Consider the following 287,627-nt stretch of genomic DNA (forward strand, 5'->3'; position numbering starts at 1 on the left):
GCTGTGCACAGCAGCTCAGCCAGAACACCCACCTCCCTCTGCCCTGATACAAATCAGGGTCTGGGGAAAACGGGGCACACCAAGGATCTGGGCTGCGGCTTTCTGCAGGACCCAAAACACCTGTGAAACACCTGCCCAGCAAAGGATGAAATGCTGTTGGCTGGTGTTGGCTTCCTCAGTGTCTCCAGTCACTGTGAAGCTGAGGGAAGCTGAAGTCATTTGATGAGGAAAATTATTTCCATTTAACTGCATGTATTTGGAATTTTCTTCTGTAAAGGCGAGGAGCAAAGTCCAACCACAAATCCAAATATTTGGTTTGTTTTTTTTTGTTCTCTAGTATGTTCATGGGAACCCAAATGTTTCATTTCACATCAGTTCTTTGAGTCTGGCCCAAAGAATGAGGCATTTGTCAGCTGCCCCTCATTTTTGTTTCCAGATCGGCAATCTGTACTTTTATCCATGTTTTCCCATTTACAGTTTGATTAAGCCTTTCTGCAAAGCTGGGGCTTTGGTCATGAGCTCCTTATTTTGCTCTTTATTTGGCAATAATTGCCATTTATTAATTTATTATCAATATCAGTTAAATAAAGCAGCATTGCTGGTGTTCTCAGCTGGAGGGTTCCTTGACTCACAGCAGGACCAGGCAATGGTTGTGCAAATGCTTCCAGCCTCAAAGGGCCTACTGAAGCACATTATTTTTTTTTAAGCTTTTCAAAACACAGGTTTGAGCTCTTCAGCCCTGAAATTTACTGCGCAGTGCAAAGCTGAAGCCAAAGTCTTTAATCAAAAGTGTTCATTACTTTTTAAAATACTGCCTACCTCTAACTCTTATTTATTCCTCTGAGGAAATAAGCCAAGGCAGAGTGGTTGCTGAGTTTGGTACATGAGCTGCACACACAGCAGCTATCTTCAGTGTGTTTTTTTAATACTAATGCCAATAGGTCCACAGTTCAATATGCTCCTCAAATTTACAGTGTTCCAAAGAAAGTCCAACTGGATGAGTAAAAATTTTTCTGAGCTGTTTTTTGTTTAGTTTCTTTTTCTTCTCATTCAGGCTTTACTGAGTCACCTAAAGCAATTGGAGAAGCTGAACATATTTTAGGCATGCAGCAGGATGACCACATCCTCTCTGCAGGCTGGGATTTACCTGGTTCCAGTCACTTTGAGTTAAATTTTGCAATTCCACCCCTAAGAACCCTAAATCCATTGTGTGCAATACTTGAGGTGGGGCAGAGCAGCTAAGCTGTGCATCTATGGGGTGGCCCCTGTATCTATAGGTTATTTCAGTAGAGGGTTTTGTGGGGAGAGCAAAGGCACAGCTGGCACAAACAGAAGAGGAATCCATCATCTCTGCTCCTTTCCCCCCCTTTGCAAGTATGGTGCTGTGTGAAATCAAAATCCCTCTCTGCCAGCACTGAGAGTGCCTGGGATGACAAGGATGCTCAGATGGACATATCATCCACATCCTCATGCACAGGTAACAATGAGCTCTTGTGAAAGTCCTTTAAGCTTGAAGGTCTTTTTTTCTCTCCAACCTGGACCTGGTTTCACTGGAGTTGTGTGAGATGCTGGATAAATACAGGTAGTTTAAACAAGGTATCACTTCTTGCCTGCTCTTCCTCCTGTGAGAGCATGGGGAGAGCATGGGGGAGAATGAGCTATGAGAAGCTCTTCTCAATGTCCTAAGCTTTGCATCCAATCCCATAAAATCTCGCTGTCTCCATCCCTACCAAATGGCAAGGTGCTTTCACTTGCAAAATGTTTCAAAACATGGGTAGTGATTCCTCTTAAGCTAGTTTTGTTAAAGATATTTTTTAGTAATAAACCAGTTGTCATGATCATAATACCAGGGGACCTTGTTGGTTATCAGCCATGGTGGTGGTTTCCAAAGCCAGGTTGCAAACCATGTTAGAAACTGATGAACATCTATTTCTTAAAAACCTGGATCAGTATGCTCCCTGTCTGGGGTAGATGGGCTTTGAGTCCTGGGAAGAGAGATTGCCCCAGAAAGTGACCTTCATGCCATGGAGCAGTTCTACGTGACTTCATCCCGCACAGGAGATCAGGCAGCTCCCATGGGGCACATGAGGCCACCGCTGCCAGGGAGCCATGGTGGGAAACACTGGGAAGAAGAGACTGAAGGAGGGGTTCCATGAGGGAGCCTTCAACCTAAGGCGAGGCCTGACTTTTGGCAATGAGGCAAGGATAGATGACAGAGAAACCTGTGGAGTGACTCTAGTCTTGCCTGCAAAGGACATAGGCAGGTGTCCCCTAAAAATTTAGACTTTTCCATGTCATTACCTAATGAGTTCCTCTCCCATGCTGGGGTTCCCCACCTGAGCATGGTCAGGGAGTGCTTGTGGCCTTGCTGTTGCATTAATATCTTGATGATAATTTTCCTGAGGTCCAAAGGTGATCCCAGGCTGCTGTCCAGGGAATCCCTGTACTGAGATGCTTCCATGCTGCTGTTTACACATCAGCTTTACAGCATCTCCTTTTTCTTTGCATGCTGCAAAAGCTGGACATTGCTGTGTGATCTCTGTTGTGATCTCCCTGAAAGAATTTCATGGGTAAAACACAACTCAGTTCTTCAGGTTTTCCCCCCCCGCCACCAGATGAAATAGGAACCTTCTCAGGGCGAACATTAAATACTTTTTAAAAGCCTTTTCTGCTGCTTCTGAGTGCATCTCTAAAGCAATCATTATGTGAATGAAATTAAAATATGTATATATTGAATCAAAGGCAACCTAGAAAAAACTGTAAGGGTCTCAAAGGAGATAATAATGATTCTAGGAGCACACATGGAGACCAGCTCAGTCCCAGGTGCCTAAAATCACTGCAGGTGAACACACAGGTGACATTCAAATCAAATCTATTCCCAAGTTGGGCCATCATGAATATAATGCTCTACCAGCGCAGAGACCTTAAACCCCACGGTTTCTCCGTTTCATTAGTATTATAGGAGGAAAACGATGCAGGTTTCTGTCTCCCTTTGTCCTCTGGTGAGGGGGACCCTCCCGATGGCTGTGAGGAATGAAAAGGTGAGAGAACTCTGCCTGCTGCTGCTGCTCTGCTTTCATAAACCGAGAAGGAGAGTTACCAGCTTCAGAAAACTCCTTTTTCTCCCCTTAAACTCCATTACTTCTCTGAAGCCTCACATTTCCCTCCAGTACTTCTGCCTTCGGCGGGGTTTGAAACTTTACAGGTCGTTTGCAAGAGGCTCACGGCTCTTCCGAAGCGGGGGCTGCGGGGTCGGGCTGCTCGAGCCCACCTCGACGGCCGAGCTCCGTCCTGCCACAACCCGTGCCCGAGCACAGCCGAGAGGGATCCGGGTGGGCGGGAGGTCGGTGGGACGAGCCCCGGGAAGGGGAGACTTTCCCCCGCTGCCCCCGTGGGGCCGCCCCCGGGGCGGGGCCGCCGCCCTGAAAGCCGGGCCCGGCGGCGGGGCCGGGGCAGAGGCTGCGCCGCCGAGTGAGGGTGAGGGCGGGGGCCAGGGCCGGCAGCAGCACCATGGAGAGCGGCGCCGACGGGCGCCTGGACGCCGCCGCCTTCCTCGGGGCCTGGCGGCGCTTCGACGCCGATGGCAAGTGGGGACACGCGTGGGGGGAGCCGGCTGAGGGGTGCGTGGGTGCCGGGCCCGCTGGGTGCCGTGCAGGGGTCTCTCCGTGCAGGGGGGAGCGGCACCGCCGGGGTGGGTGCGGTGTGGGTGCCTGGGATGCTGCACATGGGGCCGACATGTCCAACCTTACATCCACGAGGTCCTGCGGGTGTTTTCGAGCCCACCTCTTCCTCCTCACCATGAATATCACGGCTGTAAATCCCCCTTTCCACCCCAAAAGTTTTGCCTTTTCATCAGTTCCCCGTTTCCTCTGCCACTCTCTTTTTTGGTCCCAGTTTGGGACTTTATTGTTTCTGAAAAGTTTTCTGTAAGAAAAACTCCGAAGGGAGCGCCGCAGCTGTGCCCAGCTCTCACACAGAGTGAACAGATGAAATTGAAGAGGACATGGGGCTCCCCTGAGTGGGCAGGCAGGGCGCCCGGCTGAGATCCTGACCCTGAAGCCTTGAGCTACCTGCATGCAGCCCATGACACGGTTCCTGGGACTCGGGACATACCCCTGACCCTTAATATATTTGCTCTTTATTTAGACAACGGTTACATAGAAGGGAAGGAGCTTGACGATTTTTTTCATCATCTCCTGGAGAAACTGGGACCAGAAGTAAGTACTGTGCCGTGTTGTTGCCCATCAGGTCCAAGCAAAAAAGTTATGCTGAGAGATGGTTTGTGTTTGTTGTTCCCTGATTGCCGACTTCCTTAGCAGTCCCAAGGTAACGAGCTTTTCTTTTGGCAACAGGGTGGCATTTAAACACGTACAGCAAGAGCAGTCAGCTGAGCAGTTTCATCAGTTGTTTCCAGCCCAACAGCTGCTGGTCAGGGGGAGATTGCAGTTGGCACCAGCTGAAGGGGCTGGTTGGCAGAGTGGAGAGAAAGTCATTTAGTGTTGTTGAGTAGAAACAAGTGAAAAAGCACAGGCTCAGCCTGGCTAGCTGAGCGGGAGGGCAATGTTCATGGTTCATTTGTTCAAGCCTGTGCTGATTAGTTTTGTTATTATGATAGGTTTCTTTCCTAGGTCAATTTTTAACAAATATACTGTCATTAATTTTAAATGGTGCTTAGGAATAAGGCTTATGTCTATATTGTTGCAAATGGCTAAAAGCCAAATGAGCATCAATTCTGTTGCTTCTAAGATCCAGACCTGGCTCTACAGTGTTTCTGGGCTTCTCCCCTGTTTTCCTTTCCTGGTTGTGGCAGCATTTTCCTTCTCTCATTGTCTGCATCTATAGAAGTTGCACTACAATTTACAGGGGATGCTTTCCTTGGCTTCAGGTCACACCTTGCCTATGAGCGTCACCATCAGTGAAGGAGAAATCCTGCCACTCAAGCCAGCACTCAGAAGTTTACAAAGGATAGAGTAATATTTTCACTACACAGAGTCTGCCCATATAGGGAAAGGAGGAAGCATCTTCCAAATGGAAGGAGAGGGTGTGCCAAAAACCAGAGATGAAACAATCCCTTTAAGCAAAAATTAATTAACAAAGACAGAAAAGATAGCTGATAAAAGGCAAAAATTCATGAGTATCAAGTGTAAAATCAGAACAGTACTTACAAGCCAATTAGTACTCTTGGATCTTTAGGGCTGCAATTAAAGGAAATAGAAGCTGTGAGTAATTTTTTTTCAAGCATATTTTTATTTAATTTGCAAGTAAATTTGGATTGAAATATTGGCAGTTTCTGCAGAAATGTCTTTTAGAGCATGGATGGTTAGATGAAGAGATAGGCACGTAAAAAGGCTTCAAATGAATCAAAATAGACTCAACAATAAGAATATCTAGGGAAGCAGAAATGCTGATTTAAAGAGAAATCAGAAAGTTTGTGATTGTTTACCCAGGAACAAAAGATGAAATTGGGAGCTGCTATTCTTGGGCCATTGAAACACCACCAAAAAGCATGCTCAAACAAACTCAGCGACAGCAAACGTGAGATGTTGAAGGAGACGATTAAAATGAGGCTGCAGAGCTCAGTGCTGCAGTGGGGCCTCCAAGTGGGGCTCTCTGGAGTGAGCTGATGGTGATAAAATCCAGGGATAATGAGATATCTCATGCTGAAAGCAGCTTCCTAAGGATGTGAGTCAAGAGAAACTCTAAGCCCCACTCTAGACCATAGCTGCCCTTGTGCATTTCTCGCATGAGGTCCAGAGACAGAGTCATACCAGCTGAGTAGAAAACCTGGTGTGTTACAGCAGTTTTTGCGGTCTTGCTGATACCAGTGTGAACTCCATTACATTGTGTCATTTATCAGCACACAGAACTTGCAAAATGAGGGCGTTCTAAGCAATGAACTTCCTGCTTTAAGAAATCACTAATAGCTTTATTGCTTGTTAGAAGTCCCTGCTTGGATGACTCTACCTTAACTCAGCACTCTGATCCAGTTTGCATCTCCTTTGCTTCTGCTATCTAAGTTTTGCCATTAAAAGAGATAGTTTAACACAAATTTAATGGAGAAAGAGCCAACTCCCTCTCCTCCTATTAAATAGAAGAACTAGGCTAATTCTGACGGACTGTGCTCACTAACTTTCAGAGTGCTCAGACAGGCTCTTAAGTGCTTTTGGATTTTCGCCTCTAGTCTTCTTGCCTGTTTTTGGCCGTATTTCCACTCTGCTAATATTAATGATAAAATTACATGGCAGGCTGCAGGCAGAGCAGTCTGTCTTTGCGGCAGAAAATCCAAGGGGAGCTTTGTCCTGGGAGGCTAAGAGCTGTCCTCTGCCCACTCCTCTGGGTATGGGAGTCACTTGAGCACCAAGTTAAACAAAGATCTTAACTACCTTTGTACAATGAGTTTATCTAACGACATTGAGCCATTTTTCTCTTTTTCACATGATTTATATTGTACAGGTTTGTCATTATGGCAGGAGGGGTAAAGGGTCCCCTCTGCATTGGTTTTACCACCCTACAGAAAGTGTCCTCTGTGATAAAAGTGGTGAACTGGGACTGAGCATCTCTCTGCTGTACCACTCATCTTGACCTTTACTCCTTTGGATTCTTAATGTCTTAGTTTCCTTGCACAGTAAAAGGGAGAGACAGCAATACACTGGCACAACTACAGATGTGTCACAAGGATTAATTAGTGACTATGTCTGAAGTGCTACATAAGTGATAAATAATGTTATCAGTACTAGAAGTTGTCTCTGCTTGAATAGAGAATGGCTTCATAATTATATTTTTTCAGCCTGCATTCTCTAAGCTGTTATTTTTCTTAACGACCACTGTGGTCCTTCAGCTCTGTTTTTCTTCCCAGTTACTCTGCAGCATCCCCAGCTGACACTAAATGCCAGGGGATGGGAGCAGCTGGGAAAACAATGCAAAAATGAGCCTGTCGAGAAGCTGAGAGACACAGCTCTTCCTAACAACTCTGAAAGAGGAAAGAAACTTTAGATAGCATCCAGTGATGGAGGCCAATTCATTGTCTTTTATTGAACCACCAACAATTGTGGGGGGAAAGGGAAAACTTTGCAACAAAGGTAGACCTGTATTAAACCAACCAAATCCCAGATGCTGCTTCCTGTCCCTTCTCCTCCAGCAATGGGTGATTGCTGGAGGCATTTGGACAATGCACTTAACAACACAGTTTAACTTTTGTCCAGCTCCAAAGTGGTCAGGCAGTTGGACTAGATGTTTGTTGTAGGTCCCTTCCAACTGGAATATTCCTATTCTATTCTATTCTATTCTATTCTATTCTATTCTATTCTATTCCTAAGAAATTCCCTTCAGTTTCCAGGAGTGTGTAATTCATCCTCATCCATCATGTAATGGTGTAGCATTACATCTTCTAGCTGCTGGCATTATCCACCTGTTTCTCTTATCACTGTTGTGACGTTTGTCTAGCCGTTTGAGCCTCCAGCTTCCAAGCTGCTACTGCATGGTTGCCGTGAGCTGCCTGAGCTCTCTTCTGCTCTTACATAAACCTCTTTCTTCTACATTATGGCACCTCTATCCATGCATTTTCTAAAAGTTTTTATACTGAGGTGAAATCCCAGTGGAAAGGACAGTTTCTTTCAGTGTCAAAGAAATCATTTTATTAGAACAGGAACTATAGCTCCTGCATTTCTCTTATATTCCTGTACATCTTTCTTTCTGTACCAAGATCATTAAGGATCTTCCTTGCTTCCTCTTTTCTATGGCTTTAATGAAGCTCTATATATATTCTCATAATAATTAGATAAGAGTTTTATAGAGGAATGGCTATAAATTTTGGGGTTGGATTACTGAAAGTTTCCATAAAACCAATGATGTCTGGGTGGATATGGAGAGAAATGCACATTGCCATTGGGCTTTCTCAGAAATGTATTTCGCTTTGCCTAAGTTATACTCAAATTAGATAGAAAGCTTTCAAATAAAGGATGGTTGCCTTCACCTAACTGTAAGTGTGTAGAAGACCACACCAATTGTAGAAATATAGATTTGGTCATACAAGGCAGGTATTAGCCTTATTTAAATCCCTCCCGCCTGAAAACCACATGGATAGTTATGACTGGAAGGGACTGAAGTTAATCTTCTAGAGCTCACTCTGAGCATCCATTAAGGATTTGTCTTTGCTTTTTACTTCCAAAGAATAGAATCACCCTCCAGCTACTCTTTCACTTCATCCTTGCCTTGCACACTGCACTGTCTGTCTAAATAATGTGTATAATTTAGCATGGCCAGGAATGCAACAGCTAGTCAAACAAAGTTTAATGGCCAAAGTATTAGCCAGCCTCAAAGCCATCCAAGGCAGACTTCCCATGTACTTCACCACCCCAAGAGACCTAAGGTCAATGGTGACCAGCAACTGAACAGCAAGAAGATCCCTAGCAGAAAGCAATCAGCTTGCATCCACTTTCAGAATATTTCAGAATTCTAACCCCCAGGCAATCCTGCCTCTTAAATATTAGGATGGAATTCTTTCCTATCAGGATGGAGAGGCCCTGGAACAGGTTGCCCAAAGAAGCTGTGGATGCCCCATTCCTGGAAGTGTTCAGGTTGGATGGAGCTTTGAGCAACCTGGTCTAGGGGAAGATGTTGGAACTGGGTGATCTTTGAGGTTCCTTTCAACCCAAACAATTCTATCATTCTGATTATTGCCAAATAGAGTTCTGTCTTTAGGTGTGGCTTTCATCAGCCTTGATTGCCCTGGACAGTTCCTAATCCTGTTCCTCCACATTAAGGCATGGAAGTGCCTCAAGGTATTTATTAATGCAAATTCAACATACCCATGGTAAAAACAACAAAATATGTTTTCATCACTCAAATGCATGTCAAACTACTTTCAGCCTAGCAGAGAGGACAGAACAGAGAACCTGTCCAAAACCTAACCACAAAACCACGATGGCACAGGGAAGACTGCATTAGCCTTTGTTGGATACTGGTGTCTACTATGGGGGAAAAAAAAAGCTTTCCCACAGTTGTGCTGATGAGAGTTAAAAAAATAAACCAAAAACGCAATGCAGGATGACAGGGTAAGTGCTCATCTATTGTCGCATGCAGGAGTACAGTAAATCCTAACCAAAAATCCTAACCAAAGTACAGGGCCAAATACTCAATTGATAGCACTGAAGTTAAGTGAGAAAGATTGGCCCAAAGGAGAAATTGGCCCTGGAGATGTAGGGTGAAAACCCACAATTGTGCAGGCAATCCAACCTACAACTGCATGGGGGTAACAAAGTCATTCATGAAATTAGTTTTTACAATGAAGAAATGTTTGGCTCAAAAATGAAGGGTTCTTCTTCTAAAGTCAAAGTGTACATTACTGGTGTCTCTCATCTGGTCCTTGCTGGCCTCATATCTGTGCTATGTAGCTTTTGGCACGATAATAGTTGTTGATTTTCTTTTCCAACTCTCACTCTTGGCAGACACAATTTATTTTCATAGATCTTGTAGGAACTCTAAATCTGTAGGACCCTTGGCCTTTCTATCATATTTGGCTGAAACACCAGAAGACGTGTTCAAGCCAGCATTTTCAGAAAATTCTCTAGGTTTTTTTCAAGAAACAGGGTATCATAGTCACTTAAATGTAGCTTCACCTTTTTATACCCTAATCAATATAGCAGCTTGCTTCTAAAATCATTTCAAGAAGGAAAAATAAATGAGTTTATTACAGGATTTTATTGACCAGCAGGAATTAAACGAGACATCCCATTTCATCAAGTAGGAAAGGCTCTGCAGTGCTCCATACATTCACTTTTTGCCCTCCAAATCAAGTGACTCATAGTTGTGTTTTCATCAAGGCAAAATTCTGCCAAGTACATGAATCCCTTAAGGAACAAAAATTTAATTAGTCAGCATGAGGCAAAGAGTGCAACAATATAAAAGGAATGGATTAACAAAAAGACAGATTACAGCCAGGTTTCCAAACAATCATAACCAGCCATGGCAAAGAAAATGCTGAAGAAATTTTAAAAATATGTGATCATGCCCTTTCTGTGATTACAAACGCTATTAAAAACCAGATTACCTTTGTGATGCTACAAACACTTCTAAAGGGTTTTCACAAAAGGGAAGACAGAGGCTGGACATGAAAAGGAGAAAGCAGAAAATTCATTTGTTATGGCAACTTGAAGCACAGAAGCTTTTCTCTGTAAAACTCTGTGGAAGAACATCTGTAGCAAGAAAATTACTTGTTAACCCTGAAAAATATGGGAACAAAGTCATGGCAATATTTTAAACAGTGTTCTTTTATGAGAATAAAAATTATCTGGCCTTCTCATGATAAGTAGTAAAGATTTCTTTCCTGGCTGCAGTGAGAACATGCAGCAGCCCTTGGAAACCACACATCATCCACAAACTCAGGGAGGTGCATGCACCAGGGAAAACAAGGAATTACAAGAAAGGCTTCTCTGTACAGAGTGACAGGAAAGGATGCAACAGCATTCACTTAAACCCTCACAAAAGGGAAAGCTTTGCAAACCTTTGAAGCTGGTTAAGGATCTGTTGCTTGAGGCAGGCAACATAATTAAGACTGCATTTTCTGATAAAGATGTGCTCAGCTACAGACTTTTACTTGCTGCAAAGCCATTTCCTCCTGTTCCATCTTATGAGACAAGAGGCACATTTTTGTATGCTGCCATTTGTTACATCATGATTTAATGCAGCAGGCAGCTCCACACAGTCAGTCAGTCAGTCAGTCACTCACTCACTCACTCACTCACTCCCCAGTGAAATGGGAGAGGGAATCAGAAAAGTAAAGTCAGAAAACACATGGGTTGAGATAAAGGTGTTTTAATAGGTAAAGCAAAACCCAAGGGCACAAGCCTAGGCAAAATGAAGAATTCATTCACCAATTCCCGTGGGCAGGCAGCTGTACAGCCATGTCCAGGAAAGCAAAGTTCCATCATGCTGACTTCAGAAGACAAACACCATACTCCAAGCATCTTTTTTTTTTCCTTCTTCCCCCAACTTTGTATGCTGAGCACCACACCGTATGGTATGGTATATCTTTTGGGTCAGTTGGGGTCAGCTGTCCTGGCTGTGTCCCCTTGCAACTTCTTGTGCAGCCCCAGCCTCCTTGCTGGTGGGGTGAGGTGAGTCTTCAGATCATATCCTTGCTTGGACAAGGGGAACAGATCAGGTCCATTATGGGATTTTTCCAGCCTTGTAAATGTTTTTGGAATAGAAAGGAAAATAGAGCAAGCTACTTGTTTGCACCACCAGTAGGTCAATCTTGAAAAACCGATCTCCCAACCTTAGTTTCTTTTTGGAATGTCTTATTTGATCTGTCAGGGTTTTTTCAGTCTTCTGGGATTTTTTTTTTTTTTTTTAATAAAGAGAAAGGTCCCCTTTGAAACCTAATGGTCATAACAAAATGTGTATTGTTCTTAGTGTAAAAATTTTTAATATTGGAATAATTTTGTTTTGAACATGCATCTTGGGAAAGCCAGTTTGTCCTTTATTATTTTATTCTTTGTGAGTAAAGGCTGGGTTTTGGTAGAACTATTATGTAGAACTTTTCACATAGTGAGGAAATTGTATTTTGTGTAGTCCAGTCAGAGTGGGTACCCTCATGTTTTCTGCTAAAGTAACCATGCCTGATGAACCTAAGCATTGTGTTTCACCTGTCACAGCGATGCCTGTCAAGACACATAACCTGACAAGTCTGGAGAACTCCTCACTATGTGTAAATCAATTACGGGGTTGAGCAGATATAAGGAGAATGTCAATTGCTTGAAATTCTGTGCTATTAACCCAGAAACACTGACAGGGCTTGGTGCCAGGTCTTGAAACAGCTGACAGGCAATAATAAGCAACAATCTAGCTCCACTGACACCTTTCAAGGCTGATGATCTAATGAACTGCAGAGATGTCATTCAAGGATAAGGATATCTTCCTGAAAAGCACAAGCTGAAAACAACCAGGATGGAAACTGCTGTAACACACACTTGAGCAAAACCAAGCTCAGTGATATAATGAGAACAGTTGGGTAAAGAAGTAGGTGTCACTGAAATATTTTTGGGTTCCCAAACACTGATCTTCAGACTGAAAGCTTAGTAGCTGCAAGGATATGCATAGGATTTATTTCAAAAATTCATCCACAATGGTGTGTCTGTGGGTTTTAAAAAGCATTACCCCCAACTATAAGAATGGAACCATGCTGGTGATTATCTGTGAGTGAGGAGAGATTTCTTCCAGGAGGGTCTTCTGGTGCAATTTTCACGCATTTGTCTCCCCATGGCAGAGCACCATCACAGAAGAAGAAGTTCAGAGGATGAAGGAGCAATTCATTTCTGTCTACGATGTCACCACAGACGGACGCTTACAAATCCAGGAGGTATCTCTGTCCAACCCCAGCCCAGGATTTCTCTTATAGAAGGATGGAGAATTGGAATAGACTTCTTGTAGGGTCTGTAGGAATAAGATGAGGGATAATGGTTTTAAACTTAAAGGGGGTAGATTAAGGAGGACTTTTTTAAAATGAGGGTGGTGAAGTACTGGAAGGAGTTGCCCAGGGAGCTGGTTGATGCCCCATCCCTGGAAACATCAAAGGTCAGGTTGGACAGGGCTCTGAACAACCTGATCTAGTTGAAGATATGCCTGCCCATTGCAGGGAAGTTGGATTGGATGACCTTTAAAGGTCCCTTCCAACCCAAACCATTCTGTGATTAAGACCTGTAGCAGACTTGGGAGATCTGGAAAATAGAGCCTGGGTGCAGAGGAGGTGACTCATGGAGTATTACATTGGCCAGATCCTTTGACCTGGAGTTTATTTCCAAGGGAGAAACATGCCAAACCTATATTTCACATACTGGGTCAGTACCTACCCAAGTTTTTTCCTTTTTTGACTTTCATGGTGTGGGTTTGGTTTTTGTTTTTGGGTATTTTTTTTAATGTTTTTTTATCCAGCTTGCAAATATGATCTTACCGGATGATGAGAACTTCCTACTGCTTTTCCGACGGGAAACTCCCTTGGACAACAGTGTGGAATTCATGAGGGTCTGTATCTCCACACTGCCTCCTCCCCCTTGCACACCACCAGCTTCTTCAACACCAACCCTTCTGTCCTCTGTAAAACACAGCTTGGGAAATATATGGCTATTGTGGAAGAAAAACACATTCTGACCTGTTCAGGTAGAGAAGGTTTTACATTATTTACACCAGCAAAACAGAGGTGTGGTATCTAGGACTAGACCAAGGGTACCCACAGAACTCATTATATTTCAGAAACACTCTCAGCCACCTATCAGTCATGCAATTACAGACAAAATGTCCCCACTCATCAACTCACCCCTACAGCTCCTCACCTGCAATACAGTATAGACCAAGACAGCAGAGCACCATTTAAGCACCATTTTATGCTGAAACATTAGACTCTTAGGGCATGGAGAGGAAACCTCCATAAGTTGGGTTAACAAGCCCTTAGAACTTTGCCCAATCTTCCTCTAATCTCTGCCCCTAAGTATCCCAATGGGGAATTTCAGTTTTTCCAAGACCTCATGCAGTTACTTTTATTTCACATACAAGCTAGGGGCTTCTGCAGATCAATGGCCTGTTGTATATGGCCTTGACTCAGAGCAATAAAAGAAACTGCATGTACAAATTAGGTAAGAAATGCAAAACAGTTTCTTAGTATTGTCTTCCTTTTATAGACAGTGTGTCTGCATTAAACATGTGATAGCAGCATGTACATCATGCAAGTGTGAGTAAGAGCTATTGTGTGAAAAGTTTATTTTATTTCATCTAAAATTAATTAAATGTTGGCTAATGCAACAACTGGCTCATTATGGAAGTTCTGCTTTCAATCTTTACAATCTATCACCGAGCAGATGAATAACTGCAATATTTATGTGCTCACATCAATCTATCCCCATTCAGATCTGGCGCAGTTACGATGCTGACAGCAGTGGATTTATTTCAGCCAGTGAACTCAAAGTAAGTTATTCTAACAAATCTCTTTGGGCTTGACCTACAGCTCACTGATGTCAATGGGAGCCCTTCCATCGGCTTTACCAATTTGCTGTCTTTTTGTGTGAGTGACAAATGGCATTTCTGGGTTGTTCATAGCAAGTTTAAGGACTTGTGCCTTCTGGCGTGGTCTCAGGGGCCCTGCCAGAGGGAGGATGGTTTGTTGTTGCCCTCGATGCCCTGCATCCCCCTAGCCTTGTCCCATGACCTCAGTTGTCTTGGTGACCTGAGGCATCCAGTGAGCCTCACAGGCACTGCCTCACCTTGGCTTTGCACATGTACCTCTCCCAGTTAAACAGAGCCAAAGCCATTGTGTTTTATTAAGGGAATTTCTTCTAAATTTCTTCCTGAACCTGCAGGTTTTCTGCACTGATTTCTTAGTAAAGCTCAGGCTATTGAGGCAAGAGCCTGTTCAGAAACCATAACTCAAACACTTTGAGCCAGCAATCACAAAAGTCCATCCCTAGGCTGCACATCATGTGCTGAAGTCTCAGTGTGTGGCTTCAGCCTGTATCCCAACAAAGATGTCAGAGGAGGCTTGAGTGTTTTACTGAATGCAAATATTTTGATTTGAGATCAATTAGCAAGTATTGCAGGACTTATGTTGTCTTTTGCTTATTTTGTAGGTCTACTAGGACTCACTCGAGTATACCTATTCCAGGGAAATTTAGTTACTTTCTAATTTATTGAAAAAAACCCCATGTTTCAGCTAAAAAAATTTGAACTTTGTCAAATTGAAGACACTAGTACTAACCAGGAATGTGAAACTAGATTTGTGTAACCCTTCTGAATTTGAATTTAATTTCCTACCGTTATTTCTTGAATTTCCTCTAGAGAGTAAAATTTCTCTCTTTTCTTACTACAGAGTTTCCTGCGAGATCTCTTTTTGCAGCATAACAAGATGGTTGCTGAAGTAAAGCTGGAAGAATATACTGATACTATGGTAAGAAAATATAGAATTAATGTTGTTCAGATCTGAGTACGGCCTAAAATCTCCTTTAGGGTCAATGTCTGCAGGGCAATAAAAGCTCTTTTAAAATGTTTGTCAGAGATCCCTGGGGGAGTTAGCACACGCTGCTGCTAACAGTTCTTTGCACTGGACATCAGCTGTGAATGCATTTCAAAGAGTGTTGCTGAGAGTTGAACTAAAAGAACTCAACTTTACACCAAAGCAGGCTGAGCTCTAAACCTCTTTAAATACAGGTGAGGTGCATCCTTCTACAGGATATGTTCATCCTCAGGCAGATCTCCAGCTCATTCACTTCCTCCTTCCCTCTCTTCCTCCTAGAAAATCCTTCATCTTCCAAGACATGCAGGTATCTGGTTTTTCTGCTCTGCAAAGCCCAGCAAGCCTTGCTGGCTCCCTGCTGCTTCCCTGAAAGACTGAGAGGTTGAAAGTTTCTATTCTCCACCTGGCTTATCACAATATAGCTTTTATACTGCAATCAACAACATAGTATTTGGTGTGGGTTTAGCATCAGTCACCTGGATTTTAGAGCAACTTATCTAAACATCTAAAAACAAGAAGGGGAAAAAATCTCATTTCTGGATGTCATTCTCAAGGGTATAATTTGAATTCCACTAGCAGACATCTATCACTGCAATTTTCTAAATGGTTTTCAGATGGAACTGCCTTGTTTCTTGGCACAAAATCTGTGTTTGTACCTAAAAGCCAGCTTGGTATGCAAGCAAACAAGGAGCTGCCCACATATTTTGCAATACCATGTTATGTGTGTGTGATGTGTATGTGCCCAGAAATGTGACCCTTTAGAGCAATGTGAGAAACTGTACTGTTACAGAAGAGTGTGTGTTTATTTCTCTTATTTATAAGAGAGTGAAGAGAGAGGAATGCCAGCTGCAGAAATCATTTTCCAACTGGTGGAGTTTTTAAACAAAAAGAAAGCCCAGAAGTTACAGCTAAGACAAAAATATTTTTGTTAGCATTTTCTGGTAGCAAATATCTTTCATTCTGCTCCATTAAGGTTTCCATCACTGGTGCTTAATCTCTGGTCAGGTGCTGGGGAATAGACGATCTGAAGCTTGTAGACAGTGGGTGGTTCATTTCCTCCAACTCATTTCCCTTCCCTTTAATTTCCCAAGAAAGATCTGTGATTCTGCTACCCCAATGCAGACAGGTATCAATGCAGCCCAGGGCTGAGAGCCAGGAGGTCTGGTTTCTATTTCCATGGTTTCTTGTAGAAGGGCTTTATGTCTTCAGAGAGGCAGTTTAATGTCTATGTTGGAAGATAAGATTTGATATGGGAAAAGGGAATGCTTTGTATATCTAGGGAAATCTATGATCTGAAATGCAAATCTGGCTCCTGAGGAAAAAGGTTTGCCAAGCTGCAATGCCAAAAGAATCAGGGATGTTAATGGTTATTAGAAAATGAGAATATGGCAGATGATTATTTTTTCCCTTGCAATTCTTTTCTCTAAACTGAAGATTAAGGATGTTTATAAGCACACCTGATCCCAAAAGCTAAGGCAGGGTGTGAAATTACCACTGGGATAATCTTATACTATGATATCCTGGAATAAAATAGAGGATTTGAACATATATATTCCATATATAACAGCAAATTATCCACATGGGCAGTATCCTATAGCATCAGATACACTCCACAACTGATTGCATAGGAAGTTATCTGAAATAAGAAGGCAAAATTCCAAGGAGGGAAGAAAGATTCAGCCTTGAATTTGCAAGGCTGGATTAAAGAGGGAAGAGTAACTCAAAGGTTTGATGTCAAGGCCCAGGGTAATGACAACCCTTCACTTCCTCTCTCTCCTTTCCCACATGGAGTGAGGAGCTGCTGGAGTGCAGAGTCCCACTGCCACTGGACTCTGCCACCATCACCACTGTTGGGGATAAATGGGTCAGTGGCCCATCCATTTTTTCCCTGACTCTATTATATCTTTGACAATCAGCAGCCAGCAGTGATTCCTTTTCTGCAGATTGGACATAATTATATTTCTCTCTCCTATTGCTTTGCTCCCACTCTTTTATCTTTTTAGAGCACAAAGTCCTTGTAAGCAGGACCCTGTTTCTGCTGCACACACCTACAGGGTCTCGCGGGGTGGCCCATCTATTCAGCTCAAGGCTTACAAGGGCCAATGTAATTATTATTCAGTTGAAATAAGCTGTGTCCCAAGGAGCTGTAAACCCATCTGTCTCCACAGGAATATACAGATCTCTGCCCTTTTTTCTGTACATGCACAGCTGGCTGCACATATCTTAAGCAGCTACTGATATCCTGAGTAGACCCTGGGGCCTTCTGGAGATAAAGGGGAAAAGGCAAAAACTATAATTTAAAAGAAGCTAGCCTAGGCTTGAGGAAAAAAATAAAGGCAGCATTTTATGGTTCTGTGCTGGGTATTTGCAGTTTGTGAGCAGTGTGAGCAGATAACATATCAACCAACCAGGGAATGCTAAATTCTTGCCCCTTGTGCTGCTATGAATGATCTCATACAACATTAAAAAAGAATGCTGAGAAGAGGGAGAGAGTATTTCTTTTGGAAGAGATTGGTCATCTCTGGAAAGGAACATCACTTTATCAGGTTGCTTAGCAGCCACTTCTTAAGAGGCTATTCTGTTTCCTTGTGACCTTGACATCCTTTCTTCAGAGAACACTGGTATAGATCAGGGATTTGATGAACAAGTGATGAACTCCTATAAAGACAACAGGTAGTGAACACATCGGCATTGCACAAACTCTGTGAGTCTGCTAAATCAAATCCTAAAGAGCACCAATGCCACTGGGGAAAATCACAAAAGAACATTTGAGTTCTCAAGACTCCTCATGAGGGAATTGAAGTGACAATATTGTGGTGAGGAAGCCTCCTTGTAGGCACTGTTGTTTTTTCTTCCATGCCTACATAAATACATATTTGTATTAATAGTCATTAAGTGTATATTAATAATTATTTCCATGCACCCACTTGTAGTTCTTAGTCTTTGAAAACAATCTGTAGGTTTGTTGCCTTCCCACAGGCAGTGACCAAGAGCTGTTGGCAGGGAGCAAGGGCTTGGAGGTTGGCATGAAGCCTGGTATTGCTCTGAACTTTCTGAGAAGAAGGCCCAGTGGTCCTGCAGTGTGTGCTTTGGGAGACAGAGTGAGCATAGCTGAAAATGGATGGAGGGTTTAAACAGCATGGTGAGAATTTTCTGCCTTCCTGAATTAACAAAAGCTGGAGAGATGAAGACCAGCCCCCTTGATACTTCATGACGAGGATACTGTAGATGATGACAATAGAACAACCTTTTCAATCCCTCCTACCTCCCCTCAGCCCTCGAGATCAAGCTGTTAGTAAGTTTCTGGTTCCTGGTGAAGTTTCAGCTCAGAAATATGCATCTCACATATGCATTTGGTAACATTTTTTAATGAGTGACAGATTCCATTACCTGTGTGTGCACACAGCTGGGCATTTATACAGAATATTGTAAATGCCAGGATATGAACTAGATTTGAGATACAGTTTCTGATAGTCCACAGCTTCCCAGATAGAAGCATGTTGCTTCTAGTTTGTAATCCCAATGTCTACAAGCTGCATGCAGGGCAAGCTCATTTCTGAGTCAAACTTCACAATTTAAGTTGTTTATTCTGCTAAAACAGTCACACATGCAACACTGACATTCACTTTCTTCATTGCCTTATGTTGATAATGTCAGATGAAGCATAAAAAATTTCTTTAATCTGAGCATTATTATATTTCAGTAAGATGCAAAGGACAATTCTTGTCCTGCCTGCATGCCATCTTTGCCCACCACAGGTTAATATTCTAGAGAGGCAATAATGTAGGTGCAGTGACTAATAAGAAGTATTGGTCATGAACTACAGCATTTGAAAGCTTGTAGATGGTGATGACTGAGGATGAAATCTTAACCCCAGAGAAGTCAGAGTAGGTATTTTTCCCAGCTATAATGACACCAGGGTTTTACTGGGCTTATTTGCAAAGATTCTCCTGGGCACTGAGCTATGTGCCCTGAGTGCACAAGCCTGCAGCTGAGGGCTCCTAATCTTCTCAGTGCAAAGGGAAAGAGGTTGTCTGCTCCCTGACGATGATCTATGTTCACAATTATGCACTGTGGACTACCTTTATTGTACACGGGGGGGATTTCTGGTGCTTTTGTGGCTGCTGCCTGTCCCCTCTGCAAGGATAATGCAGAGTTTCAGTGTGATCAGGTCCATGTGAAAGTCTGTCTGTGTTCAGTGCTGATGCCAGTATACTCATGTGAGTAAATAAAAACCAAAGCACAGAAAATTCAGGTGATTTAGACCTTTAACATCTTACTAGTCAAGGTAGCATATCTTTGTTAACAAAGTCTCATATGACCACCCAACAAGAGGTGTAATAATGAAATGACAAATATTTATTGTATTGAAAAAAAGCCTAAACAGAATTTTTTATGTTTATGAACACACAGAGCAAACTTCCCAAAGCTCTAGAAATACCATAGGAGTAGAGTGTAGCCTACAAGATTGGTTCCTAAAGCAATCTTTGCTCATCCCTTCTCCTCCTGATAGTGGTACATGCCAGCCTCTCTCCCAGGTGACCGAGAGGACCCACACAGTTGATGAACACAAATCCACCTCCTGTGTCCCTTCTCAATTTAATGCTGGGCATGCACACCTAGTTTTGCATCACACTTACTGTGGCATAAGCCAAGGGAAGCGGAAAATCCCATTTAAGCTCAAACTTCATTTCTGAAGATCAAAACCAACAGAACTCAGGAGCCTGCAGGCTTCTGAACACCCCAACAGAAAATGCCTTGGTCTCTTAGGAATCAAAACACTCTTAGAAATCAAAACACTAAAGAATTTGTCTATGTGACGTAGGCAGTCTGGCTGGGCAGGACACTGAGCTTTTGTCCTGAGGGTAACTTGCTGGCCACTGGGCCCTCCTGTCACTCTGCAAATGCCTTTGTGACCCCATCCTTCCCTAAAGAAAGAGACCTTAGGCAGTCCTGCATCTTGGGCTGATGCTGTCTTTATACAGTGTCAATAACCTCTGTACTCCCTGGCCAACTTTTGTTTCAGCTGTTGGGCATAGGTGCCCATGATATATACATTAAAATGTATTTGTGAGAGTAGGAGGTCAAGTAAAACTGACTCTCTCAGTGTCCCACTTAATTGCACACTAAGAAAGGGAATCAGAAAAGGTATGAAAGCAGGTTTTATTGAATCTGCTGATCACAGAACTATTTATTTTGGTTGTTTACTTCTTTCCTTATCTCTGTCATGGAAAATAATTCAGATTTATATTACTCTTCAAAGAATGTGTGTGTTTGTCATATTGTGGTGTTTCAGTGGCCTTTAGAACACTGGACTGAGAAAGCAGAGACCTTTCCTTTGCGGAATTAAAAGCTGATGGCCATTTTGATTTTGCACTTAAAAAAATGGAGATGTAACAACTTTTATTTGCAAACCAAGCTCTTAAATATTCTCTGTCTGTCTCAGAGTGCCTCAGAGTAGATTCAAACAAACAGGGTGTGCCCTTGGTGCACTGCCATTAAAATGTCAGTGAATTAATTTGTGTAAACACTTTAAAACATGGGGTAGCTTGACAGTAACGGAAATGCATAATTTTATAAAGCATACTGCTAGATGCAACAGAGCTTTTAGTAAAATTGAGTGCTATTTAAATATGCCAGACCTTGTCCTTAACCACATTGAGATGTTTCATATCAGCCTGGCAGTGCAAATATACCTTTCAAGAAAGTAAACTGAAAATCCATCAAATTTAACATATCAAGATGGTGTGTGAAGGCAAAAGCTTAAATTGGAAACAACCTCATAACCATTTCAATTATCTGCTTCTTCCATTATGTATGCTTTGTCATATGGGGTGGGTACCCTCTGTCATTCGTCGTGTACTCATGCACACAATTAGCAGATCAGATCAAACACTCACATGGTTGAAAGTTGAAAGTTTGATTAAAAACATTTCCCTAGGCTGTTCCCCAAGTAATGCAGCACATGACTGCCATGTAGTGGGTATGCATGAGCTCCACTTGTCCCAATAACAGGATTAGATCTATCTTATTAGCTGTGGTACCTGAACTAATTCAGTGAACACCAGCCCTTCTACCCTACATGTTTTCCATCTTTCATGTGTTAGGCACTGGACAAGAATTAGCTTGGCGTAGCTCTTCCAGCCAGACTTTGTTTCTTTCTGTTGACTGCTATGGATGATCAAAATATTGCATGTGTTTGAAAATTCTATTCAGGGTAGTTGTGGCAGAAAAAGGCCAAACAGATAGAAAACACAAAGTTTCTCTCTTACAGAGCTGAGTGAAGGAGGTCGGGGAGGGGACTTGGTTAACTGTAAGTAGATGTGGTCAGTCACTGAAATTTCAATATCAAGCTGAAAGACAGGGTGCAAGAGAAGAATGTTTCCTTTCATTATGCAATCCACCAAGGAGTTTATTACCTCTCTATTAAATGTGTTTTACTGGGATCTGCACTGCTGCAGGAATATTGTAAAGGTTTCAGAAATTGGTAGAATTGAAAACCATATGCTCACAAAATTGATAATGAAGCAGAAAGCCTTTCAGATCTAAACTACCAGCTTTCATCTAGTCTGTTTCATTAAGAGTGCACAAAACTCTCCCTGGTTATTTGCAGCTTCTGAAACCATGAAAATATGCTGCACCCACAAGGTAGAGCAGATGCAGGGCAGGCAGGACACATGAGGTCCCAAGACAAAGACAGCCATGCTGGAATGCTTATTTATTTATTCCCTAGAAAAGGACATAAGGCTGGAGATGTTTCCCTGGAAAAGAAACATAAGACTTGTCCCAGAAAATCCTATGTGAAATGAGAATTGTGCCCCAAGTCTGGCTATTGGACAGAAAACCACCAGTTCTGTCCTGGTCCCATAAGCTCAGAGTGGAACTTCTCCCAGAAACTCAGTGTTTGCTTTTCTGAGACATCACAAAGAGAAAAACACATGGGAATTTGAAGTCTAGGCTGAAGCACTGAATTTTAGTCTCAAGACAGTAATTCTGAGATACAGCAGAAATGGGAGAAAATAAAACTTTCAGGAGCTCAGAAACATGTGGGAGAATCCAAGTGAAGTACTAAGACTGCTAAAAGCAGTAAGTTTTAGTGTGTTTTGGTAAAGATACTGTCTTTTTGTATGAACCAAAGTCCAGTGCCTTCAGCCAGAGGTGTTCAGACCTGGCAGCAGAGTTCCTGAGAACTGGGCCCTGTGTTTCCCCCCAAAATCTGTCCTTTCCCAGCAAGTGCTGTTCTTTCTCACCCCACCAGCTTCACTGCTTTGTGGTGACCTACAGACCTTGTGGGTACATAATGCTCCTTGGTGGCCTAAACCTAGGGATTTAGAGTGACATTTTCAAAAGCACTGAAGTTACTGTATAGCCCAAGGACTATGGTATTCCCACCACCCACATGTTGGTGCTTTCTCTAGCCAGCTACATAGTGGTTGTCTCCATAAGCTTCCTTTAGGCAGCATATTTTACAGCAATGATGTAATCTGGATGTAGCAATGTCACTGGTGGTGGAGAGTGTGCTAAAGTGAAGTAGTAGGGGTATTTCTCTCTTTCCTCAAACAGTAGATAAAACCAGGTTAGGCATTGATGTTCCATTTGGAGAGAGGCTTTTAAAATCTTATCTGGGCTTATTTAGTTCTAGAAAGAATATTATTTATTTTCTATGACCTGCAGAATAACTCCTTTATCAGCCAAGAACTGAAGGCTTGGGTTTGTGTCTCTGATGGCAGTGGGAGGCTATCATTGCAAGCACATTTCTCCCCTTGGTGGCACCAGCAAAGGCAGCTTCTGCTTCTATACCTTCTTCTAGTCTTGTCCCACTGCTACTCCAGCAGAGACCAGGGAAAAGTGCCATATTGCTGTGGAAGGTCTAATAGGGCAAGAAGCAGAATGTAAGAAGTTAGATCTGCTGGAAAGGAACAATTTGGACTGATGCAACCAGGGGGAAGTCTTCAGGATGGTCTGGCACTTTATTTGTCTCCCCAGCTCTAGAGCGAAGGTAAATTCAGAATTCTTTCCTCTGTGATTAAGTGGCTCTGCACAGAGCACACTGGCAGAGGCCAGTTAAATGGGAAAATAGCTTTCTTTGTGCCACTGAACACCCACATGGCTCTCGTGATGCCATTTTCCCAAATATCTCAGTATGGGCCTTCAGTCATTCATAGGACTTTCATGCTATCTTTCAATGGGAGGAAAAGTGAGCCCAGATGCTACCTTTTCTCACATGATTATTAGGCTCTGCCCTGGTTCCACTGCTGAGGAGTGCTCAGGACATGCTGCTGGCTCCTATGTGTTCAGGCTACGTCATAGTGGATAATCCTGTCCATCTGAGCTTTGTCAGATGGGGCTGGTGCAGGCCTTCTCCAGCAGCTGTGCAGTGCACAAAAGATCTGTAGTGAACCAATTACTCTGCACAACCACTAAACAAGCAAATGTGATCTATCAGGGTAAGATGAATGCATATTCCTTAGCTGAGTATTTGACAAAGAAAGGTAATCTATCATAGTAAAATATTCATTTCCCCCCCCACACACAATGTGGAATATATTTTTTTCTAGAACTTTGAGCCATGAGTTTTTCAGGTTTGCAACTCATTAAGCATCCCTCCACCCCTTTCTTTGTAACAGAGTAATTTTTGTGCCTTGAAGAGAAATGCAGAATCAAGTACAGCAAATAAATAAATAATTTTTATTGTGATGGCTCATCAAAATTATGCTATTCAGTAAAAGAAAAGGATAAGTTTTGAATTCACATTTAACCTTTTGATGTTGGCAGCCTGAACCTTCTTCTGAGTCTTAGAGCATTCTAGCAGCAGGCCTTGAGATGGGCCTTGCTTGAGTTAAGCAAGCCCCACAACTTTAGTGGTGTAAAATCCTGACCTGAGTGCTGATTAGAAGGTGGCATTTGCACCTCAGTTGCTCAGAAGCCACAGCAACAGTCAAAGGTAAGGATGGAGTCCAGGTGAAAGTTTTTAGTGTTTAAATTTCTCCCTTTTTCTGACTTTTTTGTTTTTCCAGGACCAGGACAATGTCAGTATTTACTTTCTGAAGGTCTTTCCTGCAGACCTGCTTTATCCCCATGTAAGGTGGGAGGGGAGTGGTACTGGTATTTGATTGCTTTGGGTTGTTGCTGTCAGAAAGCTGGTGGGTTTTGCTATTCCCTTGTGCCACCCTTGCACTTGCACCCTTGCACGATGCTAGCACAGGATGCCATGCTGCCCAAGGTTTGGGCAAACACCCTGAGCAAGTAGAGGGAAGGGCACAGGGCAGAGCAAAATGTATATTGCCTTTTTTTTTGTATGTGTGTTCTCCTTCTGGCCCATCTGTTTTATCTCTGCCTTCTTGATTTCTAGATGAAAATCTTTGACAAAAACAAAGATGGACGACTGGACCTGAATGACCTGGCAAGGTAGGATTTAATAATGTTGTTGGTGTGTTTCAGCTCACGATGGTAGACCCATGCAAGGTGATGCTCTCCCTCTAGGGACATGCAGTTGAATTCTGCCTCCTTTTGAATTAGGTTGGCTCTGATTCCACCTCTCCAACACATGGTCCCCATTGCAATAATCTAAGAATCTAGAGGCAGGGATAGGAGCAATGCCAGGATCTGTCTGTACAACATCAATGTGCTCTGGCATAATCAGAGGTGCTTCCCAGGAGGTGGCAAAGCAATCAGTGGCTCTGTTTCTCCAAAAGAAGGATGACAGTCCTTTCAACGGGGTCACAGACATGCATTTATTTTTCATCATTATGTGCAGCAGGGATTGCAAATAATTTTTACTGCATTTTGAACAATGAAAGTGCAACCACAAAAGAGTTTGGCAGTGGCAGTAGGAAAGAATTTGGAGAGCCAAGGAGAGATGCTTGTGAATGAAGCTGGGATCTCAGTCTTGGGCCTCTGTCTCTTTTCTGTCCTTGATACCTCAGAGACTTTTAGATGATTTTCACTGCCTAGAGGTAGAAAGTATGCTTCTCTCTGTAAAACTATGTGCATTGGTTACATAGGACTTTAAATCTTCAGATACAGTCTTAAAAGGCTAGTTTAGAGGATGAGGGAACAGAGGAGCTGGTTTGCCACTGTTACTCTGTGCTTTGAATCCCAACAAATGCCAGCACAAACAACTGCAGTGCATACAGCAGTTTCCTTTGACTATGAAATATATGAGGAGAATCTGGGCCAGGATGGAGAATATCTAAAGGGGGTTGCTGTTACAATTTTCTCTTAAATACTGTTCCCTTTTGGGAACCAGGCCATCTGAGGCTCTCCTCCAGTCTGACATAATTTCTCAGACTCCAAATCCCTCCATGTGCAGACACAGCTCAGCAATGTCCTGTGTTACTCTAAAAACCTCAAGGTTAGAAGAGCAGTTGAAGAGAGAAAAGGGTTTATTAGTGCTTGACAGGCTTTAGGAGATGAAAAGAGAAGAATTCTGCCAGTCTTGGTGTACAGGCCAGTATTACTTTGTCCTTTACTTTTACAACCACCAAGCCCTCCCTTCAAGAGAGAGCCATAAATCACTTTCTTTAATGCAGCACAGCAATCCAGTTACAAGGAATGATTGTCTGTTAGCTCTTACTTCAGAAACTGACACCCTCTGTTGTGCAGGACCATCAGAAATGCTCTGGGAGAAGCAATGGTGCTAATAGGCATGTCTGTGGTGAACCAAAGGGCACCCTCTGTGCCCCATCAGACAAGGAGGAAGGCGTGTGTTCCCACAAAAGCCCACTGTAAATAACCCCACAGGCAATTTTCTCTTATACAGGCCTTTAATCTAACATCCCTTTGCTTTGCAAACAAGGAGAGTTCAGAATAGTTTGTGTGCAGATGATAAAGTGAAAAGATCATAATTAAAATCTCTCCATTCAGGATTCTGGCGCTCCAGGAAAATTTCCTTCTACAATTCAAGATGGATGTAAGTAGCACTAATTTTTGATACATTGATCCTGTCTCCAGCTAAGATGACCTGGGCTCAAACTTGAAATTTTTGCTTTAATTTTTCATTTGTTTGGCCTCTCTGTATGCAGGCTTGCAGCACAGAAGAAAGGAGGAGAGATTTTGAGAAGATCTTTGCACACTATGACGTTGTGAGTCCCATGAGTCAATTCATTCCCTTGCAATTTGTAAATGTGTGTAAGATTTAGTGTGTGCTGCTGAGACTTCTTCCTCCTGCTGGGTGCTGCTAGAGTCACTGAGGAGCAGCTGTTGCCCAAGCCCATGGCCCATGAGCCCAGATGCCAGACTGGGAGGGGTAAAATAGGGACAGAGAGGAGCAATGCACAGAGATCTGGTGTCAAGGACCCATTTTGACTTTCTCCATTGCCATGGCCAGTGCTGCTACATTAGCAATTTTCCTGCAGAAGATGCAAGGGAAGAAGAGGAGGTGCTAGCTTTAGCCCTCACAGTCTCTGGCAGTTCAGGACCTGCATCACCACCACATTGAAAAATAAACCCCCTTCCCATACCAAATCCATAGTTTTTTAGGAGTCTGGCTCAGGACAGACATAACCATTTAACTGCATGTTAGTCATCAGCAATTCAGTGCTGCTTCTGGCAGTCACACAACTCCCTCAGGATTGGTGGGAGACATTGCTTCCATTTGGTGGGAAGAGATGGCTTGGGAAAAGCAATGGGATCTTAGATATTAGATATTGGGAAGAAATTCTGTACTGTGAGGGTCTTGAAGTGCTGAAACGGGTTTCCCAGAGAAGCTGTGGATTTCCCAGCCCTGGAAGTGTTTGAGGCCAGGTTGGATGGGGCTTTGAGCAACCTGAGCTAGTGGAAGATGTCCCTGGTCTTGGTGAAATGGTTGGAATTGGATGATTTTAATGTCCCTTCCAACCCAAACCATTTCATGATTCTGTGAACTTTATGCTAAAAAGCTTGTTGACCAGGTATTAGTACTTACCAGTAAACACTGTAGTGGTTTTGACTCACTGGGGAGTTTTGATGTTTATTCCTTCTTTCAGAGTAAAACAGGAGCACTTGAAGGCCCAGAAGTGGATGGGTTTGTCAAAGACATGATGGAACTGGTCAAGGTATCTTCATGGCTCTGTTTGTTTATACTCTATTTCCTAAAGATCAGTGCTTTTGGAGAAGCTATGTACACAGAGACAGTAATAAGAGACAAATTTTAGTTTGATCATCAGCAGAAGGCAATGTCACCATCTCAGTATGTGTACTGTAAAACATTTCACTGTATCACAGAAATTCTGCCTCACAAATTAATACAGCTTCCCTCAGCAACTCTCTTTTTAAAAGGTCCATTCTAGCTCATACTTTGAATTAGGCAGATGTTACAGCATGACATGATATGGATGGGTCATCATAATTTCTTTCTTCTGTTTTCCTTGTGGATGTGGTTCTCAACAGAATAACCTCATGGTTTATTAGTTCACCTCAGGGTTACAATTGAAAATTACTTGAGGTCTGTCTGCAATCAAGAATACCATACCTGGTGTGTGTCTTCAGCTCCTGATGGGCAGAAGAGTCCATTGGATTATCCTGAGTTTGCAGATGCAGTCCAAGATAGAGCTTTTGACCTAAACAGAATCTGATCTTTAGCTTTCTCTGAGCCTGAACTGTTGCATTTCCACACATTGTGAGATATCTGTGCTGCCACATCCACTCAGGAGAGAGCAGAGAACGGCAGCTGTGTGCTGATGGCTGCATGTGTGTGTTCTGGCCATGCAGTATGCAGGGATGGGTGTGGGGATGGGCAGGAGGCTGGATCTGTGCTGTGTGTGAGTGTGTGTAAAGGAGAAAAATTTGTACTTTGCCTAAGGGCCTTCGTCAGCATTGCCCTTGGACACCACAAACTGTGCATGTGAATTTGATCCCCTCCTGAGAATGTGGGAAGCAGAGCAAGCAGTACAGCATTAGGAGCATACAGAAACTGTGTAGCCTGTACAATGTGTCTTCAACATGAACTTGATCCACAAAACATTGCTGACTAGCCTGTAAAATAGCAGTATGCTGACAGAAATGTCACATTAGTCCTTGCACAGCAGGTTTGAGAGAGGAAACCAGGTGAAAGCACAGGTCTGGTGAGCAGGGATCTGCATTGCACAACTTTCTGAAGTTTTCTTTTATATGGATCAGATACTGTTGGCCTTGACTGAGCACAAAAGTCATAGTGTATTTCCATACAGTCACTCACAGTTCCATGCACCTTCTGCTTTTTCAGGGCACCCTTTCCCCATCTTCTGTTTGCTTCCCCACGGCATATGAGATGATGTGAGGCCTTTTGGTCAGTCTTCCTTGGGTGGGTTTCTCAGTTGCTACATGGTGGGCTGCTTTACAAGCTGGGGAAATCCAGAGCCATTTTCTCTCAGCATTCTTTTTCTCTTTGCCTGCAGCCCAGCATTAGTGGGGTGGACCTGGACAAGTTCCGCCAGATCCTGCTCAACCACTGCGATGTGAACAAGGATGGGAAAATTCAGAAATCTGAACTAGCTTTGTGTCTTGGGCTGAAAATTAACCCATAGCTGGGAAAGTTCTTGTGGTTGTGTTTCCTTTGAAAAGTTTGCCTGCTGCTCCTCATAGAAATGTGTTCTGTGCTGCTGTGGGAGTTGTGGGGAGCTGAGGCACCATGCTGCCTGGCTGGAGAGTGGGATTTGTGCAGTGGCCTCCTTGCTCCACCAACTCTTTTGTGATGTTCGCTTGCTGCTGCCTCTTGTGGGTCCCCTTAGCAATGTCTGCCCGCCAGCAGATGAGCTGCTCAGAAGAGAGGTTGCTGTTATTCTGCCCTCATGAAATGCTGCCCTGCCCATTCTCCTAGGATAGGAACAAGCATCTCCTCAAAAACATCCCCTCAATGCTCTCAGAGTGCAGCTACTAGATGTTTCTGATGGTCATTTTATATGTGTGAAGTCATTACTTTGGTGAACATTGTGCCTTGTGCATTTAAAATATTGGATGGATGACAGTGTATTTGTGCAGAAATAAAATGGCAATTACAGAAATTCAGTAACATCAAGTTGATGTTGTTATGTACAGAAAGCCATCTGCCACAGGCTGGCAGACAGTACATAGTAGCCTTTTATGTAACAGGCATCAAATGGCAAGAGGTTTTGTGATGCCTATCAGATGAGGGGTTGAAATCTGCAATAAATCTGCAATCTGAAACGTGGTAGATCCTTCCCATGGAAACCACACACACCATGTGTGGTTTATATGTCTCCCTCACACATGTCACCTTCAGGATGAAGCCACAGAGTAACATCACTTCTGGAGGATACATCTCTTCTGACCCAAACTGAAATAACCTACAAGGGTTCAATAAACTGGAAAACTGGAAGGACAGAAGCCTGATGAGAGCAAAGCTCCTACACATGCTTGTTTTTTTTTCAAATCTGTTAGAGTTGGTAGATACTTGTAACCCTTCTTGAACTTAAAGTTTCCTGTCACTCCCGGACCATGAGTGTAGTCCCAGAGCCTAATGGCAACAGCATAATTTGTGCCATATATTTCCTTATTCCAAAGGCTTTGACTGAATATTCAGAAAATGTCATGCCTACATTATCATGCCCAAATAATTCTTTCTTCATTTCCCAAGAGAAAATTGTGGAGGAGGGGTTGCTGGCAAAAATTCCTCACATTTCACAATTTCTGTCTCCTACATATGACAGACCCACACTTGACACTACTAGAGCCTTTCTGGTCATGTTTTCTGCACCAGGAAGCACAATGAAACATTCCCATTATACTCAGTTTTGTAAAAATTAATCAGAAATTACCTTCAGTCAACATGAATAGATGTGTAAACACAGATTACATAAAGCTCTTAAGAACATACTCAACTTATGCTCATTTTCTATTTTCATTGATGATAATCTCACAGACCAAACAAATGCTAAATGCTTGTTTAACCCCAGCACAGAGCTATGGCTTTAAGTTCTGAAACTGCTTTTTATCACCCTGGCAGCAACACAAATCACAACCACAATAACAGAGCTTTACAATGGTTCAAAAAAACCATAAACAAGGAGTCAGGCCTTGGCATTAACTCCTCAAGCCAGCAGGGTTGCAGTTTCACTCATGGATGCTCACACCCCTCTAAGGGAAGAGCTGTGGTCAGGAGTACAGGACCACCAGCAGAGAAATCCCCCACATTGCTGTTTATCAGACATGCTTTATCACTGTCTTTAAACAACTTGCAACAAATCTAGCAGAGTAAAACAACTATTGTTTTATTGTACCTCAAATAGGATGTAGGATGTGACTGATGAGTATAGAGTTATGCCTTTAAGTATATTCTTCTGTTTCTCTCTCTTCCTTGCGTCTATATCATTCTAATTGTTATTCTTCTTTTCTTAAACTACAGTTTTTATTCCTTTGGACATGGGAGATATTTATGTACCATGCCCTTTGATATATTTCTACATATAGATGTAGGGTCTTTTTGCTCTTTGTATTTCCCAGTGATGGCAGATCTATTTTCTGTTTCCCCTCTGTTTAATCCTACTCATATCAGTAGAATTGCTTCTTATTTATTGAAGTATAAATTGAAGCATATTCTGTCCTGCCTCACTAAAACTACAGCAACTCTTAACCTAAAGGGAAAATTTATTTTTAAAGATTTGATACAACCACAGGTCTCATTTCAAGAATCTTAAAACACTTCTTCTTTATTAAACCGCTATGCTTTTCACATCCTCTACAGCCAATAGTTTTTATTCAACAGATACTGACCAGTAAAGAATTTGAGATGTCAGTGTCACAATGTATTTTGCTTCTTTTGTACAAGTCTGGGATTTTTTTTTTTTTTTTAGTAAAAAAGCCTCATTTTGACACAGGCTTCACACAACTAGTTTTACTAGCTTTTAATAAGTGAGTGCATAGGCTCCAGTAAGTGAATTTAAAGGAGCATTTTACAAAACATTAGCAAGAAGTAATTTGTAATCATAGATTAAAAGGTTATATATAGAACTCAGAAAATGAGGGTTTTTGATTTTTTTTTTTAGTTAGTTAGTTTTCCATTCCCTCAAGAGTTTGTTTTTTTTATTGTGTCCTGGCCAGAAACCAGAGAGCAGGAAGACAGATACACATGCTGTCTTGTTTGCAAGGACCATAAGGGAGCGCCGTATCCCAGTGGGACTACAGCCTCGGTGAACTGCAGATCCCCTCTAAGCAAAACAAAGTGTGAGGTGCAATAGGATTTGAGCCCACTGTACAAAGGTCAGCGAGGCAATCACTAGTGAGACATCGTTTTATAAACCTGTAGCCTCTGAAAGTCAACATTAAGGCAGGAAACAGGCATTTTGAGACTTCTTGAAGAGAATACCTCTTCCTTGCAGAGCGGTTTTTTTTGGTTTGGGGATTTTTTTTTAATTATTATTTTCACTTCAGTAATAAATTATCTGCCAGGTCCTTTGGTGTCAGGCTCTGGTAATATCAACCTTTTAGTTTCCTGTAGATATAAAGCTGGACAATGTATCTGATAGAGTATAGCTGTTTTCCATTTTGCAAATTTGAGGGGTACTTCTATGTAGTCCTATGTACAAAACACAAGATAATATTTCACATTTAGAGGGTTACACAAAAAATACTTGTTTTGCATTAGATATATGAAAACAGCAACAATTTCTGTGGTTGTCATTCACTTTTTAGGAGGCTACATCGTGGTAAGTGTATTTGAAAGCAGAAAGTGCATTTGCAAATATAGTTTTCCCTTGGTATTTCCATGTTTTTCTTTAGAAAAGTGGGGCTAAGGGATTCACAGTTTTCTGTCTCTTCATAGTATGCAAATCTACTAAAATAAACTTTTAACTGACTCATCATGTTTCATAGATGTATTTCCAAAGCATTTTTAGCAACCACAGGTGTAGTGGTCAGTATGTACGGTTCTCCCAAATGTACATTTTTATAGTTTGTTTCTTCCTTGTTTAACTGGCAAACTGCTGGACCTGGAAATCTGAATTTCTGCAGAACAAAACTGTTCCTTTGCTTCCCTTTTCACTGTGAGTTTTATGAGATCATCCCCTGCATTCCTGTCATGCTCCCTGCTTGTCTTGGCCCTTCTCATTTTTGGTACTGGACATAACTTTGACATGACACCTTTTTTCAGGAGAAGCTGGCTCTGATGGCTTCCATTGACTGTGTAGAACTGATACCCATGAAAAATTAACATTTATAGGGCTTTTAAAGTCAAATCCATCCCTTGTTTCACTTCATTGGTTCTGTTGGAAATGAAGGTCTCTTTTCTTCCATTATTTTGAAACTCAACACACTCTTTGCTTGTTCCAAACCATCAGCACAAGGACTTGCCACTGGAGGCCCCCATTTTCCTGAGTCAGCCTCACAGCCCCAAATGATTCATGTGCCAATTGTGCCTTGGTCTGTGCAATTTTTCCCCAAGAAAATGAACCCACGTATACATGCTCACCTCATTCCCCAGTCTGAACACCCTCCAGCAATCTCACATCACTGACACACAAATGAGTCACAAATGAGTCAAACAAATGAGATGTTTAGGAATTGTAGCATTTAAATTTCATCAGTGCTTTATTTTCATATTTTCAAAAAATAATTATCTCTCTTTGTTCTCACAATTTTGCTTTAAGTAACAGGTGTGAAGCTGCCTGCACATCTTACAAAAACTGCTCTTTATTCCAACTGAAAGCTTAGAATTGAGCATCAGTCCAAAAGAGGGGTTCAGAGCAAAGGAAACCAGCACAGTATTTTGATTAATCTCCTTTTCTGTTTGTCTGGTAAGAGAATAGTGTCAATATTAATGAAAACAATTGTGACTAATGAGTCAGCAAGACTATCAGAGAATCTTCCGCCATGTTATAATAGCAGCCCATCACTAGAAACACCTTAATTACAGCTATTATCTCTTGAAATGTCTGACTAACTCTTAATATTAATCTGATTTGAAATAGAAAGTTTCCATTATGTAGTGAGATGTTAAACAGGGCTTTGCTGTGTAATTACATGGGGTAAAGTAACTATGAAAGTCGATTTTGCATGAAGGCTACACTGACAGCTAATGAAAAGATCTCATTTTCTGGCACCTGTATTTTCAGTATTTCCATGGAGAGTTGAGTCTCATTTTAAGTAATATTTTCACATGGGAAAAGGGGGAGTAAAGAATGCAGTTATGACCACTATGAGAGAAAATATAAGAACCATTTTTTAGTGCCAAGAGATATCTACAGGGAGCTCCAACTGGGTCCCAGAGGTAAAAACATTTCCCTGCCCTCTCTTTCATAGCTTGAAGTCACTGATTTTCACAAACTTGTTCCACGGTAAAGCATCCTGCTTTCTGCTTGCCATATGCTTAGCCTTTACACTGGCTTCAGGCACTTCAATTTATTCCTTTAAAGTTGTTCTAATGCATAAAAATACACCCTGCAGGTGTGCTGGACACCTTGCATAGATGATGACAGAACCAGAGTGGATGTCTCTGGCCAGAAAAAATGTTGGGCGCAATAGCACACAGTGTGGACAAACATTCAGGCTGCATCTCTGACATCATCTGGCATCTCTTTAGATGAGCTGTTTCAGGAAAAATTAATTTGAGTGGATTTTAGGGAGGCACCACAGCCCATAAGAGATAATATCATTAGACAACATGTCTGGAGAATGGGTGTCTGCTCCAGGCTCAGAGAGACCTGGTTTGGAATTGCTGCTCTCCCCAGCATTGTGGCTGTGAATCTGAAATGTTTTCAACTTGCTCAGTTTTACCAGGGAAGGGCTTCTGTTGTGGATGATGAGAGCACATAACCATATATTTCAAAGGAGTCATTTTGGTTTGGAAGTGTACTTTCAAGGGATATATTCACAATAACAGCCATCACATTCCAATTAAAAGAGAGATGAAGGTTCAAGTGCCCACATGCAGTGGGAGGGACTGCATGGGCTGAGCTTTACTGTGAACCTGGTCACCCCTTTGAGGTCCTCCTGCACTGGACCCTGGATTCAAAACCCAGGGAAGGATCTCCAGAGGAAATACAGGGAATTTAGGCCCTTATTTAATTTTCAATCCAGCTGCAGCCTGCATCCCTGCACAGTAACATTTGTTCCAATTCTTCCATTGTTCTGTTTTGTAATCAACACTAGAGTGTAAAGAGAGAGAAAAGGGTCACTGCTGACATGGTGTGAAGAAATCACGCTTCCTACATCTCTCTGTGAGGTGGGAGATGGGCTTTAATGACAGAAGCTGCATGGGGAAGCCAAAAGCATTTTCCCCCAGCTGATGCCAACCTGCAGAGCTCCCTTAGCTCCAATGGAGTAAGACCAGCTCAGGATGGCAGGAGAAATGGCTGTGGCTCTGTTTCCAGACATAGCCTAAAGCTTTTAAAGATGAAGGCTTCTAACTTTAATAGTGACAGTGGTATGAAGTGGCAGCATGAAGGCTTGCTCAGGTTGACACCTCAGTGAAACACCTCTTGCTCTGAGAGCGGCTGTTGTCTGCTTTACACAGATAAAGGGCTGTTGCAGAGTTGTCAAGGGGCTTCTAGCAGCTGTTAGAGCTAAGGAGAATATGTTCTCAGTTTTTGATTCCCTGACAAGTCTCATGTAAAATATTACTCCCAATGCCTCATGGAAAGGAGGATAGAGATGTGCTCAGCAGTCTTGTTTAGGTGGCTGCTGGAATGGATTGCTATCGTCTGTCACTTTGGCCAATATGTCTCTTTACTTTGATGGTGAGACCAAGAAGTTTTCATTTATTATTGTTAATATTTAGGAAAGGGGTTCATTTGTCCAACATATTAAAATTAGGAGCCAGGAGACTGCAGGGGTGTTCTGTGCCAGGGTCAAGGAAAAGCCTGGAAAAATTCTGATTTTAGATGAGGATCCAGGTGGCAGTTGGGTGGCAGAGCTTGGAAGGAACATAGAATCTCTGGTTTTCAGATAAGCCTCAATTTAGCTGAGAGACAGAGCAAGGGCAGCCGGTTGCTGCACATTAGGGGAAGATCAGTGCCTTTTCAGACACACTGACCAGATCATTGGGAAACCCACAAAGCACATGAAATTCAGGCCAACCCATTCTTTTTTCAGCTCCTCCTGCCAGCAGAGAAAACACATGCAATGGCTCAGATGATATGCAGAGCTTGCCAAGGTGCCACAATAACTTGATTTTTTGCCTAAGACCTAATTAATGAGATCATCAATGGCAACTAGTTTTGTCTTCTTGATAAGAAAATGTGCATAGGAGCATGGACTTAAGTCTGGGATACTATCTGGTCACTAAACTGAGAGTGATCTGCTTGCGCTTAGGCTGTAAAGGAGACTAAACAAATCAATAGATACTTCCTATCTATACATTTGTCATAAGGCAGGAAATGCTAATATAGGTGGCATATTACAAGGACCTTAAATGATTGATACAATGACAAGATGGCATTTAGAGACTCATTCTGGAATTTCTTTAACCACCTCTGTCTAATACAGCTGTCTTCACAGTAAGGATTTCTGTTCATGTCTGAACAACAGAAAATTCTTTGGGCTTGCCATTAATGATGTTCAGAAAGCTGTGTTGTAGTTTTTAAGAACTAGAAATTGCCTGATGTTAAAAGGGTGTTGTTGGTGTTATTTTTAGGTTCCAATAAATTATCATGCATGTTCTGCCTTCTGACTTTCTGACTATGAAATTTAACATATGTTTGCCCTGGCCACCACTTCCACTCTCTGGCTGACAGGATCTGAAGTGCTACCACCAACACGGGGCATGCAGTGCTTATGAATCAGGCCACACCAGACTGAGCAGCTGGCTTTAAAACAGTAACATCTCTAGTTTTTCCTTCCTTCATTGCCCCCCTGCATCTTTGCCTTGTTTTAACTTTTTAAAGGAACCCGTGGGACTCTTTGTATCCTGTCTCCTGTTTCTAAAACCTCTTGACTGCCACATCCTTAAGCTTTGCTCTTCCTTAATTCATTGTTCTGGGAGACAGAGAAATCCAGTCAGGTATGTGGAAAGAAGAAAAGAAAGGTGAGATTATGCCAGTTCAAGGCAGAGGGATATACTATGCCATCACCAAACACATCCTTGCCTGAATTCACACCTTTAGGCACCTCTGTCAAGAAGTGCAGTTCTTCCCCTGTACTGAGGAGATGTCTCAGAGCTGCTGGGGTGTTGGCTAAAATCTTGCCAGGCTGCCAGCAGAGCTTGAGCTCAGTGAAGCAGCGAGCTGTATGGCTTTTCAGTCCAACAGAGAAGGGCGTGAGGGATGGCATCCAGCACAGTCCTGACAGATGCCTGAGACTTTTCCCTCAATTTCTTTCCACTGCCTTTGAGGTTGCTGGTGCTGGGGGTGTCCTCTTTTGCAGCCTTAGGTGAAAAAGAGTATTTTGTTTGGGACATTCCTAGTTTTTAAAAGTCTTCCTGATTCTACTGGGCCTTTGAAAGCAGGAGTGGACGTTGCTTAGACTCAGTCATGGGGAACCACATTGCTGAGGCTGCTCCTGACCACATGAGATCCCCAAAAGCTATGTGTGATTTGCTGCAGCATACAAGCTGAAGAAATTCTGTGCACCTCTAGCATTTCAAAGCAATCCAGGAAAAATGCTCCAGGAGTAGGGAAGGCATTGCCTCTCAGCTGGAGGGTATTTGTAAAGGAAAATGCAAAATGCCTCATCCCAAAGTACAGAGTCCCAAGGGCTGCCTGGAAAGATGCTGTGGCCCCACCTGGAGCAGGTATCTGAGGAGGCAAAAGTCCCTGGCATCTGTCACACAGCTTTTCCCTAACACATTTCCTTACATCCAGTACCTTACAGAGGAGCACCAGTAGTACACAACTGATGGCCCAACACCAAAACCCTTCAAAGGGAGGAGACATCAGTGGGATATTTGTCCTTTCCTGAACTTCAAGCTTTTCCCTGCAATTCATTTTTTTTTTTTTAATAAACGGCAGCAAAAAATTCATTCACAACAAATCTATTTGTTGGTGCCAATTTTTGCCATTTCATCATAGTATAATCTAGGTTGGAAAAGACCTTTCAGATCATCAAGTCCAACTGCAGCTTTTAATCGAAAAAACCCCATTACAATTCAGCTCTAATGCCACAGCAAACACACAGAAACACATATCACTTTGGCAAAGGACAATTTTCCCAATGTGATAAATTTGGGAAGGAAGCAAAAACTGAGACAAAATCTCCTAATTTTGTGGAGAAGTTTTTTGTGACAATAGGCAGCACTGAGGCAATGCTGTTGTATGTAGCCCCTCTCCCTGGATCTTACTGTGTTGGAAGGACATCCCTTGGTCAGGAGCACCTGGAAGGGCTGACAAGCCTTAAAGTGTTTGCAGAGGTTTACAGCTCCTCTGCTCTTGGAACTTTATCTCACTTTACTTGTCCTGTGCCTTTGACTGGCAGTGTCTCCAGGTGCTGCTCAGCTGTTGCTTTTCCTGCCCCAGCTACACCATGTCTTTCTTTAGCTTTGCAAATAGGCTTTCCTTGTTTTTCTGATCTCTTCCTGCTCTGCTTAAGGAGTCTTAAATCACTGCGTGGCAACTGTGTCTCGATTTGGGGATTTGGGGTTCAGACATGGGTTACGTGTGATAATAGCTCTTCATGCCAGCCACAGCAGGCTGACAGCAGCATTGCAGGAAATACAGGTTATTTCAGGAAACAGGTTATTTCAGGAAACAGGTTATTTCAGGAAAAGGACATCTTGCTTTTTCTGGAGATACTGGGTCTGTCCAGGCTGCTTCTCAAAGTAGGATGCGCTGTAGGAATCAGCTCCATATGAAATTATGCCAGGCAAGCAACCAGCAATCAGGGTGGCTGAGATATTTATGTGACATCTTCCTAGATGTCACATAAATATCTCAGGTTCACTAATGGCCAACAGTGTCATCAACCTGGCTGATTGATCAACACCAACATTAACCCTTTAGGTAGCATACTTGGACATTTCCCAGGTCAGATTCTGTCCTTATGTCAATGCATCCAAGCCCATCAATGTTAACTAAGAAAAAATTCATCCTCAAGTCAAAAAGGGACACCACATATGCAATAGCCTGGACTATTATCTCCCCTCCTGAGCCATTTAAATCCACCCAGCAGCATGGGAGTTACACAGGGATCCCCACAGGGTGGAGAAGCACTGAGGAGAGATAAGCTCCCTTCCTATTAACTTGGTGGGCACTGCTTTTCCTCAGCAGCAATGAATGATTAAACAAAAACACAGGTCCCCAGAACCATGTCAAGTGTGGGTGGAAATGGATCTCAAAAAGCTGATGGATTAGTCAGTGACCAAGATGTTTCTTACCTTAGTGGAAGAATAACAAAAAGAAGTGGCTTGTGTTAGCACCCTCTGTGTGTTATTTTCTGCTGCATAATAATGTATTAGTAAGTTAAAATATAGTATATATCTGTACATCATCTCCTTCAGGAGACTGTCTGGTTTTCCTTGTTTTAATGACCATTTCATTAAGGATCAATTTCCTACCACAATGTTAGTTTCTTTTGCGTTTCAATAGGGAATGACTTACACAGTAGCTGCCAGCTTCAAATTTCGGCAGGCTCCTCCATCTCTGATTTGAACCATCAAACTTGATTTTCACAGAAAAAGAATAGTAAACTCAGCTGATTTTAACATGAATAGATAGGCTCCTGAACCACCCAAACATAAATGACCTCACAAATAATTGGTGGTGAATAATTGATGCAATTAAAATATCCACTTTTCCTATCCATGTGAGCTGATAGTTCATTTCTGATTGCTTCAGCACTTTCTGGGGGATCTTTGATCAGCTCTATAAAGCACACTGTACATTGCCATTTTCTGCTTCAGATAAGTTTTATCACTGGGCCAAGGGCTTAAGGAATTAATTTAGCCCATGAGTCTGTCAGGCTTAGATTTCAGTGTAGGAAGAAATGGAAATCTCTTAAATGTCAAAGCCCTCCCTTTAACAGCCATGCAAGTCTGCCGTAGGTGCTCTGCTTTGAAAAATGAGTGCATACAAAATGCAGCTCTTGGGTGCAGAGATAATAAAGCCACTGGGACAAATGCATCAGATATTTGTTCTTGTTTATTTAACAGTATTATTAGAGACTTTTAGGCCTCACCACTAAATAAGCAGACATGTGTCCACTTGTTTCTGTGAGTCTTATGGCAGTAAAGGGAGTTCTTTGAAAGAGCAGGAAGTCAGTGTTTCATTACTTTAAATTGCTGCACATTCCACTTGAGAGTTTTGTTAATGGTACTCAGTGCATCCAGGTCTCAGTTCTTCTAACATTCCTGTCAATTGCAATACTACAATGCAGAACAAGAAGAACAACAGCTTTGAAAAATCTAACTGGTTTCCTTAGTCTCTTTTTTTGGTTTTTGTTGGGGTTTTTTTTGTTTGTTTTGTTTGTTTGGTTTTTTTTTTTTTTTTTTTTTTTGTGTGTGTTTTTTTTTTCCTTGTTCTCAGTGTAATTTTCCAGTTAGGACTATTTCACAGTCTTAAAATTCACTTACCACAAACCAATGTGAAAGGCAGACTTCAGTTAGTCTCAAGCATACAAAGAAGGAAAGAACAGAGATCAGTGGTCCATGATCATTCAGCCAGCACTTCTGGGTTTCACATCTCTACAGAAAGTTTTGAATGGGCTAATATTAAGACAAATTACAGCTTTGGGTAGGTTTTTTTTTTTTTTTTTTTTTTTTTTTTTTTTTTTTTTTTTAATGTCAGAGCTGTTTTCTTGTCAGCAAAGAATCTGTAGGTATTTTTTGCTGTACATTAAGCAACATGACCAGTATCCATTTTGCACAGTTCATACTCTCCCTGCTCCTTTCCAAAGGAAGCAAATATGTTTGTAGCATTACAATGTGGTAGGATTTTGTAATTGAAGTAAAGGACTGCAAGGAGAAGCAGCCCCAGTTCACAGGTTAAATTAGTCCTGTGGATATGTGCAACAGATGTGAGCTACTTAAAATTAACATTAAATGAAATAAACTTTAAATTAACTGCAATATATTTGAAAATCCACTTGAATTAAATTACTCCTCTTTCCTTCTCTTTTTAATTTTTCTATTACTAATATTTTCATTTAAAGGTCATGCTATTTTCTGAAGCCTTTTCATGAGATTTGTTGTTTTGCTGGTGCTTCTCAAATTCCACAGTCCAGATGTGCAGCGGTCTTTGCTTGCGTGGTTGAGCCCCCTTGCCCACAGATATGACTCCTCATGCAAACAAGCATTTGAAACTACAAATTAGAACATTACATTCAATTGCCTCGTGGCATTCAAGGAAAAGGCCATTTCATGCACTAATTAGAGGTTTTGCCAAAATGAACACACAGAGCAACACGGAGGAAGATGGGCTGAGAATGCCATTTGCAGAACCCATGCACACAGCACCCAAGCTGGCATGTGCAAACTCTTGGATATTTTCTATTTATTGCTGTACCTGCAGTGGGCTGCACAGGCATCACTTTATGATGTGGAATGAGGGTTAAATGTAGTATATTTAACTGCAGTCAGACTTCCAATCTGTAGAGCTCATGGAGTGTTCCATAACTTTCCAAGGATTTTTTTTCTGGGTTTTTCTTTGAATAAAGAAAAGCAGAGTTTCTGAGGTATCAGAGTGCAGCTCTTTCCAAGAAGGGTATGGCCCATAACATCTTCTAAGTATCAAGCTTAAGCTTCTCTTAACCTTTATTTCACAGGCACTGTGCACTTTTTTGCTAATACCAGCCTAGGAAGGTTTCTGTCCAGGGGTGATATTTGTAGGATTTTGACTACAGTATCAGTTGGCACTTGTACCTCCAGCCTGTGGCACTTGGCTGAATATCTCCCAGCCAAACCCAGAGTTAACACAAAGCTGGAATCTCACAGGGCCCAGTCAGGCTCTTCCCTCATGTCAGTCTAATATGCCAGTCTCCCACCAGGGAGGGAATCTCTGTATTCCACCTTCAGCCAAATTTCTGAGGACACAGGGAGTCCCTTCTCATCCCTTCCTCTTTTTTTTTTTGTCTACTTCTCTCTCGTGTAAGAATAGACACCTTGTCTCCTATTTGTAAAGGATGCTGAAGGATAATAAAACTGTTTTTATGAAAGTTTTGCTTAGCAGCCATAACAGGGGTCTGTTTTATTCATGACCAGAGAAAAAGGAGCAGTAAAAGCCAGGAGATGAGTTTAGGTAATTACAGCAGGTGAAGAACTGGGTCTTGATCAGGAGGTTTTCATTGCTCCTGTCCCACCTTGCATGAACACTGGGAGCCAGTGTTAAACCAACAGAGAGCTTGAGAAGAATTATCAAGGCTTACTGTTTTAACCTGCTTATGCTGCTCCCCACAAACAAGTTCTTGCCCAGAGTGCTGCCAAACACCACTTGCCTGACAGGGAAGGGAGATGCATGAGCACTCAAAGGAGTTGTGAGTGATGGGGAGCACAGCAGGAGCCTTAGTGCTGCATCCTCAGCTCAGAGGCTGCTTAGCAACTTTTTGGCACAACCCAAGTTAAAAATCTTTTATCAGGCTGGCCAGAGATCACAGCTCAGTGGCACAAGCCTAAGCTCTTTTCTGGACTGGGGCTGGAATGTACACTCAATGCTACAAATGCCAGATGAATACCTTCCAGCCACTCATAACTGATCTAACTCGGAGTAAATATTTTACAGAAGACATTCAAGCATCACTGTAGATGAACTCCTAATTTGTAGCCTAGGAGCAAATGTGGAAAAGTTGAGATGTGCTTTACTCCCGCTGTGGTGTCAAAATCAATCATGGACCCCAGAATCTTTCATGGTTTCTTATCTCTGTTATTTAGCCTGTTTTGCTTAAACAAATTAATATTTCTGCTCACATTGGTGTGAGGGCAGAGCCACAACCTGGAGGTTTGCCAGCCTTGCCTGGCTCAGGAAGACTTTCCAGCAGGTACAGTTTAGGCTGAGAGCACCTTGCCTCTGACTTGAAGCTCTATGTACCAAGGAGACATTAGTGCTGGTAACAGCTTTGGTGTGCAACAGGGCTTCACAGACAGCAATCCAAAATGCAGTTGTAACTTGAATTAGACAATCCCAAATTTCAGAGGGCGACATGTATCAGCCACACTTAGCTACAAATAGTGACCATGTATATGCAAACATATTAACAAATATGGACAGATTAAATGCCAGAATTCCTGTATGGGAACTAAGCATGTGCATATTTATTTTATTTGGAGGTTGCATGTACTTTTCAATCAAACAAAAAACAACAGGGATGTCTTATTAGGAAAACCATGATGGAAGCATGCATGGGATGCCAGAGACAGTAAAATTACCCTCTAAGCAATTCAAGTCTTCTGGAGGTTTGCTTTCCACTGTAATTTAACATTTCTGGTGTAAGCAACTCAGTCAGACTGACATTTAATTTCAATGGTTTGGAACTGTAGAGCCACTGCAAAGCTGGGAATAGCTGGCTGCCACTGAGTCTGGTCCAGCCTGCTCCAGCAGCCAATTTCTGCTGTTGGCAGGGAAAGAAGGCTTTGACATAGCTTCTCCCCAGCTGCAGGGCTAGCCAGCATGCATCCGCCAGCCACGTGGCCAGGGAGCTCCACAGGGCTGCTAGGTAGAGCCCCTGAGTAAACAGAGTGCCTGGCATTAACAGCACCTTTTGGACTAACCAATTGTTAAAGTTATCCTGCATAATGATTAGTGCACAGGTGGTAATTATTAGTAACAAGCAATTATTAAATGACACTTGAAAACCTTGTTGTGCCAGCTTCTGAATAAATACATCTGAGGAAAAATGTCCCTGCCCTGGGTTCTTAAAGCCTTGTTTGGTGACTGTTCCCAGGGTGTGGCCCGAAGAAAAATACAAACCACAAAATATGTTTTGAGCTTTATGGTTATGGGGAAGTTCTGTACTAAGCACTTGCAAATACTATGTGCCACTCAGGCACTGGATATTGTGACTCATAAAGGTGAGCTGGTAGAGGAGAAATTTGCAAAAAGCCTTGCAAAAAAATTTCGAGGCAGCATTCCACATTATGACATAGAGTCATAGAATCTTTTAGGTTTGAAAAGACCTTTAAGATCATTGAGTTCAACCATTAACCCAGCACTGCCAAATCCACCACTAAATCATGTCCTCAAGTGCCACACCTACACATTTTTTAAATACCTCCAGGGATGGTAACTCCACCACTTCCCTGGACAGCCTGTTCAAGTGGCTGACCATCCTTCCAGTGAAGAAATTTTTCCTGATATCTAATCTAAAGTTCCCCAGGTTCAACGTGAGGCCATTTCCTCTCATCCTGGTACTTGTTACCTGGAATAAAGAGTCAACCCCCACCTTCTGCAACCTCCCTTCTGTTAGTTGCAGAAAGCAAAAAAGGACTGCTCCTAAGCTTCCTTTGCTCCAGGATAAACACCCCCAGCTCCCTTAGCTGTTCCTCAGAAGACTTGTGATCCAGACCCTTCAGCAGCTCTGTTGCAATTCTCTGGACACACTCCAGCACCTCAATGTCCTTTTTGTTGTTAGGGGCCAAAAACTCAACACCAGATTTGAGGGTGATCCCTCCTCTGGTCCTGCTGGCCTCACTCTCGTGTATACAGGCCAGGATGCCATTGGCCTTCTTGGCCTCCTGGGCACATACTGGCTCATGTTCAGCTTCTGTGAACCAGCATCCCCAGATCCTTTTCTACCAGCAGCTTTCCAGCCACTCTTCCCTCAGCCTGTAGTGCTGCCTGGGGTTGTTGTGACCCAAGAGCAGGACCTGGCACACAATGCCATACATTTGGCCTCAACCAATTTATCCAGCATGTCCAGATCCCTCTGCAGAGTCTTACTGCCCTGCAGCAGATCAGCACTCCCACACAACCTGGTGTCATCAGCAAAATGACGGAGGGCGTGCTTGATCTCCTTGTCAGGTCATCAAAAAAGATATTATACAGAATTGGCCCCAATGCAGAGCCCTAGGGGACACCCCTTGTGACTGACCACAAACTGGATTTAACTCCAGAGGTACTTATTTCCTCCTTTACCTTAGTGTTTAATACTAAGACCAGTTTTCCTAGGGGTACACAGCCCCCTGAGCTGGAAGACAAAGATGAGGAGCAGACTGAAGCATCTACAATCCAAACAGAGATACACACAAGTCCTGCACTAGTGTTACAACAACCCCATGCAGTGCTACAGACTTGGGAAAGAGTGGCTGGAAAGCTGCCTGGAGAGGGATAAGCACATCCAACATTTTGGAAGAAAGTGTGCAAAGCATTAAATAGCTGCAAAATATAGCAAGACTTAAGTGATGACATAGAGATGAAAAGCATCCTTTCACTGCCTTTAGCCTGATTGGAATTGTTTCTGTGCAGTTGCAGGGTGCATTAAAGACAGGATTTGGATAACACAGTATCATGGTCCCAGGGGACTAGTTATTCAAATTTATCTTCATATAATCATTGCAGTGTACAGTGTAAAATAGGAAATGGATTTTAATCTGTTTCTCTCTAGATATGTTTTCTCATCACAGAAAGCACCACTAAAATTTTTAAGTAAAGAATGTATCCTACCACTACTGGGATAGACAGCAGCTCATTTTGGGGCTGTAGTGGTCCTCACTCAGGTTGCTGTACTGCTAGCCATTTGCAGAGTGGGTAACCCATTCCTTTTAGCATCAGGGTGTCTTTCTCTTCTGAGTGCTTCATTTCAAGTAAAGATCATAAAAAGGCAAATCCTGCTGAGATGTGTGTTTGTTGGGTAGTTGTGAAAACCCACCTGAGCAGAAGTAAACGGGACAAACAGGATCCCAGCAGGACCCAGTACCCTCTGCCCCGAAGAAACACTCATGTCAGGCTTGTTCCCTTAAAGTTTTCCATTACTTTATTAAATCTACTATCCTATTTTGCCTGGGATAATTTTTTCATTAAACATCAACATCCTTATTTTCAAAGTAATGACATTTAAAAGGTATTGTGGCAGGGAGGCCAAATTAGATCAGGGTCACTGCCGTGCCAGGCACTATGCACAGAAATAGCTGTGTGGCTGGGAGGACCCTTTTTCTCTTAACCTCTTCCTAGCAGACACTTTGTTGAAGCCTGATGATGACTGTGGTAGGTACTATCAGCATCTGGCTGACCACAGGGTGGGGAAAATCACATGCTGCTGTAAGGAGGTAGAAACTCCCTTTGTTCACGTATGGTTCATCACTTTAAAAATTCAACCTTCGTCTGACCAGGGCTACTACCAGGAAGGTCGAGTAAACCTGTTTTAAGGGCACAACTAAAGCAGTGAAGACAGCCCTGTCTGCTGGGGAGAGAAGATGGAACCAGAGTGATGTGTTTAAGCTGTGTAAGCTCCGTGCAACAGCATCAGCCACAGCACCAGAAGTTCCAGCTGTTATGATGCAACTGCTCTTCATAAAATATCAATCAGAAATTCATTAGGCCAGAGGAAGTGTCCTCTGTCCCTCTATGCACAGAGCATTCTTGTCCTCTGAGCAAATGCCTTTTTATCCTGATCTTCTTCATGCTACCAAACATATTAATGCACTGAGGTCCTTTCCCACAGTATTATGGAAGACTTATTCCTGAGTTGGTAAGAGAAATTCTTGAGGGCATAGGTAGGCTGAATTTCTACATCATCCATGGACTAGCCTATTGTCTATGGTGAGATAGGGAGGCAAGTTGACCTGCTTCCTTCAGTTTGCACTGTGAAGATCTTCCTCTAATATAAAGACATACCCAATGCAGAATACAAAAATCAAAATATTAAATCTCTTCCACTTTATCTGGGCTTTCTCTGTGATAAGAGGTTTCCAAAGGCCAGGTATTCACCATGGAGTTTTAATACCTACCCTTTGACTGCTATTAATTCTTATGGGATAATAGTGGGGGGAACTCCTCACCAACCATAGAGCTTTGAAGTTAAATCCCTGTAGAAGGATGCCTGGAAAACAGCCATGACACCCCACTTTCTGCAGAGACTATACAGGGGAAGGAGAGAGCTGGGTAGACAAATTTGTTCTACTTGAAAATGGCCCCCAAAGGGTGTCCTGAGTAAAGGTACCCATGGCAGGTGAGTGGCTCTATAGCACCAAAGTTTAGTTGACAAAACTTGTCTCATCTCTGAATAAAACTGCACTAAGCAGAAAGCTCAGAGGAGGAAAAAGTGACACATGTTAACAACAATTACTGTTTTTACAGTTAACTGTAGTAACTGGTCCTAAACCAGATTTTAAGATGGTGTGAGCTTGTCTTCCTTGATCATATTTGTACTTCATTCTGAATCCCAGGTCGTGGTAATGCTCTAAAGTAATTTATTGCTCATTTCAATTCTGTTATTTTTAATTAACTTGGGGATTCATGAATGTACAATTTCTTTGTTCTTAGAGGAGCTGAGGTGCTTTTCCTGCTGTGTGGTGTCAGCTGAGAAGACAGATTGTATCAGGTTTCACATTTCCAGTTAAGCTACACTCTAAAACTGCCTTGCCATCAGGAACATATTTAGATGTACAAAGGAAGGGGTGAAAGCATTCAGAGAAATTCAAGTTCTGTCAAAGTCCCTGGCCCTTGCCTTTCATGGGAAGAGCTGTATCCAGGCCTCCTGCAAGAAGTCCCTCACTCTGACATCCCAGTTCTGGCAACTAAAGTCAATGCCATGATAAGCTATCCAGGCTACATGTGGTGTTCATAGCAAAAAGTTGGTATCCCTATAAGAAGAAAACCCGTAAGAGAAGGTTTCTATACTTGGCCATAGCTTTGCTCCTAGAATACATAGACTTCTATAGGGCCAGGCACCAGTTCCCTGGGCTCTGTTCTAAGCTGTTCACCTAGCTATGAATTCACAGAGAAAGTTAATGAGGCCAGCATTGCTTTCCTAACTTCAGCTATTCTGGGCAGTATCATGGATTTAATGTGCTGCCTCAGCTATTGGAAGTCCTCTGAAGGAAGGACAGCAAGAACGGTATTTAAAGGAGATCATTTGCATTCAGAACTATTTAGGTTCCTTGCAGCCAGGTAGCCTTCAAGAACAGAATACACGTCAAAACTTGCCAAGCAACCTCACTGAGACAGATGCCTGTGAGGCCTTTGCCAGGCTGTTTGCCCCAGCACCTGAGCAGAAGCAAATGCACCCTTGCTGATAAGCGTAGGTTTGCTGTGTAACCTGGTTACTCTGCTCAGGCTCATTGTGGCTTCCAGACAGCTCCTTTTCCTGGTCCATATGAGCTCTCTCTCTCTGGTGTCATTAACACACTTTGTATGTAAATGACTGCAATACACCCTTGGAAAGAATTATTTGCTTATTTTTAATGAGGTGTACTGATAAACAAGCAGATTATAATGTTGTTGTTGCCTTAATGCCAATGTGAATGTTTAACTCACTTAAGTGTGAGTAACTGATGTCAGCTGGGTCAAGAAGCTTCCAGTATCCCTTTTCAAGACAAATGTTTTAAACCAGACACAGGCAGAAAAAGCAGTAGCAATTTAGGCTTGCTTGACTGACCACTCACAGTCATGGCCAGGCTAGCTGCTGGGAAAGCCTGCTTGGTCTTGAGACACTCCTGGGAAGGAGGGCAGGCTGAAGTATGTCACTTCCCAAGGAGCCCCTTGGTGAGGCTTCAGTTGAATATTGCTGGTCTAGAAGTCACTATACCTCTTAATTTTATTTCTTGGCTGTGACCTAGAGATAAGGTTCTTGCTGTGATAAATGTGTAGGAGATGCATAATTAGGCTTCCAGTGGCACACAGATGATACAGTTTTCCATACTATTTAAGGCTGAGGGTGACAACTCAGCCTTTGCCAACCAATATTCTAGCCTAGGGGTATCCTTTAATCATGCCTTGGATATCATAGTCTAACTGCTGACAACACTGTATTTATGCTATTGTTTCTCATGTTGTGTACACTGAAAACAAGGCATTTCAAACTGCAAAGCACAGCTGATGTAAATAAAAAATTACAGTTGTTACCAGGAAACAGCTGATCAATATGCAGTGCCACAGGAGCATATGGAGAGTGGAATAAACCTAGACTAGAATAAAGGATTGGCAGGAACCATGCCCAGGATATTCTGCACCTGGGAGACAGGGAAAATATCCATGAAAGGAAGGAACTGTTATAGGTGAGAGCTTTTTCTACTCACCTGCAAGAGATGAAGTTCCAAAGAGATTAACTGGATAGCATGGACCTCTCAAGGAGTTTGGAGATTAATCATCAGAAGAGATCCAGGTGCAGCTGCTGGTGATTTAAAGGCTGTTAACTTCAAAGTAGCAGGAAGTCTTCAGGTGTCTTCAGCTATATCACATGAGAAATTTGGACAGTGATAGTAAACAGCAAAGCTTGCAGGAGTGACCAGTCTAATTATTCCTTTCTGCTCTTCATTTAGTGTCATCAGGAGATCAGCAATTCTTGTAGGTTAAAGCAAAGTGACCTTATTCTGCTGTCTTGTGAAAAGGCTTTTCTGTCTTTACAACTGTCTCAAAGATTGGTGAAGGCACTGAACAGCTGGAAGTCATGCTATTTGTCTCCCTGTGGTTTTTTTGGTTGGTTTTGGTTTGGTTTGGTTTTTTTTTTGCAGAGTTACTCTTTACAGTCTTTAGGAGTAAAGCAATCTCCTTTCCTTGGGGGATTTTCTTAGTGTTACATGTGTTCATTGCAGGAATGAGAAAAATAATTTGCTGGCAGACCTTTCCCCTTTCCTTGGTTATATACCTTCTTCTCTTGCTCATCTCTTCCAGATAACTAACTGGGACCATCTATGAGTAAATAGTAGTTACTTGAAAGAATGAAGGTTTATATAATATATTTGATGCTTCTATCACATTTTATACTTTTTCTACACTGTATAATAAGGTATTTTATGGAAACATTAGGCCACAGCTCTAGAACAGGAAAGTTCCTTGAAAAATTCAGTTTGTATGTGGTTGTAGCACCTAAGTCTGTGCTAATTTTTAAACAGTGGAAGTACCCCTATGAAAAGTAAATCTAAGTGAGGTTTGGGGGTTTGTTTTATTTTTCTTTTTCATGTATGTTTCCCTGTGATCCTTCTTTTATGCTGTTTATGGTGAAAAAGCATTTTGATCAACCAGGAGGTTGGTGGAAATTCTTTCTGCTCTTATACACTGTACCCCTTGAAGAGAGTGGAAGAGAAGAATCTGGAGAGCAAAATAAAGTATTATATTACAACTAACAGACTATTGCACAGGGAGCTCTGCATCTGAGAGGCAGAGAAATAATTCCAAGGAGAAAGAGTGAATTTCACTTCTTGTATGGGGTATGTCTTCATTTTATCAATATTCTCTGGTTTGTGCAGACATCTTCACACTAATCTGTCAAAAGAGTTGTTGTGCAGGATTCATAGAAATTTAGTCAATCCTGAGTCTAGAAAAATCAGTCATCTTTATCATTTTTACAGTTAATTCTGTGCTGATATTGGTTTCTATCTCACTGCACAAAACCTTTATCTTGTATTGCTCAATTCTGCCTGCCATCCCTGATAGACTAACACAAATAATTTCTTCTAGGTGGAACAACCATACTTGCTTAAGGTCTGAATCCTGCAAATGTGTAAGATTGTATGTAACTGTGCTCTAGATTTCATTCCAGTTGATGTCAGGAGAGCTGTTCAGACAGGGAAAATGAAGTGTTTATGTGTTTTGTAGCAATATTAAGTTTTGCCCTTCCTCTTGCTATCAGTCCTGGCTGGCTCTCCCAAGTGCCTTTGAAGGCATGGCTCATTCATAAATGAGCCATGAAATAAACTCTGAAAAATTAAAGGAGAAGTCCATCCCTGGCCTCTGCTTTCAAATGTTGCCTTTAACAGTGTAGCAGGAGCTGTTTAAAACAGCAACATTTTCTGTGAGAGAGAGAGACTTTGTATCACAAAGATTGAATAACTCATCAAAGAGGCAGGAGCAAGCTCAGTTACAGGGTGTTTTATGTCCTCCTTTCCTCTATTACATAACTGCTGCAATCACTTTAATGCCGGCTGCTGATGGGGGAAAGTCAAAGCCTTTGGCTCTGGGTGGAAGGATCCCAGGCACTTTGCCTGCAGCATAACAGGGAGGCAAAGGCCAATGAAATAGTTGCTTCTGGCATGATTTATTTGATACAACAGAAAACTAGTTGAAAAGCACATGACAGTCACAGGCTATGTTAATACAAGTGGGGCAAAATAGAGAACTGCAGAGGCTGTTGACCATTGGGCATGAGCATGTCCAATGAGCACCACCTGAGCATGTCTGAAAGTAGATCATGATGGAGCTGAATTTTCCGTGGTTAGTCTCAGGAGTATTGACAGATTGCCAGAGGGTGAGGTATAGGGAAAAACCTGGAGTCAGCTTTAATTCCACTAGAGAGGATGGTGTCTGTTAAATTTTGGGGTTCTTTTGTTTTTCTCTTATGTCAGCTATTCTGCTAAATCAGATAACACACTGGGCTTCTCCCACTTGGAAGTTTTACTTATCCACTTTGGGGAGCATGAGTCTCCCCAAAGCAGAAATCTTCATCCCTGGGACAAAAGGGCCAAGTCACTGCCCTTCTCTCTGCCACAAATGACCACAAATGCCCAGGCCAAGCAAGTGCATTCAGTGCTTTGTGATGGGATGGGGTGCTGGGGTAAAGGGCTGAGTGAGGAGCTGAGAGCCAGAGACAGCGTCGGGGCAGTGAGCCTGAAACCTGTCTCCTTCTGGTCAGGGAAAGGTACAGAGAGGAATCTGGTGACAGGAAGACATGAAACTTTGAAGATGAAGAGGGAAATCTCATGTCTGATTTTGCACCCCTTGCTTAGTAGGGGATGTAATGTAATTAGACTGCTAAAACATGAGGCTGGGTAGCTCTTTAGGTGGCAATCTGGCTAGGGCTGCCCAGAACCAAAGTACCTTATCCTCAGCATGAACATACTGTGCCACAGACCAAGCTACTCCCAGGCTACATCTTTTTCTCTTACAGAAAAACCGTCTTCTAGGGATCAGTCTCTTATCCTGGAGGATTTGGCTTTTGTAGAGCACCAGAAGCATCATCAGCCAACCATGGGGACAACTTCTGTAGTATTTGGTCACCTTTCAGTCTCATCAGGAAGCACCATACTCAGCACTGGACAGATACCAACAGTGTAGCTGTGAATTTAGTGTGATGGACATGTGCTGGATGCACTTTGACATGTCAGATGTAAGGATCCTTTACAAAATGATACAGATGATGTCAACAAATTTAGATTCATTATCTTAATGAATTCATAGCCTCATAGCCATGAAAAGAGAAGCTGGGCCATGATATTTTCTTAAAAATAAATTGTAATAGCTTTGTCATAAAGACATTTAGAAAAATTTCCTTTTGCTTAAGATATTCTATAGAAATGTAAGTTACATAAAGGTAAGTTCTTTTCCCCTACACATAGCAAAGACTGAATTGGCAGGTGGAGGAACAAGTAATTTTCTGAGCTTTTGGGATTAAACTGGCTGGCACAATGAGGCTCTACATTTTAACTTCATCATTTGCAGTAGTCATTCACATTGTTATGAGAGAAGCAACATGCTAAAAAACCAGACCTAGACTATCTTGTACATAACCTGTATCAGAAGGAATGACCTTTGGGGTAATGACCCCAAAGTGGACAGACACCTGGATCTGTGAGTTCATTAAAGGTGTTCTTGGCACAGCCCCTCCACTCTGTTCTCCTTTCTGCAGATCTGCTGTGCTGCACCTCCCAGAGGTGCGGCTGCACCATGCCAATATGTGAGTGCAGTACCAGGAAACAGCCTCACACCAACTTCGGGGTGGTGCTAAAGGGAAACAGTTCAGTGAAGACACAGAGCATGAGCCTGGAGATGTTGCGTCTCCACACCCCCTTTCCCCTCACTGCTGTACATGTGCCCAGGGAGCTCCCCAGAGGAACCTGCTGCTGAGCTCCAGGATGGGCAAGTGTAGGGTCCAACCTCAGAAACAATTCCTCTGGCAGTTCAGCTTGGTTTAATCTCTTTAATCCTTTCTTCAGCTGCCTATTGGAACCACAGAGAACAATGCACCTTTTCTTTTTGCTGCGTGCTGATGAGGCATGGTGTCTTAATTACAAACAGCTACCCCAGAGGGAGATAGATTACCTCTCCAACCCCATTTTAGAGTGCTGTGCTGAATCACATTGATCCCTGTACAGAAACCACATTCACCTATACTGCCTTCTGTTTTCTGCTTGTCTTTTAAGCTGAAGAATACTTAGATACAGTGCATCATTAAAAATAAAAACTCAAACAAACCAAACCAAACAATTACAACACAAAAAACCTGTTTGTGTAAATATTTTTTTAAAAAATCCATGTTTGATATTTTTCCTGCAGCCATATCTTTTCAATTTCCTTCAATACTCCATTCATTTATTTACATACTGCATGCGAGTCAGTATGGTACCTACTGGTACAGATATGGATTAATATTTTGACCTGTTCATTTGTAGTGGGTGCAGCTTTCTTGAAAAACAGCTCTGTTTAATTGCATTTGGGCAGCGGATGTAAAGACAGTACTCTCTGGTATTCGATTCAGGCTCAAGTATGCTTAGTGGGGGCACTGTCCCTCAAGTATCCTATTTAGTAAATTGAACTGCTTCTAGGGCTTTTTTTAATATATACTGTTGTGAAAATCAGTTCTTTATACTGAGTGTGTGACTAAAGGCATAATGGAGAGCTCTGGTACCTGACCCTGGGATCTGTTCCAAAGGTCAGGAGGTGGAGGGTGGCTTGCAGGCATCAGACCAAGGTCTCTGCCATGACCTGTAAGAGTTTAAAGTACAATGCAGATGTGGGGGGTTTAACATTTTAAAAAATGTGTGTGTGGATGGACTTCATAAAAAGATCTTAATTTTGAATTAAAGTGAGAGGTGACCCAATAGTTCATGTACTGAATCAAACAAAAGAGAAATAAGGCTCTAAGCTCACCTTCCCATTTGTCATAAGACCACATACAAAGATGAATGACAGGCGACGGCCTCATGCTGACAGTTTGATAAACCAAGGTCTTGTGTGTCTTATCACGTTAATTAAGGCCTGAAAAACTTGTGGCTAGCAACACTTGTCATGGCTGTGTTCATTTGTAATTAGCATGTCAATCCCTTCCACTTAACTGGCTGCCAGTCTAAAAGTCCATAGCAGGCCACCATCTAAAGCACGGACTTTTGGACGGTGTTGGCTGCTAAGTCTTTTATGTCCCTGCTGAAAGAAGAGATGCCCTCTATGGTGTTCTTCATAAATATTCTTGACTCTCTCTGCCTCTGTTATTGTGTCTTGCTCATGTAGGATTTGACTGTTCATTTCTGGAGGCAATTTTAAAACATCTGGAAACAATTACTTTGCTTTCAGGGTTTTTTTGATACCTTTTTTTTTGCACTTCAATCAATTTCATTCAGCCACTGGGGACTCCAAAGAGCCCCTTTCTGTGCATACCCCAGCACATGTAAAATAAAACATCATACTTTGCTTACTGCCATAGGGCAGGTTTTATTTCAGCTTAATCCTTAACTGATGTTCTCAGGCCTAATCCTGCTTCTCCCCTCTGCAAGGGAATATTATCTGGAGCAGGCTGTAAAAGCCTGGTAGATCTCTGTGCACTCATCCAACAAAACCCTGGTGACCAGAACCAAAAAGACATCCTCCACAGGTCTTCTGGGAACTTCTCCATTACAGCCCACTGTCCCAGCATGATTTCTTCTATTAATAGGGGGATCTTTTCAGCTGCTTCTGTGCAGACTCACCCACAGCTTCTCTCCTGGTCTTCAGGATCTGATGCTAGTAAAAAAGACAAGGGGAAAAATGCCACCAGCTGCTTGTGTCCTCTGAGCTGGGGCTTCAGGGCACAACCACACTGTAGCCAGTGCAAGGTCCAATGCTTTTTTTCCTGACTCCATCAGGAGTTTCAGATAGAAGTGAAGGACATGCTGCCGGTCCCCAAGAGAGGAAGTCTCTGAAGGTGCTGCATGCTTTGTGTTGTATGCTAATACAAGAATGTTTGTGGCCATTCTCTTCATCCTTGGCTGCTTGATTCATTGAACATCCTCTTGTGTGAGTCCAGCCTAGCCAACATGTCCTGCTTGCAAAACCTCTCTCGTGTGACTCTTTGTGCACCAGGGCACAGAAAAGTAACAGCACATTGCACTGGAGCCCCAGATGTAGGGAGCGTTTTTGACACTTGTGCATGTTTTCAGTAACTATTCTCATTCTTATTGTTCTCTTATATTTTGATGTTTATTTTGACTTTTATTTAACATATCCAATAGAAATTATTAAATCTTGCAAGAAATGTACACAAGTTTGCTGTATTACTGGGACATTTCATTTGTTCCCATTGAACAGACTAAGCTGGAGAAAGGGAAGGGTATTTTTGTATACAAGACTGCAAACACTTCTAACTTTCAACCATATAAATAACAAAGACAGAGTAATGCATGATACACAACTCCTTCTCTGAAAAAGCCACCTCTGAAAAAAAACTGATGCTGCATAGTTTGGGATTCTTACTTAGTTTTTTGATAAGTCTAATTCAATGGGACTTCTTGCATCTTACTACTAATTTTTGAAAGTTTTAAAATATACTCATTCTGACCCATGGAAAAGGCATCTCAAAGCATCGTATCTTTACATATAAGTGTACATGTACACACACTCATGTACAGTAAGTCCATCTGTTATAACACACATATATATTTCAATATACTTCTAAAAGCAAAACCACAAGGAAAACCCTCTCATCTCCTTGACAGCTCTTTGTGACTTTGACAGATGTTTCTAATAAAGCACAATGATGCAAAGAGTTAAACAATAGTTCTGTAGAAGTCAGTGCGGCTTCTACCATTCATTCCTTGTAGGGCCAGTACTGCACTCCAATCTCTGCCCAGACCAAATTAACAGAAATGTTAACATCACAAGCTTTCCACATGGGTTTGGATTCAGTGTGAATATCAAATCATCTGTGAGATCACCTCCCCCCTCCATTTCTGAGTGCTGTTAACAGCTTGAAAGGATCATCTCTAATGTTATTAGAAAAAGAGAAAATATTTGAATAATGTAATTTGCTGTTTCTTATGTGTTTGTCTTATATTTTCTGCTGCTTCAATATAAAAATAAAAAGATATATTTCTCTATTTGCATATTATGTCAATTGAACGCTTTTGTACAACACATTGAATATGTCTCTCTAGCTTTATCTCCATGAGACAGAGCAAATATCCCCAGATTGAGGGTAATATAGGGCACTTTGTAAAGTGTCTGAATCCAGAAATAATTTGGAGAAACGCTGCTGCAGAGTGTAATTCTCTCTTTGCCTGCTTTTTGCTCCTTTCCTTCCACAGGAAAAAATGGAGGGGTTATTAGAAACATTTCTGTTACTCATCTTTGAAATGGTTCTGTGCTAAAGCTAAATGGAGACAGGAGATGTTTCTCTCCTCATTATCTTCAGAGTGACCTCGGCACTGATTTTGCCTATGGAATGCAGGGGTACATCTGCTCCACATCAAAGTTCATTCCACATTTTTCTGCCCTCTGTCATCCCATATTTGCAGTACATTCCCTTCTCTTTCCTTAATTTTCTTTTGCTTTTCCCCATTCTTGGCAGACTTCAAGGACACTGGAAAATTCACCATAGCATGTGTTACAAAAACAAAGAAGAATAAGCCTTTGTTATTTGAGGATCATCAGAACAATTTCTGATGAATTCTCAGCACTCTTGAATATGGCCTGCTTTCTAATGATGTTATTCATATAATTTCCAATATAAACTTTTTCCATCCACTATTTATTTTATTAGGTTTTGGTGAGCTTTGCAGCACATGAGTTGCAGTTTGGATTACAAAGGTACCTTTAACACTGCAACAGCAAACTTTGGTCTGTAAAACATGAGTTTTTCTTTTGTTTATGGTGCAGGGGTGCCAAAATACACACACACACAGACACAAAGGGAAGTGTGACAAACCTCAATAAAGGTTGACTCCTCAGTATAGCACACAAGCACACATTTACTAAAATGAGATGCTGCTGAGCTCTCTGCTAGCAGATATGTTCTAAGAAGTGTATGGGCAGATTTCTGCAGTATTTTCCTCACAAGGATGGAGCCAAAAATTATTTGACTCTGGTCTGACTAGCCTGTGAACCAACAATGGTCAGAGTAAATTTAAAATGCCAGATAATTTTGTTGCCTGGTCTGCAACTTTTAGCCATGTGCACTGCACTGGAGATACTGAGGTTCTTGAGTTCCCTTTTTAACAAGTTGTTTGATTTCCTTTAGGACAGTTTCTGGAGCTCACCTTCTAAAGGACTAAATGATTAGTGTTCCAAAGAACAGTACTGGAACTACATAGGTTTTAGTCCCACACACCACCACAATAGAACCAGGTCACATAATTTGCAGGGCAGGTGAAACTAGGCTGCCCTGGGGGTGGCTTCTGTGAGCAGCATGGATAAGACCTTTCTGTGCCACTTGGCCTGGCCACATAAGTGCTTCTTGTCCTGCCACAGATGTTGTTGTGGCTGCAGGGATGTATCTGAAGATATTGAAAACTGCTCCACCAGTGATGACAAGAAGCATTATTCCTTCTTACAGCACAGTCAAGTACACAACATCCCTGAGCATCAGTTTTGCTGGGCTAGAAGTGAACTGGGCTTCTATGATGGGCATATGGGTAAAAAGAAACATTCTGTGCATCCTCCCTATTCCTTCTACCCCAGACTATTCCTGCTAAAGGCTGGTTTGGTTTATACCATGTTTACATGTAAGCCTCTCAGTAACAGAACGCAGCACTGATGGTCACAGCAGGCTAATAATCAGATCTGCTTGTAAAATGCTTTGAGATCATCCTTTCTTTCTCTTCCCACAAATCAGCTTATTCATCCATAACTAATTCCCAAATTACTTCACTATTTGTCCCCAGCTACCTAACCCTCTGTACGGAATCTGCGTGCATAATTTGCATGGATTTGAGATGGGAGAGGAAGATACAATTTTAGTTTTACTCAAACTCATGGATGTGACTTTGCCATAGGAAGCTCAAAACCAAAGGCCCAGAAGGGTCAACTGAGTACCTACTTCATTTGCACATCTTTTATCCTCTTCAAGCTTTTTAACATAAATCTCTCTCAGAGAACAAACCTGAGTCCTTTGTCTTTCCCTAGTGTTGCCTTTTTTGTATAGGAAGGCCACGGACTGGTGTAACACTGGATCAGCTTTCAACAGCTTCACCAGTGTGGCAAGGACAATTGAAGGGCTGAGATCACTATGAAGCAGTCATGGAAGAGAGTCTGTGGCTCTTCCCAAATTCATTTCTGGTGTGCTTTTTTTCATAGTTCCCATCTGCATTACATTTAGTGCCTCATTTTCCAGTCGTTTTTGTTTTCAGGAAAACAGAAACAATTTGTGCCATCACATTGCATTTCTCTATAGTTAGACAAAGGGTAAATGGTAAGAATCCATTGTGAGCATTCACCGAGTCTTCTCTGAGCTCCTCACTTCTCTGCCTTTGAATTCCAGGGATAAAAAACTCTGCTATTCTCTTTTGCCTGTGAAGAAACATTTCAGTTTCAATCTTGCCTTTTAGGCTGTTCTGCTCTCCGGCCCACTGCCGGTTTCACAGAACACAAATAGTTGGAATATGCCATCTATGGGCCTGAGGAAGGCTTGCAAGTTCTAATAATTGGTTACAGAGGCCTGTTTTGCTATTTAAAGAGAGAGGCAAGCTGTATATTCCATTAAAGAAGCAATGGCAATGTTTGGAGACAACTCCCATCCCTCATCTTAAACCACTCCCATTCTAAATTTAAACCTGCCTGGCCACAAAAGTGCTTCCTGTTAGGAACCAAATACTGATTGTGTCTGATTCAATAGCACTTTACAGTGGTGATAGGAAGGAGAAATGGATGGAACAAAACTCTCCTGTTATTTTGGTGTTTGGTTGGGGTTTTTTCAGTAAAATATAAATTAATGTCGTACTTCACACAGCTTCTACCAAAGTCCCAACTGCTGAGCCAACCTCTAGTCTAAGATTAGAGCTGGACTTTCTGTTACTCTTATCAAAGTTATTTTTGGGGATAAATAAGGCTCATTTGCCTTATTTAGCACCTTTTTAATTGAGACATCATTTCAGCCAATAAAAGGATGCAAGGGGAAAACTTCAGATAGGTCTAACAGGGGACTGAGCAAAGAAAGCTTGTCATGAAAGTGCACAGCATGACAAACCGTGAGACATCTCGGTATGTAACCAAACCTTAGCAGCAGTGAGAGGTACTTAGGAGAGGAGAAGACTAATATTCTTATTCATGAGGCTGGATTCACTGGTTTTCACACTGAAGCTGCTCCAGTGTTTCAGTGGAGCCAGAATCCAGCCCTGGTCCATGGCGTGCACTTCAGTGACATACTGTAGGAGAACAGAGGATCCAAGGTACACAAAGTAGTCATTGCTCCATGTAATTTGTGGTAATTACTCATGTGCATGCTTTAGTTCAAGGTTGATTGAATTACGCCTCAATGAGAGACAGCTGATCAACTCAAATCCCCTGAAATTTATCTCGACCTTAGAGCATGCACAGGGACACTCATTATGAACAAGCACAACCTGTGGCAAGGGCTTAACATCCCCTCACCACCCAGTGGTGCAAATTCTGCTCTTTGTTACACGTGCCTATAGAACCAGACGCGTCAGGGACTGAGAGGAGTGCAAAGAGGTTCATGTCCCAGTTTAAGTCATGGCCACCAGAAACTAACTCAGTGGGACAACAATATCAGCCAGCACTTTCGAATTTGGAGTGTTTGGTACAGACCCATAGATCTATATTTAGCATCTTTTGACAAATGAAGGGACATTGTCCATCCAGCACCTTTTAAGAGAAAGAAACTTTGTTTTTTAAATATTCTAGACATTTAAGCCAAAGAGGGCAGCTGTTACTGTCTCCTCAGAGGTTGCCTGTCAACTGCATGTCTATCCAAGTGTTTCCTGGAATGATCCTGTTGCTTTGTGCTAAGAGTTTGCTTTAAACCTCTGTAAATCTGTTCGTCAGAAAGGTTGTTCCCAGGGCAAAAGTCCCCAAATTCTCATGGGGACAGTGCTTAGAATCTATTTCCTGAAAAATATTACAAATGGCATGCAGTAGAAAAGGCAACATAGTCAAGAAACAGCCACTAGCAGGCACTTTACAGTCGACATTAAGAATAAGCAAAGAAAGAGGCCTCTGTCCAGAGACACTGAAGCTGCTCATGCCACAGGCATAGCAACTTCTGAATTAAATCTGCTGCCACCTTCTTGAGTAAGGCTGACTTTCACTGATGTGTTGGTGTGGTTCCTTAGATGCTCCCTCGGAGTAGAAGTGATGCAAAGCCCAGATATCCTTTTCAGTCAGCCTCCAAGTGATTCTTGGTTCTTCTCCAGTGATGCTATCTTGAGGTTAGTGGCCTTGATAAATAGTGGCCAACTCAATTATACTCATTAAAGAGAATGGCAAAGCTGAAAGGAGAAGGTTTTAAAGATGTGTGAGCAGTTTCTATAAACAGCAAGCTAATCTAGACGCGGCAGCTGCTCTGCACTCTCATTTGATTGTTTCTGAATATAAGTGTTCTTCAGCAGAGTGTAATATCAATTCTCTTGCTTGCTGCAGACACCATGGCCATAATACTCCTCTCATACATCTACAGCTTATCAATGAACTGCTACTTTGACTTGATACTCTTTTTTCATATCCTCAGACATTGGCAGCATCTAAATCATGCTAATTTTCTGCACAGCTTCTTGCTCACTCATACACGTATCTAAATATTCATCTTTCTCTAATCTCCTAAAGCTCTCCTCCAGGCTTGTGTTACTTTCTTTGCATCCCTACCACAGATCCCACTTCTTGATTCTTGACAGCATCAAATACAAGCATTTTCAAAGCCCTTCATAAGTAAAATAAGGATCCAGTCTCCCTTTTTGGATACAGACAGGACCCTTGAAGACCTTCAGTGATGGGCAGAGGGGACAGTGGGTGTCTACTTCTTGTAACTTAAAATCCTAAAAGAATAAAATGATAGTTGCTAGCTGTACTCAGATGAATGCCAGTGGTCTTCCTCATCACATAGCTCCACAAGGAGCTCCAGAAATTACGGTGGGGGAGACTCCTCTGAGCAGCACAAGCTCCATGTCTTCCCTCCTTCTTGTCTTTCTCCGTTGATTGTAACTCATAAAAGAAAGTGAGTGGCTGGAGGATGTGAGGATCTATCAACAGCAGTCGCTAGTGCTCCGTTGGTGGAGCTCAGACCTGTTTCTTGAGAGCTGTGCATTTGGCTTGAAACAACATGGGCACACCAGGGTTGGTGTCATGGTATTATGAGGTTTTTGTGAGGTGAAGCACTGACATGTGCCTATGCAGAAGTCCAGCATTAAGTGGGAAAACAGATTGCATTTACATCAGCCCCAGTTTCCCGTTCATTATTCACAGTTTGTTAGATGGAACATGTAGTTCACTCAGAATTCTGCTTTTCAAATCTGCATGGTTGCTGAAAGTGATGGTTACATTATTATGACAGATACAGAGGGATGAGTAGGAGTGCTTAGCTTTTCATCCACAAATAAACACTTTTCCAAAGCATTTTTGAAGTAGCCATCCCAGCATTTAGGTTTCCTTAAGCTTAATTCCATTGTTTTTTTCAGTGGGTTTGTTTAAAAACAGGAGAGGAAGTTCGTAATTTAGTAACTACCATTCCAAGGACAAAAAGGAGATCTGATCGTGCCTGTGTGCTTTTTGGTAGGACACAGGAAGGCAGAAAAATAGACTAGTCCAGATTATACTAGAATCTCAATTTGGAGACATACTGTCTCACCTTTATCCACCATAAGTGCATTCTTCCAGATGTGTGCCCTATGTCTGATATGCATAAACCACATGCTGTGAGCTGCTGGGCCTATCAGTCCAAAATATCTAAGAGACCACAGAATAAATCTCATTATGGCCTAGTGGCTGTTGTGCAAAAATTTAAATTCCTGTTTTGTTTTTACCTTAGTGTTTTCGGGCTTCAGATGGGGAGCATAATGTTAATACTTCCTTCACTTGGCAGGAGATGGTTGCACATCCCACACCATGTTTTGTTGCTCTATTTGTGGCTGGCTCTCTTCTTCCGCTGCCTTGGCACAAACACCAGCAAAACCCAGTGTTTCCAGCTGGCTGAGTGAATGAAGCCACTAAAAGAACAACCCTCGGAACCTTGAAGCAATTAACACCTTCATGAGGGTGATAAATGAAATAATGGTGGTGGGGATAAAGAGGTCACAGCAGAGTCTAGGCAATGCCAGCGGCAAAGCCTATGGCTCTCCCTTCCGGGACTTGGCTTCAGTCGCCTCTGCCCTGGCTCAGCACTGCTGCCACTGACCAGAGCACAGGGTACATGCTGCTCTTTGTGACTTGGTCACCTTGGTTCAGAAACAAGAACTTTGGGGTTTCTGCTTTCTTTGACTGGTTCAAATTCATGCCAGCAATTCCAACACATCAATACTGTAAATAAAAGGGAGACATGAAACTAAGGGGGTTTTAGGCTGCTACCACAAATGGTTATTTATTTTCCTTTGCTTTGTGGTCTCACTGGCATGCTGCCTGTCTCATTTTACAGTCAAGAAATGTGGACCTCCATCACATGGTACTTGTCATTTAACTCCAGACAAGCTCTGATATCTCCTTTTGTTATTTCTAGATTAACAAAACAAGAAACAGCTAGTGTGTATAGAGAAATTACATCTATTGTGATTTCAAAAGAGCAACATCTTCATTTGGTCTTTATGGGGAAGAAGTTTTGCTGCTTCGGGAGTCCTTGGACATCTTCCAATTGAGTCTTGGTGAAAGCAGGTGACACTCGTTGTCTCTCTGCTCCTGTATCCTGGGCTTTCTGTCTGCTTAGTAAGTTTCACCAGTGCCAGAAACTCAGAAATGGTAATTTATGCTTACTGGAACAAACATTGCCTTCAACAAGAACACCTGCTCCTGTGTAAGAGACTTTCCATTTTGCAAGGTGATCAGTCTTGCCTGTCCTTCCTTCCTGCACTATAGTACCTGATTTGAAGTTGCCCCAGAAATCCTGGTTTAAAAGCTTGCACCGTGCTTGAGGATGGACCACTCTGAACCCTTCAACATATCACTGTAAACCCAGCCAAAGAAAAAGGATTAAGGCTTGTGCTCCATGTGTGCAATAACTCTACTCATCAGAGACTGAAATCCAAACAAATTCAAGGTATGTGCTTACATATATTACATAGTGAAACACTAATCTTCATTCTCATGTAACAAAGTGCAGCAAATGTTTAATGGACATAACCTGGGAGCAGTGAAAATGTGGGTAGAAAGTACCAGGGAAGGCAAAACAGGGTAATGTCAGTCTCAGGGAACAGGTTCTAGGAAACCAGGACTAGAATAGGACTAGGTTATTTTTAAATTGCTATTTACTGGATAGGACGTATGTCTATTTGAAATTAACAGCGGCATTAGTAAAAAAAAAATCTACTTATCTGAAGTCAACAGAAAAGAAGGTTGGTCACTGAAATATCTGCCAGATCAAAATTTTGAATTTGATCTGCCAGATCAAATTCAAAATAACAAGAAGGTAGATTTGGGATTTAAAAGGACAGTTGATATCAAAACAGGGAAGTCCAAATGCCATGTTAAATGCTTGTTAAATAGAATTTTTTTTTTCCTCCCTGTTCCCACTCTTGCAAAGAATTGGTAAGTGGGGTAAACAGCACATGACTCTTTCCTCCCTTGGATATCTCTGCTGCTGGCTGAAGACAGCACAGCACTCCTCAGATGGCAAAAGCAAGAGGAATTCCTTTCGTAACATCTGCCTACGTGAGGGTCCTGGAATTTGCATCTTCCCTGAGCCTGCTTTAGCTCACCTCCCTGCCTTCTTGACATTCCCCTCTTGTTCAGCAGATAAGAGCACATTTTCAGAATCAGTTTTGCAATTACCCATCTTCTCAGTTTTCTTTCCTGACCTTTAAAGGGGATGCACCGAATAAATGCCTTTGTACAAGTGCCAGACTTTCTGCAGGGTGGCTGTTTCAAAGGAGTAAATATGATCTTTTCATAAATACCATGTCAGGCCCATGTAACTCACAACTTATTTATTACAGTCCTAATGCACACCGTGGAAGCCGGGGCTAGTGTTGCACAAGAACATCCATCTAAAGCATTTCAGAACTGCAGAGCAAGGTAGACAGCTAAATTTTTGTGCAAGCTGCTTGGTCATTGTTAAGTCTAGCTTTTACTTGAGTTTTGTGAAGCATTTAAAGTTATTCAGAGTTTAGAATAAAATTATAAAAATATTGCAGCCTGTGAATTGTTTGTTAGATATATAGCCTTGGTATTCAAAATCCAAGCTAGCCACCTAGGTAAAAGGACAGAAAACTCTTCTGTGACATTGAGTGTAATCAGTTCGTCCCCACTGACTAAATATTTCCAGCCTCCTTCAAAGCCTTTTGGGGTTTACACACCCCCACAGGGCTCACCTGAGCTGGACAGAAAGCTACCTTAATGAAGAGCTTTCCCATACTTTGCTGTCACCATGATATCCTCAGGAGAGGAAAATGGCCCCTGTCTTTGGTGTGCATTGGCTCCACACTTATGTCCCCAAACATGGGCAGTGGGAAGCCAAGAGAAATTCCTTGCTTTACTGAGAAGCTCAGCATGGACCACCTAAGGGGTGCCCTTACCCAGATGGCAGTCAGCAAGTAGTATTGGTTGGGAAGCATGTCTGGGTCACAAGTGTCACTGCTTCGGTTAACCCCTTCATTTCCCAAATACAGCAGTGTAGGGGAGGATTTCACCCAGTATGGAAGAGCCATGAGTTCAGAGCATCACACCCTGCAGCTGGCTTTCCTGCCATACATGTGTAGCATAGATAGCTAAATCCTCCTTCACTCCTCTGTCTTCCCCTGGTGCACATGTGCCTGGTGGATTGTGAACCTTGAGGAGGTGGTGGGTCCCTGTGCTTCAATGAAGTTGTAGTCAATGTAGCTGTGTTCAATGCCTTTTCTCACAATTTCTGCCATGGAAACTGTGTGTTTAGCTCTAACAGATCAGGGACAAATAGTTTATACTAAGCAAAAGCAGAGAAACCATCTCAGGGGTTTTTATGGTCCCATTGAGTATGCCTTGGCATTTTTACAGGGCTGGGTGCTTATTGAAAACGTGGCTCTGAGATCTTTGGTGGAAGCAATTTGTCCTTAAGATGAAAAAAAATTTCAAGGTCCTTTCTGTCTGCTGTCATCCTGCACAGTAGCATTTGATAGAATTTGATACACCCTAAGACAAAGGCTGGCATACCAATAGTAAATGCACGAGATAAAAATAGTTAATGAGCAAACTGCACTTGCTTCACTCTGTGCTTTATGCATAGTCATAGACAGATCTTAACCTAAAAAGATCTGATGCAGCATACATTGCTGCTGAGGTGAAAACATGTGTGTACTCTTCATGTCATACAGCCTGCTTTTGTTTATCAAGACACAAGTAGGTATCAGCACTGGATGCTTAGCTTTCACCTCTAAATCTGGTTTTCAGATCTAGTGGCACAACTTCTTCCATTTTTGGGAGGGGGTTGAATTAAACATCAATTCTTTTCAGTGATGAAAGTGTTTTAAAAGCAGCAACTCCACCAAGAGGTTTTGAGAGTCAGGTTGCTTGAGAGCAAGTAAAAAGTAATTGCAAATAACTTCGCTTTTTTACTGTAATTTTTAGATGGGAAGAATAAATCAGAACCACGAAGGGATGTTAGCAGAGCCAAAGTTATTTAGAGTTTAGGTTTCATAGAGCCATTGGCAAGATAAAGTCTTTTGTGACTCTATATCAACCTTCTTACAAATAGTTGAGAAAGTTGTACTATCTGCTGAGCCTGGGGGTAACTTCATTAGCAGTCACCACATCTTATTCAAATTACGCATACAGTTGGGTGTTTAAATTACAGGAAGACTTTGTGTTTAAGAGTTTCCGCATCATGCCGAGGCTTGGGGAAAAAAGTCAGGTTTGACACATAATAGGGATTGATGTGCTACTTCAAATGCTGGTGTTACTGGAAAGGAAGGAACTTCCACAGGAAGAGCAAAGGAAATTATACAGGAATCAATAAAGAATGCTAAAAATAGTGCTTGACTTATCTTCTATGTGAGTCAAAATACCTTATTCAAGGGATACACATGCTATGTCTTGGCTGGTATATCCAAACTGCTCTTACTGGTGCACAGGCTGTCAGGATTTCCTCCTAAGTGAATGGAGAGAGGCAAGAGTCTCCAGAGGACAGTTCATCTCACCTACCTAAGGAATTGCCAGCAAAAAGAGAGTGCTGTAGAAGCTGCCATTTTCCTAATTGCCATCAGCTTCACATGCTTAAAGTCAAGCATGTGCTTAATTAATTTCCTGGGGGGTACTCAGGGAGCTGAGCACCTGGCAGGACTGAACAGCTAGCTTGGAGGAAAATGAAGGAATTTGCAAACGTTCTGGATGAACCTGATGAACAAAACTGGGAAATGAGGAGAGCTTGCCTGCAAGGATGACTAAGTTGCAAGCTTGGAAGCGTAATAGGTCCCAGGAGAGAGAATATGATTAGTCAGGTAATTTACAGGTAATGTGCTTTCATGGTTTTCTACTTAGCATTAATTTTCTAAAGCACCAGGCAGAAGCTTGCTCAGAGGAGATGAGGGAGGTAGTGGTGAAGCAAGGGGCTGGGTGGCATTGTCGCCATGCCATGCCGGGAGCAGAGCTCTGGTCCCTGAATCCTGCCATGCCCAGCCTTGTCTGGCTATGCTTTTGCTTAGACAGAAGCTCTCTGGCAGCATCCATGAGCATCCTCTTTCCATCCACCAGGCCCCTCTGACAGCATTAGCACAGGGTGATCGTGCTCAGAAAGGAGGAACAGCCAAAGCCTTTTGCCTACGCATTGGAAAAAACTTGATATTTTTGGGATTTGAAGAAAAAGGTTCAACTTGGAAGTTTACAGGGGTTTTAGCTGTGCAAAGCAGAAGCAAAACTAAGCAGTGTGAGTTGGGAGGTGATGTTGTTAACCAAGGCACTAACAAACAGTAGAGAATGTGACAGGGAAAATGATGGGTGTATGGCAAATTCTGGGGGGGGAAGAGAGGATGTCACTTGGCTTTCTTCAGATTTGGGATTAACCTTTCTACACTGCAGTGGCTGTTATATTTGACTAATCAGCTGGTCAGATCTGTTAATTAGATCTATTTTAAGCCCACATTTAGATGAGCACTCTTAAAGAACAGATTAGATGAAGGACAAATACACTAGTATCCAAGGTCCTTCTGCAAAATGTGAGAAAAGATGGTTTGGGCACCATTAAGGAGGAGATTTTTGTTTCTTAAATGCTATTAAAGCCTATTACACAAACTCCTCAGGGCTCTCTACTCTCCTTAATGGGGATTTTGTGACTAGATTGAGAGCAATACAAGGCTCTAAATTTGAAGATTATAGCCTGTAACATGTCACAGAAAGTTTTTAACATCGCCCCTCTTAATCAGCACCAGACAAACATGTGCAAGGAATAATACTCTCCCTACATGCCTCCCACCTCCAACCTTCCCATCTTGAAAACAAAAAACTGCAAGAGCCAACAGATCTGCTCTGGCTTGTTTTATTTCACTTTGAGCTTATTAAAATGCTGTGTTTGCAGTTTATATTTGTTGGCACACTGTTATTTCAACGACATTTAAACAAGAACTACATAAGCAACAGGCAGATCAAGAGAGTAGCTCATTTAATTCTGTGTTTGATGGGATCCTATGTAGTCTTATAATCACCAATTACATTGTCTGTGCTATTTATTTGCTTTTGATTTACTTACTTCAGAGGATGACTGACTGACTTCAGCTGTTTCCCTTGTTTCTCCTTGTTTCCGCTTTCAGTTTCTCGAGTACCAGCATGACAAATAGAGCAACAACCAAATTAATCTACCAGCAGCAAGTGTTTACAACCCCAAAGTATTGTCTGTGTGGGTGTTTAAATTAAATAGGAAAAAATAAATCTTTATTAGAAACAGTGTTTGTAATGTGTGACTGCACTCCCTTCTCCTCTACAAGGCCAGACCTTAGTATCCAAAGTCCCTGGCATGGAGCAAGTACTGCTTCCATGGCTGGCCATCCTCCAGCTGATAGCTGCAGCCCTTCATGGGTTGGTACTATCCAGAGCATTGTTGCAGGCCTTTGTTTTGGCTTGGTAAACACACCTTGTAAAATCATTGCTAGTTCCCAAATAGGTTGTTCAGGAGCACTCAAATCAAGCTGTTATTTTCTCTGTACAACTTGTAGCTACGTCTGTACAAGTAAATTTATTGTGCCTTGCTCCACTCCCTAGCATTAAGGGCCCCAGTACCATGTATTTAACCTCTGCTACTCACCAAAGAGTGTGCCTATCTCAAGCTGCCTCCTGGGAACAGTTTCTGGGCCAGGAGATCTTTGGAAGATGCCCTTTGGCAGGAGCTATGCTAATAATTTGACAATACTTTGCAATTGTTCATCAATTTGAACAAAATTGTTTAACAACAGAACAAGCAAGTTCTGCCTCCTGGGAATGGTCCCAGGCATTGTTAGTGACTGTGTGCTTGGACTAGTAAATTAATGTTTGCATGTGACTCCTCTTCCTGCTTCTCAGCAAAGCTTGACTTGGTCCCACCCCAAGTTCCAGCCTTGTACTCCTTCATCTCAGAACTGAATGTCCATAGCCAGGCAGCACAAAATTGATGCCATCCACAAACTGCCTGAACTTTACCCTCTTGTGGTGTCTTTCAAACAATCAGCCTTTCTCTTGGGACTCTAATTTGAATGTCCTTAATAAATGTGAGCCTTTTTTATCATACATTGAACTTATGCAATTCCCAGGCAATACCTACAACTTTTTCTGAAATTCAGGAACCAAAATTCAATTGACTTCAGCAGTAGAGTCAGTATCACAGCTCTGTGGATGCTCTGCTTCCCTGGATACACTGGTGCCTTCATATGGTGAGGAGTTGGGCTACAACTAAAATGTTTAAAGAAAAATTCATCTTCTGTGGAATGCACAAGGCAGCTTTAGCTCTATCTCCTGAAACCAAGCCAAGATGAGAAGGCAAAATGTTTCCTTTCCCATAGTCCAACAATGATAACATTTTTCATATCAGGTTCTTTTAAGAAAAAAATATACTATGCCCGTGTATATGGGAAGTAAGTTCATCTATTTCATCTCTGTAATTTCTTCCCTTTCTTGTCAGCTTCATTTTTTTCCATAAGCTCTGAGAAATGAGCAGTTCTTCCCTCTTTGTCACTGGAAATAAAAAACTATTTTGTGTGAGCTTTTCCATTAGGAAGCAAAGCTGAATCTACTATTCCCCTACACACTGATTATTGATTGTTTGGTCATTTGGGTGTAATGGTGCTTTCTCTGCCCTCTCAAGGGTGATGTCAATGGCAAAACCTCTGACAAATGTTAGTGAAAATTTGAATCCTGTTATATACATATACAACCCCAAATAATTCCAGGTCAGGCTTTACTGTCTACCAAGACCTCCCTCATCCTCAGTGGGAGCCCTGAATGTCTTTGCTGCTTTCCACTTCTCTGTCTTCTAAAGGTTAAGGAAGCTAGAGTGACAGTCACTCTGCAGCAGACTTACTTTAGGTTAGCATGAAAGTGCCAGAATGAGTCAACCTGCAGGAGAGCTTTGCTTTCCTCTTAGAAACAGAATGGAGAATGGTTTATATCAGATTACCCAAACAGTCAGGGAGATGGGAAAAATAGTCAGAAATTATTAGGACTTGGTGAAATGAACACAAGGCATTTGGACAGTAAGTGGTCTATGGCCTGAACGAAAGAAAGTCTTGTATCAGGAAATGACAAAATAATGTGTAAATGCAGATGAAGGAGGGACAGTAAGTTCATTGTAGTATGTTCTTAAAGGCTGGAGGAAAATCTTATCATGATGTGGGGGTCTGGTATTTTACCTCCTCTGAAACTTGAGGAGGTGGATACAGCTCAGTCTGATGTCCTGACAGTGGAAAGGCAGAAGAAAACCTTTCCCACAGCTTTCTTTTCTAGGAGGAGGAAGTCTTACTGGTATCACAAAGCCACTGGGTTGTTCCCAGCTGAGGAAACAAGGAGGTGAATCAAAATTTCCCAGGGTTCCATACGGAGAAGAACAATGGTGGGGAATGCCTAAAAGCAAGGAGCTGCTCCATGCTGTGTCAGACTGTGCCCAACCACGGCAGTCACTTCAGTGCCATCAGCAACCTCACAACAAAGTGATGGTGGACAGCAGAGGAGGCAAAATGTGGGGTATCTGAAAGGCACAATTGTCTGAAGCCACCTACTTCCATTAGCAACAGGTTTGAGGTCCTTTATTCAGAGGTGGGATGATCTGGATTAAACCTGAAGGCAGCAGACAGCAGGGTCCTACGGAGCTTCAGACAAATTCATACCGGAAGAAAAACAAACAAGAAGGACTCCTGGCCTGTTTTTGATGTTCTTTCACTCCTACAGGTTCATTAGCAGACAAAATTGTCTTGCAGGCAGCACAGGCTCTTCTCCCTCACATGCTTTTCCAGCTTCTCTGACAGGAGATAATGACTTTACTGTCTTAGGCTCATTAGCAGCATAATTTCACATTTTAACTTTCCTGCTGCTATGTTTGAGGGCCAATCCTGGCTTCCCTGTCCCTGTGAACTAACTCTTCCTGTTGTAGAGAAAACTCTTGGCAGTGTATTAAAGGGAAAATATACCTTTTGAGATTTTTTTTCCAGGATCATTCTTCAGTCGTTCACTTTGAAGCTGATTTAAACTGGGAGGCCTGCTTCTGTAATCTAGTGGCTGGCTTAAAAACAGGTTCCAATGTACTGCTTATCTTCTCAGGAGTACTCAAATTGCACATGGCAAGCTTAGAGACAGAGGGTTCACCATTCTTTTTTTATGTTTGTGCCTGTCACGCACTCCTTTACTTAATCTATTTCCAGAACACCTAACTGGTAGCACGTTTTTCAAAAAATAATTTTAAATAGCAAAACTAGACATTTCCCATGAGAATCCCCAGGAAGAAATATGTAGGTTTTATCAGTATTAATTCTTAGCTGGCACTTCCTCCCAAGAATTATTGTTCCCCTAAGAAAAATATGCTGCATGTTACTGCAATCTCATCCTTTTTATGAAGAGAGAAGACCAGCAGCCATTCTTGGAACTTGCCTTGCTTATGGCTATTTTATACACTGTAACCTTCCTAAGGAAGCACAACCCACCAAACCTAGCTGGAAGGGACTGTGCTCCAAGCAGCTACTTGTAGAAAATGAACAGTACAAATTGATGCCTGATGTAGTTCTGTTGATGGGATGTTAATGAACTTCCAGCCCAGAGAACCCTGTCTTGGACACGTTGTTTTCCCAGCTGCCTCAAATGATAGATGGTGCATTTTCACAGTCGTTGCACTGTAAGTAAAACAACCACCTTATGTGCAATGCCACTCAGTCTATAGCCTCAGAAAAATGTTAGCATTGAATAAAAAAAAAATAAATTAAAAAAAAAAAAAAAAAAAAGGATTGGGGCCAGCATACAGTACTGCTCCTCCTGATGTGTTGTTCTGGCTTCTAGCAGCTGGCAAACAGAGGTTTCTAGACCTAAAGAACATACCTGCATCTCTGTGTTTATCAGCCCTGACAGTGGCTAAGTGTAAGTGCTTTAGAACTAATCTTTTAGCCTTCATAGCATCCTGTGGCATTCCACTGTTTAATGAAGTGCTATGGGGAAAAATATTTTCTCTTTGCTTTAAACATCCATCTGAAGCTTCTTGGATTTTGTCTTATGAGCAACTGCCAATAACTACTTGTTATTCACCTTCCTGTCCCCAGCACAGGAAAGACATCAACCTCTTGAATTGAGTCCAGGGCAACCAAGATGATTGGAGAGATAGAGCACCTTTCCTATAAGGAAAGGCTGAGAGAATTTGTTTTGTTCAGCCTGAAAAAGTGAAGGCTTAGGGTGACCTAGTTGTGTCCTTCCAATAACCTGAAGGGAGCCCACAAGAAACATGGAGAGGGACTATTTACAAGTAATGCATGTAATGACAGCACAAATGGAGAGTAGGTTAAGATTAGATATTAGGAAAAAATTCTTTACTCTGAAGGTGGTGAGGCACTGGAACAGGTTGCCCAGAGAAGTTGTGAATGTCCCATTCCTGGAAGTGTTCAAGAGCAGGTGGAATGTAGCTCTGAGCAACCTGGTCCAGTGACAGGTATCCCTGCCCGTGGCAGGAGGCTGGAACTGATGATCTTTAAGGTTTCTTCCAACCAAAGCATTCTGTGATTCATTCACTTAATGATTTTATAACCTCTCCAGTTTCTCCTCTCAGTCCTCTTTTTTCCTAGACTGTGGAATTTCAGCTCATCTTCTGTATTAGAGAAGCTGTATCACACCTGTGGCCAGTGTGTTGGCCCTTTATGCACCTTTTCAAATTCTGCTATGCCACCTTTGAGGGATGGAACCAGACACCAGATAACTGAGAGATATTCACTGTGGATTTATGTAATGACATTGCTGAAGCTTTGCCCTTCCCCTCCTAATAAACCCAGGAGTCCATTTGTGTTTTCCACTAATACCGAATCAATGTCCAGGAAATTGCTATTTCAGAACCCAGGTGCCAAGTCTCTGCACAGTGATTACCCAAAATGTCTCACCTTGTCCTTACTACTTCACATGCTTCAAACTGCTTTGAATTAAATAGAAAAGTCACAGTGCTGCTTTTCAGGTGCAGGCTTGCCAGCAGGAATCCATAGGAGAGGCTACCTGCCATCCACAGCCAACGCACCTGGAATGGAGTGCCAAGTGTCCAGGCCAGCTCAGCGGGCAAGAGGAGCAGCCTGCCTTGGGTTCAGGTTGCCTGGCATTTCCTGGCATGAGATCCTGCCTTCGCTTCCTTACGGCACTGCCAAAAGTGAGCAAGCTGAAATCTTCCCCAGATGCCTACCTCAGGCTAGTTAAGTCTTGTTGGGAGTTGAGTTCAGTTTGGGATTTTTGTGGTTTGGAGGGGGTTGTTTGTGATTATTTTGTAGTGTTTCTCCCAGGCAAAACAGCTCTACCATTGCCAAGGAAGAAGCTAGGGAAGGTACCTCTTACCCATATTTAAAAGACATAAATTGTGTGATCTTTCATTTGGAAATTCCTAACACTAGCAGAACCTAAGAGAAAGATTGTATTCATGCAGATGACATTTTTACTCTGTGTTTTGCTGAGTACACTGAGTAGGAGACTGATGGCATTGCCACTGACTCGCACCTAATTTCCTCCAAACATGTGGGGACTACTAGTTTGAATAAATTTCAGAGATCTGAGTGGTTAAATTTGCAGAAAACCTTTCTTGGTAAGCTACTCACAGCTCCTGCAGGTCATGCTAGGCCAGGACACCCTAGTGGGGTAAAAGCCCCATCAGTCCTGTGAGCAGCAAGGACCCTAGGCTTGGTGAGAAACAGCTCCAGGCTGCAACAGAAGAAAAACCTTCCAGCTAAGAAGGAACACAGTGAAGAAAAGGAGGCAGGGGAACTTTAGAGAAGCAATAGGGGAAGAGCAGAGCAGGAGAACCAAGATTCACCTTGATGCAAAGAACTGACTTGCTCTGGAGAGGAAAGAGAGTAATGAGTGCAGTTGTTATTTACAGGATCCTGTTTTATCTCTGTTCTCCCGCCTGGATCCAGACCATGAAGCTCCCAGCCCCTACCTAGCGTAGCTACCTTCATCTCCCTCCTGTCCATGTATGCCACTACATCAAGCCCTACAGATACCAACAGACTGTATCTCTGTTCTGCAGACAGGCATTTTTTTCTAACAAATTTCAAGTTTGAAGCATGGAGCAGGCTAAAACCAAATACTATCACTTCCCCCTGAATATCAACTGGGGCCCATCAACATTATGCTGACTTCTCCCAAACACTCACTCTCCAGGGACTTCTTTCTCCTTGAACTCAGGGGAATAATGTCAGATCCTAGCCAGCTGCATGGCGCCAGTGCAAAGGGAACAAAAGCCAAGGCAGTTGTGGGAAAAAGGCCATTGTTCCAAAAAATGTAAGTGATGTCACTCACATCTCTAACAGTGTCAGTAAAGCTGCTTTCCTGCAGCGTGCTGCAAGTGCCTCTCTCTTGCAGTTGCCTGCAGTGAGGGTAGAAGGCACAGAAGAGATTAATCTGCTTTGCAGAGGCTGCATGATTATCATAAAACACCATTTTTCAGAGTAGTCTCCCTTTTGTCCCAGACATGGAGCTGAGCAGCACCGTGGTGTGGGGCTGGATCCCTTGAAGGGCCCTCACCCAACAAGAGGGTGTGTGGGCAGCAGCGATGGCGTAAGTGTACCTGTCCTCAGAGGGAGGAGAGCTGCTCATGCTCCTCCTTACTGTACTCCCAATTACAAGTCATTGCTATTTGCATTGTGACATCTGCTAGAAATCTTAATCATGGGTTGTGGCCCCAGGGGAGTAGCCCTGAACAGATGTAAGAGTTACACTTCTAATTATCTTAACACCTTTTTGGCAGGGTGTCACAAACACTAATTAATTAAGCCTCATGCTAAGCCTGTGATGCAGAGTTACAGCTATTTCTCTTCATTCTCATTTACAAATGAAGAAGATGAGTGACCAGCTTATACCTGCTACTCAGTCCTAAACCCCAAGCTCTCTGCTGGCCTCTCCACTTTAGCTACTAGGCGTGCTCCCACGTGACAGATCATCAACAAGTTTTGACCTGTTGTTGGTAGAATTAACTACATCCAGAGTGCATCCAGTGCTCCTGCAAAATCCTAACAAAATATTCTTACAAAGCTGAAAATCAATTAAATCATTGCCCAGGAAATACTCTCCCCACCCTTTCAAAAACCTGGGAGCTCACCATGGATGCACTCCTGAAGACACCTGTATGAATCATTAGGCAGGCAAAGGATGACTCTTAATTGTCCATGTTTTTTCCATGGGTTGTACCTCTCTGTCATTCCCAGCGTGTGGCCCTCATGACACCTGCACCTACAGCTGAATGCAAAGGAGTCAAAGCCAGACATACCTCCATTGCACCCTACAATCTAATCGCACTGAACTGTCTGCACCGTGGTAAAATCCAGCCAGCATGAAAACCTGTGCAGTGGGTGGCAGCTGTAGTACCTACATCTTGTGAGAAACATCCTGGGAGATCAGGATACTGACACCCTCTGGTGATGATCCCAGAGCTCTGTGTATAGGAGGACTGCAGGAAAGAGGTGGCTCTGTTGCAGAACCATGCTGGTGCACCAGACGTGCTCAAGTAGACTTTGGGCAAAAAGGTTGGAATCAGGTTGGAGAGACATCCTGCTCTCCCTCTGAATCTTTACAGGAAAGGAGAAAACAACTTCAGCCCCTGTCTTGAAAGACATCTCCCTTCCAGCCCTCTTGCTGTTATCTATGAGCTGGATACAAGTATTTCCAGGCTCCTCTAGCCTGGAAACAAGGGAGTTTGGGGCAAACTGGGCTTGGTGGGCATCACTTTTTACCCACAGGCAAAGCATGTGCACCAGCAAGGCTGACTCCCCAGACCAACAACAATGCCTTTCCACAATCAAGCATTGAAATTGCATTTTATTTTTCAGATCAGATTCTCGAAGGAAAAGCACAAGCAGAGCTGTCAAGGGAATCTCAGTCAGATGGAGAAACTGTTAAGAGGACTTTGAAGTAACTCAAAGCAGACACTTAGAAATGGATATATGCAGAACTAAGCAACTATAAAACTCTAAGCTGGGTTTCCATAAGCTCTTCATTGCACTTGCTAAGCAAAACTTGCTGATGTTCATGGGGATGATAAAAATCCCAGGCACCGGTCTTCAGTTAGTGGAATCTCATAAATTAAATCCCCTCTCTTTTATTTCATAATCTTTTTATTGTAGAATTGTTCTAGTAAACTAGCCTAAACCAAGGCTGCTGCAATCAGGCACCCTTTATTCAAAACTCTTCAAGCTGTCAAGGGAAAAAACTAAGTCTATATTAGCCCAGTTTTAATCCATCGGTTCTGAGATTCTGCTTTTTTATTATTATTTTTTACTCATTTATTGTGGATTTGGAAGAAATGGCAAAACTGATCAGAGAAAGCTTAATTTATGAGTGAGTGCTCTAGTGCTCTACTACTCTGCAGTGCCCTTAGCAGTCAAAACAGTACTTAAGAAAATACATCTTGGCAAATGTGCAAATTATTATGAAGCCCTTTCTACTGGTGTCTTCTATTTTGAAGAAAACATTATCATTGAAGACTGAGGCTCCTTTGTTGAACTGCTTATTCTGGTGAGCTACAGGCAGAACTGTACTTAGTGGGAATGCTGTTGAACAGATGGGATCCCTGTTTTGCACATGATTCTGGAATGTAATAAAATTGTTTGGTTCTGGGAAACAGTTTTTTCCTCCCATGACACTGTCAAAATGACCAAAAGGTCTGATTCTGAAATCCATACTCCCGTGAGTAATTCTCAATTGTGCTTCAGGAAAATGCAAGTTATGAAGAAAACAAAAATACGGGAACATCACCTCTACTTAGAAATATTCTCATTTCCTGATCTTAAGAGGACTGAAAAGTCAACTTGCTTTGGGAATAAACAGATATAAAGAATCTATGTACATTGCTAGCAGCAGAAACAAGGGAAGGAAAATATGTAAATGCATCACAACCAAAAACCTGTGCTTACTTCAGCAATTTGGCCTGGAGAAGTGGTGTCAGGAGTCTTCTGAGAGATTTCTCTTTTCAGCAACTTCGGCTAGTAATCCTGAACACTTCCCATCCCTCCTCACCTCACAAAACCATGCTCTTCAGCAGCAGAGGCTGGGAAAGTCAATTGGCTGAAACACAAAGGGCCAGATTCTAGACTGGTATAAATCACTGTGGCCCCCCAAAAAAGCCACACTGAGGCTCTGTTGCTTTACACCCACTGAACATCTGGCCCTCAGCCTGTGGGAAGAGAATATAATGTGCCTCATGCTTCATGCATTTCTAAACAGCTGCTCTGAAGGACTTCTTCAAGCCTCACATGAGGCTGTTTGCCTTCACTGAAAGCTCTGGAAAGGATTGATTGTGCACAAATGATTTAAATTTCAGTGTTTGCAGGGCACAAAGGCATGCAGAAGGACATCTCCAATGTAGTAAGCTGCTTCTTGGCAAATCTCTTTGCAAATCAGGTGGGTGAAGAAGAGATTATGTCCAGTCCCAGCCAATTAGAGCTTCACAGTGCCTTTCCATACAGGAGTTTGCTTCAGTAGTTCTGAGATGATCAGGTGATTTCAGCCTGGTACAGCTATGTGCAGTAAACATCAGACAGATTTTGCTATGTGAATATGTGACCTTTCCCTCTAACCTTTTTTTTTATTATTTTTAATCAGGAATGACATCTTTGATCTATCTTAACACTGCCACTGGTCTAGCAGATCTGCCAAAGAAATTTTGCAAAGAGCAGACTTACAAAGTCATCTGACAATTTTTGATCTTTTTTTTTACTAAGAAGCTTTCAGCTGCAACATGTTACATTTTTTAGGAATTCAAGTCAGTAAGCAAACAGAAAAGATTTATTTGTTGTATGACTCGCATGGCTAGGACAGTTTCTTATTATTTCCTTTATTAGCAGGTGAGACCACAAACCACCACTTTTGAGAGGGTTTGACTTACTAGCTAGACATAATGCCTTACAAATTGCCTAAAGCTGCAATTCAGGAATATTGGGGTTGTGTATTTAAAGTGACATTCAGTCACTTCCCAAGTGGAAGCTCTCAATAAATTTTATTCTCATGAAGATTCTGGTTGCTCCTTGCAGTCAATTGCATTCCATGCAAAGCTAAATCCTCTCTGTTTTCTTGGTGAGGGAGTGAGCCAGCCTGGGCAAAATTCATACTCTCTTACTCTGCTAGCAGACCTGAAACTTCAGCTGCTAGGAAACAAAGGTGGTAGATGGCATTCAGATGAGTTAAATTGTTACCCAAAAAGATTAAAGCCAGTTTGTCATTGAGAAGAATGGCAGAAAGGTTCCACAGGCAGGATTCTCTGTTCACTGAGCAAGTTAGATAAGCACTTCAAAGGAAAGTGTGATTATATCTTCATGATAGCAATTTTCTCCAAAGGACATTAACTTGGAAATATTAACACTTATTTTCTTTACAGATTTGGTCAGCTTAAGATTTGGTCACTTGAAAATTTGGATAACTACTGCAGAAAAATTACTCCAGTGTCATAGTGTGTTTCAGTATTCATAGTTTCACACAGAAAAAATGCTTGGGAAGATAAAGATGATGACATCTGCATAAATTATTTGATAGCATTGGACTAATTAGAAGATATATGCTGCACTTGCCAACTTCCAACTGTGCTTCAGTTTCCTGTAGAAGTAGGACCAGCAACAAAGTTAGAAAAGAACCAGGCAGATGCTTGCACACCCTAGGCCTGTGATCAGCAGTACTTCCTTTTAATCAATAATATTTTAAAAGTATTTGCAGTAATCATTCTAACATCATGAGTAGCTGCTATCTGCAGAGCAACACATTGTAAACAAACTTTTTAACCTACATGGAAGTAGAAGGACCTACTTCTGGACCCTCTGAGGGGATGGTATCTATTTCTCTGCTGCAATGAATGACATCTGGGAAACGTTATTGCTTTTCCTGTTTTTCTCCTTGGTAAAGAACAGAAAACCAAGAATCAAAGCAATTGAAAGGGTGCTAAAAATCATTAAATTCAGCAGATTAATGTACAGAACAAATAAAGTTTAAATATTTTTGTATTTCATGGGAAAAGTTGAATCCTGGTGAGTCATGTAGTTAAAGCATACCTTGGATGCAGAATAAGGAGCATGATCCTCTTTCTTCCCTCCTTTCAATCCTAAACTCATGTCTGGCAACAAAACTCACCTTTCCCATCCTTGTAAAGCACTGCTGCTTTTAGTCCCAGTTGTGGCGTAATTTGGAAAACGGACACATGATCTCTTAACCCACCTTCTCCTCTTGTGATGCTCAGAGTTTGGCTGCTGGGATTCTGGTACACCTGATACATGTCAAAGCATAACTGGTTATATAATATGGGAAATAATGGGAAAATTTCCAGGTGACACAAGAGCATATTGGTTTGATCTGCTGAAGCCAGAGTACCTGTGCACAGACAGCCTGGGGACCTCCATCCACTCCCCCAGGCACATCTCTCTGGATAAATACTGGGAGCTGCAACGGCAAGTGCTCATCCTCATGCTTGTTTTTGAGCTCTGCAAGCAGCTCAGCAGGTGCCATTCCCTCAACTACTGCTCTGGTCTCCCTTCTTCAAGTGTTTTGTAGTAAAGTCACACAAGAATTTTCCTCAAATGCTTCATCATCCTTGGTAGAAAAGGAGCATCAGTTTCCCCATGCCTTGAGAACAACCCTCCCCTCCCTCTGCTCTTTCTCCTCTTAAATGCACATACATCTCTTGTAGGCCTGAAGGCAAAAGCTCTTAAAAGGAAAGAAAATAAGATATTTCACTGCCACAAGGGATGAAACAATGGAAAAACATTGGAGCAGCTGGTCTCTGGTCCATTACTGTTGTAGCTGGTGGCATTATTCTTCTTGTTCCCCTCTAGGTAGCTCCTGCACTAGGGCACTGGATGTTCCCTGGCATTGTACTCTGAGTTTGATGAAGTAGAAGCCATCTTCATTCTGGCAGGAACATTTCTTGCTACAAGCAAAACAATAGCTGTCGTCCTCCCTCTTCCCTTCTCTGTGCTATACTTCATTTTGGTTTATATTTAAAGAAACCAAAACCAGTCTGTCGTTTCAGCAGTTTCCCCAAGCCCTTCATATGTACTATTTGTAACTCTTGCAAGTTCAATGCAGGGTGTAGAGTTAGAAAAATAACTCCTTGGATGTGAGTCTGGGGTATTTTTTTTCCTCTCAGAGCATGTAGATGACTTGTTAGTACTGATGAGGTACACAGCAGTGAGAGGGAAGCCCCTTGCAAGCTGAAAACCAGCATAGCAGGAATGTGAGTCTGGCACATGTTACAGCACTTTTTGTTGGTCTGGTAAATGAAAAGCAGTGAAAACAGGAAAATCTGAATATTTTTTAAATGGCCTGTTAGGATCCCTACACTGTGGCTTCCTTGCCCAGTTTAGGGCAAGAAATAAGAGTATTTGGTGAAGTGCTGCGTGCAGGAAGGGGCTGGATGACAGCAAATGTGCCCCCCACATTCCAGATGCATCTGGGAACAAGGCTGCAAGAAAGGGCTGAGAGATGGGCACGTGAGAAGAAACACTGATTTAAAAGCTCTGCAGGTCAGAAACAGGGTAAAGTAACCACAGATTACTAAAACAGATGAAGATTTATAGAAATTGTCAAAGGAATGCTGTGCCCTTGGCAAGCGATGAGAAAAAAACACCAAAAAACAAAACCCCTGAAAGGTGGCTGAGCAAAAGCAGTTAAATGAAAACCATCTTTGCGACCGAGTGTGAGGAGGAAAACAGCTGGCAGGGGCTGCTGTGCCTCGTGCAGCCTGGGCTGGGGCGGCCTGGGAGCAGCCCCGGAGCCTTGGGTCCTGCTGGTGCGCGGAGCCGAAGTGTCCGCTCCGTACAGCACAGCACGGGCACGGAAAGGGGACGCAAGGGAAAAAGGAATTTTCTCAAGCTGTCCCAGTCGTTCCTCAGCTCTGCTCTGGAGGAAATGGACTAAAGCTGCAACTAATTTGGAAATAGCGAAAGGGAAGTGTATCTTAAAGAATTTACAAGAATGGACCGAGTTGGATTTCAGGGAAGCTTGATTGAGAAGTGTTCACTTTTAATAAATTATTAAATGCTATTAAGAAATAATATCGACAAATCATACATAATTTATAAATACTTATGTAACATTCTATTTTTCTACTAACAATAGTATACAGCCAGTTTCTCATACATTACCCCCAAGTTTTGCCTAATTAATAAGCTATCCAGAAACTGTTCATTCTCAGATCAGAGTGGGTTAAAGGTGTCTACACTGACCTACAAAAGGATGGATATTTAACTCAGATTGAGAAAAAAACAGCAGAAATCAGAGGTTTTGGAAGTAATTTGAAAGGAATATTTGCTGGCAGTAGCCTCTTTGGTGATATAAAAAGCATATTTCCTCATATTAGTGTATTCACCTTGTTTATATAATGAGTTTAATGCAAGGTAGAAAATTTGGGAAGGAATGGAACAGCCAAAAAGCAGCTTTTCTTACAGGTAAAAAAAAAAAAAAAAAAGAGAGAGAGAGAGAGAGAGAGAAGCAGTAATCTACCATTTCTAAATTCTTGTAGGATAGAAGAAACAGAAAAAATGTTAGCTCCACTCCTCAAATAAAGTAATTTTTGTCCTCAGTATACCTGTCAGCTTCAAAGACAGGGTAGATGAGAAGAGGGTTGTCTATTCATGTGGTGGTGGAAATATGAGCAGGATCTGCAATGGCTGGGGAAGGGAGAGTGGAAATCCCTTTAGCTCTGCTGGTAAATAAACCCCAGTTTCGTGCTTTGAAACATGTATCTTCATTCTTTATTAATTCAGTACAGGTTACCAGCTTTTATCTCACCCAAAGATATATATATATATATATATATATATATATATATATATTTAAAATTCATTTTAATTGAATTCTCACTCTGATTACACACAAATCAGTAAGCATTATTAGTTTGAAGAGTCTTTATTAATATAAAAGAGATGGTAATTAAACATTTGTGCTCCCTGAAGTAAGCATAAAATAAACTCAAGCAAGTTTAATGTGTACTTCTCAAATAGGCATCACAAATACAACAAGTACCTAATTTAAAATTAAGACTAAAATTGTTTGCTGGTTTCTGTCTATTGGGAACTTTGTTTCTTAAAAAAAACAACCAAACAAACAAAACCCAAAAACAAACAAAAAACCAAAACCAACCAACCAACCAAACAAAAAACCAACCCAGAAAAAATCCAAAAATTGACTAAAGAAATCAGAATAAAAAATTTCAAAAAAACTGGACTGAAGACCAGTCCTCCAGCTACTGATTAACTTCATGCCAGTGCACTGGCCTTGTTGCTCCAGATGTTGAAGCACTAAATCGTACAGATCCAGCTGCTGGATTTCAAGATCCATCTTTACACAGAAACATCCCAAAAGGTCTGTTCAGCCTCTGGGCACCTCAGGGATCCTCTATCTCCACAGCCTGGCCTTGGCCATCATAGCGGGAAAGCAAAGCTGCTGCATTGCTCGTGCTAAGAAGAGGAAAGATCAAGTTCATACAAACATTTCCTTTCTCAGCTCTCTAGACTTTATTTTTGCAGTTTAACTTACAGCAAGCCTTCCAAACACAGTGCAAGCCCAGAACATGTGGCAAATGTTCATTTCAGGTCCATTTTCCAAGATGGATCTGGTTTGTATTTGGGCCATGCGCTTTGATCCTCCTACTTGGAGTCACATGAAAAGTCAACTCAGTTCTTGGGTTTTGCCCCTAAATTCGTGGTTATTCCCATCACTGCCATTGACACCTGCCCAGCAAGCCTGGAGAAGAGCTGGGTGGCTTTTGTCTGTTAGGGCTTTGTGCTCCTTGCTTAGATGGGCAGACGATCCTAGGACATGTCGAGCAGCAGAAAACTGGTTGCACAGGTCTGTGCCGTGTCCTGAGCTTCTGTACATCACGACTTGATGTTTTGGGCAGGATTGTGTAGGAAAAAAATACCACTTTCAAAGGCTCCTAGGGACTAAAAGATGCTGACTGAAGGAAAAAGCTCTGTTAAAATTAAAAAGATTCTTGGCAGAAGACGTAAAGAAGTTAAGTTCCTTCGAGATTCTCAAATTAATAACCTACCTAATTAGTCAGAGCTGCTAGCAGAGGGAGGCAGTCCACCGATTTATTTCAAGGAGGGCGTGGTGGAAACTCTCCTCCCAAACCTGGTGATCTGTGGTCTCAAATTAATGACTCGCAGCACTTTTCAGATCCCAACCCTCTTTCAAGAACAATCAGCGCTGTCTGGAAAAGTTTCTGCGGGTCTCTTCTGAGGCGCACAACGGGCACCTCCGAGCGCTGGGGGGCACCCGGGGAGCCACCGGCGGGCGGTGCCGCGGGTGCGCTTTGTGCTTCGTGCGCGGCTGCGGCAGCGGGGCCCGCCAGCCGCCCGGGACGCCGCTTCCCGCACCAATTCCTGCTGCGCCGCAGCCCCGCCGGGCGCGCCGGAGCCCCGCGGCCGCCGAGGGAGGGGCGTGTCCGGGCCGAGCGGGGGCGTGTTCGGGGCCGTCCGGGGCCGTCCGGGGCGTGTCCCGCCGGCCCCAGGCGCCCGCCCGCCGCCGGCCCAGCCGGAGCGCGAGCCCCGCGCGGATCCCTGCGGCCGCCGCCGCCGCTGCCGTTGGCGCGCGCGCGCCGGGAACAAAGTGGCCGCGGGAGCGGAGCGCGCGGCGCGAGCGGGGCCGGCGGCTCGTGGGAAGGGGAGGCAGCGGGGCCGGGAAGATGAACCGGAGTTTCAACAAATCTCAGACTCTGCGGTATCTGGAGTGCAGCGCGGTGGAAGTGAAGAGTAAGGTGAGCAGACCGCGGCGCGGCCTCGGCCGGGAGCGCCCCTGCCCGGCGGTGCTCCCGAAAATGAATGGAGCCCCCCGCCCCCTTTCCCCGTGTCTCTCCTCCCCGCCCGGTGCGGCCGGAGCCGAGTCCCAGGCTTAGCCCGCAGAGCGGGGACGGGCTGGCGGCGGCCGGCGGAGAGGCGGGATCAGCGCTCCGGGCGCAGCTCCCGACGAGCCGCCCCTGCCCGGCCGAGGCGGCGGCGCGACCCTTCCCCGCCCGCCCCCGGCGCGGCGCCCGCCGCTCCTGCTCCATCTTTTGTTTCGCCGCGGGGACTCCGGCGGTAACTTTGTGGGGCGGCTCGGGAAGCGCCGCCGGCCTCGCCTGGCGGGCGGGCTGGGGCTCGGCCCGGGGGCACCGGGAGGCGCGGCGGCGGTGCCGCTCCCGCCCGCCCCGCCCCGGGGCGTTTCAGCCCCCCGGTGCTCCGACCGGCTCCCGGTAGGCGGGATGGGTGCCCCGACGCGTTCTGAGGAGAGGAGCGGAGGACCGGGAGGGAGAGGGGCCGGATCTCCCCGCCGGTGCTGCCGTAGGTGCGAGCCGCAGGAGCCAGAGGGGAGACCTGCGGGAAGCTTCCCCCTCCTGCGGCGGCTGTGCCGGGATGCCGGCACCGGCGGCAGCTTGTGCACGCTGGTGGTGCTGGGGAAGGAGCCGAGATGGGCAGGGCTGCCGGAGCTGGCCGCCGCAAAGGATGGTGTCGGGTGGCTGTGCCTGGCGTTGGTCGTGCTCAGCTCTCCTCAGGAGACTTTGGTCGCTCTCGGTTGAACCAGCGCATCAAAATCTTGCATCTGAGGGCAAAGATAAGTAGCATTTAAGCAAAACTGAGAAATCTCCCTGAAAGCCCGTGTTTTATACACATGTAATAGGCAATGTGTAAGTAATGCATAAGTTGAAAAGAGTTTGGATAACGTTAACCTTTCCTGGAGTCCCTGATCACCTGCTGAGATGGTGTTGGAGGTGATGTCTTTGCTTGGTGCTGCTCATTTTTGTCCATTTTTGCTGTTAAAATTTGCATTCAGATCAAATGGCCTTGAGCAGCACATAGAGCAGAGATGGCTTCAGTGGGAGAAGTACCTTGTATCCAAGGGAGCCTCCAATCATTTCTAAACATGGCACCTGAAATGTGGGTTCAGGCCCTTATTTCCTAACCTGCTATTGCCAATTGAAAGGGCTCAACTGGCCTAGAAAGTTCCATTCTGCTTCCATAGCTGGAAAGTGTTGGTTCAGCTTGTACTGGTTCTAAGATGTAACCCACCCACAACATTCCTTGTGGCTCCCAAACGCTCCAGATCCTGTCTTTTGAATTATACCCCTTACATTCTGTGAGTGTTAAACTAAAGCCTTGACCACATACGAGAATTTTTAAGTTCCTCCTCTCTCCTGTACTTCAATGTTGCCATAGCTTGAGTTTGTTCTATTAACAATTAGAAAGCAGCCATATAATAACAAGCTCATAGCTTCCCTTACAGCTGCAGGACTTCTGTAAGTGAATCCTACCTGGTTCTATAGACACAGAGTGATGTATAGGGAGATTGTAAGCCTAGGAATGATTGCGGATTTTTGGAGGGAAGGAAAATAAACTTGCATGGGTGGGACTAAAGGCCTTCTGTAGCTCAGGGTTGTCACTGCTGATGGCCCAGAAATTAGTATGGAGACCTCCACTGCATTGGAAGAAAACTTAAAATAGAAGCTAAATTCAAAATACCCTGTTGAGGGCCTACACCCAGCGATGATCTGTGAACCTGCAGCGTGTGTCAGTGGAAGCCGTGCTGTTGAATTTCCTGCTGCTCGTGAGTTTTACTGTTAGCATGACTTGGACATAATAACAGCTAGGCTGTTGATGTAGCAGGCTGTCAGTGCTGACATTGCAAGATAGTTTTATTTTGCCTGTGAAGCTTGTAGGCTCCCTCTCATGGAGTTACTCTTCAGTGATCTGAAGGAGGTCCAGTTAAAAGCTCTTGGCCAATGGTACCTGGCAAGGTGCTGTATAAAAACCTGATACCTCTTACAAAAACACGATGCTCTTGTAGGGTGGGTTGTGATGCTGGCAGCCTTGTCCCTGTGGATCACTGAGCTGTAATCATCTAGAAGTACAGAGCACTGAGATTTTTTGTTTGCATGGACTATCTGAGGCTAGGGAAACAAAAAGGTTCAGTAATAATGCTACTTTTGGTAGCCCTATGTAGTCAACCTTTTAAACACTTAGTTGCTTGTGTTTTGTAAGTATGAGGCCTGTCTGGGCTTGCCTGAGAACTTGAAAGTTGAGTCTGAGAACTCATGATTTTGCAGCTATCGCCTGAGAGCACAGGCTGCCAGGTGAGCGGAGGTGGGTGCAGCTCAGCCTCTGCGCCAGGGCATGCTGCTGGCCGGGGATCAAGGGATTCTTGGTGGCTTTTCAAAGACTGGGGAAGTGGCAGTCCGTGGGCAGGTGGAATCCCTTTTAGCAGAGGAGCTGAGTGTGAGAGAGTGCTGCTTTTACACAATGGTATGAAACAGCTTTTCTCCTGTGAAGATTGAGTTTGATCAGAAGGAGCTCTGGGAAAAAATGGTTGTGGGGTGTTGGATGGGAGATATTTTGCAGATGCTGGGGTTTTGATATCCCTGCCTCTGTTATGATAACCAGGTGGTTCCTTCCTTAAGGATAAACCAGCATCCTGCTTGTGTCTTGCATTAGTCACAATTCAGAAATGGCTCCCGTGAAATTTGATTTTTCTGGATTTTCTGAATTTCTTTCATTTTCTCCAAAAAACAAGTTCTTGAAAGTCAGTTTGTGCCCTTGATTACTGAAAGGGGAGAGTTTGTCAGCACTAAGTACTGTGCTTGGTAAGATACTTCTCTGGAAATCCCCAAGTATCCTTAAGTAATAAGGTTCTTAATGTGTGCCAGAGGGTTGTTAAAAACAAGGAGTGTGTGTATCTGTGTGTTGGAAGCGGTGGGGTGGGCGAGGGGAAGGAGGAAGAGAAGGAGGGATCAGCTTGATGGCTGAATTCATTCCAGTTTTCAGCATCCTTCCTGCGCCATCGGGCCAAAACCTGCAGGCGGCATTCCTCTTTTTTTTTGTCCAGTAGGCCTGTGTGGTTTGTGGACGATCGGATTTCTGCGGGTCTGAACCAGCCTGTTGCTCTGCTGAACCTAGCCTGACCCATCATCCCTGCTGGGAATGTGGCCCAAAGCATGCTTCAGCTCACAATTCTTGTGTCTGTGGATTTTTCATGTCTGTGACTACGTGGGGGGACGCTGTCAGTGATCTGTTCTCTGGCTCTGTCATTGCAGAAGGATGAGCTTTGTGGCACTGTGTTTGTACCTTTTGGTTATGCCAGGTCACTTTTTCTCTGGATTACTGCAAGGTGCTACAAAAGCTTAATGGGTCTCTGTGCTGCAGCGAATACTGAAGGGCAAAACCCACTGCCATCTGTGCACACCTCTGTTTCACACATGGCAGTGGTGAAAACTGCTGCAGTCATCTTCTTTAAGAAGTCCCCTTCTGTCCAGCTCCCTGCTTTTTCCCTTCCTCACCCTCATCCTCAGAGAGCTGGCCTTAAAATCAAAACACTTCAAAGCTTATTGCTAGATAGAAAAGAGGAAGGGTAAAGAGAAACCTGCTTAGAAGTTAGCGCATGTCATAAGAAAATATTAATTGAATTGTAATTATACCTTAGCCCTTCTATCCCATCTTTCATGACAAAATAAATTAGAAGCTCAGTTCTTATCTAGGTGTTGTCTCTGTAGCTCAGGATTAATGTTTCAGCCCTTTTAGACAGGATCTGAAAACACATTATCTTGCTGGCTTAGAACAACTGTGTATTCTCATGTGTCTAGTACTCACTGGCTCCTTTTCTCTGTTGGGTGACAAGTGAAGTATCTGTCCCCTCTCAAGAAACTGCCTCTTAATCTCTGAAAAAGGTTTCCAGATGACCCTTTCTCTCCCCTTTTTTCCCCTTTTACCAAGAGCTCCAGTGCCTGCAATGTGTGGGGCTTTTTGTGTTTGTTTTGTTTGGGATCTTGTGGCCACAGGCAGAGTTCTTAACCTATTTTTCATTTTCTGTCTTTAGCTTTACAGAGAGTTTACAGGCTTCTTTGTCCATGAATATAAGCCTACAGAAGAGCAAATGCTTTAAAAATAGGAATTCCTACATTAGTGATGGAACTTCTCTTGAATTATAACTCCATGTAGCCAATCTTCTTTTGTCTTGCTCTGAGTGAAAGGAGATTTTATTTTTTTGTTCCCCTGAATACTATACGCAGTTTTTCAAGTGGTAGGGCTACTATCAGCCCAAATGTGAATTTCTTTTCCAATCTCTTAGATATTTTGGAATAATAGAAGTATAAAATTGCCTTGGGCCTTTAAATGATAGCACTTTGAATTGTTTATGGAAGTGTGTCTTGGAGCTTTTTTTGCTTTGAAACGGACAGGTCCATGTTTCTGGCTTAAAAGCAGCAGAGTACTGTTTTTCTGTTACTATTATATGAATTCCTGTGAACTGTATGTACTAGTAAGAACAAATTTTCATGATTTCAAAGTTGGCTAAATGTATTTGTTGTTCCCTGATAAAAGTGCTTTGCAGAAGAACCCTTTGTTGTTGATGAACCCTCTCAGACAATGGAACTTTTGACAGTGGCTGAGAATTGTAAAAGCACAGCTACCTGACTCACGTGCTGACTGTCACATTTCTGCCTTATTAGTAGTGTCATGTTTTCTTGCATTGCAAACTGATTTACAAATTAGCAATAACGTGACTAACATCCTACTACCATAAACAAACCCATTAAGATAAACAGAACCAGTCAATTGTAACCATATTTTTTAATACTCTCCTTTCCTACCCTGTTTTGACTCTCATTAAATGTTGGTGTTTGGATGGATGCCGCAAATGGATTATTAATAAATTTTCATTCATTTTCTGATGGGCCCTGAGTAGACATGATACTGTTACGGTGTTCAAAGACAAAAATCATGTTTGGGATCAGCTGAGCTCCATGCTCTTACGAAGTCACTAGCAGCTGAAAGACTGTTTTGGTCTGAGGCAGGTGTAGCAGTCAGTGCTTTAGCAAGCCTGCCCAGCTGCCAGATAGATGTAGCATTCAAACAGCTTGTGGGTGCTTTGTCCTGCTCACGTGTTGTCCCCCTTTCTTAAAAGAGGTGTGCCTGTGTTGTTACATAAAGATTGATGGTTTAAACCTTTTGCATCTTCCTCCCTGCCAAAGTTGCTGGTGTTGCATGACTGTTCAGCTATGCCAGTGTATATATACCCATTGTGGATTTGAAATGTGTAAAGTGTAACATCAAGCAGTGTTAAAATTGCAGCAATAGCAGAAAGAGCAAGCTTACTTTTAACAGCCCTCTATAGAGAGATTTTAAAGGTCTGGTTCTGCACTGTCTGGTGTTAACTGACAGAGGTCTACAAATGGTGTTTTCCAGCCTTGTGTACTTTGATTTCACTCTAACCCTGAAGCTGTACAGGCCTTCTGAAGTTTTAAGAAAAGTTTTCCATGTGTAGCACACTTCAAAATAGATCAAAAAGCAGCGCTCTTTTTAAATGCTACACAATGTTAAAACAGACTTTAAGTCTGCTTAAAGTTTTTAAGCAGTACTTTAGATTCTTCCAAATTAAGGTCATACTTGTCATACCTGGCATAAAACTAAAATAAGTGCAGTAAAAAGCTCTGTAACCATCTGATTTAACTTCTGTTTTTGGGCTTGAAAACATATTTGATTATATGCAAACCAAATGTGGCACGGACTCAGAAAACCGCAGTGCTTCCCCCTCTCAAATGAAGACAGTGTGCCACAGTAATAGCAACTTGAGACAGTCTGGATTGTTGCAAAACGTGTCAAGAGACTGTAAACATTAATCTCTTAAGAAGTGTTGCCTCTGTTCCTTTCCCTCCCAGTTTGCTAGGCTTTTCACAGTAGGTATTGTGCTTATTCTGATGTGCTAAATAGCACCTACTAAACTCCTGGCTCCTCTCTTATTACAAACAAATCTTTGTTCTTCATAGTAGGGTAGCTTTCTGAAGTGGTCATACCTAGTAACCCTAAGTCTGTCTGCTAGGTGCCATGAGAGAAAGTGACCACAGCTTTCGGCTGAGCCAGGATGGCAGGTCCTGTGCACGCTTGCTGCCCTTCACAGACGAGAGGCCAAACCTTTCAGCTGAAAAGTGTGGCACAGACAAGTCATCTTGGGATGGTTCTGTTCAGGTGACAGCTGCAGCAAGCACCAGCGCGGTGTAACTCATTTCTCTGACGTGTACTCTGGCTCTGTGGGAGCAGTGGTGCCTCTAGGACATACAGGGAAGGCTGGAACATTGCTTTGAGCTACCTGGTGTCACAGAGCATGCTGTGGTGGAGGATATGCTCTGGTACTTGGGTTCGATGTAGTTTCAGGTCTGTCTTGTCTCAGAAAGTTGGTAGTTCCTCCAGCAATGTTCCTGAAGCAAGTATATTGGTATGGGTACCAGTTGTGCTAACTGGATGGATGGCAGGTGACCAGAAGGCTGCCATCCTGTGTTCCAGTATTCCCATGCTTTCCCATTCTTGATCCTGCCTCCAGCTTCTCTCCTGTTTGTAATACTTTTTAGTCTAGTAACTTGGGAATTTCTGATCTGCTTAAAACTTCATCCAGCCAGTCTGTCTTATGTGAGTAGTCTTCTCAAATTTAGTCTCACCACACTGAAACAGTCCTAAAGGACACTGAACAATGGACCTTTCAACTTTAAAGAGCACCTCAGAAAATTAAATGTTGTTTACAGCCAAGTCAAAGGAATGCCTCCTGTGTGAGGTTAAAATAGCTGTGGAGGCTCTGTCTAACAGGCTCCAGGAGTAGCCACCTCCAAGGAGTGCTTCAGATATGCAATTAATAGTGCCTTCCTCTGTAGTCCCTTATCATTCCCTTTCTGAGAGACTTTTTGTGCACTTAATCGGAGCTTTTAGGAACCAAGAAAGGTTTTCTAAGGATTCACTGCTTGCCTCTAATTACCTTTAAAATGTCAGGCCATGAGTTAAAAGATGAAATGTACCTTGGAAGATGTTGCCGCTCTCTAAGCGAAAGCAAAATCTCCCTGTATGGAGGTATTCCGTTCTCATTGGAAATGCCTGAAGTTCATTCAAGCAGAAATGGCTGGTGTGGTGCACCAGCCCCTGGGCCACCCAGCCTTGTGCCATCCCTCCTGCTTCCTCCCTGCACAGCTGTTCCCAGTCCCCCTTCAGGTCTGGCCAGGGGTGTGTGTGCATCTGCATCAAATTACTTCTCTGCAGCTGTTGCTGGCACTGAGCTCATGGGGAAGCCTCTGGCGGCAGCTAAAAAGGTCTGAAATAAGTTTGCAACCAGCCAGAGCCATTACTGGTTGCAGGTTTCCTGTATCCATGTAGATACCTCTTAGTAAATGTTCTGAAAGTGGTTTGCTCTTGCTGGAGACCTGTGGTAGGGCAGGGCTGCCTTTCTGCAGGAAGCTAGGCTCACAGGGTTATCACAGTGTTCACCAGACCCGACTGCTTTGTCCCTCCGAGTGGCAAGGTGCCAAATCTTCTTTTTCTCCCTCATGCTGATGGTGACATGCCATGGATGTATGTATCCTGTGCTGTATTTGTGCTTAAGCTCTGTGGTGTGTCAGAGTGTGTGTTGCACAAAAATACAGGACCATCTCGGTCCATGTCATCTGCAAACAGACTTTGGTTTGTTCCCAGAGAGGCAGGGGACTGGAATTAGAAAAGGAAGATACTTGCTTTTGGAAAGGTAGACTTGGCACTTAAATCACAGATTCATTTTAAAGTCTCTGCTTTCTTGCAAACAATTGTTTCTTGAAGGAGAGTGGCACTGGGGGTTTAAATATCAGGAGGAGAGGCAGTGAGGAAGGCTGGCAGTGTGCTGCTTGGAGGCCATGCTGACAGAGATGGCAGGGAGAAAGCAGCTACGTGGGTGACCTGATAGGAGAGGAACTACTGGAACAAGGCTGGCAAAGAAAGGGATGATGGTTCCAAGCAAACAGGCTGAAAAAAATGTTTTTGTGGATAACTATTTTCACAGTCTGCCATGCAGTAGTGAGGCAAAATAAGCTGTGTAGTAGTCTCGTTTTCAAAAATTGTGAAATAAGGTAAGCGAGGCAGGGGAAAGGGTATGCCCTTGAGCTGACAGCCAAGTATCTGTGAGACTGAATGTGAGGTGCATCTCGGGAGCAGAAGGTGGTCTGAGGGTGATGGGAACAGAGAGACAAGAATTTCTCTTCTGAGTAGATACAGAAGAGAGAAAAGTGTTGTCCTGAACTGAGCCTTACAGACCCCTGGAGAGGGTTGAAGGAGTTGCAAAGGTTGTTCTTGAAACAAAATTAGATGTGAAACATTGTGTCTGAGAAGCAGGAAAAAGAAGGGGAACCACTGATTTTTCTTTGGTAAGAGCAACTATTCTAAGCATTTAATACACTAAAGCATGGCTGTGTTTCTCTGGGAGGGAAAAAAGAGGGAATAGAAGGAAGAAGGGTAGGAGTATGGCATTATGTCAATCAGGAAAAAAGTTTGGTGCTGAAGGTAGTGAAACTGTATCCCTCGTGGGATTTCTATGGAGGGCAAACAGAAGAGAAGCTGTCTTGCTCTTGTGACTTTCTCTTGAAAGAAATAGCAAGATCTGAGAGGGCATGAAATCTCCCACTTTCCACTAGCTCGATCATTTTAGTGAAGCAGAGCTGCTCTGGAGCAAGCCATTGAAGAGAGGACTTGTTGCAGAGAACATCTGCTTGCTTGGTGGCTTCTTGCCACTAGTGACAGCCACTCTGAGGCTGGGAGCAGAGCCAGAGAATGCTGTGTGAGCTGGGAAAGGTGTGACTGAGGGAGAAAAAGGAAACCAAGAAACACAGACATGCATGTGACAGCAGAGCTCTGAAGTTCCAGGTGAAGTCAGCAAGCACAAAAACATTTACGTTTTCTTCTCTCCTCCTCTTTCTTGCCCTCTGCTCATTTTCACTGATAAAGCATCCCTTATTAGGTCTTCCCAGTTTTGAAAATCTCACATGCAAGCAGAAATTACAGTCTATGTAGGGATGAAAGTGTTTAGTCTTCTTTCTGTTCTTGATTTTTTTATTTCATGAGAGAAGTAGGTGGCTAATGTAACTCATGTTTATTGCTAAATGTTGCTCTTTGATGTCTTCTTATTACAATAGCCTGATTTCAAAGCCAGCAATAAACTAGAGGGATGGCACCTCATAAACATAGGGCTTCATTTTTGGCCCTGTAAACATCTTGAAACTTAAAATTTAAAGAAAAAAAAAAGAGTTGCTCTCTTTTGCTTGCAAATAACTCCTTCATTTCACAAAACAACAGCTCTCTAAGTAAACAAACCTCAAAATCCTGCTCCCTCATCTCCTCTGACCTCTTGTACCCTTTAGCCAGAAGAAAAGCCAAAGAAAGCAGTTGATTGCTCTTGATCAGCCTGTGTAAGTTTTGATCAGCTAGCTGTGTCTTCACAACTTTTATCAGAACACTTTTCTGGGCATCTGTTTTTGTTTGGGGTTCCTGCCTGATGTGTTGCATTTTATTGTGTGGTTTTTGTCATCAAACTGCAGACAACAAATGCAGTGATTGGCTGATACTTTGAGGAACTTGGGGTGGAGGTTATTTTTGTGAAACAAAATGTACACTTGTTTCTAAGTTGTTTTTATCAGTCATAATAAGCTCTGTCAGACTAAATTCTTTTTAAGTTCCCTGCGTTCCTCCTGTCCTCCAACTTCTGCAATACTGGATGCAGTATTTGCATTAGTTAAATAGGCCTGAGTAGTTTACTTCATTATGGAAAACTAATCTGCTTGTTAAAACTGTTCGTTTTTCAAACAGTGAAATACAGTATTGTTTTTGCAGAGACTTTGCTGGCAGACACCAGTCCTTGTGTATCTTTCTGTGAAGGGATATGATAAGATGAACTTTGTGGCTTAGAGAAGCAGATCAGTCATTTTGGCTATCAGAATTTCTAGTTTCTGTAAGATACACGGCGGATGATATCTTGAAATCCTGTCTGAATACAATGCAGAGCATCCAGTCTCCAAGCTGAGTGGCACTGCGAACCCCATTATTACTGCCATACTCTCTATCAGCCTCAATAGGGGGGTGATGAATGAGCTGAAGCAGTGTTTTCCCCTGTTCTGAAAAGTCAGACAATGGTTGCTGCCTGTGTATATACACAGGGTGAATAAATCAGCTAAACTGTTACTGCAGTAATACTAATCTTTTAACAAAAAGAAAGGCATTCTCATATCTGCTTAAATCTTTTGACTCTTCTCCTCTACAGAATCACCTTCTAGCTCCCTTGCCTTAAAAAGCTGGATCATGGAGAAAGCACAAGTGAAAACTTTTGCATTTGTTTACTATTGTGCTATTCCCAGGCAATGAAATGGACTCTTGGGCTTTCCTAAGGCTGAACATGTGAACAAGTCAATTTGACTGGACAGCATTCCTGTCAGACCTCAGTGCCCCAGGCCTGCAATGGCATTCCCACATATCAGGCTCCACTGATCAGTAGTTTCCAGTGTGCCTGCAGGGGCTAGGCTGGGAGGCTTGGCCCTTTTGCTGGCTGTCTTCTCATGTGGCAACTTAAGCTGAGCTTTGGCTCATACCAGCCAAGTGCAAGTAACCATAGTTCTCTTCTCTGTCCTTTTCCATGTCTCTTTCCTGCTGGGTGCAATGTCTTGAGCTCTGCCTCAGCTGTGTTGGGCAGAGCAGCATGGATTCCCTCAGCAGACCATGGGTCCAAGGGGACTGTGTAGAGTGGGTGTTGTACTGCCTGGGGTAAGACTGAGCAGCAACTGCTTCCTCTGCAGTACCATGTGTGCTAATGGTCCCGAACAAGCTGTCCAGTAAACAAATGGTTTCTGGGATTGGCGTCTGAGTGCCCTAGCATTTTGGCTAAGGGAATCCTGAGGAATCCCGGGATCCTGTTCAGGTGTGCAAAACAGTAGATGCAACTCTAAGCAAAAACCTACAAAGGTCTTGTTCCTTCCCCTTTAGTTTATCATGTTGATAGGTGTTAAACTTGACACTTGAAGATGGCTTTTTCTAGCTTGAATCTAAGAAGAAAAAAACCCTTTAGGATACTTTTTAAATAAAAAGACTTAAGCTTTTTCTTTTTGGTTTGAAGTGTGTCCACAGAAGTAAGTTGCTGCTCAGATTTTTCTGGAGAGGAGCAGGCGGTGGAGGACAAAGGAGGTCTTTTTTTCCTCCAGTGGAACCAGCTGTGGTTTGTTCACTTTGTGTGCATTTGGATGGTCTCTCTGAAATCCAAACTGGAACTAGCAGTTAATATTACAAACAAGCAGCATAATTTGACTAAACAAGCTTTCAGATGATCACAACTAGGCTTTGATGCTCAAGAGTGGGATTTTCATAACTGCAGAAGTAATTTGAGAACATGCTTGTGCCCAAAGCCAGTAGGGTTATGTTGGCCTCTTTTTTTCCTTTTTGCTTGAAGATGATTATGGTGATGATTCATACTTTTGTTAGTCTCAGCAAAAGAGTGGCTTGCATGTATAGTTGATTTAACAGCTGAGAACATCTAAGCAAGTCATTCTCCATTTTGAGGAGGAATTTGTCTAGAGAAGATTCTCCCCCTTCTTATTTCTTTTGTGTGCTTGTTAGTTTTATGTCTTTGGTTTCTAGCCCTGGTATTGGCCGGCTTTGCAAATAAGAACTTCCATGAGGTCCTAGTTACAGCCTTACTTGTTCTTGGATTTGTGGCTGTGGTTCCATGCATTCAGGAGTGAGTTAGGATGGCTTTAGAGGTTTGGTTGATGAACAGTAGTTTACTCCTACTATACAATCTGAAATATCAAATTAAATGTACCAGAAAGGTGATTTAAGCTGTTCGGTCTAACTAGATGCCTGTTTTCATTATTGTAATTTCCAGAAACAGAGGATCAAATTCTTCCCTCTGGTTCTTAACAGCGTATTTTATTTCTAATATCAGAAATAAGGACCATTAAAATCTTCTTCTCAGTCACTTTTACTTATTTAAAACATTTATAACATTTTCTGTTGTCTTGTGCCAAATCACACCCTCCTACGCCTGCTATTTTTTTTTTTTTGACAAGCACTTAATGATCTGTAAAGCTTTAAAAACCAGTGGAGTGACAGAAAAATTAAAGCCATGAAAACTAACTTTCCTTCTGCTGCATGGATTGCCAGGAAATTCAGGGGTCATGTAGAGTGAGTGTATTTTCTAATAACAAGCTGTGTGCTCACATACCATGCTTCTTTAAAGGTCTTGTGGTTGGGATCCCAGTGGTATTGATGGGAAACGTGAAAAGAATTTTTTTAAGGTTCTTTGAATAGCTGAGTAACTTCTTTTGAAAGCAGTAGAGTGAATACTTCTGCTTTGGAGAGGAATGGTTCTGTGGATGCCTGAGATAATGTTAATGAATGCTGGACCTTCAAAGTTAAGTCCTACAAATGCAGTTATCCTCTAGAGGATTTAATGAAAATTTAATATTTTTAAAATGTGATTTCTTTTAACATGGAACACTTGGGTGTACCTGTGATGTCTTGGTAGCCATGGTTATGTTCTGATGGTAGGACCTAAAAGGCCACTAGTAGATTTGTAAGTACCAACATGTGACTGTATTCACCACAGAATAGGTTTGAATAGTAGAAGTTGGACTCGATCTCAGAAGTCTTTTCCAACCTGATTGATCCTGTGGCTCTCTAATTCTGTGAAGAGAGGTGACCTATACCTTGTTCAAATGCCAAACTGGAACGTTGGCCTGTGGTGACACATCTGCTGATGCTCTGTTTGCTTTCTCTTGCAGTTTGGGGCAGAGTTCAGAAGGTTCTCTCTGGATCGCTACAAGCCAGGAAAGTTTGAAGACTTCTACAAACTAATTCTTCACATTCATCACATAGCCAACCTGGAAGTGATGATCGGATATGCTGATGTGCATGGAGACCTTCTCCCTATTAATAATGATGACAACTTCTTCAAGGCTGTTTCAAGTGCTCATCCACTGCTCAGGGTTTTTATCCAAAGACAAGGTAAGATGCAGTTTCATTTCAGTGCCTCGGAGCGTGCTGCGGCAAGGGGAAGAGTGGATTTGTGGCACCCGTTTAAAGGCTGAAGTCGTGTAAGAGGCATCTAGGAGCCATCTGGCTCTTCCTCACAGGCACTTCATTGCAGCTGGCAAGATGGCATGGCTTCATGGCAGGGAGAGGGACTGCACTGCTGCCTGTAAGGTGTTTGAAGGATACCATGCTGAGATTCACCATGAGCCCCTTTGTTGTCTGAGGTGAATGTACCTTGTGCTGCTGATACCCTGTCATCCCCTGAGCATGCCAAGTGCACCATTCCACTTGGTGGAGGGAGGGGATCTTAGTACCACTACTTCACATTTAGAGACCTTATCTATCCATCTTGATAGTCAGTGTCACACCCAAGTTATTCATGCCTGTGTGTGAATGCACACAGATGTGTAGTTCTGAAAGGAAAAAAAAAAAACTGTCACAAATGACATCTTGTTTGGCTGTGTTAACCTGGCAAACAGGCAAATGATGACTTTTCCCTCTCTGTCCTTACACTAAGGAATGCTGATTCTTCCCATTTTGAATCATCAAGCAAACCTTGGGTAGAACTGTCTGAATGTCAAGATGACATCAGGTTTAAGGCCTATGTGTTATTCTCTTTAAGGACCATGTTTGGCAGTCTCTTCAGAAGAGGCTTGGCTTTTATAATAAGGTGTCTTCTCACAGAGCTCCTTAAATCCCAGGGGAACCTAACACTTGTTAACACTTCCTCCACAGTTTTTTTTTTCAGCCATCTAGTGATTTATAGCACAGGGCTTTTGGAATTAAAATCTCGTCAGCAACAGATTCAGAAACAAGACTTGATTTGAGACTTGGAGCAGTCATGTGGTTTTTTTTGGCCTGGACTCTTGCTGTGTACTGATAAGGATTTAGCAAGAGGCTCCAACCTGCTCATTGGAGTGTGCTGGTGTAGTGTGTTTGATTTGGTGACATCAAATATATCCAGGGCTGTGTGGCTCCTGTCTATTCAGAGCATATTGTCTGCCACCTTTTAGATGTGATTTTTAGATGCTCAAGGAGCCAATTGAGAAGAGGGTTTAGAGCAGTTTGTTTAGTTGGTCTGTCTGCCAGGTGAGTGGAAATGTCTATGGGACAAAACTTGCTCCTCCTTCTTGTGCAGAAAGTGCAAATGCATATCACAAATCTGATTAGGTCTTCTTGCATTGCCTGTTAGGGCTTGTGAATGTTCATGGTGAGTGAAGCCATGAGAAATCCTTTGCATGACTTTGTCATGCCTACTTCAGTTTAAGTTTATTTATGTCTCTGGATCAGTCCTGTTCAGAACACAGGTCCCTGTGCTCTAGACAGACTGCTGAAACCACTGACCTAAGCCTGCACTGGGAGCGGTTTGCCTCTGAAATGCTGATCACAGAAACAGGTAAATCAGAGAGCTGTTGTCTACATATAGAAAAAATTCTCCCTCTTCTTCTAGGATAAGTGTGCTGGTTATTAAGGTTTCCAACTTTTAACCTTAATGGGAAAGGGCAATATTTCCTTTTTAAAAAGCTTTTATTTTACCTGTTGCTCAGTGAAAAGAATCATGCTGGCAAATGAAGGAGGACAGGCCTGTTCTTCCTCACATGTGGCAAAGCCTGAAATCTTTCCCAACACACCTTCTCCCTCTATAAAGCTGAAGGGAACAGTAAATTCTGGCCCATCCCTTTGCTTAGTGCTAGCTTTCATAAGGAACTTCTGAGGTTAACATTTGAGATTCATACTTGTGGATAATCGCTAACAGTAATGCTCATCTCCTTTGCTTAGACAAAGCCTTTAGAAATTTTTCCCTTCAAGAACGAAGGTGAAATCTTCATCTTTCTTTCCTTTGCTCTGCTGGGGTGATAGAGCAGTGCTGGTCCTTCTGTTAGAAACCTGCACAAGAGAACAAGGTGACTAGCACCAAGAAATCATTGTGCCATTCAAAGGAACGTGGTGTGCCTGCACCCTAAATTCTGACTTCAGAGGCAGGAAATTAGCGTGACAGGGATGCTAGTAAAATATGTGAGCAGTGCTCTCATGGGACTTTGAAGGAGGCTGCAGAACATGGGCTCTCTAGGCTGTTGGATCAGGGATCACTGCTTTTCAGTGGGAGTAGTCCTGGGAGCTGGCTGCTGAGACTGTTCTCTATGTTGTAGAGTAGGGAGAGTTTCAGGGAACAGAGCAGAAGTATGCAGGCGCAGGAGGACTGAATAGTTGAAGGTCAGGTCTCTTTTTCTAGCAAAGCGAACTGATTATCAACTGCATGATTAGTCATCCTGTCTGTTTTCCCAATATATAGCTGAGTTACCCTTTCTCTTGTCAGGTCAATTTCACAGTCAGGTTAAACACTTAAAACATTCTCAGAGTGGCCAAATAGGTAACTTAGTCTTTGCACAATAATCAAGCAACAGTTTCCTAGTTTGATGTTTTTCATCTGAGCTTAGTCTTGCACTTTTTCAGTTCAAAAGCCTTTCTCTCACTTGTCCCCAGAGGCAAACATTGTGCTCATTGCTTGGACTCTTCATGCCAGGTTGGTGTCCAGGTATGGTATGGCTGTTTTATGTATTATTCCCCTCTCTCTCTCCTTTTTTTTTTTTTTTTTTTTTGGTTCAAATCTCCTGAGCCCCAAATTTTTCAGGATCACAGTAGTCCCACACAGGGAGTGTTAGTGCTTATTTGCCAGCCATTTTAATAAGGCCTAGAACTGATGTTTCCATTGTGCTTGCAACAATTGCAGTTCATAGTTTTTGGGTCTTGAACAATCTGGGACATTTGCAGGTTATGTTTGAGTAAATTCAGCTGTAGCAAGTTTTTATAGCTCATAGTGATTTGTCTGCTTAAAGTATATGGTGCTCTTTTTTTTTTTTTTTTTTCTCCAATACCAAATTACAGTGTGGACAAAAATCCTAATTAGAGAACCAGACTATAAAAAGAAAGTCATTCTCCTTTGACTTGCTTTCCCAGGCTGCAAGTACGGGTCATGTCCTGTGCTGTAAACTGACGTGGCTCTTTTGGCTTTGTTAGTACAGTAGTGCTTTACAACTGATACTTTGAGCATGAGGATTTGTTCACTCAGCTGTAACTGATAGCCAACATACACAGAACTCCCTATGGAAGGTGCCTGCTGCTGTGACAGGGATAGATGTCTCAAAGACCTTAGAACAATGCAGGAACTTGAGGATGTGTTTGGCTTGCTCCATAATAACTTTTGCATTTTACCTGAGACCTGCATCAAGGAAGAGCTTATCTGATGATGCTGATCACGTTTTTCAAGACTGTTTGGTCTGTGTCTGACTTAAACTACAGCACTTGAAACAATCTCTTGTATGCTGCAAAAATATTTAAGTGTAAGCTATGAATTCAAGCAGAAACATAAACCATAAAAACTGAAAGGAGTTAGTGTTACATACTGTGAATGCATTACATTATTTCTTGTATGATTAAATGGAATTAAAATATTATCAAATCTTGCTTTAATGCCTGTGTCACAGAGGCACAGTATGTGTTCAAACTGATCTGTATTGGAGCATTTTAAATAGAATGGAATAAATAGCAGAATTATAATGAGTTCTTCATTGTAAGCCTGCCTCAAATGACTCCTTGAACTTTGCAGGGTGGGTATAAGGATGTAGGTGGAGGCCTATCGAGTAAAAGAGATTGGAGAATTTCTCCTATTTTGCTTGTGTTACGTACTGGGGTGTGTTCAATCTAGAAAGTTCAGAAACTCAAGGAAGTGTGGCAAAATGAACAAGCTGATCACCCTTGTCAGTACAAGGGTGCAGTACTCTGTGCAGTGCTTTTTTTCCTAGTGGTATGTCTAGGACCAAGTATAGCAAGCAGAGTGAACAGAGTGGTTAACTGAGCACACCACTGTAAATCCAGGCTAATGATTCTGACACTGGCAGAACTGATGAAGGCTGCTGATATCCAGACCTTCACTTCCTACCGGGGTCAGCTGGGTTTATAGGGTTTGCATGGGCAGTAGCAGAAAATCTGCTGTAGCTCAAGTTGCAAAGGAGGTGGCAGAGGTGGTGCACAGCCTATCCGGTCTCATCCTGATGCCAGACTGAGGTCAAATGAACTTGCCTGAGAAGCCTTTCTGTTTTGTCCACAAGAGGAGGTATGTTCTGATTCTATAAAAATAACAAAAAATTAATAAAGGGGGGGGGCACTTTGTCAATTGTAAAGCAAATTCTAGATCACATTCACAATCTTTCCATCAGTAAAGCTAATTTTAAAACTTTGTAAAGGTTTAAATGGTTTCATTGTATGTGTCCTGCAAGTAGGATGAAGCGCTGAAGTGGCAGGTGACAAATTTATATTTCAGGTTAACTTTGTCAAGTATTACACTTCCTGCAGGAACAGGAAAGGCAAAAAAAAAATCTGAGTAAGCTGAAGAACATTCTAATAGCCATTACACTAAACCACACTCCACAGCAAAATGGAGTAGGGCCTTACATAATAAATCAGTAAAACCACAAATTAACTGCAGCTGTTAATTGGCATTGATGGAAGTTAGAGAAGGCTGATGACTTCTGATATCTGTGTTGTCTTGCATTTTGCAATTTAGAAAACTGATAGTGTGTAAAAAACCATCAAGTACCACCTTCAGAAACTTGTATAAGTGTCTTTTCTTTTGTAGTTATATTTTTTAATAGTTCATTACTGTTACAGTAAACCAGCACTGAATACCAGTCATTGCTTTCCTCCTCCAGTGGTTAAAACTGCTGTCTACCATCGGTTCTCACTTAAAGCTTGATCCAAAATCAACAGGGGAAAAATGTGCATTTACCTGGTTGGGTTTTGGATTTGCCTTGTTTTAATGTAAAGATTGCAAGATGCTGTTTTTCTTCAACTGCATACAGTGTCTAATGTATTTAAACTGCTGCGCCGTGCAATATATTTGTCCACGTTCAGAAGCAGTTCATAACTCTGCAATTTATTATTTACCTGGCAAAGTTTTGTGCAGCTCTAAGTACCAACATCTGTGCTTAGCTTTCTTGTATTATAAAATCAGAGCAATCACACTCAGTTTTAAAATAAAAATGTGCTAATGGGAATCATGCCCAGGTCTGCCTGAAAAAGCAGTGGTGGGTTGTTTTATTGTCTTTCATACTGTGAGCAGATAATCCCCAGGAATGGTTGTTGGCTGTCTAACCACATGTGTTAAACACAAAAACTGGCTTTGAGGCAGCAGCTATTTCCAGCTACCTAAAACTTTTAACTCTCTGCTCAGCCTTTTAGAGTGGGTACAGTTACAAAAGTTTGAGTTCAATTCCTTCACATCTTCTTTTTGCTTCTTCAGTAACCCTCCTGTTTGTTTTGCAGCACAGGAATTGACTTTGTTTTCTCAAAATGTTGTATTTCTAAGTAAGAGCAATGTGATTTTACTGCTGTTGTCAAAGGTATTTGATATATTAAATAATACAGCAGTTTGCAGCACATATTAAGGGAAAATAATTAATTCCTTCTGCTCTTCTTTTTGGTTGAGCTGAGCAGATTTTCACAATGGTTTTCTAGGAGTCTGAGAGAATAGAATAAATTTTATTGAAGTGTGGAGAGAAGGTGATTTGAGGTCTTTAGTTTATCTGCTCAAAGGAAGGTGGGAGGGTGAAGAAGAAACTGCTAACAGTCAGTGTAGCTCATGGATGCTCTGGAGGAAGTGGCTCTGCTGTTGGTCAGGCTGTCCCAAGGCTGCTTCCCTGTCTCCTCTGCCCTGGCATTAATGTGACCCGGAGCTTCCTGAGCCAGCTCTTAGGCAGAAAACAGGTTGCTCGAGTGAGGAGCTAGCATGGGATGGGCAGATTTAAAGCAACTTAACACTGCCATGAAGCCTCTACTTCCTGGGAGGAAGAACTTGTCTGCTTCTAGCCTTTGGAAGTGTGTGATTCCACTGGATTTGGAAAGGAGGAAAAGCATCCTGTCTTAGCTTTGACAAGATTAGAGGATGGTGGTAGATTTCGTGCTAATATATAGGAATGGCTGCTAGACTTATATTAAATCCTTTCATGACTTTCTTCAGAAACATTTCTGGTTTTGAGCTGGAGGGGTCTTTGAAAGCTTGTCAAGCCAAGTAATCTTTGTCCCACTCAAGTCCTTTGATATTTGAAGATAAGTAAAATGCAGCTGTTTGTTCCAGTGAAGTCTGGCAACAAATTACTGTAGCTTCTCTGTTCCACCTTTCATGTGCAAATGATGAGACTGGGTAATCATTATCTTTCTACTGGTTTATTAAGCAACTTTAAAAACATAAAGTTTTTAATCTGGCTTGTCAGACATAAACAAAAAACAGGCTTGGATTTTGTTGCTTGCATGGTTAGTGATACCTGGTGCCTGAGCAGAGCCAGTGTGAGGCTGCTTCTTTCCTTCTCCTTGAAAACTCCATTTCTAGAGTATGAGGATATTTGATTTTCATCACCACTTACATTTAATTGCAACCAGAACAGCTGCTAAGGAAGAATTTCAGTGAAAGGGGGATGGAAATAGCATAGCCTACAGCTAGGCTTTGTGAGGTCAGTTGATAGCTGATAGTGGGAACTGTTGCAGAAATATGCGCTGCATAAATATTTGTCGTTTCAGTGTACAGTAATCACAGAACAGAAGCCTGGCAAAAACAGCAAACATTTGTTGCACTTCTGTGTTAAAGCTACATGGGATTTGTTTTCAGTTTCAAAGTTTAATAACTTAGTAATAAGTACCCATAACCAACTATATTAAGAATAAAAATACACTTTCACAGTCATAAAAATTGCATCAAGCTTATACCAGCACTGCCCACTGTGCTGAATTTAGGCTAAAGAAACTTGTTTACAGTGGGAACTCGTGCAGCCTTTAACAGGAGCTTCTCCCCAACTCCATGCCTAGCTTCAGTTCCTAACCCACATAAGAGCGAGCAAATAAACACTCTTCTGTCCTTCCAAACTTCTGTTTGTTCTCTCATAGTTGAATCTCTCATAGGGATTGCTGCCCTAAAAGTACTTTTTAAAAAACCAAAATACAAGAACTCCCCAATTATGTATACTCACAGATAGTCTCAAGTAATGCTATTTCTTGTTTCTTTCCTTGGTTTGATGCTTTTTGTTTAAGACAGTGAAGCTACTCTGAAAGGTGGCTTGGCTGTGTAAGAACAGTGGTGAGGAAGACTTGTCAAATAATCCACCTCTGTTATGGTCCTTGTATGAGGGGAATTTTCCACTATTTACCTTTTCTTACCTTAGTAGTCAAAACAAGAAATTCTGTTTCCTGCTCATGGCTCAGGTTTTTTCCTGTTGGGACTAGTTGTCATTTCCCTTCTGTGAGTGATGGAAACAAATATAATGTGCAAATGATAATGAGAGTGGACAGTCTCTTCTTTGACACTGGATTTTCCTGACAAGACCTCACAAGCTTGAAGTAGCTTTCACATAGCACGTGAAGGTAGATGGCACAGTGCAAATACAAACATTAACTCAAGATTCAGGCCTTCAGAAATAGGTTTTCTGCTGAAGTTTTGAAGTATTCTAAACCCTTAAGTACATTAAAGGTCTTAGGACAACTTAACTGGTAGACTCTTGCACTGAAAACAAGCATGCAATGAAGGATATTTCTACTAGGTGTTTGTAGAAGGCATTGAAAAATTAACTCCAAATATAGTTCAACAAATATAGCTCCGCTCAAACTGTTTTTTTTAAGTGAATGAAACCTTCTCATTTGTCTTCAGTCTGCCTTGTGTTGTTGGGATTGCGTGTTTCAAATTTAAATGGGTCAGTATTAACGCTGCATAAGAACTCTGGGTATTTTTCAGCTCCAAGAGAGAAAGCAGTTTGGGGGAGGTTGAAAGAACCCTTTCTTGAACCTGCCCCTGATGATGATCTCCTTGGATCTTATTTTTTCCTCTGCGCTATGTTTAGAGTAGTAACAAATCCTGTGGGAATATTAAGGAAACTATTAACCTAGAAAACTTCACTGTTGTTCTTGCTCTTCAGGCCCCTGCCATATGCTGATATTAAGTAACCTCTAAAAGCTCCACATGAATAACTTCCACACCACTTATCTCTCCTGCCTCCTCCAATATTCTTGTAGTTTTTCTCTTCGGCTTTTTCTCCCATGTTTTGCTTTTTTCTTCCTCTCACCTGTTGGCTTTCTACTCCTTGCCTCAGCTTTTTAATTGCTCTGCAATGCTGTTGCTCCCTGGGCAGGAGAATGTGTTAGGTGAAAGCACACAAGTGCTGGTGTTGCTTTACTCTCAGCACTAGAAAAAGACTTGGAGAGCAGTGACAGAACAGGTATAGAAGTAACACTTAGTGAGGACAATTGGCCTTTTGCTGTGAGTCTTGGACAAGTTAGTTTTCTAACTTTTCTGATTACCCCTTTGCATTAGAAATAATAGATTACTTTTTTTAATTCTCAAGTAAAGTTGTAAAGTTTTGAAGAAGAATGACTATTTAATTGGAATTGATATATAAATAAGAAACTCTGTACAGTCTGGTGTCTTTAGAAACCAGCTGAATTCAGTGGAGTTGGGGAAAAGCTCTGTCTGCAAGGGCACTGCAAGGCTACCCAGCTGCTGGTAGTGGCAAGCTCTGAGCCAGCCTTTCTGCCTCTTCAGCTGCTGTAGGTGAACACAACTGCTTCCTTTAAAGCTGAGTTACCAGCTGGGATTTGAAAAGGGCTAAAGCTGTTTCCCTCATCCCTGGATGCTATGAAGGTGTCCTAAGAGGAGGTCTGTTAGTTATGGCCTCAGGATGGACACTGGTGGCAACTCGTTTGTTCACTTCATTAGCCTGTTTTAGTATGGCTTTGTTTTCATTCTGCCAAGCAATTTGGTAGTTTTAGTAGTATGATGCAGTGATTTTGTATACAAAGTAATGTAATCTCTACATTTTTGCTTTTGTGTGCTTACTGAGATCTAGTTTGAAATGCAGCTGATGTGAGTAAAGGGGAGGAAAACGCGTTGCATTAACAAAACACATTGTGTTAATCAGAAAACTATTAAGTTTCTTGCAGTTTGGGAGAAATTATTTCTGACTCTGAGTGAATAAATGAATGCTTTATAATAAAGCCCATAAATAATTCCTAGGGTAGTACCTTTGTGGCTAATAAAAATTAAAAATTGAGTTTCCTAAGCTTGTATTCCTTGAAGCAGCATGATTTTAACATGCCTTATCCTTGGGGGGGGGGGGGGGGCAGGGGGGAAGTATAAGACATTTGGAGTACAGTTTGCAACAAGAAATGTTAAAAATCTTATTTCAGAATGATTCCTAGCTGGGACAAAGTATATCAATATCAGGAGGAGTGTTTGTATCTGCATTATTCTTCAGTCACTTAAAAGTGCACTGAACACTAATGCAACGTAATCATTGCATTTTAAAATCCCTGCATATTAGAGAGGAGAACGTAGCATGTAGGGAGACAACATTTGTGCATCAAATCCTGGTACAGGATTTATCTGTACTGCTTACAAAATGTGAGATCTTTGTTTCCAGTGTTAAACTGAACTTGGGTTATAAAATGCTACGGTTCAAAAGTTGCTTCTTCATCCTTGAGGTTCTTTAATGAAGGAGTTACTTTTCTGTATGGGTAACCACATGATATCTCCATTTATCAGCTTGTATCCAAAAGTATCCCAAATGTTTGCCCTGGGCAGACAATAATTGAGGGCAAACAGTGCTGACAAAGATCTGCTAGTGAGCTTAACATGTTCATGGGTGACTGAAAATGCTAATACTAGAGTCATGATTTTTGCTAGATCTGGCTAACACTTCTTGTGTAAATAGACCGAGCCCAGAGGCACATCAGATTACTTTTTTTTTTAGTTGATTTCAGTGGTTGTGTGGCTGGTGCCTTTCTGACCTCATCAAGGTATCTGTGCTTGTAATGGGCTGTGACTCTGAAAAACAGGAAACTTATTTTATTTAGCTTGATTTAAATAAACTTTATTTAAATTTGTTGAAGTCTCTTGCCTTTTGCTTGTGGATGCAAAGGTGCTGTTGATAGTATTGTGGAATTTTCCCTTCCCTGTTTTTTTGGCTGACTTCAAAGGACATGTGACAGCATTACCTGACAGCTTTTGTCACCAACGTGTAGAGTTAACATTTCTTGCCCTGAAAGGGAGGAACTGAATAGCTGTCTGCAGGCTGTCCTGAGGGTCCCAGCCTGTCCTTCAGAAGAACACTACTTCCCTGTGTTGTATTTTGCTTAAAATGGGATTTTACTTCTCCTTCCTTGATGTGCTTGGCTGCCATACCATAGCACGCTTCCCCTTCCCACATGCACATTCCAGTCACCTGGCAGGGGACATGCTGAGTAACAAAGCAGTGTGGCACCTGGGGGTGTCACAGAGGGTCTGTGTTAGAGGTTGTTCTTTGCTGTACGCTGCTCTCTGTTGTACAGGTGCTGCTGGGCACTCTGGGGTGCAGGGAGGTTTTTAGTTCATCTCACGGCACGCCACGTCATCTATAAGGGATGGAGAGAAGAGGAGAAGGGGAGCTCTGGGAGAAGCTGCAGACTGGATATCTGTTGCGATTTAATGTTCTGCTGTGGGCAGAGTGGCTTGGCAGTACCTCAGAACCCATCTCCTGTCTCTGAAACATTCCCAGAAGCAGCTGGCCACAGGAGCCAGCTCATGGGGTGCAGATCACAGGAAACAGCTTGCCACAACAAACTCGTCTTCCTTTGCTCAGATGACCCCTCAGCAAGGGTACGTGTCATCTGCATCAACTCTGGCAAGTGCACAGTGGTGGTGAGCAGGGGAAAGGATATTGTTGAAAGCGTGTGCCAAGCCCTGTCTTAGAGTGGACTTCACCAGTGTTGATCACCAGACCATGTGCAAGCATCCCTGCAGCTAGTTTGTCCTGCCTCTGGATGCCTGGAATAATACTTTCCCTGGGTGGATTTTTTTAGCACTGTACCTCATTCGGTCCCGGTTCAGCTGGTAAGTGGCGGCAGTGTCCCACACCCTTCCTCTCACCAGTTGCATCCTGAGATCCCAGAGCTGTGTTGCATCATGAGGAAGTACTGGAGCTGCAGAGTGTGGTCCAGGTGCCTTTCTACCATGATGGGTGTCATACAGTGTGTGGGTAGCATGCTCCTGAGTCTTGTTGGTCTGGTTTATGGGTGTGTGCTTATCTTGGAAAATCAGAATTCCTAGCACCATCTGCCTTCAGAAATGTTATTGCCTCTGTTTCAAACCACTTCAGTTCCATGTAGGTGTCCCAAGAGAGCTGAAGGAGATCAGTGTGATGAAGATGCTTATGTATGTGCATCAGCAGCAGCCACGAGAGAACCTGATAGTGTAACCTAGGTTAGCTAGGCTGCTTTCCAGCATCTTGCTGAATGGTGCCTTTCCATGGTGGCTCTCACAACTCGTGTAAACTTAACAATTCCTGCAAACCAGGTCTCCTTGCCTTAGAGACCTCCTGGTAGTACCAGGCACATCAGTGTCAGTAACATAAATTGCTGGATAGCTGCTTGCACATGGAAGTAACAAGCATCCCTTTAACAAGATAACAAGAGGTTGCATCCCTGCTCAGGAGGGATCACTGAGGATGGAATGCTGCTGAAGATATTTCAGGGGCTGTGCTGAGATCCAAAGATCGGTGAAGGTGGCTTGCTACAGTCCTGTGTCTGGTAGGTGCACGAAGGCTCTGGCATGGCCTTGCATCCCTCCTGCATGATAGGGCTGTGTCAAGCTCTGTGCCATGCAGTTATGGGGTCTCTGTCCCTGCTCATTGCAGGGGGGTTGGACTAGATGACCTTCAAATCCACCTTCCTACCCAAACTCCTCTGTGATTACTCACATTTGGGTCCCGCTGTCTTGCTGAGACATTGTTCCCTGACTCCTAGTGTTTGTACTGTTTCAAGACAAACATAAGATTTGCTTATGTTATTAGCTTTCATGCAGCCTAAAATAAATCAGGAATGCTTGTTATTGCATGCAGTGATCCCTGTCCTGTTGAACATGGTGTTTGGCTACAGCGCACGTGGATGGGCTCTGTGAGCTGATCCAGAGGTTGGTGCACTTTGGTGCAAAGCATCAGGGCAGAGTTCAGGATCAAAGGGGAAGACTTGTCCCTGTTGAGGTGCAGTCTGGGTCTCTTTGGGTTCACATGGCACCTAACTTCCAACTGTGCATTTGGCTGCTTCATTAGCTTGCAGGAGTTCTGATGGTTCTGAGATTGCTGTCTTCATATCTCTGAGGTTTTCTCTAGAATCTACTTCCCACAAAGACAAAGTTCTAGTAAAATTCAAAGTGCAGGGGAAGAGAGAATGCACAGGAAATATCTATGGGAAAGATAGAGGAAAAAAGCTGGAGGGGGGAAAAAAAAGGCAAAACCTCACTGGTTTTAAAAAGAAACATTTCAGTTCCTAATTCACATATTTTATCTGCAAAACTTTGCTTCCTAGAGATCTTTTGCCTAAAGACTTTTTCTTGATGTAGTTAAAACATGAGTAATTTTAAAACAAATAATCTCCTTAACTCTATAGCACTTAGCATTCTCAACCAACTGGCTGGGAAATACAAGTGCAGAAACAGTAGCTGTAGTGGACAGCAATTTGAGAGACTTAGGTAGCTGATATCCCACAGTCTGGCTAGAATGGCTTTGGAGAAACCCTATCAGGGAGGACATCACAAGGAGGCTGGATGTAGAATTTGGATAGTAAAGTACAGTATACAGTTCAAGTGTTTCGTCAGTGTCAACAGCACTGAAAATATTGGCATTTGGAAGAAACAGAGTGGTTGTAATATTTTTCTGCACTTGTTTTTATCTAAATCTCAACTCTGGCAGCTCGAATGTCAGTAAAATAAAGTTCTTTTGTAAGGTGTGGAAGAGTAGTGCTACTGAAACACAGCCCTTGAAGTTGCTTGCAATGTGGAGCTTCAGTGGAGAGCTTTGTTTTTCGCTCTTCAGAGTGGTGCTTCTTTTAGAAACAGAGGTTGGGAGACTGATGATTGCCAAGCTGCCAGTTCACACAAGTGGTGTGTCTGCAAGGGTGGTGGCACAGTCACTGCCACCAGCCACTCCTGAATAATGTAATCATTTCCATGATAAAGCACATGAGCTTTTGCAACTTGCAGAATCCTGCTTTCCTAACAGCCGGAGGTGGGTATGCTTCTTTTCGTCCTCTTGTGATGTGCAAGCTGTGTACCTCTTTATCATCCCAGCAGGAACTGGGCGAACAGCTTTTGCACTGGTCTGATAAGATTTTATTGAGGACAACCATCACCAGGTGTTTTTAAGATCTTTAGATCCCATGCCACTTAGTTATTTTTAAAGATGGGGAAAAATACTAAGGAGTTTAGGTCTGTTGTCTAGTGCACCTTCAACTGGTAATCCACATCAAATGGAAAATAATTGCCAGCTAACACAAGTATACATTTCTGAGTGGTTTACTTTGATTAAAAAAACCTGTCAAATGCACAATTCCACAATTTAAAAAACACTGTTTCCTATCTGTCATTTTCTCTGTGTCTCTCCAAACATCAGCACGGTACCACTGCTACACTCTGCTGCTCTTTATTTGTACTCTGATTCCCAGCCCTCCCAAGGGGGCAGTGACCAGTAACAATCTGAATAGGCAGCAGCCCAGGACATTTGGAGAAAGGTGAGGTTCAAAGCTGATATGGGCCAGGTTCAGTTAAAGCCCTATAAAGACTCCAAGAAGAATAATTGTTCCTCCAAATTGGGTTAGAAGATTCTGACTCCTCATATATGAAGATGGTTGTGTCTGACAGCTCAGAGGATCTGATGTGACCAATGCAAGACAAAAATGCTCATGTCTGTGGGAACTCTATTGTCCAGCAGATGTGTAAATTGGGAGCTGTTAAGCTGCTTCTCTTCAGATGTGGCATGTTTGTCTGTTTTCAAAGCAAAAGATGGAGTTTAAAGGGAAGTCTACAACCACAGCCATCTTCCTCATGGTCATCTCTATGTGCATTCCTCTGGAAATGCTAAATATGGTATGTTATGCCTGTAGTTTAAACACAAATTTACAGGAAGGAAGGGAATTTTATTTCAACTGTTTTGAAACTGTGTGGTACAATCTTTTTTGTATTGGAATATATTTACAAGAAGTCTTGGGCATATGTTACTCCTTGTGCTCTTCATGTGGAAAAAATTGCAGAAAAACATCACTTCATACATCCATTCAGTAACTTTTTCTGCCAGGCCCTCTTTGAAATGAAGAGTTTTCATTATTTTTTAAAAACAACCAGCCAACCAAACCTAACAATGGCTGTTTTTTTATTTGGTACGTTGACTGCTTTCTGCAACTGCTGGGAGGTGTTACATGTCCAGTTTTATTATCTCAGCAGAAGTTGGGTAAACAGCTCCTGTGCTGGTGTGACACATTTAAATCAGTCAAAAGCTGCTTCAGAGTGCATCACTTCTGTAGGTACAGAAAGGAGTTGTGCTGTGGGTGTGTTGTCTTGTGTACCTGTATTATCTTTGAGAGGGAGGTGAGATACTGGCTCCTTAAATAACAACTGTGGTCTTAAGCAAGCATTTCATAATGAAGTTATTTGACTCATCAGCTACTGGGAATAGCCCAGGTCCATTTTGCTCGTGGGGAAACAGGGCTCTATGGGAGAGGCTTTGTGAAGGCTTAGCACAATTCTCTGCCTGCAACTGCATTTAGTCTGTATTTTCTCTTGTGGCTGGAATGCAGTGTGGTGGTAAATTGGTTAAGCTTGGGGCATGAGGTCCTCTCCTAGGCTGCTTGTGTAGCTCCATGGGTCTTTTGCAGAAAAAAGAGGAAGAGACCTTATTTTGGAGTGCTGCCACTGTGTCTGCTGAATCATGACCACAAAAACTGCTGAAGGGGGTCTGTGCTAAATAACAAGTGTTGTATGCCAATGGTTATTTTTGATGGTTTCAATTACAATCCTCCTTTCTCCAAGAACCACACTGGTGTTAGTGTAAATGGATGCTGAACAGCAAACAGCACAGCCATTGAGTACCAGAGCCAAATCTGAAGAAGAGTGGACACGTTTGCAGCAATGTGCCTGCTCTTCTCAGCTGTTCCACCCTGTGACCCTCAGCCTCTTCCTTGCGTAAACATAGATGGAAACAGTCAGGGACATCTGTATTTAGGAGCAATATCAGGAGCTTAGCTGGGAAGAGGGAGCATAGAGGATGGAGCAGTTGTTAGACTATTCAGGCTTTGTCTCAGTGGGAAAGTATGAATGCATTTAATACTGTATTTGTATTCTTGGCTGGCTGGGACCCAGCACTGACCACGGTGCCTGCTGATGCTGCAGGGATTGCTCTGGCTTTTAGTACCTGGATGAAGGAAGAATACTTCAGGAGCTTATTAGCAGGTTGAGAAGAGCAACGTTTTTTCTTTCCTTTCACTTTTTCCTCTTTTTGTTTTTCTTTCTTTTCTTGTTCTTCCAGCAAGACTCACTGTTTAGACATCTTGTGAATAAATGGAGGAAACTTTTTGACTTCTGTTTTGAGGGGAAGCCAGGAGTGACTAACATTCCTTAATCTGATTTTATTGCACATTCTTGTCTTGGATATGTTTTCTCTTTTTTCCCTAACCAGAAGAAGAAAACAATCCCTGATGCAAGTGGCTTCTAAGCTCTGTCTTCCTGTAGCTCCACATGTAGCTCTCTGTATCCGTTTGGGAACTGACTTCACATATTGTTTTTCTTTTCATGCAAAAGATCTTTCTGCAAACTGTGACTTGAATAAAAACAGGAGGGAGTTCAGATACTGGGAGTCCCTGGTGTCAGCTGAGGCAGGCAGCAGATAATCCCTGCACTGTTCTGTACATTCATTAGCATTCTAGAAATACCTGACGCGTCTGCTTCCTGATTAGGAGATCTCTAGTCAAATGCTTATTTTCTCAGAGGAAACAAAGTATTCAGAATTTGTCTGGAAAAATTTAGGAATGCCTTTCCATGTACATAACTGGCTTTTTTTTCATTTGCACGTGTTGCTGGCCCCTGTTTGTCAGGGACCTCTCTGCATCCTGGTAAAGTTTTTGACACACAAACAAAGTGCACTAGCTTGCTCCCTGCACCCCCATTAATTTAAATTTCTGCTTCTTCCTTTAATTGGCAGATGTGGGAGATGGACTTGACAGGAGTTGAGAGAATTGAAAATTATTTGAAGGGGAGAGTTATCCTAAAGAAATGTGATCAAAGCTGGCTATTATCACTGAAATATGATTGTTGCCATTGATGCTTGCTTTTACAGCTTGTTAAGTCTTATGTATGTGTACAGTTTCATTTTGTAGGCAGATGGCTTTTAAGTCAAATAATGAGTTCTCAGTATGCTCTCCTAAAGTGAAACACTGCTTCCTTCCTTTCTGTCCGCCCCCCGCCAAAGTGAAGTTTAAAGTCTTCAGCTAACCAGGAGTGCTCCATTCTACCAAAGACAAAATGTGTCCTGTTTGTTTAATAAATAATCAGCTGGCTTTGATTTTTTGGCTTAATTTAGTCCAAGTGCTTGGGGGTGGCTAGATGGGAATGTAGTGTAGGGGGTGGAGACTTTCAAGGAAAAATTCAAGGAGTAAAAAATTAAAGTAGCAGAGTATATCCTCTGTGCAGGCTGGGGAGGCAGCACTGCAGCACACACTGTTGCTCGTAGTTTCAAAGAATGAAACAGTGACTTCCAAGAACATATGTTATAGTTAACATGTTCTTAGCTAGGTAAACTTCAGCTGCTTTATTTAGTTCTGACAGTGCAGGGTGTTTTTATTTGCAAAGCCCTTGCATTCTAGAGTCTGTGGTCAACTTCTGAGACACTTATGAAAGTTGTCTATTTTTCATAGTTACCAAGGAAAAAATAATTTGACCTGAAAACACAAGCAGTACAAGTATCTAAGGGCATAGTGGTACAGGCAGCTGCATTTTGGCTGCTCTTTCTTGGCTGAACATGACCTGGTTTTGCTCCAGAAGCCACATAGCTGGGTAAGTGTGGTGCCAAGCTCATAGTCCTATGCCTGGTGTCTGGAGTGAGCTGGGAGAGCAGCCATCCTCTGTGGACAGGAGAGCAATGCCCTTGGCCTTGGTCCTTTGTGGGTGAATTAACAGAACTATGTATATTTATTTTATTTTTGCTGTGCTGTGCCCTGTTTCTGGGTGAGGAAGTGGAGGAAGGGAATTTACAATATGTGTCTCACATCAGTTATTTGCTATACTGTAAACAGACATTTTCTCTACTGCACCTCAATTCTTGTAGCATATGTGGTATGAGCAGTTCTTTACCAGCAAAGAAAAGTAAGAAATTATTATTATTATTTTGGCTACACAGGTGCTTTTTAAGTAAGCACCTGTGCGGCCAAAAGGGTCACTGGGTGACAGCAAACAAATGCATGCCCTCAGGGGACAGATTTTTCCTGAAAAGTTTGTATGGTCTCTATCACCATGCATTACAGGAAGGAAGAAAATTGGTGGTTTCCAGAGGCTAACCTCAGTCCTTGGATGGTGACTTTCAGCAGTGGGGACTAGAAGGAAAGGTGGCCACAATGAGGAGTGGGACTGAAGGAGGCTGCTGTTTGAAGGCAGAGAAGCAGATCTCCAGAAAGCACAGGAGTCTGGCTTAGCTACTCACACTGTTTCCTAGCTTGATTTGAATCCCCCTTTGCGTGCACCGAATTACCCTGGTTGTTGCTTTCTGAACCATCTGGGGAGAGTGATGCAGACAAGTGCTGTCAGCCTCGAGAGCATCAGTGACTGCGGCGATGGAGGGAGGAAATGAAATGCCAGTGTGTTGATGTAAAAGTCCTTTGGAAGAGGAGGAAAACTTAACTTGATGCAGTTTTTCCACTCATACTCAATTTTCTGCCATACAGCAGTTCTATGCCTGGCAGTGTCTTTCAAATCACTATTGCACAGAAGCTTGTGAGACTTTGAATTATAGTGTGCATACTAATAAGAATTTATTGTATTTTTCCCTTGAAATAAACAAAAACACTCCCACTTGGTATCTCCTAGCTGGAGAAAAGCACACTATTCCCCTTGTGCTTTCCTCCTCCCTATCTCAAGCACTCTTTTGCTGCAGATCTGCTGTGTAGCTCGTGTAGCTTTGTTCCCTCAGCTGCCAGAAGTGTAACCCCTGTCTATGTTCATTTGGGCAACAGTGGATCTCTGGGAACTGGGGAAGACATGCATGTGGGAAGAGGGAAAAGTGTATGGGCCTGTATTAAGCAATTAAGCTGAGACAGTAACTGGAAGTCTTGGGAGTGTTTTGAGTATTGCTTGAAGCTCTTCAAGGCATGTAAGGGTGTGTGTTTGTGTGTAATTTACATTCTCTTTAAAAGCTTCCCACGAATGACAGTCTCTTTTTAAAAGCAAGATTATTACATAGGACCAAGTTATTCTTTCAGACTCTGCAGCCTAGCAGAGCATCCATCTTTCTTGGTCCATGGCCCTGCATGGCACTGCCCGTAAGCCTGGTGCACCTGGTGGTAATGCCCATTTTCTGGGGAAGGTTCCTCAGCTGAGGAGCTGTCAAGTTCACAGAGTGGCTGCTGATACCCCCCCACACCACCAGTAAGTGCTTTCGGCTGGACCAGAGTCCTTGTCCTGCCTGCTGTTTGCCATCCTCCCCTGCTCCAGCAGCAGCCCAGCACCTGGCCCATGCAGTGGACTTGTCGGTGCAGTGTCTTCTTCCTCCCTCACCGCTCCCAGCCTTGAGCTGTGTCGTAAGCAATGCTGCAAGTGGTGGGGGAGCTCTTCAAAAACAGTTGTAAAAGCTGCTCTTAAGCTGGTGGTTTCATCCAGCATTGAAAAATGGCAGACTAGGGAATGTGACATAAAAACATGCTGCAAAAATTGCATTCATCAATAAAATCAGCACACTGGCAGCTGAGAAGCAGTTTGGCACAAAATGAGCTTCTATTTAATGTGCTGTGCCCTTTTTTACTATTAACCCTTCATCTTATGAGAGAAGGGTCCAGAGGTATGCAGCAAGAAGGCAAAGAGGCTTAAGAAACTTTTTTCCTTCTCTTGTTTCCCAAAGCAAGCATATGAACTGAGGGGGGAGAACAAGTGTCTGATACTGGTATGGGGTAAAGGCATTGGAAGTTTAGTATGCCTGTCTTTTATATTTTGATTTGGATGAGGAAGGCACTTGTGAAGTGAACCTCTTGACTTTCCCCCTGTATTGCCCTGTGTGCTGGCTGGCATTGCTGAGCTTGCATCAGGAGATGCAAACTGTATTCCTTCTACCTAAAACAAAACCAGAGGCTACATTCTCAAAGCCCACCTGGCTCGCCTGATGTGCTGGGTGTTTGATCAGTGTCTGAAATAAAAGCCTTGTAGACCTTTAATAATGAGGCTGTTGAAACCTTCTATATAATTGTTCTGTAGGTTGCTTCAAGTGGGCCAAGCTATTTGGAACTGCAGAGGCAGCTCTAGTGTGGTGGTAAGGACAGACTGCCCAGAGGGGAGGCTGGAAATGATGACTTGCTGTGATGATGACTTGCTGTGGCTGCAGATCCCCTTGTTCCAATGGAAATGCACGGCATGCTTTTGTGTTCCCTTTCAGTGGATTCACATTTTTGGGTGGGTTGGGTTTTTTGTGTTTGTTGGGATTTGTTTGTTTGTTTTTTATAGCTGCCTTTCATGCTGTCATTGAAAGTTGTCAGAAGCCCTTTTTTCATCATCTTTGCTATTTTCCCTTCCTGGGAAAAATAGATTTTTGTCTTGCTGTCTTTCATAGAGAATTGCACTAAATGGTCTCTTGAGAAGCTTTCTCAGTCCCTGCATATCAAACAGGTTGTATGTGGTAGGAGTCTTCCTTGGCTGCTGTGTGCTCCTGCAGAGATATTTAGAGATGCCTGTGTGCCTTTCACCATAAGCATATGGTGTTGTTGCAGTCTTAGCATATTTTACCCAGATTGAAATGATGGTTAGGAGATTGAATAAGACAAAAATCAAAAATTAAGTGGGGGAAGCAAAGCCATGCTTTTCCCCAGAACCGTTTTACAAAAGGTAACATAAGAAAGATTGGACCCACTAGAAGTGAAGTACTATCTTTCCTCATGGGAAACACTGAAACAGATTGCCCAAAGAAGCTGGGGATGCCCCATCCCTGGAAGTATTTCAGGCCAAGTTGGATGGAGCTCTGAGCAACCCGGTCTAGTGGAAAGTGTCCCTGCCCATGGCATGGGGGTTGGAACTGGATGGTCTTTAAAGGTCCCTTCCAACCCAAGCCATTCTATGATTTTAATGTTTTGCTTTCTCTTCCTTCTTTCCCTTTCCTTTTCCCCCCCACAACATTTGAAATTGCCTAAGGTGGAAGAGGAGGGAACATTATAGACTGACATAAACAGCAAATAAATAAAACCTAATCTTAATGAAGGATGTTGTGTCCGAAATGGCACACACCTTGCTTAAGCTCATTATGCTGTATGTTTAAATTTGGCCAGCTCAGGAAGTAATTCTAACCATTAACCACCATTAATTGCCCTGTGACTGGATGGTTGGGACATGCTCCTGACACAGGAGAGAAGGATGCATTAAAGGCTCTACAGTTGTCTTGTTTTGAAGCTCCAAGGCAGATATATGTGAGTGTTCTTAAACCCTCATCAGTAACACAGAGCAGATCCTATGCTTAGCAACTTGGGCTTTCACAGGGCTCTCCATTACTGAATTTGTAGCTTGTGCTCTGTGTCTTGCCTCTTCTTGGGGAGCTTGCTGCTTGCTGTGACTTCTGGCCATGCTCTGCCCTGTTCAGGTGCAACAGATGTTTGCTGTAAGTAGCTGACTGTGAGAAAAGCCTCTGTCTTTGGTGGCTAGACTGGTTTTTGCCCTGACGATGACTTCATCTTTTGACTATGCAATGTGTCTCAGACTAGGTCTGCTGGAGACACACCTGAGTAACTTCAGTTGTGGAGATTATTAAAGAAAAATGTTCCCCCTCTAGTTATAATAAAACTTCTGCCATCCATTTCCTGAGTCTTAGTGCAAAGGCAGTCTCTGAGTGAACTATGATGTTAATTATTTTAAAAAATAATTTCTCCCTTGTTGTTTGATCAGCATTCAATGCTGCATTGCTAGATTAAGTTAAGTTCAGAATACCTAGTTTTGCTGCTTTTATATGAGGGAAGGAAATGGTATGCTACTCTGTCCTAGAAAAGGAAATCCTCCCTGGATCAAGGCATAAAAACTTGATTCCATTTAAACATGGCATGTTATAGCAGGAAAGGGCAAGAGTGCCTTGAGCCTGCTTAGGTTTAGGCTTTTTACTGTCCAGCCCTGTTTCTGTTAACGTCTTATAATGGTCTCTGCTGGAATTCACATATGCTGGAAGCTGCTGTTCATCTCCTTGATCTTCCCATATAAGTTGGCAATTGTAAGATGAAAGGAGTTCACAGCAGACTCTTGACTGCTTGGTCTCTTCTATTTAGTAAGTAGAAGAGACTACAGTGATATACTATGAACCTCTGGAGTCAGAATTAATTCAATCTATAATTAAGTTTGCATTACATTACAACCTTGTGGCCATCTGCACCGGGCTGTACCTAATTTATAGCAGATGCTTCTGCCCCCATTTCTAAAGAAGCATTTCCTGGCTGCAGCCTCCATCTCAGGGCCTGTGGGATCTGGCATCAAACAGTGTTTGTGTTCATTGGTGGGGATAGAAAAAGGAAAGGTGTGGAACTCCTCCTGCTTAACAGCATCTCTTTTTCTGCTCCTGAGCCAGAAGCTTTTGCATGTGGCCTTGGGTGCAAAATCATGTTCCAGCAGGTTGAATGGGAGGATTAGTAAGAGCCAGCTGTTGGCAGGAGGGTGTCTCACTGGCAGTGTCATGGCGTGAAATCGATTGGATCACTACAGCTCTTGTGTCTTACTGGGGAACTTTTTAAAAAATGCGTTAATCACTGTGGGAAATCTAGAATCAAATACCAAACACTTCCCCTCACCTCCTCCAGCCCTAAACTGAGGTGAAAATCCTGGGAATTCTTGGTTTTGTTTTAGATGACTGCTGTATGGGATAAATAAGGACCTGATCATTATGCAGTGGGCTTCTGTACTGCTGTGTCTTGACTAAAGCTTCCCAAATTTCCTCCTTCAGACTCTGAAACAAAGTTGCAGTCTTGCTGGGTGAAAAGCAAGCACCTCATAAATGGCAAAATTTTGAAGAATCTGAGATGTCCCCAGGGAGCTGCTTACTGTGAGAAAATTCACTTACTGCACGTGTTGTGGGGTGGCTGCTGGCACATGTGAGGAGTTCTGCATTTCTCATGCCTGATAAAATCATCTAGCACAATGTTGCAGAACTCTTGACCTTAGCTAGCAGGCAACATGACTGCAATTCATTTGGTACTGACCAGTCTTCTCAAGATAGGAGATTAAAGAACTTTTAAGATGGCTCTTCAGACTCCATTTCGGTAGATGGCTGTTTGTCCTGATGTTTTCAGACTATAAATTTGGCAGAGTACCTTCCAGGGTAACTTGTTCTTAAGTCTATGTGTGCTCTGTAAACCAAATATTTTTATATCTTTGAGTTTGAATAGGCTGATCACTAAGATATGAGTCTGGTAGAGGTAGTGGCTAAGGTGGAAAAGCAATGGGTCATTAATGTGTGGGCTCTCTTTGAAAGTGTATATTGTTTTTTAGAGTTCTTCCATTGTGCACATTGGGTGTTTATCTTGGTTTGCAGTCATCAGTGATTTTCTCCATAGATAAGTGACCAGCAGCTGAGCTGTCAGGCAAATGATTTCATGCCTGCACCACCCTGACTGGGCACCTAAATGAGAACCAAAAACACAAACCTAGGGCTGCATATTGTGTGGCTGCTGCATTTCATAACTGCTGTGAAACAATCACAGTGGGGCTTTTCCTTTCCAAAATGTCAAGACAATAGAGATATTTCTTCTGAAGAGAGAACAAATGGAGGAGGAAGGCTCTAATTGCCCTTTAAAAACAAAATCCCTATCTTGCTGTGCTGCTTTTGGTTCAAAATTAAAAAGTTTGATTAATCTTTGAAGCAATGCAAGAACCTCCAAGTGGTTTTCCTCGATCCACCCGGCACATGCGTGGGTTTTCCACTTGATTTAGGAGTAGACCTCTCAGCGATGAGCTGAATTTTGGTTGTTGTTGCCATGAGCAGTGAGATGGATTCAAAATTGAGGAGGCAAGAAGAGCAGCACACTGATCTTCCTTCTTCTCCAAAACAAATAAGGGTTGGATTTTTATTAAAACCACAGTTAAGTTTTGTTTCTTAAATGAAAACACATGCTTTATTGACTTTTTAAATCAGGTCTAGCCCTTCCAGTCATGTTTTGTTATTAAGTGTGCCCTTCTCTTAGTCTCTCTGAAATCACTTGCAAGTGGAGTTTAATAAAGAATATGTTTTGATATTTTTATAGTAAAGAGGGAGGAGATCAGGCTCTAGTTGATCGGCTAATGAGACTCTTCGAGGAAATCTGTCCCCAGTGTTCATCTCTGTTTCAATTACTTCTGCGATGGCTGACCTTCCCCTGTGCCTTGGTAGAAGGGCATTTGCTTTGCCACCAGGCAGGGGATGAGATGCTGGAGCTGTTCTGATGTTTGTCTTGCTGATTTTGGCAATGCTGCTTCTTCCGTCCTCTGCCTTCCTTCAGCAGCTGCCTCTGCTGAATGAGAAATGCACTTTCCCCCTGACCTGCTATGTATGAAGGAAGAATTCTTTTTTTGGTTTTATCTTATTTCTGTCTTTGCTGAAAATGCCTTTGCTGTTTGATTGGGGAGAAGAAATGAACATGTTTTTGTGCATGAAACATCCAAGATGAATGGTTTTCTATCCTTGCTGCAGAAGTTGGTTAAATCTTATATATGGCTATGAAAAACTGTTCTCTGGAACCTTGCTTGCTTGCAGGTCTGAGTTAGAGCAGCAGGTGTTAACCACTGGTTTCCCTCTGTCGCTGATGCCACTTTGGTTTGCTGGTTTTGGCAACTGTTTCTGCTTGCCAGCATTCCACAGGTCTCCTCAGCACATGGGGCCAAGCTGTGACTTCACTAGGATGCGTAGGTGGCCGTGCAGTGTGTTGCTAAAGCTGCTTTAATTTCTTCACAAATATGTCTGTGCTGGAAAGATGCAAGCTGCCTGTCACAGCAGTCTCACAGCACCACGGCTACATGGCACAGCTGACTTCTTATCCCCTTGCTCCTGTGAAGAAAGGAACTTTTGCTGACTAGAAATAATAATTGAATTGTTGGAATCTGGAGGAGGAGAGTGGCAGATAGTGGGAAATGTCTTCTCCCCACTACTTGCTGCAGAAGAAGCATTGCATTTTGCTGATGTGAAACTGTGACTTGGTTATTTTGTTTCTGTTCTGTTTTTTCCTTCATGCCTCGAGTCCCAGCAGACCATCCTTGCTGGGAATCCACAGGAAATGGGTGGCTGGAGGTGTCTCACTACCTGCTGAAAACATGTCAGTTGTGTGGTGTCTGCTCTTTCAGCAGGTGGTGCTTATACAATGAGTAGCCTTACATGGAGCGTAGGAGGCCAGATTGAGTGAGGAGTGGAAATGCTGATTTGATAGACTTGAAAATGCGCAAGCAACTTGTTGGAGTCTTTCCCGATCAGGTCTAGTGTGATACAGAATGCCAGGGGAGCCAAGGGGAGAGAAACAGATGCCAAGATCTGGATTATACATCTGCCCTCTCCCCCCCCACCAAAAAAAACAAAAGGGGCAACATAAGCAAATGCAATAAACAAAGGACTTAATTTTCTGTTAACTCTGGTGAAAGTGAAGGGTGAAGTTTAAATACAGGCAAAACCATAAATGTTTTCTCAATAAGTTTCTCATAAAATTCTGAGAATTATGCTAATTTTTTTTTACTGGAAATGCCCTCATGCTCCTATTTTCAAGCCCCAGCTTGTCAAAACTAACGTGCCTATTCCTATTCTTGTAAACTCCTGACTTTGTCATAGGTGAAATAATGGAGCAGCAGTTCTGAAATGCTTCTGCTTGCAGTCCAGGCCCCTGCAGGCAGATGCCTTCAGCTCATTCCGAGGTAGAAAGATAGAAACTGGGAGCTCATGAGATGGCAAAGACCTGGTGATACCAAGCCAAATGTCACTGCCCCTGGCCAGAAAATCATGTAAAGAGGAGTTATGTGGATGTCAAAATATGCAGCACTGATGAGACTGGGGAAAGGACAGGAGGTAAAGAAGCTGAAGGCTTGTTTTGGCATGAGAATAAATGCTTGTGAACTGGCAGAAATACACCTGTGCTGCAGCTCAAATGGTCTGTAATCAATGGAGCATGTGATTTCAGAGAGCCTTCCCATGACACAAAATGAAAAAAGCATCTAACTGGCTTCAGGAGACCACTCTTTGAAATTGAGTGTGGTGTAGTGAGGGATTGGACACATGTGCTCTGCGAAATTCCTCCAAACCTGAAAGCTTACACATACCTTACTCTGCCCTTCTACGGCTCTTGTTTCTGGGTTGAGGAGGAGCTGTATTATGAGGGAGGCTTATGCTGCTACTGAGTGTGCTGTACTGCTCTGGAGAGTTGTTAGAGACCTATATATTCAAACAGGAATGAACCATGGCAAACACCAAATCAATGTAGTGGTCCGGCAGCACTGAATACTGACATACAGCTATAGCTGCATCGTGTTGGACTTAAAATCCGTGTTCAAACCTGCTCTGGTGAGGATAGAACAATTTTGCCGGAAATAAGAGTTGAGTGTGTACTCCTGGAATAAGGTGGCTGCACAGTACAGACACTCATTGCAGGAGATGGGTCAGTCTGGTGGTGCTGACTCAGGAAAGGCTTGGTGATAATTGTAAGTCATGACCATATTTATCATGTGACAAAGCTTTATAAATTGAGTAGCTTTTATAGTGAATCCTTTCAGCCTTTGGCTACAGCAACAGTGAGAGAGGAGTGAAATGGCTGATTAACACTAATCATCCAGCTGTTGAGGAAGTATATGCTCAGTTTTTCAAGTTATGCAGAAGAATTTTTAAGTGGGTTGAATCCAGTATCCAAACTTGAATGGGCATGTTTTCAGACTAAGTGTAGGGTACAGTTGTACTGGAATAGCTTATAAGAAAGGTAGGGTGGAAGATCTTTTGTCTTAATTACCTAAACAAGCTTAGGCTGGAATATGTTTTCGCAAGGCACTGTCATGTTTTGTGGGATTAAGTCTGTAACCTGGTGTTATCAGGCTTGCTTTTTTTATTCCTAGGAAGCAAGCTGACCACCTCTTCTGGATTGCTAAAGTTGTGGACAAGCATGCTTGGTAAACTAATGGTGATAGTTCACTACATAATTCTTATCATCCTGTTCCACAGAATGGTTCTGTGAATTATTATTCTCTTTTGACAGAGTTGCATGACTAGTAAGTTGACTGAAAACTCACTGCTTCCTTCCTTCAGCAGCTGTTTGTTTCATAGGTTGCAGCATAGCAATCACCACTCCTGAAAAAGAAATGATGTTTTGGGAGAGTCTGATGTAAGTGGGAATATGAAGGAAGTCAGCAATGTGACACTGATTATTCAAAGGAGGTGAGATAAGGATTGTTCCAGACATATGGCACAGGGGCATTTTGTATGTCTTGGCTTTTCCCTAATATGATGTTTGTGCTGCTTCTTTTGCTCTCCCCTCTTCCCATATCTGCTCTTCTCTTCCTGTCGACAGCCTGCTAGTCATCCTTCAATTCCCTTTTATTCCTCAGTTCTGTGGAGCATACATACACAAGTGATTGATAAGCCTTTAGTTGCAGAACTGCTTTTACTTCCACAACTCCCAAGAGACTGGTGTGGTTTTGGGCCAGCCCTGTTCTTGTTCAGACATCTCTTAACATGTCTGTCAGGTGTGCTTTCTTTCCTATCCCTCTCTCCTGTTTTTCTTGATAGCTGTGTGAGATCATCTTTTACCACCACCCCCACCACCCTTATACCTCCTCCCAACACCTAGCATTCATTACTTGAGAGAACAGAATCGCAGGAGTGCGAGATCTTTCTCTGTGGACTCATCAGTTCCAGGAACAAGAATTCTCTGCTGAGTGCAGTGCAGCAGCTGGCTCAACCTCCTGTCTCCTCTGTCCTTAGTTCTGTTTTTGTGCTCTGCTGTAGGAGTGGAGTTGTACAACTGGATTGCTTCAGCAGCTGAGAGGAGAAGCATGGGAAATGGGCATGAAATTACTTTAGGGTAGGATCAGAATTCATTTTGTACTATGTGTTGCTGGGTTGGAAATGCCATGTCTTTTCCTAGTTTTAAGCAATGCTCCTGTCTCTCAGCAGCACCAAAGTGGAATGGTGTGGCTCCTGCCACTTGCAAGTTAACCTTAGCCTTCATAGAGAAGTCACCAAGACATGGTGTGATAGATCTATCCCTGTAGGCTAAAGAGGTTATAAAGCACTATTCATTGAACACTTGTATAGACTTTGGGCAATGCAATCCACCTGTTTGCATGTTACCAGGAGTAAGTCTTTAGAGGACATCTCAACACTGTTAGGCTGCAAATGTTGGTGCCAAGTTCTGAACAGTTGAGGCAGGCACTGGCTTTGATGGCCTCCAGAAGACTAGGTCCAGACCTTGAGGAGTTTACCAAAAACAGAAGTCAGGTTTCACTGTCTTGGTAGAAAATATATAAACCTCTGAAAGATAGATAATATCTTTTTTCCTGCAACTGGACAGCACATCAGGCTGATGTTTAAACAGTGAAGTTCATGAAGCAGATCCAGCTGCAGCTCTGTTGACTTCAGTGGAGTGATAGCGTACATGACAGCTGAGGATGCAGCCCTGTAAATCTAGTTACAGCACACAGAGGCCTTACAGTGTAGAGTCCTTAATGTATCATTTGACAATAAAAGCTACAGCTTTCTTTTTCTAGAGGTGAAAATGAAAGATTTTGATGTGAGTTTGGAATAGGGTTTTCTACCTGTGTACTATCTTCAGTGGAAAGAAAGGAGGATACAAATAAATCAGCACTTGGTATCTAGGCGGGGTGAATTGTAAACTTTGTCTTCATATGCCTCCTGGAATCTGCATTAAGAAAAGCATATCTCAGACTGAAGTGAGGTGTTTGAGGAAATGTACTTAAGTCCATTAACAGAAGTCCTTTCAGTCTTTAGCACTGGCTTTGGTTCCATTCTCTCTCAAATAATGAATCTCATTTTTTCTCAGTGCTGGCCACAGTACTCTTTCTATTTCATGAGCTGATGCCATACCCTCTAGTTTTCTTACCTTCTTTCCCTGTGGCCAGCCCTCTAAGACGATACAGATTTTGACTCTTGTAAATGCTCTCAGTGCTTCTTTTCCATGATACATGCTCCTTGTAATGTCGTCTTTAGCTCAGCACTAACCCCCTCCACACCCACCTTTTCTTCCTCTCCTCTGTTCCTGTTTATTTTTATTATTTCTCATTCTCTGTTGCGCTCCTCTAAATAGCTCTGTAACTGAGTGTCCATGACAGCCTTTGGCTCTCTGTGTGTATGCTGGGCTACTGCCTTGTATGCCTCTGCTCCAAAATCCAGATTCTTAGAGTGGATATCTGTAAAGTTGACTGTCTGAAGAACAGACTGTGCTTGATTTTGTTTTTCTGGAAGTTAATTTTTTCGCTTAAGTAGCCACTGTTTCAGTGAGCTCAGCAGATGGTCAGATGCTTTTTCTCCCGCCACAGTAGCACTCAACACTGCTTTCCATCTGCTGGCATATCACCATAGCTCTGCTGGCCTTTGTTAGTGATGCTGACCAGACCCTAAGTATTGCTTTAAGATCCTGTCAGATCCTCCTAGGACAAACAACCCTGGTTTTTATCTGCTCTTACTCCAAATCTCACTCAACATCAGATGCAAACCTTTCCTTTCTTTAGATGTTCCTTCAGAATTTAGCCAGATTGTCAAAGTGAGCCATGGCACTGTCCCTTCTCCAGGTTCCTCTGCTCATACTGAAGCGACTTGCTGTCAGTTCTCTGTAGATTGGAGTGGAAGGATGTCTGACATTTAGAACAGAATCTGGGTTACAGCCTTGTGTTTAGGAACTTGGGGTTACATTCATAAGTGGTAAATCCACAGGTCAGCTTTCCTTTCACACTGCAAGGCAATGAGTGGCCATACAGACAGCAGGCATCCTTTTGGAGCAACTTGTTGGCTGGTAACTGTAGGAGCAGCACATCCTGCAGTCGGCAATCTGACTTTAAAGGCCTTTTCTATGCAGATATATTCACACAGAGTTTATCACCCCTCTGATGTTGGCCACATGGCCTAGCTTCAGGGAGTGCTCTGCAGAGCTTATCATCATCTGTGCTCCAGTACATATGTGCGTGTACATCTTTGTTCCAGAAGGAGCTTGATGAGGGCAGAAGTTCTTCGCTGTCCTTTTGATCCTGGGGCTGCTTGGGGATTGGTAGACAAATTTCAAGGATTTATTCCGAAGCCAGGACAGATGAACAGCCAGTTACTAGCTTGCTATCTTTGTGGTTTTTGTTAATAGTCCTTCAAGTGTTTTTCCCTTATCTCCAAAGCAGAAGTCATGACTTTACTTCCTGCCTGCTTTCCTCAGTAGCTGCTTCAGAGGTGGTGTCTGTACAGTCAGGTGATAACATGCATAAGATTGCTGATTACTGCTATAAATGCATCCAGAAATAGCTGATACAGAGCTATCATATGTATTTGACTTTATTTAACTGGTCTCTCTTGACTTGAAAAGATTCCTTTCCAAAGCAAAGTCAGCAAATCAAACTTGGAACAGGCAAGGGTTAGGCTTTTGAGCTAAGACAAGATAGGAAATATTTATCTCTAAGGTCCGATGTTTCAACGTGTGATATAACTTACTGATCCTGAATTGGTAGTCTTCTACTACAAACTCACACATAAACTCATTAAATAATTCTGTCATACTGTGGCATGGCTTATGGCAGCCTGAGAAGATAGAGGCAGGGACCCACTGGATTAGCCACAAAAGCTAGATGGAAGTGTAGGCAAGAAGTCAACCCAAATTCAAGCTTGAGTACAGTGAGTATTTAAAATTCTCAGTCTGAGACCTAAACTTGTAGCCTTGAACCATGGAGCATGCTGGAATTGCTCATGGATTGAATCTGTCCTTTCTGCAAAACAACCAATAGGCTGGATGCGATCCTCATTACTCACATGTCTGTTCATAGCCCTTCTTCAGAACTTAACAGTATCGATACTTCTTTCCTACTGCTTCTCAAATGTGTTTTCCATATTGCTTTTTTACTTTTCATGGTGTAAACAGAAAAACTTTCACACTGAAAATCTCTCTGTGACTGAAATGGATTGTAACACTAACATGAGCCTTCCCTTCTCTTAGGTTGCCTCTTCACAAGTAGAATTGCCAATAAAGTTCAGTTGAGGCAAAGTTGCTTTTTTGGGTTGAATCCAGATTGTCTTCAGGCCTGTTCTGTCTAAACTTGGAAACTGTGGAATGTTCAATACAGTGTGGCTGTCTTCCAGACAGCAGTGGGCCAAAGCAAATGAAAATGTGTGATTGAAAATTGTGAAATGCTTGTTCATATGTATGTATGAACATAATTTTCATATATATATGTATATATATATGAAAGACATTGCATTATTTTTATGGGAAAATGTTGAAAATTGTTTACAAACCACTGCTTTCTGTGCTTGCATTTTCTCTTCTACAAGCTTCAGTGATCTCTGTATTGTGTTAAGAATTTGAAGACTCAGAGTACCAAAAATATGGATCCAGTCCCTGCCCTGAAAGAAGTCTGTCAGGAGAGACTGGACAGAGTTGCTGCATGAGCAGAGTGCAGCAGGCCAATGGCTGACAAATTATTTGCTTCTCCAAGCAGTTCATCTGTCAACAGCCCTGTTTTTTATTGGTGTGGTGATTGGGTTTTTGTCTCCTCAAGTTTTCTTTGTGTAGAACCAGCTGCTAGAGTATTGCCTGTATTAGTACAACCAGCAGTAATTAAAAGGAGTTTGCTTATCAGCCAGGAGCATCCTGGACAACCTAGTCTCTTGTCAGGATGAAAGAGCTGAGGGTGGAGTTCAGTTAGCTAAGATCAGGTTTGTCCATGGGAAGCTGGCAGCACTGGAAGTTTCAGACTGGGCCTGTTGGGTGGGTTTGGCAGAGCTGCACTATTGGTACGAATTAGCCACCCGTGAATAGGCAGAAATGAGATCTTGTCTGTGTGTTACAGGTCAGAAATGAGATCAGTCTATGTGTTACAGCCCAGTAATGAGCCAGCTTGTGTTCTGAGGGCTTTGCTGCCCTTACTCAGGAGAGATGTGGTGATATCCTGAGCAGGTATGTTCTTTCCCAACACTGGGTAGGAATCTGGCTTTTATTTGGGTTCGGAGCTTTCATGAGAAAACCCACAGTGTGTCTACTTCCCCTCTCCCCATCCTGCAGTGATTGAGTGTGAGTAGGACAGAGCTGTGCTCAGCCCTGGCTGCAGCAGGTGATATCCACTTGTGCATGCTGCAGGATGTTAGGTATGTTCTCCTTGCAGTGGCAGTCCCAGCTTTGCCAGCTTTATTTGACTTTCACTCTTGGATACTAGTGACTCTTTGCCTGCATTTTGTGCTCATGTTTGAGTTTCAAGTCTAAGGTACCTTTTAGGGAGGTGACTCCAGCTAACAGCTCATGGCTTAACTTTTAAGGGACCTGTAAAAGGAATACAGCATCTAAAATAAAACATCAAAAAGTCAAGCCTCTCCTAAAATGAAATGACAGATCATAGTTTTTGGAAGCTGAAGTCTGTGCATGCCTGGCAGCTCAGTGTCAGAATCCATATAGCAGTCTGAGCCCTGACAATGACATTTGGGAGTGCAATAGCATGACACAGAGTGTACCTTCTTTTGCATGATTGTCCTCTGAGAGGACAGGGCCACATCTCTCCTGGTATCACTTCCTATCCTAACAGGCATTGAGCATATCCCATTCCTCTTATCCTGATCACCCTTCTGCAATGATTCTTCATCCACAAACTTTAGGTTGGTCTTCTAGATACATCTGTGCTAATGACACACAAACTGGTGTGGTGTTTCAGGTATTAGCTTGTTATTGGAAGTCCTTTCCCCAGTAAATTTTCAAGTCTAACAGAAAATGGGAATTCTTCCACTTTCTGCACGCCACTGACAGCATGACTTCTCCTGATGAAAATTGTTTGAAGGATGTGATCTGGCATATTTTTCATATTAGAGGTGCTGACAGGCTATAATACAGTCTGTAAATTTTAGAGCTAGAATCTCTTGGCTGTATTGCTGGCAGAGAGGGGTAGCAGAGGGGACAGAGCAACAGCTTTCATGCTTCATGAGATATGAAGGGGGGGGAATAAAGGGGGGAATGTGAAGGGAGGAAAATAAAAATATTGGAGGAGGGAAGAAGTCTGATACAATAGTCTGTATTATTTCATGTGGCTTTCCCTGCTAGAGCAGTAGAGAGAAATGTATCAGTATTGATCTTGTGTAAATTCCTAGAAACAAAAGAACTTCTCCCTCATTGAGTCCAGCTCCACAGTGTAAGAAGTCTGAATGTTCTTGCCGTGCTTGGCTGCCTTACCTTGCCCCTAGACTGCAAGGCTTGATAGAGAAGTTGAATTTGGAAGCAGTTTTGTCAGGTGGTGGTGCTGGCTGCTGCTGAACTGATGAAAACTGGCAGTAGGCAGAAGAGCTGGCAAAGCCCCCGTGAGAGGAATTGTGGTTCAGAGTTTCAGCCAGTTTTAGTGACAGCTTAGTCATCTAAAGAGAACTTGCTGTGCAAACATTCTGCCTAAACCAAATTCTCAAACTTTACAAGTTACTCCAATTGTAAATGTTCTATCAATCTGGTCACTTTCACTTGTTTACCTCTGTTGTAATGTGAAGGATTTCATGAAGTGAGTGTAGTGAGAACACTATTATAGAAAGGCAGACTTTCTCTTGAAGAGTTTGCAAATAATCATGGTTGGTGATAATTGTGTGCTGACAATATCTGCATAAGCAATTAATTCAAACTGCAATAACTGCAAATATCTGTTAGGGACGCTTCAAGTGTACTGCTGCCCCATGGGCTGATACCTCAGAAATGGAAATCTGAAAGTGAATTTCAGAAAACTGTTTTCTCATAAGAAGAAATGAACATGGGTCTTGTAAGGCTGCCTTCCTTGAGTTTGCTGAAACAGTTTCTGTTGGCTTAGAAAATAAGGATGCTTGAAGTGCCCTCACAAGTGGGCAGCAGAAACATAGTATTTTATTAAAAGAAAATGAGACTCTTGCAAAGCTTTATTTTGTGGGTTTGTGGCTACAGTGTTAAAAGCCTATGACACCTTTGTTTCTGCCTGTTAACCTGTTGGCAGCTGATAGGGCACAGAGTATACACAGTAAAGGAGAAAAAACCTGGGAATTTAAGCATTTTGGTCAAACTGTTGTGCCTTACTTTAAGTCTTATTTAAGGCATCTATAAATTCCATAGAGGAATAGGGGAGAGTTTGTACTCATGGTTGCTTTCTTCCATTTGTGGCCTTAAGGAAAGCATCCTAGAGATTTACAATAATACACACAAAAAAGGCTTGAAAGGATGTAGTATGTAGTCTATTGTCAGACAGTTTTGAAACTTAGAGAGGAGCAAAGGTGACATGTCTCCTGATTTCTGAATCAATGCAGTGGAAGGGGTTTGCATCCTCAGTTTTTTGCAGACCATTTTGAAAACATGCAATTGTTGCATGTGATACTTGCTCATACAAATGTCCAGCTTTTTATAAAGCTTTTCTGGTAATGAAGACTGTTGGCATGCTTTGGAAAGAATAAATCCTCTGAGGGTAATAGCTCTGTTAGAAGCAGACAAAAACCAGCTTAAGGGTCTTGCTTCATTAATACACTTTTGAGTGGCTGCTTAGTGATATTCTCACAGCTTCCTAGCCAGCTTTTGGTGTGACATTCATCCTAACTCTACCATGCCATAAACTTGGCTCTGTGCTGCTCCCTCACTGCTTCAAAGGTGCAGTCGATGCATCTCCGTTAGCCCTTTTTAAAAGTTAATTTTTAGCTCAAGATGTAAGTCATGTGCAGAGTGTATTTGCCATGCAGTAAGAAAGATTTCCTTAAGTGCACTGCTGAGTGTCTTTAGCACTGCTCATCAGGTAGCACAGGTGTAAATTGCTAGAGCTTATTGAGTAAACTGATGTGTTGAGAGCCCTTAATTCCTCAGTTTATTCTTAGCCTTAGCTAGCAAGTAAGTGCCACCTTGTACAGTATTAACCATCTCATTTGACACATAAGCAGTCCTCTTAATTATTCAGTGCCTTGTTTATTGATAACTACTTCAAAACTCAGTTTGACTAGTACAAAATGGTTTGGGGTGCAGGCTTTGTTTGTTTTTTCCTAATTAGCTTGGTCACACCTTGCAAATTCTTGATGATGGTCAACTGTAGCTGCTGAAATGCCTCAACCTTCCTCAGGCTGTCAAAATCAATCAGATTGACATCTCCCTGCCTCACTCCTGTCTGTGCTGAGCTGCTGTGGTTGCTGTCCTATGGGTGCCCTGTGCCACCACGCCTGGCTCCTGTTTGTAAAGGCTTCCTCCTGCTTCACAGAGATAGGCAAAGGTGGCAGCTGCTCTGAACTTCCACATTTCCAGTGTCCAAAACTCCTGCTCTGCTAAAGGCCTTGCAGAGATCAGGCAAGGACAATATGGTATTCAAAAGAATTCACCACTTGGTGTGATTCTAATATCTAGTATTCTTCTTCAGTGATTGGGGTAGCTTTTTTTTGAAGATCTCTAATTTTCAGACATATTAAATAGTAAATTATGTCTGAACTGGAAGTTTTATCACCTGAGAATTGAAGGTTCACTGTTGGCCACACTTAACTAAAAGTACTGAGACACGAGATTTTTTTAGGCTGGTAAACATAGCTGCTGCCTCACCAACTGGTGACATTATTTCCTTCTGGATATTCCCTGTTGGCCTGCAAGTCACTGCCAAGGTATATAGAGTGACTCACTCCTTGTAGTGCTTCCAAGATGGAAATTCTAAAGTCTAAGCTTGGAGGTGACAATAGTAATATTTTTTACTTGTTAGGCTAGGGGTGAGCCCAAAGGGGACACATTCATATCCAGTAACTCCCCATTTAGTGACTACCTTGCTCACAGCATGGATTTTTGTGAGGCTGGCTTTCTGTTTGGGAAATTCGCTCAGTCAAGCTTGTAGTTTTAGGGAGGATTTTATGTTGCTCTTTGGCAGAAAGCTCCCACTGTGAAGGAGCCTGGGCTGACGCTGCATAAAGTGAGGAGTCTCCTACGCAGCATCCTCCCACAGCCTGCCAGCCGGAGAGCACAGCGCTGGTGCTCTGCGGAGCAGTGGGGAGAGCACTGGGAGCTATTGGCTAACGTGATTATGAAGTTAGGAATCTCCTCCTCACTTCCTGTGGGCTGTGTAACACAAGAGCAAGACTTTTTAATTAACACAACAATCTGAAGCAAGCAAAAGAGCAGAGCTCAGCTAAAACAGTTTTCCCAGCTGTTTGGGCAAACAGATGATGTGAAATCTGGCATGTTAACTTTACACTGGCCTTTGACTGATCTGACATGAGAAGCATAAAACCAAACAGGACAATGGTGCTTTCCCAGGAGAAATATGTGTTACAAATGAGATTCTCCCTTCTATTGACTGGCTTTTTGATCTCTGTGATGCCTAGCTGATCTTGAATGCTTCGCCACTCTTTCACTATATACTTCAGGTAGTCTTAGTATCAGGATTTTCCAGATTTTTTTTTTTTCCGCAGACAAGTAGGTAATTCATAACCACAGCCCTTTTATTTCTTAAACTTTCAGTACTGTATCTGTGTATTAAAAAGTGGAGACTAAGAGTTCAAGTGGATTCCTTTCAACTAACATATCATTTGATTTGCCTGACTTGTGTGAAATGAGCTGATACAGACAATGGCAAGATGAGCTGTCTTGTGTAGAGTTTTAGTGTGATGATGTGGTTGTTAAATTGCATCCATGCAGAAGGAAAAACTGGAGCTGAGTAGATAAATACAATCTGCTTGGGTAAGGAAAAGGAGCCCAGGAAAAAAATAAAATTCTACTTGTCTGTATTATTTTTTTTTTCTCATGGCAGCTCCCTGAATTAATGTGGTGGTGTTAGCTGCTAAGCTAAGGACAGCTGTCGTTAACTTTGGAACTTGTTTAACCTGTCTCTTTGATGCTCTCTATCTGTCCTTCAGCATGGGAGGAAGCTCTGGGATCTTCCCGGTTTCTGCAGGAAGTGCCCTGCACTGATGCTTGTACAGAAAAAAAAGCGCTGCACTTTGGTTTTTGGCCTCCTTAAAACATGTCCATAACACTTAACATAAGCAGAAAACTTCCTTAACCTTGAGAGTGAGTTGTTGGTTCTTAATGTTGATCTCTACACTGCAGCTGCAAAACTGTCAAGCTGGTAGACTGTAAATAAGATGTTCCATTAGCTAGTATGTTATTAAAATACGGCACAACTTAGTGCTGAGAGTTTGTATCCCCCCCAAGAGCACCTTAGCAAGAAAGCATATTAATCACATCAACGTCAGAGCCATTGTTTTGTTTTATACTGCTATTTGTCTTCACTTTTCTTCTGAAGATGGAACACATCATTGAATAAATATTCTTGTCTTGGTCACCGTTTGGCTCCTGTTGTGGGAATTTAGTATGCATTTAGTAATACTGCCTGATCTTATTGTTAAAGATCTTGCCAATTCCTGATGCTGTCTAGCAATTTAAGTGAGGCGAGGAAAGACAGAAAAGGGACACTAGGCTTTTGTCTAAAGAAAGCAGAAGGTGTTTTTAATTCATTCTTGTTTCATACGGAAAGCAAAGATGTGATCTGGCTGCTCAGTAGAGCCCCCAAGCAGCTGAAGGTGGAGAAAGGTCTCAGAAGCAGACACAAGTGGTGAGCCAAGGTTACTGGTAGCAGTTCACTGTCTCTGGGCTGGGACACAGCTTGTGTCAAAGCTTGTCAGCTCAACAAGCACTTGCCTTTTGTATGGAGAGGATGCTTCTGTTGAAAGCATTCTTGGAAACAAACTATGCAGTGTAATGAAAATAAGTCCCAACATACCTCATCTGTTCTTTCCTGCCTTTGAACCCTGTAAATCCCTCCTCTTTCCTTTAAAGCTGCTGGGCTTTGTGTAACCTCTGATGTATTCTCCAGGTTTTTAGTTTAACAATTTTAATGGGAGCTTAGTCTCCCGTGAACAGTAAACTTTTATTTTTAGCATTTCAGGATTCACAGATGAAAAGGACTTTATGTAATTAGTCCTCTTCTGTGGGATGCCTGTGTTTAAGGTGTCTTTTCTGGAACTTGAAATGGTAGTAAATCAGCAGGAGCAATTCCACACTAAGGAGTTGCACAGCAGTAGTCTGGCTACAACTTAATTTTCCAGCTACAGTAAAATTAATGTCCTAACATAGTTTGTGCACTTAGAGTAGGGATCAGGCTGTGAAGGCTGTATGTTCTGTCAGGTAGATGTCTGCCCCTACCCCCCAACAATCAACAGGCAAATGTGGTGATGACTCAGTGTTGTCATCTCTTGTGTAACAGGAAAACTGAGATCATGAAGGGAATTCCCAGTGGCATGAATACTGGGTGTACCCCTGGCATTGGGAACCTCCGTTCATTGTGGCAGGAGATTGTTAGCAACAGAGATCAGGGCTGAACTTGAGCACTGTCTGTGTTTAGCATCTCTGGAGCAGCTGTGCCAGTCAAACCATGAGCAGAAGTGCCATCGCTGCTCCTACTGGCAGAGTTATGCTTTCATTAAAAAAAAAAAAAACTTGTTTGGGTAGAAGCTGTAGGTCTGTATTTCTGTGTTTGGTGTAACTTTGCTGGTGAAATACATGGAGTAACTGCTGCTCCCAGGAGACATGTCGATGCTCACATCTGCCAATACTGATGCTCATTAAGGAGGCAAAATGATTGCATGAGTCCTGAATTATATTTAGTAAATAAAGAAAAGTTTTCTTACATTTGAGTCAGCTTCACTTGCCATGTGTCATGTTTTGTTCTGATATTGTGGAACCTGATCTAATTCTTTAATTTCTGAATAATAGCTTCCTGTCTGCCACTCCCTTGTTTGTATCATGTGCTCATAGGAAGAAGCACTTTTTTAAAGGAAAAAGTGCACCAGCCACGAGCTTACCACACTCACATAATGATGGAGCATCTCAAAAGTGGGAAGAAAGAAGCCAGGTTTTAAGCAGAGTAAACATAGGTGGTGTACTTGGGATTTTTTTTTTCTTCTGTTTGTTTTTTCAGTGTTGCAGATCAATGCTTAATGCTCTAGGAAAAGAGAAACTTCATAGTCCAGTTAGTGGTCATCTTTGGGATAAGCCCCTCAAGTATGCAAGTGCTGTGAGTGTCAGCAGATCTTGGAGAGTCTCCTCAGATGCAAACCTTGCCCAAGCTGCAGCCTTTAATTACTTTGTGTACCTAATTGGGTATGGAGCTGTAGCCAGTGATGGAGAAAGAAATACAGCATTAAAAAAATGTTACAGAAATCAGTAACTCTACACAGCTGATCCTTCTGCCTGACTCACCATGATCCTTTAAGCTGCTTCTAAGAAAAACATGCAGATTTTACTGACAGAATTGAGGATAAGAGTTAAAGGCCTCCTGCTTTCTGATGATAGCCAGGAAAGGTTTTTGCTAATCTAACTTTAAAAGTAACAAGTTGATTTTGTTTTAAGCAGTGGAAGCCATTCTTGTATGCTAGGCAAGGCTTCATTTCTGTTTTGAGGAAGAGGGGTGGGGACATAGCTGTAACCCTCTTGCTTCATAGTGTTAAGGCAGCAAAGGAAACGAGGAGGTGACATGCTGCTGAAGCCCAGGTAAGGGCCACCATTGCACCAAGGGTTATGGGAGCCATAGAGAAATGTGCCATGCATGTGTACAAGTGTGAAGACCACAGGAATTATGATAAATATCACACTGAGAGCCTATGAGGTCAAGTTTTTTTTCTTTAAATATCTATTGTTGTACTGGAGGAAAAAAAAAAAAATATTGTGGAGCTTCTCCCTCCACCACGATGGCCAGCATGTCCTTGGCTCTGTAGGGAGGGTGTACATGGGGCAAAGACAGGCAGCCCTCCTTGGACTGACTTCTTTTTTCATCTCTTCCTCAGCTTGGGGGCAGGTGCTCAGGGTACACCAGTAGCAGTGTTCAGCTGTGCACTGGGTTTGGGATGGCATTTTGTTTCCCAAGCGGGGAGTTCTTCCCAGCCTCTCTCTGTAGAGCAGATTGGCTTTGCACACAGCTGGGCCTCTGCAGGAGTGACTGAGCTCTAGAGAAAAGTCTCCTTTGCTTCTACCCTCATGATCATCCAGGAAAATTCTGACTTTGCACTCTGCAGGCAGCTTTTACTGCTTTGCAACCTGTTCTCAGGAAAGAGGGCTTCCTGGCTTTTGCTTTGTCTATAACCGGGGAGAAGATGATTTTGATTTGTGAGGTGAGCAGCCATGTCCTCTGGAGGGGGAAGAGTGCTGGCAACTTGGGAAGTGTTAGAGGTGCAGTTTGAATTGTAATAGACTGGGCTCTTGGCTTTGCTTCTCCTTCTGTGCATTAGAAAACCGAACATTAGATATATTTATGTAGTAGGTGGCTGCAACTTTTCTGCTTTGCACCAGCAGCACTTTGAAGTTGCTCTTCCCTTGTCCCCCACCCCCTGAGGAGCCCAGGATTTTGCTTCACTTGCTGATGCTCCTTTTCAGTGCCGTCATCTCCGTGCGGGACGCGCGGGGCTGCGCTGGCTGGACTCCTTGGCGCGGACGATGACTGGCTCAGACCTGCTTCTGCCAGGGCTGCGTGCCGCTCCTCCTCCTCCTCCTCCTCCTCCTCCTCCTCCTCCTCCTCCTCCTCCTCCTCCTCCTCCTCCTGCCTGCGGGCCTGCTGCTGCCTGCCCCGGCCTGCTCCAGCCTGGGGAACGGGGGGCTGGAAAACGTGTCTCTGCAGGGCAGCGCCGCCTGTTCCTGCCCCACCAGAGCACAGGAGATAAGCTGTCTGGGATTCCCGCAGTCCCACCAGGCAGGAGGGCATCCCGGTGCATCCGGGAGGCCCAGGTGGAGGCAGGAGCCTGCCAGTGCCGTAGGGCCCGGGGCAGCCGGGGCAGCGGCTGTGTGCGGCTGATGAGAGGGCGCAGCTGTCGGGGCTGGCCACGACCGCTGTTTATCTTGTGACTAACCTGACTCCAGCCAGCAAAGTTTGGGAGACTCCCAGAGGTCGTGACATGAAAGACAAGTGTTGGAATTAATTTCTTACGCCACGCTTGTTTTGAAGCCTTTTTAATTCCATGATAAGAGGCAGAATCTGGACTTCATTTACAATCCACTGGTTGGAGGCAGGAACCAGAAAAGTGCTTTGAGAAGCACTGCAGATGTTTTTCTCTCCCTCCCCCCTTTGCAGGATGTATGTGGCATTATCACACCACAACAGTGAAGCTATGAAAATATTGTTGCGTCCTTTTTTTTTTTGAAGAGAGAAAACACAACCTTAGAAAAAATTTTGATTGCATAAAACCACATCTTTCTCTGAGAAAGTCTGGTGGCAACTTCAGAACACTCCCAGATAAAGAGTGTGGAAGAGATTGCCATTTATTTCTTTGAGACTTATATTTTAATTAAATATGCATAGTTTGGTGATTTTTTTAAAATATATTTTTACTGGGAATTTAAAGAATAAGTGAAAAGGCATTTCCTACCTTGCCTGTCTGAACTAGCTTGAGATGAATAAGGTGTTACTCAGCAAAAGAATGCGTGAGAAAGAACTACTTCAGAACAGTAAACAGTCTTTTTGGAAGTATCCTTGTTTGTCACAGATTTAATGTTTGTAGCATTTGAATGTCTCTATTGCCACCTTTGAATAAGTGCTCCCAGTTCTGGGATATCTGTTCCTTCCAAGAAGAAAAACTGCTTGCATGCTACAGAAACATGATTAGCAGGTAGCTGAGCATGGGACAATAAAAGAATTTTGATCTCTATCAGTTTTGCTTTTAGCTATGGAGGGAGGATCATCCCGGACTGGAGAGGAGGAGAGCACCTGGCAGAGAAGGCGTTATTAAGTGGCAGACAGTAGCAGAAGGGAGTGTGTGAAGTACCACACTGGCTTCGGGCTCCCCGGGTGAGCCACAAGCTGTGTTAGCTGGGTAATAGAGATCCTGCCTTCCTCAGCTCTGTTGGCTGTTGAAATGATCTTTGATGCTGATCAAGTTACCTCTGAAGAGAGGAAAAAGGCTGTATTTTAATATTTTTGTCTGTAGGATGATGGTTCTGATCAGGTTCAGTATTGCAGCCCTTAAAAATAATTTCCTTTCACCTATGCCTGTGTAAATAGTCTCGTCATGCCCATACACCACGTTTATTTTGTGCTGCCTGATGTTGTGCTGCCTTTTCAACCTACATTTGAAGCTTCTCCTGAGACTAGTATGAGACAAAAATTTTGTTTCTTTTCAGAGGTATAAATTCGTATTCTGAATTCATGTGATCCTGAGGTAAATTTTTTTATTACTTGTGGTTTTTCCAAATATTGCAGCTATGAAAAATAGAATTATATTCTCCTGAATTTGCTCTTTGGCTCAATCTGTAAACATTCATGCCTTCCACACTTTAGACTTGTGCAAGAAGTCATATTTCTACTACCAATTGGGAAACTGTTGTATCCAATATTCACTTGATAAAATTTACCACTTTTTGTGTCATTAATGAGATTTTTATTTTATCTGCACTAGCTAATAAGAGTTATTGCAGTTTTGTCTCACATTTTATTTTGCATAACGCATACACATTTTCTTTTAGAAAAAGCAATTCCTTTAGTGCCTGTTTGAGGGAGCAAATGGTGTTCCCCTCAATTGCCTGATCTGAGTGAATAGGACAGTGTTTGCAGGTGAAAAATTGAGTGGTTGAAGTAGAATAATTAAAGGTTGCTTTTTAATAACTTTAAATCTTAAATGATAACTTGCTGAATAGATTGAAATTATCGGTTGGGGAGGGTGGTTTTGCAGGTGATTTTTTTTGTCCCCCCCAAACATGTTTGAATAGGATTGATAGCCCTCCCATTTTGGTGCCATTCAGCTGGATGAATACAGTTGTTGATGGCTGCTGGGAGTTTCGTGGTGCTAGGCTTCTTTTGGCAGGCCAGCAGGAAAGCTGCTTAGGGGTGATGCTGTTGCCCTCTGCGTGCACCACCGATCCAGTACTGCTGCCGAGTGTCCTCACTGCTGACTGTCCTAGGAAGCCAGCTCACCATCAAAACCTCCCGGGCAGCACCTGTGACCTGGGATGAACATAATCATGATTGATATCTGAGAAGTGCAGCAAAAACATGACTCCTCCCAACTTCCGACTGACCTCCTGCAGGAAGTGGGAAAGATTAACCAATACTTTAAAAAAACCTGGCAATGAAGCCAAAGCTCAAACCCCACAATTTTCTAGTGCTGCAATAACGTAATCTTGGCATAATATGGTTTGTGGAAAGCAGCAAAGGGAGAAAGGCTGTTGTTTCTGGCATGTTTTAGGATAGAAGAGAAGTCACATATCAAACTTAGAGGAAGAAAACTCTGAAAATCCTAGTAATCACTATCTGCACTTCCACTGTAAAATTTGGAGTCCTGTAGTTTATGGGACAGTTTGGAGAGCTGGGTTTTGATATTTCTGAGGACAAGGATAACTTTGGGAGGCACATGCCTGGGTGCTTGCTTATATTTGGTAGCACCCATCTCTTCCAAAGGCCTCACTTCTTTCATGGGACAAACTTACAGGTCGTGCTTCTGCTCCATTGAAGCAGGTCTGGGAGTCAAAAATAAGGGCCTCCTGCTGGAAAAGGAAGGGGTTCAGCAAGAGAACAGTGGCCTCTCATGACAAGCAGTGAGAAGTGCAGGAGGCCACACCAGCAGCATAGGCTGAAGTCCCAAGGAATTGATTGTCTCCATCTCAAGGCAACCAGCTTAGAAATGTTTTTTTATACTTGTCTGACACTTTAAAGAGACTGAGATTAATGCAGTTCTAGTTTTGACTGCTGTAACATGCTAAACCAAAAAACAATATAACGTTTACCTTCTTGAAAGAAGGTAAGATATTACAAGTTTATAAACATGCTGGAAGCAGAGATACATTTGTATGATACATCTGTGTTAAGTTTTTATCCTAACCTACTAATGAACACTTCCTAAGTAGGAAGGCAAATTTATCTCTCTAGTACTGACTGAATTACTGGAGAAAGAAGGTTGCCTTTTGCAACTAAAAACTGCAGTTTATAAGGCATAGTTCCTGCTTCAAAAGTCCCGTTGAATGTTAATGATAAACATTAACATTTAGTTGGTCATCTAAATGTTGATGAGATCGTGTCTAGTTTCTTCTGATACTTCTTCTGATATGAGGGGAGAGAGGGAGTGAGTATGTGTGTGGATCTGTGCATGTGTGGGACACATTACTTAATTTTTGACAGAATAGCAGCTACAACTTCTTTACCTACAGTGTGTTTTTTTTGTTTGGTTCACCCAGAGGTTTCTGGCAGCAGTATGGCCAGATTTTTTTTTAATATTCCTGCAACACATACAATGCAATGTTAGCATTCAGATAACCTTCTTTTTCCCGCCATTAAATAACCCTTGATGAACAGTATTGGCAGTGGTCCTCCCCCCAAGTCATAGTTCATTTTGTATCTGTTTCCTCTTAAATCCCTTTGCATGCAGTCAGCCTTACAGGTCATAAATGAGAGACTGCCAGCTTATTTGCTGTCTGATTGCTTTCACAAATGCTTCTGGTGTTGATTTTTCTGAGAAAATAGAAAGGTATTGCAGTTTCTGTCAAACATGGACAGTGTTTGTAGCCGGGACACAGAAAGGTAGAAGGGTTAAACATGACACATTGCCTTGAAGTGGCTTTATGACTGCTGCTAATTTGAATGCTCAGTAATAGAGATCTGTTGGATGGAGGGGTTACCCTTCGCTATTAATGACTCATTGGCCTCCTTCCCAAGCTGCCTGAAGTGCCGCTCTCCCTAGTGGAAGTAATTTTGTCTTTGAAGTACTTTCCAGGGCTGTCAACTAACGTTCCACAGTTCCCAGAGGAAATAATAAGCCATGAGTGCATGTACACTGAAAATGTAGAGTCTGAAACAAACTATTCCTATAGGAGCCTGGCAGTCTGCTTCTCTGTGGAATTCAGCTTGTTTATACAATCTTATCTGGCTAAGCTTTGGTATTTTATCTGGCAGGCAGTTCCTATGAAAAGCAGCTGTCCAAGCAGTGGGAGTGGTGCTCCTGGTGGTTTTTTCAGGAGGTCTATAATTTCTTGTTTCATGTAAATTACAGAAATACAATACTCTCTTGACTACAACCAAATGCTCTAAGCAGTTTTCTTAGCTTTATAAATAGCCCTTTAGTATGCTCTGCTGTTATGTCCTCTGTGACTTAACGATAGGATTTGTGATGCCCACTAGGAAGGTGTAAGGTGTTTGGTAAAGCCACAGGCTGACTACAGAATTGTTAGAAGAGCACCTCAAAGTTGTAGATTTTACAGGTATGTTTTTAACCACCATCATGGCCATTGTGAAGAAAGTGAGCACAGTCTCCATCTGTGCATGAAGGGATCTGTAAATGTATCTTCTCTAACAGAAACGTCCCTATGGGTAAGTAGGTAGTTTTAAAAAAACCCAAAAACACCTCACGACCAAACAGATAGTGACAGAAAAGATTCAACCAAAATACTTCAGATTTTGTGTAACTCTTTAATAGAGAAAATGTTTCTTCAAATGTACCGAAAGCTGAAGCTTTTGGGGAAAAGAGCAGCTATTCAGTGCCTACAGAGGAGTTTGAGGTATTTTTTGTGTAGCTTTGGGTTGCAGATTCAAGTAAGAGAGAATTGAAAAGGTCAGGAGTTCTTCTCCAACTGTGGTAAATTATGTTCCCCATCTCTTTTTACAGGAACAGTATTTTCAGTCAAGAGCAAATTATGGGCACAAGTAAAATTCAGTCCAAGTCTGTTAAAGTTTAGTGGTTATCCAGGATTATCCATCCAGTTTGTAGTACATTTTATCTGAAAGCACTGCATCTTGTAGATTAAAATGATCCATGTAATCTGACATATTCCGAGAAATGAGGGACATGGTTAGGACCAAAAAGACTAATTCTCCCTCTATCACCTGTATGTAAGTAACATCTAAGTCTGGCCTCCTTTGAGACATAAGAAAATATGAGACCCTGTAAGATTCAGTGCTTTAAGCATTGTTCAGATGTGCCATCTGATGCCACTTCTCTTGCTAGTATACATGCAGAGTTCTACAGACCCCTTCTGTTCTGCAAAAGGGGAATTTGATACGGCAACAAATGAAAAATGAGCTTTGTTTGGTTCCATATGGTACATTCTGGTCTTGCCTGAAACCTGGCATCAAGCACAGTCCATTTCTTTAGCTGAAGTGGCATTCCTGGTGGCATTCCTGCTTGCAGTCCTGTATGGTAAGAAACTCAAAGCCTGTCAAGTTGCTGACCTTCATTAAAAGTGCGTCATCATAAATTTTGCACTGATAGTTTCCATTTCAGCCTGCCACCTGCCACCTGAGCAGTTTAGTACTGGAAAGGGATAGTACACATTTTTGTGACCACCACATAGTTGATAAAAGTGAATTATGTTGGCTAACTTCTCCCAGTTCCCTTGTGAAGAAGGAAATCTTATTTTCATTTTGGTAGAGATTGATGACTTTCTGCTGCCACAGCAACAACTAATGATGTTAAACTTCAGTTGACATACTTTTCTTTATTCCTACAGCAAGAGTAGTGGTTCTAAATAACATTGAGGGTGTAGCTGTTTTGTTCTACAGGATTGTTTTGTTTTACTATTTTTTTATTTTAAGGTGATGTCTAAAGTGAATGTAACTGCTAGAGAGCCAGTTATCTTGAATTCAAGTAATGTAATAATCCCTGTATTGTCAAAGAGCATGTATTCTGGATTTTTTTTCTAGAAAATAAAGTTAGTATTTTTTTCTTAAAAACTCTTCAAATTAGCTTTCATTTCTCCAACCTGTAATAGCTTTTAACAGTTTTTACCTGTTATAATTAGATTTCATCTTCCTCATATAGAACCCCATTTATAGTTGGAATTGGAAACTACTGCTTGGCACTGTTTTAAAAACAAAAACTCCAGTCATCAGCAGGACATGGACTTCATTTCTTAACATAGTCCAGCCCTGTAATACGAAATCCTAGAACAGTCAGTGGTCCCACACTGAAGGTAACCTGCATCACTTGTAATGTAATCCCTGCTCATACCTGGTTTGTGTTTGGAGGAAAAAGTTAGCATTTTTGTGGTGAGATGGGCTTTTTGTTATTAAAGGGGGTGGTTGTTTTGAAGCTGTTCAGAGGTTAGGAATGCTGGCAATCATCTGGGGAGACTGGTTAGTGGGCTGAGCACAGGTGAGGAGGTCACAGGCACAAAACAATCACTTCTTTTGTGCCAGTGCCCTGCTGGTGGTTCAGCTCAAGGGAGATGCTTCAGAAATTACTTATGTGTGTTAGGAGGGCCATTGTACTTCTGTGACTTTGCTACTTTATCATCACAAACTTGCATCTTGTGAATATTAACTCTCTAGATTGTTGTTAATTTAAGGGAAAGAAGACAGTTTTGTCAACAAATACTCACAGATTAATTATTTGGTAAAACTTTTGCAAGTTTGCCCATAAAGTAAGAAGGTATTAATATACTTAGAGGGAGGTAACAGCTACCTGCGTGCTTCCAGGGGATAGATGGCTAACCAGGGCATGTGTTTCATTTTACCTGCAGTGCAATCAACTGTACTGACCTGCCTAATTTTCTGAGTCTTTAGGGAATGCAGATTTTGTTTTAAGCTTTTTTGCCAGTACTCCTAGAGACAGTCTTAAATGCATAAACCCATGTGTAATTTTAATTGGCATCTTAAACCGAAAATTTTGTGATAAAGATTCTCTTGGACCTTAAGGCACAGCACTACTGTTCTAAAGCACTGTATTTCAAGTAAGGAAGAATTCAGATTCTAGATCTGAAGCCCCAGGTTGTTTTCATAGGACTGCCACGGAAATTTATCAGTGAATTGTGGGGGTGAGCTGGGCACAGTGCTGGAGACTGTGGTGATGAAAGATATCTTTTTACAAGCTAAAATATTTGTTGTGAACCTTTGGAATCATCCATCAGAAGTAGCTGAATGTAGATGGTGATCTTGTTGATGGAGGAAGAGGAATAATGACCTGGCTTTTGCTGCAGTAATTGGCTACTGTACTCAAAAGGGTAGTCACTGCACTGACTGTTCACCAGGTGGGTTTAAGAAGGTGCCATCTCTCCACAGTCACTGTTTTGGCTGTGAATACCCTCCCAGAAACCAGTTTGGAGCTTCTTGTGTTTGGGTGATTTTAAGGACTTCCAATCCTGTGCCTCACGGGTCTAAATAACACAATGGGCCTGTATAGCTGGTACAGCTCTGAACATCCTGGGAAGAGAGAGAAGAGGTGAATGTGAAGTTAAACACGACAGATTTGTCCAAGGAATATCTTCATTTCACATAAACTTTTTCTTCAGGGTGACCTTCCAGATGCCATGTGATGTCCTCAGGGTTACTATAGCCAGTGTAAATAAGTTATAGGAGAATGCAGAAATAATCTTTCTGAAGTCTTTAAATTATTTTTTTTCCAGCCCGAAGGACTGTGTAGGATCACTGTATAACTTAAGACTGGAAGGGACCACCTCTGGAGCCCACTTAATCTAACACCCTGCTTCGAGGAGGTTCAGTTAGGTCAGGTTGCTATTGACCACTTTTTTTTAGTGTTCTCTAATTAGTGTAACTTAATGTCACTGGATTGAAGTCTGTCAATAATACATCTTGAAAGTGGACTTGAAAATGAAACCTTGCAAGACATAAAAATGCAATTATAAGCTTGTTTTTACTAACACCCTTTTCCCTCCTCCAACCTTTATCAGGTGTTGTCTTACTCTTTCAAACATTGCTATGCAAAGTTCATTTGTCAGAGAAGCAATTTTCTTAGGGGTAGTTCTGTAATTGTGCTTTGTATGGTACTGCTCAACTGCAAGTCTGTTAGTTTATCTGAAAAGTATGCTTAAACTCCTACTTTCCAGCTACTCCTACTCCTAACTTTCCAGCTAGTGCATGGTTCACGTCTAAAATATGCACAGTATTTTTGTTGTGAGATGCAGTGATGCAATTTGTACACTAGCAACTTCATGACTTAAGTATTTTTTATGCAAAGCACAACATGAACTTCTTATGTGGAATAACTTAGTCTACTTGGATGAATTAAAGGTGATCACTTTTCACATGCCCTTGGGATAAACTGCTACAGAGACTGGAATATTTAAACAATTCCTTAAACTGCAGACTCCAGAAAAGCATTTTCCTGTGAATCTTGCTCTCAAGGCAGTAGTGTGCATGTGAATCCATGTCCTTTCTGTGATCCTTAGCATACAGACTAAGGAGAGGAGTTGCCTTCTACCTGCTTCTCTTTCTGCCAGGTTCTTGCATACACACTATCTTTTGTTATATGGCACTTTTAGCACTTTTTATTGCTGTCGATTAACTTTATTGCTGAACTGAAGTAAAATACTCCAGGGAGAAAAGTGATGTAACAAGAGATGCATATTAACAAAACTCCCTTACTAGAAAAGCCTAGGCTGAAAACTTATCCAACTACTCTCTTGCACTCTTGCTTTCATGTTTGTCCCTAAGGTTAAGGCACTGTATTGGGTATTAAAACACTCCCCAATTCAGACTTTTAGGTTAGGAATGCCCACTTGAGAAGTATGTGTAAGATTACAATCCAGCTCTGAAAATACAGTCTCATGTCCAAAATGGTGTAGCAGGCTTGCAGCAAGAAATTGCCTTCTGCACAGCTGATAAGAGTTGAGAATCAGAAGTCTCTTTTCTCCAAAACATGGAAGAAGTATGGGGAGTCATTGTAAACAATTAATTCATTCTAAGTGTTGTGCTGGACATAAAGTGAAACAAAGATTAGAGTAAATGGAAGAATTAATTTGATTTTTTTCTTACATTAGTATTATTTTTTCATATTATTATTACTTCCATATTGCTATTATTGCCTTCACTGAACCAACTGGAGGAGGAAAATGCCCTGCAGACTGAATTATTCTGTTTGATTCATTGGTACTGTTTCTCTTTCAGACGAAGTGGACTACAGCAATTTTGGGACCAATACACTGTCGAGGAAGAAGAAGGCTCTGGTGACACTGCGCAATGACAACCTCCGCCGGCGTCCCCACATCAACATCAGTATGCCTCATGATTTTAGACCAGTGTCTTCCATAATTGATGTGGACATTCTCCCTGAAACACACAGGAGAGTGAGGCTGTATCGACACGGGTGTGAGAAACCCTTGGGGTTTTACATTCGTGATGGCACCAGTGTAAGGGTGACTCCTCACGGACTGGAAAAAGTTCCCGGTATCTTCATCTCCCGTATGGTTCCTGGTGGCTTGGCAGAGAGCACAGGCTTGCTGGCTGTGAATGATGAAGTCCTGGAAGTCAATGGCATTGAAGTAGCAGGAAAGACTCTTGACCAAGTCACAGACATGATGATTGCCAACAGCCATAATCTCATTATCACAGTCAAGCCAGCAAACCAGAGGAACAATATTATTCGGAGCAGTAGGATGTCTGGTAGCTCTGGCCAGTCTACAGACAGCACTGCGAGTCACCATAGCTTGCCTACACCCCACGTGCTGCAGAACTTCCACCCTGATGAAATGGAGAGTGACGAAGAGGCTGACATTGTCATTGAGGGTGGTCTGGAGCCACAACACATTCCTAAACTGCACAGCCTTACTTCCAGTAGCCTCTCTCGAATCAACGGTAGCAGCCTTAGCCACAGACTTCAAAGGGACCTGGTGCTCAACAACAGCTCTGGCCGAGAAAGCAACGGCAACATCCACAAATTACTCAGTTCCTTAAAAACTGATCCCCGACACAGTCTGGTTATCCCCAGAGGAGGCATTGAGGAGGACGGAACAGTCATTACACTTTAGTAGCAATTTCTGCAATTCTCCTTACAGTCTTAAGTGCCAATTGGGACAATCGACTCGTGCAACACATGCACGAAACAGGGAGCTGATATTCTCACAGACCTCACGGGTGCAGAAAATCGTTGCTTTCTAGGAAATGTGGCATCTGGAGTTAGACATAAAACTGTCATGCACTGCAAAATTTGTCAGGAGAAAGCCAGAGTGCAAAACCTGGTTTATGTCCCAGCCCTGAAGTGAGAACACAAATTTGTTTTAGTTGGTATAAACCTAAGCAGTCTTAACAGGCTACCCATGGCAGTGTTATATACTCGGGTTTGAAAGCATGGATAGATGTATTTATACATGCATATATATGAATTAGATTTTAATAGTAACAGACATGTCTATTTGAAGTGGAATCTGGTTTTCTTCTAATACCAGCTGAGGAGAGTGCTTCTTAATAGCTATCCCGTCTTCTTGTGTTACATACAGCCCTTCTGCCGACCTGTTTACACCGTCTTTTCAGCGTTATGTCTAATCCAGACGAGCTCTGTAAAAGCAGCTGTTTCCTATTCCGGTGGCAGCAGCGTTCGGGAGACGCTGCAGACACATTTTCCAAAGGAAACGATAGAAATCCATATCCATGTAAACCCGCGTGTTTCCCCGCGGCCCGAGGGGCGGCGCGGGCCGTGGCCGCGGCTGCCGGGCCATGGGCGCCACCTGCCGGCCGGTGGGGGCACCGCAGCGGGGGCAGCGCCGCTGCCTTCTTGTATTCTCTTACCATATTTATTAGATGATACCGCCTTTTTTTGGTTTGTTCGGTTTTTTTGATTTTTTTTTCCCTCCCCGCATCATCTCTGTTTTTTTCAAAATCATGGTTCGTGTGAGTTTTTAGGCGTGCAAGCCTCAGAGTTGACACGGGTCCTTGCTGTACCTTTGGGGCAACCCGAATCCACAAGGTCTTTCCTTGACAACAGATTGCCCTGTGGAGGGAAGGGATGCTGACTGACTCTCGAGCCTGACTTAGAATAGTTCTGTTATTTTTGGACTCCTCCAATAATAAAGCTTAATGTCTACACAGGACTTCTAGAAAGTTAAAGTATACTGGATATTTGTAGAGGTCAGACACCTTTGCTGGGTGGCCAGGTGGCTAGTGAGCGACCAGTGACTGTTGAGTCAGTACCTGTCTGCTTCTGTAAACACCCTGAGTTTTATGAAAGTGGTCCAATCTAAACTATTTTGTTATATCTTGATCAGTGTAAGGAACAAAATATAAATGTTTTAAAATGTATTTTTCTACTTTTAGCTTGTGTCATTTGCTCTTTGTTTGTAACTTTGTAGTACATGAAAGCTTTTTTTATATGGTGGAATAGACATTTCTTAAATATTTTATGAATATGAAAATTCAGGAGTCTTGGTTTGGAAAAATTACATTCTGTTTTGGAATCTGTAATGGCTGGGAAAAGGATGTGTGGACTAATTCATTGTCGCTAATTTAGAATACCTGTGGAACAACCAGTCTTCTGCTCATGGTTAAATATCTTTGGGACATTGAACTTAGTTTATTTCTTTTAGATTTGCTTTAAGAGTTTATTTTAAAAGTCTTTCACTTACTCTAATTAAAACTTCTCTAGGTATCAAAGCAGCTGTAGAGCTGTACTTATTTTTCCCAGCACAGTAAGAACAGAACATTTATCCTGTTCATCTTAAAACTGTGTTTGTACTTTACCAAAGGTTTTCATTTAAAAAAAAAACCAACTGATTATTGGTGCAGTAAAACAAATGAATAGCTGGATATGCTTCAGTCAATCAGACCATCTTATCCGGAAAAATGTGTTATACCTTAAATAAGACTACTTTTATGAATAAGTGGATTTGTCTGGCTGAAGTGACTCATTTTACCTTAGTTAACTGATGAAAATGTGACCTTGTCTGCAATAAAATGTTCACCGTCTTACTTCTACTCTGTATTTTTTCCCAGTGCCTCAAGCATTTTCTATGGAATTATCTCCCCTCCCTATGAAAACAAGGTATCCCGTTTGCGTGGCTCTTCAACTATGCAACTATTTCAGTGCAGTGTCTTTTCTCGGTGCTGCTTTTACTAAAGCTTCCTTTTATTCTGATTTCCATGGGAACCAAGTAGCTTCCTACCTTCCTCATAGCGTGGCCTGCTGCAGACCTCTGGGCTTTGAGGGGTAGTTCTGGCCCCATGGAAGGAGGCCAGGATACCTCTGATGGCCACTCTGCACCTCTTTGCCTGGAGCCTGCTGGCTGTCACTGTCCGTAGAAAGCGCTCTAGTACAATCTATCCAAACCTTCCACCCCATTCATCGCAGGAGAGAGGAAGCGTAATTTGTTTCACACACATGTACAAATTACAAACACAACAGCCAGCTGTTGATGTGTCAGCCTTGGATCCAACACTTTGTGAAATAACTCTTGAGGCTTGCAAGTATTTTGTGCAGCCTCTTCGTGGGGAAAATAGCCGAACACACACACACACGACCCAGCTTCCATGGAGTGCCCCTTAACCGTAAGGGGGGCACTCCATGGAAGCTGTGTTGTACACTCACAGCGAGCCCCCTACCCAACTCGGGCCGTAACGGGAGGAATCTGCGTGGAAAGGCGGCTGAGCCGCCCGCGTTTCACGGCCCGGGGCCCCGTGGGGTGTGGGATTAAATTGCCGAACGGGGCTCTCAGGGCGTGTGGCTGAGGGGCCAGCGGCACGCCGGCCCTCGCTACAGGCCACATCCTGCACAAACGCTCCCGCAGACGGAGCCCCGTTCCCGTCCCAGCGCCAGGCAGGGGCGGCTCGGAGGCGGCGGAGCCTGAGTTTCCTCCAGCCAGGCGCGCTCCCCTGCCCGGGCACGGGCGATGCGAGCCCTCCGCCCGCTCGCAGGGCCGGGGCGCGGGGCGATCCCGCCCGGCTGCCGGGAGCGCGGCTGCGCCGGCCCGCCCGGTCATGTGAGGGGCGGCGCATCCCGGCGGGAGCGGGCCGTGAGATGGCGGCGGCTGCCGGCGCTGGTGACCGGGCTGGAGCCGAGCTGCCGGACGCCTGCCCTGGCGCGGACAGCGGGAATGTGTCCCAGAGCCAAAGCAGAGCCTCCGGCCTCGGGGAGGCGGAGGACGAGGACGCCTCGGAGGCGTCGCTCAGCGCCACCGCCGCCGCGTACTCGGCGTACCTGCTCGCCGACCGCAGCCTCTTCAGCGAGCAGGTGGGCGAGGGGCCGGGCCGGGCCGGGGGCTCCCGCACGGCTCCCGGGCGCACGGAAGGGCTGCCATGGGAGCGCAGCCCTCCGGAGCTGGACACGCTCCTGGGCTGGGGCAGTGCAGGGCGGGATGTACCGCGGGTCGCGTCCCTTGCCTTGAACGAAGCCGAGAGAGGGAAAAGCCGTGGGATTCCTGTGGGGCTGGCTGTCTGTAGTGTGACCGGTGTCTCTGCTCGGTGGTCTTGTTTCTGAGACTGGTCGGGGTTTTGTGAATGTGTGTGTGTGCGTGTTTTCAAGCACATTAAGTGACCTCTGTTTTGCAGATAGAAAGCTTAGACAAGAGTCTAGAAGACTTACTGACCAGGGTGGATGAATTCGTGGGAATGCTGGACATGGTACGTATAAGTTGCATGTGGTTGTGTTTTTAAAGGCAGAATAAATACAATTGAATCGGTGTTTGTAAGTAAGACACAGACAGAAAGAAGCCTTTAGTCTAGGCAGGTTGCAGTATGAAAACATTTTTGATAATTAGATGACTTATTTTGATAACAGTTAACTCATGGACAAAAACTACCAAGCTTTCATGTCATATAAACTTAGGTTGGAAAAGACCTCTAAAATCATCAAATCCAATTAACCTAGCACTGCCATACTCGCCCCGTCTAACTATGTCTAACTATGACTAACCATGTCCCAAAGTGCCACATCTTCTAAATACCTCCACCACTTCCCTGGGCAGTCTGCTTAAATTCTTGACAACATTTTCAGTGAAGAAATTTTTCCTAACTGCATATTTGTGTAGTTTTATTTGTATTCTTGTTTAAAAGAACAGTATGATATTCTGCTTATTCTTTAAAATACATTAAGACATCCTTTGTTGGTTTTATAATGAAAGTATCTAATCAGAGTTGCCAGACCACCAAAGTTAGATTTGTCTTTAGGGGAGCCTCTTTTCAGAAAGGCAGTTTTGTTTTCACTTTTCTCGTAGGATTAGATGGAAGAACTGAATGGGAAGTTCCTGTAAGCTGACAGTGGTAGATAGGCTGTCTTTTAAAGTGTAGCACATATGGTTCTCCTGCACAACTCTGTTGTAGGTTTGGGGTTTTTTTTAATACCAGTAAACTAAGATTTTTGTGGCCTGACTTTTTTAACAAACCTGAGGAAAAGTACAGGTAGTAAAACTTAAGACAAAATTTTAGCTTAATATATTTAAGTCTTTAGTGTGTCTTAGAAAGTGTTCCATATCACTTCAGAAGAGATTGTGTTAGCCTATTTTTAATATATGTATAAAGGTAAATATTAGTATTTGCAAAATACATTTTCTTCAAAGTTACTTAGAAACTATACAAAAAAGCTATAGTGTATTGATTTTAATCTACTGTTTTTATACTAATTTATTCCAGTATTTTTAAACTCTAAATATTAGTCTGTCCATTGGAGCACAGTTCTTGTTTCCAGAATAAAATCTATTTAACACTTTGTTTTATTCATTGATTTTTGAATTATTTCTTTGCACTGTCTTTAGATTCGAAGTGATTCCTCTCAAGTTGTCAATGAGAGTATACCTCAAATTTACACAAAAGCTACAGAAATGAGGCAGATATATAGGAAGATTGACAAACTAGAGGTATGTATTTGCTGTCTTTTAGATGCATTTTGTTTCCTAACAGAGGGAAAAATCAGTGTCTGCATATTTGTGTGTGTATGTGCACACATGTGGAGTGAGCTCAGTTGAGTTGTGCTCGCCATGTTCACACTGGATCAGTACTTCAGGGTTAATAAAGAGGACTACATTTATGAAAAATTTCTGGGGACTGTGGGAATTCCAGACATGTTTTAGATCTTTTGGCAACACATTTAAAAAAAAAAAAAGTTCATTGACTGTTTGAAGCAAGGCAGCTTTTTGTGTTAGCTTCCAAAGTTTCAGAAACAAATAGAATGAGAGATCTCTTCATCCCTAATAAAGCTTCAGAACTGTGGTTCAGATCCTTGGTTTTTCTTTTGGTGGTAGAAAGGCAGGTAGAAGTCTAGATTCTGAAAAATGCAAGTTAGTTATTTGAAAGGTAAATTGGAAAAGGAAGATTATTTTATTATGTTTAACCTGGTTTTCAGCCTTTTAAGTATCTCAGGTAATTTCTAGCATTGAAATTGACTTGTAGGCAGAAGGGAAATTGAGCATGAAGTTTTTGACGACTCATTTAAGCAATGGATCTTTCACCACTGTTTTGCAACACATAATCCTGTTTTATTTTGTTAGGGAAACTGTCATATTTATTTTGGACCTTTTTTTTTTTTTTTTTACACTAGGCTTTTGTGAAAATGATTGGGAATAGCGTAGCTGGACTGGAAGAACGGGTCATAAAGGCAGAAACAGACCTTGGAGCTTTTCCAAGCACGTTCAAGAAAATCTTGCACACAATCAGCATGCCATCCTTCCTTAATGTAAGTAAACTTTTGCTGCCATGTGACCAGCTTAGGTGCTCTACTTACTATACCAGATGATTAAAATAATAACAAGTTTGTTGCACATGTACATGAATATAGCTGTATGTTTTTAATATACTTTATTAGGATTTTTACAGAGTTTTCAGGATTCTTAAAAAAAAAAAAGGAAACAACTGGACTTAAAAATTTTATTTCTTATAAGGATTTGTGTAACATTACGAAACAAGGCCGAGCACACAAAGAAATGGATGTGAAGGAAACAAACAGGCCCATAATGCACAAGCCTTTCTACTAAAGCACCCCTGATCTCTGGTGGTATGCAAAGCAAGTAGCAGGAGCCTGTACAGACAACACTGCTGAAGGATCCTTCTGCATTGATAACATCACTGCACAAATGTTACCAAAAAAGAGCATTAAAGCAAATCTGCACAGTATTTTTAAAATAAAGGTTATATTTGTATTCAGTTCACACAGTTGGATAATCATGTTACCATCTTGGTAAGCTTTCTAAGGATGCAGTTTTCTCCATCTTTCCTTGTGGACTGTTCCTTTACAAAAGGCTTGAAGCACTCTCTCTGGTATATTTCAGAGATGCCTTACCTAACACTGAACTGGCATTGTGCCTCAGGTTTAAAATAATCTTTTGGTTAAAAAAAAAAATCACCTGAATTCCTAATGCTTCTTGACATCACCTGGCAGTACACCATGTGTAAGTTCTACTCTTTTGCATCTTGTCAGCTCACAGATTGTTTTATCTTTTAGTATATCCATCCTGTACTAACTCAGTTTTCTGTGTTCTGGTAAGAATGATGGAAAAAATAGCTTTGTAGAAGGGGAGAGGAAGAAGGTTGTGGCTTTTCGAGGTATTTTTGTTCCTACATCTTCCAAGCATGTATGGCAGCAGAGAAAAATACATATAAAAAACATGTGTTTTGTTAAGGCTCAGTTCAAGAAACTTGTTCTTTACTGCTGTTTACTGTGCAGTCTTTAAGTTAATTAGTCTTTAAGCTAATTTCTCATCTCATTCCTTCATTTTTCTTGATGTTTAAGTTTATAGTTCTGTCATTTTTTCTTAAAAAAAAACTAAAAAGAACAGCACAAAGTTGCACTGTATGGGCCAGTTACAAAACAAAAAACCTGCACAAGTTGCCTTGAAGAATATTCAACAGTATTTTCTATTTTTTTCTATAAACAGTTATTAACCAAGGAATTACAGTCTTCACTTGAAAAGTTTGCTAATTCAAAGAAAGTATTTTTTTAGTGTTGTATGGGAGCACTTTGTCAAATTAGCACTTTTTCCACAATTTAAAAGGTAGAAAATCTTTGAAAGTGTCAGGAGAGTGAACCTGGCATCTCCAGTGGTTTCTTAGTTTGATTATGGATAGCAATAAAATAACACTCAGAACTTACTGGCATTATTTGATTCACTAAGAGGCAGGCTACTGTTCCACGGTGTTTCTGGGTATTGCATAGTATAATACCTACTTCCAGCAGTAAACACAAGCATGTGTGAATGAAAATGCCTTTGGAGATTTCTCCACTTGCCTGATGTTTAACTAGCTCAAAACATCAATGGTAAAATACATGTTTGGATAAGAAGGTTATTCTGATGTCATGATTTTCACTGTAGCTGTAGTTCACATTTTACTGCTAGTTTTAGTTTACTCAGGTACCCTCATTCTCTTCCCATTTAAATGTATCTGTTTCTTTACACAAAGGGTGTATTTTCTGTTTCTCAAGATGCGTATTTATAATCTCCCTTTCAGATTTTGCCCAAAGTTCTTCCCTTGTGAATACCAGGCAGTGTAAAGAACAGTACTATAATGCTTCTAATATCACTAAGAATGTAGACTCTCAAAAGGTAAAAACGTCTACTAAGCAGCTGCAAAAATAACTGATCATAAATGTGTGCTTAGGCTATTGTGGGTACTGTGCCTGCCTATAGATTTCCTCACTGGATTGAAATTACCCCCTTCTTGCAGAGGCAAATACAGCACCTCTTAAATCCATGTCAGGAGTTACAGAAAACCTGTGACCTTAGTTTCCCATGCTTGCAGGTTGTTATCTGATAGGACAGTACAGTGTAGGAAATTATTTTAAAAATCAGAACTTTGATTTTGAAGGGGTCTTTTACATTTGGCAAATTTTGTGATACGAAGAACACTGATAATATACACTGTTTATAGATCAGATCTTTGTTTATATTTTTTAATTTCATTGGAACTCGAATGGCAAAACAAACTTAGAGAAATTAATGGTATTATAAAGTTAAAGACATAATTTAATATATCAGCAATTTTGTATATAACAGGAGAATATGTACTTACTTCATATGGAGTGCAAGTAATACAGCTCAACTGAGTATTGAGAAATTTCCACTTTGTTTTGTAGGTATGGTTACTTATATCTTCATTTTGGTGCTGTAAAACCATCCTAAACACCAAGGCTATCAAACAGTGATATTTGGTGTACTTTTAACTTTTATTATTGGTGAAGGCTAATTTCCTCATTCCAGACTGATAGGGATCTACAGAATAGTTCATCAAAATCTCTTTATTAGTTGGAAAGAACTTTTAATGAGTGAAATCTTGATTTCAAGCATTCTATTTAATGTCAGGCATTGAAAACATACCCTGTGTCTGCGTTGTGTTGCAGCATTATTTACAGGCAGCAAAGCTGACACAGTGGTCACTAGTGGTCCTTGATGTTGTCTCTATCAATGAGCCATTTGATACAGCAAAACATTGTACAGTTAATATTTAAAAGAAGCATGTACACTTTCCCTGAAAAACAGCTCTTTTCCAGTCCACTACCAGATTATTTTAAACAGTGTATATGTCGAAGCTCAGCAGGAGAGCCACGATTCTTTCCTTCTTGAAAGAATCATTTGCTAGTTGTGTTTCCATAGGAAGACTTTTTGAGTAACTAAATGAGAACCCAGGCCCAGAGTTGACTCAAAAGAAGTGGCTGAGGAGAATTTGAAGGCTGGAGCAGAAAAGGTAAAGGTGTATGGATTGGAAAGGATGAAGGTTACAATAACTTTCCCATCAGCTGGATGGTACAGTTTTATTCCTGCAGTCCTGGCATATGTACATGTTCAGAGTCTTTTTAGGTTCTGGAATGGCAAAGGTCAAAGGCTGCATTTCTTCACTAACTTTAGGAACATGTCGGACTCATCTGAGCTATGATTAAGAATTCATTCAACTAAGGAGATATGCCTTAAAACTTTCCTTGTTTTGCATTTTAGCCCTGCAGGCTTTGTTTTAAAATGCTTTATGAAAAAGGTGAAAAATAAACTTCTTTAATTTGCAGAAATCGTCTTCCTCACGACAGCAGCGGACCATCTATGAACCTCCAGTCCTCTTCAAGACAGAAGACTATTTTCCATGTCTAAATGAAGCACCTTATTGATGGTTTTTGCTTTGGGATTGATATGAATCAGCCAGAATAGAGAGAGCCAAGTGAACAAAAGGAATGCCAGCCTCAGAACAGCTGCATTTTCTAAGCACTATTGATGGCATATTGCCATTCTGATTCTCATTGTCTTCCTTCAGGCAATATTTTCAGGTAATCTTTGTGCACATTATTTCAAAAGCCTTCCTAAAACACCGTGTGAGTTTTCAGATTATTCTGGGGAAGGAATTTAAGAATATTTTTGCATTACATTTCTTTTTAATATGGAAATAATGGGAAACATACTATTGTATATAAGTTTTTTAACACATAAATATCTGTGCTGCTGCACATGTAAATAGTTCTATCACAAGAATGGGAGTTTGTCTTTTTTCATGATGTGCTGATTGAGGTGAAAGAAAAACTATGCATAAGGTTTCACAGCTATTCCAAGGTTTTAAGCCTGGTCCCTGCAGTTTGTACAGAGAAATGCATCACATTGGGATGTACTCGTTGCAGGGGCAGGACTTGGAAGGTCATCCAGGAATCAAGGACATGGCTCAATCCATGAGATTTAGTCCCAGTTTACACAGCGAACATCCTGCCCCACTGACGATTCTCAGGTCACAGTGACCCAAGCTTTTAATTATTGCATCATTGTATTGTTTGATGTGTAACCAGGTGGGCATGAAATAGATTTATATATATATATATAGATAGAGACATAGATGTATAAAACCTTCTGTCAAAAAGAACAATATCTAAGTTGAGGGAGGTATGACCCTGGACTGAACCTCGATCAGGTACCTGACAGATTGCTTTTCCTTCACAACTCTCTGTGGATACTGAGGCTTCCCATGCTGATTGCAATTTATATTATCAATAAACTAATAGCTGGCTAACCCCTGTTGTTGTCTTGCATTTCACTGGACAGTAGTTACCCACCTAGCAGGTGTTAATCATAAATTGATGTAATCCTCTGAACAAGTTTTACCTCTGCTGCTTTATTGCCAGTGTAACTCATTAGAATACTCAGAATTCAAGTCTGGGAGGAATGCTTCAGAGAAACAATATTTCTCTAGATTTCATGTTGCATGCACAAAACAGGTATGAAGTTGCAGAGCAGAGATTATCTGTTAATAGATCCTGTCTCCAAAGACCAGCAGGGATTGGGTTCTAAACAACTTCAGTATCTGAAGCAACATTTATTAAAAATTAAAACAAAGATTTTCAAGTCAAAGTTAGTGGGCTCCAAAAGCAGTGCTGATGTCAAACTTACCTGAATTTTAACATAGAAAAATAATCACATAAACATGCAGAAAGAAACAGACATGACTTTGAAGAAGGGCTCCCCTCCCATCCTCCTTGTTTTCATAAATAATTCATTATTCAGATGTTCCACTGGAGTAACTGTTGCATTTCTAAAAGGCGTGGTGCCTTTCAGTGTATGCATAAATAATGCTTGAAGGTTTATCCCTGTCAGTGAGATCTAATAAAATTACACAGTTAGTGTAGCAACAGAGGGCTGCAGTCAAGTACTTTTAAATATACTAACACTGGTATGAAAAAACAGTAATCTTCAGAGCAACTTTCTTATTAAATGAATCACCTTCTCAAATAACTTTGTCCTCTGCAGTGTGGAGCCAAAATGCAGTTTCTTTTAAAGAGATGATGTCTGAAATAGTAATAAAGATTTCAGCAAGTTTATACAGCTGAATATTTTCCACACAATATTGTTCATATTAGTAAGAGTGAAAATTCATATATCCTGAAGTGGGCATTTTTATTGAACTGTTGTATGGAAAAAAAAGAGCTGTATCTTCAAGGCACACCACAAACAAAAATCACACAGTTCCTGTAATTAGTATAGTTCTGTGTTGGAAATTCTCCATAATATTTTTATTGCTGGAAATAATGGACAATAAATGGAAAATTTGTTAAGGAAATGCTATAAAAGACTATAAATGAATTTTGGCTTTTAAAAATACATGATACAAAATACCAAGGTCACAGTTCATCTGTTATGAAATTAAGCTCATGGTTATGAAATTAAGGCATTCTCATAATACTGACAAAATGCACTCTGCTGTTGGTTTGTTTGCACCTTGGCTGTCTCCTTATTCATGATCAGTCTCACCTCACAGGAGTAGCGTAAAAAACATCCCAAGTGCTCGCACTCAGTGAAGAAATATTCAGAATATTCCTTTATTCTGCGTGCTGTTACCTTGTATTAGTGTAAAAGCAGTAATAACTATATTGTGAATTAGATTCAATGTTTACTGGATTTGTCAGCTGTAAACAAAACCTTAATCTCAAAATCCACTGATAGCAATATTCAAAGTCCCAGAAGGCTCTCCTTGCATCTTTCCCTACACAATGTTTGTCCTCTTGCTTGAGTTCCAAGATACAAGCCAGTGACTATGGGGCTACATCACCTGTTTTTAACATGAGAACTCTTCATATAGAACTGGTGTAAAGTAAAACGTGGTTACTGTACTGAGCTGCTAAAGGTTGGGTATCAGGCACATGAAATGAGCTAATGTTTATTATCAACAAAGGACTCTACATACGCATCTTGCTTTTCTGTGTCATTAGGCAAACATTTTAAAGCAATTCTAGCAAAAGTTATACTAAAAGTTTTTATATTCTTATGTACATTTTAGGCAAATGTTAATTAGCATTAGCCTAATGCTAATTGAAACTAAGGATGCAGCTTTCTAAAAATTTTCTGTTTGCTGTACAATGTATGTCAATATGTCACAGAAGCTGCAATCACAAGATATTCACAGGTTATATCACAGTCAGGTTGGACTGAATGTTAGAAGCCTACACTTTTCATAGCTCCTGGACAAAAATCAGCATGATCTATCTTACATAGATATTTAGTTAAATGATAAACTATGCCTGAAGTCGGCACATAAAGATTGATACTTTTATTTAATTGTTTTTGGACCAGCATATTTTGTTCCAATCAAGCAGTGCTGCAACTGCAGTAAAGCCCAAAGAAATTACAGAAGGATGCAGATGACTGAAATGAAAAGAAACAGGTTTGATTATTTATCTGATCAAATAAGATGAATTACTTAAAGATGCACTGGATTACATTGACATAAAAACCTGAGGCATTTCATTACTTCTGCTGGCAATAATCTTCAGGGTTAAGTAGTTTTACCTACAACACTAAGAATTAAGTAACAAGCTAAAGCTGTAAAGAGTGATCCTGAGTGAAAGACCTCACAGAATGAGAAGGAAGATAGGTTGCACCTTCATCTGTGAAAAGAATTTTATATTTGGAATTGATAAATAATGCTCCCATTAAAAAAAAAAAAAAGAAGAAAGGAAAATGTTTTTTAAGCGGTTACTTTTTTAAACTACCTCACTTTTCGTAGAAAAGAAATTGGTCTTGGACCAGCTACCAAGAAAATTCTTGGAAAGCCAAAATCCCTGTCAGATACGGCTCTGGTCAAAGAGGACCATGACAGGAATTGGTATATTTCTAGCCACTGCAGCTAAATCCATCAGGGATGAGGAGCTTCCCGCTGCTGGGATTCCCATCCCTGCAGGAGCTGAGCTGCTGTGGCAGGCTGTGCTGCAGCAGCAGAGCAGAGGCTTTGCCCACTCAGCTGCTTTTGTTGATTCTACTTCAAGCCGATGGGTGGTAGTACAACCTAAAGATGGCAGTACAGACTCCAGCTGATCTCAGAGATTTTGGGAGTTTTCTTGGCTTTCGTGCTTGATGTTATCTACTTATAAACTCTTTCAATGCTGGCTATTTTTTTATGATTTTGAAAAGCTGTAAGGGGTATATGAATGGTTCGTGATGTCTTAAAAGTGCTAAGGAACAAGCAAAACAGAAAAAAGGGGGACAGGGGACAGAAGGTGCTGCTCATGGGCAGTACAGTAAATGCCAGCGAGATGGAGTGCAATCACCTATAGATACAAACTGTGAAAAGGAAAAATTGATGCAATGCCTTTGGAATTATGTCAGACTAAAGGATATGGTAGGGAAACCAAAATATCCTGTCTAAAACCCATGTGGAAGACTCAAAATGGTATTTCATTTTTGTCAGCTTTCATAATGGCTGTACATTCTTTGGTGGGCTATTAAAGTGATAAAAATATATTAAAATTGCATTAATAATCATTCCAATGTGCAATCTATGGGATCTTAAATAGTATATTTAAAAGTATATTGAAAATACAGACATATGAATGTGCTGACAGACCTAAGAAAATTAACTGAATGTTAGCAAGGATTTCATCACAGGGTTCAGAGTGAAAAGACAAAGGGACAGAATTCACGGGGAGAAAGTGCACTCAATGAGAAAAGAAGATTCAATTTCTCATCTCCCACTGTTTCAGAAGCTGTAGGTTTCATGAGAATAGCTCAATGCCTATATTATTTAAAAATAAATTAATTGCCATCTGTTCCTTACAGGTGACACTGTCAGGAGTTTCTTTACAAGCAGAAGGTCTAGAAAAGCAACCTTTAAGAAAAAACAAAAGCAGAAATTTCCACAATCCTAGGACATTAAAACTGAGGGCTGGCACTAAATATGACAGAAGCACCTGAGAACTGCAGACTGGAAATAAAGCTGATTCTGATTGATTCATAAAAATAAAAATTTAAAAAAAAAAAAAGGAAACAGGGAATAGTAAGAGCCTTATGCAGGAATGGAAGAGGCAGAAAATAGCATAGCCAGGAGATAAGCCAGGACATGTTTCAAGGTGTGAAATTGTGGCAACAGAGCTGTGAGCAACATCAACAGACGAGGGCAAGATCCCTCAAATGGGAGGTAAAAATGGAGTTGCACAGCAGACATGATGTATTTATGTGATGTTGTTATTTTTTCACAGTTTAGGAGCTTTTTTTTCCCCTTCAGTCTGCGCTTTTCCCAAGTACATAGTTTTAGGAGGAGCTATAACTGTACTAGAAATGTGGGCCAGTTCTAATGTGTGTGTCTGGACCAGGCTGCTGTTACTGTCTCTGGTTACTGCCTCTTTCTCAATAGCAGTAGGACTTGCAGGTGGCTAGCCAGGTCATTGGACTGTTCTGGCTAAAAAATCAGTCCTGCCAAGCCAAACAGTCCAGTCCCAGCACTGATATCCTGGCACAAGGGTGAGGGGTGACACTCCTCTACTCCCAGCTATCCCCTGAGAAGGCAAAGCACTTACCCTGGCAGTGTGTCCTCATGTACAGCTGGGGAGATGCCTGCTTTGGAATTAACATCTGTTTCCTTCATGTGTCTTTGATCAGCCCTTTTCTCTACAGGGATGGCTTTGCAATTTGTATGGAATCACAAAGGGAAAGAAGAACAGGAAAGAAATAAGGTATTGGGAATAACCTTCTTGTTGTCGTTACAGAGATGTCTGTGTGTCTTGCTCAGATGCCTGCTTCCAGCAATATTTTATCAACTAAAATGTGATAGTTCATCTGCTAGTGATAAGCAGAGCCCTTATTCTTGCTGTCAGAGGTTGCTGGGAACTTTTGTGGAAGTGTGCCTGTTGCATCTAAAATCCAGTGTATTATTAAGCAAAAAAATATCTGAGAGGAAAAATACTATACAATATAATTGAACAAAAATTGTATTTTCTTTCTGGATTTATTAGCTTGACTTCTCCTGAATTTAATTGTGTTTCTGTAGTCGAAGGACAACACAAAGTGATAATGCCAGAGTAATCTTGCTTAAAGAAAATCAAGTATGGTATTGTTAGCTAACAAGGTAGATGAGCAGTGCCATTGCAAACTCATTGCATGTACCAGTGAGAGATAAGTCAAGATTCTGCTAAGTGAGTTGGATGAAATTATGAGGACACAGAGTCAATAATAGAAAGAAGTCAGCGAAAGCAGGGTTATAGGAGATACCAGTGCCCATTTTGAATAGCATTCTGTGTCTCATTAGTTTGCACGATGGGACTGCCTCTGGGTGTAAAATGGGTTCTTTTGTGATTGAATACAGCCAGAGACTTTCTCAGGAGTTTAGCTGACTTGCTAACTGCTGTTAGCAACTGCTGTTGGGTATTTATTCCATGCTGCTGGCCATGCACTAATTTTAGGCCAAAATGAAACTCAATGAAACTTTAAGCTGCAAATCGGCCTGAACTACTGTGCTGAAGTACTTGCAAGCTCAGTCATAGCCCCAGGGTGGCAAACAGCACTCTTCAGGGGTAAAAAGACTGGATCAAAGCTCTGGGATGAATGCAGATGTGATGGTTTGAATATGGACATTGTGGGAATTGTGAAAAGCCTGATGTAAATGTCAGGTAAGAAAGCTGCTGGAGAGGAGATGATGGAAGGATAGGCATAGATCTTGATAGGCATGAACTGGAGTAAGTTCAGTTTAGGTCCACATAAGACAGTTAAGGGACTGCAACATCTCCTGTGAGGAGTGTGTGAGAGAACTGGGGTGGTTCATCCTGAAGAGGACTCAGGGGTGATCTCATCAGTCTGTATAAATACCTGAAGGGAGGGAGTGGAGGAGAGGGAGACAAGCACTTCTCAGCAGTGCTCACTGGTAGGAAAAGAGGCAGTGTGCACAAAAATAAAATCTCCTAGCCAAAGAGGATCTGTTGCATCCCACATTCATATATTTGAACCCTGTTCCCACAAGCTTCTTTTAATATCCTCTAATTCTTGTATTGGAGGACACAATCAACAGTCATGAGCCATCTGTGTTGCACATCCTCTTGTAGTAATGTCTATTATTTCCTTTTCTATGATCTCTTCCATTGGCTGAAGAATCATAGAATGCCCTGGATTTGAAGGGACCTTAAAGATGATCTGGTTCCACCCCTCACCATGGGCAGGGATACTTTTCTTTAGAGCAGGTTGCTTAAAGCCCTGTTATTTTGTGTATATGAAGCTTCCATGTCCTTGCTGCCTTTTCCTGATCCTTTCCCACTAATGCTGTATCCTATTTGAGATCCGAAAACTAAGAGTACCTATGTAATTTAAGGCAGAAGCAAATCAGAGCTTTAAACAGTACCACAACCTGCCTTTTTCTTGTTTCTTCTCTAATTATTTCCCTATATCAGATGTGCTTTCTTGTCTTGTTCTGAATGTTTAAACTGATGGTTTCTAGGACCTATCAGAGTTGTGTGATCTCATTTATGAGTAACTGCTCAAATTTACTTTCTGACTCATAATGTGGTTCACGTACAAGGATATTTTTATGTAATAGCTAAATCTGTGGCTGTTAAGCAGGAGCTTCTTCCAGTCAGTAGGATGAGGTTTTGCTAAAACAAAGGTTATGTGGATCAGATATGAAAAGTAGTAGATTGTGGGGCAATGCACAACAAGGCAAAATACAAGTGCTGCATTGGTCAGTGTGTTTGTGTGGATACACCACTACTGGAGGTCAGCAACTGGCCTAGTTGTCTGACCCCTTTGTGTATGTGTGCTCATCTGGACTGTCATTTACCTTTTCTTATCATTGCTACAGAACAGTGGACCTGGTAAAATGGTGTTTAAACTCAACCTGAGGTACTGTGCTGAAGCAGAGAGCCCATGAAGCATGCTCCAGATACTGTTCAGCCCACTGCAGCCTGGGAGGAGAGAGGTAACACTTTGAGGAAATTACAAGAACTCTCTTTTCAGTGCTACCAAATCCTTCTTCGTGTCAAGTCTGTCCATGGTACCTTCTTCTCCCTCTCTTTCCCTTAACTCCTCTGTATCCTGAGACTGAGCTGCCTCCTATGGAGCCCCTTTTCTCCCTGGTAGGGTGGAGGGGAAGCACTCTGATCATCTGGACAGGTGGAAAGTAGGATTTCCTATGGAGGCTCCTGCTTTGAGCTAGTTGAGAGCAGCCATGCTGAGACGTTTATTCTGATTCTTTTGTGAAGTGAGAGCCCCTGTAGATCGAGCCATGTTGAGGAACATCCCAAGTCCGAAGTGGGCATTTCACTGCCCTGCTCTGGTGAGATCAGTGTACTGTTACTCTCATTTAGATGATCCTGGAGAATCTCAGCTGGGCATCTTGAGAGAATGGCAGTGCTTGTGCTACACTCCTTTGGGCAAGAGTACTCACACATTTTGTTCCCCAACCTTTGCTTGGAACCCAGCCCTTGAGCCCATTGTTGGTTCCAACCCCCACAGTGGCAGGGGGATTGGAACTAGGTGATCTTTAAGGTCCCTTCCAACCCAAACCATTTTGTAATTCTATGATGATGATGATTAATCACACGCTACTTTTATCTCGCAGTGTGTAGGAAGAAGTTGAAGTGAATGACTATTCTGCAATCACAGTCTGCTGTTTTCTGTGTGAGAGTTTTGTGGATGTGGCCATCTGATAAGAGCATAGTGCTTACAAAAGAGGTATAGTCTTGCTTTTGCACTCTTCCTCTTTCCAGCTCAGTTAGTTTAATTTTCTTCAGCAACTGGGCATTATGGTCAAACTAAAAAGCAGTATATTGTCTTGCAAGAAAAATTAACATATCCAGCTGTGTTCAAGTTGACTTTTTTTGATCACAACATGGCTTAATTCACAGGTGAAATGGCAATACCAATATAGAGCCCAGAAGCAAAGCCTGGCATAAGTGCAAGAGGAAGAATATTCTCAAATATTCTACCATCATTTTTTGCCCCATTTCCCTTTTACATTTTTTAAAATAAGCAGTTTTCTTGCTGCCTGATACAGCTTTGTGCATAATTTTTCAGTTTACTTATGATTCTTGTAACTATACATTATGTTATTCCTGTGTGATATTTTTGTAGTCTTATAAATACTGTTGGTCCTTAGTGTCACTTGTTAAGGGTGTCTGGGGAAAATAGAATTGTTACATTTAGATTTGCTCACAAATTTATTGTGTGCATGGTTTGACTTGTGAAAAACTGCTCAGTGTTGTATTTAAAAGCAGGATGGATGCATCCACACCTCCCTGGCAGGGCCTGCGTGTGACAGTGTTGTCAAATGTCTGTGCCAGTCTGTGTGGACGCCTAATTGTACCTGATAGATGCCAACTGATGGAATGAACTAATGACTCAAAACATTGATGATGGCAGGCATTTTTATCAACTGAACCCATCAGAGCATGCACATATGGAAAGGTTCATCTCAGGCTTCCTTATATGTGTCTGTACCTGCCTGCCAGCAGTTGGGGATCTGCACAGCAGCTGGCTGCTGCTACATGCTTACTTGCACTGCTGCTGGAGCAGAAGCGTGCAGGCTGAAATCCATGATGCTACCGGTGCCCTTGCAACAGGCACACAGCTGCTGTGGAGCCCTGCTTAGGGGGGTGCCCTTGCCAGATGGAAGAGGGTTTTTAGCTGTGTGCAGGCAGACCTCTGGGAAGAAAACAGGTAACCTGGGATCTGCCTGGGGCTCCTTGCTCTATCAAAAAGGCATCTGTTTAATCCTGAGTTTCTACAGATTTAGCCATATATGGCTGGCTGGCAGAGGGTCCTGGAGGAATATTGAAGGCTGTCAGCACACGGCTTTGAAGACCAAGCTGGATGAGACAGCAGGCGGCAGCAGCAGCAGCAGCACAATCCCAGCTGAGCACAAAAATCCACACTGCCACTTCCAACTCAGGCCTTGCCAGGTCCACAGCCCTGGGACAACCTGTGGGGCACCACAGGAGTGCCTGTGGCTACGCAGGGCTGGTCACAATGCAAGCAGCAGGTCACATGGGACAAGCTGGGGCACCAAAGGAAGAAAAAGAGGTGCAGGAAGCTTCCAGAAGAGGCAAGAAAGCAAAGAAGGGGAATATCTGGTGGCACCAGAGGAGGTTATGAGACTCTGTGCGTTAGGGTCAGTCACATCAAGGTAAAGAGAAGTGTCTGTTGTGTGCAGGTAAAATGGATTTGCTTTGTTAGGAGAAAAGGGAAGATAGAATAGAACGAGGGATGTTTTGTCTTCTGAATGGCCCAGTCAGTTTGACACCAAAATTTTAGCCACAGATTTTCAGGATGTAGATGAAATAGCTCTACTGCAAATGAGTTATCACTAATTTCCTGATTGTAATGATTCATGCACTTCCTTTCAAATTCCATTTTTCCTTCTCATGTGCTCTATAGCCTATTTCCAGAAAGAATATTTATTACACCAGTCTTTACTAGGTAAGTGTTACTTTTCTTAGCCAGCTGTTTCTGTTCTGCTTTCCTTTTAACAGGAACATGAAGCAATTAAAAATTAGTCAGTCCACATTGTACCTTTTTTTGCTCTTTTTCCAGAAACATTGAGTAGATGTGGCCATAGGAGGCAGAATACTCAACTCCTCTGCACAGGGCATTTCTGTAGCTGTAATGTAGTTTCCAATGTCCATTATTAGATAATACCCATGTCATCCTAATATTTTCTCTGTGTAAAGGAATCATGTTTTGGAGGTGCTTTGACACATCATAAAGGAAATGGAATATGTTGTTTGTTACCATTCACATTTGCCTGAAACTGGTAAGAGGATATTAATGGCTTACAGCTCGAAAATTATCAATAGCAGTGGCTTTATTTAATCACTCCTATTATTTTCAAAGGCTTGTTTGAATTCTTAATTATTAGTGTACATTCCTCCTCTAAATTTCCATCTGATAATATTCTTTAGTAATGTTCTTTAGTGTGGAACTTTCAGGTGATGTTAAAATAATAAAAGATCCCAGCTCCCTCCTTCCTCTTTGCTTTTGTATGTCTCAGCTTACACTGCTTTCCTGTCTTTGATGAGTCATTGCATTTACTTTGTACTGATACTATTACGTTTCAGGCTGGAGCATTGATTTTGGTTCCTTGTTTTCTGATCAGAAAAAGCACAATTTTTTTCCCCTGTAGATATCACTGGATTTTTGTCAGATCAGAGAAACCCTCTTTTCTAAGCTGCAATTTCACAGGATATGATATGCAGGTGTATCTGGTCACTTTTGAAAATGCTTGGTGCTGTTTCGTACTAGCAGTCCAGGTCCTGAAGTGATGTTGCTTTATAATTCAGCTGAACATTATAAAGATCTAAAACATAAACTGTATAAAATATAACAATCAAGTATGAGAATATAAATGACCATTTCAAATACCAGAGACTCCCACCTATACAAATATAAAATCCCTTTTACTCATTGTCAAGGCCATAGGGTGGCACTGGCTATTGCTGAGCATTGATGTATGTGCTAGGAGTAGTACAGCCCAGTATTACTTATTACCATAAGTTTAGCAGAGCATTTTCAGAGACCAGGGATCTGGTTCATTCAGACTGGTCCATGGGTTGTTCACTCCTGCAAGCAAGTAAAACAGGAGCTTTTTCCTGATAGGGCTCTGATAGTACCAACTCCAGCTCTCCATCCTCATTCTCAACCAACTACTGCCACTTGCAGCAGAGAGACTGGGAAGAGATTTCCTTCTGCACCTTCTCTGACTTCCTTCTCCTGTTCTGCTGCCTGCCTTGCTGCCAGTAAAGGAAAATATCAGGCAGCTGTGAAGATGAATGTGGTCTCACACCCTGCGGTTTCCTCCTCTGGGTGATGATCAGTTGTCCTCATGCCTCCTCTCAGTGAACCCATGAGCTGTCAGTGACACTCCCTCAACCTGTGTTTCAGTCCTGTCAGTGGAACCACGACAGGAGGAGCAGTGTGTTGGTGAAGGGATGTTGCCTTTCCCTACCTGCTGCTGCTACTTGCATAAGAACAAAAAAACCCAACCCTTGCATCTTTTTATTTTCTTTTACTTACCATGGAGCCAAGCCTGCAGAGGTGGACAAAGGATAATTAAATTCTGATGAGCCAGCAGACTTGGCACAAAACCAAGAAGAACCTTGAAATATTGAAAGGCATTGTAAAAAAATGGGAAGCATTAACCTCAGATGATTTTTGTGATGATGAGAAGATGAAAGTTGGAAACACGTAACTGAATTAGTGTTTGTAGATATGCAGCACTTCTGAAGTTAAATCAAAGTATCATGTTCACTGTAGTTAAAGTGGTTAATATTTGCCAGATTGGCTTGGGGCATTTCGATGTGATGTGAAGATAAGTGTGGCACAGCGTGCTTACACAGATGAAATGAGACACACTCATGTCCAATGCTTTTCACAGAAACACACCATCAGCGCGGTTCCTCTTTAACCTGCAAAATCTTATTTTACTAATACCTTCTACAGATTACGTTGTAACAGTGCAGGAAGTGATTCATTTTAGACATACAAATGTAGTTATACTTCAAAGTGCTTTATCACTTTTCTGTTACAACTTTACGTACAGCAAGTGGGTAAAACTTCAGCAGCATTTAGCTGTATGAATTAGCTCCGTGGGCTATGCCCACTGTGGTAGCAGAACTATTTGTCAGCAGAATTTCTTCTCACAGCCTACTCTTATCAGAAGACAGATGCGATTACTAACCTCAAATGGTATGTGAAAACATATGTTGTTTTGGAGCTGCTTGGTTACTGCGAAGGATAAATAGCTCCTGACCCTAACCAGGATCTTTTAATGAAAAAAGAGCGGTGTCCCTATGCCTTATAAAGGCATGGGCAGGCTTATTCCAGCGCTCAAGAAGGGGCGGTAGCGAGTTTTTTTGGCTTTTTTTTTTTTCCAGCAGCGGTTGCAGGCGAATGAAGAAGTTGAGCTGAAACTGCGAACACTTCATCCCGGCACTGAGCGGCAAAACTCAGAACTCAGTCAAGAGAGGAGGAAGCAGGTGAAATTAAAAAAAAAAAAAAAAAAAAGAAACCCACTTGGTCATGGGGAAATCAGGTGAGCAAATGCCTTCGTGCAGTTGGCTGTGTGTTCGCACAAAGTCCGTGCCTGGTTTTGTGCTTGGAAAGCGTTGCTAAAGTGTTCAGTGGCTTTCCTCGGAGAAGGCTGCTTTCATTTGTGCATGGTACAGCCTGGGAGGAGCTTTCTCTCTGACAAAGGGTTGGATTGAAAAAAACGAAAAGAAAAGCGACCCCCCTCCTCAGCCTGCACGGTGTAGAGGTAGTTGTATTTCATACACAGCTTTGTAAAGTTTGTATTTTGTAACCTGAAGTACTTTTGCTTTGCTCTAAAAAATTACTAGGGATCCTGTAGCTTTAAAGTTATTTTGTGTCTTGCTGTCTGACAAAACTTATTAGCCTTGCAGAAAAGCAGCAGGATGCTTCGAGGGCGGTAAGCTTTATCACCCTTCCTGTCGGAAGGATTTAAATGTAAGATTTGGTTACCATTTAACTGAAGACAGACTTGATCAGCTCCTAAGTCTCTCCCCAGCTGTGCACGTCTTCTTTAAGCCTTTCCCTGCTGCTGCTGCCTGTGCTGTTGGTTCTTACCCCACTGCTGCTGGCTGTTTGCGTGCCCTGCTCAGTTTAGGCTGGAGAGAGAGACTTCTCCAAAGCTGCCAAGGAGCCAGAGACCTTAATGAATGCTTAGTGCTTCGGATTTTCTCCACCTTTGTCCTGTTAAGGCCATGAGTGAAAAACTGTCCTGAATTTCGGAAACACCTGTGAAACTGGATGGGACTTTTTGTTCTTGTTCTTAGGGCATTGTTTCTGTGACAAATTAGAGCCTGGTGGCAAGTTGTCTGTCTGTCCTGTGTGTGAACAGTACATATGGGGACATGCTCAGCAAAACCTAGTACTTAACTCAAAACTATAGGTCTCTTCAGAGAAACTTAAGAAAAATCTTTGTGTGTGTAACACTTTAAAGGGCCTCAGCACGGGTGTTTTGTTTTTTTTTTTTTTTAATTTTTCTTTATTTTTAAATGTCAGCTTGCTAGATGAGATCAGAGCTGTCTGCAAATGTGACTGTAAAGGGCTTACTGGTATGACACCCAGTCCAGACAAACCACCTGCTTTTTTTTTGGTAAAGTCCAGCTGCCAGTGGGTGGGTTTGGCCTCATATCCTGGCAGCTAGATTGGGATAAATAACCCTATAACAATTTAAATAAGTGTAGTTGCTGTGAAATATCAAGCTCAGCATTTCCCATGCTAAAAAGTACAAATACCAAATCAGTGTAGTGCCTGTATATTACATTAGCACACCACATTGGGCAAAAGCAATAGAGATACTCAACTGTGCACCTCACAATCCCCAAAGGAATAAAAATCTCATTTTAATGCATGAAAATTGCTAAAACAATCATAAGGCAATTACCATCTTCATTTTTTCCCCTGCACATTTATTGCTGTGCATTAGTTGATTTTTACAAACTTAGGAACAATGGCAGACCAGAAACTCCCTTTGCCAAGGCTTGGGTAATGTTTGCATCCTTAAGTGGTTATACAAATAGAGCTTAAGACCTAGGTACATGTTAAGAATGTTTTCTAACTACTTGTGTAATGCAAACCAATGTTAAACTAGGTCCAGGTTATTGTCTTTGAGCTGTGTGCAATATTTGTAGATGAATCATAAAACTGAGATCCTGTCTTGACAATTGGTTTATTGACTAAATCCCGTCTGCCCTTTCTAGTTCACTGAAGTCTTCAAATTCCTGTCTGAGATCATTCAGTGTGGTTTGCCTTTGAATGGGGAGAGCAGGTGTTGTACAGAGTACTGCTTCCTCTGTGTTTTGTGTGAAATACAAAATATGTTCCCGCTCTAGTACTCTTAAGGTGTGATGCAGACAAATTTCTCTGTACTAGGGTACGTGAACATGTAACAGGTTGCATGACAGATGTTTGACCTCAGAACAGATTCCTTACTCCTCTCCTGGGTCAGAAACGTTACGGCAGAGATTACCTGAAGGTTTAATTTAAGGATGCTCTAATTCATGACAAGCGGGGCCACTACTTTAATATAAATTAAATGAGCAGTTTCTTTAATCTCTTGATTTTGGTAAATCTGTCTTGAGGTCTAAATATCCCCATGCAAAAAAACCCTGCTATTGGAAATATCAGTTCTTCGGTAAAAACTCTCCAATAGTGTTGTATTACTAGTTGTTAGATTATATTTAAAGCAATGTTCATTCCAAGTGTCAGAGCTAGAGACTTAGCATTGCTGTGTTTCATTGGATAGAGCTGAGCGTTGAAAGTATCGGCGCCTCTGACTCAGCTTTCTTCCCTGGAAGCTGCAGGCTGATGAAACCAAATTCATACTGAAGCTTCCTCGTTAGGGTTAGAAAATGCCTCCCGTGGTCATAACTCCTGCAAATACTTAAGCCAAACACGGAGACCCCCTCTGCCCTCCCCAAGGTCTTTTCTTTTCAGACACCATTTGGATTAGTGGGGGGTGCAGGAAAGGAGGAGATGGAGAGCTAGCAGCTCTTCGCTGCCCTGTAGCTGAGACTGCCGTGCTGCAGGGCTCTGACCCCGCTGCAGCTGTGCGCGGCCGGAGGCGGGCTCCTGCGGGCAGCCCTCGCCCCACGGGGGATATCCATCCCTGCGAGCAGCTGCCGGCCATGCTCAGGAAAGCAGCTGGCTGCCAGCTCCACTCCTCCGCTCTGGAGCACGTGGATTTCTGCTGAGCAGTGGGAGTCTCTGAATAGGCTGGGATAGTGGTAGGAAAGGCTGCTAAAAGTCTTATTTCTCCCACTTTCCCCCGGGTTTAACCTCGTGGGGGAAGGGAGCTTGCCCTACTTGCTCCCTACGGGAGAATAGCTCTCTTTATTCTGGCAAGTGTGTGCAGACGGTGTCAAGGTCAGGCTCAGTAAGTGCTGCAATTATTTTACAGAATTTGGTTTTCTTTTTAGAGTTTTGTTTTATTTTTCTGCCGTTTTTCCTTTTTTCCCCCACTTCTGCTAATGTGGGCGGGACTCCATAGAAAGGGCTGGGAGTTACCCACTGGCGTTGCATGTTGAGTCAGTAAAAAAAAACCAGAGGGGCTGAGAAAGTGTTTTGAGAAAAGGAAAAGAGACAGGAACCAGACTAAATGCAATTTTCCACGCTGGTTTTAATCTCATTTAGAAGCATGTGCTGGTTTTTAACTCTTAAGATGCATCTTCAGAGTACAGTAAAAAGGACTGTTGTGTTTTCTGCAGAACGAGCTTCATCTTCAGCTGAAATGCTGACTTTTACTTCAGCATCTTGGTAAGACACAGCCATGGCAGGTCATGACAAAAATACAGTCATACTAGACAAGTGACCTGTTTGCTTTCCGAGAAATTAGATACTACAAGCTGCCAAAATGAGAAATAGTTGTGCTGGCTGGTTTTACAGGACTGGTGAGGATAGGGAAGATGGATTGTTCTAAACTGCTAGAAACTGAGCTTTTGCATTTGGTAACATTGGGACATTTGCAGAATTTGCCAACACAAGTTATTGTCTTTTTCTTTACACCAGAACTGAACTGGAGGTGTGGTGGGAAAATTACTTTTCAAAACCAAAGGTAATTCAATTCATAGCCCCGCATCTCCAGTTGCTGTGTGCAGAAGACATTGGTTGCTAGGTTCAAGTTCAATAAGGATAAAAAATAGTTCAGTAGGCTAAAAAAAAGTCTTCCAGGAATTTGTCAGGCTTTGACAGTATTCTGGGCCCAATTTTTACCTGTCTGTTGAACCATCAGGGTTTTGGTGGGGGAGGAGAATGCAGCAGCCACCCCTTACAGCAGTCATTGCTCCTGTCAGCTGTTAGATTATAACCTTAGCCCCTCGTGTTCAAGGCAGATAAATACCAAAAAAAGTGGGAAAGGCTCAGGAAGAGTAAGATAGAATGTGGTGGTCTGTAGTAACTGAGATACCTACCAAGGTTTCCAATGCTGTTGTGTTGTACGTTAAAAAAAAGAAAAAAAGGCACGAAGAAAGGTTTTATTACTGGAAACATGCAAACCCTGCATTTTCTATCAGTACAGTTGGTAGTGTCTGTCTTGCCTGGGTTTGAATTTGCTTCTGTTGCTGCTCTATGTGCAGGAACAAAAAGTATGAGAAAACAAGTATTTTGATTTTAACTGTTTGGTTGTTCATTATTTATCTCAACAGGCCAGAAGGCTATGTCATATCTCTCTTTCTGTAGAGTCTGTGCTGTTCTCTGAAAGATAAATTGGAGCCTATCTCTGTTCTGTTTTTACAGGCAGATGTAGGCAAGTTCTGCCCAGTCTGTGAAGGTCTGAACAACAGCCAGAGCTGAGCTGGTTGGCCCTGCAGGGGGGGATGAAGTGGGGCCCAATCTCCCTGGTGCAGAACTGGCTCCTGTGCAAGTCGGTGTGAGGAAGTGGTAGGAGTCTGGGGTGTTGTGTAGGAAGACAATATGGGCCTGTTTAGGTCACTGTAAACATCATTTAATGTATCCCTGGAAATGTTCAAGGTCAGGTCAGATGAGGCTCTGAGCAACAGGGTAGAGTTGAAGGTGTCCCTGCTTAGTGTAGGAGAATTGGACTAGATGACCTTCAAAGGTCCCTTTCAATCCAAACTGTTCTATTATTCTGTGATTCTATGAAATAAATACATTTTTTAAAAGATTTTGAGTTATGAGAACAGGAATTTTACCTGTTGAGCAGAGGGATGAAAAACAGGTGATGTAATCGATAGTGAATGTGAGTAAGAAAGATTTCTGTGCCTCCCTGCCTGACTTTGGGTACTGGATAGGTGAGTTCACACACATCAGTGATCAGAAGAAATGTGCATGGCCATATTTCCATGCCTCAGGGAGGTGCATAAGTAAACATACTTTGAGCATTGCCACAGCTATCTTGGATGTCCTTGGCAGAAAAGCAAGGTGGGAGGACAATGGAGCTGATGAGATTAAAGCTAGTTTCAGGTATGCTTACCCCAAACCATGATAGAACATGAATGGTAAAGGTAAAATGCCGGAGCATATCCCAGTAGACGTGGGACTGTTCTATCTCACTTAGATTCTTGTTTGCAAAATTCTTCACTTTCCAAAGACTTTGGTTGGCACCACAAAGCTAGCAGTGCTATGTAAATTGAGCTTGGCACTGGGTAAAAACAAGGTTATGTCTTTTGCTGTCCATCTGCAGAGCATAAGAACACACAGCATCCAAAATATGAATAGAAATATTATTCCATATCAATTCAATTACTTCTTTACAATTACTCAAAACAACTGATTTCTGTTGTTACTCATTAGTGAATATAGTTGTGCCTTATTTTTTCCAATAAATTTCTGTAATTATAAACTCTAAGAAGATACAGCGTTGGGGAAAGAAGAGATGAAGAAGATCACATAAGTTACTTCTCCTGCATAGTGTGATTCTAACGCATGCAGGTCACTTATGGCTTTGTGTTTGGAAGTGCACGTGCCATAGGAATTCTGTGGCAGTTGGATTTAAGAACAGGAGGTCTTTCTGATGGGAGAGTCTCCTTAGTCTTTTAATTTAAAAGGGATAGCAGCATACACATTAGATCCCTACAAATGTTGTCTCTGTGGGTACATGGCATGGTTACAATATTCAGGTGTCCTTCCTGGCAGAATAGTAATAAAAACAACACTTTTGATTGTCTTTCATGCAAAAGGACTGGCTGCTCTGGAGATGATGAGCAGTCAGTTCCAACCTTATGTTAGATGAACACTCCATGGAAGTGACTGCTTGCTGTTCTGATTGTTGGTCAGTTTGGAGGAGACAGGGGCTACAAGCCAAGGTCTTCTCCTCGCACCCTTGCCTCCAGTGGAAGTGAAAAGTTGCTTCTGTCAGTGCTCAAGACCTCAAGACTGCTGATTAGTGCTGCTTGTTTTGTAAATGCCTGAATCAGGGAAGGCTCTGCTGCCTCTCAGAGCTGTGCAGCCTCCAGTTTACCAGGTGTTCCTTTTTAATCAGGGCAGTCAATTGCCTTGCTGTTTATAAAAGGCCTTAAGTGAGGAAGTAATCAGCACTGTCTATTATAGCAAGAATAGGATTTGCAATCAAATAGTGACATGACTCATGTCATTGAAACATTATTGCACCAGCAGCTTTATATTCCCAGGCTGCATGCCCCAAATTGGGTATGGGGGGAAAGAGTGCGTTACATTGTGTGGCACAGGTAATGCAAGGTTATTAAGTTGCCAGTTTGTTGTAGAGCAAGCCGATATTAAAATGAGTTGGGTCCTTGTCCATCAGATGCAGTTAACTCAGACATCTCACTGTTGTCCTGAAGCTCAACCCAATGATAAGCAAGTGTGTGAGCAAATTCAGGCAAAACTGGATGCTGAGAAACATCACAGAAACTTCTCCCTGAAGAAGGATCTCCTGAGCTGAAGAGAAAGCTATTTTGAGCAGCAAACATAGGAACATTCCAGGAAACTACTCCCATTTAAACTAGTATCTAATTATAACTCCCAATTCCTTTCACTTCCATCAGCAATAGTTTCTCTTCTAACTTTTAGTAAGGTTACAGGATAATTCAGGTTGGAAGAGATATCATGTACCAACAGTTATATCTCTCATAAATGCCTATTGTGTAGGATGGAGACCTTGCCCCTTTATTGAATTCTTGATTGTGTAAAAGGAGACAAGGAAACACCACCCAGGATACAATACTTTCTAAACATAGTATGATTTTATCTTTCCCTTCCTCCAGGATTTATACATGGTTTCATTTCTTCTGTTTATTTCCAAGCAATCAGGTAGTTATGTTAGAGGAAAGGGGAGTTTAACACTGGGGAGATCAGTTTTTATGGCTGGAAATGGATCATGAATGGAAGTGTCAGATCCATTTTCCCAAATGACACAGAGCATTAAGGGCCAGTCTTGGAAAATGTTACCGTCCCAAATGGGAGGCAAGAAAGTGCAGTTAAATATGTGGAGAAAGAAGCATGGAACATTCACTCCCTGTGTTACTGCAGACACCAGCTAGCATGAGACCACCCTGAAGCATTTGTGGCTTCAGACCAAAGTGCTGAGTCAAAGTGCAGTAGAACATGGCTATCTTCTTAATATTTCTCATATCAGTTAGACATCCATCACTTCTCCATAGAAGGAATGCTATTCTCACAGTGGGAAAAATTCAGCTAGGGATGGTTTCCAGAGAGTTACATTTCAAGTGTGGATAAAGATTAATAATAAATGTCAATTCTCTTAAAAGAGTCTAGATGCAAATGCTGTCTTTAGAAGCTGGGGTCTCTTTTACATGAGAATTTTGTTTGTTTCCAGTTGGTGAATATACTTTGAGAAGTTTGTCACAATAGAAGTATCAGTTACCTGGGACAGTAACAAAGTACTTTTTGATGTAATTACTTTACAGTTCCCTAAACACTCTAATTATTTTTTCCACAAATCTGTTGGGCATACTAAAAGCTGTATTTGCACCATTCTTATTCCATAACCCACTTCTGCTTCCAGTGTAGAGCAGAACAATTCTGTAGAATCAAGGGAGACTGAAGGGATTTCGGTTTTAAAGCAGAGCTTTAAATTCAGTGTTTAAACAATTGTTTAATTACCTTTTATGTGTTTTCTATCTACTTTGCATCTTTCTTCTCCATGTGTTCTGGCACTTGGCTTCTGTTGTGGTTTAGGAATGGTATTCTCCAGTTTAGTGTTCCCACTGAAACCACCCCAGATGATGCACTGCTCTCTCAATCCCCTCTCTCTCCCCATTGTTGGCTGGAGAGGAGAATTGGAGAAACAAATAGTAAAGATGTGTTGAGATAAGAACAATTTACTGGAAACAGCAATGAGAAACAATTTACTGGAAAGAAGAAGAAAACAAAGAGTAACAGCAACAATATTTATAGAAAAATGTGCAAGACAGGTGAGTGATTCATATGCAAATGTTCACTACCACTCGGAGCTTAAAATAGCTGATCGTGCCATGCTACCTTGACATGGAAGAGACTCCTCTCCCATTCCTGGAAGATTATGAGAGGTGCTATAGAACAATCTCCAGGTCCTAGCTGTGGTCCCTCCTGGCTATTGCAAAAATTGGCTCTGGCCTGGCTGGAAGCAAGATAGTTTCTTTCTGCCTGGGATCTGGGCCCGAAAGAGTAACATGGAAGTAACATGCAGTGTCCTGTTAATATAAGAGCAAATTTCTAGGTATTTATTTTTGGGGGAAGATTGAAAGGTGGGGTCGTTATCTCAATTTACCTCTAATGCACACATTGGGTGAAGAATTTGAGGCTTCTGTCATGGTTCAGAGAGAGATTGAGACAGGCATAATGGTACCTTTCGCTGTAGGATTCTGAATGAGGGTTGTTTCATAGTAACATAGGGCAATCTGGGTTGGAAGAGACTGTTGAAGGTCCTCTAATACAACCCCTAGGGCAGGCATATCTTCAACTACATCAGGTTGCTCAGAGCCCCATCCAGCCTGACCTTGAATGTTTCCAGGGATGGATTATTCACCACCTCTCTGGGCAGCCTGTGCCAGTGTTTCACCGCCTTCATCATTAAAAAATTGTCCCATTCATCTAGCCTGAATCTACTTTCTTTTATTTTAAACCTATTATCCCTTGTCCTGTCACTACAGGCCCTAATAAATTGTCTGCCTCTGTCTTTCTTATAAGCCCCCTTTAAGCAGAGGCCACAATAAGGTCTCCCCAAAGCTTTGTCTTCTCTAGACTGAACAGTCCTAACTCTCTTGTTGATAGCATTATATATTAATTATTTGAAGGCTAAATAGAAAAACTTAGTATTTATGGAAAGTAAAACATTACCAGTGAAGATTAATCCATAAACAACAGGACAGAAAGCGCTGAGAAGAAACAGTATCTCTGGAGATTGATACAGGGCTCATTTTTGAGTCACTAGGGTAGATACTTAGGCATAAAAATGTATGCCTGTTTTGCTAGTCATATATGTGGCTGCTATAATGTTGTGTGTCCCCTGTGCTGAGGTAAAGGCTACCCACAGCATTTCTGCTATGTAGGGATTTGGTGCTTTGTGGAACAATTCACTGTTTTCATCTTGAGGCTCCGCAAGACCAGCAGAGGAGGTGCAGTTGACAGCTGCTAAGGTGATGCAGGTGCAGCTCGTACTGTGGAACACATGTTCAGGTAACTCACCTCTGTTTTGGTGCCCAAACTAAAGCAGAAATGACAGGAGAGGACAGCTCTAACAAGAGGCTGTATGGATTCAGGCATGAAGAGCTCTTCATGCAAGAAAGACTGAGTAGATTGGCACTGTTTAGAGACAGTAAGAATAGAGAGTTCAATTCTCAGAAAAACAAATGTGATGGGAAAAGGCAACCTAGATTCCTCTGCTTATTTTTCCCTGTCACACAAAGTTGATCAATGAAACTGGAAGTCCAAGAGCATAACAGCTATAAGGAATGCTCTGTACCACATCATAGCTTAGAAATTCAACGTCACATGCTGCCATTATCTTAGCCTATGTTCCAGAAGAATGAGAAATAGAGGCAAATAATTGAATATTGAGGAGCAAGCAACTGTATCTAATACCCTCAGTTGTTTTACTTATTAAGGTGTGTAATGATTCATGACCAAACTTAACTGTCTGGCAGTAGAAATAATTTTTTTCTAGCAGCTTAAGCAGCTTACATGAAGGGAAAGAAGTACGTCTCCACAGCTGTTTGGGAAGCTATTCCCATTTGGGTGGGAGCCTGAAAACTCCCATTAACTCTCACTTTTAATGCCTGGCTTCTCAGTGTATGGAACACTGGTAAAATGGAAAAACTTACATGCATTCTGAAACAAATCTGAAATATATCTGGCACTTGGGCGTCCCTCTCCACACATCATCAGGCATGGGAAAATCTGTACAGAGGGAGGTGGTTAGCACATGAGCTTGAGTCACAGAAGATAAGCATTTCTATAGCAGCCACCTTTGAAGGAAGGGGAGGATGGAGGTTCTCCAGGGACAGCATAGCAGTGCCTGTTGCAGCTAGAAGCAACTCGGTTTTGTGCATGACTTGTTATCTTTGTAAGTCAAAAAGTTAGTACAGAGCTACATTGCAGTATTTCTGTTAATATATGGACTGAGCACTGCAAAATCTGTATTCCAGTTGACTTTTTTTTTAATTAGAATTTCAATTTGATGTTGTCATTGAGAGCAAATTATTTGGATAGAAACTTCCATACTTGAAGGTCAGATTGTTTATCCATTTAGTGCTGAGTGGGTGGGATATTAAGTTTAGATGATAACAGCCACAAGTTTAGCATGGTCTCAAGCAACAACAACAAAAAAAAAAAAAACAAAAAAACAAAAAAACACCAAAAAAACCCACACCACTAGTCTGGAATTGAGATGGAACTGAAGAGGAGGAAGGTGGTGGGCAGATGTCACCTGGTTCAACAGGGCTGCTGTGTTATACCAACAAACTGATACCAAAAAGGTAAAAATGTGAGCCTGACAGCATATTATGGACAATATGTTAGATATATGTCCACAGTGACACTTTGGTCAGGAAACAGTCAAACCAACTTCAGACTATGTTCAAAAGATTTAAGGTACTGTATGAAACTGTAATGGCTTTCTTGTATGCATTGGATACTGAGATTATTTTAGGCTGCTGAATTATCCCAGCACTATTGAGGAAACTGGAGAGAACTCCAAGAACAGCCTAAAGCATGAGAGTGAGCTGGGTAATCACCTTAGGAAAATTTTCTGAGAGCAATGTGTGCAAACTGACAGCTCTATTGTGGGGAAAGTGCATCATTACAAACAGCAGAAGAGAACAGTGCTAATACAGCAGAGAATGATTGATTTTAGTTGTCAGGATCAAGTAGTGAGAGGAAGTTGTGAAATCTAAGGTTAATAACAGGAAACTCTTTCTAGTCATAGGATCTGTTTGGGTTTCCCAAGAGTCTTACAAGGAAAATGATGGTAGTCATGCTAACTGAGATATTCAGAAATGAAGCTGATGAGTCATTAATAAATATAAAAACCCATACCACAGTAGTTGTTTCTTTTCTTACCACTTGCTGTTTGTGAACATTTATTTGTCTTGAGCCAAGTAAAGGTGCGTTTTGAGATTTTTATGAATTTGTACTATAAAATGAATTAGAAGAATTGTGCATGTTTCCAAGTACTTGTAGAGATCTAAACATTTTAGTATCTTCATTCTCTTTAGATGGTGCCCTGAATAATACAGACAATTCTTGCACAGAGGGACAGTCGTTTGCATTTTTAATGCATCTCCTTGAAGGACTTATTTGTTGCTTACTCTGAGATTGGAATGGTGATGCAGTGCACTGATGAAAGTCAGTCAAACTGCTTTCAGTTTTAAACTGACAAACTGATTGACCAACCTTAAATCACCTTGCTATTGAGGAAAGCAGTAAGGATCACAGTTTTCTTCAACCTTTGGTGAGTCTGTAGCTTCCCAATGGGAGTATCTGTTAGAGTTTGTTTCTGGATGGAAGTCAGTGGTTCATTTCATCCTGCTGCGAGGTAATGAGCGTACTCTTGTGTTCTTCTGTCTAGCCTGCATCAGGGCTTAGGTACAGGGTATGCTTTTTATGTCTTCACTAATGTCTATATTTGACAGACCTTTCCAATTTTTTTTTAATGTGATTTCAGCTTCCAAACAATTCGCTGAAGAAGTCTTGAAAGTGCACAATGACTACAGGAAGAAACATGGAGTCCCCCCATTAAAACTCTGCAAGAAGTTAAACAGAGGAGCCCAACAGTGAGTTCAGTCCTTTCTTTTCTCTAAAGAGATTTGTGACACTTTTATCTGTTAGGTTTCACTGTTTTTACTGCAAAGACATTTTCATTTTGACGTGCTGATAACCAGTGAAGACTTATTGAGTAGAAAGTGAGGGACTCTACTCTTTCATCTCCTCTTTTTCCATCACATAGCAGTAGCTGGTCACATGGACACTTCTGTGGTCACAACTTCATTTTGTGGTCACACTTTGATTGTGGTCACAAATCTTTCTTGGAGCCTCTTTCAGATGTAGACTACATCTGTCTGCATTGGTAGGTGTCCTCTGCAGAGGGAAGTTGTATAAAACATATTTCACCACTACTTCTGTCAGATGAGGGATTGTCATCTGCAGGAGAATATCTACTCCTGCTGAAATAGTGAGAAAAGAACTTTTTCATGGTAAGAAGTGGTGATTGGTCTAAAATCAGTGGAATCAGGAGGAAGTAAATTCTGATTAACTTATCTATCTCCTAGCCTCAAAAGTAAAAGTGTTATATGTTCTCTGTTCTGTCAGGAAGGAAACATCTTGCCTCTACTCCAGTGTTGAAGTCTGCACAACTCCTTCTCAGTCTAACATCTTCCTGCTCTCTGACTTGAGTCTTCCTTACAGAAATTTAAGTCCAATACTGCTTGTCCTCTTTACTGTAGTTATGATAACCCGATTAATTCCCTTCTCTTTACAGCAATCTTTTTCAAAAAGTAGATTTAAAAATCTTCAATTTTTTTTTCATGCTGATCCTCACAGTACAAAGGAGATAACTGAAGGAGTAAATGCTGATTAAACTATTTAGAAGATAAATTATACTAAATGGTGGGCAGTTTGATCCCTACTCTAGACATAATCTCTCCTTCCATTATCTTTCTACCATAACCACGCAGATTTCTCTGTGCTGGGTTATTAGGAGCCAGTTATACTGGAGTCTTTCCAGAACCTGATTTATTGTCCCAGCATGATGGGACACAGGTGTCACACAGATGAACTGGCTCCTGGCTCCTAGATTTCTCCCAGGTGTTGTGCTGTACAGCACACCATGTAAAAGGCATGTGGACATGACCTCTGGCAGCAAGAAAAATCTTGGTGTTTTCACTTTTTTTTCCCTTTTCTTGACACACCATTATAAGTGGATGCAGTATTCCTAAGATATAGAAAGCCAGTGACTCATCCACCAACCTTGTAATCTGCCGGGGCTTTCCTTCTGTTCTTCTAATGGTTGTTTTTTTTTTTTTTTTTTGGTTGGGTGGGTTTTTTTTGGTTTTTTTTTTTTTTTTTTTGCTTGTTTCTGTTTTTTATGCTTACAGTGAGGAAGAGATTTCATTGACTCGTCAATAGCACTTGTTGGGTCTCAGAAGTGCAACACTCAGTTTGAACAAGTTGGCTTGTATGAATAGTTCAGATTATTCTATCAAATATGCATTGCTCCTCATTTATCTCTAAGTGTGCTGTTGCCCTTGCTGGGTATTTTTAGATCCTTCAGAAATTCCTCACAGCCCTTTTTGGTCTCAGCTGATGCCCTGCTGCGATGAGCAACAAAGAGAGGTTTCTCTTTGCTTGAGGCCTGTAACTTAACTTGTAAGAATTAAAATACTTATTCAGAGACTGGTAAAACTAGTTGATAGCAAGAACAAGCAATGTTTTGGTCTGAATAAAAGACATGAAATTTAAGAAATCTCATAGTTGTCAAGACAGATCTTGTATATTCTTAAATTAAAAGAAGAACTTCACCTTTTCTTTGGATATATCCTATATATATACACCTTCGTTGGTATGTATTTAGGTGCTTTTCTGTGCTTCTCTACCTGTGTTGAAAGTGGTATTTTCTACTATTTTCAGGTCCAGCTATTGTGACAGGTGAACTGACTATTGGATCCCTGCTTTAACATGAGATGAGTCAGCCTCAGCAGGTGTCTGTTTATCTCTGACTGTTATGAAGCATAGGGTGATGATCTCAGATGAAAATCTCATGCTTTCAACTGCCTGAGCTGGAGTGGATTAATCACCTTTTGTCTCAAATCCCTGGCAGCTTCATCCATCTGCAATGTGTACTTAGTCTCAGTTCTGCCTCTAACTTGGGATATGAGGATCCTGAGAAAAATTACAGGACTGTAGAAATAGCATCTAAAGATCCTTTAGTCCAGGATCTTGCAAGCTGGCAACTGACAAGTTTTCATTATTTCTAAATTAATGGATGTAGCTAAATGCTCTTCTTTTTGTTTTGGTGGGAGGATTAGGGCAGAAGGAAATTAGAACCTAATGACTGAAGCACTAGCCTGGGTCAAAATGTTCAGCTGGACAAAATTCATGTCTCTGGCAGATGCCAGTAATTCATGATTAGGGAAGGAGTAGGAGGACAAAACAAATGTGATCCTTCCCCCATTATCTTCTTCTGGAAATTACAGATTTATTCTGGACATTACCATTTTCCTAAGCAGTAAGTTGTATCCTCATTTATTTGTTGCTGTTTTTTAATATGCTGTGAAGATTCCTCCCTGCATCCATACACTGTGAATTTGCCTCTCTCTTTTTCAAGCTCACGTGTGCTTTGGTGCCTGCATTGTCTTGTGGCAATGACTTCTGCTGCACAGTGTGGAAGAAGAGCTTTGTCTCACTTGAATTTTAAATCTATGACTCTCTGTGTTGCCACTATAGGAAATAACAAATGGTCTTTCCCATATCCCTATCTCTCTACTGAAGCCTTTCCAATGTTGAATAAAGAGAGTAATTGCTTTACCCATTATGTTCTTCTTAACCTGTTGTTCTAAGAACACAAAATACATCCCACATTCACACACGTCACATTCTATAGAAACAGTGCTGCTTATCCCTATGTTGGTTTACACAGTTGTTGCCTCAGAGTCTCCATGTGATCCCCTTCTCTTCCATCTTTTTGCCTGGAACATTGCTCTTTTTTTGCATTTTACTTTTTTCTTTCATTTGTAAATGTAGGGGGTTTATGCTTGCTTTGACTGAATTCCCACTTCTATTTTTTTTCCCAGTCTCACTGAGAACATTTAATTTACTCCTGTGAGGGACCTAGAAATGCCAGGATCTGGTACTTGTAGCAATTGCTGTAGGTACTTCCCTTTCCACCCACAGCTGTGGCTGAGGATGGCCGTTGGATTTCCAGGTGCTGGTTAAAATGTGGTGCAAGGGGATCTGCCCTTTTGAGTTCTTCTAGGCCCTTCTCAGAATTTATACAGGTACTCATGAAAGAGAGGGAAAATTTGTTTTTCCTTTGCCTAACTCATTGATCTATGTAACCTTAAAGCATCTCTGGCTTCAGGGCTTTGCAACTTGACTTTAACCCATCGTCTTCCAGCACAGTTCCTTGCTTGCATATCCTTCTCTTCCTTCTCCTTTCTGCTCATTGCAGCTGTGGTCCCTAACTCAATGTGTGGATTCCTTTGCTAGGTATGCAGAAGAACTGGCTACTACGAGGGTCCTCAAGCACAGCTCTGAGTCTGCTAATGGGAATTGTGGAGAAAACCTAGCATGGGCATCCTATGACCAATCAGGTGAGCTCTCTTCACTTGTTGTCTCACAGGCACCTGACAAATGCCTTATCTTAAGTACTTTGGCTTGCATCTGGTAGCAAGGGTGCTGGAGTTTCCTCTACTTCAAAAATGTATCCAGCATAGCCCAGCCCAGGTTCCCTGGGGACAGGTTGGTGGTTTCCAGTCACCTATGTGTCCTGAGAGCAAGAAGCATATGTGGGCACAGAGGGAGTACGGGATTGTGGTGGTGTGTTATGTCCCTTTGGAGGCAGGACTTGGCAGCTATTGCTGCTCCCTGTGTCCCTGCTGTGGAGCTGTCTTTAGTGGTACTCGTGTGTCCATGCAGGAGAGAAGGAAGTCGACAGTGCCTCCTACTTCACCTTTATCCTTAAATTTGTCCCAGCCAAAGAGAGGTCTGCCCACAGCTCAGCTGTGATGAGGGAAGTGGAAAAAATGTCTCTTGCACACTGCACAGCAGTTCCTGTTTTTAGGGGCAAAAGCAGGAGACTGGACACCAAAGTGACAGTGGCTAATGTCCTTCCAATCTGTCAGGAAACAGCTTTATGTCCTTTTTCATTATTACATTTTTGAAGACTGTTTTACTCCATGTATTTTCTGATTGTAAATGTAATTTGTAACTGGGAGCCTTTGGTTTGAGTGCCCCAGGAGCTGAATTTTGGTCAGGCGGATAGCCTGTAGTGACCCCTCAGCTGGAGAGAGATTCAGTAGGCTCTTCCCTCCTACCTCCTTCCAGTGAGTAGGGCTCATGCCTCAGCCTGCTGGGACAGCAGGTGGGATATATTAAAAGTGACCACTTGCTTTCTTTATTCCAATCTACCCCTGGAATTTCCAGCCCAGCCCCAAAGAAACAGAAGCTCTTTTCTGTAGGCTGGAGGCTCTGTTTGAAGGACATGGAAATTTTAGTGAGTTTTAGATCCAGGGATGCTGTTTGGTTCCTCTTCAAGTGCCAACTCTAGTCCAAATTTTCATGTTGAAAAAGAAACCCATGGTGGAAAAATACAATTTGATCTGCTCATATTTGGCATTCTGTCCTTTGCAAGGGTGTGAGGAAAGGATTCAGAGCAGCATGGGAAAACACAGATGTATGGCAGAGTTTGCATAGTGGCTATGACTCACTGGCTGAGCTTAGCTCTTTCTTGTTTGTGTTACTGGCCTGTGCTCCTTCCCTTGGGGTTAAAGCCACAGAATTCCCTTTTAGAGAGCTAAAAACATAACACACAAATCCTTGTACAAAATGTCTGTCTTTTCTCTGTATCCAGTCTGTTTTCTTCAATGCACAGTTTCCTTACATAACTTTCCAGTTTTGAGAAGTTTTGCTGGTTTTTATCCACAGGATTAAATACCATGTTGAGAAAGTTAAGCTACATCCTCTTTTGTTCTGTGAAACATTTCTACATTTCCAATGCAACAGGATCACTCGAAGTACCAGAATGAGAAAGCTAGTTCTTCAAAGGAAGTTATTTTCTCATCTAGGCTTAGTCTTCACCTCTGTGGAGTTGGTTCATTCTTCCTCTTTTTCTCATATAGTTCCCTCTGGATAGTTAATTTGTATCCTGCTCAATGAGGCTGAAATTTGGATTAAGACATCCATTCAGGGACTTAACAAAGGCAGGCAGTGTCTTCTGGTTTCTTTCCCAGATAAAGTAAGACTCAATAAACCTCTAGAATACTCTGTATTCTCTCTCAAAAAGTGATGCTGTTGTTTATTTTGGCTCTTGCTGAGTTCTGTAATAATGCCAGAAGATGCATTTCTTGTTTCAGGGAAGATTTAAGCTTTCAACTATAAAGCCTTTTAATATGACTCCTCTCTTGGTACAAGAATACCTTGAATTCTATTCAGGATTTTAGAGTTACATAGCCTAAAGCTGTTGCTAGAAATATGTTTATCCCTGTAATCCAAGAAAGAGCTGACAGCTGTTTCCTCCCTCCAGTCCTGCAGGAACTGCTCTGTGGCAGACTTTTCTTTGTCTGTTCAAATAAGTGAGCTGTCATCTGCCACTAATGCGAGAGACTGCAGCCTGCCTTGGCAGCTGTGCTATGTCAGGCTTCTCAGGATGCCTCATCTCTTTTCTCGTGTGTTGGGAGGCTAAAGGCAAGCACTGCATGTCTGAATTCTGTTTGGGATGGCTGGTGTGGCTGAGAAGAACATGCGCTCTTGCTGATGGAAGCACTGTGGTTTATAAACTCTGGAGAATTTTTAAGAGAAGTCCAGTCAGCTATCCCCCAAATCTGTCGTGGGAGGAATCTGGGTCTCCTAAGGTTGGGACTAGTGTGCAGAACAGTACCAGCACTGTCTGTCCAAGCCCTGGAGGAGTGTGCTCTCACTGAAGGCCTGCCTTGATGTATCTCTTGCTGCCTAACACCAGGCTCATACAATAGTGTTAAATAAAGTAAAATGAAGTAAGGACCTGCATGAGGGATGTTGAAAGCAGAGAATTACTTCCAAAAGCCATTGGTATGGCTTTAGTCTAGGTAGATATTTTACTTCAAAGACAATGTTAAATCTACCCTCTTTCCCCTGACTGATCGAAAGAATGTTGTGAAAACTTAGTTTTTAAGTAGATCACCAAGGTGCTGTCCAATTGCAGAGAAATATGGTCTATGTGATTCTATTAGAATGTTTTTGGCAACTTAGTGGGATTACTTGAGGATTTAAGCATTCTTTGGTATGAGGAGAAAGAGTAAGGCTGGGGCCAGAGAAATTAACTGGGCCCAGTTGAGGCGAGCTAAATACAGGAATAGGGCTGCCACAGCATTGTGTTTCCAGTGGTGAGGCTGGGAATGTATGTCCAGTCTTACACAGGTTGGGAATGTGTTTCCAGCTTTACACAATATATCATGGATATGTGTTTATGTGCAGAACAGCACAAATAGATGCAGTCAGTATTAAAATGAACAGCACCAGTGGCCTCTTCCTCTTTCCTTTTCCATCTGATTCCAATATATGTTCCAATATATGTTACTGGAGTATATATAAGTAAATTAATGTCGTATATAAAAATACAAATACCTATTTCTCAGTAAATGATTTAAAAGTAGATATAATGTATATTGTATAGTGTTAAATTACATGTTTTTATATATATGTACATAATAGAATTCCAGTGTGGACCCCAGCAGTAACTGAGCTCAGACACTGTCTGCCCAGTAGCTGTCCCCGGATCCCAATCTCCCCAGTAGCTTGCACCTGGACACACCAATTCCTGAGGCTGCAGTTCCACTCCAGTCACCAGCACAGTGCATCTCACACACGCAGGTCCCTGGCTGCTGACCAGAACCCACCCTGCAGTGGCCATACACTTCTGCAGCTCCCCCCAGAGCACTTCACCTGCTCACCAGCTGGTCCCTCTCGTGCTTTGCCGGTGCTCCAGTTGCTGACACCACACAGAGGTCCCTGCAACCCTTAGTCTGGTGCCAGTTGTTGGCACTCACACCCTCAACATCCACACAGAATAGAGTTCCTCACCCAGGAGAATAGCTAAAAATGACATTTAATGAGACAACAGCACAGCTGATGAGATGCAGAGCATGGCCAAGTCACTGCTTACACATGCAGTGGCCCCTTGCTAATAAGAGGGACATAATTTAGACTGTTAGTCCTATATATGGACTGAGCCCACATGGTCACTCCTCTGACCCTCTGAGGAAGCTTGAGGCGCAGTCAGTGTGGCCACGTAGCAAGCATGTAGTTTGTGCAAATAAAATCCAATCACTGTGCTGGTTCTGGTCCTAGTCTTGGGCAAAACTGTACTTGGATATTAGTTCAAGGATTGTTGCACCAAGTTTCACTTGAAGAAGATTGTCCATCATGACTGAAACTCATTAGATTGAGATTCAGCCTGCTCTGAAATGAACATCTAGTAAGCCTAGCTGAGCAGGTCATCAGTGAGCTATCGCTCACTGGGAGAAGGGTGGAGTCAAACCTTGTTGCCATAGTGAAAGTGTTGAAACTCTGAGTGTAGTTTACAGCAGTGCAAAGAGGAAGGGTGATTAAAAATCCCAGCAGAATATTTAATTATCAGTTCCACAAGAAGAGCAACAGAAGAGAAGCTGCAGTTCTGACTGCAGGGCACATCCATGTGCTTCTTGAGAGGAGTAAACTTTATCATTTCTGCTCTGATCAGTAATGAGGAATCTGAGCAATTTCTTTTCTGCCTTTTTTCCTTCTGACTGAAAAGTATTTTGAACAGCAACCAACGTCCTTTGCTTTGGGGGAACTTTGGGAGCATGGGGAGATGTTTTCAATGAAACATTGAAAAGCAATCAAAACGGACCCTAAATATGACCACATAATTTATTCCATAATACATTTAAATGGGAATATTGTGGTCAGTTTTCTCAACCTGTAAGTCTGAAGATGCAAGTTGCTGCTAAAGCAGGTAGGCTCAGTGCACTCCTGACCCTTGTGCTATTTTCTCTCTGGAAGCCTGGAGGTCACTGGGTTCAAAACAGGGGTTTTCCTTGGTCCCCTGTGTGCTAGTTGTCACTTTCCACACTGGTTTGGCTTGTGTCCCACCAGGGCATTGTCTTTGCTCCACAAAGGGCAAAGAATCAGAATAAAAGTATTTCACAGGAAAGGGAGACAGTTTAATCACTAGGTACCTACCTGTCTTCTCATGACGTAATAACTTCCACTTTGGATTCCCCCTCACTTCCTGTGCCATGTGACAGATACCATTCATTGCCTTCACTTACAGGACACTTCTGTAACATTATTTCAGGACAGAGTTTGTCAAAAGTTGCCTAGTCCTTTGGTGACCTTCTCTTTTGCTGGAAAAAAGTCAGTCTTTATTTTCTCACGGTTTATGAGGCCATGACTCTTTTAATTCAAGGATGATGACAGCAATGCTATATAATGAAAACTTGATCCAGCGTGTGAAAAATGGAGAATAGTGATCAGTTTCTCAGCTTTAACTGCCTGGCCTCAGTCAGTTGAAAGCTTTCATCCTTGAAATCTGGGAATTAACACATGATAGACTGTGCTGTCCAACTATGTTCATTGTCTTTCAGGTACAGGATTGAGGCAGTCTTACCTGATGCCATTTCTATCTCTCTTGAATTAAAAAGTAAACAATTTTTAAAATTATAGTATTCTTTAAATTAGAAGCAAATCAATTACAAAGAAAAAGTGTTTGTCAAAACTTCCATGTGCCCTGCAATACTTGCATTATGGAGATTTTAAGTTCTGTAATGTGCAGCCTAGGCACACTTCTCAGAGCTCCAGTAAGCAGAGTAGGGGTGACTTTCTCTTTAAATACTGTTTATACTATATCACACTGATACATTAACAAAGGGAATAAAAAGCTGGCAGCAGTGAGAATGCAGTCCTATATCTGCTAAAATCTTGCTTATGTACTATAGTCACTTCAGCACTACTACACATAAAATACATGGGCTTCATAAGGCCTGATATGTCAGCAGTCACCTTCTGTACTTCTGTTACACCCAGCTTACCACAAACCCATCTAAATCCTTCATAGCTATGAAATGTAGAGTGGGACAGGATGACCTGATTGGTTTGTTGTGTGTTTTTTAACTATGTGCTTTTTCTTTTCCCCTTGTATTGCATAAAGGTCACTATTTTCACTTTCCTTTAGCCTTCATTTTAGCTTTAGTGTGAGCAAGAAATGAGCAAATAAGTATGTGTTACATACTTCAACCATAATACAGGTCTACTGGGTTTGTTTTTCCGGTGCAAGGAGAGAAGGAAAAGAAGAAACCAAATGTTACTCCTGAAACTTTTACTTTGGGAGGCAAGAGATGTTTTGTTACCTTTCTATGTAGAAAAAAAAATTACTCTACTAAGCACTACTGCTAACAACCAGTGTGGCATATAAGTTCATAGTACTTCGAGTTCATAAACCTCTCTAGAGATAGCATTTCACTGAATATTTGTTTATCAGCTAGGGCTCTGACAACTGGCTTGCCAGGCTAACAGCATTATCCTTTTAGCTGACTTCAGTCATAACAAACTGAAGTTTAAATAAGTTAACTGTGTCTGACTTCCAGAAGTGCACAAGTTTAAGACTTTTGCTGCAAAATAGCAAAGCATGACTCATTGCTCTTCTGCAGCCAACAGTCCACCAGGGACCAGCATTCTTCATGATGGCAGGCTTAACAGCTTTGGCAGCTTGCTTTGAAATCTCCTGGCCTTGTGTGGATGATACATCCTGGAATGCTAAGCAGAAATTTAATTATCGAGGTTGCTCAGGGAAAAACCTGACCCCTCTCATCCCCCTGGTGTTTTGCACAAGAATTTCCTAACAACCAGTAATGGAAAACAAGTAACATTTGACATTTGTCTGCATTGCATCTGCAGATTTGGGTCTGAGCTACGTCCCTGGCTGTAGTCATAGTCCTTATACAGATGTTGTCAGGGAAAGCCTTGTGTGGGATGAGACAATGCTGGACACACAGGCTTCCACATAGAAACAGCTCCTAAGTATGAATATTTGCGGTTTCTGTAGTACCCCAGATTATACTGCCTCAAAATGGGCCTTCACAATGGCTTTAGTGCTAGGTAGAAACCACTAAAAATAAATGCAGTCAGAAACCAGAAATATTCAATGCTGGTGAGAACATGGGAAACTAAAAAGACATCAGAAATTTAATTTTTCTTTGGTTTACCTGGAGCTGGAAGGGGTAAACATCCACAGGTGTGGCCTTTTGCTTAGAAAACCTGGCACACTTAAGCATTTTCAAATACATTTCAAGAGGAAGAAGCTGGTGCAAGCTGTATGTATAAGCCTGATGACAGGAGCACTTATCCAAGATGAGGCAGATGTGTCTTCATTACCTTCCAAGCTGAAAGTTACAGAAGATCTTACTGGCCAGGCTGTAAGTGAGCTACACTTTTCTGTTTATGTCATGATTCTGCAGCACATTTCTTTTGTCTTTCAGGAAAAGATGTGGCTGATAGATGGTACAGTGAAATAAAAAATTACAGCTTTCAAAACCCAGGGTTTTCTTCTAGGACAGGTAAGTTCAGACTGGGAACTGTCTCTTCAAAAATGAAACTTCTACTATTATGCTAAAAACTTTTACAAAAGTGTAAAAAAACCACAAGAAATTAGAAAATAAGCAAAATTTGTAGGGATTTTTTAGTACTGCATTTTTCCTCTGACTTTACAGTTTTGAACAGGCAACTTATTTTTAAGGCAAATTAATTTGTAACAAATACTAAATTGGAATCATATAGGAGTCTTACTAAATGTACTGTGCTGTTTACATTGACATGAGACTTCTGCTGAATTATATCACTCTACTCACAGAGATCACTTCAGCTAATTTGGAGACTGGGAACCGGTCATTGGCTGCATATTAACAATCTAGTGCAAAATGTATTTGAGAATGTTGTTCCTTAAATAATGCTCAAGCAGGAGAGGTACCTGACCTTATTTCAGATTAAGAAAATGACACTTTTCTCCCTGACTTTGGGATTGGCCTATGCATAGTGGGAGCAGCAATGTAGGGGTGGCTATTAAACTAGGCAGAAGGAACAACAAAAACAGTGGGGTTTTTTTAAGAGTTGCGCATGCAAACACATGGGGGAGTTATGAGGCAGTTAAAGCAAATGAATAATAGTCACTCCCAGAACTGCTGTTCACACTGCAAGGAGTACAGTGATATCATTGTCAAATTTTACATCAGATACTTATCAAACTACTTCTTTCACGATTCTCCTGCTACATGTTCTTATTTGGATACAGAACATGGAAATGGGAATAGTAGTATGAAAACAGATCAGGTTAGGAGTTTTCAAGACAAAATGCTAGAGTTAGGGTTCCTTTTCATGTCCTTAGCTTGTTCTCATGTTAGACAAAGAAGCAGCTGTATATTGTTCTTTATTCCCCCAGCACCTCACATGTTAAAGGAAATGTTACAAATTTAGTATCTAAAGGGAATGTTTATGTTTCTCTCTCTTTCTTCAGGTCACTTTACAGCAATGGTTTGGAAGAACACAAAAAAGATGGGAGTTGGAAAGGCATCTGCTAGTGATGGCTCAACGTTTGTGGTGGCTAGATATGATCCAGCTGGAAATGTAGTAAATCCAGGCTATTATGAAGAAAATGTTCTTCCTCCAAGAAAATAACTTTATTTTTTTTAAGGTAGTCTTATTGCTTAATGACAAGTGAACTTGGATTTGGACCTAACAGTGTTGAAATGAAGCCCAATTCAGTGAAATCTCCTGTTTGATACTTCTGTTCACGTCTCAGTGTGGAGGAAGCAATTACATTTTGCTTGAGTCAATCTGCACATCAGGCCCCTTCTGTTTCTGAGGGAACCTCAATTTATTTGAGGATGAACTATAAGCAGCATTTCTGAAGGAAAAAATGGGTAAGATTTTTTTTAATTGTTTGCATGAGCTCTGTGTTAGCATGTGAGTAAGCACATGTTGGATGTCTTTTTTTTTTTTTTTAACAAACAAATGTATAGCTTTCTGTAAACTGAAGATACCAGCTTCTAATTATATTATGTACTCCCAGCTGTCCAGTACTTTTTTTAATAACTGTACCTTGGTTGCTCTGTGTTTACCTCCTGCTGTTGTGGGACCTTCTCTGCAGATGGAACATATGCAAAACTTCCTGTATGAAAGGTACATGTGTAAAATGTAGTGGAATTCAGAGCTGTGTGTTTTTATTAAGAGGATCTCGCAGAACACTAAAAGGCTGCTGGCATAACTGTGGCCATCAAGCAAGCTGTAACTAATGCATGATCTAAAAAAAACCCAAAAGTTTTTAAATCTCATTTTCGATGCTGATATATAAAATATGTTTGAGATGAGTATATTTTTAGTTCAAAGTGTATCCTACAGTTTACAGTATGTATCTTGCATTATAATCAAATGGTTTACTTTCATTGCATAAAACATTGCATAAAAACAAGAGTCTACTTTTTTGATATTTATGCACAAAAAAGTTTCTTTGATGGTGTACTTTGGATTTTATTTCTCAGTAACTTATATTTATTTCCTAAGGAATATCTTTTAAAGGTGTCATGCTAGACAGGCAATAACAATCCCAAATCATCTCATCTCCTTTAATGTAACAGTAGGGGTATTCACATTGTCATAATTAAGAGATGTATGCTCTTTATTCATATTATTCAATAATAGTACTATTTCACGTGCTGGATTGATGTCTTGAAAACAATGAAGATTTAATTTCCTTGAGAACAAGCCAAGCAAAAAATTCTGGGGACACTCTTTTCTCTGATGAAATGTGGACTGGGCCATTTTGGCCAGGTTCATATACTCTGCTTCAATTTGGGGGTTTGTTTTCTTTGTAAAAGTTTCTCTTGACTTTTGCTGGGATTCTGTATGCCATAATCTGGTTAATGGACAGTGCCATTACAGAAATACTTTTTTTTGTTTACACGGTTGTAATAAACTGTACTCTTATGGCTTGATTTTATGTCACTGTGATGACAATTTTTTTGCTGTAACCAAGAATTTGACGCGTAACACCAAGAATTTGACACGTATCATGACAACTGAAAAATAAATATTTTTGAATATGAACTACTCAAGCCTTTGCTGTTACCTGATTCTTTGTCGAATAATCATCAAATTTCTTTTCCAGGACATTAACATATGACATTATTTCTTTTGTAACATGGGGGGAAATAAAAGCAGCAACTATTCTGGTCCAGGAAGGAAAGAAGAGACCTTCTAAGAGAGGCTAAATCATGCAGCAGATCATAAATCCTCACTTCATCCAAAGACTGAGCAAAGGGTTGAGGCTGAAGAGGAGTACCTCTTTCTCTCCCAGGCTCCTGCTTTGCACCTTGTTTCATTCTGCTGCTCCCTCTCTCAGCTGACGTGTTACCAGTAAAGAAAACCCACTCGACTCCCACTCAGGTGTGTGTGTTTCAGGAACTGCAGCCTTGGGGCCTTCCTCCCCTCAGCCCTCAGCTGACAAGAAAGTTGGGAATGAAAACAGAACTTTCTATAAAATAGAACAGGCTTGCTGCAACTGACATAAAGTTAAAAGCTGATGTTAAAGAAATGGGCAGTATTAAAGTACTCTGTTTTTTTCCTGATGACTTTTATGCTGTTGGCCCTATAATTCCTTGAATGATTGATGCAAAACTGTACATATTTTACTTGAGGGAGTCAAGTCAGAATCCTTCTCTGCTGCCACCTAGGTTTTAAGTTTAGAGAGAAATGGGAAGGTAGGAAAGGAGAGAAAACAAAACCAAACCAAGGCTTTACTTATCTTCATTTAAAATGATAACGGCAAGTGGACTTCTGGAGGTTTTAGACAGACCATTTTGAGAGGGCATCAGAAGTAACTGAACATGGAAGAAACATAAAGCCACTCAGCCTCAGTGCTTGCTTCATGCACTCCACAAATAGTCCGTGTAAGTCTGACTGTAACAATTAAAAAACCTCAGACTTTATTTTTTCATGACCCAAGATTATATTGCTGATACCTTCTGCAAATGAACTCTGGCTGTGCAGCAAACCATGGTGTATGTAGGAGTCCAAATGCAAAGGGAAGGGTAACATTGCTGATGTGACTCACCCAAAAGCCACATGATTTTTGGGAATTGTACACTGAACCTTGACTTGCCAGCCATCAGGATTAAAAAGACTCTGTGTTGGTGTATTTCCCCACTCTCTGTGACATCTTGGAGAGTTGTGGATGTTGGGAGGTGGCAAAGAAAGGTTATCTCCTGTCAGGTTAGAGCAAAACAAGATGTTCCTCAGACGGGGTTTTAAAGGTAAAAGTAACATTTGCCCTGGGAACAAAGAATAGGCTAAACTGAGAAAAATACCTATTTTTAGAGGCCTGCAGATGATTTCTAAGGTCTTTTTGGAGAAAGAGGAGGAGGAGGAATACTTGTTGGCCTGAGGCTTAATTTCTAGTCTTCTGGGTTAAATCATAACAGAGCATTTGGGGAAGTACTGGGATTGGTCTTTAAAAGGTGCTGAATAAAGAAGTCTGCATTAAGCATTTTCAGCTACCAGCTTCCCTCCTTGACCTTCCCAAAAGGACAAAACCTCTTCCTGAGGAGACTTGAGGCTGTTGGTTGACTAGGAGTTCATCATGACCCGACAAATGGGCACTCTCAATCCAGAAAGCCAGCGCTATCCTGGGCTGCATCCAAAGCAGCGTGGCCAGCAGGGCAAGGGAGGGGATTCTGCCCCTCTGCTCTGCTCTGCTCTGGGGAGACCCTCCGCCTGCTCCCAGAGCACTGCATCCCTGGAGCACCTGAGGCCTCTGGTGTAAAAAGGATGTGGGCCTGTTGGACTGAGCTCAGAGGAGGGCCATGAAGATGATCAGAGGGCTGGAGCACCTCTCCTGTGAAGACAGGCTGAGAGAGGTGAGGCTGACCAGCCCGAAAAAGGGAAGGTTCCTGGAAGACTTTGTAGCATTCTTCCAGTGTGTGAAAGGGAGAGCTGGAGAGGGACTTTCTATCAGGGCAGGTAGTGATGCAGGGAATGGCTTTAAAGTGACAGAAGGTGGGTTTAGATTAGATACTAGGAAGAGATTCTTCACTGTGGGGGTGCTGAGGCACTGCAACAGGTTGTCCAGGGAAAGTGCGCATAGCCCATCCTTGGAAGTGTTCCAAGCCAGGCCGGATGGGGCTGGCGAGGAGGATTGTAACTCGATGATCTTTAAGGTTCCTCCCATCCCGAACCGCTCCGTGATTCCATGCTCAGATCTCCCTTTAGTCCAGTGCGTAGTCTGCCGCTTCTGACCGCTTACCTTTGCAGCGCTGCGCTCCCCGGCACGCCGGTCCCGCTGGAGCAGCAGCCTTGCCCGCCGCTCCGGCGGTGTCCCGGCAGTTTCCCGGCGCGGCCCGCAGGGGGAAGCCGAGCCCCGCGCATCCCGCCCGGCCCCGCCCGGCCCCGGCGCTCCCGCCGGGAGCCCTCCGGCTGGGCTCCAGCCTCGGCCGAGTATTCTTAATCCCACGGCAGCCGGTGAACAGCCCAGGGTGGGGTTTGGGGCTCTGCTGCACGAATTTGACTGAAAATGCGGTTTGGAAGTGAGCCCTCCCAAACGTACAGTGAGATAAAGTGATGGGAACAGGGAATGGATTTATATTCTGTCCTTTTTTGGGGAGCCCAGTGTCTGCACCTGTAGCTATGGCTCGGGGGCTGCAGGTCCACCCACACCTGCATCCAGCATTCACATTAAGCTGCCAGAAAACAAAGCAATAATAGAGAAACTCGCAAAAAGCTGGCGTTTATTTAAGTGTCCCGGCTGACGCAGTTGTCAGTGTTGTTTTGTAGTCCTGACTCAATAGCTAAACGTCCTCTCCGGCCCTAGGCATGGGGAGAAGGTGGTGCTGGATACCTGTACGTGTACTGATGGGTGACTGTCGATGCGCCGGGAGTGGCAGAACACAGAGGAGGGAATCACTGCCTGGGACACTGCTTCAGAGCACCTTGGCTGGACCTGTAGTACTTTCTCCCATCTGAGGGAAAGCAGTGTCCTTCCAGGCTGTACTAGGGGATGTAGATGGCTTCCCCACTCCTCCTGCCTCCACTTTTCTTCATCCCCCCCCATTTAGTTAGGCTTTCTGCAAAATAGAGAAGAAACCCCCTGCAACAGAGAGTTGGCTTTTTTGTGGGATTGCCAAGAAGGGTTCATTTCCTTATGACAGTGGCAAACTCCTGTGCAAAATTACCTATCCCGTATGTTTCTTACCCAAAACAAATAGCTTAGAGAGCCTGGCATTGTGTCTGTGCTGTGCACTGGCTGAGTCTCCTGTTAGAAGCCTCAGTACAAAAGCTATGCCAAGTGTAAGGAGCATGAAGGGATTTCCCCCTGCCTTTCCATCACAGATACCTTACCAAATGCCTTGTTCCAGACAGAGTTAAATTGTGGGAAATGTGTTGAGTCACCATCCCTAGAGATATTTAAAACATTCAGAGTTTAGGACATGGTTTAGTGCTGGAATTGGCAGTGCTGGATTTATGGCTGGATTTGATGGTCTTAAAGGTCTTTTCCATCATAAAAGATACCAGGTTTCTCTGTTTCTGTGAATTGTTTCTCCAACAAGTCGGCTATTTCTCTCCTATATTTGATAATTAGTGACATATTGTGTCCCTTTTGGCTGCATGCCCATTTCCCTTGACAAGTGCAGAGCTTGCATGTAAAGCTCAGAGAGTCTTATGCAATTATTTTGGTTTGTGTCATCCCTCTTTTCCTTGGTTGGGAATTGCTAGTGAACACAGTGCCTTCAGGCTGTAATTTCCTGTTGCATATTTTCTGAAACCATGTGAGGGATTGTTCCTGATGAGCTTTCCAGGAGCCTGCTACAATTGAACTTGTCTAATTATCAGCCAGTTATAGCCTTCAGCTTCTTGCCTCCCTTTTTCTCTTGTCGTTCAGGATTGTTTTATTTCCCCCTCCTGGGATTTGAGTGCTAATATGGATCATGGAGTCTCTGACAGTAGGTGTCACAAGTTTGTCTGGGTTAGCACAGAAAAATGTCAGGAAGAGAGGGCTCTGAGCAGTAGGGATGCTTCATAAAGGGTTTATATAGTGCCCGTATCTTAGACCAGGGCTTACCAAAGGATAGTCCAGGAGACAGCGATGACTGTCCACGAGAGTGTATCACCCTTATGCTCTTCAGTAAGGACATGATCTGGTGGGCAGAGGTCATTGTGTGAAATTCCCAGGGCTGAAGGAAGGGCAGGTGGCCCAAAGAATATGGGAGGATTGATAGAAATGTCAGCAGGACTTCAAAGATCGTTCTGTGCAAGTCTGGTTCGTGCAGTGGAGCAGATGGAGGAGATGCCCCAGCCGTGCCTGAAGTGAGTCGAGGACTTGTTGGGCTAGAAACATCATTCAGCAGCACACAGCTGGTTTTTGACAGACCCGTGTACCAACACATCCTTCCTACCACACAGTCAGCTGAAACATACACCATTTCAAGGAACCTGATCATAATTTCTGGAGGCTGCTTTATTCCTGAACAAAGCAGTATTCACTGCCATGTATCCAGGCGTGTTTCTATGAGCTTTCTTCTCAGCTGTCTGTTTTCCCAGCCTCCTGCATGCAGTGCTTCAGGTCTTTGTGGGGCCATGCTCTTGCTTGCAGAAGCCTCACTAGGAAGAGTCAGCCTAAAGGTGGTGTTTCCTTCTTTTCTGAGGACTTAGGTAGAAAGAGGCAATTTATGACAGTGTTTGTGGAGCTGGGCATCTATCCAAAGGAGGACGTTGGGATCCTTGCCCTGGTTTTATGTGGTGTAAATGGCCAGGAGTGGTCTGTAAGAGCTTTGAATTCCCCTCTTCTTACTGCTGAGAGATTTTCTTCCCAAAATTTCAGTTGGCACTGTGGCACCCTCAGGGTGTGCAACCACTCCGGATAAGGAGAGATATTGTCATGAATTCCCAAAAGGAGCACAGTCTTCTGGAGGTGGTGGTATTCAGAGCTTTCAAAGGTCAGAAGCCGCTTGGAAGATCACCTTTCTTTTCCTCAGCCCCTGGACTGCCAGCTTTGTGCTGTCAAAAGGCTCTGCTTAATATTGCTGTGCCTTTACCGTGCTTGCTGGCACGGTACCTTTCACACAGCATCTCTGTCCCTCTTCTCCTTCAAATAATAGGATTTAATGAGCAGAACTGAGTATTTGTGTTTATGTATAAAACCTCCCATGCATTTATTAAGGAGGTGTCCAAAAGCTTTGGAAAAACAAGAAAAAAATTCTTTTCTTTCTCTGTCTTCTATAAAATTGAATTCAAGAACAACTCAGTGATTGTTTCTCCCTTGCTATGACTGGTTTCAGTGTGCCGCTGTACTCAGAAAAATGCATTATATGTTAGCAATTGTTTCTCTATGCCCATCACAATAGCTGAGGAGTTAAAATTGCTAATTATCTTTCCAGCAGCCCAGCTATTTTTCAGCTGCTCACCGAGGCCATTAATCAACATACCCAGGACTGCTTCAGCAACATTTGCTAGCAATCAACCTATGGGTATGGGATTTTTTTTTGCTATTACATTTCTATTCTAGCCTGCACATCAAATATATGATGTATTCTATCACTGCTTTTGCTAATTGAAGAGTCTAGAAAACAAAAGTTCTCAGGAATACATGGACCAGCTTGATAAAGAAAAAAAGGGCATCCAATATGCTGGGAAAATGTTACATTAAATATTTTCTCAGGTTGTTGAACATTACCTGATCTCTTGCTTTCTACTTGTTCTCCCTATTATTATATAGATGATAGAATTGACATCCGGGATATGTTGCTTTTAGTTACTATGGATTTTAAAATACTGATTGGAATACTCCCTTGGGAAGAAAAGGAATTCTGCATGTGTTCCCCTGAACTTTTCACTGCCTTTACACTCAGTGATGCCACTGAGTAGTGGTATCCCCTCCTTTTTCACTAGCGAGATGCAGCACCAAAATATTTCTAGTATTACTTCAGTGGTGCCAGTGAAGTTACGCCTGGGGAAATCTCCCCCTCTAATATATTCTACTCTGCAAAATATATTTGACTAGAAAGTGTTACTGTGTGACTTTGAAGAGTTTCTTTATGTCACAGAAGAAAGGAAACGGGAAAGTTAGTGAGAAACTGAAGAAACAGTTTGCCTCTGGAAGTATTGCAGGGGACTTTTTCTGGTTTGCAGGAGTTTGTGAGATGGCAAATTAAAGATGTCCAAAGGTACAAACACATACCATAAGCAGAGCTGGTGCAGTATCCTACCTGTATGATATGACTGCAGAGGACCAGTACCTCCCATCCTAGCCTCCACTGGCAGTTCTGTATGGAGATGCCTTAGAAGCCTTAATGTTGCCTAAAGCTGGAGTAATGTGAAGCCCTGTAGCTGGGATCAGAAGCAGCTTAGCTAAAGCAGCACATGTACCAATGGCCAGGTTGCCCCAGCAGACCCTCTTCTCTTAGCCTTGGTGAGCATTGAAAGGAGGCTTATCTTCCTGGAAAGGAGTATTTTTCTTGTGTTCATCCTTCTGCTGGTCGTATTTCAGAAGTGCAAAAGGAAATAGTGCAGTCCTCTAGCACAGCCAGTAGTAGCTCAGAATCTAGGCAATAGCGGAAAGGCTAGTAAAAGAATTAAATTACCTGCCATGCTTCAGAGCCTGTTCACACCACTAAGATATACTTTTGGTTAATAATAAAGACAGGAGGGTAGTCATAAACTTATTACTAAAGTATCCACATCAGAATTACTTAATTTTCTTGTCAAATGCTGTTCATTTTCCTTCATCCCAGACCTTCCATGGAATGTGTTCATGCTCCATCTTAGGTTAGACTGAAATCCAGCATCACCAATTTTGGCAGCATTTGTCATCCAGACATGCAATTCTAATATGCAGGACTGTAAGAGAAGCCTAAATACAGTGATTCTCTTGGCCCTTATTTATGTCAGAGACAATGCCAGTTTCTAGCCCACATCATTGTGGGGGAAGGAGGCTTCAACATGTGACACAAAAGCAAACAAAAAAATGTCTCCCAACACATTTAACATAACACTCTTGCTTTCTTTTGGAATATGACTCATGTGTTTTAAATGATTAGTAGAGCCCCAACTTCAATCCCAACTCAAAATAGAGCCCTGTTACCTCTGATAAGAGAGGAGGATGTCACTTTACTGAGTGTGGCAGCCCTTCTTATCTGCACTGGAATGAAAAAGCAGGAAAAAAGCAGGCAGGCCACATGCCTGAAAAAGAGACAGTTTAGTTCCCCTGAGCTCATTTAATATCTTCAGCTCTGGCAAGTGTGAGATTTTGGGCTGAGGGAGAGACCTTTCCAAGAGAGCAGTACAGGCTGAGTTAAAGAAACAGGAGCTGACACCAGGTCTGAGTGTAATGCAACCTAATCAAAATTAAGAGTGGTTGGAAATGTGTTTGGTTATACTCTTCAGGCAATGAAAGGCCATTTTCCTAAAAATGCTATCTTAACAATTTGCCCAATTTATATTCTTGTCTTTTCATTTATTAGTTACCTAAACCTTATAAAGCAGAGCTTTCTCCATCCTCACGAGGCAGGTGTGTTTACAAATGGCAGGTACTGATGAAATGTTTACTGAAAAGATTAGCTTGTCAATGAGGCAAAGGATGGATATTGATCCCCCTTCTATGTTTGTCAACCTGTAACCTGTTTAAGAAATGGCCTACAGCAATGAAATCCAATCAAGCACTCTCTGCAGCTCCAGTTTTCTTGTAATATAGGGAGGGGATTCAATCACAATAAAGGAAATGAACCACTTATCATATAAATGAGGGTAAGGCAATTAACAGGTTACAGGTTCCAAATTAGGAGAGTTCCAACTGCAAGACAGGTTTAAACAATGGCTAGTCTGCACACCTGAGCTTTTCTGTGGTCTTTCTACAGGGAAGGGTTGTTATGTGGCAAAATACGTTGCAATGTTGAGTTAACAGGTTTAACAGAAGAGAGCACACTGTGTGCCTCCCCTACCTAAAGCCCTGCTCCATAATTTTGTAATGGATATGTTGTCAGAGGTGGCCAGAGCAGCCTTCTAAGTAATTAATACCACTTGTCAATCCATAGGGCCACCTGAAAAACAATTTTTTTTAGCTCTATGACAGTTGTGAGAGTTTGCAGAACTTTTATTTCATTCCACATCAGAAGAAAATTTTCTGATATGATCCTTCTACCCTCACCTCCCCCCAGTAATATGTCCCAGGATCAAGTTATGTTTAAGACAAACGTTGGAATCACCAGGCTGCAGGTACAGCCTTTGATAGCTTGTCTTTATTTATTTATTTGCATGAATGAGTAAGAGGGCAGCATGATCTACAGATAGGCTGATGTGGACCCTCTCTTCCGTCCAGCAGAGTGGATACCCATGTACAACACCTAATTTGTAGGTTCAGATCCCTGCCCTGAAACAAAGAACAGCAGCTGATGCTGAAGCATTGCCATTTGAGACAAGCAATCAATCCTTTTGGGCTCTCAGTTTCCTTCTCCAGAAACATGATCCCAGACCTTGTTGGGAAAAGATGAGATCCAGTAATTTTTCCATTAAAAGTTAAGATCTTGGAGTTGAGTTTGGCTGGGTATCAGATGCCCACCAAGCTGCTCTCTTGCTCCCCCTCCTCAGCAAGATGAGAGTCTTGCTGAGGAAGGGGAGTGAGGGGAAAATAGGAAAAAAAAGAGGGAAAAAAATGGACAAAAAGCTGATAGGTCAAGGTAATGACATGAAGAGGTTATTCTATCCAGGGCCTTGACATGTAAATCCAATACAGTGCTCCAGCCTTTTCCAGCTAAAAAATGTGTGTCACTGCAAGCATCTGATCAGTGCTTAACCCAGAGAAAGTTTTCTTTCTAATCTTCTATCTCCAGTGCATTTATTTTCTTTCCTAAATAATATTCTTCCTAATGGATACCTTTATTGCTTCAAATGTGCACTGAAATAGACTTTGTTAGATAAGCAGCCTTCAGAGAGGAGATCAGTGAAAGATTATGCATAGCAGTCAGCAAAATGTGAGAATTCAGAGGACTCGTAGACATGGGGAAGGCTAGGAGGTACGCAGTCCTTAATCCCTGCTCTCTGTGTCAGCCAGACCATGGCAGCCTGTCCAGTCTGACCCAACAGCCTCTAAGTTCACCAACCCAGCTGAAAGTGCAGAGAAACCACAGCTGATCTAAAAGCCTTTCTGAAAAAGAGATGCATGTCCTATCACTAGATGGCCTTTTAAAAAGTCACTATTAAAAGCAAAATAATAGTTATTAGAATTACTAAAATCAATGACTGGAGCTATTTCTCCAGCTTGAAACCTTAATTTTGTGACTTGCAGGAAGCAGTAGGAATAGGATCTCAGACAGCAGGAATAGGATCTCAATTAAAAGTAAATTTTAAAAGTTTGAAATAAAGGCCTATATCTTTCATATGCAATGACGTTAAAATTTTAATAAGTAACAAGTCTCATGTGAAATAAAATGCTGAAATGAAGCTGTGACATGGTGGTTCATCTTCATAAGTACAATAACTATGCCCAAAAATTAGAGTAGATATTGGAATAGTCAGGGTAGAGTCAAACCCTTTAAGGTTCTTATGGCATTATCTTACCATGGCATTATCTTGCTGGTACCAGTACCATCTGGTCCGGCATTCCCAGGTGGAGGTGTCTGCCACTCATTTGCAGGAGAGCAGAGAATCCTACATCTGGTTCCCTCTCTTCTCCCGATACCACGTCCCCCAGAGATTTACTGTCTGCTCTGTTAATGATTAAGAGCTAACTACAGAAGGGCACGTATCAAGTATGGACATATTATGTCGTGCCAGAATTGAGGAGGAAGCCTCAGGCTTGTGCCCCATGTGCCTCTCTCCAGTATTAATCTTCTCGGTACATGAAATATTTTTCACCAATACATAACCTCACTTATTACTTCCTGCCATTAAGTGCAGCAAATACTCAGACACTCTTCTGGAACATCTCCAAATGAAATCTCAGAGTCATTACATTAACCTTTTCCATTATAGAGCAGAAGGAAATTAGCTATTGGCACACACAGAAATACTTAGAAAGTGGTATGATATTTTGCATAATTGTATTTTTATGCTTTCCAACAATGCAAAGAGTTAAACAAAAGCATTAACAATCCTGTATGCTTCATTAAAAACTCTCAATATCTCTATTTTCAGCAAAATAAGCCATCAGAGTTAGATTCTATAATTGACACCATTGCTTAGGGAACAAACCTATGAATCTTATTAGAGACAAATTCATTACTTTAAGTCCACCCTTAGGATGCAGAGCTCATAAAAGAAACCTCTGGAGGGTTCAGCTTAGGGGATGAGATGATTTCAGGCTGCAAATCTACAGATTTGCTGTAATTAACCTGAACTAATTATTGTCAGGCGATGGGTCAGACATCCTGGATAAAAGCCCCTGACTGGTTTTGTGGTCTACTGGGTTTTCAGCAAGAGAGCTGCTTGTTAAACAAAGAAAAAGTGCTGAAAGCACAGCCCTATATATTCTTAAAGAAAAAGAAATCTTTCCACTAGGAGAGAATACCAGAGTCTATTTAAAATGCACAGTCAATTGACACACTGAAATGTATCAATGTTTAATACTTTTGTTAGCTATCTCACTGCAGGCAACCATCACTAGCAATGGTCAAAAACAACTCCTGGGTGGGCTGTGCTGCCCTCCCTCAGCATGAAGGGAACGCCTGCCTGCCTGCTTTTGCAAATATCATGAGAAGGGATCCATTAAACAATTCTTTGTGCACTGCAGGTACATGTTCTAGTCCTGTAATGGATGCTGCCCTGTGACTGCTCTTCTGCTGCTTTCAAGGGGTAAGAAAGAGGCACGAGTGCACCTCCAGAAGCTTCTATGTCTGGCATAGGGCAGAAGGAGCTGACTGGCCTCTACAAGATATGCTGATAATCCTGTAATACAGACTTCCCCTATTTACTTATCACTTCAAAAAGCAGTGACTATTTTTACTAACAGTGGAAGAACTGCTTAGTCTTATTGTTTCAAACACAAATTTTTGCATGCATCTAAATTTCTAAATTCTGTGGAAATCAGCGGCCATGACAAGAAAATATTTTGAGGTCTCTCTGTCCTTTAAACTTTTCAAGACTTGCCTGGGCAAAGCTGACATGATCAACTTCCACCTTGACTGGGACATGACCTTCAGGAGACCCTCTGGCCAGCGTTTCTATGACCCAGTGTGTTTAAGTCATGGTTGCAGGGAGAACTCTGTGCTCAGGTGCTGTACTTTCTCAGGAGAGGCTTACTGACTGCCCCTTGCTGAGGAGTTCTTTTCCCTTCAGTCCAAAGGTCCAATGGTGTTGGTTTTTCCCTTGTAAATATGCATCTTACCTTCCCTCTCACCTCTGATGGTGTTTCTTGGCAGATGGGCACACATTTTACTGAGTGCTTCACTGATATGGGCAATTTGTTTCCATTTCCTCTGGGTGTCTCTGATGCTGTGGGACTGAGTTTCTAACAAAGGAATCAGCTCAGTTAGAGCTGATTTTGGCAGTGATCACCTACAGACCCTGGGATACACCAGGTTGGGAGCACAGGGTCAAGGAGTGGCGATAGTCAGTGGCTCTTGTCACGTGAGCAACTTAAAATATCTTAGTGACATTTTAACTCACTTGAATGTGACTTAAATGACTTTAAATTTTGAGCCTCTCTGAAAAAAATTCTGTGTCAGTGCCAGCAGATAAATCCCAGGTCCCTCCTGCTGAATGGCTGTGGAGTTTCTTCAGGTTCCTCATGCACTCAGGTGCTCCCAAATAAAACTTTCTGCCTCACAGGAGTATTGTGAGTGTAAGGGAGGCTCATATCTGCTAACCTAATGGGATCCATTGCGCTTCAGAGGCCTTGAAATTGAAAGAAATTGTGGCTAGAGCTTTTTTTTGTTTATCTTCGGTGTATTACATTGATGGGTTTGTTATTGGTTTTCACTATTTGTATTTCATTATCTTTTTTCCATCATTAGCAGTTTTCCTACTGATATAAAGACATTTCCTAGCAAGCAGAGGATTAAAAATCACTGGTATAAATAGCTAGAAATCTAAACAGTCGAACTGAAGGAAAGTATGGGAGGGATTGATACTGAGCATAACACTACTTTGATGTGGAGGCAGCAGCACATGAGCTCATATGTAGATATGAATGTTCTAGGTGAATGGACCCTTGTAATCAAAGTCAGAAATTATTCATTACCTGAAGCGGATTTTTAAATGCACAAGTAGAAGCATTTAAACCTTACTAACATTCTGCAGGAGGTAGATCTTGAAGTACATCAAATTCTCAAGTTTTATGTTTTGGAGGACATCCTGCAAACTAAGATCAGTAAAATATCCCTCCTCAAACGATTATGAGTTTGGGTTTTTGGTTTTTTTTGTCAGCCTACTTTTCTAACTTAAATGTTTTCATTTTGCTACCCAGTGTACAAAGCTCTCCTAGATGTTGTTCACTCAGGCCTGCACACAAGCAGGGAGGTGCACATGTCCCCCAGGTGTGGGCAGAGGTCCCTCTGTGTGACCTGGAGGATGAGGTCACTGCACTTCAGGGGTTGGCAGGGCCTGGTTGTCATGAAGGGCTTTGTTGAATGGGTCTGTCTGAGCTCCTAAGGATTAGTACTTAGTATAAGACAACCTTTTGCTTTTGAGCATTTCTTGTTTAACCCTCTGACCCTGTAAATATCAAACATTAGTTTACTATGCATTGTTTCTGTTTCCTGACTTGGGCATCCCCGTAATAACAATGCATCTTCCTGCTGGGAGAGCAGGGAGAGTGCTGCCAGGTAAAAAGTGCCTTTTTGCCATCCTGCCATGTGGGTCCTCAGCTGACCTAGCTGTGCTTCAGCCTTACTCCAGCATCAGACTTCTGATCTTGATGTAAGCATCACCTTCTTCAGCATTAAGGAGCTTGCCCACCGTTGACTGCCCTGTTTACAGATAAAACCTGCTCCTCCAGCAACAGGAAGAAAGCCTCCAAACCCCTCACTTCACTGCCCTGGTCAGCTGCGACTGGTGCTTCAGGTGTGAGTTTTTGAGAACCGGCCTCTCCCTAATCAGCATCAACTTAGGGCAAAAGCATTGCAAGCTTGCTCTGTACCTGTTTATGAAGATATTGCAAATCAAAACTATTTGCCAATGAGTGGAAAATCCTAACTGTGGCAGGAAAAGCTGCAGTTATCAAGCATCACCACTGTATGCCACTACAGACTAATTACTCTAGTGGATCCCAGAGATGAGGCACCGCTACAGCAGACCCTCAAGAAACACTTAGTTAATATTAAATTGTAATCCTATTACCTTTAGATGTTCTCAGTGCTATTAATCTCACAGTTTCCAAGTCAGTAGTTTAAAAACAGATTATCTGAAAATCACAGTGCAATTAACCTCTTTGTCTATATACCATTTTCAAGCACAGGATCCAAGAGGAGTAAAAATAATAATAAATTTATATTTCCAATAACTTTCTGCTTAAGAATATCCACATACAATTTAAAATTCGTCAAAAAAGCACCAGCCATAGAAAATATTATTTTCATAATCTATTTATGCTAAAGATAAAATAAACATGAATAATCAGAAATTAATTATCTCATCCACTGTCTTTCATAAGTCCTCTATTGGACTGGTGCAAAATTACCCTCATATTTATATCCAAACACTAAAAAGGTGTAAATAAAATGCACTACAGAAGAACTATTGGTTAGATATCTTGAAACAGGTTTCTAGAGTTAATTTACACCCTAATAAAATTTTTGCTGGAAATTTACTAATGCTTTTGCATAAAAGTTTTTGCAACACAGACTGCTTACTGTGCCAAAGTAAAAATTAACTTGCTGACAGAACATGAAGAACTTCTTAAGCATTTGTGTATAAATGCTTAAGTAAGATTATAAGTGCATAAGTTAGAACATGCTTTTTGAATAATATCCTAAATTTGATCTCTGTTTCTATTGCTTTCTCCTACAGATTTGAAATCTTAAAAATATTTTCATTTTTGCTCTCTTCTGTTTTCTGACCATTACCATTCATTGTTGCTATATCTGGTTATTAACAGACATAAGTAACTGCTTGTTTCTGTCTCTATAAAATTATTTTCTTATGCTTTCCTCAGTTTTTATTCTATCTGCAATTTAAACTATTCTTTGCTCTAGAAAAATCCCTGTAAGATGGGTAGGAGGGGGAGAACTAGGGCAAGGAAATTTGTAATTATAGAAATTGTCACTTTGACAAAATAAACTATTCCTAGAATTTTTAGTATTTCTTACAAAAATTGTAGGGAATGTCTCCTTCATCTTGAGCACAGAAGCCAAATAATGTGGAATTGTGGTCTCACCAAGAGCTGAGATATTTAAATTCAAAACTTCACAACAGATTCATGTGGTACAGGCTGCATTATCACTTATCCTGGGGAAATTACAGACCCTCTTGGACTGCATCCTTTCCATTCCCTGGTCAGTGAGGAAGATGGGTGGTGCAGTGCTTGGAGAGTGTTTCCTTTTATGGATGGGATATTTCCACACCTTTGAGCAACTCAGAGATGTCTTTCTTTTGCCTGTGCAAAGGAGCTGTGCGACCTATTTACAAAACGGATTAATATGAGAAACTGCATTAAAGAGATTAAATGGCAGGGAAAGAAATAAAGTGAGAAAATGAAATCTTCTCCCTTGAAAGTATACTCTTAGAAGGCTGACAGGTGCACTTTGTTGCTAAAGTAACATCCGTGAATTGTTTCAGTGCTGGAGATCTTTTCAGCTGATTTTACAAGAGCTCCTGCTAGAGCCTGATGATGCTACTGCTGCAATGCCACAGCAGTTTCATGGAGCTAGTACAATTTGATGTATTATTTCTAAGAACCCTTTCTTGTCCTCTGGGGTTTCTCTAGGCATTGTGACTCATGATTGCTACCAGAAAGCTGGATCCAATCCAAATATTTAAATCTAGACGCGACTTCAATCATCTACTGAGTTTTGTCTGTCCAATAATTAGTAACTACTTGTATGTTTGACATTGTGGTCTACAGTTCTGTAACTACTCCCTTTTCTGGCTGCAGTATGATATTTGAGCTCTGAAAATGGTTATTCAAATCCTAGAAGTGAATTAATCCCTTCCACAAGAGTTAGCCTCTTAAAATAATTATTGGGAAAAATGAAAGTGTAATCATTAGTCCAATAATGGCTCTAGTGGAAGGAAACATAAATTAAGTAATATTGGATCTCTGAAACACTAAATTAGGCAAATTAGGGATCTGATTTTTCTTTAAAAGCCTTCATCTATAGTAGTACTAAAGGAGGGCAGTGCTGGATGTGAGAGGAAAATAGCTATCAGTTGTGAAATATCTTTGGACTGTTTAGCAACATTACCATTCACAGCCACGGAATACATTACATTTTATTGTAAACTTTGTTCCTCAGAGAAGTATAAATCTTGAAAGTGTGTCAATACTTGGCAAAGTAAGCAGTCTCTGGAGACAAAAAATGTTTAAGACCATCTATCAAGTATAAGAAGTTGATAGTAATTAAAATCGGAGCTGTTTATGTATAAACATAAATTGCAGAGGTAGCTGAAAACTGGCCAGTAAAAATCTTGGCTGGGTGGAAATTCCAATAGCAAAAGACTGCAAAAAGCAACATCTGAATTTTAAGAACTGTTTTTGTGGCATACGTGATTTCTTCGGCAACAATATTTTCTATGAAATTTTATTACATGGAGGAAATTGTACGTGTTTATTTATTTTCACATTCAAGTATTCCTTAAAAAAAAAACACAAACAACAAAACCCAAAACCCACTGAACAATGGGTAAAAAGAAGATAGCTTGCATAAAATATTACTTACCTTAGATAAGCAAAAACCACGTTATATTTCAATGCTCACTTTTATCCCAAAGAGATACAGAGAAGGATGGGGAATGATTTAATGTTGATTACTACAATAATGATGATGATTTTTAAAATTATTGTATATTAAAAGGGAATTATTAGTTGTGTCTGTTTAATGTGTGGGGCTCTCAGGAAATATACCAGTGTGGGCAGTCAGCACAATTTTATTGCTTTTCACAACAGTTACAACACTTCAATCTTCAGTGGAATGAGAGACCACAGAAAGAGTACTGGGGGCTCTTCCTCTCCTGAAGAGGAAAGGGACTGACGTGTGTAACCCAGCCACTGGCCACCTAGTTGCTGGTTTGAAAGGAATATGTTGGTGTTGTTCCAGGTTTCTGGTCCCGTGGTCAGTCCTGGATCACTGTGTTTGGGTCAGTCCCTGAGGAGATGCAAGGGGCACAGCCAGAGCACCAATTAATGCAGTGCTGGAGGGGATTGGTTGGGCTGTAGGTGGACCCTGCCTCTTCTACCAAGGTTTCCATGACTTTAGGGATGGTAAATAAAGTCAGAGACGTTGTTTCCTTCCTTAAGACATGGGGAGGTGTGAAGAAGAAACCAATTTCAAATGTGACAGTCCTGAGGAAGCTTGAAGAGCAAGGGTGCTGTGCCCACAGTGACCTCCCAGCCCATGCCATGGACATGGGGAAACTTGCTGGCAGCAGGAACAGTGCCAGGCTGCTGGGTGGAAGGGAGACACCGTGGCTACAAAAAGTGGGATTGAATGCTGTTAAACAGAGCATAATGTACAACGTTTATTTGAAATTAATGAGGCTTGCATGTCTTCAAAATGCATTTTAATATTTAAATTGCTGAAAAAGTAAATTATTAAAATAAAATGTCCATGAATTATCACCCTTGATCACCCAAGATGCAGTACTAGAAAATGAGAAACAAAGAGTGCCTAGGTCAGTGAGGTAAAGGAAAGTCTGTCCCCTTTTCATGTTGAATTTTTTACGCTGTCAGATCACTGCTTTTCATTTCTGTTCAGCTGTGGGAAAGATGTCTTAGGAAGGAAGTCTTAAAATTGAACCCAAATCAGGACCTAGTATGTAACTGAGAGATTTTGGTGTTTCAGCCACCAATATCCACCACTGAGGGAACAGAGAAAAACCACCCACATAATTAATAATTAATTAATTCTGGCATTAAACAGAGAAGAAACAGCTATGCCAGGACCTTCCTCTCATCTTCCTTACTTCCAGAGGAAGATCAGTCCAGCAACTGTTTCTACATCTCCTCCCAAACAGTGCAAGACAAGAGGGTTTTATTAAGTGCTCCCAGCTTTCTAGGGAAAAAAGGTGTCTGAGCTTCCTCCCAGATTTGCAGGGCTCCTGCTCTACGCACATACTGTGAAGAAAACCAGAACAAGTGAGATGGTGGGAGAGCGTTTCATTGCAGAGTGCTACTAGACCTTGGATCTCTCCCCTCCTTTGTTGGAAGACTCCTTGGGCAAGGGACTAGTCTTCTTTCTTTTGCTTGCAAGAGCAGGGCTACCGATGGGCCCCTCACTAACACAGGGAGTAAAGGGAAGCCCTAGGAAATAACAAAAATATTTTGGTGTTTTTAAACTCAGGGTTTGTCTTACACCCTCTCTACCAAGAATTTGTGAGAATTTCATAGAACAAGACGTGAAGAAATCAATAGAGGAAACAGCATCTGAACCACAATGCAGGCATTTAATGTCTCCTTGTGCATTAAATTACCCAATTAATGTTTCCTGTTGCCTTAGCCTGTTCTAATAAGGCTTGACTGTCGCTTATCAGCCCCTAATCTTCTAAATGATGAGCAAGAACTGCAGCTGGATTTACAAGAGCCTTTGGGGCACAATACCAAACTCCCAGAGTGACAAAGATCCATCCTTGGAATTATGCTTATTAGGGTTTCTCATTCATTATCATTTACTTCACACAGATATCCACTAATAAGATCAGATTGACTTTATTATTTATTATTTATTAAGTACTATTAAAATAGATCCACTGGACAATCAATTTCTGTGTATAAATAATTCCTCAATAAATAAGCTTTTTTTGTTGCATAAAAATGTAGTTTCAGATACCAATACTTCTTTGAGTTAATTGAGTTTGCCTGCTATGTGGGCTTATTTTTTCTGAAAGGCTGATATTTAGTTTAGAATGTTTTGGGGTAAGAAAAATTTTTCCAGAGTAACTGAAAGTAATTTTTATGGGCTGTGTCCATGAGTTAGCTAATTAGAATAAAGATGTTGGGAAAGAGTGGGAGGTAATGAGTAACTAAGAGGGATAAATGATTTTTAATAGACAATGGCAGTATCTTCAGAATGATAAATACTTTCCTGTTGTATTATAAAAAATAAATAAATTTATTTTACTAAGAGAGACTTCTTATGAACTGTGAGGTCGGTTGGGGGAGGAATAGATTCATTTAGATAAAACGCTATTAAATTGCCTGCATAGTGTCCTGTCAGACAGCTATTGATCTCATCCCATGGGAGAAATTGATTTCTGTGCAGAGAGCTATGTGCTCTCTGCAGTGTCTTGCTCCAGTGCTATTGCTCTGGAAATCACACGCTGCTGCCTCTTTTCCTTTCTCTCTTTCCGTCTATTTGTTGTGCAAAGATTGATTGAGAGACATGAAAGATTCAAATTGCAATATTTGTTGATTTTTAACCTTTCCAATTATATTCTGTTAAATATGTAAATAGTTCATTTGTAGTTCTGTACATAGAAATTCGCTGAAGCAGTCTGTGAGGAAGGTTTCCAGGGGGATACTTGTACCTTTGTTCTCCTGCAGACCTATTAGATCTGACTCAGTGAAGGGATTTTGAATGCAGCTGAGAATTCTCCCTGCTTTGTCAAATCTATCTAGGCTAGTTATCAATACAAGAGCTAAAGATGGCAAACTTTTAACACCAGAATTACGTAAAAGCTGAAAAGTGAAATGATAAGTGATTAAGCATCCTTGCTTTGGTTTTCTTCTTCTAGTACCCTTCTAAGTACCCTTTGTCAGCTCTCAATATTGTGAGTCATTTTTTAACAAGACAAAAATACCTGAGGTCAACTAATGACAACATTAAAGCTGAAACCCACTTTTAAATCTCCCCGCTTTGAATAAGAAACAAGGTCTTTAATTGCCATGAATTTGGTCACACATTGTTTCTCAGATAATACAGCTTCAGTTTGTCTGATGAGTTATGTATGTACTTGACTTTTTCTACTATTTCTTGTCATTCTTGCATTGGTTTCTTTCTTATGACTCATTTATCATCCTCATCTGTGCTAAGCAGTTGTTTGAATGTTGTGGGGATCAAGGCCCCTGCTGTTCTCTGAGACCATAATTTGGCATTTGCACATGGAGAAAAACTTCTGAATGGGAAAAACCCAGGGTAGAGCTTCTGGCTTCAAATCATGCCAGTGCTAAGGGCATAGAGGGGAAAAAAGTTCTGTTGGTAGGTCACAGCTGTATTTTAATAGTCCCAGGCTGCTGCATTAGACCTAGGAAGAAAAGTGTGGGATGGATCCTCCTGGAAGATTTTCAAAATCTGATGGGACAAAGTCCTAAGCAAACAAGTCTAACATTAAGGTTAACCTTTTAACAGAAGTTTAGATTAGAGAACTGCCCTCATTCTCCTCATACCAAGGTCTCTGTGAAATTTAATTATTCTATGATTTTATGAATTCAAGATAGCTCCTTGTTAGGACATCAGCTCTAGCCTATGAAATTAAGCCCTTGTTTTTCAGTTGCCTTTTAATGCTTTGGATAGCACAGCAAGTGAAATGCATTTCTTCTCTTCATTAGTGTCTCCTCCATGCTAGCATTTCACCACTCAACATATAATTCAACTTTGCTTCAACTGGAGGCAAACGTTGACTTCTTGTGTGCATTCTGGAAGGTGCCCAGGCAGCAGGGAGAAGTCCATATCTGACAGCATAAGGTGCATGGGAGCAAACACATTTCCCAGCTGTGGAGAAATGCAGCTGAGATGGGAATGCTCAAGCAGGGTGACAGGAGTCATTGGAGAAGATCGCTGACTGCAGCTCCCCAAATCCAGCACCTCTTAACTTCTGGCCTGAAGGTGTGACATTGTCTCGCTCCATCTTGGAGTGGACAAAGGGAAGAAGAAGCTGTGCTGTATGGTTTTGTTTGAAATACAGAGGGAGGGAGGTGACAGAGCAGGGAGGATGAGTAGCCAGAAAGAGAGAAGGAAGATGAAACTGTAGGGTGGTTTGTATGTGGGAATTTGCATACGGAATGCACAATGTTACGTGTATTTGGTGACACATCCTTGTACGAGCATATATATGAAGGAAAGGAGTTGGGTGTGAGGAACAGCAAAAAGTCCCAACAGTGAGACCAGCATCAGAAAATGGGCTCTCTTCCTTACCTGTTCTCACCTATCATAAGTTTACAGGGGAAGTTTCAGTCTGACTGGGACAAAGCTGACGCCTTGCTGCAAGCAAACTAGGACTAGAAATTATTGTGAAAGGGGCCTTAAAAACTCTAGAGGTATACAAAAATCAGTCCTGGGACCTGGTTTTGTTTGATTATGTGTCTTCTTTATTAAGTAGAATTTAATTTGATAGCCTATTAGAAGTACATCTAGAAGAACTGCCCCTTACTGAGTGTTTCTATGCCTCTCTCACAACAGGATGACTTTTGCAGTGTAATTACTTTTTGTGAAATAAACATAGCAAGCTATTTGCAATTGAAGAGCCTAGTGTTGTTAAACTCAGGATTTTCCTAAAGCAGCCTTGCAGTCCAAGTACCTTAACTTCTATTGCCTTGTGCTTGTCTGTGCTTCAGAGAATATTTAATCAAGGAAAGAACTGCCCCTCATCTCTGTCCCCATTAATTTAATGCAAGAATCCATCATTTTAACAGAAACTTTATTTGTGCACGTGGAAGGCTTTTCCTTTCATAACAGGGAGATCATTAAAGGTGGAAAATGTCAAAGCTGATGGTGAAGAAGGAGCTGCTTGCAGTTTTGGACTGATGTTTTTCTTCTATTCAGTGTCTTCCTCCTTTTCCACCCATGGCTAAGGAGAAATACAAAAAAATTGTGAGAACGATAAAAAGCAAAGTTGCAGTACAGGAAAATATACAGACCATAAAAGCATTGGCTACAAACCTTCCCAGGTCAGAAATCAAAGGTCTCTGTTACTATTTGAAAGACACTTTTTAAAATTAAGAACTTCAATCCTGTCTCCAAGACTCTTCCTAACCCCACAGGATCCTACTAACACAATGAGCATCCTTACTGATGCATTCAGGTATAGACTAGGCTCTATCACAATTTGGTTTGTTCTGTCTGGGTATGGATTGCATTAACCTGGCAGAGTGATGAGGGAGATTTCTGTTGTTCTCTGCTTTGAGCTGGTAAGTGCAGGCATATTCCTGTGGTTTTGACCCAATGGATTTCCTTCAAAGGAAAGAAAGCTAAGCTGTTCTGAAATGCCCCAAGAAGTAAACTAATGATTCCTGTCTATCAGTCTGATAACACCATTCTCATGGTTCACTGTTTTTTCCCACTATATCTGCTTTGTATGTTCAAGTGTGGAGCCCTTGGTTTAATCCTAAATTTGTAAATGGAAAAGAACTATTGAACTGCCACTGTGGTGCTGGTGAAAGCATAATCTAAAAGTCCATTGGGCTTTTTTTTCTGTCACTGTGTTTCAGATTTCTGATTCTGCTCTCCACTCATACCTTTACAAGTTTGTGGCATAGTTATTTCCACTAATTGCCCAGTTTCATCTTCCCACTAAGTTTAAAGACGCAAACAATAGAAATATTGCTACAAGTACAAAGCAGCCACTCCTGTTATTTGCATCCCTTCATCTAGTGAATGTATAGTAAATGAACTTAAATATTGCTGACTGCTCAGAAGTCCTTTGTTAAGTCATATTTCTCGAGAGGACTCTCACTTACAGATGGACTGGACAGTGGAAGTTGTGCTGCCCCTGGGAACTCCACCTCCATGAGCTGAGGCCTCCTTGGACATTGTGTCAGAGGCCCTGGATCCACCAGAGATCCCGCTGCTGGTATAACCTGATGAGTGGGTTGTGCCTTTGGCACCTAGAAGAGTTACAAAGGATATGTTACTGAGAAAGAAAGGACAATTGCCCTTATAGGACAATTACAAACTACTGTGTTTTAAAACAATTCAAGGCTAGCAAATGTATCAAAAGATAAGATGACTGCTGATCACTTGACTTGTTCTGTCAGCCTACTGCTTTTTAGCTGCTACCTTGGGGAAAGGATATTATCAGTGCTGTTGGGGAGCTCCCAGAACACAAAGAAAATCTATGATTCTTGAGCAGACTGTTTTTGATAAACCTGGATCTCCAAAATATTTTCATCACAATTTGCCTCTTCTGAAATAGCACTTTTCTGTGGAGCTGCCTGACGACTGTGGAATAAACTTCTGTAGAAAATAGGAATTGTTGCACTTTCTGTTCCAGGTGATGAACATGCTCCTTTCACTTCACTTTCCCTCACATAAACCTGTAATAGACACCTGTAAAATTCAAGTACCACAAGCTGTGGTAGCCAGTGGTCAATTTATGTTTATCTTTATCTCAGTCTAAATAAGACCCAAGCAAAACATTCCTTTGCAAACTCTTCTCCTGGGAGAGGAGTAAAGCATCAGTGATGACAAATATTAGTGATAATGCTTAAAGCATTCCTGGAGGATGCTCAAATATTTTGGTGATGAGCTTGTTATCTTCTGTAAAGTGACACTGAACAATACTCATGTCCCACTGCAGAATCAGCCGCTCCTTCGAGCATGTTTGTTCTGGGGGGAGGAAGGGTTACAGTCTGAATGAAAAGGTTAAGAAGATGTGTTTGGAGAGATTTCAGGGAGCACCTGCGGAAATGAAATCAGGCCCTTTTAGCTCTCAATCAGGCAAAGAATGTGTGGCAAGCTCTCCTGCTGCAGGGAGCCAAAGCTCACACCTGTCTTGGCAGTGTTACAGAGCTAGCATTTTCCACATGGATAAAAGCTCTTTTGGAGTATCTCCTGTTGGCATGGCTAAGGTTTCCTTGAGTCATGCAGACTTCTCTTCACCAAAATGGTGGTTTTCATAAAAGTCCATAGGTAACACAGAAGTTGCAAGAATAAAACTAGGCATAGTTAAATGCTTATTTTGCTTCTGTTTCTTATAAAAATTCTCAGCACACAGAGGGATAGAAATCTTCAGTGTTTTAGTTCAGAACTGTCAGCTTCATGATCTCTGTAGGGCATCCACACTGAAGAGTTTGCCACTGGTTATGAGTGTGCTGTGCCACCCTGATCTGTAACAGAAGGCAACTTGTGCAGCTGACTAACTCATCACTAGAATGAGCAACTGGCATCTGCATACCAGAATTTCTGCTGCTGAGGCTGTGTGGTGCCTGAGAGCAGCTCTCCTCTCTGCTTTTCACTCTCTCTGTCCCCCTCCTCTCCTGACTTTCTCTCATATTCTGTCCCTTGGCTGCTACTATCCCTTAAGCTCTTTCCTACTGGATATTCAATAAACACTGTATTCAGCAACATAAACTCAAATCATACAATGTGAAAATTAAAAAAATGCCTCACAGGAGTCACATGCAGCGTGTCTCTGAATGACCCTTATTTCACCTATTCCCTCACTGTCTAGAGGGCCTCACTCCATGAATAATATTGGCAATGTAAATCATATCTTTAAAAAAAATCCAACTTACTTTCTTTCAGTCAAGCTTAATACACTTTTGGCTATTAAAAGATGGTATCTGGATCATGGCCAGGTAACCTGGTCAACCACCCATTTTATGGCTGGAGAAATCACATTCAGCTCCACCTTTCGGATTTCTACCTGCTGATTATGGAAACAGTAGACCAGTGGTAGACCAATATGGCAGAGATGCCCACCGATAATCAGCCTGCTGACTAGCATACTTCTGACACATGGGACATGTGGGTCTGAGACCCTGAGGGCAGAAGGGTTTTGAAGCCTCTATTAGGCTAATAGAGGTCAGAGGGTTAATACTGAGTTGCTGGGTAAAGCAGGTTTGCAGGGGGCACTCTGTTCTGTGGAGTCATGCCTGTTCAGAGGATGCCTGCTTAATCAGGTCACACAGGCAGGTCTGGCAGGGAGAATACCTTGTGCACAAATCCCACGGGATCTGGGGTTAAACAAGTGCCAAGCTGGTAAGCGTCGTCTGGTCAGGGACTGCTCCCAGCCAGCTGGTAAGCGTCGTCTGGTCAGGGACTGCTCCCAGCCAGCAGCAGAACAGCAAACACCTGCAGGGTTAGCTCATGTGAAAGGCAGCTATACCAGATTTTAGCACTTAGATAGGGGATATCAAGGATGTCTATACATTCCCTTCATGAATTTGTCTCTTGGACTGCAACTAATTTCTCTCCTTTAGAGAGTTTGCATAAGGCTTTAGGAGTTCTCCCTGTATGGATGTGTGTGAGTAAAGGGCAAGGGAAATCTGGTAATTCATATGAAATGTGGCTACATAGATCATGTTCTTGTATAAGTGCATCATTGCTTGTTGCTACCATGACTCTTATTATCATTGATGATTCCTGGCAGAATGGAGGGATAGCACAAACTTCAAATAAACACTGTCCAAAACCCCATGTACACCACATATGTATGTGTTCATTCATGAGTAGTATGTCCACACACAGAAAACACCCTCAATAATATCCTGCTCATAGCACACAGTTAAATAGAGGAATCTTCCTTCTTCGGTGCCATACAGGAATGTAGGAGAGAAGAGATTATTTGGCAAGCTTGTTTTCAAGGAGAAACAGCTGTCTGATCCTATGCACTGAAACACAAAACCACACACAGAGTCACACACAGAATTGCTCATACCCATCTCCTGGAGAGTAGAAGTGGGTCCTCCAGAAGGCACACCTCCCCCAGAGGCTCTGGCTTCTCGGGACATCAGTGATGAAGCAAGAGAGCCTCCTGTGATCCCAGAGGGAGTGAAGCCAGCGTTGCGGACGTTCTGGTCAGACATGCTTCTGCTTTCTGCTGGTGAGAATTCCAGGGAAGCATTCAGAGACTGATCAGTCCATCTTTTTATACACTCTCCAGCTGACAGTGAAGAAACGAAACTGCTGCCATGGTAAGGAAGAACAGAAACTGAAACTTATTCTCAGCCAGGAAATGAAACTGAACTTTATCAATAGGCCTTTTTATTGCTGTTGCCACGATGGAATTTAGGCAAACCAAGTAATTTCCTCTTGCAATACTAAAATAAATTACTAGTGCAGGAGTCATTGCTTGGCAACTGATGCAGCTGAAAGCTTTGCTTCTTCACTTTTTTGCACTGCACCTTATTGCACTGAATTGAGTCTGTAGAAGGTACTGCATTATTTTAAGAATTCCTACAACTCTGAGTAAAGACAAGAGACAAAAAGGCAGTAAAGTGGTGGCATGCAGAGACTTCAGGTGTGCTGGTTACCACATCCAGAGTTCGGCTGTGGTACATCTACCCCTGAAAACAGTGGTTCACACAGAGCTGGAAATCAGAACCCAGCTATCAAGGGATAGTTGGAATTAATTTCTACATGGAAGGAACCATGAGGGGACCTTGTATGAGCAGATTGACACAGATGCTTTGTGCTTCTTCATGCAAGTCCCTCTAAAGCAGAGCCTCTGCCTTTAATAAGCAGGCCTTTGCAAATGGCACACATACCATTATCACAGCCTTTCTTAGCCAGGAGTTTAAATAAGGCTCATTAAAAATCCATAGACTTCCCTTAGGTAAAGAAGAATATCTGATTAGGTCACACTACTACAGGAATGACTCTCAAAGAGGAAATATACAGAATAAAACTATAGTGTTTTCACAATAGTGTGATATCTATATCTTATACATGGTGGGTTATAGAACAAAGGATATGAAGTCTGTTCCTCTCTTCTTATATGTGCTATTTATCTGAGCAGTGGAATATCTAGCCCATGTACCCCTAAGCAGGAGTGATCTTTTAACTCTTTTCTTTCATTCAACTTTTCTTTAATTCATGTATGTTAATTTTCTTAATTCTAATGTCAGTAATTTTTGTTTTCTACTCTGATTGCATTAGGTCTTCTGTAATTATGATGTATCTTTAACCCCATAATTTCTCAGGTTCCTCATTTATTCTAATTACTTAATGTTATAAAATATCTAAAGTTGAGGCTTACATGCAGGTTAAAATTCCACATAAGTATAGGACAGTGAATGCTACAGGCCTTCTTCAAAGTCACAATAAAACCAAATATGTCAGTTTCTTTGTACATATTGCTTCAGATTCCTCCTTCAAAAATAGTACAATCTTTCAGTGTTTTGTTAATCCAGTTTATTTAATATTACAAACAGCCCATTAGGAAATGATGGTAAAGTCTGGCAAAGCCAAGGAAAATGAAGGCTTTACAAGCTTCAGAGACTCTATATGATGTGACAATTTACTCAGTCCTAAACCACAAATCATAATGGACACACACAAAGTTGTTTAACTAAAAATAATTAAAACTAGATATAATAAAAGTTTTACTGCAAAAAAAGTGTCTCAAGGCAATTCAGATTGGCAGAGATATCAGAAAATAAGCAGGGAAAGAAGAAAATACTAGAAGTCTCTTAAAAATAAGATGAAGAAACTCAGTGTGATAAGGAAAGGAAAGCCACTGGAGGGATTCAAGGGAAGCCTTGGACTTGCCTCTACAAACTTGCCCAAGGATCTGGACTCTTGGTTCAATCTGCTTATCAATTCTGGATCTGCTGTGCTCACCTCCCTTGGTGGGACAGCACCTTGCTGTGCCCTGGCAATGTGTGACATTGACATCACAGCCTCCTTCACAGTGTCACTGCTGAAGTGGGATTGGGAGCAAGAACACAGTTCTTGAGCCTGCAGCTTCCAGTGGTCCTCTTTCTCCATTAATTTCTCCAGAAAGGCGTGGTTCTCCTTTGCGCAGCTTTGTGTGAGACATTTTCCTAAATGGTTCCCTATCTTTATTTTAATTATTTTTTGTGCTTTGCTTTACTGGCATTTATGGTTAGAAAGGGTAAATTCCAAGATATTAGGCAAGTGTAGTTAATGTTCAGCTGTGTTTTCAAGGAGACTGGCACAGAAGCAGTCAGGCAGTTGTAAGTCTTTGTGGACTATTTGTCAAAATCCAAGCAGTGATATTTTAAGAGCTAAATGGATGCAACTTCTAGTTAAAGTATGGAAAGTAGAAAAAAAAACCCAAAAAACCCAAATCAATTCATTTTTATCACAGAGCTTGGCATCATAACAGTAAATTGTACCTGGGAGAATATCTGAGTAAGTTAACTTCCTCATTCCAGAAACTAAAAAATTGTCGAGGAGGTGGGTGGTGTGAGCTGACCTGAAAAGCATCCAGTGGCACTTCTAAGCTTGAGAGACGAGAGAGTCAAAGCCATGAATACCAAGAGTATGACTGCCTCTTATTTTCAGTGTCACTACAATTTCAGTAGCCTTAGGTGCTGGAGCACTTAAATACAGAGCTAACAGTTTAACTCTCTGAGTTTCAAGTACAAATAAAACCCATAGTTGTCAAAAATCTAGACTATGTGCTCTTTGAAAGGAATTGGAAAGCCAGAGGCTGGATTGGAAGTACTCTGAAAATCTGAGTAGTGGGCATTCTTATCTTCTTAAATTAAAAAGAAGAAAAAAAAAGGAAAAATAGTCTAAGCTGAAAACATCAAACAAACCAACGCAATCAGATGTGCAGGCAACTCTTCTATATTTTGTTTGGAAGGACCTTAATATCTCGTGTTTGTGGATATAAACTGATGTGTCTCTTTGGTATGTTTTCTTTGCAGTCCCTACAAGTTCCCACTTAGAAATATTTACCTCACAGTGAAGATGGACAGCTGATCAGAGACATTAATCTCTGCTTTTGGTAGTCACCTTTTTTATTTCAATAACATGTTCATTGAAGACACTTTTTTCATAAACGTTTTCCCATGAACCTCCGTTTCAAAAGAGATTATTCAAACAGCTTTTAAACAATTAATCTTTTGAAGGGTCTAATTGAAGGAAATAAACCTGTAGAGAATCTGACTGAACCAAAGATCTTCAGCATCCAAGATTATCTATCTGTCACCCTCTGACCTATTTCCTTTACACTACTTTTTAATTTTTGTAGCAATTATAGTGTATATGGATAATACCTATTAGCATATTTATGGTCATTGCTTCATATTTATTGTCTGCACAACTCATTAATCTTCATCTAGTGTGTGAGGCTGACAGCTCAATCTATTTTGCAATCTCTGGGCAGCAGCCATATCCAAAAAGCTTTTGTTTCCCTGTAAATAAACTGTGTTCAGGACCAGAGAACAATAGTACATCATGCAGTGATTGACACAAGCCATGGCTGCTAATCAAAAGTAGATTTTATTACCAGCTGAGTCAAGTGCATTATGGGGGCATTGTTCTAGCGCTGTCAGGGCAAGAGCATACGTAGTCAGTCACCTTCTCAAGATGGGCTGATTGTTCTCCAAGATTAGACAGAGTTGCCTTATTATCCATCCCAGACAACAAGGCATCTCACCCAAACAGACGCCTTTACAGAAACTGCCTGTACATTGAATTGATTTGAATTGCTAATGCATAATCTGTCCAGCACAGATGTGCAATGAATATTTGGATGTTGTTTTGCATGTCAGTTGAGAAGACTGAATGATGAGGTGATGATCGTTCAGTGATGGGTACTGGACATTTGCCAACAATTGAGTTTGAGCACTTTCCCTGACAGTAATCAGATCAGCTTCCAAAACGTCTTTTCTTCAATTCACTGACAATTTATGTTAGAAGATAATGCAACTCTCTCACAGTTAACACAGTTGGCAGCAATTTGCATTTTTTTCGTATAATTAAATTTTTCATTTCACCCAAGAAGAAATATATGCAAGCTGCCTATAACTGATACAGATATTCCAAGACACTTCCAAAGTATCTCTACCCGAATAAGACGCCATCTAGATAGGCCAAAAATGGCAAAACTCTTCACAATACAGGTAGCACTAGTTTCATTAGTTATAAAGTCACATTTGCTGTGAAAAAAATAGCAATTTTGCTATCAAGCCTTATTAGGTAAGGTCTCACAAAAAACAGTTAATGAAATCACATTTAACATATGAATGACCATTGTCATGCTTAGGGTAGGTCAACAAACACTATTATCTGATTTAAAAATTCTCAGTGTCTGTGAGGATTGATATAGTGTAAAATAAGAACAGAAAAGAACCCCAAAAGATTGATATTATGACATCAAGGGGCTGATACGAGCTCGTGCAGTGACATCAAATGATTCAGGTGAATGTGAAAGTGGTCATTATTTAGTCATAATCATAGAATCATACAGAAATTTAGGTTGCAAGGAAGCTCTGTAGATCATCCAGTCCAGCCAGGGAATTATCCTGTTATTTGTTCAGAGACACACTTGGTTGAGTTCTAGGTATCTCCACAGATGGTGATTCCACATCTTCTCTGTGCAACTTGGTCCATTATTAGATCACCCATACAGTGATTTTTCCCCTGTGTATCTAGTCAGAATTCTGCAAATTATGTCTGTTATTGTCCTTTATCTATGCACCTCCAATGAGATGCTTCATCTTCTTCATATCCCTCATTATTAAAACCCTACAATTAGGCTATAAGTAGCTAACAAGGAATTGTTAGCTTACAAAATCAGAGGATTGTAAGGACACTTCTCTGATATTCAAGGGATTTTACCTTCTAACTTTATTTAGGTATGTGTCTAGTGAATCTCTAATCATATAACCAATCACTTTTCTCAGAAATAAATACTAATGCTTCTCAAGAACTTTTAGAGCTCTTTTTAGAATATATTAACTATTAATATATTAATATATATTAACTATTGCGTGGTCTTTATCTGTCTTTCAAAGGTAGTGATGAGTACTCATGAGTGTGTAACATAGGGGGGAATCACTTCCTTTAACTTATCAGTCTTCTAATAGCCAAATTTACTATAGCTAGGAAAAGACTGGGAAGTGATTGACCCAGAAGTGTTACAGCCAAAGTCAAAAAGAAGTTTACAAGTAAGTTATATAATATTTTCATATGTCATCCTTTTCCAAGATTAGGCTATGTGTGTCTCATTTGGATTTTTATTATCATTTTCATCTGCCAAAAGCAAGATATCATCATCCCTGCATTACAGATTAAACAAATCACAAAGGTGCACTGGTGACTTTTTGGGGGCAGATAATTAAAGTTTTGGAAGTTTTAATTTTGTGTGCTAAGAAAAAGAGAACTAAACATTTACCATCTATGTGCACTGTATACTCATATCGGCTGAAATTCTACAGAATTTCCAGCTAGAAACCCAGAAAAAAGCCTTTGAATAAGTAGCCTGGGAAGACTAAGTTTAGGGCTTGAATGGAGTTAGGTGGCAAAAATCTTTTTAATGTCCACTTTGCACATCCAAATTCCAGCCTGTGCTCCTCAGAGCTCCCTTTGACTGGATCATACCCTACAGTGGTACCTCTGCTTTTGACCTTAATATTATGTTGGAGAGCGTAGTCACTCTTGATGTTGTAGTTTATGCCAGGACTCTACTCTATAGTCCAAACATATAAAGTGAGACCCTGCTCAAAGCATATTCTACAAAAGAGGGAGTAGTCCTGCCTTGAATGTTCAAGCTGTGAGGCTTTACCCAAATCAGGGTGAAGCCCTTCAAGAGCAGCACCATAGGAACCAGAAGCAGAAGTACCACTCAAACATGGAATTATATCCCATTTGTTCTCTGCCTTCAAGGAAGTCTTCATTATTACATTTGGCTTCCCACAGATTCTTTCATTTCCTATCCTGACCTGCTACATGCCTTTGACAGACTGAAATGGATGCTTAGGCATCATTTTTAAGGCTTTAAGGACAGCAGTACTTGAAAGATGTCCTGGAATATCCAGTGCTAATGTTCTGAGATAAATAATAATTTTATTCCAAAAATATTTAACATAAGCGAATATTCCTGCACTGCAGATCCTTTCCTTATGTTTAAATGTCTTACTTTACAAAACATGGAAAATTACTTTAGCTACCAAATAAATGTCAGCAGCAGGGTCTTTGATTTTTTGAGCCTGAAACTGGAGGTAAAGATGAATTGTTGTTCCTTTACGTATTATTCTGTAAAACAAAATGCATACAGAAGTGACAAAACTGTGTCATCTGCCAAGTTAGCATTCCATTTGACCCTGAGGTTGCAGTCTTCCAATGCACAGCTACACTAACAAAACCTCAGATTACGGGAATATAGACTATTCTAGCCTCTGGGAAGGAGAAGAGTCTCAATCAGTTCATACAGTCTTCAAGACATACAGATTTGAGGGAAAATTTTAAGTCTTTCTGAAATCTAGGAAGCAGGTTCATGAAGCTAATAGACCAAGTATACACACCACTAATAAGTTATACCTCTCTCTTAAAGAAATATAAGATTATATGTTTTTCTGGAAGAAATTTGTTGAAAACAAAAATAAAATGTGAAGCAATAGAATTCATGGTCAAAGTCCTGTTATTAAAAACACTGAGTTCTCACTGCTATTCAAATATAAAAACAACTGGTGCCTTAATAAAGCCATTTCAAACACACAATCTGCAAACATGAAGTAAGTCTATGCAAGTATGGGCACCTTTTCTAGTTCACACATATGGATAAGAACAATGTGTGCTCCAGGGAAAGTGCTGAGCAGTTCAGAATGGCTCAGGTCCCTTGGGGCAGCTGCTTCCTCAGCCAGGGAACCTGATCCAGCAGATCCTAGGGCAGGCCTGGTGGGTTCAGTCCGCACAGAAGCTGCTGGCAGAGGAAGGAGGAAGAAAAAGTCTGTGGTGCCTACCATCTCTAATCCAAGCCAGAGGACATTAATTCCGTGATGGTATCGGCTTACGTGACTCGCCAGATCTCTTCCTGATGTTCCAGACTGCAGCTTCTGCATCCAAGGAGTGCACTCCAATGATGTGTGTCTGTGGTCAGCATTGCAGGGTCCAAGGACAGAAACAAAGTACTGTTTTCAGAAATAAAAGGGCAAGTCTTGTCAGAAGACAGAAGTTGAGCACAGAGAGCTTAAAATATATGGACTTCTCTTAGCCTGTAAATTGAAGGGAATATTATTTTCCTGTTTCCAGGAGATTTTTGAGGTCATATAAAGTATGCTACTCAGGCATTATGGTAATAAGGATAGTATAAGCATTTAATACTGACAAAAAGGTTTCAAACACTAATACACGTGAGTACCTGTGTAAGTGCTGCAAATGCTTTTATGGTGCTTTGAAAAGCAATTAATGACAAAGTGGTCAATCTATCACATAGGTGAGGGCTCTGAAGACCAGATGGCCTGATTTACTTCTCAGTTCCAGCTGCAAGATGCATGGACAGGTTTCAAACCATGCTAAAAAGGACTGAGAGGCTTCCTTGGAAGAACAATGAGTGGTTGCTTCTTTTAGATTCTTCTAGGCCTTAACAGCCTGTTTCAATTAAGAGAAACCTCTTATTCTTCTGTTTATTGGAAAGTTTTTATATCTGGAGGATGTTTGGATTTGGCATTAATATTCTGGTTTGAGAATGGAGGCTACAAATAAATGTAATACAGCATCTGAGATATTGTAAAGGGTAAAGCAGCATGAGTAAGGATGAAGTACAGTAAGAAAAGCACACAGTGAAAGCCCTCTCAGGAAAGATCACAGAGTGCATCCTCTTGGCAGCCACACCTAAGTACGTGAAGTAGAAGAAAGCAATCAGCACTACTCAACATGGATTTGCCAAGGGCATGTTGCCTGTGGCCAACCTGACTGCTCCCTGCATCAAAATGCCTGGTATCCCAAGTGCCACGGAAGCTTTTGTAAGAGAGAGAAAATAAAATCAGTCAAAAAACACCCAGCTGTTTGTAAAGAAGCTTGCAACTCTAAACAAAAGAAAAAACTTCTTAATCTTTACAGTATTTAGGGAAACATGTCTGTCCATGGATAAATGCCTTGAAGCAACAGTGCCTTCAGCAGTTAGGTAACTTTCTTCATAACAGAGAAGCCTGAAATCTACTGAGCATCACACATTCATGACAATATGATGCAAGCCTTATGGAAAGGTTCATCAAACAGATCTAAATCCTTGTGGCTAGTTCTTAAATGGGAAAGAAAGTGCTTCCCTATTTATAATGCTAAAGCTCCTGGGCAAAACACAGTGAAAAGACTTAAATTAAATGTCAAATCATGAGGTGCTAACAATAAATAATGAAGAGATTTCTGCTGCTTGTGGTGGCTGCAGATAAGACACTGGATAAACTATTTACTGCAGGTAAGTTGAACAGTCCTAGATGGATCATTCTGTCCTAGATGAATTGTCTGTGTCTTTGTTACTTGGATGAGTGAGCAGACTGGTGTGAGCCTGTGCTGGCCACATCTCAGGGCTTTTATGGTCCCAGGCCTTGTCTGTACTGCAAAGTAGCTGAAAGTGTGCCAGAACTTCAAGAGCAATTCTCTCTCATCTTTTCTCCTTATGCAGTAGAGACCCACCTGTTGCACTCACTGCCCCTACTTGTCTGCATTGTGTGATGATGAGTGGGGCTACAAGGATGACACCATGTAGTGTGGTTCATCTCGATCATTCAGGTAGACATTATTGTGGTAAAAAAAAACAGGCTGCAGGACCTGATTAGTTGAAAGAGGTTGCCGTATCCTCCAGTGCAGTAGGTGACTGTGAAGGGGCAAAAGCTAGAATTTCCCTGTTTGCACTTTGACACCATGATCGAGTTATACCTACATCTGTCTCTTTCTTACCATTATTTTTCCTTTGTGCCAAGGTCCACGCTTGTTGGTTTGTTCTCTTAAGACACTGGGGTGCCATTAGAATGTTGAGGTTGCTTCTTGGGCTCCAGAATCTGCCCAGAACCCCCAGTGCTGATGACAGAGCGTTGAGTAACTCTTTATTCCCCACAGCAGAGTGATATTTAGGAAGATGTCTCTCTTTTCTTGGATGGAAAAGCCATGAAAGTTCATATTCATAAAGCCATGAAGGTTAAATATCAGCAGCTATTCTAAGTAAACGAGAGAATTGGACATGCTTTCAGAGTGTCAGTGAAGCTGCTGAGAGGAGTTAGTGCCATCGGAAAAAGCAGAATAAATGTATAGCATTTGCTGGCTCTTCTTTGGTACAGAGGAATAGGACTTGAAATCTTATTTGTTCCGCTAGATTTTGACACTTGTCAGTTCCTGCCATGGTTATGTCACAACTCATGTGAAAGCGAGCTTCATCAGCTTAAATGAGATGTCGTCTGAAAGTCTATGGATAACTTTCTGGCTGTAGGCCCACCCCCATCCATTTCTCCTGCTCTTTTCCTCTGTAGGGGTTGAAATATTCTTTGCAATTAGCAAAGGGAGTCTGTTAGGGAAGGAATACAAACAACATTTCAAAGTTGAAAAACCAGTTTTATCCTTCTTGTCCCTGTCCACCAATACCAGCACCAAGCACTGTAAAATGGCCAATTTGAGATTTCTGGGAGGTGAGAGTTTCAAATGTGAACTTGGTTACTATGCTCACCTTGTAAAGGCCTGGAGTGACCGTGGTGTAGCCTGTCATTTTACACGAACATTGGGAATCAATCACTTGGCATTTCATGCATCAGTGTTTAACAGCACAGTTCTAAGATGAATTTTGAACCCGGAATCACTGTGGTGGAGCAAAGATGTAGAGTCCTATGGAAAGGAAAAACATGAAACCTACTGTTGGAATTGATCAGACTTAGATCCTGCCTTAGCTTTGTCCATTTAATGCTCTTAAGGTTTTTTTTTTTAACTTGCTGAAACTACAGTCTCTGTTATTTGTTTTAATCAACTTTCTATTGCCATTGTAAATGATCTTGATCTTTGCCTGAGTGAGAGAATCTGATATAAAAGGATTCTTAAAGGAGAAAGGCTAAAACTAGATGAATCCTGCAGGCAAGAGAGAGGAGATTTGAATAAAGTTGTAAAAGGAGTTGATCTTCCTGTCTATCATCTGCTTATTATCCAGAGGAGTTTCCATCCAAGCAGCTGTAATATTGTGGTGATTGAATACTGGCATGTGAGTACCATGGATCTTTTTTTTCAAATTCATACCATAGTCATTGGAAGAGGTCTCACGGAACACAGTGTATTGCAGATTTAATCTTTCTTTCACTCTTCTGTAGGGCTTTCAGATGCTCATAAGAGAACAGCATCTCAATGCCACAAACAATTACACAAAGCAATTAACAATTGCTCACAACAGGTAAACAATTAATCACAACTGGCAGCAACTTCTGCTCCTTTCTTCTTGCACATGCTGACCATGAAGGCCATTCTAGGAAGAAACAGAGATGAGAACAGATTCCTGATTATTTTCTAATAGGAAGGTGTCTCTTGTATCACAATTAACAGTACAGAGGTGAAGAGATTGAGGAAATGAAATCCAATAAAAGCAAACTTGCACTCCCTGTCCCCTTCTCCAAAGTATTGCACAAGGGGACAGGGAGTGGAAGACACAGCAAACACAAGGTATCAATGTCAATATAACCTTTCTGGACTTGAGGTGCGGCTGCTTTCAGCACAGTAACAGCTTGGGTTTAGAGTACTATTTCCTCTCTTCTGAACAATTCTTCTGCAAGTCCAAAGCAATTACAAAATTTTAAGTGCCCCTACTCACTGCAGAGAATATTGCAAATTTAATTCTAATTGATATCTACTTCAGCCTCCAGAAATGTCTCACTAACAACCCCATAACCCTCAAGTTCTAGAAACTGACTTCCATTTAAGAATATATAGGCAGAAGGCAACCTTACTGTGAGCATCTTTATCCCCATGGAGGACAGCCTGGACTGGAGCTCTCTCACTCAAAGGTCAGCTCTCCACAGTGGGTTCATGTATAGAGAAAGTACTTTGAGGATTGAGCACCCCAGATTATTTATGAAATGTAATAGGAATACAAGATGGGGGATTTTACCCTCTCACCTATAATGAACTTACATATAACTTTAGTGATTAAAAATTCATAGATGAAGATTTTATTCACAGTAAATCACAAATCGGTATCTTAAGTTAAAAGTGCCAATTTCTTGTCTTGAATTACTACTAAAGTGTTAGAAGAATACTTCTATGCAGAAAACTAGATGCTGCTGGAATAGGTGACAAAGCATCCTCTCCTTTAAGTATTGTTAAATCAGACACTGGATGAATGGAATATCTCTTCTTGGCAGAATTCTCTTTGTATATTGCTTTTTATGTCAATGCATACATTTTTCCTCAGACAGGAACTGTTTCAGGAAGAGAGTTGTCTATTTTCATGTCCTCCAAGCACTCTATGTGCTCTGTGGGTGGTCTCTTGATTAATTTTTCCATGGTTTGGGATTCTGCCAAAGAACAGAAGAGGTCCAAATATGGATCAAGAATCAGATTATATTTATGTTCTGTTTTCAGCAGGATCTGTCCAAAAGCAAATGCTTATGTCTAGTATTATTTGTGTGCTAATACAGTTTCCAGCTCCTAATCGCAAGTATTGATGGACTTTCTAAGCAATTACTGTATTTGGACCATCACTTTAGTTGTTTTCATGTTATAATCCACACTGAGTTGTGCTGGTGTATATGTATTGTTTTTATTAAACCAATAAAACCAACAGTTCCACAGCCAGTGCGTTCACCCAGCTGATAATCATTTACCCAGAGCAAAGGCTACTTTCTGGTTTCATTTCTGCTAATTTCAGAGCTGGGCAACAGCTCTGTAACTCACACACCTCCAGGTCTGCCCTGCTCACCTTGGCTGGACATTGTGGGATGTCCCCTTCATGGCACACAGCTCCTGGCTCCCTGTTCCTTAGCGACCAAACGGTCCTTCCTGCTCCCTGGGCACTCTATGCTGACTGAATCCAGACACGTGGGAGAGGTAAGAGAAAGGTTTGATGGGAGAGAAACTGAGGCACCTAGGAATGGAGGTTGCCCTGGATTTCTCCCTGACCTATTTGAATGATATTTCCTTTGTCAGCACCAACATGGTTTCATTCTCTCTGACCACTGCTGAGCCCCCACTTCATTCATTAGGGCACTTCATGTTCTGCACTGCTCTTGTAGGAACCCTGCTTGGACCTCTCTCACCTAGGTGGGGCATCAAATGCCCTGCCAGACACATCACTAGGTCCCACCAAGATGTCCTTTGTCACGTTAGGCTTCTTGGCTTTCAGTTTGTTAAGAAAACAGGGGTTAAAAGAGAGATGAAGGAGATAAATGCTCTGTCTCTTGTCAGGTGCTAAAAGAGGGGTGCCAGTGGGAGACAGGTTCCAGCTAGGTTTCATGTTTCCATTGTTCTCTGTCCTCTTGTCCTGTGTTCCTGAAGGAGGTGGTGGTCAGGATCTCTTCCTCAGTCAGTCGTTATGAGGTTTGTACTACACACAGCACCTTGTTCAGCAGTGGGTTTGTTTACAGGTCTAATCCTAGGCCAGGTTTAAAAGAGTAAATCAGACAAAATGCTTGTCTTTCACAAAGCCGGCCATACAGTGCAGGAGTTCTGTGCATAATTGTGAGGGGAAAAGATCATTAAGTCAAGATATGTGTGTGTGCCTGTAAAGTAGGTTGTTTGAAGATCAACTTCCCCAAGACTGATTATCTTACATATGGGTTTTTAAACTTAGCAACTTTTGCTCCCCTTCTCCATGTAAAACCACTCCAAATGATTTCTAGTTTCATTTTGTCAGTCATTATACCTTTTCTATCTTTCAGTGCACAGAAATTGGAGTCATAAAGATACTGTAAGGTTAATAGACCCGTCTCAGAGCTCATGAGGTGAAACTTGTTGGTCTTCTCATATGACTAACAGTGCAAAAATCTGGAACAAACTCAATTAATCTTGTACATAGAATAGTGGGCACTAAAGAATGGCACACCCATAAATCAATAAAGAGTAACCCCTAATTTATTTCCTTTTGGGTCACACATTCTACTTTCACCATAAAAGCAGATAACTATAATTAAAATGCCTTTCCTTCTCTACTGTTAGTGTTAACATTCATGTTATTGAATATACCCTTCCTTAATACTATATTTTTTCAGTATTCTACAGCTATAGTTTCATTAAAAATACCCCTGTGATACTAACTGTATAATAAATTACAATTCAAAATAAAATATCAGCTATTTCATCCACGAGAGAGAATAAAGCCATAATAAAAAATAATAAAGTTTACCAATATGATAATGTAGCATGAGGTTTTTATAGACTCCATGCAAATGTTAAAATCTATAAATTTTTTATATTGTGTAAAATTGTAAGAAAAAGCAATGAAGGGGGAGGGGAAAGAAAAAAAAAGCAGCCGTCTCAGGTTGGCTTAATCACAAAATTTTCAGACTTCTTTTTAGAATCTGAAAAAGAGTGTATAAAAATATGCATATTAAAATATTTTTCTGGCCTGATTGACTAGATTAAAGGTAAATTCAAGAAGGAGAACTCTGTCTTTGCACATTCCAATCCACAGTATTGGTAAGTGAAGAAACTCTAAAGCCTAATTACCTCTCTCCTTGCTTACACCTAATACCCTGCACATACTCTGCCCTTATTTTTCCAATTATGCTTTAAACAACTTCTTTATTTGGCTTCTTTTTATTCATTTGGGGTTTAAGAGAAGGTAGCAGGATATGCAAATTTGGGGAGAAAGAAAGAGAGGAGAGGAGAGGAGAGGAGAGGAGAGGAGAGGAGAGGAGAGGAGAGGAGAGGAGAGGAGAGGAGAGGAGAGGAGAGGAGAGGAGAGGAGAGGAGAGGAGAGGAGAGGAGAGGAGAGGAGAGGAGAGGAGAGGAGAGGAGAGGAGAGGAGAGGAGAGGAGAGGAGAGAGAAGAGATCCTCCTTGCTGCCATTTTCTTTTTGTTGCATTATCCTTCACACCACACTGGTGGGATATGAATTTAAAACTCTCCTTGTCTTGTAGACTAATTATAACTTATTTAATAATGCTAGTCCAATATTTAATATTTCTTCTGACAACAGATTGCACAAGGCATATGCAATTTGATTTAAAGAAAACTCTCATAAATAATTTATTTATTTAAATAAAGGAGAAGAGAGGGAAAAATATGGATTTCTGAAACAGGTTTAAAACAGGTACAAAAACCTGCCTTTTTGGAAACTCGACACTGGTCAGCCTTGTTTTCTCATATTGTGTTGGTCTAGAGACAGCACAATAAAATGTACTTGATATACCCTAGAACATGCTGACTTGTAAAATATGGGGATATTTACTGTCCTCTCATGATGGACCTGCTTCCATTTAATTGACAGGAAGCTTGTCACTGGCAAAAACCATCCTGGATTCTATGTCCCTAATCAAAATTCTTGTTGGATTTCCAAAAATGAGGAGAGGAAGTAGGGAGGAAACAAAGCTACAATAAGGAACTGAGTGCCTGCACTTCTGAAATTATAAGTCTCTTTCTTCTGTAAACCTAAAACTTTTTCATGTATGGGTCTTTAAAACAGCAGCAGGGAAAGGCCAGGTTGGATGGAGCTTTGAGTAACCAACTTTGGTTTGGTGGTGGGTGACTGTGCCCATGGCAGAGTGGTTGGAGCAAAATGATCTATTTAATATCTCTTCAAACCCTAACCACTCCATGATTCCATGACAATATGAGACTAGATAAAGAGAGAGATGCTCAAGAGAACAGAAAAATAGCCTTACAGGATCACTGAATAGTCTGAGTTGGAAAGGATCCACACAGATACTTGAGTCTGACTCTTAAGTGAATGGTCCATGCAGGGATCAAACCCACCACCTTGGCATTATTAGCACCCTGCTTTAATCAACTGAGCCAACCTCAGGGCCCATGAGAACATAAAACCACAAGTCACAGCATAATCTGAAAACATTTAAGAACAATCACAGCTTTAATTTCTTGATCTGACACTCTACCTCCACTGCCAGTATTCCACATTTTTTGTCAAAAAAAAAAGTATGGGGCTTTCTGACCCTTCACAGGAGCCTGCCATTGTAAGGTGGGTTCAATCTATCTGGGATCAACATGTCAGTAGTCAGGGTCCACCAGGTATGCCAGGAACTCCACCCCATGTTGTTGAAAAGAGCTGACTTCTGGGGTTTGGCATGGAGTCATCAGTACTGGAATTGACTTAGGACATCCCTGGCATAGCCTGTGTGCCGGTTGAATGCTGGAGAACATGAACATGCTGAAAATACCACTACAGTTATCAAGCAGACTGTGCAGCACATGATGTGCAGAACCATGGAAGGTGGTCAGAGCACAGGAGAGACCAAACAGTACCAGAAGATCCTTGTAGCGTCTGTATCTGGTTCAGAAAGGGCTTTTCTGCTCATTCCCTTCTAGCATGCAGGAAGTGCAGTGCTTCTTAGAGTTTACCAGCTTCTTCTGATGAATCAAAACAGGCTTTTCCAGTATCATGGCTCTTCTAGTGGTACCTACTTGGAAGGGACCTCGCTTCCTATGGGCATGAGAAGCACACAAAGCTCCTGAGGAACAGAAAGAGTCATTCACCACATCCCACCTTACTGTCCTGCCAAAGTCTTGGCTAGCATTTCGCTATGGAAACAGATGTCTCTGAGCCATAGGGGCTATATTGTCTCACAATCAAGGCCAAAGCAGGAGCCATGCCCCCGTGTCTTTTTCTTTAGATGGATCACTCCCACAAATAGGAATTTTCCATCTGAGACAAACAGGACCTAGCAATCCAAGCTGCCTCTGAGAAGGCACTCTTGAGGCAGCAGAAGAACCAACAGCAGTGCTGGCCTACCACCAGAATACAACTGATAGACTGGCCCAAGCTCTGGGGTAGGCCAGTGCTGCTGCAGGCCCCCAGCCAGGTAATAGTTAGCATTGACTCCATTATTCAGAAGGCTGATCAATTGCTTTATTATTATATCATCTTATAGTATATTGTATTATACTTCTATTACACTATATTACAAGTAGCAAGGGCTCTCACTAACTACTAACTCCAAAACCCACGACTCTCTCTCCTGAGAGTCTCAACACAGCTGTGGATCTGATTGGTCATTGAATCCAAACACCACCACCAGAATCCAATCAAGCAATCACCTTGGGTAAACAATCTTCAGAACACATTTCACATGGGCACAACACATGAACAGAGACAATAATTGTTTGAATTCCTTGTCTTAACTTTCCCAGGCTGAAGCCTGAGAGAATTGTCTCTGTTCTCTCTTTGACTGAATTGAGAGCCTCCACAGGCCAGTCCTAATCATCTCATTTTGAGGGTCACAGACAGACATAGACTTTAAAGGAGTTTACTTTTCACATCCAGTTTCCAGAGTCGAAGGATTTGTGTATTTATTGGCCAATTACTTCCTCTGATGGAGCTCCAGCACTCCAGTGCTTGGCCACTGCAGTTGTGGTCCCTTTGAAAACTGTTTAAATGAACTAAGTCACCTGGTTTTGGACCCCATGGCCACTGTCTTCCACACAGTCACAATCCAGATTGCTCTGGGATATTACTACTGCTGATCATCTAGTGTCCCTTGGGATATATAGTATCTGGATAGGCTGCAAAGATTAACCATATCTAATAAATCCTAATATGGTTGTGCAGTCCCCATTGAATGGTTCTGGAAGACCAGAAAAACCACAGAAAGGTTTGAGTTGGAAGGGACCTTTAAAGACCATGTTGTCTAGCCTTCCTTCAATGGGCAGGGATATCTCTTGCCAGATAACTTCTCAAGATGGAAAGCAAGAGATCTTGAAGCAGCCTGCAGTACTCTGCCACACTTCTACACATTGACCACAGCTTCCTGCAACAATCCAAGCCTAATCTGCAGCTGATGGGGAGCCTGAAGGCCAGGCTCCATGCAGTCAGCCTCAGCCCTGAGGTGGTCCAACCTACCTGCCATGAAGCAGCAGGACTGGGGCTGCTCTGCAAGGGATGGCAGTGAAAAGCCAGGGGAGATCACATCATGGGACAGTGACCACACCGACCAGGGCACAGCACCAAGCAGGGCAGCCTGGTGACAGTAGCAGCTGTTGACAGTCACAGCGATCACCAGGTAAATGTGAGATGGCAGGTCAGGCCCAAGTGGAATCCATGAAATTCAGTGAACAGAAGCTGCAGGATATAGGACTAGGCACATGCCTACCAGCAGCACAGCTCAGGAAAGGGCTGGAGGCTAAGGCTGGAGCAGAAACGGAGCTACCCCTGCAGCTATGCTGGCAAATGTGCACCAGTGTATCTCTTAAGGCTCCAGGTTAACTCCAGCACAACTGATGGAGGAGAATGTAACACGGACTAAGCAAGCACAGGAATTGGCCCCAACCACCTTGTACCTTCTAAATGGAACTTAAAACCAAGGCCAAGCATGTCTCAAGGATGTTTATCTGACCACAGATAGTTTTCACCATCACTTCTGGTCCTTCAGTCATCCATTGCCACACCCATGATGAAAAAGTTGCACAAAGATTTAGGAAAACTTTTAAGGGTCGGAATGGAGTAGAAATAAAGGAACAGGGGCTAGAAAGAATATAGATTTAGGTTTGCCAGTTTTTCTGATTGAATAGAAATGTAGGAAACAGGGGCTGTGAAACTATCCACGCTCACTCCATAACAAAAATTAGAGTGTTCCAACTTCTTGATTAAAGACGATGACAGACTTTGATTTTTGTTTGTTTTACTTCAAATAAAAGCCTTATAAGTATATTGAGATGTAGGTTTTGGTCCTAAGCAACAAAAAGAATTGTCTCTCTTTCGTGAAGTACTAATGTGGAAATGCCTGAAACTATCTTAAATAGAAATGGCAGAATTCAGTCTACAAATTATATTTCATACCACACTACAAATTGTATTTTATAAGTAACACTGAATTTCACTGGATCTATTTTCACACTTAAAATTCAATTGTGTAGACTATGTGTGTTATAACAAACAGAACCATCAACTAATACAGATGGGCTAACAGAGGCAGATGAACAAAAAATATATTCCTTTCTCCAGATCAGCTTGGAGAAAAAAAATCACAGTAGTCATGTGTGCACTCACTGCATTAGGAAAACATAAAGTTACCACTAAATTAGGCAGAATGTCTTTATTGCCTGGTCCAGATTAAGACCTTTTCTAAATGTGTGCTGTCATTTAGAATGAAATGTTAAATATAGAGAAAATAATTTAAGTATCTACAAACCAGAAATTCCCAAAGTAAAATTACATCTTCAAGCATTTCAGGTAATGAACAAACATAGTTTTCAGCACTAACCTTTTTACCTGAGGTAGTCTGATAGCCTTGGTGTTATTCAAGTGTCACTTCCCCCTGCTCACACACCTGTATGCTTTTCTGACACCCAGTGTGACTACACAATGCAATTGGACAAGCACAGTAATGCTCAATCATTTAAAATCCATACCATTAGTATTCCTAAAACTGCTGGGTTTTGAAACACGCAGTTGGTTGGACTGTGCAATTCTCTCCATAGTTAGCTGAGACAGCCCTTTTACTTACAAGCTACTGTGACCATTTTAAATACATAAAAATAAGGCTGTGTGTGTCTTATCTGGACAAATCCAAATTTTCTAAGTTGAATCAGCCATTCCATACAGTATTAAATAAAACATGCAGGAATTTTCATAGTAAGTTGCTGCCATTAAACTTCGCATTTTTCCAAGGCACAGTACACAAAAGAACTCCTGCAATGGCAGATCAGCCTACTACATGAAAATTTTAACCTTCCAGTGACATAGTGGAACATGTTTTGCTTCTTCTATGTGTCAAGTGACATAAGGCAGCGCAAGAAGCAAAACAAGAACATTCAGCTATCTCTAGTTCTTCATTAGTCACAATGAATACTAGTCCCTTACACAAATGAAAGACACAGTATTGTAAAATATAACATAGGAATGTAATTTTATTCTGTTAATCTGCGTATGTATTGGTACAACTGTTCTGAGAAAGCTTCTGAAGAAAATTTTTCCATAACTCTCACTCTCCCAGCTGCTCCCATTGTGTCCTTTAAGAGAGGATCTCTCACAATTTTTTTCATGGCATCAGCAAATTGCGTTGGCAGAGGATCACACAAAAATCCTGTAACATTATGTGAGATTGATTCTAAAGGACCACCTGAATTAACTGCTATAACTGGACATCTCATATACATCGCCTCCAAAGGGACAATGCCAAAATGTTCGTTGCTTGGTGTATAAAGCACACACACAGAATTACTAAAAAGAGAGATTTTCTGTTCATCTGAGAATGATCTCAGAAAAGTGACATGGTCATTAACATCAAGTTTGGCTGCGAGTCTCCTCAGCTCTTCATAGTGCTCCACATTTTCCAGAACTCGCTTATCATAACCACCTGCCATAACCAGGTGAACTTCATCCCACTCATGAGAATCAAGTCTCCCTCGAAGTTCGTGCAAAGCTTCGAGAGCCAATGCCAGATTCTTTTTTCTCTCATACCTATTAATGGAAAGGAATAGGAACTTTTTCTTTTTTGGTATCAGATCAGCTACGTCTGCAGGAACAATTTCTTCAAAGCTACTGATGTTGAGCGATGGGTAGAGGACATCTGGTTTTATGTGTGATAGGGACTTAAATGTGTCTTTGAACACGCTGGCAGTGAACTTGCTGTTCACAACGATACAGTCTGCCATGCCAGTCGTGTACTCTTCCAGCCAGTCGAGTGGCAGTCTGTAGAGGCGCTTCAGGAAAGATTCTCTCTTGGTCAGAAGTTGATCGGGAAAGTGGCAGTAAAACAAAACCTTCTTACGGGTTCTGGCCAGTCTAAGTACAGGAATGCAGGCAGACACCTAGTGCAACCAGAGACAGGACAAGAGGAGAGGTTAACTGTTTGTGTCAGTGCCACCAGTGTGTACATGTGATTTCAAAGCCATGCTCTGAGAGCTGCTGCTTTGCAAGCCAAGTGCCTTCTCCTTCTCCCCCACACAAGCACATCAAGTTGTACTCCCTCATCCAGGACCTCTTGTGGCCCTATAATCTCTCCCAGCTCCTCACCAAGGTCCCATCAAGCATCAGGACTTCTCCAAGTACCTCCTTCTCCCACTACCCAGGGTGCTGGGAGCAAAGTCCAAGCAGCAGTGGCATCCTCTCCCTCCAGCTGCCCCAGAATGTAAGAGGTAAATTGCAAAATGTGGAATAGGTCAAGATTATCTAAAGTCAGGATGTTCTTTGATGTAAGATCTTTGTATACTTTCAAGCCTTATCAGCAAGAAATAAGACCTCATCAGTGGAACTGTCAGCAGCTAGCATCCCTTAGTCAACGACATCCCTGCATTTGACAAGCCTTAAAGGTGTAGTTAATCAAGATGTGGATTTATGTCTATGTCTACATTGCTAACTTTGCAAAATACTCAAGGTCCCTGTATCCTCTAGCTAAACTATGTTCATTATAACACTAAAAAACGCATCCATGGGTCAGAAACACCTGTTTAAGTGAAGACCATTTCCCTGAGCAAATGTAGAAGTTAACTGAGGATATGTAACTTGTATGGAATCACAGAATCAATTAGGTTGGAAAAGAGATCACCAAATCCCAATGATGACCCAATACCACTGTGTCAACTAGATGATGGCATAAAGGTCTACATCCAGTCTTTCCTTAAATATATTCAGGACCGGTGACTCCATCACCTCCTTGGGCAGTCCATTTCAATGTATAATCACCCTCTCTAAAGAAATTCTTTCTAACGTCCAACCTAAGTCTCCCCTGGTGCAGCTTAAGACTATGTTCTTTCATTCTGTCACTCACTGTCAGGGAGTCTCCCACCTGCTAGAACATCCTTTCAGGCAGTTGTAGAGGGTGATAAGGTCCCCCTGAACCTCCTTTTCTCCCAGCTAAACATCCCAGCTCCCTCAGCCATTTGTCATAAGACTTGAGCTCCAGACCCTCCTCCACCTTCACTGCCCTTCTCTGGATAATATTAACCAATCATAATATTATGAGAGGCTGAATTTGGAATGTTACTAACTTTGAATTTCTGTGTATAAAAGATGGCACAGAAAGTCTGATGGGGTGTCCTTAATTTGTGCAACACCGTGGAGCAGCCAGGCTTGCACAGCTCTGAAACAAACCATCAATGTCTCTCTCTTGAGTGTGTCATTATTGGCTTGTTGCACACCAGATAATGAATCCAATTTTGTGGGGATTTGATACTCCAGGGTTCTGAAACATGTCTCTTATGAGAGACTGCAGGAACTGGGCCAGTTTAATCTAGAGAAGAGAAGACTAGCAGGGCATCTTATTAATTCATGTAAATATTTCAAAGGTGGATCTCAACTCAAGAGGATGCTGACTCTTTAGAGGTGCCCAGTGACGGGATGAAGAGCAGTGGCCAGAAACTAAAACATGAGAACTTCTACATCCACATGAAGAACTTCTTTACATTGAGGGTGGCAGAACACTGGAACAGGCTGCCTATGGAGGTCATGGAGTCTCCCTCTCTGGAGACATTCCAAACCCATCTGGATGCGCTCCTGCACCACCTGCTGTAGGTGACCCTGCTTTTGCAGGGGGTTTGGAGTAGATGATCACCAGACGCCCCTTCCAACCCTAATGTGTAAAAATGCCTATTTTATGATTGGCTTTTCACAAATATTAAATTGTATACTATATGTATTATGTTATATTGATTTAAAGTGCTGTATTAACATTTTGATAGTATGGAAAATGTAGTTAAGATAGAAACTATGTATGTGGGGGTTTTTTTAAAAAGAATGAGATACTCGCTTTGAGAGAACAATCCCAAAACACCTAAATCTTCCAGAGAAGAGGAATTTATGGTTTTCTTATCAGAAGAAGCTAATTTCTTCAGACCTTGCTCAGACTTGAAGATGCCATGGGGATTAGAAGAAGGAGTTGACATATTCCAGACAGAGTTTTTTATTTTAAATAGAATGTATGCATAACCAGTAAGTATGTATGGATATGCAACAGTGTATGGTTTTTAAGGGTTATTCCTTTGTTCACAAAAGATGCTTATTGCGGCTTAAGTGCCCGAGAGCATCCGGACATCCGTAATTCTTTGCTTTTTATTGTCTTTTAATTGTCCTAACTCTAAATTTTTATTACTCTAATCGTATTACTATTTTTACAACCATTTCATTATTACCAAACTTTTAAAATTTTAAAAACCAAGCGATTGGCGTTTTTCACACCTAACAATTCTGTGATTCTGTGAAGAGCAGCCCATCAGTACCCCCGCCTGCAGTCGGGCCAGCGGCAGTGGCGCTCCCTAGCCCATGTCCATGCCCATGTCCATGTCCATGTCCATGCCCTTGCCCATGTCCATGCCCGCACCTGGTCGCACACGAAGGCGTCGAAGGTCTCTCCGCTGAGCAGCAGCACGTAGAGCGCCACGAAGGCCATGCGCAGGGCGGCGCACAGGGCGTGCCCGCGGCCGCACAGGCTGCGCGGCAGCCAGCCGCCCGCCCGCCGCACCGCCAGCCCGCGCGTCTCCGCGAAGCAGCGCCCGGGGTCGTAGTGCGCCGTCCAGATCTGCACCCGGCAGCCCCGCGCCCGCAGCGCCAGCGCCGCGTCCACCACCAGCCGCTCCGCGCCGCCCAGGCCCAGGTCCGGGTGCAGGAACAGCACGGACGGGCCCGCCGCTCCCGCCTCCTCCGCCTCCTCCATGGCAGCTGCCGCGGGATCGCATGCGCAGCCCGGCAGCCCCGGTGGGACACGTCAGCCTTGCTTCCCTTCCTCCCGGGCCTTCCCGCCCGCTCCGCCCGCCGGGCGGCCCGCTGCTGCCCGACTCGCCGTTCGCCGCGGTCCCGCGCCGGCCCGGCCGCTGCGCAAGGAGCGGGCGCGACCGAGGCGTCACAGAGGGCAGCGGTCTCGGAACGCGGCCGCCGAGCGAGGGGTGCAGGGATAAGGGGCTGCTGCTGCTCAGGCGTTATCCGGGGAAGCCGCGAGGCCCCGGGATGCGCGGCGCGGGGCGGAGCCTGATGCGGGCAGGGACGTGGCCGGAGCGGCTGTAGCGGAGCGTGTGTGAGACCGCGCCGAGCCCGAGCCAGCGCCGCCGCCATGGTGAGAGGCTGCCCGAGGCGGGGGGCGGCTGAGGCGCCCCTTCCCCGCCGGCAGTGCTCGCCGCCTCTCACCCGCTCCCGCTTCTCTCCTCTGTCCACAGCCCGGGCCCAACCCCAGCGCCACCAGCGTCGGCTCCTCCGGCCGCTCCCCCAGCAAGGCTGTGGCTCCCCGCGCCGCGGGATCCACCGTCCGGCAGAGGTGGGTGCCCGCCGCCGCTCCCCAGCTGGGACAGCTCTTGCCCCCGTCGTGCGCTCTGCTTGCCGTGCTGCCCGGGCTGGTGCCCTCTGCTGACGTGGCAGCACAGGCTGAGGCTAGTCCAGAGAAGAGCAGCACTCTTCTCTGCTGGGGAAGGGTCTGCAGCATCAGTGCTGTGAGGAAGGGCTGAGGGCGCTGGGGGTGTTTAGCTTGGAGAAAAGGAGGCTCAGGGGTGACCTTATCATTCTCTGCAACCGCCTGAAAGGAGGGTGTAGCCAGGTGAGGTGCTGTGTCTTCTCTCAGGCAACTAGAGACAGGGTAGGAGGACACAAGTCTTAAGCTGCGCCCGCTTGGACATCAGGCAGAAGGGGCAATTAGACACTGGAATGAGCTGCCCAGAGAGGTGGTGGAGTCACTGTACCTGTAGGTATTTAAGGAAAGATTGGATATAGCACTTAGTGCCATGGTGTAGTTGACATGGTGGTGTTGGGTCATAGGTTAGCCTTGATGATCTTAGAGTCGTTCTCAACCTAATTGATTCTGTGAAGTGTACTATTTCTGCAGAGTCTCGTGGGCTGCTTGGTTCTAGAAGCTGGTGGAGTGCTAACGTGTTGTTTGGTCTTTGTTTTGTTCTGTCATCCCTTAAAGGAAAAATGCCAGCTGTGGGACAAGGAGTGCAGGCCGTGCCACGTCCACAGGGACTGGTGGGATGTGGCGGTTCTACACTGAGGACTCGCCAGGGCTCAAAGTGTAAGTTGGGTGAATAGGTGGTTGCAGGCTTGAGGGCTGTAGAGTTCCCCTGCCTACGCAGTCTTGCAGTCTTTGAATTAATAATAATAATCTGTCAGTGTTCTGGTGTACATGGGCAAACATGCTGAGTTGATGGTTGGGATGACGTATTTAATCTGTAATCCTGGAGAAGGCGTTTTTAAAGATACAGTGGTTTTAAAAAGGTAGGTACAAGTTGTATTTTGTAATTGCCAAAGCTTACCCTAAGTGGTCTTTGAAGGCTGTGAGCAGTCACTTTGAAGTTGAGAAAGGCCACTTGTCTCAATGAATTAAAGCATCTGTGTGCATGTTTTCATTCTCTTTCAAGTAAATATTTTGGGTTTTGCCTTATAATAGCTATGTTATGATCCTGTGCACCCCTTGAAAATACAATGTAACTGATATACCGTATACTTGCATCTGGTGTTTTTTATTAAAAAGCTGCAGATAAATTACTTTAGCTGAACTTGCCTAGAAAATAGCCTGCCAATACCTTGTGTATCTCCATTTTCACAAGGTGAATATTCCAAGATTATGATCAAATACCTAGTAGTGTCCCTTAAACTATACAGAGAGCCAAAGTTTTTACTCTTTTGACCAGTCTGAGTCATTCAGATGACTTTCCAAACAAACTTTGCAGCCTAATACTTGGTGTAGCCAAGATGGAAAGTGTATTTGAGGTGATGAGTGTGTGGTAAGTTATACCCTGCATGGAAATTTGTGCTTATTGTAGAATTACAGTTCACGAGCTCTTGTTCTTACTGGCTTGAAAAGTCTTGAGATGCTCAGGGCTGACCCTGTTGCTTGTTTTTTTTTTTTTTTTTTTTTTTTGCTTCAAATCCATTAATATTTTCTTTTGGAGTTCTTCAAGAGGGCTGCTGGTAGCTGCACAAATAGAACATTTGGGGAAGGACTGGTGATAGGCTACTTAGTGATAGTTCTGTGAGTAATCCTTCCTTTGAAATTGTTTTACATGCTTTCATTTAAATATGTAATTGAAACTTTAGAAAACAAAATGTATCAGCAAACCACCAAAGCAGTGATGTTCTGCTTTGCTTACTGCATTCCGAGTCCAGAAAGGAGACAAGGCAAAGAAAATGAGGAGCAATAGTGTTCTAGAGCAAATCTATGCAGATAAGCAAGGCAACTGTTTTATCTGTTGTTTGATCTACTAAAGTTCAGTTTAAAAAATGAATTGCACCAAACAAGAAAAAAAAACACAAACAGGAGGGCATTACGATTTTTTTAATAGACTTGTGATACAAGCTTTAACAATTTTGCTAAGTTTCCTTATGAATCCTTTGATTTCACTTTTGGTGCTGAATGGCACTCAGTTGTTCTCATCTTCAGTGTAAACAGATTTTCCCATCTATTTATGTTGAAACACAGTGGTTCCTGATTTTAAGGTTTTGGAGCACTGGGAGTGGTTTATTTGGAAGCTACTTTGGGTAACCATATGGTCAGGTTTTAATGAAAGAATCAAACCTATAAAAGTGAGTTGGTTTTACAAAGCACCTCACACTAGATTGCAACTTTTTATGAGTCATGGCTTGGTAGCAACTTTCTTGCTTACAGCTTTCTAGGTATTTTTCTTCAATTTTGCTTTTTTTCCACAGCAACAAATTATTATTATCTCTGCCCTGTTTAGTAGGCTTTAAAGTGAGAATGGGTTATCAGGGGTTTGTGATTGCTTCAGTGATGTGCTTCAACTGAAGCTGTTTTTAGAAATGGTTGTGATCACTACTGCATAAAGCAATGGTAAAGCTTAGCCTGGTAGTGGTGGTGGGTGGGCTTTTTGGTGGTTTTTGATATTGTTTAAAATGCAAGCTCTTAAAATTACTATAAAAATACATAAAACCACCTGAAAACAGGTTAATTCTTACTAGCTACAATGAGGGGAATTTTACTCTAGATAAAAAAGTTTATATTATTTTATATTGTGCAGAATTAGACTGATGTTTTGGGTATTTTGTATCTGTATTCAATATCCAAAATAATAAAGATGTTGAATAGGCAAGTTGGTTCCCATCAGGAAAGATCCTTTATTTGCATTGCAAGATGCTTCAAGATGTGTATTCCTTTAAAAAACAGCTATTAGTGAAAGGGAGTTGTGGAGGATTTGGCTGAGAGGGGATATGATATTTTTCTCTTTAAAGCTTGGAGATTACATGCTTTGAAAAGAAAACTAAACCCAAGCTTTTTAATCTTTTTGGGTCACTTGGTGCCTGTGGTTCCTGTATCTTGTCTTGGGCTTTCCTGCTTAAAGAGCTATAGACAGTTTCCTGTGGATAAAAAGTCAAACTGAGCTTGTGGTACAATATGCAGCCTTATGAAAGACATTCTGAGAATTCACAGTACCAAATTTTTAGAGGTGTCTGAATCCATTTATTTATTTGTGGTGGCCTGAGAAGATGCAGGTGTGAGGAGGAGAATTGCAGGGTTTCAACAGTTTTCTTTGAGACTGGAGGAAATGAGATATATGTGTCAGTATTGGAGAGTTGATTTTTCTCTAGGAGTTCAATGTCATCTTCATGTTAAAAAAATACTGAACACACAATCAGTCCCCACTGTTTATTTCCATGTAGTTCTGTTCTGATTACTGGGGCTCTTTGTTCCTGTGTGCCTTTGGCAGAGCAGCTTACCTGTTCCTACTGCTGAAGGCTCAAATGAATTAAATAGTAGTTCAGATAGAGTGTAAGGACTATAAATTATGATTTATATTATGTAGGCTATAAACTTACATGTATACATATATATAAATAAATAAAAACTATAAAATATATTTATTTATATGTATAAAATGCTAGGGTTTGAGAATTATATTCTGTTGCTAAGTGAAACCCCTTGAAGAAGTTGCTTGTGTAGTCACCATGTATGTGGACTTTGTTTATTTTGTTATTGGTTTATTTGCTAAATGCTTTATGTCTATGTTCAGGATTCTCCATACCCAAATAAGTCTAAGTCTGATAGATAATAACTGAGTTTTAAAACTCAGTGTAAGATTACAGTTGTAATCATTTCAAGTATGTGGATCATGAGCTCATAGAAAAATGCGTCAACTCTCCGAATCCCTTTTCAGTCTCCTTTTTTTTTTTTTTTTTTTTTTTACTTTGTATTCAGGTAGCATTTGCATGCTTACAAACAGTACCCTGGAGGGTAACACAGGCTGGATAACAGATTTCCCAATAGCATGTTGAAAATCAAAAATGAGATTGTGTGAAGTGAGTGGTATGAAGGAGTGTTGAGTGTATGTATTAATGTAACTGTTGCATCTCAGAAGAGCATGAAACAGCTAATTGAAGCTATCAGTGTGCACCCTAAGATTAACTTGTTTTTTAAAAACATTACTATGCAATTTATGAACAATATATGAAAGTAAGAATGAAAAAAACCTAATTTATTCATTTTAGGTAAAGATTTAATGATTTAGTTTTGCTACTTTATGTATGCTTTTCAAGAAAGCAGAAGTCCCGTCTTTCACCCACTGCTGCCATTGTTTTCAAATGAAACAAAACCTCTAAAATAAAACAGCTAATGAGATTTTTTTGCCAAAATTTTAGTAGCCGCTAGAGGACTCTGTTGTTTTTTTTATATCGGACTGCATCTTTGCTCAGTTGGCTATCTGAGTTGTAAACACAGGGGATACTTTTCCAAAGACTGTGGAAACAGTGATGAATAATAATGAACCTTTAATGGCTTTCTTAACAAGGGGGGGGGATTTGTTGTGCTTTTTTATGTTACATTTAGGGTTTTATAGAACTGTCTTGTAAAATATTGGTGGCAGCAGCAGTTTTTTGATAGAGATGACTATCCCATTTCTATGTGCCTTAAGGTATTTCTGTGGGAAGGGAAGAAGTGTTTTCTTGTTCAATTTCATATGAACTGATGAGCTCACTTGGCTGATAATGGGCAAGACAGACTTCTTTTTTATGTTAATGCATTTTCTCTTTATTTTTAGTGGACCTGTTCCAGTTTTGGTCATGAGTCTTCTTTTTATTGCTTCTGTGTTTATGCTGCACATCTGGGGTAAATACACTCGTTCCTAGACTCAGCTGCCAACTTAAAGCATACATCTTGGACCAAAACTATGGTGGATCCTGGTTGTTCTTGGAGAGAGACTGGGGAAGCTTCCTATCACCTGTTGAAGTCCTGTCAACTTTGGCTATAATACCGAATTAATTTCTCAGTTCGCTACTTGGGCAGCTTTAAAGCCTGTCATGGGTCATTTTATATTTGTGTCTGTACACTTAGAATACAGGTGTTGCAATAAAAGTTGTATATGGAAATAGAAACAGTCTTAACTGTATTTTTTCCTCTTCCAGTATACCACAGCTAAGACATTTTATTAGTGGTTTTCTTAAATAATCATATTTCTGAGTAAATGCTCTTTGACAGTTCAAACCGGATTCTTCCAAACTATACATTGGTATATAATTTTATGCTAGAAGATCTTCTTTTGTGATAAAATCAGGTTCACAGACATGAGAAGGTAACCAGTGTCCTTGTTGAAATAAAACTGAGGTACCAGTGCTGAGATGGGCATGTTCTTTTAACTCCAGAAGAATAGCTGGATATATTTAATTTATTTTCTAAATGCAAGTTAAACTTTACTCAGTGCTTGTTATACATAAAAGTTGTATAGGTATGTTTGTTTTTTTCAAGCTGCACTTGAGGAACAACATGAACTGGTACCTAACTGATTTTAAAAAGAATAATTGCATGGCTGTCAAAGACATTTTTCACCCTCAGTCACATGGTGTGGTTCTTGGGGCTGTCCTGGGAAGGGCCAGGAGTTGGACTTCAGTGGTCCTTGTGGGTCCCTTCCAACTTAGGGTATTCTGTGACTGAGTGACTGCAGGTCCAGACTCTTTCAAGGAGAATTAAATTGAATGGGAGGATTGGAAAAGCAATGACTGCATTTCAAATAACAGGATATGCAAATAGCTGAGATACAGCTAAGTGCTGCTTCAGATAATCACTCCAGTTGACTTCTGGTTGTTCAGTATATTCCTTTTGAACAGTCACATAGCTCTTTCTTCTCTTTTTAAAGGTATCTACTTATTTGTGCATTAGCATTTCTCACTGCTAATATGATCTTGAAGTTGGATAGAATTATTTTAGCCTGCTGTTCATATTGAGTCCTGGATGAATATCGGCTTGTTATGAGAAAACAATATTCTTAGTTATTCAGCCTTGACAGAAGTTCTAACTGCATGTTGTAGAAGCAGCCTCTCTTACCACCTTCCTTAAAGCAGTTCTTAAATTAGTGTTAGGTCTGAAAAGACCAAACTGTTCAGAACAAAAACAAGAATGAGGAATGTGGTCTCAGGGCTACAGAGGTAATTTGTGCTAATACTATAGTACCTAATGTAAATGTAGAGGGGAAAGATAGAAAACTTGGAGCAGAAACTGAAAGTTATCTTAGAAAATGTAATAGTAGGAAGGTGTTTTCAGAGGTTTGGAAGTTGAAGAGCAGGGAATTTTGGAGACTCAAAGGCAGTGTTGTACCAGAACACTAAATTGGTGGAAACTGATACAAATAAATCATGTATCAAGGAGAAAAGGATCCATAAATCATTTACCTCTGCATATGGAAGGGAAGTTAAAACACAAGGGAAAATAAAGTAAGTGGGGCAGGGGGTAGTCCACCACTTCAAAAGATGGAGATAAGCGTCCCTCACTTAAATGCTTTGCTTAGCAAGAAAATGAATTCTGTACAGTCAGCAATTTCATTTTAAAGCAAGAAAATGTAAAGAGAAGACCAAATGCAGGTCAGTTCTACTGACCATGTGAACAGACTGTGCTAAGCTAATTTGTGGGGCTCAAAGGAAACTGAATGGAATATTCTAAAATAGTGTAAGCATAAAGAATGAGGAATAACAGTAATATCAAAGTAAGTAACCTCTTTTTTACTGTGTTTTCTAATACACTGTTTGACTGTTTTGTAATGCAGCAGGAAACCCTGCCAGTCCTTAAAAGCTGTTTTCTCTCATCAAATAATTCCATTTAAAGCCTTCCATATTTTTGCTTTTTTGATGTCATTCAGTTTCTAAAGACCAGAATTGATGATGATCTTGGAAAAGTGATGGGGGGAAGGCTTATTACTGTACAGCCTTTTGATAAATTTTTAATACATTTAAATACATTTTAATACATTGAGTTCAACTGAGTATAAAAATGCTGACTATTTTGATAGTGCTGTCCTTGCTTAAATATTTTAATTTTTTTTTTCCTAGAATGGCCTGTATAATGGATTTTTGCAGGCACTGTCAAAAGAGCATAATGTCTCTCATTTTGCACAAATTACTTTGCACCCTTGCTTGGCTTTATATTTTGTGTCAGATTACCTGTGGTGATACTTAAGTTGGATTCAGGTAGCTGAAACATCTGTAGTTTTATTTTCCTTGTACTTAATTAAAACCAAGATTTCTCTATTGTATGCTTCCAAGTTGTGATTATTTAAATTATTAACATGAATGTGTTGGATATTCATGCTCATATTCTTAGTGTTTCATGTACACAAGTTGTAGTGGAGTCTTGCAACTGGTGTTTATCAAACTTCAGCTCCAGAGTGGTACAGATAAAGAAATGCAGGTTGCAAAGACTTACCAGAATTTTGGCTAAAAATGAATGTGAAATTCTGTTTGGCCTGGGTGAATAATTTATAGCCATAGTGATAAACAATAGCTAATCTGTGATACAGAAAACTAGTCTTTCAGTAATAGGTAGAAAATAAGAAGGGACAGTAATTTGAAAAGCTTTGTATCAGGTGACTAGGAATTAGTAAGACTTGGGATTTTTATGCCTACTGGTATGTGGTTGAAATACAAGCTTGACTGAGCTGACTGTTGTAAATATCTTTACTTAGGTGCTGCAGAAGGCTCTTAAGTCCTTTAAGATCTTTATTTTGCCTCCTTTACAATAAAGATTCAAGGAACTTGTATTTCCATAGAAGAGATGATAAAGTAGTAGAACTTTTATCCTTGAGTTAAAGTATTTGTAACCTCATACTCCATTATCCCTCAGCTGAAGAAGGAATTTTATAAGGAGATGGTTCTTTTGCACAAGTTCATCTTTCTTAAGGTTTTCTTCTCCCCCCGCACCCCAGCAATAAATCTGAGTATGTGAGCAGGTTCAGTCTAATTTAACAGTGACTTAGAAGCTGAAAGATAGTGTTCTTGAGGGTTGGATGGAATAGGTAACTGATAGAAGAGGGAGGTGGTCAAAGCTCCTGCTGTGCAAAAGCCTTGCACTTTTAACTTGTTACCCAGGAATAAAAGGGGGAGAGAGACTTCTTTAATGCCTTTCAGATACTAGAGAGATATAGATATAGGTTTTCTTCTCAGATATTAGAGAGATATAGAAAATATGCTTACACATTCTGCAGAGGTTAGACATTGTCTGAAAGGAAAACTTTAACCTTTGCTCTTGCACATATTTGCACACTGAAGTCGATCACCCACGAGTTATTGATCTCTAGGTATATGGGCTTCATTAGTTCTGGTGTTTCAGATTTGCCTTTTACTTCTGCTTAGAAGCCAGCTCTACTGCTCAACACAAACACACATGCACGTACATACTCTTTCTGGTGGTTTTTGGTTTTGGTTTTTTCTGGAGAAAGAGGTGACTTCAAAGTCTAACTGTTATAAGGCTGTATTGACATCTTTGTATTAGCTGTTTATATAAATGTGTTTCATGGAAGACTTTTCTAAACTTGGCATTGGTAATAATATACTAAGAACAGTAATGATTCTCAGCTTAAGATCTCTGAGGAGGGGCTCTGCCTTTTAGGTTTTTTTTGTTGTCCAATATTTGTGATTTCTGCTATGATTTCAGAAGTTGCTGAAAGGAAAGGCAGGCTAAGCAAGAGCAGGTGTGAAGTTACTGAGTTTATCTCATCCCTGACATATATTGTTATCTTCTCTTCTTCCTTGTGTGCTCTATTTATCTCTTTTTCTCTGGAGACCTCCGAAGATACTGAACTGTGAAATGTAGTAGGATAATACTCTGCTGCAGAGATGTGCCAGGCAGTAACAATAATGAACAGGACAGACCCATTTTACTTAAATCAAAAATTCAAATTCAGATGTGTATCACCACAGATTTGATACTGCTATCCAACATGTGGTAGCAGGTTGCAAATAATTATCCTTGTTTCTTATTTTGAGCGATTTTTCACACGGCTGCCTTTCAGAATAGTATCTGTGACTTTTTGACCAAACCAAAATTCAGAAATTATTTGAAGTTACACTATTATTTCATAAAATAGAACTAAGCAAAACTTCCCATGTGGCTCTTGAAAGAGCTGCTTGTCTTAAAAGATGAAAAAAGTGAAATTCCAGCTAGTTTAGTGTGATTTTTTTTGTTCATGCATTTATCACTGAGTAAGTATACTGACTTGGTTTTCTTCTCAGATACTAGAGAGATATAGAAAATATGCTTACACATTCTGCAGAGGTTAGACATTGTCTGAGTGAAATGCTTCCAAAATCAGAAATAAATTTGTGGTTACTATGCTCAGGTTTCAGAGGGGCTGCATTCCCAACATTGCTTAATTATCAAACTATTTATGATCATTTATATTTATGATAACTATGATAACTATATATTTATGATAACTGTTAATCATCAAACATTACTTAATTATCAATCACTATTCTGTGAGACCTTCCAGTTTATTAGCTACCATCTTGGTTGTTTTTCTGGTAAGGGAATATGAACAGAGCCTAAAGCAATGTTGCCTTAAATTCCCAAGATTGGCTGGTAAGTAATGTTACTCTCGACTTTCATAAAAGTGCCATGCAGTTGGAGTGTGGCATTTGTTGTAATCAGTGAAGGAGAACATATGTGTTCCTCACCTCAGGGAGACATCTGTGAGGGAGAAAACATAACTGCATGATACAACTGCACAGAAATTTGTAAAGGACCAGACTATTGTAATTCAGTGTGAATCTGAACTTGATGCAGTTGTTGGGTTTGTAGACCTCGTTTTCTAATTTTGTTCCATTTTTGTTTCCATATTCCTCCTTTCACTTCAAAAAGTAATTGAGGAATAAAATTAATTAAATGTAATATTACATATATTTTTAAAATTAACACTCTTAACTTTATTTAACCTCAAAGCAATTATTTTTTAAATTTGTAATGATATTTTTTGTTTGATTGAAACTACGATGAAAAGTAATTGCAAATGCCAGCATTTTCCATGAAATTGAAATTCACACTGAAACCAGCTCTTAACACTAGATAGCCACGACAGTGTGAAATGGTACTGGAAATATGGATATAGGTCATAGCAAAATGTTCTTTGATAAAAACTTCTGGATGTCTGTGATCCAGCTCCCTGCTCCGAGCAGAGTAAATCATCAAGGCTTGATCAGGTTGCTGAGGGTCTTCTGCAATTGCATTTTGAGACTCTCCAGAGAAAGGGTTTCTCTGGGTTCTCGTCTCTGTGCTTAACCACTCTCTGGTGAAGATACTGTTTGTTATTTCCAATCAGAATTATTTTGTTGGACCTTGCAGTGATCACCTCTTGTCCTTTTGCTGTGCATTGCTGGGAGGGCTCTAGCTCCATCTACATTCTAACCTTAGCTGGGGACAGCAGCTTGTGTTTTACCCTCAGCCTCTTGAGCTAAACAAACCTGGTTGTCTCTGTCCCTGGGTGTCATGTGCACTAGCCTCCAGCAATCTAAATACCCCTCTCCTAGATTCTCCAGTTTGCTAGTCTTCCTTTTGCTCTGGGGGCACAAACCTCAGTTTTCCAAATGAGTGTGCAATAAGAGAGTATCTTTACAAGTGCTTCGCTTGACATGCCCGTTGTGCATCTTGTTCCATGGTTAGGCTTTGTTGCTGCAAGGGTGTGCTGCTGGTTCATGTCCAGTGTGGCCACTGGGACATTTTGTGCAGGGCTGATCTCTGGAGAGTCAGGCCATGTCTCACTGCATGGAGTTGCTCCATCCAAGATACAGGACTTAACATTTGTCTGTCTTGATCTTCAGAAGGTTTTTTTGTCTCATTTTTCCACACTGCCAAGGTCCCTGAGATTGCAGGGCTCTTCTCCACCAGCTGCCACTTTGTGAAATTTGATGTCCTCATAAACTTGCTGAAGATGCAGATAATGAGACCAATTGCCTTCCTGTCAGCAGCGTGACAGTGAGTTTGCATCACTGCAGGATTACTTCAAGCTTCTGTCCCTGTTTATGGCCATCCTCAAAAAACCTGATATGTCTGGGCTTGAGTGTAATCCTGGCACTGAGATACTGGATTTCACATAAGGACAAACTCTAGCCTCATGCATGGAGGATGCAAGTGAAAACTCAGACGTGCTTGAGAGTGCCTTCCCAAAATTCACTAGGCACTGTTCCCAGGCCTTCTGCTTATTCATTTCTCACTCACCACCTGTGCATTCAGATCTATCTGCTGGCTCATAAACTGATTTATATAAAGTTCTAACTTCTCAATAGCCTACACCATTTCTGTTATGTGTAGATCTCACACAGACTGTACTAGAAGATGCCTACAACATGCACTAGATGGCCAGAGCAACACATAAAAGTTAATTTCTGGTATGATTTCAGTTGAAAAGTATGCTTTTCTGACTTTCCTTTTAGCATTCCCAGTGAATCCAGAAGAAGGAAGAAAACTTCCAAGTATATACTCACCCTGTATTCTTTCTCCCCTTGAACTGACTATTCTCTGAAAGGAAAAGGGGCTCTAGGAATATAACTGTAACAATTTTTCTAGGCACTTCTTTGCCAATAAAAAAGGATTGTTAAGATATTTTGCTAAAAGGAGTTAAAGCCACTGCATACCTGTGTGATTCCTGTGTGTTCAAATGATGAGATACCTGTGTGTCCAAACCAGGATGAGAGACCTGGTTCTTTCTCCTGGAACATTTGTCTGTCCAGAGTCTCAAGGCTGGATGGTTTTCACTTCATTCTCAAGCGGACAAGAGGTTTAAAGTGTTGAGGAAGAATTGTCTTCATATAACCCCAGGTAATTACCAGTGCTGACCGGCCAGGTCCCGTGTAGTGGCTGAAGTGTAGATGTTTTCTAGGGAGTTTGGGTACAGATATTTGAATGTTTACAACTGGGTTTTCTTTGCCATATAGATGTCAAAGCTTAGTGGGAGAAAATAATACCAATGTCTCAAAGTTCACTTTCCCTGCTCTTGCAGGCAGCAGAGCGTTAAAGCATTTCACAGTTTGATCAAACTCCTTAATGTAAGATACATGAACTTCCTATATCTTGTCTGAGAAGGTACACTGGGATATGTACAGCAGTTAGCTACCTCCCTGTATAAAAATACACCTCTTGGCAGTGAAGTTGTAGGTGTAGTTGTGCCAGATTTAGTAAAATCTGTAGCTGATTCACAGGCAATGTAAATATGCCTGTACTTTAGGAAGATGGTGTTGGTGGAAGTCAGTCTGTGCCTTAGCCCTACAATGCACGAGCATCAGGTAATGAAAAGACATATCTTAAAAAGCCACCTAATCACCATGCTTCATAAAAAAGTTCTGTGAGACAATTGTATTCATGCTCCAGACCCTGTTCCTCCACCATCTACTGTAAAACGGTGGCTTTCAGATAATGCTGAAGTTGGCAACAATACTGCTACTGATAATTCATGGATCAGATTACAGGGAACTTTGTCATAAAAACTGGCATACATTCCAAACACAGCATCCTGTCTTACTCCAAGCGTCTTTATGAAGTACCCAACTGTGAAAAACCTGCAAAGGCAGATTAAAGTGGGAGAATGATGGCACCATGGGTTCTGGCACTCCAGCGTAAATCCATTGTGCTGTTGTAAACCAGCAAATGTATGGAGTCAAAGTGGTACTTTCGCATACAAAGTCTCATTTTTTCACTGTGCATTTAACACCATCAGGTCCCAGATTTGAAAGTGTAACTGCAATGCCTAATTCGCACGCCCATGCTAAATATTTCCAGTACCTTCTGTGACAGAAGAACTTTCATGCAGTACTTCCCATTCTACATTTCCCTTCTCACCCTCACTTGATGTTGCTGGATAAAACCCCTTTAGCGCTAGGAACCACTGCTACTTACTAGCTATTAGTAATAAGCTGTACTGCCATCTTTTCATTATTCTCCCAGTTTTCTGCCTTCAAACTTTGGCCAGACTAACCCCTCAAGTTCTTTTCTGTTTAAGCAATCGTAACACTTGTGCTCACCTCCTGATAATTACCTGAAAAAGTAGCAGTTTCTACTTTGAAGGAGGACATAATTCATGTGTCAATGGTGAGGTGGTTGGAACTAGATGTTCTTTAAGGTCCCTCCTGCAACTCTGTGGTTCCATGTAGCTCAAGTTTGGGTGTAGTTCACTGAAGAACTGACTTGGTCTTGGCCTAGGTTGGTCTTGCACAGCCAGTTTCCTTCTGCTTGCTGAGAAAGGCAGTAATCATAGGTCATGTTCCTTGTCGTGTGTGAGATAAAAAGCTGTTTCCATCAAAGCAATTGCCAGTGCTTTGCTCCTGCTTTCATGTCCACACTGCATCAGTGTCACTTCCAATTTCTTTGTGTATGTGTTCACCTTCGCTCCTTGCCAGAAATCATTGCTTGGACTTCTGCTGAGGGGATCTAGAGTCATCCTGCCTTTTCCAGGAAAAAACAAATTGATATGAAAGCATTGGGTCAGTCCCACCTTATCTCATCTGCTTCTAAAACTGATCTCTGTGCATTAAGGGATGTGTTCTTTTGTCACATTAATGAAGAAATAATACTGAAGAAATAACAGAGGAAATGAAGTGTTTATCTCAGGCCAGACTTGCTAAGATGGGCTGAACCTCGAATATGTATATTTTCTGTGAGATGTTTGCTATCCTTGCATGGAAGCAGTGTAGAAATGAAAGAATACAATCTTTTTTGTGTAGCAATTCAGTGACACAGGTCAGGCTGGAATTCAGAATTTCTGGGCTCCTTGAGTTATAGATGTTCCTCTACGTAATGCTGTGCTTGGCATAAAAGTATAAAGTCCATCTGAGTTAGCCTGTGCATGAGCTGTGAGCATGAGGAAATACAGGAGGAGAATGGCACAATGTGTCATTTTACAGCAGAGATTGGCTGTGTCCGCCTCTCACCCTATGTGATCACCCTCGGTGATAGGAAAGACAGTGATAAATTGGGGCTTAATAATATCCTCCCTAGAGCTACACAGAGGCCATGAAGAAGTTGAAGGCAGTCTTTTCATGGCAGTTCATGGCAGGAGGACAAGAAGCAATGGGGTTATATTGAAACAAGATCTATTGGCTATAAAGAGATAGCTTTTCACCGTAAGGATGGTTGAGCCAGGGTTGCCCCTAGAAGTTGTGCAGGCTCCTTTTTCCATTGGATGTTTTCAAGATCTGATGGATAAAGCCCTGGGAAGCCTGGTCTGATCTCATGAATGACCTACCTTTGAGGTGGAAGTAACAGAGGGTTGCACTAGATGACCTTTCAAGATCTCTTCCAAGTTGAATTATCCTATGACCATATGATTCTTGTGGAGCCTTTTTGACATATAGATGAATGTCTGCATCCTCTGAAACTTGTTGTGTTTCTGCTGCTCTGCTGCACAGCAGGTGATGCAAAGAGCTGAAGATAAAGCAGAACCTCAGTAAAAGTTATGTCAGATTTTCAAAGGTCTCAGAGAGTTATGGACAGAAAGAAGATTCTTAGTTTTATCGGCTATATTATTCAGTCTTTGGAGCTTGATTTTTTGATAGACTGAACCAAGTAGAATTCCATGGTATTAGGTAAAAACATAGTATGCATTACAAACAAATAAGTCCCATAAATAAGTTGGCAGGAATCATCAAAACTGTAAAACTGTACGTGCTACTCCATCTGCTGGGGAAATCAATAACAACTTCCAGTATTTTAGAGGTGAAGACATTCTTCAATCGCAAAGGCAGGGTTTTTCCAATCTGTTTTGTATCTGTAGGCAAGTCTTTGCTTTTGCATTACTTGCACTACACAGGATAGACAGGAAATCTTAACTTGTTTGGGGAAATTATGATTCTTGAAAAATTCTGCAGATATAATTACTATTTTTTCACCTGTATCCTTTATTTTGAGATGAGTCACTCAAATTGATGTGGTTGAGAGGTTGTAAATGGAAGACAAAGCCCTGAAAAGTTTGGCCTCCTCTTTTCTATGCATTGTAGACTCAGAACATGAGAATGTTTGCTAAACTACCCAGAGCAGATCTTGGAAGTCAGTCTGTGTGGTCCAGGATTGCATTCTGTCTGTTTATGAAGGGCCTTAGCTCAGTGGTCCCTGATTAATACCTCTCTCAGTCTGCTGGAATTTTCTTCACCAAATTCTGTAATGACTCTGCTTAGAGGTAAATGAGAATGATGGCGCTGAAGTTGCCTGAAAATAACAGAATAACAAGTGTGTTACCATGAAATGACAATCTTATATTTTTGGAAGGTAATAGGTGTAAAGGTCACATAGCCTCTTCATGAAGTGAGACTCAATGTCTGATAATAACTTCTCTCTTTATAAAAGAGAACCTCACAAGAAAAAAATCCATGAAAGAGCTAAGAATTATGTGGATTTCATAGGTGTCTTTTTCTCTCATTACATAATCAGTAACAACCACTTTTTTCACAGTAACACGCTTTTCAAAGTAATACATTGAAATGGAACTGGAGAGGTCAGAGACAGTGAGCTTCAGTCTAAATCTGCATTTATGTTTTAATATGCATGCAGAGACTGAGGATTGTGTCTGAAGACTCACATCTACTGTTTATTTCCATATTTTGAGCTAGAGAAAGAGCAGTGAGCACCTATCAGGAGTACAATCACTTCATTCTGGTGAGAAGTAAGCTTTCATTTGGACCAAAGAGAGTGTTAAAGTGCTCTTCACAGCCATGAAGTCTTCAGTTTTGATCTTCTTTTGCAATGAATAAAAATGTGTGTTTGTTTCCTGTATGATGGCAAATTTGTAATTCAGACATTTGTCATGGAGACTGACTGATGAGTAATGAAGTCTAGTCCCTTCTAATCTAGTCTGAATTGAATATTTGATCTTGAAGAGAGCATTTGCATCACTGTCCGTGTCACTTCCCAGAGGTTCACTTGATTTGAAGAGATGAATTCTCGAGAGGCTTTTTCAAGCTCAGAATTTTACTGGAGACTCTTCTGTTATATACTTTCTGATCTCCATCATAAGGCCAGGGTTCAAGGAACAGCTGTAGCCTTGTAGCCAAGTAGATAAGCTGGTTCCATTTATTGTAAGAGGCCTCAGGCTTTGTCTCAACAGTGGAGACTTCTGAACCTGTTGGGCTTCATATGGACTTGTCTTGGGCTACTTCTAGATTTATATTAGCTTATTTACCTGTATTAGTGATTGTCTAATGACCATGTAACTATTACTTTGTTTTAGCTTTCAATCACTTTGTACAACTGTGTGGTATAACACCTAATCTTATGTATTTTTGTAACTAGAAGCACTTATTCTCTAGAATGAGCTGTGTATGACTGATCCTGGAATAAAGCACCTTGTGGGTTACAGGGACAGGATGATAGCTGAGGCCCCAGGGCTGTGAACAGTTCACCAGAGGTCCCTTGCAAGAAATTGAAGAAAGGCAATCTTTAGAAATGGGTAAAACCAGGTAGGGATTACACAAAAGAACTAATACTAAGTATCTGACATATGTACTACACACATAGAGTTGGAGAAGAGTGAAGAAAGAGCAAGGTGCAGAGGGTGCTAGAAAACGTGGAAAAAGGATTCCAAGCAGATTCCAAGTTGAGAAGGAGGAAGCCATCAACATCATACTGGCAAAAGATTTGAACACTAGGAGCTCACTCTTCCTCTCCCCCTGCTCTGTAGCTGTCTTTGTTAAGACCCAGAGTGCAGTGGAAAGGAAAGCATACCACCAAAAAAATGGGTTGGTGTTTCCTGGGCACAGTGACCACAAAATTATAGTTTTCAATTCTGGGTGATGTTAGGAGTGATGCCAGTAGAACTGCCACCTTGGACTTCCAACAGGCAGATTTTTGGCCTGTTTAGGAGATCGAAAGGCAGATCCTGCTTGACCAACCTCATCTCCTGTGACAAGGTGACACACTTAGTAGATGAGGGAAATGCTCATCTATCTAGACTTCAGTACAGCGTTTGACACCATCTCCCACAGCATTCTCCTGCAGAAACTGGCTGCTCATGGCCTGTATAGGTGTACCCTTTGCTGGGTAAAACTGCCTGGGTGGCTGGGCCCAGAGAGTTGTGGTGAATGGAATTACATCCAGCTGGTGGCTGACCGCAAGTGATGTTCCCTAGAGCTCAGTACTGGGATGAGTCCTGCTTAATATCTTTATTAATAACCTGGATGAGGGGATCGAGTGCATCTCAGTAAATTCACAGACATTACCAATTTAGGTGGGAGTTGATCTGCTGAAGAGCAGGAAGGATCTGTAGAGGCACCTGGACAGGCTGGATTGATGGGCCGAAGACAACTCCACGGGGTTCAACAATGAGAATGCAACAACCCCAGGTAGTGCTACAGTACAGGCTGGGAGCAGAGCGGCTGGAAAGCTGCTCAACAGGAAAGGGACTTGGGGGTGCTGTTTGACAGCAAGTGAGTGTGATCCAGCATGTGCCCAGGCCGATGGCATTCTGTCTTGTATCAGAAATAGTGTAGCCAGCAGGACAAAGGAAGTGATTATCCTGCTCAACTCAGCACTGTTGAGGCTGCATCTCAAATCCTGTGTTCAGTTTTGGGCCCTTACCTTCTCAAAAAGGACATTGAGGTGCTGCAGGTGTCCAGACAAGGGCAACAAAACTGGTGAAGGGTCTGGGACACAAACACAAGTCTTATGAGGGTCAGCTGAGGGAGCTGTTGTTTAGCCTGATGAAGAGAAGGATCAGGGAGGACCTCATCACTCTTTACAACTCCCTGGAAGGAGATTGTAATGAGGTGGGGATTGATCTGTTCTGTCATGTTTCAAGTGCAAGGATGAGAAGAAAAGGCCTTAAATTGTGCTAGGGGAGGTTCAGATTAGATACTATAAAAAAAAAAACTTTTACTGAAGGTGTGGTTAGGCACTGGAATAAATTACTCAGGAAAGTGGTAGGATTGCTGGTAGGTAGGAAGTGTTCAAGAAGCATCTGCATGTGGCTCTTGAAGTTTTGGGGTGATACAGTGGTGCTGGGTTATTGAGTGGATGAGATGATCTTTAAGGTCTCTTCCAACCCTAATGATTCTGTGATGCTAAAATGTTTGTATGTATACAATTTTATGTAATACAATTTGAGCTGTGAAGCAATAGTGTCATTGTAACTGGGTGGGTAATTCTTTCATTAGACTGTTAAGACTTCAGCTAGACTCACCGTAAGATCATGGCTTTGTATATGTGGTGTGTTCCCTTTGCCCATAACTTTTCAAGTTTATCAGACTGATGGGAATACAAGCAGTCTATAATGTAACCTAAATGCAATTATTTGGTAGAAAAGGCTAGGGAACTGTCATGAACTGTGTATCACTGACTGATGTAGCAAAAGTATCTTGTGGTGGCCTGTCATGAAGGGGTACATGCCCACCTTTTGTTATGCTTAGCTGGAGCAAATGAATCAGTTTCCAGAGATTTATTTTTTTTTTTTTCAGAAGAGGGTAAAGGTGAAAGCTGTACTCAAGGAAGGAGTGTGGTTATGTCATTAGTAGCCCTCCTCCTAGAGAGGCAAGCTGTATGACTTTTTTGAGTCTTTAGGAAAACACAGCTTACACACTCCTCTGGATAACACTACCGGATTTGGCCTTCATGGACTTGACCCAAATACTCTTAATACGTGGTCTAATTTATGAGATGTTATTTGGGGATGTTTCAAGCAGTCATCATCCTCTAATGCCAGTATTTGCTGTCTTTCAAGATAACCTTTAAGTGCTGCTAGAGTCAATCTGGTTAGGTCTTGTGAAGTCTTCTGCTGTTGAGGCTTCTAAGGAAGAAGAAGGAAACTCACTAGATTTAGAGCTTACTTACTTTGTCTAACACTGTGTACAGTGATTTAGGTAGAATAGTCATCATATTTCAGAAATGGTACCAAGAGAGCTTAACTTGGGAGCAGATCTGTGAAGGAGTCTGTGATGGCATTTAAAGGAGAGCATCAAAGACAGGAAATTAAGCTGCTACTGTGTTGTTTTAAAAGATTGGAGAACAAGTCACACGGATATTAAGAGGAAATATTGTAAGCCATAGGCTGTTTCCTATGAGGCCAAAATGCAATCCCTACAATTCAAACTGCTCTTCATATGTGTGAAGGACAGATTTAGACCCACGAGGGAAAGAAAAGCTGTGAAGAAGAGGAGGAGGGCTAGCAGCTTACTTCTTGGCTGTTAACATTGAATAATTAAGCACTAACAGCCAAAAGGAAAGCTGTTGTTTTCCTAGTCCAAATACCTAGCCAGGAATAAAACATTAAGCAGCTACAGAAATTATGTCTTTCATTTTCTTTTCATAAAACAAATGACTAAGTTAAACAACATATACTTTGGATAGATGGAATATAAATGTATTTCATGTAGCCAGAACTTTAATTTCTGGAATTTATGCTTTGCATTTCATGGGTAAACTGAACATGATGTGCCGACTTTTTTCCCTTAAGATTCATTGTGGATCTGTGGAAATAAAGACTAGTATCTAGAATACTAAAGCTTTAAACCATGACCACTTTATGGTAAAGAATCCCCTAAAGTTCTTGTGTATACAAGATCTTACCTGTTTTGTTTTTTCAAACAATTCAAAAATTTTGTTATTTACTAACCTTGTCCTGCTTCTGGAAAGCAAGTCATTAGTCCATGCTTTTACTAAAGGCAGCTCTGAAGGTGTGGCATTAGGCTCTGGCCCCTGCCACTTTTGTAGTCTTTTTACAAAGGCTGATCTTTCTAGAAGTTCTCAACCTGCAGCTTAAGCTTACCAGAGAGGAGAATAAAACAAGTTTTTTACTGGTAGATTTTACTGGGTCTAAAGTGAGGATTGTAAAAATTTGAGTGAAACAGAGACACCACATTCATGATTTAAGAGTACAACCCATACCCATTCACACGTTTTATACTGTAAGAAAACTCAGAGGGGAAAAAAAAGCCTAAGAAAAAAAAGACATATGAAATGAAGGAGATATGGCATTCAGCATGTCTGACAGAAGAAATAGCCCCCAGAGCCAGAAAATTGTCATCAGGTAGCAGTGATATCAGTCTAGAGCTCCTTCCAGCTTTGGATCACAGGGCCCATCAGCAGAGCTCCCTGTATACAGCACCCCTTCACAGTCACTCGTCAATCAAACAACTCTGAAAATAAAGACCACATGTCATCAAATTTGTGGAATTCTTCTCTTCCTGTTTATGCAAGAACTGCCAGATCACTTATGTTGCTGCACCAGCTTTCTGTCCTCAGAGAGGTGGGTGATTTTCTTTTCCTAGTGTCACCATAGATAAGTCCTTTCATTTCTGGTGTGAAAATTAGATGTTGTTGTAAGACAATTCCGTGCTGCACAGGAACACAGAGGATCTTTGGGGAATGCAAAGGCAGTAGCTTTGAAATGCTGTTTATTCACTTGTGTAAAGACCCTCTGCCACCATGTATAGGGAGGAATAGAAGGATGGATCCAGAATACCATGTTTGTCTGTGGAAAAGCTTTCATACTTGTTTGTATTGGTTGGATTCAAGCACTGGAACTGGCAAATTTCCCCAAAGATGCAATGTGTGCTTGTGTGAAGGCCATAGAAGCAAAGTAGAGAGTCTGTTGACCTGCATTAGCTCTTGAAGTGTTACTAGAGATCAGGATGTCATTTGGCCTGGGCCAGAGATATGCAAGAAGGAGTGCTCATGCTTTTGTAGGAAGGCTGATTGCTTGCCAGTGCTCAGTTTACTTGGATAGGTGCAGCAGAAATGGGACAAAACAGCCCTATTTCAGTGAATTGTCACCTGTATGTAGCTCACTCCTGCTCAGCTTAACATCATCAGAGGTGTCATAAAAAGTAGTGATCACTCCTTGTAGTAACCATCACTCCTTTCTCTAATAAAGCTGCACAGGTAAAGATAAGGTTGAAAATTATATTAAAACCATCCAAAAATAGCAGTAGTTTTGCTGGCAGATGTCCCAGCAGACCATATGTCGACCTTTTCTGGTCAATGTAAAATCCACAATCAGCCTGGATGAGTGCCTAACCTCAGATGTATCACCCCATGTTTTGCTGTCTTGCTGATCCCACCTTGTCACCCTTTCTAAGTGGCTTCAGGCTCCCTTTGTGTGACCTTTTGCTCACAATGTGTGTTCTCAGAGAAGCCATCACAGGCTCACAAAGTATATATAGTCCGAATATTCCCCACAGCCAGGATATCATTTGTTCCTCTGCATTTCCTGGGCCAGGGCCCTGTTTTTTCGGTGTTGCTTGGCCAATCTTAAATTTTTATCTATAAAGCCTTTTTTTGATGAATGCTAGGTTTCTTTCTCTGATTATCAGAGGAACATTCCCTTCCTCTTCCACATCTGTGTTTTCATTCTCTTTAACATACAAGACAAATTTCAGAGGGCTTTCCACCTTCCTCGCCCAGGAAGACAACCTGATGCCTCTTCTTTGCTGGTCTTTGCTCCATATGCTGAAGAGGGAGGCTTTGTATATTTTTCAGTGTTCTCCCATAGCATTAATTCTTTATATCCAATATGAATTATTGGCAGATTAACAGCAATCTGGAAAAACAGATGGTGCTTTCCAGACCTCCCTCCTCCTTCCCTGTCATGGTTGAAAGGAAACTAACATTAATTCAGCCCCAGCCTTCAGTGAGAGCGCAGGCCTACTCAGTGTGCCAGGCTGCCAGATATTTACGTACAGCTTTATCTCATATACGTATGTCCTATTTCTTCTAGATAGAGAAAGAAACCTCTAATATATATCAGTGTTTTTATAATGTGCCAAAATTTTATCTATAGTTACAGATGCAAATATAAAACCACCACTTAACTACGTCCATGTCTAATCACATAACTATATATTAGTGGCTCTACATTTGTGCTCCTAAATATATGGAAGTGTATTCACAGAAATAGATATGTATATATGTGCATACATGATACATCAGGTGTGTGTTTCCTAAATCCATTGGGCATCAATATTGATGTTTCTTTGTGGAAACTCTAAACCAAGTCTGATTGAAAGCTGTTATTATGGCTTGGAATGGTAAATGTCTGTCAGCTACTGGTTAATCACAAATGCCTTCCCTGGCTAGAAACAGATCCTTGTATCACTTTCTCTGCACATTTACTCTATGTCCTGGCTTTATGTATCATGGTTGGCACTACTTCAGCCTTTCTCTGCTGGACGACACTCTTCAAAGATTTCTTGTCAAGAAAATTCATCATGCCAGTTGTATGTATGACTTTTCCCTGTACCACCCATATTATTTGTCACTGACTACTCTTTAACAAGAACTAATACACCACATTCAACAGCTTTCTTCAAATTTCTTCCAGGAAAACATTAATTTTTTTTAACAATTCTTTCATTTCATTGGAGTAAGATTAGTAAGAAATGCACTGAAGCCAACATTAGCAAATAATATGTACACATGTATATACACACTGATGCGAAGAGGTTTCAGTCTGAGACGTAATCTCCTTTTGGCAGATGCTTTCCCTTTGTTTTCAGTAGTTTATATTTTGACTATCTTTTCTCCCAGCCTACAATTAATAAAAAGCCAGTTGTCACCACAGACTGTGAAATTCTTTGTTCTTTATTCTTTTGTATGCTAATAATCTGTGCTGTTCCTTACTGTGCTATCTGTGAGAAGGGTTTTGATGGAAACCTTTTCAAGACAGAAAGAATCCCACAGCGCTGGTTACTGAAGCCTGTGGCACCCTCTTAAATTCTGCACTTCTGCATCACCTACAATATTTATTTTTTCAGGTTTTTATGAAGAGTAGTGTTTACTCACTTGATCACAGCTCCCTTACATTGAATGGCAAGAGGCCACCTTGCAAATGAATGAGTATAGCATCTTTGATGGAAAGCACTTCAGGGAGAGAATGTCAACTGGGATGTGATGGAATTTTGTGAAGTTTTGCTGTGGTATACTTTGGTTTTGTTTTTCTGTTTCATTTGTCCCATTTTGGATGTCTGGAAGTATCAAATGTACTTAAAAAGTAATGGTGTTTTCCTCCATCCACGTCCATCTCACTTAAGGTCAAACATATCAGCAAAAAGTTTACCAAGAGAATCTGGAGGCCTGCAATGAAAAGCAGAATTTATTTATTACTAGTGGCTTCTGGTGTCCTTTCAGACTATTTCATGCTCATCATATAAACAACCCCTTGCATTTACTCAGCTATATACTTATATTCCAAAAGAAGTAGCATATGGTACAAAAACCAGATGCCCCTGCCCACATAAAAGCTCTATACATTTGTTTGAATGTAGTCAGGAAACAGTCACGATCTTCTTCCCACTCTCAGAGGAGTCAGCTGAATGCAGCCAAGACCTTGTTTAGCTCTCAGTGACTACTGGTGCTGCCTAAGCTGTCCTGGGGGATAATGGGATGGACTATCTGGTCTCATGGGGACATTTCACTATGAGAACTGAACTTCCCATGCTCTGTGAATTAATTGTCTCTCCTGAGATAGTTTTTCTCTTCTCCTAAAAGGTTGTCTGGATTCCTCCACAGAAACTTTTAACTCCATCCTTCTCCTGCTTCTGTCTCTGTATTTCATTCTTTGCTTCTGTGGAGTAGTTAACATCATTAGGTCTTCCCAGTTACATTTTTTATATAGCTATGGTCTCTGCTTCCAGAAGCCAAGTTTGCATCCTGTCTAAAACCTATCTTTAATTCCTGATATTTTAAAATCAGTACTCCAAATGAGAACCTGTCACAAAGCCTGTAATAAGTCACAGATTTCAGTTCTCTTCCATTTTCCCTTCTGACCATTCTTTGTTTGCAGGTTGGTATTTATGTCAGCCATTAATTTTTTATAGGCTCATTTCAGCTGCCTTGCTCCTACAATTTTCTGGCATGTGCAGCTGTAACAGAACGCGATGCTCTGAACACTAACACGGGTCCCTTCCATGTGGCATAGAATCTTTGGCATGCTTTGCCATGACATGATGGGTTTGTCAGTATGCAGCGGAGGTCTGGCTCCGTGCTCTGCCAGTGACCTGCCATGCGGGGGCAGAACAGCTCCACCTTGGAACATTAAATGAGTTCTCCCAAAGAGAGCTGGTGGCTCTGCTGTGCTTCTCTCCACAGAGGCAGATACTCCACTGAAGAAACCTGCAGGATTAACTGAGTTCCCAGAAGACCCTTAGGTTCAGAAGATTCTCATTAGGCTTGTGTTGTTCTTCTTCACCTTTGCAATAGATGATTTGGCTGCTCCTGCTATAGTCCCAACTCATAGGAAGCCCACAGTCAGGAGAAATTCCATATCTTCTGCTGCACCTGAGTTGTCAGACAAGCCAAATTCGGCTCCAAATATTTAATGAAGATCAGAATAAGGTAACAATACACATGACTACTGTGTGATGGCAGCATCCTTGTGTAGACTGGGTCAAGTGTGATACCAGTGGGAATTGCATATGCAGAGGAACTGCATGGCATGCAGCAGTGGTCTTCAGTGGAGGGACCTCTGCATCTCCTCTGCAGACTCCAGTTATAAGATATGCAGAGGCATGGCTTTCTGTTAGGACCTATATTATTTTAATATGCTACTTTTTTCAAGATTTCTGGGCATGGACAGTAAATCTTTAAAGGCATTGATTCTATTTTTAGTGGTGCTATTCTGAAAGTCTTCCCTGCAGAAACTGCAAATACTATTTTAAAAAGTCTTTACAGCTCTAAGTCATATGAGTCACAAGAAAAGGATTTATATCTTTGTTTTTAGATTTAAAAAGTTTTTTCCTCCAGTAGATACTTTGCACTCCCAGGAAAACGGATGGTTTCTTTCTTTCAGTTGGACTAGAAGGTGTTGTTGAAGGCCCTTTGATATATTTTTCTCATGTACATCAGATGATGCAGCTAATGAATGGACAGCACTGTGCCTGATGTTTGACTTCCAAATACCATTTAATACTGGGCTTGGCCTGCCATTTCTGTCCTGTTGGTGAAGCTGCACTTATTGCATACCCCTTGATTCTTCTTTGTTGCATGTGTCATGCCGTTAAAGGCCAGAATTCAAGAAAAGAATCTTTTTGGTTTTGATATTTTATTTAAAAAATGATCACATAAGCAAAAAGGTTTACAGGGGCATGGAGGGGATGGACCTCTGCTTTCTCCTCCACTTCCACCTACAAAGGAGCTTCCCTTCTGAATTGAGTTTAGCCTGAAGAAAAGGAGACTCAGAGGTGACCTTATCACTCTCTACAACTTCCTGAAGGGTGGTTGTAGTCAGGTGGGGGTTGGTCTCTTTCTCCAGGCAGAAACTGACAGAACCAGAGGATACAGTCTCAAGCTGCGTCAAGGGAAATATAGGTTGGATATTAGGAAAAAGTTTTTTACAGAAAGGGTGATAAAGTTCTGGAATGGACTGCCTGGGGAGGTGGTGGAATCACCGTCCCTGGATGTGTTTAAAAAAAGACTGGATGTAGCACTTGGTGCCATAGTTTAGTTGAGGTGTTAGGGCTTGGTTGGATTCAATGATCTTTAAGGTCTCTCCCAACTTAGTCATTCTGTGAATTCTATGAATTGTATTTCTGGTAACACTTGAGTTTCTCTCCTCTCTATCCTGCTGTGGAAAAAACTTCCCACTGAAATTGGTGAAAACTTCTAAAAAACTACTTTTTTCAAAACCTGCAAGAAATAGAGCTAAGCCTTTAAAAAAATTGGAGTAAAATCCAATTCTTTAAATCCCCAATGGAAGAAATCTTATTACCTTCAATACTGTTATATACAGGACAAAGCCTGTAAGGCTTTGCTGAGAGATTGAAAAAGGCAAATTAATGACAGCACTTGAAATTACCTGTAATTATCAGTGACACCGGGTCAGCATCGTTGCAATGACAGTCTCACAGAGTGATGATTCTGACTGGTTCGGGATTTATGCAAAACTGCCAAACAAAACGTGACCTCCACAATCAGTATTAACGTATCTCTGGAGCATTTAAGCATCTGAATTCACAATCTACAGTATAACTGCTTTCATCTTTTGAAGAGCAGTTGAATTCTGAAGGGTCCCAAGTGTTTTCCTGGTCAAAATCACCTCTCCTTTCCCATTCATATTTACTCAGGCCTCTCTCTTCGCTGTCACCATCACACAATGTCTCTTCAGCAGCTATAACAACTGCTTACATGGAAAAGTAATAATAGGAAGGCGTTTAATGAATTTTAAGCTGACTTTAATGTAATTTAGCAGCTGGAAACAAGGAGAAGAGCCAGCACAGTGTGACCTGCCAGCTCTCTATGGATTGTCAGTGGTCAATGTAGCACATATTTCAGCACTGCTCTCCAGGGTACGCTGGCAATGTTTCTTTTCTCCAGCTACATTCCTGATTTCAATTAAATCAGCATTTGAAGTACTCTTTCTGATATAGTTAGTGCCTTCCAATAAATGCTCCTGGCTTTGTTTCTCCCCAGATGCTGTCCTTCCTAACACTTCTGTTCTCAGCGAGTGAAGCAGGCATCACCTGAAAAGCAAAGTTTTTAGAGAGACTCAACACAAAATTTTGTCTTGAGAAAGCAAAAAAAGAAAGAGAGTAAAAGGAGAAAGGAAGGAAGAAAAAGAAGAAAGGAAGAAAGAAAGGAAGAAAGAAAGGAAGAAAGAAAGGAAGAAAAAGTAGCCCTTTGGTTACAGAGCCATAATTCCTTCCTTCCTGGGGAACGTCTCCAAATCGTTCTTTTGTTCAATCCCTGTTACTTTTCAATATTAGATCTGGAGTGGTGTTGGGTTTTTTGCTTTTCCTATAACTATAAAGGAATTTCCAACATAAAATCACTCATCAAACTATACAGCTGAAGTTTTAAGTTTGCGGTCACCAAGCATACCTTGAAGTTCTTTTCTCTTTATTTTCCACTAAGTATATGAACCAAATTGTTAACACATTGACCCTCTGCCTTTGAGGCATTTATAAGGGTTTTTATGGCAGCCTGCAATTAGTGTTATATAGTTTCTTTTGAAGGAGGCGTGCAACAGGTGTCTTAGCTTTCTGCTCTTTGCTTCCGTCCCCTCCAGTTCAATGAAAAATATGCACTTTAACACTATTTATTGAGATTGCCCTTGCTTCTGGTTCAGATGTGTCTGCACTAGGACACGGGAGGAAACTACATTTATATACTCAGCTGGACAAAGGACAACATTTGCCTTTTTTTTTTTTTTTAAAGTTTATTTTGATAAAAATTCATTTTTGCAGTTTTCAGCTGTTTTGACCTTTAAGAAAAAAAAGCAAAACACAAAACCAACCAACCACAAAACCTCTCTGTGACATTACTGTGATGAGCTCCACAAGCAGCTCTTTGTGGTGGCCCCACTACTGAGATACAGAACAGGACAGAGAGTTGTGCTGGTGACATCTAGAGCCACTCAGCTTCAGAGCTTTGCAGAAACTACCCCAAAGAAGACAGCGGCCTTCAGATAGTTTCCTTTGCTTGCTGTGGAAGGGTCTTCTAGATCTCTTCAGGCTTACTTGGCCAGGTGACAGCATATTCCTTCACTGTTTGTTGGCACTCTCGTTTTGCCTGTTTGGGTTGGTCACCTACAGTGATAACCCGAGGCTGCTGAGCCACAGTAACCAGCCTGTCCATGGCAGTGTGCAGCCTTCTCATGGCCACCGTGTCTCCAAAGGCATTCAATCAATTGCACATTGCACTAGCTGGACATTTAAGGTAGGACGAGGATGCCTCTAGCTCCCAGCCTTTCCAGGTGTGTGCATTGTAGGACTCCCAAATACCAGCAGCTGTTCTGCTCACAGCTGCGCGGTGGGGCTCCTCACAGCCAAATAGCAGAGGTGGTTTGGGGCTTCTTAGCACTGAAAACCAAACACAGTGCTGCTACCTCCAAAGTGAGATGCTGGGGTAGGATCCATGCTGTGGGAGGGGAGAAAGGAGGGGAAGGAGCTGGCTCAGAGAGGGAGGAGAAAGCCTGGGGAATTCAACTGGTTGTTAAATGGGATGAGTGAAGACCTTAGTTGAAACCTCTGACTCCGTTCTCTCAGTGGAGTCAGCAGCTGTGCTGGCATGGCTTTCAGCATCTCCAGTGTACAGAGCAGGCATCAGGGCTGTGGTTGGTTGTCAGCCTGCTACCCAAGACAGCTGTTTCCTCTGTGCTTAAGACTGGCTCTGTGCATGGAAGTTGAAGGCAAACAGGCAGAGATGCCTCAGTCCCCAAAGACAAGATACGTAGAAGCCATTGAGCACTGACCTCTCACTCCTATCCCTTCACTACACTTTCCTGAATAATTTCACCAACTGAAGACTCAGGTTGCAGATAAACACCATTTAATTTGGGACCACTGCTGACTATTCCTCCCCAGTTACACATTCTTGTTACTTCTGTTGTGGTGTCTCTGGCACCCCGACACACAGTCAGGAGATCAGAAAAACTGACCATGTTACAGAAGTGAAGCCAAGAGCAATGGTATGACACTTGTCTGAAAAAATACCCAAACAAAAAAACCAAACATCAAACCATAATATTTCCATCCCCTTTGTCTTTTTCAAATTGGTCCTATCTCCTCTGACATTTCCCTTAAGCATCAGTGGCATGTTGACAAATTCAGTGATTGTTATAATTAGTACCTGTAGCCAGAAAAGAGCCTGATGCTTACAAAACATCCTTGTGATTCTGATAGTTATACATGCACATACAAGTTCCATGGGAAACTAAAAATCCCACATGCAAATTTTAGGACAATTTATTTTGAAATCTGTAAATGCATGTGTACTTACGCTGTCTTTCGCTATTACCTCAGTCCTGAAATATTCAGTTAATAGATGGGTTATTTTCTTAATTATATTCTAAATTGTGAGCATCATGTTCTAAAAGTAGTTCTTATTAATATGAAGAAAAGAGAATGTTTGACCAAGCCTGAGGGTTCCAAAGGAATGGTGTCTAATTGCCAGGGCTATAAGAGCCCAGACCTGAGGTGTGAAACATACCACTAAGTGCTGGGGGATTCATAGTTACTTGCAGACCACAATGTGAGTGGGCAGACTTATGAGCCTTTCTGAAGGGAGGCATGATGCTTTGATGTGCCTAGTAATGACATTATGAGTTCTAATTGATGTAAGCAGTAAAGACAGAGTGCCTCATGGCATGGAAAAAGAGACTGGCAGATACAACTAGTTGGTTGCTGAGCTTTGTTAAGAGATTGTCCAAGTGAACATCTCTCCATTCAATCACATTTTCCACTGGAAATTCCTCTTTCCTTTTAACATACAAGACTCTCTGTGGGCTCATTTGAATAGGTTGCCACACAGGTACCTCAGATGAAACCACAGACTGTAGCCTCAAAAGGAGTGGAAATACTATTTTAAAGATCTTGTCTCTCTGTGCGAGTCATGCTGGCACTGTCTCTTGCTTTCCTGCTTTTACATGTACTTGCCTAAAATAAACTCTACTCCTTAAGGAATTAAAAACCCCAAGTAAATAAATAAAAATCACTTTCAAGGCCAAAAGGTGTGCCAGCCAGAATTTGCCGAGGTTGTGTTGCACCCTTGGAAAATCCAAGGTTGTTTCACAAAATCCTGCATGCAAGAAGGTTGGAGCAGTATTTAAAGCCTGAGGCGTGACACATGTCTAATTACTGTATCTGCCTGTGCATAAGGGTGCTAGCTCTGTGTGAGTAATTGGGGCAGGAGATGGTGTCTAAAATCCCCTTTTAGACATCACACAGGTGAGGAATCAGTGACAGTGTGGGAAACATGACTCACATGAGTAGTGATGGTTGAGATTAGACCAGAGAACAAACCTTCCTCTAGCTACTATGCTGGATGCTGACAGCAGGACCTCTACAGCATTTGGCTCTGTTGTTTAGCAGGTTAACAAATCACCTTTTGGAGCATACAGTTCCCCACCAGTAAAGTGCTGGACAGGAAAGAGTGGGACAGCACTATTCATCTCGGCAAGAGCAATGAAGAAGAGATCTGCAAAGAAGTCACCTACTTACCAGAAGTGTGTTCTTGGTTATTATTCCTCATCATGAAGACTTACTAGAAAAAATGAGGTGAAAAGATGCTTTTCTCAGGCAACAGAGGGAGGAAAGAGAGCTTAAGATACAGACACAACAGAGTCACTCATGGCTGTGACTGTGAACTCTTTCATCATGTTTGCTTTAATGTTTTTCCTTGAACCATGTTTTAATAAGACTTTTTAAAGTGGAGATACCAATTCTAACTTGACAAAAGCATCTGAGCTGTGCCCTACTTAGCGTGGAAGTTTTTAAAAAGTGACTTAAAATCTCAGTATTGTTTTACTGCTTATTGTGTCTGAGAAGTGCCCTTCATAAAAATAATTATCCGGGACGTGGCGGTTCAGATAGACAGGGATGATTCCCTCCCCATTACCTGAATCCAGCACCACAGCCCCCTGGACAAGTAGGTGTGGCTGCTGGCATAAGCAAGCATCAGTATGTGAGAGTAGAGTGTCTAGATAACACAGGATCAGTCAGGAGTCACTTAGACCATCCTGTAATTCACACACCTTATTGTGACAGGCTGTTCCTGGGCATGGCGAGTCATTACTGTCTTAATAAGAGCTTCCCCTGAAGCTGGCAAATGCCCTCTCCTGTCCCTGACTCGGGTGCTATTGGCAGGGAAAAAGACTTGGAATGGGAGGTGAAGGTGAGCATGGAAGAATGGGTTCAAGAAGAGGCATCACTTCCTGAAGGCCTTTTGGAGGCCATGCTTCTGGCCACACTCCTAAATCTTGAAAAGCCCACTTAGAAGCAGCACAGGATAGGGAGAAGTTGGAATGTAGCATCTGCTTTCACCCTCTGGAGACCACAGAATTGCTATTTCTTTGCATATTCTTTGGGGTCATTAATTGCTGTTCGATAATATCTAGTAGGGTATCCTGTTGGAAGATTAGCACAGAAACTTTGGTGCCTTTATCTGGTTTTATCCTCCTAGGTCTCACAAAAAGTATTGTAGAATGTGATCAGTGTAAGTAAAGGGTATTTTAAAATTCATTTTTGGCTTCAGTAAAACAGTAGCATAATTACTGCACATAATTTTGCAGTGAATTTTTGAATAAAGGTAGTATAATTACAGTCTATTCACTCTTCCTGATCACCTATAGGTCTGTCTCCCTTTCATTTGAATGGATTCAAAATTATCTGTTTTTCCTGTTCCTAATAATGATAAATGACTATAACTAGATCATATAATTTTGCTTACATTTGTAAAGGATGCTAAATTGTTATGAGTCTTTTAAGGCATGCTCATATTTTTTTTTAATTTAATGAATTGCAAATTACGAGTACTGGGAACCTGCTACTCCTCTTTTCCTGTGCCTCAACCCCAACACTCACCCCAGTTATATTATGAATCACTTTTTAAAAGATAATTGTTTCACTGATGCCAGGGATGGTAGGAACTCAAGTGGGTGAAATACAAATGTAGAAAGAAAGCTTAATCCTAGAGAGCTGAAATACTAGTTAATAGGATTATAAGAATGAGTGGTATAGAAAAGATGGAGTAAAAAGTGAAAACAGAGCAGTAATATTTTGTGTAACACTGTCTTACACCAAATGCATGATGTCAAGACTTGTGGTGAGGGATCTTAGGAAAGATACATAAACTATTGTGTTGGTTCCTGACTGGAGTGCTCTCATGGCTGAGCACAGTCTGCTTAGGGGAGATCAGTGGGCTTGCTGTCCCCTCTGTAAAGGTGCTCCTTGACTCAGCAGAGCTCTAGCAGAAATCCAAGGATGTATCAGCCAAGAGCCAAGGCCTATGGGCAGAGTGCCACCGGAGATGCTGTGGTGGGGTCTGACCAAAATCTCCTGAACAAGATGTAGAAGATGAGGCTTTCCACAGACAAATACAGAACTCTCCTGACTGTGCCTTTGTCTTCCTGGGAGATTTCAGATGTCCAGGTAGACATTGCTGGGCTTGCACTGTGTGAGCAATCCAAGAAGTTTACTTCTTACAACTTACAGTTGTAGACTGTGCAGCTCACAGGTTATGATGCAAATGCCAGAGGGGCTGTGCTTGACCTGCTGCTTGCAAAGTGGGAAGAACCACCCAAAAGTCTGGCAGAAATGGCTGCTTGGGCTGCAGTGACTGTGAGATGACTGAGGTCAACATACAGAGGAAAAGTGAAAAGAGAAGTAGCAAAATTAGGACTCTAGATTTTGTAGAGTTTGGTTTAATTAGGGAATTTCCCTAGACAAAATTTCTAAGGAAGATGCCAAGGGGGGAAAAGGGCAAAGGAGGACTGGCTGATTTAAAACAAACAAAACTGAAAGGAAAAAAAAAAAAAGCAAAAACAAGCCCAAAAAATTTCAGTTTCCTGAGAGGTGAGGAACAATCAAGCATCCCATTGTGCAGGATGGGCTTCCGGCAGAAGGGGCTCCGGACTAAGCATACAAGAATTGAAAAGATGAACAAAGGAAGAATATAAAGATATTATTTTAGCATTTTTTGATAAAAATGAGTACAGTCGAGGCTCAGCTGGAGTTAAGTCAAGGAGAGGCCATTAAGGGTGACAAGAAGGGATTCTGCTGGAACACTAACTACAGAAGAAGTTCAAAGAGAATGTAGGCCTGCCGAAGAATGGGGGAGAACAACATAGTGGCAAGCATTACAAAACAGGGTCCCCAATGTCTCTTTTGGATCAGGCAAAGATTTACACCAGCACTGTTTGTTATGGAGGATAGCCAACTGGGAAGGAGCATTGAGCTAGGGACAACCACCACTGGATGTATTCAGATCCATAGTGCTTGGTGAGATTCATTTGACACTGAAAGTGTTACCTGCTGTCTATCATGTGTGAAAAATCAGGGTGGTCTGCAGAAATCCATGGAGACTGGAAAAAGGCTAAGGGCTGAAACACCTGTCTTTCTTAAAGGCAAGAAGGACAATCCAGGGAACAATATGATTGTTACTGTCACCTCAGCCACTGAAAAAGAACATCTTCTTGAAATTCATTTTCAAACATAGCAAAGACAAGAAGGCAGTGGCCTGTATGTGGAGGCAGATGGCACCGTTAGCAAATTTGCAGACTGTGTTAAGTGGGGGGGCGTGATTGACACACAGAATGGCAGAGCTTTAGTCCAGAGGAATCATCAGAAAGTTGAAAATTGGGACCACAGAAATTTCATAAGATTAAGCAAGAAGAAATGCAAGTTTCTGCATTTATGGCAGAGTAACTCCAGCATTGGTACTGGCTAACCAGCAGCTTGGCTGTAAAAGGACCTCGGGACTGTGGTGAATTGGTTGAATCACGTGTGGTTGAGCCATAATTCATTGTAAAGTAAACTACACACTGGGCTAGAAGGAGTGTAGTCAGAAGGTCAAGCAAAGCTGTTGTTCTCATCCACTTTTGCTTGGCACTGGTGAGGCTGGAATCAAGTGCCCTGCTGTATGGGCCCACTTCCACCCCACCCTGTTACAAGAAGGCTGTGAAGAAGCTGGAGGGAGCCCAGCAGAGGGCTCCCAGGATAGCAAAGGACCAAGAACACATGCAGAGTTTGAGGGATTAATCTGGTGAAGAGGAGTCTGTGGGGTGATCTCAGCAACAGCCCACAGCAGCTGGAGTGGGAACAGCAAAGGTAATGGAGCAAAACTCTGCCATTTAGTGGTAGACAATACGACAAGGAGCAGCAGCCAACAACTGCCGTGGGAAGGTTCCTGTTGCATGGTTGGGAAAACCCATGAGAGGGGTACTGCAGGCCTGGAACATGTTACTGAGAGTGGCTGTGCAATCTCCACCCTAGGAAATTTTCAAGGGTTGGCCAGACAAACCACAGCTTGACAGGAGCTAGTGTGGGGAATACCCACAGTACTAAGGAAGAGGATGGACTAAATCATCTTCACAGGCCCCTTTCAGACAACTTCTGTGTGATTTTCTGTTGTAAACGTCATCTGTAAGTATATAGGACATACCCGTGTGATTGCACAGAGGCAAAGCTAAGTATTATCAAGATGATACAGACTGTCTTCTGGATCTGAGGGCAAAAGCAAAAATCCCTAGGAATGTTTTAATGATGCTGCGACTTTCTTTTTCATGTGTCCTGACAAAGAAACGTCAGGGCATATTTTTTCTGCTTCCAGGAAATGTTTCCTTAAGCATTGCTCTTCCTGTTCCTGATAGCCACTGACAAAATAATTAATTCTGTTTCCCAGTGTTTGTCTCTGTATTTTGTCTGTCTACAGGTTCCGCTCATGCTTCTTCAGGGAGTTTGAAGTATTTTTTGCTGAACTTTTCTCTGTTATGCACTTGTAAAATAATTTGGTACCTGAGTCATAACTCCTGAAACTTTCTCTTGATTTTGCCATTAGGTGTCTTTATTGTGTTTGGTTGAGTTTTGTTCTGATATTGGGTATAACCTTTGTCCTAGATTATACAGCTGCAATGAGCATAACTTAGAGAAGCCTAACTTGTTGACTTCTTATTTACTCTGCTTCAGTTTCCTTCATGTTAGGAAGTATACAGTCCATGTCCTTCCACAAAAAGAAAGCAGCAGAAGAAATAAACCCAAGGCAATTTTTTTAAGCAAAAAAACCCAACTTGCTTCAGCCAATGCATTGTTCCTCTGAGCTCACAGAGCAGGTTTGTAATGGAGCCACCAGGATTGTACATTTTTTGAGGGCTGTGAGAGAGGAGGACCATGAAAGTAGGTGCAGAATAGCCACCAAACTCACTGAGGATTTATAAATACACCCTCTGCATTTCAGCATAATCCAGAGGTAGTTCAAGGTAGTTGTAAGCGCCTGCTCAGCTGAAACTAGGCTGTGGCCTCCCTAGTCTCCAGACAGCGCCTTCTGCAAGGGAGGGTGTGTGGGACTTTCACAGGCTTTCCAGTTGCGTCTGTTCTGTCTTGTGTTAGTAGTCACTGAACCACAGAAAGACTGACTTGGCTTCCTTCATATTCTTGTTGTGAATCAGGCAGAGCTGGGACCTGTGTTTGGTTCTCTCACATGTGATGTGAATTTCCCTCACAAGCAAATTACTTGTTATCCTGGCATTCCTTTCTTCCTAGTTTTGACCAAAATCTGTAGCCCTCCTTATTGATACTGTCTTATTTTCCCCTCAAAGTTTGTATTTGACTAAGCAACATTTTCTAAGAGCAACATTCAACAGATAATTGCCCATCAGCCCCTGAAGATAACAAAGGGTGTAGTACATCCCCTTCCAGGGATCCAAAGGTGTGTGATTTCAGCTCGTAATTTTACGGTAACTCCTTGAGGTATACCAACCTCTCAATCTCTTTTTTAGTGTTTGCTGAACTTCAGCATTAATTTGGTCGATGTAAGTACGTTTTTTTCTGTAGCTGCCTATCTAGGAATCCTAGAAGCTTCATTTGGCTGATTATTTGTACACAAAAGGAAGAAACACTATAGGAGACCCCAGACAGATGATGAGAGATGGAATTCAAAAGGCTGGAGCAAGGAAAGAAATTGAGAGGGCATGTGTGTGCATGCATAAGAGGTGAAAGATGTTGATGCAATGGTGAAATAAACACAGAAGAGGGGGAAAAGTTGTTCTTTGCTTTTGTCTGCCTTTCTACCTGTTCCACTTTCCCTAGAGTGCCACTGATAATGAGCAACACTCTTTGAATTCAGCTTCCAAATATTGTATGCAGTTTTCTGAGACTGCCTTGGACCTTTGATGGGATTACGAATATTGTTATCTAGAATTTCTGTTGTATCTGGTGGTTTCTGTTTCTTTGTATCATTGTTACATTATCTTTGGGTTTTTTTCTTTTGTTATGTTCTGTTTCATATTTAAATGTGTGCTTCTCTCTCAGGTGCCATCTAATTCTGCCCTCTCTCATTTTTTAATTTTTACATAGTGCTCCAACTTTACCTCCTTTTGATTGGCTACTACCTGGATTATAGGTTTCCTCACTTAGTTTCTGTTAATGATTTGAAATTTTACTATGATGATCGCCTTTTTTCAGCTGCATGTTTTGGTTTTATTTTAATACTACTTCTCCACTTTCTATCCCTAAAGAATTTCATCCTGTAGTGACTTCTGTGACTCAGCTACAGAGCAAATATTGCAGTCAGTGGTACTGAAAGCACCCATGGTGGCGTATTCAGGAGAAAAAGAGCTGTTCTGCAAGTGTCATGTGGCTGTCTAAATGGTGGAAGGAGCTGTTAGACAGCAACTACACAGCAGCCTCTCCCTGCACTGTGGGAAACTGATCCCTAATATAGCAGTAAGTTCTTACCTTCTGAGGCAGTCTCTCTCTGACTCCAGAAGAAAGCAGCGTGACAGAGCTGTAATTGTGTCTGGCTGCTCTTTTGAGGGTGCATGTGGACTGTCAGTGGGCTTTGCACACTCCAGATTGAAATCTCAGTTTTAGAAAAGCTGGCAGAGGAGTGCTGTAAATTTTGAACTGAAGTTGCATAAGAAGCTATTCTTGGCTCAGTGTTGCTCAATACCTTTATCAACAATTTGGAAGGAAATGTATAATCGTCACATAGATGCCGATGATATAAATTGTGACCCAGTAGGTGGATGCCAGCTTATAAGACCTTCCAGCACCGAGTTCAGTTTGTTCTGTTCAGAAGAAGGGAATTGTTCAAACTACTTCCCATAACACTTTTTTAAGGGAAATGGTGAATGACATAGTTTGGCATTACCCCCACCCCTATCTGTGCTGTTCTGCTGGAGATTACTGTACTTTCATGCAATACTATTTTATGAAGAAAAGGGTTGGGTTCATTTTGTGAGAGCTAATAGATTGTAGGTAGCAGAAGTTCACTCCCTGTAGGTGCCAGTGGGTGGCCGCTGGTATGTAGCCTGTAGTGGGGTTATGGATCCTCCCCTTCTCTGCTTTAAGAAATCCAGTATCACTTGTGATTCACCAACACACATCCACACAAAATGTTTCATGGAGTCAGTGCTGCAACAGTACACAGCAGAGCCAGAGGACAGGGTGCTGTTCACACATTCTTCTTTCACTTACCTGTTATTAATACACAGCCAAATGTGGTTTTATCAGTTTTTCCTAGCAGTTAATACCCTCTGGTTCTGGTAACCACTCACCTATGGCAAATATTATTATGGCTGATTCCACATACTTAAATGCCAGGGTATGGATGGAAAACATAGAAGCAATGAAGTTTTGATCCGGCAGTATAGATATAGTTCATAAAGCATTTAGTTATCGTGTGGATCAAGCAGCTTAGTACATTTTCTAAGATTAGATCTTTCAGAAGGTTTGCCTGTGCTTGCTGTCAAGTTTGTTTGCACAAACAGAGATTTCTGGTGGCACGGTGGTGTTATCCTACCAGGCGAATATTTAGGAGAACCCTGCATAAGCTCCTTGCATTCCCTCACATAGATTTGTAACTTGGGAGTTCTCTGGTTTGGTGGGCAATTTCAGCTAGAAGGGTGTCTTTAAGGGACTTTTTGTCTCCTTCAGCAAACACAGAAGAAAATGTTGCTCTGAAGGAAAATACAATCTAAACAAATAGATGTGAATTTTAAGCCGTACGGGGGGAAAAAGAGGTAAGTGTATCTGACAGAGGCCCTTTCCCTTTCTCCCTTTCCCTCATTGTAATCTGTCAGGTATAGCATAGTTAGATGGGCAAAACATTTCTGCTCTTTTACTGCTACTCCCATCCCTTTGCCTGCTTGCAACATCTGATCAGACATTCAGAGTTACTGACACAGAAGGGAAAAGTTTGATACTTCTACATCTCTGTTTGACTGTGTCTTTGTTAGTATCTCCTTTATTTCTAACAGAAAAAGTGAATATATTATTAAAGTTTTCATGTGCATCTACACTTGGCAGTTGAGTTTCACTCAAAGTTAGTTAAAAAACATGGGTTACCTCTAACCTAAAAAGTTTTTCCAACTGGAAGGATGCACAATAAATCCCTAGTTTCTAAAGTGCCATCTTTTTCTTTATTCATTTTTGCACTGCTTATTTTAATAAGTCTCTTATATAAACCCATGTTCCACTAAAGTATTAATGCCATTTTTGTTAAGAAAATCAAACAATAGAGCAAGATTTAGCCTTAGAGAAGCCAATGGATTTGAGTGGGCTTTATAACTTTTTTGAATAATCACCACACACCTAATTGTATATTTTAAAATAAAATATCACATCGTTAAGTGAGAATTCTCAGTCGTAGTTCAGAAGCATTCTAGCATATAATTGCTGAAGCTGGCATTGAATTTCTAACTTTTTTTCAAGGTGATGACTGCAATATCAAAATATTAATGTCTTTGTGGGGATAATGTAGACCATTATTACAAGTCCACCTTTTGTTGAACTGCACAGTAGTCACTTCACAAAACAAATGTAAAAATTAGATTTAGTCAGGCAGTTTTGCCAAACATTTTGTTAGTTGTAACTGCTTGTCATCTTGTAGTGTTTAGAAAGAATAAAACTCGTGAGACACCACATTAGTCAGGACCACTTACCAAATTTCCTCTCACTGCATGTTCTGAGCAGCCAGCTCATTTTTTGTCTACCTGAGCTTACACCAAAACTACTCTTCAGCAGATGGTGCGATAGTTATGGCACTGAGAAACACTAAGGAAAAAAATACCCATGGGAGAAGAGCAGATAAAAATCTTTCCTTTTTTCCTGACATTTTCCATGCTTTCCTCAGTCTTATTTCTCTGCCATACATACAGGCACAGACATGCATGTGTGTATGCCTGCACAACTCTCTGTGTCCAGTGCCTGGCTGCCAAGCTTGCTCCAAGACAAGCAGCTGGCATTTGCTGAGTCCTGCAGATGGGTCATGAGTGACACACACACACAGGGCAGCTGTCTGGGTCTGGCACTCAGGTGATTATTTGTTTTCTAATCAACCAGCAGCTCCATTTGTGGAGTTGGAGGTTCAGAGAGGATGATTAAATATACAGAGAGGCTGTTGTGTAGTTGTGGGTGAAATGTTGGGTGGTAATTACAAGAGATGTAAGCATAGTTATTGTTACCAGGGCTGGAGCAAAAATTAAATCTATCTATTCAAACTGCTTGTCACTGAATATCCAATAGCAGTTTCCTAAGGTAGAATAAAAAACCAAACGCTCTCTGTTTTCCAGCGAGAATAAAGAGGTATCTCCATGTTTACATTCAAAAGCTGGAGTCACCTGCAAAAATGATCAAATTTCAAGCTAAATCAAATATGAAGTTTCTCACAACTGCTCGCAAAGGACGTCAGGAGTTATGTGTGAAAAGAGAAGGAGTGAAATCTGATCACTTTGTGCTGCTCAGTTCAATTAGTTTAGCTAGCTGACCAAAATTGCAGGTATTAATTCTGCAGGTGCCAGTTGGGTCTAATCAATCTGCTGGTTTTAACTGATGCTTAGTGTAGCTCAGCTGGCCAAGCAGTGGGCTTAATGCCTAGCAGTGAGGGATGGTCACCTGCTAGGGTATCATTTGTTGCTGTATTTTATGCAGCTTGTAATGAAACATTACTCTGTGTCATTTTTAATTTATTGTGGGGTTATGTGAACATTTAACATATACAGAATGAAGAAAAAAATCCTGAAATTATTTTATCATTGGAGTAGTTGGGGTGACATCCTGAGGTCATTGGTTTTGACCTCTGCAGAAATTGAGTAGTGTCATTAATTTTGAGTAAAATGCTCCTGTGCCATAGGCTGGAGTGTGTAACAGTGGGGTAAGCTGAGGGAACTGGGAGTAGTTTTCCCACAGAAGAAAAGGAGAAGGGGAGATGTAAGTGCTGAGCTCAACCATCTAAAGGAGGGGTTACAGAGAAGATGGAGGAAAGCTACTACCAAAGCTGCTGAACAAAAAAAAACAAGAGGCCGTGGTCACAAAGTGCAGGGTGGGAAATTCTGGTTGCAGAAAAGAAATTCTTCACAGGAGACTTAGTCAAACACCAAACAGGTCTCTTTGAAGCATTGTAGAGTCTCTGTCCACAGAGACAGTGAAAGTTTCAAGGCAACTTGGTCTGCCTTGAAGCTAGCGCTGCCTTGAGTAGGTGGTGGAAGTGGAGACCTCGAGATGCCTTCTAACCAAAATCTTCCTGATGTCCCAGGTTGCACTTGTCCCTGCTCTCACCTCCAATCTTTTACAAGGACATGAAGTTTGTCCTCACCTCAGGATCCTGTTAAGAATTCAGAATGGAAAGTGGAGAAGGGTTGCTTTGAAAAAAGAAGCTTTTAAGAAATTATTGTGGCTTTGTTAATTTACTGTTTCTAATTGAAAGCTTATGAGGAGTATGATTTTGCTTTCTAGTGGTTCGCCAGCTGACTCATGTGCTGTCTCTTGTAAGGACCACACAGAACAAACTGCCCCAAATCGTGCTCAAGACACCTCATAGGCTTCATCTTGTCTGGGTCTGCAGTAGGGACTGTGAACAAACAACTGATTCAAAACCACTGTTTGGTTTAAGTTAAGTAATTCCAGAGTTTCTGCTAAATAAACTTGTCCCTTGGGTTTTCTCATGAAAGCAAGAAGGCGCTTTGGAAGTAGAGAGAGTGTGTGGAAGCAGAGGTTAGCTGTCCCCTCCATTTCCTTACAAAGTCTGGACTCACACCCAGCCTGCCTGGTGCTGGAGCCACTGGTCCAGGGCAATACTGTACACAGGTTTCCTACAAGCTTGCCTGTCACAACACTACAAATAAGCCAAATCCCACTTTCTCTTGGGTACCTTCAAAATTAGTGTCTTGGGTATACATTGGGGAATTGCAGGGTATTAAAAAGACAGAAAAAGGGCTGCACATTTGTATGTTCGTTTGGTATGCCTTGGTCAGATCTTGCTCTTCAGCTTCCTCTGCTTTGCTCATAAAGAGGAAGACAAACCATCAGGATGCCTTGTGGTTGAAACACCTTCTGTATAAGATCTCTTCTTTCTGTTCAAGCCTGAATGCTCCTTTCAGAAAAGGCAGATTTTGGCCCTTAGTTGGTGGCATGGAGATGATGGATTGGGCTCCCTTTGCTCCAGCTCTGGCCCACCTGTGTGTAGTCAGCTGTATCTGCTGTTGGGTGATTCTGGCTACCATTCAGTAAGGCAGGACCCCTTTTTAGGACTTTCTGATGAGGTTTTAGTGTGGCTGTGGTGCATTTGCTTTCAGGATGAGATGACCTGAGGACCTCCATGATGGATGTCTTACCTCTTGGAGGGCTTTGGAGGTTGACTTTAGGTCAGAGAACACAGAGCTGGTCTTTGCCTGAGGAGGTATTTGGGACACCTCAAGACCTTCAGCATGGACACAGGTAGGTTCCTCTACTTTGGGGCAACCTGAGTCAGGCAATCTTAGGAGCGATCTAGCAAAGCTCTGTAGATGTAGCCAACACTGTCCTTCTCACCTTATTTGTGCATCTACGGAAACCTCTTCCTCTGAGTAATTCTTCTGCGTGTTTCCCAGGCTCTTGCACCTTGCAGAGGTTTACAGAAGTGTCTTCACACAAGCAAATCTGCTTGGGAGGGTAGGGTAGATTTCAGAGGGGCACTAGCAAGGTTCCAGCCCCTCTGCATAGCTGCTATGCCTGTGGTCAGCCCTGGAGCTCACTAACTGCCCTGGCTCCTTCCAGGCCTCAAAGAGCTGCTCTCGCTGCACACACCTTCATTTAATGAGCAGTAGCTTCCCCCCGTAGCCAAGCTATTGGGCCATCCACTATTCCATGTTGGCAGGGTGCCTGGCAGGGCCTCACTTTAGGTTGGTGCTTAGGCAGTATTGTAGTAAATTATAAAAGATCCCCTCTTTGATGCCTTGTGCGAGAAGGCGCTGGGCCTGATTTCCCCCTGCCTCATTCCTCGTGTTGTGATTTGCACAAGATGCTATAAACTGCTACCATGCTGGTTTGGTAACCACTTTGCCACAGGTATAAATTACAACCCAAGGTGCACAGCAGTGGGGGAATGAGGCCAACCATCTCTAAAGGTCAAAGGAGCATTCATCACACCAAGTCTACTGTGACTTCATTGTGACTTTGCATCAATCAAAGTGCTGTTGTTGTTAAAGAATCTCAAATCAATACAAAAGAATTTTTTTTTAAGGGCCACACTTCTCTTTTCTGCTCCTTCGTTCTGTGCAGAAATGTCTCGTCCTCTGGTCTTAAACAAAAGTCCTTGGTGTACAGGTTGTAGATATAAATGTATTTAGTCAGAATCAGTCTAAAGGGATGGGATCATTCTCAGCCAGCCTAAAATAGAAGGGAGCAGTGGTTAGAAACAATTGCTACAACTGTGACTTCCTCAAACAGCATGGCTCTGATGTCAGATACCGGGAAAGAGGAAGCAACGGTTAGAATGCATGATGGTTTAACCAAAGGTGCAATTTGTTCCAGCTTTCTGATTAAGTCTGCCCCCTGTAAAAAGGAAATATGAGCAGAGCAGGCAGAGTGCTGTTAGAGCTCTCCAGCTGTACAGAAGTAAATGAGGAGCAGATTCGGTCACCCTCAGCTGCCTGACACTGACTGCAAGAGCACATGCTTACTCTCAGTTCTCTCCTTGTATGCCTCTGCTTTGGTCTGGAGAGAGCCTGTCCGCACCAAAAAACCCCAGAAACTCCTACTTAACAAGGTTAAATTACAGTTCCTAAAAAAAGATGTAAAAATCTGAAAGAACACGAAAGCCATTATTATGTTTGATGATGGTATCAGGATTTTAATCTGCTGCTTGTGTTTAGATTAAAGCATTAGGTTTCCTTTGCTCAATTTGTTGCTAAATTTGAACAGCTTACAGTTGCTGTTTTCTGGCAGCATTTACCTGAGAGAGCTGATCGTGTAGCAGTGCCCCATTTAAATATGTTTTTAAAGTAGTGGTTAAGTGAAAATGTACCTATGAAATTCTTATGAATTCTCTATTTGATGCTGTACATCCAACACACATACTTATCCCCAGTGTTTCTGTTGTGTTTCATTTTGTTGTTAATCAGGCACTGTCTAACTTTGAAGTTGCCCTTCTTGGGCAGCGTGTTGGGGTAGGTGACTCCCACAGGTCCCTTCCAGCTTAAGTGTCTGGTGCCCACACTGCTGGTGGCTGGCAGACCAGAGAGGCAGGCAGGAGGATTTGTGGTGAACCTCACTGTCATTTCTCTTGTGACCCACACTCAGCTGATCTCAGTGCGTGGTGCCCACACAATAATACAAAGGAAAGTGAGAAACCTGAAGCTTCCTCTCCATCAGTCCTGCAGAATTGCATTTATAACACAGTGCAGAAAACGGTAATTTTCCTAAAGTGTTTATCAACCATGTGATTAAATTTGCGTGTTCTGTAGACAAGTTGTTTGGGAAGTTCAAAAGAAAGGAGCTCTTTCAGTATCAAAACATAAATCCTACTAACTTTTCACAAGTCTGTGTATGATCACACTATGTTACATTCCTTAAGACTCGTAAATTTGCTGGGCCTTCATGACATGCCAAATAACTGAAGCCATTTTGCAATGCCCAGATTGGAGGTAATAAAACATGGTTTGCATGGTTTCAGTTTTCAGTGGTCTGTTTTAACACATTTGCTTGGCATCACCTCTGATTCCTATCTTTGCAGCAATCTGAGTGTCTGAATTATGCTCAGTGGAAAACCAGGGGGCAGTAACACTGATGCATTCCCATGGTGTGAATGATATAAAAAGGGTTAAAAAATCAGTAGGAGGTGGTAAAGGGAATAAAATCACAGTTTGCAAGCATCTCTGTTTTTCTCCTCCTTTCCTATTGTCTGAGGAGCCTTGGCAAGGGTTGTGTTCTTTTAGAGGTGTGCTGGTTGTGCTGGCCATAGGGCTGATGGACAGGCAGATGTAGATGTGTTGTCCACAGAAGGGAGTGTCTTAATTTTGGGAACATGTGGCACATGCACTGCTGCCATGTAGAGTCTGTGCCATAGAAGTGGAACCTCGCTCTTCGTTCCCATGACCAACAACACCAGCCTTGTCCACCACTGGTCAAAAGTCCTAGTGGGATAACCAGCCATCCCCACCAGCTGTGTGCTGCTTGTTGCTTCCTGCTTCCTCATGCTGTAGCATCTCTTGCAGCAGCCCAAGCAGCTTTTCAGAGAGGGGACAGTGACAGCAGCAGGAGTGAATGGACTGCCTGCCATGACAGGTGTTGTAGAGATAAACAGTTTGTAAATCTAGAATCTCAAAGTATGCCAAAGAAAGGAAAATTTCTGCCCCTAGTTTGCAGGTTTACTCTTTAAATTCAAAACCTAATCAGCACCTGGTACAAAAGACGAATTCAAAAGTAATCATAGGATCATAGAATGGTTTGGGTTGGAAGGCACCTAAAACATCATCTAGTTCCAACCGCCCTAGCAGGGACTGGGACTCCTTCCACTAGACCAGGTTGCTCAGAGCCCCATCCAGCCTGGCCTTGAACACTTCCCATGGATGGGGCAGCCACTGGATCTCTGGTCAACCTGTTCCAGTGCCTCACCACCCTCACAGTAACAAATTTCTTACTACCTACTTTCCTACTACCATTTGCCCTTGTATTGTCTGTCAAAAGCATTTCTGTTGTGCCTCTCAACATAGCATTTAGTCACCTGTTCCTCATTTATAAACGTTTTAAGTGGAGTCCTGGCATGAATTAAGTGGAGCTGGAAACTACTGCCAGTGAGAGTTACAGATGAAGATCCATGGGCTTTCAATGAAAATCAAACTCAGAAATTTTTATTTAAACTGGAGTGTCATTTTTCCAAGGTAAAGGCTACTCATCCCCAAATTTAAAAGCTATTGTATGATCAGGTTTGCAGCCCATAATAATGGCTTCTCCATTCTCCTATGCATGGTTTAAACTTTTTACCTGAATTTTTATACTAATGTGAAGCTTCAGTTTCATAACTCAAAGATAGCATAGCATTCAATCATGTGATGTTATAATTATCAAAAAATCACGCATAAGGTCGAGAGAAATGTGCTGAGGGAACTGGGACATTTGGAATCCATAGGCACACGGCCTTAAGGCTGAAGGAGATTAATGCTTTTGGCATCACGCAGAGCCAGTATTATGTTCATGCTGTGGTAGGGATTTCTTTTTCCATAGACCTCCTGATTGTGAAAGGGGATTCCAAAGCTCACATGCAAGCAGCAAATGTCTCCAAGTACACTGTGGCACCCATCCAGGAACAGAAACCCCCGTTACTGTCTGCTGCCACAGTACACTGATTGGAAATGAGATAGCCACCCGAGCGCGGTGTATCACGGCTTTCAGCAGTCATGTGAGGGAGACATCAGGAAACAGTAGCTGACAGTCACATCGCTGCCAGTCAGAGAGGGATTGGTGCTTAAAAGGAAGCCCTGGAAGCTTTCAGCATGACTGAATCCACTGCTAATCTGCATATGTCTGGATTAGAAGTCACACCATCATAAAGATGCCATGAGCCAGGCAGCACCCATATGTCATTCGTGTGGTGACAATTCCTAAATATCCCATCCCACACAGCTCTATTCCTAAGCATAAACACCAAATAGGAGGCAAAAGGCAGAGCACACAGGCTCATCCTTGTCCTGATCCCAGGATCCTGTATCATAAGGATCACTAGGTTTTTATACTTTGGTGTATTTGCATATCCTCTTCACCCTTTGAAAGAAAAGATTATTGCATTTGCCAGTAGTTTTTCATTTTAGTCCTAAAACAACATTATTATGTGGGTTGACTGAATATATCATTCTTAATCAGATGCAGAGCGGCATTCCCTACCTTCCTGACAGTGTTATGGACTGCGTACCGTTTGATTTAGTCTGGTGACAGGGTTGTAAATGTGGAGCTTCACATCAAGTTCCCCACCAGGGCAATGCCTCCTCTTCCAGCCTGAATGCAAATACTGCTGGAAGTGGAGGCTTGGCTCAAAGTGACCAGAAGATGAGGATCAGTGCTGGTATGTGTGTCTGGTTCTGAATGCAAGTGTGAGCTTGGCACAGAAGGGCAGATAATTTTGGACAGATTAACATGGATCATTTTGACCATGTGGCTAAAATGAATCAAAGGTCAAACTGGATTAATCTAGATCTGTGCATAAGGGATAAGCAATATAGATGGTGCTTTCTTTTTTTCAGTGCATTGATTTGTGGGGAAGACCTGTGTGATGTGACCTCCCAAAATATTTTTCACATGCTAGTGATGATTTCTACAGCAGACTGAAATTAAGAGACAGAAAAGCTACTGTTTAATATAACATTTAAGATAAAAGAAAGTTTTGCCATGAAGACAGCTGTATCATGCATATATGAACAAATACTTCTCAAACCAGAGCTGAGAGCTGACTCTACTAAAAATTGCACTTCTTGCAAGTCTTTATTGATCTATCTGTGGTGGCAGAGGTGGAGGTAGAGGTAATAGGTAGGCTCTAACCTCTTTGTTCAAGAGGTTGTCAATGAAGAGTAGTCCACCTGCAATGCCTGTGGAGTGGCAGGCAAATGATGCTGACCAGGTCACAGCCCACAGTTTGTTGGCATTCCCAGGTGTGTGGCCTCTGGAATGTAGCTGCAGGTTGCAGGCTACGTGGTAGAGATGCTCCAAGTTACCAGGGTAGGAGGGGAGAACAAGCTGTGGAGATACAGAGCCATTTTTTTCCCTTTTCTTTTGGAAACGAAGTACATGAAGCAGCTGTTCCAAATCACTCCAGCTTTACATTCTTGTTCCTATTTGTATGTAGGTGCTTTGAGGATGATCAGGCTTCACTAAAACAGTGCTACCCCAGTTTCTGCTGGGTCTGAATCCAGGATCCAAAGCATATGGAACCAAAGCTAAAGCTGGTTCAGTATGTCTTGCCTAGAGCTACCCAGCTCTTCTGAGCACTCTCATGTACTAGATACTAGGTAGGCTCTAACCAGTTTTGGGAAGATGTTTTTTGTTTGTTTTAATGTGTGCCTGGGCAGACCTCATCTGCAAGTAAGGGCAAATGTCCCAAAATTCTTAGTTTTTCACAGGTGCTTGTGGCAAGGTTTCCAAACAGGGCTGAAGAAGTTAGGTACTCAACTCTTATTGATTTCATGAATGCAGTGGGAGTCAGCCAATTGGCCTGTTTAGTCACATTTGAAAAACCCACAAGATAGCTATCTGTCTCCTTCAGCTGCTTTGAAAACCTCTCTCCTAGTGCTTTCTAGAGTGTGTTGTAATAAGTATTGAAAGGTCAGTCGAGGTTGCAGTATTATTTGAACAGGACTGATGTGTGTGGAGGAGACACATGCGCATCATACAGGAAACATGAGTCCTGGACTGGAATGCACAGCTAAGGCTGTACTGGGCTTAGCTCTGCGTGGCTTGAGACAGATGGGCACTTCTTGCTGGAGATGAAAATGCAGACTGAGGGAATATGATTTAAATACAGGCATAAATCCTGATTCAGGACTGAGATACTTCCAGCTGAACTAACCGATTTGACTGTATACTCTTCTTTTTAGAGTGTAATTCATGGCACTGGATGCAAAGTTCACTCTAAATTATTCAGCAGTTGTGGTCCCTAGGTATTATTACATGGTAACTAGCTTTCCTGAATTAATGTTGCTTATTCTACTTTTGAATAAAGCTAAAAAATTAATTGTTACAAGCTCAGAATTTACCTTGTTTGATCTCACGTACCCTCTGTGTTGTAGAGTTGGAGCTACAGTGACTTTTGAGCGTTGGGTACAGTGCTTGTCCAAACTCATGAAGATGAATAAAAAATATATGTATATACCTCAAGGACACAGTAACAGGAGGCAAGCAAAGTCACCATGATGTTGATACAGATGCTCCTAGTTGAAATGACATTCTTGGGCTTAGGCGTTTATGTTTACTTTATGGGCTGTTAAGCAAGTACATTGTGTTTTGCCCAGAAAAAAAGACTTACACGAGCTGGATTGCTCATTCCCTGGCTTCCATGACATCAGACAGCTTGAAGGAAACAATCCTTTGGAACCACTTGGGAAATTCTTCCTTTCAACCTGTCCTTCCTAGGACAGCCACCTTTTAGTTATTCCCCATGTTGTGCACTTGATTCTTGGAATTGTTTTCTCCTCCTTCAACCTCCCACCATAAACTTCCTATATCAGAGAAGGAAGGGGGAGACAGGGGACATACAGGTAAGAAGGAAAATTAGTATAAGGAAAAAGAAGTCCTGGAAGAAGGGTGGTATCTGGG

General features: G+C 41.8%; 7 protein-coding genes and 1 long non-coding RNA gene across 14 annotated transcripts; 5 read left to right on the forward strand and 3 right to left on the reverse strand.

Moving 5' to 3' along the window:
• Positions 1-2,939: 2,939 nt before the first annotated feature.
• SCGN (secretagogin, EF-hand calcium binding protein) lies at positions 2,940-74,567 on the forward strand. Of its 5 annotated transcripts, none has more exons than XM_068194146.1 (11): positions 2,940-3,041; positions 4,147-4,217; positions 12,266-12,358; positions 12,931-13,020; positions 13,900-13,956; positions 14,855-14,932; positions 24,351-24,406; positions 25,865-25,910; positions 26,023-26,082; positions 71,609-71,794; positions 74,463-74,558. In XM_068194146.1, exons 3-11 carry the CDS (start codon positions 12,296-12,298, stop codon positions 74,541-74,543), a joined length of 717 nt encoding a protein of 238 aa, XP_068050247.1. In that variant the 5' UTR covers positions 2,940-3,041; positions 4,147-4,217; positions 12,266-12,295; the 3' UTR covers positions 74,544-74,558. The 5 variants fall into 5 exon arrangements, with proteins under 5 accessions (XP_068050247.1, XP_068050220.1, XP_068050254.1 ...); XM_068194119.1 differs by lacking the exons at positions 2,940-3,041; positions 74,463-74,558 and adding exons at positions 3,367-3,620; positions 71,925-72,049; XM_068194153.1 differs by lacking the exons at positions 2,940-3,041; positions 71,609-71,794; positions 74,463-74,558 and adding exons at positions 3,367-3,583; positions 26,965-27,033; positions 28,354-28,973.
• Positions 74,568-81,104: 6,537 nt separating this feature from the next.
• LOC137476118 (uncharacterized) lies at positions 81,105-83,635 on the reverse strand. The gene is made up of 2 exons (XR_011000256.1): positions 83,480-83,635; positions 81,105-81,826 (listed from the first exon to the last, which is right to left on the reverse strand). It is a non-coding gene; the product is annotated as an uncharacterized lncRNA (long non-coding RNA).
• PARD6G (par-6 family cell polarity regulator gamma) lies at positions 82,173-147,258 on the forward strand. 2 transcript variants are annotated; one of them, XM_068194164.1, is made up of 3 exons: positions 82,173-82,372; positions 95,186-95,408; positions 144,460-147,258. In XM_068194164.1, exons 1-3 carry the CDS (start codon positions 82,301-82,303, stop codon positions 145,317-145,319), a joined length of 1,155 nt encoding a protein of 384 aa, XP_068050265.1. In that variant the 5' UTR covers positions 82,173-82,300; the 3' UTR covers positions 145,320-147,258. The 2 variants fall into 2 exon arrangements, with proteins under 2 accessions (XP_068050265.1, XP_068050273.1); XM_068194172.1 differs by lacking the exon at positions 82,173-82,372 and adding an exon at positions 83,751-83,887.
• Positions 147,259-148,250: 992 nt separating this feature from the next.
• Positions 148,251-155,244, forward strand: BLOC1S4 (biogenesis of lysosomal organelles complex 1 subunit 4). 2 transcript variants are annotated; one of them, XR_011000261.1, is made up of 6 exons: positions 148,251-148,510; positions 148,828-148,899; positions 150,030-150,131; positions 150,812-150,946; positions 152,716-152,810; positions 154,262-155,244. XR_011000261.1 is itself a non-coding variant. In XM_068194190.1 (5 exons), the coding sequence occupies exons 1-5, from the start codon at positions 148,298-148,300 to the stop codon at positions 154,358-154,360; spliced, it is 621 nt and encodes a 206-aa protein (XP_068050291.1). In that variant the 5' UTR covers positions 148,256-148,297; the 3' UTR covers positions 154,361-155,244. The 2 variants fall into 2 exon arrangements, 1 of the variants encoding a protein (XP_068050291.1); XM_068194190.1 differs by lacking the exon at positions 152,716-152,810 and having other exon boundaries at positions 148,256-148,510.
• Positions 155,245-166,680: 11,436 nt separating this feature from the next.
• On the forward strand, positions 166,681-190,636 carry GLIPR2 (GLI pathogenesis related 2). The gene is made up of 5 exons (XM_068194202.1): positions 166,681-167,010; positions 178,579-178,687; positions 182,118-182,221; positions 189,122-189,199; positions 190,153-190,636. The coding sequence occupies exons 1-5, from the start codon at positions 166,998-167,000 to the stop codon at positions 190,311-190,313; spliced, it is 465 nt and encodes a 154-aa protein (XP_068050303.1). The 5' UTR covers positions 166,681-166,997; the 3' UTR covers positions 190,314-190,636.
• Positions 190,637-212,050: 21,414 nt separating this feature from the next.
• LOC137476164 (interferon alpha-inducible protein 27-like protein 2) lies at positions 212,051-216,639 on the reverse strand. Its single transcript, XM_068194279.1, has 3 exons — positions 216,363-216,639; positions 213,442-213,588; positions 212,051-212,552 (listed from the first exon to the last, which is right to left on the reverse strand). The coding sequence occupies exons 1-3, from the start codon at positions 216,508-216,510 to the stop codon at positions 212,524-212,526; spliced, it is 324 nt and encodes a 107-aa protein (XP_068050380.1). The 5' UTR covers positions 216,511-216,639; the 3' UTR covers positions 212,051-212,523.
• Positions 216,640-235,359: 18,720 nt separating this feature from the next.
• Positions 235,360-239,252, reverse strand: ALG2 (ALG2 alpha-1,3/1,6-mannosyltransferase). The gene is made up of 2 exons (XM_068194287.1): positions 238,798-239,252; positions 235,360-236,290 (listed from the first exon to the last, which is right to left on the reverse strand). Exons 1-2 carry the CDS (start codon positions 239,128-239,130, stop codon positions 235,388-235,390), a joined length of 1,236 nt encoding a protein of 411 aa, XP_068050388.1. The 5' UTR covers positions 239,131-239,252; the 3' UTR covers positions 235,360-235,387.
• A 140-nt stretch (positions 239,253-239,392) lies between these two features.
• On the forward strand, positions 239,393-244,781 carry SEC61B (SEC61 translocon subunit beta). The gene is made up of 4 exons (XM_068194302.1): positions 239,393-239,526; positions 239,627-239,724; positions 240,370-240,471; positions 244,448-244,781. The coding sequence occupies exons 1-4, from the start codon at positions 239,524-239,526 to the stop codon at positions 244,533-244,535; spliced, it is 291 nt and encodes a 96-aa protein (XP_068050403.1). The 5' UTR covers positions 239,393-239,523; the 3' UTR covers positions 244,536-244,781.
• The last annotated feature ends 42,846 nt before the right edge of the window (positions 244,782-287,627 follow it).

This window comes from Anomalospiza imberbis, chromosome 1 (genome assembly GCF_031753505.1).
Source record: "Anomalospiza imberbis isolate Cuckoo-Finch-1a 21T00152 chromosome 1, ASM3175350v1, whole genome shotgun sequence".
Lineage (NCBI taxonomy): Eukaryota > Metazoa > Chordata > Aves > Passeriformes > Viduidae > Anomalospiza > Anomalospiza imberbis.

Bases quoted from the DNA above. Each gene is read 5' to 3' on its own strand.
- SCGN (XM_068194153.1), top strand. From the start codon at position 3,511: ATGGAGAGCGGCGCCGACGGGCGCCTGGACGCCGCCGCCTTCCTCGGG. The intron at 13,021-13,899 runs GTCTGTATCTCC...ATCCCCATTCAG, and splicing joins ACAGTGTGGAATTCATGAGG to ATCTGGCGCAGTTACGATGC. The intron at 13,957-14,854 runs GTAAGTTATTCT...TTCTTACTACAG, and splicing joins TTTCAGCCAGTGAACTCAAA to AGTTTCCTGCGAGATCTCTT.
- PARD6G (XM_068194164.1), top strand. From the start codon at position 82,301: ATGAACCGGAGTTTCAACAAATCTCAGACTCTGCGGTATCTGGAGTGC. The intron at 82,373-95,185 runs GTGAGCAGACCG...TTTCTCTTGCAG, and splicing joins CGGTGGAAGTGAAGAGTAAG to TTTGGGGCAGAGTTCAGAAG. The intron at 95,409-144,459 runs GTAAGATGCAGT...TTTCTCTTTCAG, and splicing joins GGTTTTTATCCAAAGACAAG to ACGAAGTGGACTACAGCAAT.
- BLOC1S4 (XM_068194190.1), top strand. From the start codon at position 148,298: ATGGCGGCGGCTGCCGGCGCTGGTGACCGGGCTGGAGCCGAGCTGCCG. The intron at 148,900-150,029 runs GTACGTATAAGT...CACTGTCTTTAG, and splicing joins TCGTGGGAATGCTGGACATG to ATTCGAAGTGATTCCTCTCA. The intron at 150,947-154,261 runs GTAAGTAAACTT...TTTAATTTGCAG, and splicing joins GCATGCCATCCTTCCTTAAT to AAATCGTCTTCCTCACGACA.
- GLIPR2 (XM_068194202.1), top strand. The intron at 178,688-182,117 runs GTGAGTTCAGTC...TTCCTTTGCTAG, and splicing joins TTAAACAGAGGAGCCCAACA to GTATGCAGAAGAACTGGCTA. The intron at 182,222-189,121 runs GTGAGCTCTCTT...TTTGTCTTTCAG, and splicing joins GGCATCCTATGACCAATCAG to GAAAAGATGTGGCTGATAGA.
- LOC137476164 (XM_068194279.1), bottom strand. From the start codon at position 216,510: ATGTCTGACCAGAACGTCCGCAACGCTGGCTTCACTCCCTCTGGGATC. The intron at 213,589-216,362 runs GTATGAGCAATT...TAACTCTTCTAG, and splicing joins TTCTACTCTCCAGGAGATGG to GTGCCAAAGGCACAACCCAC. The intron at 212,553-213,441 runs GTAAGTGAGAGT...ATTTCTCCTTAG, and splicing joins TTCCACTGTCCAGTCCATCT to CCATGGGTGGAAAAGGAGGA.
- ALG2 (XM_068194287.1), bottom strand. From the start codon at position 239,130: ATGGAGGAGGCGGAGGAGGCGGGAGCGGCGGGCCCGTCCGTGCTGTTC. The intron at 236,291-238,797 runs GTGCGGGCATGG...TGGTTGCACTAG, and splicing joins ACGCCTTCGTGTGCGACCAG to GTGTCTGCCTGCATTCCTGT.
- SEC61B (XM_068194302.1), top strand. The intron at 239,725-240,369 runs GTGGGTGCCCGC...CATCCCTTAAAG, and splicing joins GGATCCACCGTCCGGCAGAG to GAAAAATGCCAGCTGTGGGA. The intron at 240,472-244,447 runs GTAAGTTGGGTG...CTTTATTTTTAG, and splicing joins GACTCGCCAGGGCTCAAAGT to TGGACCTGTTCCAGTTTTGG.